This window comes from Ischnura elegans, chromosome X (assembly GCF_921293095.1).
Source record: "Ischnura elegans chromosome X, ioIscEleg1.1, whole genome shotgun sequence".
NCBI lineage: Eukaryota > Metazoa > Arthropoda > Insecta > Odonata > Coenagrionidae > Ischnura > Ischnura elegans.
In genome coordinates, this window is record NC_060259.1 from 105874190 (window position 1) to 106153717 (window position 279528).

A 279528-nucleotide genomic window follows, 5' to 3' on the forward strand; every position below is an offset into this window, starting at 1 on the left:
ACCATAATAATATAGTGGGAAATAGGCAAATACTCTTATCAAAAACTGGATGTCACTATCACATTCTTATATTCATCACGTACAACTTACAATGACAGAACTCGTTATGATGAATACAACTATTTATTCACTGATTTAAACCCTTAAATTATCCCACACAAGTGACACAGGTGACATTTCTCACTACTATTCGTTGAAATAATGGAATAACAAACTTCACACACAGTTTTTATTTCAATAGCGTGATCGTGAAATGTCATATCTACGGTGAACAACGGAGATTAGCACGCCACTGACAATTTTTACACTACTGTTAGACATTTATCGATAGCGTAGTAGCACTTTTTACAATTCAATCACGATGGAACACTGATAACTCATGGCCGATATTATTCAACCTTGTCAAACTTTGTGCATTACAACCACTGGAACTGTGATTATTAGCAGTAGCTTAACGGGAGATGTCACGTTGAAAATAACACTATTTTAAAATAATACAAGCACAGACAGTCCTAAACGACGAATTCTCCGGTACCTACGAATAAACGGATGAAGTTATTGTATATAAAAGCTAAGCGGACATTAGTAAACATCAAAATCGTTCTAATTACATACTTAAATGAATGATATGCCGTCGATAACATCAACTTACAATTAACGTATCCCCTTTCCAATGGCCGTGGCTCAGACTCCTACAACGATGTTATTTAGGTATTATCAAATATTTGGTTTAACTGCTCCAGTTTTATATTTTATGCCCTTACTCAGATATTAATATTATAAATAATGCAAAATACGAGGGCTTCCAAGCCTCTATCGTCGGATATTTATCTTTAAATATAAAATAATGAACACGTCTAACAAACGAAGCTCTCACAACTGCTGGCAACTATTACAAACAATCACAACAATAGCTTCGCGTGATGTTTAGGCACCTTTGACGTCATCGAGGCTTCGTCGGCAGTGGCTTGGGGGGTGAGGGAGTTTTTCCCGCGCTTTAAAATTCGTAATATTTATCATTAAATATCTCGCGAAGGAAAACCCAGATTTACATGCGGTTTTCTTTGTTGTATTCAGAAAATAATTTTCTGTCCGCCTATGAAATAAAAAAAATTCATGCAAGTTCCCCATTCAAAGAAATCCTCCTTGTCACACTGCAAGATGTACACCCCTGAGTTATTTGATTCAATTGCCTTCACAATTCCTATTCTCTGGTCTTCGGTAACGATATTTTTAAGTTTAGTCCATTTTACTTAATTGGATCAGTTATAAATTAATTAATCCTAATACAATGCTAGATTACTTATAGCATAGTGTTAGGATTAATCAAATATCCCCCAGAAAGACGTAAAACTCGCCATTTTGAACCATTGTTCTTAAAACTTTCCTGGAGGACGACCCCGCAACTCCTGCTTTCCCTGGCGGGTATGCAATACTCCCACACTCCTAAGTATTACTTGCGCCTAAACCCCCCCCCCCTATTGGAAAATTCTTACCCAGTGAGAAATGGGTGGTGGAATCCACGTGGAGATGTAACGTGGATACCACGTGTTTTTGGTCATGGAATCAACGTGGAATCCACGTGGAAATTTGGTGGAAAAATTAAAACAGCAGTAGGTGCTGTCCTAAAACCATTAAAACCTCAACCACTCTATATCTAAACCTTCTATATATGTGTCTACGATTTTTCATGTGCTCTCATGGCTGCCTTTCCACGAATTATATAAAAATAGAATGTGCGATACATTTTCACATAACTAGCGTGGTTTCAGGATGATAAATGACGCAATGTCACCAGAGAGTTAAGTACCACAAATTAGAAATTCTGTTTAACATTTAACCCTATTGGAAATTTCTTATAAGTCTTACAGAAATTCTTATAAGAATTTTGTAAGACTTATAGGATTCTATAAGTCTTACAGAATTCTTATAGGATTCTATAAGTCTTACAGATTTCTTATAGGATTCTATAAGTCTTATAGAAATTCTTATAGGATTCTAAAAGTCTTACAAAAATTCTTATAAGAAATCTGCATTTCTTATAGAATTCCACAATAATGCTGCGCGGGTCGCATACCTTTTAGGTTTTTATCCAGCAGGCGTGTCACCATAACTTATGTTGGCAATTGATAATTATTTAAGGTGTTGTGTTCAGACATGGTCACATGGTACTTAATAACTGTTTATTAACCAATGTTACTTTACACTCTTACATCTTACATTGCGCACCGTACTACTCACTTGTTTGCAGTGCTACCAACATAGAGATAGTACACCTCCCTCCTTGCAAAAAAAAAAGAAAAACCTTAATGTCATACCTTCAAACAAAATTTGGTTACAAATACAAGCATAAACAAAAATTAAAGTCACAAATCAAACACTATCTTGGGTTTCTTCACTCTTTGACTACGTCTGAGTGAAATTTGGGTAGTCCCACCTTCAGGAGTTTTAGGGGTCACTAGATCACTTTGGGAGCTCTTACATTCAGAATCCATACATGAATCAGCCTGTGTTATTGATGTATCCATGCATTCCTTGAAACCACTATCACCAGCTGATGGCTGTGGACTCACAGCCGATTTGAGTAGATGTTCACAACCTAAATCTATAACTCCATCCCCTTTTAGATAGTTCTCACGATCTGAAACCTGACTTTCACTAGTATGAGCAGTCTTTGAGTCTATTAAGTTCTTTATAGGGGTTCTACCGTCACCTTCCTCTCTGGAGAGGATCTGTTTTAAATTCCTAACACAATATACATCTTCACTAGTACATATTACATACATCTTATTACCAATGGGTTTCACAACCACTCCATTTATCCATTTGTCCCCTTTTCCATAGTTTAAGATGTTCACTTAATCACCAGGATGATATACTTTATAAGTACATACATCTGTGTGTTTCTTATTACTCAATACCTCAGAGAAACTTTGTTTCAACATAGTTAATTTTGTTCGAAGTTGTCTCCCCACTTGCAATTCTGCAGGTGGTTTCCCAGTGAAACAGTGTGGGGTAGAACGATACTTGAGAAGCCATCTCTGCAGCTTCTGATTATTTGACCCTTTATCATTAGTTGCTGCAGTGAGAGCCTTTTTGAAAGTTTGCACCCCTCTTTCAGCCAATCCATTGGAGGATGGATTATAAGGTGCTGTAAATAAATGACGAATACCATTTTCATGACAAAATTTCTTAAATTCACTGGAAGTTAGCTGAGGCCCATTATCAGTGACAATAGTTTTTGGAATGCCCCACCTAGCAATGAGTGTGTGCAGTACATCTATTGTGCTATCTGTTGTTATATTTTTCATCTTAAACACTTCAGGCCACTTGGAATGCGCATCAATGACAATTAAATACATACTACCCTGGAAAGGACCTGCAAAATCCAAATGCCATCTTATTCCAGGATATTCTGGCCATTCCCAGTGATGTTTTTTTGAGTAACTCGGAGAATTTTGCGTGATTTGACAACCTGTGCATGTTTTTGTAATATTCTCTAAGTCTTTTCTAAGCTCAGGCCACCATACAAAATCTCTTGCTACCGCTTTCATTTTCACTACCCCCATATGCCCCTCATGTAATTCATTCAAAATTTTGCCCTGTAATACTTTTGGAATTACAGTTTTTCCATGCATTGTAATACAACCATCTATTATTGAGTAATTATGCTTATTCCTGGCATAAGGTTTAGTTTCCTCTGAAATGGTCTCAGGCCATCCCGAAATAACATAATGGAATATTTTGGACAATACCCTGTCTTTCTTAGTTTCCCTATTAATTTCCTCACAGGTTACAGGACTTAAATCCATTTCCAACAGATTTACTTTACACATGTCCTCAACATCACAATTAATATCATCCTCCTCATCCATTGCTGGTAACCTTGATGGCCCATCTGCATTGGCGTGTTTGTGTGTTGGTTTGTATTTCACACTGTAATCATAGTTGGCTAGAAACAATGCCCACCTCTGCAGCCTGTCTGCCGCAATGGTAGAAGCAGCTTTAGCAGGATTAAACATAGAAGCAAGCGGTTTGCTATCTGTTACAATTGTAAAGTGCCTACCTCTGAGGTAGCGATCATATTTTTTTATCGCCCATATGATGGCCAAAGCCTCCTTATGAATGTGGGCATATTTTTTTTCACTGTCACTTAGTAACCTTGATGCAAAAGAGATGGGTTTATCGTCCCCTGATTCAAATACATGCGATAATGTCCCTGAAATGCCATAACTTGAGGCATCACATGCTAATTCTACATTTAAATTTGGGTTGTAGTGTACTAAAACTTTGTCAGATGCCACCAATTGTTTTGCCTTCTTAAAAGCCTTATCACATTCATGAGACCAATGCCATTTGGTTCCTTTTTTTAAGAGTTTATACATGGGAGTCAAAACCTCTGCAATTTTAGGCAGAAATCTATTGTAGTAGTTAACAAAACCACAAAATGCTTTTACCTCTGATACATTCTGTGGTCGAGGACAATCTGTTACTGATTTGATTCTTTTATTTGTTTTGTGTATCCCCTTGGCATCGATAATGTGTCCACAGTATTCTACAGACTCAGCCATAAAAATACATTTGTTTCTGTTTATGGTCAATCCCTTTTCTAGTAGTCTTTGAAAGAGTAACTCTAAATTTTTCAAGTGCTCAGAATCGGAACTACCAGTTATTAATATATCATCTTGAAAACAGAAACAATTCGGTATCCCTGTAAGTATCTGATCCATACATTGTTGCCATATGGCAGGAGCAGAAGCAATACCAAACGCTAGCCTTGTATACTGATACAGTCCTTTGTGGGTTGCGATTGTTAGAATTTCTTGTGAATCCTTGTTCATCTTTAGATGATGATATGCTGAGTTTAGATCTAACTTGGTAAACTTCTTCCCACCCTCAAGATGACTGAAAATGTCCTCTATTCTTGGTAATGGATATTGGGGAACCACTAAATTTGGGTTAACAGTTACCTTAAAATCCCCACATATTCTTACTCTATCCACTCCCTTAGGTCTTGGAACAATTGGGGTAGCCCATTCACTGTTATCTACTTTCACTAAGATGTTCTGTTTTACCATTAGATCTATTTCTTTTTCAATGAGGGGTTTGTACGCATAGGGTGGATGTCTGAACTTCATTGCTTTTGGTTTGGCATCCTCTTTTAGCCAGAGTTTCCCCTCAATACCTTTTAAAACCCCTGGTTTGATGTCAAACAATGTTTCATACTCTTCCAGCAATGAAGCCAGATTGTTTCCAACCCTCTCAATTTTCTTTACCTTTCCTTGCACTATTTCCCATTCCACAGGAATTTCTTTTAACCAATCTCTACCCACAATGGGTTTACAATCATTTTCTACAACATATAGCATTAGGGTTTTCTTGATATTTTTAACTCTAACATCTACCAGACATTCCCCCACAAGAATTATTCTTTCTCCTGTGTAGGTTTTCAGATGCACATTACTGTGTTTCAAGAGTTTGTCAGGAAATGTTTCATAAAACTGAGAGTTTGACATTAGGGTAACTGCGGAACCAGTATCAATTTCAAATGGAACATGCTTTCCCTCAACAATTATGGTTAGATACCACGCATCCTTTTGTTTAATTTTCCGTTTATATCGATTTCGAATGTTTGGATTTACCTTACTTTCAGAAACAAGACCAACCTTGGAAGCTTTACAGCAATTAGAAATACCTTTCACGTGGTTTCCTTTTGAAGTGGTTTTCTTATTACCAGAACTAGTTACCACCACATAATCACAAAATAAGCTGTCCTTGTCATCTTCTTCTGAATCCGAACTTCCTTGTTCCTCCAGGGAGTTCACTATCGCCTTATTGTTCCGGGTATCGTTGCGATCATAGCACACCTTAGAAATGTGACCTTTTTTCCCACACTTTTCACAGGTAGATTTCCTCTTGGGACATCTAGGTCTGGTATGCCCCTTTTCACCACAACAATAACACGTCAGTTGATTGATCATAGTTGCAGCCTTCTCACGTACCACTCCATCTTGCCGTCGAGCGGCTGACTTAGGTTTAAATTGAACTTTATTCACACTTTGGTTCTGATTCACTTCAGAAGCATATCTCACTGCTGCTTCCACGGAAAGTGCTATCTCAGAAGCCCTGGCCCAGCTCAAATTATCACCTTCTTCAAACAATCTCTGCCTGATACGTTCTGACTTCAAACCTACCACCAACTGATCTCTGAGGCGATCTTCTAAAGTTTCATTGAACTTACAATGCTTAGTCAACACTTTTAAAGCGCTTATGTATTCCATTACTGTTTCCCCCTGTTGCTGCATCCTCTGACCAAACACCGTTCGAGAGCGAATTGAAGATGGTTCGGGTTCCAATCTGCGCCCCAACTCACGACATAACTCGTCAAATGTTCTCGTACCTGGTTCTACTGGATGTAAAATATTTATCAGCGACTCCACAGTGTTAAATCCTACATGTCCAAGGAATAAATCCACTTGCTTCTCTGGAGGAACATTTTGCGCGCGAAACTGATGTTTTAGTACCGTAACATAAGTTGACCATGACACTTCAGATTCATTAAAAGGCTTAATGTTGATGGAAAACTTTTGATTAGCCATTAGAGTTAATGAATCGTTGTGCATCCCATCCTCGTCGCCACTGTTGTGTTCAGACATGGTCACATGGTACTTAATAACTGTTTATTAACCAATGTTACTTTACACTCTTACATCTTACATTGCGCACCGTACTACTCACTTGTTTGCAGTGCTACCAACATAGAGATAGTACATAAGGAATTCTACATAAGATAATTTTTGGAAATTATGTATAACTCTTTTTTAAGTAATGTTCTGCTAATTTCCTGTTTTTTTCAGCATGGTATTTGACATAAATGGTTCCAAGAAGCGGAGGCTTCTTTAATGCGACTATTGTTAGTATATATATCGCTGAGGGCACATGAAAAATTGTAGACTTAAAAGATCTGTCTGTTTCGAGTCTATACTACGATTGCATACGTTGCAGGATACTGTTCACATGGTTCCCTAGCAACCTAACAACCAAAACTTGTTTGGTTGTTAGGTTGCTAGGGATTGCTTTTATATGTTAATCATTCACTATGTCTTTGTGATAGCAGTTTAATAAAATAAGTCGTGTGCTTCGAACCAAAATAAGGCATTGACCTCATTTGGTAAGTATTAAAAAACTGGCATTCCTAAAATTATGTTACCTTAAACAGATAGTTTCGTTGAATTTTAAACTTTTCATCATTAATTTAGATAGACATGTATATTTTTCAGATTGTGGCATATCTAACATAAGAGGAAGTTTTAATGAAAACAGTGTTTTAATGGACAAAGTGAGTGATTTAGTCATCTCTGAAGAGAATGAGAATGAATTTGTATGAGTATGCCAACATCTGCACAGTTATTATTTTATGGAAAATACATCAACTATTATTCTCAATCAGTGTTTCTGTGATTCCTATTAATTTCCCTAAATCTTGCAATTATTGTTAGCCATATTCTACATATCCTTTTCTCCAAAATGGCATCAAATTCCATTTTGCTTTGCTTATTTCTTTCATTATCTATCCAAATCTGCATGTAGAGGTCTCATTCTCTCTGGTATCTTAAATAAACATTGCTCACATGCATTTGATTTATCAAATTTTACTCTTCCTTCCCATATAATTTCTTGAAGTACCTATCCCCAGTGGAACTTGAATTTTATTTCATTTGCTTCTTCAATTTTCCAGGTTAAATCATATTCCATATTGCAATTCCTGTATCTTTCATTGCGTAATGATTGCCAAAGTTGTATTCAATTATCAGTATATCATTCTAGGCTATCGTTGGTTTCATTGATTTTAGTTTCTTTTAGCATGTGGGGACATTAACCCTACACAGAACCCATGCCCTGAAAGACCTCTATGGTATCTTGTCTTGTCTGGCCAGCCAGGTGAACTTTACAGGGCTTCAATGTCCTTTTTGATGTACACTGATGATAGACATCTACATTTGGTTCATGGGAAATCATTAGGTTTGCTGTATAAGATATAGGCGTCTACATTTGGATTGAATTAGGTATAATGCTAACTTGTACTCTCAGTAGGGATGTAAATCTTATGTAGCTTTTTATAGAAGTTTGCGCAGTTTAAGCATGTTGATATAATATTTATAATAAATATTTCCATCAGAAAATTTGTTATAAATAACATTTTGTAACTGATAGTTAGAAGAAATTTTCTTATAAGAAAAATTCTTATAAGAAATTTTCTTATAAGAAATATGCCCAATTTCTGATAAGAAATTTTCTAATAAGAAATATGCCCAATTTCTGACAAGAAATTTTCTTATAGAAAAATTCTTATAAGAAATTTTCTTATTAGAAAAATTCTTATAAGAAATTTTCTTATAAGAAATATGTCCAATTTCTGATAAGAAATTTTCTTATAAGAAATTTCCAATAGGGAATAAAGAGTTTATTTCATACAATAACGGTTGCATGTAGTTTTTAATTCCAAATATGAGAAGAATGTTTGCCTTTCTGACTGTTGTGCCTACCCCAGGAAAAATCCTGAATCTGACCTTGCCAGTCTCCATGGCTACCCTATTGGAAATTTCTTATAAGTCCTACAGAAATTCTTATAAGAATTCTGTAAGACTTATAGGATTCTATAAGTCTTACAGAATTCTTATAGGATTCTATAAGTCTTACAGATTTCTTATAGGATTCTATAAGTCTGATAGAAATTCTTATAGGATTCTATAAGTCTTACAAAAATTCTTATAAGAAATCTGCATTTCTTATAGAATTCTACAATAATGCTGCGCGGGTCGCATACCTTTTAGGTTTTTATCCAGCAGGCGTGTCACCATAACTTATGTTGGCAATTGATAATTATTTAAGGAATTCTACATAGGATAATTTTTTGAAATTATGTATAATTCTTTTTTAAGTAATGTTCTGCCAATTTCCTGGTTTTTTTCAGCATGGTATTTGACATAAATGGTTCCAAGAAGCGGAGGCTTCTTTAATGCGACTTGTTAGTACATATATATATCGCTGAGGGCATATGAAAAATTGTAGACTTAAAAGATCTGTCTGTTTCGAGTCTACAGATTACTTGACCGATGGAAGTTCGATATGGGCCATGAATAACCACGATGTATACTACAATTGCATACGTTGCAGGATACTGATCACATGGTTCCCTAGCAACCTAACAACCAAAACTTGTTTGGTTGTTAGGTTGCTAGGGATTGCTTTTATACCCTATTGGAAATTTCTTATAAGAAAATTTCTTATCAGAAATTGGACATATTTCTTATAAGAAAATTTCTTATAAGAATTTTTCTATAAGAAAATTTCTTATCAGAAATTGGGCATATTTCTTATAAGAATTTTTTTATAAGAAAATTTCTTATCAGAAATTGGGCATATTTCTTATAAGAAAATTTCTTCTAACTATCAGTTACAAAATGTTATTTATAACAAATTTTCTGATGGAAATATTTATTATAAATATCATATCAACATGCTTAAAAACACTTGCGCAAACTTCTATAAAAAGCTACATAAGATTTACATCCCTACTGAGAGTACAAAGTTAGCATTATACCTAATTCAATCCAAATGTAGACGCCTATATCTTATACAGAAAACCTAATGATTTCCCATGAACCAAATGTAGATGTCTATCATCAGTGTACATCAAAAAGGACATTGAAGCCCTGTAAAGTTCACCTGGCTGGCCAGACAAGGCGAGATACCATAGAGGTCTTTCAGGGCATGGGTTCTGTATAGGGTTAATGTCCCCACATGCTAAAAGAAACTAAAATCAATGAAACCAACGATAGCCTAGAATGATGGACTGATAATTGAATACAACTTTGGCAATCATTATGCAATGAAAGATACAGGAATTGCAATATGGAATATGATTTAACCTGGAGAATTGAAGAAGCAAATGAAATAAAATTCAAGTTCCACTGGGGATAGGTACTTCAAGAAATTATATGGAAGGAAGAGTAAAATTTGATAAATCAAATGCATAATGAGCAATGTTTATTTAAGATACCAGAGAGAATGAGACCTCTACATGCAGATTTGGATAGATAATGAAAGAAATAAGCAAAGCAAAATGGAATTTGATGCCATTTTGGAGAAAAGGATATGTAGAATATGGCTAACAATAATTGCAAGATTTAGGGGAAATTAATAGGAATCACAGAAACACTGATTGAGAATAATAGTTGATGTATTTTCCATAAAATAATAACTGTGCAGATGTTGGCATACTCGTACAAATTCATTCTCATTCTCTTCAGAGACGACTAAATCACTCACTTTGTCCATTAAAACACTGTTTTCATTAAAACTTCCTCTTATGTTAGATATGCCACAATCTGAAAAATATACATGTCTATCTAAATTAATGATGAAAAGTTTAAAATTCAACGAAAACTATCTGTTTAAGGTAACATAATTTTAGGAATGCCAGTTTTTTAATACTTACCAAATGAGGTCAATGCCTTATTTTGGTTCGAAGCACACGACTTATTTTATTAAACTGCTATCACAAAGACATAGTGAATGATTAACATATAAAAGCAATCCCTAGCAACCTAACAACCAAACAAGTTTTGGTTGTTAGGTTGCTAGGGAACCATGTGATCAGTATCCTGCAACGTATGCAATTGTAGTATACATCGTGGTTATTCATGGCCCATATCGAACTTCCATCGGTCAAGTAATCTGTAGACTCGAAACAGACAGATCTTTTAAGTCTACAATTTTTCATATGCCCTCAGCGATATATATATGTACTAACAAGTCGCATTAAAGAAGCCTCCGCTTCTTGGAACCATTTATGTCAAATACCATGCTGAAAAAAACCAGGAAATTGGCAGAACATTACTTAAAAAAGAATTATACATAATTTCAAAAAATTATCCTATGTAGAATTCCTTAAATAATTATCAATTGCCAACATAAGTTATGGTGACACGCCTGCTGGATAAAAACCTAAAAGGTATGCGACCCGCGCAGCATTATTGTAGAATTCTATAAGAAATGCAGATTTCTTATAAGAATTTTTGTAAGACTTATAGAATCCTATAAGAATTTCTATCAGACTTATAGAATCCTATAAGAAATCTGTAAGACTTATAGAATCCTATAAGAATTCTGTAAGACTTATAGAATCCTATAAGTCTTACAGAATTCTTATAAGAATTTCTGTAGGACTTATAAGAAATTTCCAATAGGGTATGTTAATCATTCACTATGTCTTTGTGATAGCAGTTTAATAAAATAAGTCGTGTGCTTCGAACCAAAATAAGGCATTGACCTCATTTGGTAAGTATTAAAAAACTGGCATTCCTAAAATTATGTTACCTTAAACAGATAGTTTCGTTGAATTTTAAACTTTTCATCATTAATTTAGATAGACATGTATATTTTTCAGATTGTGGCATATCTAACATAAGAGGAAGTTTTAATGAAAACAGTGTTTTAATGGACAAAGTGAGTGATTTAGTCGTCTCTGAAGAGAATGAGAATGAATTTGTACGAGTATGCCAACATCTGCACAGTTATTATTTTATGGAAAATACATCAACTATTATTCTCAATCAGTGTTTCTGTGATTCCTATTAATTTCCCTAAATCTTGCAATTATTGTTAGCCATATTCTACATATCCTTTTCTCCAAAATGGCATCAAATTCCATTTTGCTTTGCTTATTTCTTTCATTATCTATCCAAATCTGCATGTAGAGGTCTCATTCTCTCTGGTATCTTAAATAAACATTGCTCATATGCATTTGATTTATCAAATTTTACTCTTCCTTCCCATATAATTTCTTGAAGTACCTATCCCCAGTGGAACTTGAATTTTATTTCATTTGCTTCTTCAATTCTCCAGGTTAAATCATATTCCATATTGCAATTCCTGTATCTTTCATTGCATAATGATTGCCAAAGTTGTATTCAATTATCAGTCCATCATTCTAGGCTATCGTTGGTTTCATTGATTTTAGTTTCTTTTAGCATGTGGGGACATTAACCCTATACAGAACCCATGCCCTGAAAGACCTCTATGGTATCTCGCCTTGTCTGGCCAGCCAGGTGAACTTTACAGGGCTTCAATGTCCTTTTTGATGTACACTGATGATAGACATCTACATTTGGTTCATGGGAAATCATTAGGTTTTCTGTATAAGATATAGGCGTCTACATTTGGATTGAATTAGGTATAATGCTAACTTTGTACTCTCAGTAGGGATGTAAATCTTATGTAGCTTTTTATAGAAGTTTGCGCAAGTGTTTTAAGCATGTTGATATGATATTTATAATAAATATTTCCATCAGAAAATTTGTTATAAATAACATTTTGTAACTGATAGTTAGAAGAAATTTTCTTATAAGAAATATGCCCAATTTCTGATAAGAAATTTTCTTATAAAAAAATTCTTATAAGAAATATGCCCAATTTCTGATAAGAAATTTTCTTATAGAAAAATTCTTATAAGAAATTTTCTTATAAGAAATATGTCCAATTTCTGATAAGAAATTTTCTTATAAGAAATTTCCAATAGGGTATGCCCTATTGGAAATTTCTTATAAGAAAATTTCCTATCAGAAATTGGGCATTTTTCTCATAAGAAAATTTCTTATAAGAATTCTTCTTATAAGAAAATTTCTTATAAGAATTTTTCTATAAGAAAATTTCTTATCAGAAATTGGGCATTTTTCTTATAAGAAAATTTCTTATAAGAATTTTTCTTATAAGAAAATTTCTTATCAAAAGTATCAATTACAAAATGTTATTTATTAGAAATTTTCTCATGGAAATATTTATTATAAATATCATATCATCATGCTTAAAACACTTGTGCAAACTTCTATAAAAAGCTACATGAGATATACATCCCTCCTGAGAGTACAAAGTTAGCATTATACCTAATTTTTTCCAAATGAAGGTGCCTATATCTGGTACACAGCAAACCTAATGATTTCTAATGTACCAAATGTAATGTCTATCTTTAGTGTGCATCAATCAAGGACATTCAAGTTCTGTAAAGTTCACCTGACTGGCCAGACAATGCGAGATACCATAGAGGTCCTTCAGGTCATGGGTTCTACATAGGGTTAACGCCCCCCACATTTTAAAACTAAAAAACTAAAAGCAATGAAACCAACGATATCCTGGAATGATGGACTGATAATAGAATATGGCTTTGGCAATCACTACGCAATGAAATATAAAGGAATTGCAATATGGAATGATTTAACCTGGAAAATTGAAGAAGCAAATGAAATAAAATTCAAGTTCGACTTGGGATACTTCAAGAAATTATTTGGGAAGGAAAAGGAAAAATTGATAAATTGAATACATAGGAGAAATGTTTATTTAAGATACCAGAGAGAATGACCTCTACATGCAGATTTGGATAGATAATGAAAGAAATAAATAAAATAAAATGGAATTTGATGCCATTTGGAGAAAAGGATAGGTAGAATATGACTAACAATTAGTGCAAGATTTAGGGAAATTAATAGGAATCCCAGAAACACTGATTGAGAATAATAGTTGATGTATTTTCCATAAAATAATAATTTTGCAGATGTTATTTAGGTTTACTCATACAAATTCATTCTCTCCAGAGACGACTAAATCACTCACTTTGTCCATTGAAACACTGTTTTCATTAAAACTTCCACTTATATTAGATATTTCACAATCTGAAAAATATACAAGTCTATCTAAATTAATGATGAAAAGTTTAAAATTCCACGAAACTGTTTGTTTAAGGTGACATGATTTTAGGAATGCCAGTTTTGTAAGACTTACCAAATGAGGTCAATGCCTTATTTTTGTTAGAAGCACACGACTTATTTCATTAAACAGGTCACACAAAAACATGGTGAATGATTAACATATAAAAGCAATACCTAGCAACCTAACAACCAAACAAGGTTTCCATGGCAACCGTATCCTGCAACGTATGCAATCGTAGTATACATCGTGCTTATTCATGGCCCATATCAAACTTCCATCGGTTAAGTAATCTATAGACTCGAAACAGACAGATTTTATAAGTGTACAATTTTTTGTGTGCTCTTAGGGATATATATTAACAAGTCTCATAAGAAGAAGCCTCAACTTCTTGGAACCATTTATGTCAAATACCATGCTGAAAACGCCAATAAATTAGCAGAACATTACTTAACAAAGAGTTATACATTATTTCCAAAAAATTCTTATAAGAATTTCTTAAATAATTATAAATTGCCAACATAAGTTATGGTGACTTAAATGCATGCCGGATAAAAACCTGAAAGTTATGTGACCTGCGCAACATTCTTATAGAATGCTATAAGAAATGCAAAGTTCTTATAAGAATTTCTGTAAGACTTATAGAATCCTATAAGAATTTCTGTAAGACTTATAGAATCCTATAAGAATTCTGTAAGACTTATAGAATCCTATCAGAATTCTGTAAGACTTATAGATATCTATAAGTCTTACAGAATTCTTATAAGAATTTCTGTAAGACTTATAAGAAATTTCCAATAGGGTGGCACCTTTTGGTTGCCCAGGAATCAGGTCATAAGGGAGGTGAATAGAGCTTATCACATAATCACATGGAAGTTTCATACCGTCTGCATTTATATGTAGAGTTCCCTGCTGATGGGATCATCATATATGTATTACAAACTCAAGGTGAAAAATCCTTCAGAACAAGTATTAGCCTGATATTTTCTGGTGGTGGTCATCAATGAGAGACTGCTTGATTGCTGACTCCTTCACAGCTGTGATGACCATCTGACAAGCACAAATTCTCAAGCATAAATCACTCAAGATTCTCCTTAGTAATGGAAAAATTTCCACTGCTCACCTGCCAAGTTTCACACAAAACTTGATAGTTATCCTTTCATCCAATGAGAATTCCTTTGTAGAGAGCATGAGAGTAAAATATGTGCACCAAAAGTCTAAATCTTATAGTGCCTTCATTGTTTGAGAACAATAAGTTGCTGTGTGTCAAATATAAAACCTTGCAAAGTCCATGAAAACAGCCTTGACAGTGTTCACAAATACCAGTCAAAATGAGCTGGCAGTGGAAGGATTGATGGCAGTCCTATTCCTAGATAGTTCCACAGCCACAGAAGTGATGTGATGTAAGCCCTTCCAAATTCTCTGAAAAGCAAAAAATCAAACTACTAAGAAGGTGCAACATTTCTACAGAATCAAAATGAGTACTGCAGTAAGATATCTTACTGTGTTTTTAATTACAAAATACTATTACTAAAATGATCAGAAAGTTTCTTGTCTTATCAATATAACTCTTGCTGATAAATAAACCGAGATTTGGTGTTTGCCAGACATTAATTTGTTCAAATATTTGGATAGCAGTGATAATATGAAAAAGACTGCTTCCTGAGTCATTTTAGCATGGCTCATGAGGTTGTTCACGAGGAGGCCTATCAATAGGACACAGTTACTCTACAGAGGCCATAATTGTGTCCTAATCGTATCATGATACCTCAAAAATTTTAATGCAAGCCATTTGTCTTTACAGGAAGAACCCACCCAAGTAACATCAGTCTGTGGGCAGAAGATCGCCCAACTTTGTCTATTGTTTGCGAAGTTCAGGCAGATGTAATGCCAATGTAACTGATGTTCATCGAATGTTGGCAATACATATATTGGCTCACAGTTAGCGATCAACTTTGGCCCAAGACGTATCTTGAAATGACATCAAGCCAATTTCGACAAAAAATTAGTTTAAATTTCAGATTTCTGGTGGTGAAATACTGTATTTGGATATATTTTTCGAGCCCCATAAGACTAGTTATTGAAAATTAACATGCAGTAGAAGGATATGTTATGGTTTCAATTCTCAAGAATTTATTATTAATTTCCTCGCCATCTTATCAAGATTGGTCGGCGGATGGAAATTTCCCATTTGAATAGTTTATTTCGATCAGCCACAAATTTTTCCCTTCACAATCATCATTGGATATCAAAGAAAGAACACATTCAAGATGAGTTTAAAAAATTCTTGTGTGATTTGAAAAAAGGCGGAAATTGTTTTGTTACAGTACATATTAATTAATATCTCCTAGTCAATATAGCAACGCCTCCTTGTCTGGGATTAACTGGCATAGGAAATTAATGGGATATATGTACGCCCAAGTAACATTGACAGTTGGGCCTCGGTTGGGGAACAGTAGTCACGGTTGACTCATTGTGGGTGGATATGCCTACCAAATTCCGCTGTTGGCCCAACGCAGATATTGTTTGTCGGCCCAACGAAACGGTTTATGCTGTTGGCCCAACGGAAATCCCCAACGATGGCCCTACGAAATGGATCATCATTGGGCCACCATTGGGACATCATGCCATTTCCTCAATTTCCGCCATGAGAGCTGCAAACAAAATTCCGACGAGATCTTCAACGTAGAGATGGGCGAAATTCCTTTGTAATCGATTTATTGTATCAAATGGTTATCGGATCGTTAGCACCTATTGATTAAAAAATAGGGATGGCATAATCGATTGCTTTGACAGTCAGTGCTACCGACTATGTGCAGGCAGAATAATTATTTTACCTTTGGTGTATTCAATTATACTCCAAGTTGATACAATCAAATGAAGATATTGCCGAACAAATGGTAAGCTTTACCTCATCTCTCATCATATCATAATGCACCTGATTCACGTGACTTTGTAAATTAGTGGTATTCCTACACGTAATGATAAATTTACTGCAATAACGACATGTCGCAGTTTTTCCCAAGTTTTTATGAAAATATTTCCATAATTGACTTTCTAAGGGAGCCGTATAAATTTTTTCTTTCACTAAAATATCCAGTCTACTTGGATTAAATTTCAAAATAAGAATATAGCCGCCGGCAGGGGCGCAGCTAAGAATTAAGGCTAGGCCCTATTGGAAAATTCTTATAAGTCTTACAGAAATTCTTATAGGATTCTATAAATCTCACAGAAATTCTAATAAGAACTCTGCATATGACACCGCAGGCGGAGTCTCACCGCATGCGGTGAGCCGTTCGTAATAGGCCCCTAAGTATGTTGATATGATATTTATAATAAATATTTCCATCAGAAAATTTCTTATAAATAACATTTTGTAACTGATAGTTGTAAGAAATTTTCTTATAGAAATATTTTATAAGAAATTTTCTTAGAAGAAAATTCTTATATGAAAATTTCTTATAAGAAAATTTCTTATAAAAATTTTCCAATAGGGGGGGGGGGGTTTAGGTGCAAGTAATACTTAGGAGTGTGGGAGTATTGCATACCCGCCAGGGAAAGCAGGAGTTGCGGGGTCGTCCTCCAGGAAAGTTTTAAGAACAATGGTTCAAAATGGCGAGTTTTACGGCTTTCTGGGGGATATTTGATTAATCCTAACACTATGCTATAAGTAATATAGCATTGTGTTAGGATTAATTAATTAATAACTGATCCAATTAATTAAAATGGACTAAACTTAAAAATATCGTTACCGAAGACCAGAGAATAGGAATTGTGAAGGCAATTGAATCAAATAACTCAGGGGTGTACATCTTGCAGTGTGACATGTTTGAAATTAAGGAGGATTTCTTTGAATTACCTCTTAGAAGTGGTACCATTGGTATATTTGTAGTAAAAAAATATTAGTACCTGGATGAAAATTGCAGTCCACCCAGATTTTATCTAAGTGTGTTTTGTTGCCCTACAAAGAAGATGGTCAGTTTTTGTGTGTGCCGTATTGTAATATGGAAAGGTGCTGTTGAAATTTTCCTAATTTTGTCCTAATAAAAATTGTCCTAATTTGTGAAAATAAAAGTTGGGGACCTTCTGAACTGATATTGATTTTTTTGTTTTCCACTTTTAACCTTACTTTGTCCTATTATAGCATTGATTGTTAATGTATTTAATTGAATTTTGATTTATAGGGAGTTAAAGGTAAAGATTCTATCTACCGGTATCGTATCAAGTGAGAAGGTTAATTAATTTAACTTTCATTCTATAAAAATGAGAAATGCCAGTAAAATATAGCTTTTGTTGGGAAACGGATGGCAGAATTTAAAAGGGCCAACGGTATATCGTTGGAGATTTGTTGGCCTTGGGTTGGGAATACGAAGGCCCGACTGTAATGCTCTGTTGGCCCATCGTTGGAGAATCGTTGGTTGGGATCGGTTGGGATACGGTTGGCGAGGTGGCCAATGGTGGCCAAATCATACCATGGGCCAACCTCTGTGTCCCACCATCTGCCAACAGAGGGCCAACCAAAAATTTTACTTGGGCGATTTTCTATTTTATCATACGGCATACTTCTCTCCTAATTAATTCAAAAGATATCGAAAATTCTCCTCTAGGCAAGAAATTCAAGTTGCCGGCAATTTTGGTGCTGACGGAGTCGTTCGCAAGTCGCTGTTCAATTTTTGGGTCCAAGATGTAATGGCGGGAAGAACCTTCATGAAATAGTATATTCGACAAAATCTTTCTATTTTGTTCCCCGATGTTCTTCGTAATGACTCACCTCTCTCAGTCTTTTATACTGTTTAGTTAGTTAAAAAGTTGTTGGCTAAGTATGGAACTACGTAAGCATGTTAGCGCTGCCTTGGCAGTCCATGATCAGAGTAGGACTTGGTAATTATTGCAGAAAGGAGTTTCCAATGATACCAGATCTTACGAGAAGAAGAAAGTTATGTTTACATATTAATATTATTACAGGATATGCCCAGAGTGCTGCGTTGGACTTAAAGATCCCATAGCGGCTGATATCTGGAAGATATTCTGTGATCCAATTCTAACGATGTATTCGAATTTAGAAGAATCCTCTCACAATGTGCATTTTCTGTTGAATAGTATATTGAAATGCAACCGTGAAATGTCCGACTTGTTCATTCCAAAAGCATATGATCACAGCTCGCCGAAAACATTTGTAATCCGGGAGGAGCAATACAAAGGTAAATCTCTTTGTTTTCATCATTTGTGAAGTAACACTGCCATCCGATATAGCTTTGCTAAAGTTTTTCTGTTATACTAGTAGACTCTGGATACAAAAGTACATGGAAGCCTTTCAATTTTTTGATCGTACGCATTTAAAACATTGTCTTGGGTTTCGTGCGTTGTTTCTACCGAATGACAGTTCTAGCATCATTCATGAGATTTTCTCCTGCACGGTGAAAGCAGTTGTTCAGTCCTGTTTTCTTGTGTGTTTCTCTGCACATTTCAGAGGAGGATCTGGATCATGTTTAAAAGTTGAGGCAGTGGAATATCTTCATGTAATACTTGAAATAATGATTAGCGTGTATTAAAATTAGTTGCACGTGTTTCATGAGCTACGTACCGGTATTTGAAATAGTTGAACCATTTTCTAGCTCATGCGGAATTTGTATTCAACGCCACATTTTCATGCTATAATTCTGGAATGCGGTTTAAAAGAATTGATAGATTAATAACCCACCGGTTTCCTGCTTTTGTCATTCAGAGTGAGGATTTCATCATGAAATGACTTTTTAAATTATTTTTATAACAATGCTCACTTGCTTTACTTACTGTGGAAAAACGTCTTCTCTTTTTTGCAGCATTTGCCTTTTGGCTAGTGGGACGGATATTTTACATCAATGGTCAGCTCAATTTAAACCAGCTTCATATGTCTAGCACACACGTCCAAATTAAATGTGTTCGAGCCATTATATGTCAAAATAATCATATATTTGAGGCAATTTTTGGAGAATATATTTTGGCACTGCAGGGTAAGTCTTCCTTTGTTGCAAGATAACCTTTTTCCATAAAATAGGATTTTCCAAGTATTACCTGCACCCCTTCAAAGGTGTACTTATACTTAAGTATTCAACATTGTGCTCTAGATTTACTTCACATCAAAAAGAACAGAAGTTTTGGTAATGGTGCTATTTTGCGGAGGTTCATACCTAAGGTAGTACATGTCTGTGATAGTCTGAAATTGACTCCAATGTATATTGCTGTCACCAATGAAGATTTAGCCAGACACCTTACAAAGACAATCCTTCAGGTATGTAGTTGTTTGTTAATTCTTTATGGTACTTGTTTCTTGATTCATGCTATATGTAGATGGGCATTACTGACTGAATGTCATTGTATCTGTCCTGCTCTTCTATATTGGCCAAATATCCCTAGCAGTGGCGCAGCAAGGGGGGAACTCTCCCCTTGAGAATAAAATTTAGTTAATTCTCGGTGAATTAAGGAGTCGAATTCTTCTCGGGTGTCCAACCAAGTCAGGTCTCCTGCAGCCAACGTTTCAGTGACTAACTCCGTCATCATCCTCAGGCTGTTTCCCATCAAAGCCTTGAAGACGATGGCGGAGTTAGCCATTGAAACTGTGCCACAAGAAGACTTGACCCGGTTGGAAAGCCGAGAAGAATTTATTTCTCCACCTGTGTATTGAAGATAACTGAAAGGCTGTCAGTAGTGCAGCGAGGGGGGGTTTTTTTTTTGGATAAAACACCCCCCAGAGTTCAGAGAAATTTTTAGGTTTAATCCATTTTACTTATTTGGATCAGTATTACTTGTAGAACGGTGTTAGGATTGTTACATTGTTTAGAATACTGTAAATGTCATGGAATTTTGTTGTCTGGAATGCCATAGAAGAAATGCCTAACATTTAATCTGGAAAAATCATATTTGCTGTAGAAAGCAACAGGTAATAGTTCCTTATCCTCTAAAGGTTATATAACATTTTTTTATGTGTGAATACCTTATTCCCTACCTGTCATGCAAGTGGGCATTTAGAATTGGAAAGATTCATATGCATGTCATGAATTTAGTTTATCCAATTCAGGATTATGATTTATGTGCCTTTAATTACATTTAAATCCCTTAGAGATGACTATTTAGTAAAATACATTTGACAAATAATTGGTAAGTTATTAAAGTTGTGTAGAAATTAAAGAAAAGTATGGGAAATTGGTCAATGAGCATGCCTTTTCGTGAACCTAGTGTTTCTCTTGTTAAAGTTAGCCATTTTGCAATAAGTACTAAGCTGTTGGAAATTTCTTGAATATATTATGGCTCTGGAATCATTGTTCATATATTGGGCATGTGTCACAACTCCATTAAACATAATTCTTAGGATTTACGGGGTGGGTCAACTGTAGCGACATTGTTGGCTCATGGCTAAAAGCAATGGAATGAGGATCAGAGAGCTGCCGGAAGAGGAGGGAAGAGAAGGCAAACATTAGGGTGTAAAATTATCTGCAGCCTGATTGTACAGTTATTGTTGTTTCATTGAATACACCTGCAAAAAAAATCATTCCTGTGAACATACTATAAAAGTTGCATTTTTACCCATTGTTTTCTGCTTGCCTGCCTCTTTTGCTGTCTTCATGACCGATTTGAATCTGTGCTGTGTGATCATCACCAAATGATTGTATGTATTGTGTTTACTAGTTTTTTTCCTTCTTTAGGCCAGAAAAAGGATGTTAACTGAAAAATATTTCAGCAAAAATTAAAGGCATTTAAATTACCTTTGTGAAAGTGAAATTTGCAGTGAATGCACCTTAGTCTGTGATAATGTTTTGTGTTTCGTATGCTTTGTTTTACTGCTGTTGAAACTTTTTATAAATGAGGGAAAAGGATTATAAATTGTTTGATGCACAATGAGAGAGAAAGTGGCTGAGGACCAACAGCAGCTATGTATATGATATCACTTTCCTAGATGTTTGCAGCCCTATGTTCTCTCTGAAAGAAGATTACCTAAAGTTATCATTAAATTTGAAGTAAAATATTGAATTTGATTGCCAGTGGAAATACATAGTAATTCAATTTTTCATATTTGCTCTTTCAGATTCTCGAAGGAATTTTAGATGGAGTGACTGTACTGAGTGAGTTGATGTTTTTAAGTATTGTTACAGTATTGATCAAAGTGATTAAGGAATGGGATATTTCTACGCAAGCTGCTGCCTTGAAAGTTGCTACTGTGCTTTATAACCTGAAGGTTCCTCATTTTAATGGGCAGGTTTGTGTCCTTTCCATGTGCATTCATTCTTTTCCTCTCTTTTTGTCTATTTCATTTATCATTGGTTAATTTAATAATTCCATGTGGTAAACATAAGTGATTGTTGCATGTGGACTTAACTTTATGCCCAAGTGTGGTGCTGTTGATGCACCTTTAAATAAAATTATGAAGTATCACCATGAAATTATACTGATTTTATATCACAGTGAGATGCCATGAATACCGAATTGGCATGTGATATCATTTGGGACTAATCCAGTACTCCATCTTTCAGCTGATTTAAAAAAATTGCCATTGAAACTGCGATTACTTTTAAATTTTGTCTGACTTAAAATTAATGGAAAAGTGTCATATTTTTTAAACAGTGTTTTTCTCATTTTTAGATTGCCCAAATTTTCTGCAACTGCATATGTGATATGACTAATAATGTCATTCCATTTGTTTGTCCCATGGCACCTAATGACAGAAATTTTGGTGTCATTGAGTGCATGTTCAATCTCTTTAGTGTCATCCTGGAACGTGAGGATTATATAATCCAGCACAGTGATGTGGGACTCATAAAAATTATGTGGAATTTTTTAGAACTGGAGTGTATGGAATACTACATAGGTAAATCACATTTTTAGTGTCAACTTCAGTTTGAATTTCTTTTACATTGTTGCTGTCTCTAGAAAAGTCCAGATGTGATGTAACATTCCTGAGCTCCAGCATGACATTGTTTATATATAGGAAAGGGGAGTGATGTGATTTTATATGTAACTATTTTAGAGATTTGTCTTATGCTAGACTTGGCTTATTTTCCTCCAAATATGCCAGTGTAAAAATAAGCCTCAAGTTAAATCATCCAAAAATCATGTGAGCTTCTCTCACAATTTACTGTGTAAAATCTATATTTCCACTGGAAAAAATAAAAATTAAGTTTTGGAAATATGGAAATATTGAGGAATCATCAAATGGCTTAGCTGCTGGACACCCATGGATGATTTTGATTATTCTCAAGGAGATGTACAGTATGAGTGTGTGTGAATGCATTGGATTTGCATGACCATAACTGAGGACAGTCTTTTATTAAAGACAGAATTCTTATTAGTATTGCATTCATCCTTTTATACATGGCATTGTTGATGATTATTAATGTGACAAATATTAATTTATAGAGCAACGCCTGGAGTTGGTGTCACTGATGTCATCCTCTCCTCTGTCAAAACTTCCAGCTCACTTAATTGACTATGAATTGGCTCAGGAAAAAGCAAGTCAAATGGATACATTCTTAGTAAGTACTGAAATTTTTTATACTTATCATTGGAAATTTATGATGCCATTTGCTTGCTGATCCATATGGCTGAATCATACACTTTGGAACTCAACCCTTTCCTGCTTGTGCCTTCGAGAGAAAAACCTTTTAGGTGCTACGAGTAGCATAAGAATATTTAAAACCTCTCTGTACGCAGCAATTATTTGTGGTGGAGTTATTGTGATATTCTCATCTGTCCCAATTTGGCACCCAACTCAACCTGGCCCTTACCCCAGCCGCTGGACTAGACCCTCGAAACCTAGCTCAGCATGAGTCCTCAGTCAACTTGTTGCGTTGCCTGTATTATTTTTTTAACCAAATATTGCATTTGATTTTCAATAATTTACTGATACATGAGAATTACTAACATTTTTTAAAGCATTGTGGAATTTTAAACGGATTTCTAGTGTTGATAACAACAAAGTTAGTGAACACAAGGTACTAAGACTATAAGTCCAGAAGTCTGTTATTTTTAACATTAAAATTTGGGGATGGTCGGATCGGATACTGCAGATCCAAATATCTGCAGATATCGTCTTTCATCGTATACGTCAGATCTAGATTCACTGAAGGCATCAGATCTGGATCCAAAAAATTTAAATTTATGCTTCAGTGAATGCAACGTCACATACGAGGGAGTGGAAAGAGTTCCGATCCTACCTTCGCATGCCCAGTTGCATTGCAATGCATTTCCTACTCATGAACCATTTTGTTTAAAAAAGCTCTCGTAGGGGTTATGCAACAGAATTTCATCCGGGGAAAATTTTACAGCAAAATATGACAGGCATATATTGTGACTCTTACAAAGAGATTGAACAACCATCGGGAGACTCTCAACGCCATAGGATAACAACCATGTCTAAGGTGCAGATTTAATAAAACACCATCAGGCCTCCATCACCCCATGCCTCTGGTATTTTTTTCCCTTGCCGAGACCACACAGTCCATAAATCAATATCTTTGAAGGAAAATATCAAGTTACACGAAAAAAGGGAAGCGTTTTTCATCCCTACCCCATCTCACCCACTGAACTTTTTCATCTTACCTGCTTCAATTCACTGTTTCTGGAGAACAAATGCTAGGTTAGTGACATACTGGACACGAATATGTCGAAATAGTTTTCGGTAATTGGAGGACGTGCACGATATTCAAAAAAGAATGAGACCAAACACGTTGCATTTCTAACATACTACAGTAAACTCTTGATTTTACGAAGTCAGTGGGACCGGAAAATTGGCACTTCGTAAAATCGAGTTTCGTAATTTCAAACCTTTTTCATAAGTCACGAAAAAATGTTCGCTTTTGTTTCTTCCGCCCTTTTTTGTCTTTAGTGGTCTTATTTAAATGTTTTCGGTGGTTATTCTCGGTATCATTCATAGAAAAAGGCTTTTTGTTATCGATTTATGCTGTGAAAGATCATTAAATAATTATACCACCATAAAATTCCCATTTCTCGTTCATACTTCAACATCAACGCTCGCTTAAGAAATTCCCGACCAGTTTAGAAAACGTAATCAAATAATGAATTGCAAAGTTTATTATAAGAATTTAATGTTATAAATTTGTGGTTAGGAGCGAATAACAACTATTAAGTTCGCGTAAGATATATATTTGTTTCCAGCACCCACGGAATTTTAGCGGCAGCCGGCCTAACCGCCATTTATGTCGCCCTCTATCGCTCAGTGACGAGAAAAAAAGAAAAACGAGGGCCTCCACCCGTTTCCAAAATAACCTTCGTGAGTTAATATTTCGAGTTACTCCGTATTTTCAGTTGGATGTGCTATCTTTTCCATTAGTTATTTTCATTGAGATTCAGTTACGATTATAAATTACGTAGGATATGATTATCTTCTGGCGAATATTTGAAGTAAATTCTGTTTGAGTTCTCCGTCCGGATACTGTGCTCCGTCATCTTAGCAGACATTTCTATAAAAGACTTTATTCTTCATCAGGACCACATTCTTCATACCGGGTGTGAGATGCTACGTTCATATAGTATGTCTCTCTTCTTTTATGCCGACAGGAGCAAGGTTCCAACGGGAAAACGACAGGAGAAATATCTTCCATTATCGGAGAAATAAAGAGAGAAACATTATTATCCACATTGATTGTTTTCCTACAAGAGACGTTTCATCATTTCTCAACGTGTGTGAAGTATTGGTTCACTTGCGTGAATTCCCAAAAATGACATGCAAAAACCTGTACCTTCACCTCATTTAGTTTTCGTGTCCCTTTCTCCGCCGTATTGAAAGTTATGCAAAGAATCATTGACGTAGAGAAAAGATTTTCTTAGCTTTAGCACTAAAAAATAGTCGCGCCATAATCATAAATAAATAAAGTGAGGAAAGAGCAAAGAAAATAATTTCAATTGAAACGTCAGCAGAGAAGAAGAGAGACAATTATAAGCGCGGCACCATTTCCCCGACAGTAGAAGATACTTCTTCAGCCTCTCTCCGGTTAATAACTCACCCCCGTTGCAGGTAAAGATGAACCATGTCCTTCTCCAGAATCGGGGAACGTTCCCAGTGGGTGAGGTGAATAAGAGTGGGATGGGGATTGCCTGAGGAAAGAAGCGGTCAGCATATGGTGGGGTGAAGAGGGCAAGAGAAAGAAGGGTGGGGAAAGGGCCTTCAGCTCTGCCTCAAGTTTACGTTTGGGGGGCGTATTTTTCTGCGACGCACTCAAGCTCCGTAACCTTAAGGGGGGAGTGAATGGGAAATGCTGCGGAAGGAGGGGTTTGGGATGCGTAAGGAGGGTGTCAGCAAGATCAGCAGAAGGCCGCGGGAGGAAGTGAACAAAGACTTCGGAAAGAAAGATCTCTCGGCATGGGAAAACGGGGAGATGCGCGAGAAGAAAGTTCATGGTTAGAAGTGCGTCTTCATTACGAGTAGCCTGATTAATAAGTTTGTGGTTAATAGAGCCCAATACTTAACATATTTAAGTTGTTTACTCAGGAAGGCTATTATATACACGAAAAGATACTACTTAAAAAAATCTGTTATTTTTTTTCTTTTTGCCCTTCTCCATCGCCGCTTCCACCATGGTTTCTCACTTGCATAAATGGGAATGAAATTGGGGACCTAACTCGTTAGCCAGATCAAAATATCTTAATGTTTGGAGAGCAGTGTGTACTTCTTTTTTATTTGGTGAAATTACTTCCTCACTTTCATCATCGTCGTCACTGCTATTCTGACTAGTCCCGGCCGCTGCTTCTTCCGACGTATGTACCGGCGTCCCATTGTCACAAGCCCGGAGATCATCGTCAAGGGCAATATAATGGTTTGATGTTGCGCGCTGTGCTCTTCCTGCTTTTTCCAAGAATTTTTCAAAATCATCTTATAAGCCTCTAATCTCCTCCTCGATTTTATCCGCTGCAGCTTCCTGAAGGTATAACGTAACAAATCAACTATAGCCGTGATATTATAGCAGTAGAATTACTAGTAGGCTAGTTGTATCAATTACCAACCTCGAGAACATCCTCATGATGCGCTATCAAAGGGAATCCGGCCGATTTCCAGCAATTTGCGATTGTAGTGGAGGAAATAAAGTACGTCTTTGAACCGTGTTCCTGCAATGAAAAATGACAATTTTTCTAACTTGGCCATTTTAGCAAAGTTAACAAAATCGTTATTTCTCATTGCAGAAACACGGTTCAGAGACGTACTTGAATGCCTGATTGGCAGGAGTGCGATGCAAACAATTATTTTTGATGATGGCATTGATTGATAGATTTTCAAAATGCAGTCAGAGCGGTCACTTTTGGGGAGAAAGGCTCGGAGGGTCGAAGAGAGGGGCTAGGGAGGGTGAGCTCGTCGAGGAAAGGGTCCCGGATTAGGGACCCTTCGAAGTGCTTCGGCGAAAAGTAGTCAAGTAGTCTTCGAAGTACGTTCACAGCAGTGCAAAGGTTAATTAGGAGTGTGCGAAATACCCCGCGCGACCTCCCTGACATTTTAAACTACGAAGTATTGTCGATGCGATGTTTACGAATAGGCAGGTAAATAGGGGCATTATGTCAGTCGCGATATTTTACTTAACTCCTACTTCCCCTAATTTCCCACCGTGAGGTTTTAGGCGAACCCTTTCTCTCCAAAGTTGCACTATCATTTACGATTTCACACTTTTGATGAACCACTGTTGGAAGCGCTGATTTTTTTAGCTACATACGCCGGCGTAATTAGTTTTGTTGACAAATATTTCGCCATAGTTCGTGTAAACGAATGCCTTTCGCTCCTGGGGACCGATCCGTGGTTCGTAAATTCAAAACATTTCGTAAAATCGAAACTTCGTATAATCGAATAGCACCATGTATTTACCATAGGCTTTTCGCCGGGACCGCACTATCACTTCGTATAATCGAAAACTTCGTAAAATCCTGCTTCGTATAATCGAGAGTTTACTGTATTTAGGTTTTTTAAGCTCAAATTGATTGAAACAAAATTTTTATTAGTTACAACAAGACAATACAAATGTTCAATATTGTCAAAAACAGCACAATTTTCAAAGAAACAGGCGTGGTATCAGTACCTTCAAACAAGAAGATAGGGCCAGGAAACGCCAAGTGTATGTCACATAGGTTGCCCTGCATCGCTTTGAAGGTAACGACGTCACTAAGTAGCAATATCTGACATGTTCGTCCTTGACTCCCTCATTCGTAGCCTCATTGCTCGAAAGACGGGAGGAGCGCGCTCCTTTATCCATCCTTTACACACTTCTGCTGCCCACCCCTTCCTCTCGCTGAGCGGTCGTCTCGTTCTGTTCCTGCAACTCGCACGTGACGCTATAGTTGTTCTAAACGTTGTTTATTGTGTTGCAAATTGCTCAGTTGCAATTTCATGTAATGATATACTGATAAAAATGTCTTTCATTGTGTAGAAACATTTTTATGACATAAAGAGAAGCATGTGCGTGCTCTGTGATGTGAAACTATCATGAGGAAGTACAAAATCCACCTTACCGCAACTGAAGCATTTGTGGGTGAAAGATAAGGTAGTATGCGATGAGAAAGTGACAAATTTCGGGCGAAACTTATTTGAGGAGTATTAAAATTAGGTCGATGGTTTATCCAAAGATTGAAACCTATTTTCATTTCCAAACACAAGTATAGCAGCTTAGATCCTGAGTGTGTAAAGATTTTATCGTTAAAAAAAATAATTTTATAGGTTATGATAAGATTTTTAATCAGTAAAAATATTAAAACGTGTAAGTAAATCTAAATAGCATTCCTTTAATTGTATGTACCCAGAAGAAACTTGAATAATCACTTCGTTGTATAGCAGACAATTGAAAATGCATTAGGATCCCAAAATATCCAAAGATCTGGCTCCGAAAATCAAGGATCTGATATGGATCTGGGTCTGAAAAATCCCTGAATCCGTCCATTCCTATTAAAATTTCGTTTAAAAATTGCTTACTCACAGAACAAAATGAAGAATTCATTTCAAAGTGTAAAAATATTGTAGTTTTCCACAAAATGTATCATCGCAAAAACCATTGACAATATATGTAACCACTTCGCAACGGGTTCCTGCAACGAGGATGATCAATGAGTGGGAGGATGAGGCTTAATTGCTGAGGAGTGGCCCTAAGGTCTCACTAATCTGGGTCTCAAGTGGGGCCCGAGTGCATCCAACAATTGCTACATCAGCGGTCACCTCCATTCCCTTGTATCGGCTATAGCTGATGTCCAGTTATTTGTGTTGAAAAATCCACAATGTAATATCTGACATTAGGCCTTCTTCCCATGAAAATGCTCGTCGGCTATAACCAACGTTCGACAAGAAAGTGTTAATGGAAAGGGAATGTAAAATGATAATGTGTATGCTGGGATTTTCTTGGATGTATTTCAATTTCTATTGCTGTATGTAGGTGCTGTCAGCTAAAAAACTACGTATTTATTTTTCTATCCATTTAGCATTTTCCCTTTTTTTCATTTATGTTGTGCTTAAAGCTATGCTGTGGAAGAAACTCTTTCTGGGTTCTTGACTGGATCATTTGCCAGGTCATTTATTTTATTGAAGTAATTTATTTCCAACAACTTGGTAATTAATTTAGACTGTTATCATTGCAGTTGATCGTTGACTTCAGAGAGGGGTCAGAATTTTTCATTTCAGGTGTCTTTTTGACCCGGGGGTTGAGTCTTATCCAATTAATAACCTCTTTTTTTATTACTCTAAAAATGTGTAAAACATTTTAAGCTTTCTGAACATTTGTATTAAGTCTAAAGCTGTGTTTATGAAAGATATCAAAGGAAAATAAGTATATACCGTATTTAAACTTACGTGGAGGGCTTTCTATAGAAACAAAAATTGAAATGTCTTAAAACAGCTGAGTTTAATAAATCTTATGGCTCTTAAAATAGATACTTAGAATTATAATATTTCAGATAATTCTTATGGTGATTCAGTTTTTCCTGGGACTAGACAAACAGAAACTGACCTACAGCTATGTCTACAAGCTTTCTTATATGACTGAAAATGACATAAGTTGAATTCCTATTGTGAAAAAATTGAGTCATCCATTGTATTCTCTCCATTTTTAGTGTGCTATTTTCTCTTTGGAACACGCCTTAACAAGTGAAGTGCTCTCAAGTTTCCAGAACTATGCAAAAAACATGCGAGACATAATGAGGTATGATTTACTGTAATTTTATTTGTTGCTATGAAAATTTTATCAATTATTGAAGCTATTGTTGAATCAATTTATGAGTTCCCATTTAGCATGTTACAACTTTTTTCTTATTTTCCTACTATTTCCTTTCCTCTAGTGATGATTTGAGATGGTCTGTTATTGAAAATAATGTGATGTGGAGATCATTTGTGAACTGGTATTCAGTCTTTCATGCTGCTGATTTGAAGAACTTCCCCTTATATTTTGCCTCTGTTCTCAGAGTGTCGTGTTTTATTGTTGAAGTTGCTAGAAAACTGTCAGCTTCTATGCAAGCAGTACTTTTGGAGACTAAATTTGCAGTGCAAATTTCCTTCTTTGATGGTGTATTGAAGCCTGTGTTTTTGGCATTTGTCAATATTTTGGAGACACTTGCTGCTCAAGAATCCCGTGACTCCTCTTCTTCCTCATGGGAAATGGTGTTTCATGGCATTGGCAAAATGCTTCTGTTACAAGATTTCAGTGTTAACATCCCTGAGAAGAATGTAACTTGTATGGTATTCTTGTCCTTGCCTTGGGAATCTGAAAATGGTGTTTCATGGGAATGTAAACCATTGATTGCTGAAGAAACATATAGAAATCTGCAAAGAAGTATTCCTCCTCAATATCGTGAGTATTGATGTGTATGTTGATGTATATTGATATTGGCGTTTCGAATAGTATTAATGCCTCATAATGTTGTGGGTAGAAAACCCTATTATGTGCAGAATTCCAATTTTCATTATTATTGCTTGAGAAAGAAACATTATGATGGGGTAAGGGTTCCACAATTCGGTCGAATCTTACAGAGTCTATTGATTTCAAATATGATCAAATACAAGGACTAGGGATTACAATACCAGGTATGTAGATTCTTCATACGTAGGTGTAGATTTTATAAATCAGCATCAACCGATTTTTAGTTTAGAATTCATGTGGAAGGAAGCTCATACTGTCTCAAAATTCCACACATTGGTGGAAATTTTAAATATGATGAATTCTGATTCTACAGGCTGCATCTTAGGGATATTTGTTCTTTGATCCCCTCTTTTAAACGTCGCTACATAAATACAGTGGCTTGGATAGCTCACTGTTCTTAGCTACATCAGGGTAAGGGAGAGGTTTACGGCTTGATTTGTGGTATGGGTGAAATTATTTCCTCATGTTTTTTGGCCATCACATCAATATCTTACCACCATTGTGTGACATGTATTGTGTCTGTGTTTTATCTCTTTGTATAACCTTTTGTGAATATTTTATGAATATTTGTTGTTCTATTTATGGTAAAATTAAGGGTGAAATAGTTATGGGTAGCAGATATGAGGATGTGATTAGTGGTGCATAGCAGAAGAATTTTAAGACACACTTTGGTGATCTTCATATTTTTTAGCTACATATGTATAAATTTTGCTCAGAAGGTAATGCATTCCATCCAGTCGTATTATTGTGCCAATGAAGCTCCTTTTTTTTAGGACCGTGGTCATTCCAGAAAAGGGTGTAGATAATTTGTTGCCCTATGGAATTGGTGTTGTATACAATTTTTTTAATCTCTGCAATGTTTTTATTCATTTGAACTGCAGTGACTAAGGAGTAGAGGATGATTCAATGATGGAACTGAATTTTGATTACAAAATCCCTATCTTCAATCACAGAAGCCTTATGAGACAGATGGAGGAGAGGGGGAGGGACATGGAAAGAGGAATTCCTTCTGGGAAATTGTTCCTACCGTATTTGCACGAATCTAAGACGAGGTTTTTTTCCCTCGCAACTCCTGCGGAAAAGAGGGTTCGTCTTAGAATCGGATGCAAAATTTTTGACGTCAAGCGGGTTGCATAATTTACGTCGGAAAAATCATGGACACCTGAGGTTGCCACCTGATAGCTATACAACGAAAAATCAACATCAAAAATAGCTTAACAGTAATTTAGCATATTTAATTTTGCGTTCAAGTAAAAAAAATCCATTTTTGGGCAGCAGGCAAAGATTCGGCGCGTGCCGATCAGTCGCTGGGTGCACTTCTGCCGAGTCCGCGAGATTGCCTGCTTTACCCTGGGTTCGGCTCCATTCAAGTTAAAGCTCGATCAACTCACAAAATTTTCGTGTGATTGGTTACAATTTACCTAAATTGTAACGTTAAAGCCTCAATGCCGTAGTGGGATAAACTGCTACAAAGTCGTTGCATTTTTCTCAGAGCAACGGTAAGATGGCAACATGATTTGCCTCTGATTAGAGAAATCGATTTAGTTGTGATTCCGTGCCTTTCAGAGTATTACAATGGCAGAGAAAAGAAATTATTACACTGCCGCTTTCAAAAGAAAAGTTATTCAGTGGAACTCCGATCTATCGTACCCGTATTGATCATTTTTCCGCATTCATCGTTCGCCGTTTCTGGTCACAATTAAGGTTCCATATAGACGATGTAATTTTTTCCCGCATCTCAAAAGTATCGTTATTACCGCATTGATTGTTTGAAGATGGTGGTCCCGACGTATAATTTTCCCACATCAATCTTTTGACGAAAATGAGACGAAATAAATACAATGTGTCATTTATGGCTATTACTAACTGCAGGCACATAGATTAAATATTCCCCACGAAATGAAATCACCATTGGGAGAAGCTAAAAGCCTTGGGGTAGTAGCATAAGCGCATTTCCCAAGATCCGCTATCCACCTCCATACATCTCTCGCCTTCCCCCTCTGACGCATTCCTCTTCTCCAAAATCAAACAAATGGTCCCAGCTCGCGAAGGATCGTATTACGAAGACCTTAGCTTTGAAAAAATATCAAGTTACACGAGAACAATAGAAACGCGTTTCATGCCCCCCTTTTCTCACCCACTGACCTTTTTCAGCCTACTTGCTTAAAGTTCCCGGTTTCTGGAGGTCAACCGCTGCATCCAATCACCTATTAGCTCATAAGGTGTCTAACAATGAATTTCGGCAATTGGTATTATACTTTTATTAGGCTGGAATATGTGCAATGTGCTCGTAATTCAAAAAAGAACGAGACCAAACACGACATATTTCTAACGTTATTTAAGCATTTTTAAGCAAGGAACTAGTTGGGAAAATACGATGGTGATTTTTGGCAAAACTCGATATCCTCGTTGCTGAGCTTCTCGGCAGTTAATGCGGCATTTTTTCCGAAAACAGGATATCAGGTTATTATCAGTTATCAATTTACGAGTTATACCATAAGTCTCACTTGTCAGAGTTACTGAGGAAGGGATATCTTCTCAGGATATTTTGTTCCTCCCTACTAACAATCCGAATTCATCCGCCCATCTGACGCTACGCTAATTAGAGAAGAATGGGTAAGTTGCCCTATCTTTGGGACAAAAAATTTCATGGCGAAGTCATATGGCCATGCTTCACCCCCTGCAGTATGCTCTGTGTACGCCGAACGCGATAGCATAGCTCGTACGAGTGGTTACATACTTTCCAGGGTGGCTTGCCTTCATACCACGGAGTGTTTTCCGTGTGGGTTTAATAAAGTCAGGTTTCATTTTCACTAGTTTAATTTTATTCGTCTTCGGACCATGGCCCCTCCGAAGAAACTATTAGTCGAATCAACTATAAGACCTAAGTGTCTCGATTAAGTACCACTATTCCTGTCATTACGTGCCAAAAATCCTGCGTTTCCTGGGACATAGGCAACATAGCCAAACATTCGCGCATTGGTTGTTTTCCCCTAGAAAATTTTTTCCCATGGTGGAGTTCCAAAAAAGGGGGGGTCGTCTTAGAATCGTGTTCGTCTTAGATTCGTGCAAATACGGTAATTCAATTTTTTTGGTGGTATATTATCCTTCGTTTTAAACATGAGACTGAATAACTGCCTTTGAGGAAATGCATAGTTAATTGCAATCCAGTATTGCTCTATCAGTGTAATGAAATATGAAGCATAACTGATATGTTCTTGTGAAAGTTTTTGTGATGAGTAGTACATGCTCTCATGGTTTCCATGATTCCACAGCATTATTTCATGCCTGATGACGACGGCTTTACCAGCTATCCCACCAGCATCTTCAGGTCAGAAAAGGAGTTAGATGCAAAATGGGGCTATGCATATATGCTGAAGTGGTGGTAATAGTGGTTGTTTTTCAGCTAAGCTTGGTTTGATTGGCCGAAGGTATATTTGGGTTTTGGGCATCAGTACCAAGGAAAAATCTCTTCCAAGCATGCTGAAGCAGGTAGCCATCCTCCCTATTGAAGATTCTGGCATTTTGGCATGTCATATAGCCTCCCTGATCACTCTGTGGGAGTAACTCTTTTCCTTGGCAATCTCTCATGTTGTCAAATCAATCCCATGTCTGGGTGTGGTCCATGCATGGTCAGCAATTGCAAAGAGACTTGCCAGGAGATCAGAGTGTATGTGTTTTGGGTGTTGGAGAAGATCCCTTGTTTTTGTTGAACTCCTATATCTTGTTCCTCTTGTTTTTTTTTCTTATGGGTGGCATTCAAAACCCGGTTTTGGCTATATCCATTGTGCGGGATGGATTTAGATGGTAGACTGAGTGGTTGTTCTAAGTGATGTAGGAGTTTTCGTGATAGTATTTCACAATTTTGGGGATATCTTTCAGTAATCATCTATCTGTGAGTCTGCTGATTACTTCAATTGGTTTGTCAATAGGAATGTTGGTGAATAGTGGCACCACTTCAAAGCTGATGAGGAGGTCTTCTTCTGCAGTGTATGATGTCAGTGAAATGTGCTGAACGATGGATATGGGTTGAAGTATGCGCAGAGAAGGGTTGTAGAGTCTGCACCAATTATATAAGTATTTAGCTTTGCTGATGCTGAAAATGGGCTGAAGAGGAATTCCTTCTTTATTAATGTTTGGAATTCCATTAAATAGTGGTAGCTTGGGTGCTGAGTCTGTGAGTTTTGGCCTTCCTTTTTGTGGAATAGAGGATTGCTGCATTAGATCCTTGATTTCTGCTGGTGGGGTCTGAATTCGGCTTCTTGTATGGGGATCAAGTAGGTTGGTTTTCTGTTGTAATCTTTGATATTCATCCTTTGTGTTGACTGTCGTGGTGTTTCCTTTGTCTGCTGGTGAAAATAGTAAATCGTCACTGTTTCAAAGCTCCTTGGTGGCTTGTCTCTAGGCCAGTGTTGTATTATGTACTGGTGATCTAGCTTTGTGCAGTATTTGGCTCACTTCTTCTCTAATCTTGTCTGTCATTAGGTTATTGAAGAATGGAATAATGGCAGATATACTTGATGTCACGTACAAAATTAAGTGCAGTTGATGCCAATCCTATGTTGACCAAATGTGTTGTTTCGAACAATTGAAACAAAAGAACACCGGAGTGCCACTGAGAAGAAAGACTTCCATCTCTTGGCAGTTGTAGAGCATGCATAGACTGCAGCCAGGCATGAGATCCAATTTGAATGCAAGAGTGACCGCCAAGGAAAATAGGTAGTTGCTTCCTAAGGGTGATATGAGAGGCTATAGAACTTATCAAAACACCAGAAACTTCAATGGGGAGGATAGCTACCTGCTCCCCTATGCTTGGAAGAAACATTCTCGGCACTGATGCCCAAAACCCAAGTATGATTTCAGCCAATCATAGTAGACGTGACTGAAAAATGACTGCTATTACCAACACCTTGATGCATATGTGCAGGCCCATTTTACATCCAGGGTTCCCACTCAACCGTGAAAACCTTAAAACCGTGAATTAGCCGTGAATTTCGTCTACCGTGAAAAAACCTGGAAAAAGCCGTGAATTTCGTCCTAAAACCTTAAAAATCTCTCAATCTTGATAATAATACCTTCCCAGAAATTTTCAACTTCGTTCATAGCGAGCGCACTTCTATTCATTGTGGCGAACATGGTCGCAGGGGTCAGGAAAGCGTGGGAAGGAATGTTGCCTGAAGAAAAAAAAACATCTTTTCCCAGCGCAGGCCTTTTCTCTCCCCCCCTTCTGAAATATGACACCACTTCTCATCAGCTTGTTTACTTTCCTCGACTGGCTTGGTTTCCCCTCCCTCAGTCACTGCTTAGTCCCCCTTCCACCCAATTAGGCTTCACACTGGCTGCAGCGACCACTTTTGAAACTAAATCTAGATGGCATTTGTGTCGAAAAATTCCAACGTTTATTCAACACCCTCAAACCTGTGATTGGAAGACCGCTAACCTGGACAACTTGCTATGCGCTGTGGACACTACGCTCCTTGCGTTTGAATCGGGCGACAGCGAGCTTTCGGCGCGACGTTACTAATTCTCGCGCTTTGCAGCCTGAAAACGAGAGAAGATTTCCGCTTATGGCAACACAGCATTACACGATTTTCGCATGCGTCGACCTGGGACTTGCCAGTTCTACGTCGCAACCGGAAAGTTTGTGTGGAAATATTTGACGAGTGATAAAGTAAAGTGAAAGTGAAAATAACATGTTTCAGCAGGTATTTATTATGTCTTTATATATGTATTTCAAACCAAGTGAATTATAATGTACCTATCTAAGACAAGGTTTTTTTCCTCCTAACTCCTGCAGAAAAGAGGGTTCGTCTTACAATCGAATGCAAAATTCTCGACGTCAATCGGGTTGCATAATTTTCGTCGGAAGAAATTATGGATACCTGAGGTTGCCACCTAATATATATAGCTATACAACGAAAAATCAACGTCAAAAATATCTGAACAGTAATTTAGCTTATTTAATTTTGTGTTTAAGTGAAAAACTATTGCCATTTCAGGCAGTAGGTAAAGCGTGCGTGCCAATCAATCGCCGGGTGCACTTCTGCCGTGTCCGCGAGATCGCCTGCTTTACCCTGGGTTCGGGTCCATTCAAGTTAGAGCTTGATCAACTTACAAAATTTTTGTGCAATTGATTACAATTTACCTAAATTTTAACCAGAGGCGGATCCAGGATTTCTTTCTGGGGAGTGGGGAGCACAGGCAAAGCCGTATCCAGGATTTTGTTCTGGGGGGGCACAAGGATACCTCATGATACAAAACGAGCGCAATGGTAATGTGACCGTATTCAAAATCTTGCATATTTTTTAAGTGTCTGGGGGGTATGTGCCCCTGTGCCCCTCCCTAGATCCGCCTAGGATTGTAACGTTAAAGCCTCAATGCCGTCGCGATATAAACTGCTACAAAGTCGTTCCATTTTTCCCAGAGCAACAGTATGAAGGGAACATGATTTGCCTCTGATTAGAGAGATCGATTAAGTTTTGGTTTCAGAGTATTACGATAGCAGAGAAAAGAAGTCGGTACACTACCGCTTTCAAAAGAAAAGTTATACGGTGGAACCTCGATCTATCGTTCCCGCATTGATCGTTCGCCGTTTCTGGTCCCAAATAAAGTTCCTTATAGACAATGTAATTTTTCCCGCATCTATCGTTCCCCGAAGTATCGTTTCTCGCATTGATCGTTTGAAGATCGCGGTTCCGACGTATAATTTTCCCGCATCCATCGTTAGACGAAAATGAGACGAAATAAATACAATGTGTCATTTATGGCTAATAACGAATAGCACATTAGTTGGAATCTTCCCCAAGAGATGGAACTAACATTGCGAGAAGCTCAGTGCTGTGGGAAAGTAACATTAGCGCATTTCCCAAGATCCGTTATCCCCCTCCATTCGGCATTCGCCTCCCCCCTTCTGACGCTTTCCTCTTCTTCAAAAAAAAAAAGGTCCCAGCTCGCGAAGGGATTGTATTACGAAGACCTTAGCTTCGAAAAAAATATCGAGTTACACGAGAACAATAGAAACGTGTTTCGCGCTCCCCCCTCTTCTCACCCACTGACCTTTTTCAGCCTAACTCCTTCAAAGTTCCCAGTTCCTGGAGGTCAACTGCTGCATGAGTCACCTATTAGCCCAAAAGGTATCTAACAATAATAGTCAGCAATTGCTATTATGCTTCTATTAGATTGAAATGTTAGTAATTTGCACGTAATTAAGAAAAACGAGACCAAACGCGACGTATTTTAAGCAAGGAAATAGATGGAAAAATACGATGGTGATTTTTGGTGAAACGCGATATCCTCGTAGCTGAGCTTCTCGACAGTTAATTCGGCATTTAATCCCGGAAACATGATATCAGGTTGTTATCAGTTATCAATTTACGAGCTATACTATAAGTCTCACTTGTCAGAGTTACTGAGGAAGGGATATCTTCTCAGGATTTTTGTTTCTCCCTACTAACAATTCGAATTCATCTGCTCATCTGGCGCTACGATAGTTAGAAAAGAATAGGTATCTTTAGGGTAAAAAATTTGATGGCGCAGTCATATGGTCACGCTTCGCCCTCTGCAGTATGCTCTGCGTTGCCCCGTACGCGATAGCATCAGTTCCGAACTTCACCTCGTACGAGTGGTTCCTTACTTTCCAGGGTGGCTGGACTTCGAACCACCGAGTGTTTTCCATGTGGGTTTAATAAAGTCAGGTTTCATTTTCACTAGTTTAATTTTATTCGTCTTCGGACCTTGGCCCCTCCGAAGAAACTATTGAGAACTTTAAGAGATGGACTGAAAATAATTGAACACGAAGAAAAGAATCCGGGCTAGATGCACGTGAATATTGCAGAGCACCTTGGGTTGTCCGCTAGCACATGACGGTAGGGGTGGGGGTAGAGTGAGCTACCTGGAGAAAACAAGTGGAGATATGAAGGCGAAGATCCAGATGAGCGTGCCACTGACGATTAACGCAACATTGTTCACGCTTTACATACTACCTCAATTATATTAAAAATATATTCATTAGACAGGAACAATTCAAGTAATAGACTATTTTTGGCGTTCGTCATCCATCTCACAACCAGTCACTGCGCCGGCGAATGCGGTTGTTTTAGGCACAACATGCACATTGCTCTTGTGAATACGTGAACTGGAAATGGTGTTTGATGGATAAGAATTTTTACATCAGACTGAAATCCATAATAGCAGTGTAAATGCCGAGTGGAGAGCAAACATTTTTTTAGTGAGGTGGCGTTTTCCTTTTGAAATAGATATGGGTAGAATCAACAATATGACCTATGTGTCTTGATAAAGTACTACTATTCCTGTTATTATCTAAAATATTGCTTGAAACCTTTAATGAATATCTTAATTACTCGCCAAAATCCTGCGTTTCCTGGGACATAGGCAACCTAGCATAAAAATAAAGCATTGGTCGTTTTTCCGCATTCATTTTATAATCGTATCGTTATTAGGAAAAAAAATTTTTCCCCCTAGTGGAGTTCCGAAAAAGGAGAATCTTAGAATCGTGTTCGTCTTAGATTCGTACTAATACGGTGTATGAAATTGTTTTTCGATTTATTATGTTCTATAAACAATTTTCATAAACAATTTTCCATTAAATAAGAAAGAATCAATATATTATATTCTATAAACAATTTAAATAAAATATTTTCCGTTAAATAAGAAATCTTGGGGTGGGGGAAATTCGGTTACTGTGCAGTAATGACAACGTGCGCCAAAAACAATCTCTCGTCGAGGAATTAAAAAAGGACCTCGAGTGTCCGGATGGAAGAAGGTCCGAACAGTATTCGGCGTCCAGGCAAGAGCGCGGTTGGGCTGGTCCTTTAGTCGGCCCTGAATTTTGCAAACGATAGATCACGTCATAACAGATATCACTTTTCATTGCGGCGTTAACATTCACAGTGTTTGCCACGTACGTTAATTTTCTGTTGATATACGGCCAGTGATTTTCTTATTGTTGGCTTACGGACCGTGAATTTAGCGAAATTGTGACCGTGAAAACCTGAAAAAAACCGTGAAAACCTGAAAAATAACCGTGAAAACCTGGAAAAAGCCGTGAATTTCATTATTCAGGTAGAGTGGGAACCCTGGCATCAAACTCCTCTTCTTACCTAAAGATAATTACCTGGTGAAATTGTTGTCATCAGAAATGGAAACATCATGGTGGAAACCCGGAAACCATGAGAGCATAACTGGTGTAAAAAATGTTTTTAATACCTAAAGAATGGGTTTCTTCGATACTTTCAACTTTTGCAGCTGTATTTAGAAGACCATATTTTTTCTAGTATTATTAAAACAAAAATATTTTTGCTGTAAGGTTAAAATATCTGGTTTAAAAATCTTTGCTATATGCTATATTATGATCTTTTTCCTGAATCTTTGGAAAATTTCTATGAGATTAAGAATAGATAGACTTTTGGAGGGCTATAGTCGCATCTGCCTCAAACACTATAAATTATTTGCGAAGTAAATCCGGCTGGAAAAGGAAGTTCAGTTGCCTTGAATGAGGAAATGGGGTAAAATGCAGAATTCATAGTATATAAATGAACATCATTGATAGTGACAATATGTGTTGAAACCATGGTTGGTGTTTGATAAACGTTTAGTGTGGAATTTTATAAGCTTTCTTATTTAATTATGGATGTGTAAGTGATACTAGTTGTAACATAGAATGCTTTTATTTTCAATCTTAGTTTCCAAATTTTATGTAGTTAATTATTCATATGTTATATTGTTATTGTCTTTCAGGGATCAGATTGCAGTGCATATCAGTTGATTACATATGTCGTTTGGATGGAATAATAGCTTTAACCTGGAGGAGTAGCCTGCTAAAACTTTGTTTTGAAAGTGAAAGTTCAGCATTGATTCTGCAAGCTGTTAAGTGTGTGCCGTACCTTTTAAGGAGTAACTTAACTCTTGAGTTGACTCAGCCATTGTTGAATCATCTACTACAAACTTTCGGGAAAAGTAATGTCTCTGTAAAGAGAGGAATTGCAGAAATTATTGAAAAGCTTCTCTGTACTCTGTCAGGAAGCACTGTATCCAGGTATGCTTCTATGATGCACGCATGTGTGAGAATAAGCCAATAATTTAGTCATGGTCATCCCTGGCATCACAATTTGCTGGCTTGTAGCTGGGAATAAAATCTGTTGGATTGGGCATGCATTGTGATATAACCTTGGTTTTTCAATATTATTTAGTCAGCTGTCATTTTTCAAAGCACCTTGTGAGTGACTTATGCATTATTTAATGGTATTTTTATGTTTCTGGAAAGGTTTTGTAAATAATTAGGCTATCCCATCCTAATTTTACATCTTATTGGCCAGGTATCACTACGAATAAGAATTTTATAGGTACATACATTTTTAGTATGGCTGTAGGAAGAGCTTTAGACATGGGTGCCTTAGCCATAGTTGTCATTGTGATCAGCGGTGATGTGGGGGAAAATGAGCCAGTGGTGGCCCCTGAGTGCATGCCAAGTGTTTGACGACAGTGGTGTGGTGTAATCAGTGGCATGGTGAATTGCATCCATATGCCACAGTATACATGTTGAAAGTAAAACAGCTGTAGTTATTTTCAGCATAAAAAATAAATTAAGGTGTGTCTTCTATGCTACCTTACGAAAGAATTAGTTGTACTTTTTTGCTAAATAGGGCAATGTGTTAATTTTTTATGTTGAGATGAAGGCATGATGGAAGAGATACTGGTGTAGGCCGAAGAAAATTACTTTTTCTATAAATTATGATAGTAATCAATAGTTGCTTCTTTTCGATGTAATCAGGGGGAAAATACTGAATTATATCTTGTGATTGATTTTCCACTCCTCTAATTGTTTAATTTTCAGAATCTACTGACAAAAATTGTGAATTTTCATTTCTCTAAAATTAAACAAAACTGCAGCTATGTATGTAAATAATTTATGTTTGGGTACACTTGAAGTTCAGCTTAGGAATCCAGATCATTGAGTTGATGTAAATTAACTGTATCTATTAAGGGAAGAGAGCTTGACCCATTACCATTTTTACCTCTTAAATGGAAATACTTTCTCAATCATCACAACGTCCGAAAAATATGCTGTGCACATTTACTTAGAACTCGAAGTATGCTAAGGCAGATAAGATTTTTTCATGCGGCATACTATGATACAACATAAATGATACCTAATTCACCACTGGAATTGGTCTAACCACCAACATAACTGCAGTGTTTAATTCACTGTGGTAGGGCACTGGGAGTAATTGACTAACAGGTATCGGTGTTTTATCACTAAGGGAGAGGTGGATGAGTGTAGAGAAACCTGTGGGTCTATTCTGGTGATGACATAGTCTTTACAAGGGTCATGAGCAGCGTGATTACTAGTGTCCTAATGTCAAATTTGACTTTTCACTGATGAAAATTTTAATTTCCCCTGATTTTCTTGCACTCTGCATTTAATCATTACATAGCTTGCTTAAAGGATAAGAATATAAAATGCAGAAGTCTTTTTAATATCAGTTAAAACTACATCCTTGGGCAATTTAATCATGCAAAATGACTTTAATAAACCAACTTGTATAGTTTTCATTATTTCCACAGCTGGAATTTTCTTTGTTCTATGATTTATGATTTGTAGTTTTTCTCAGTATAATTATTGGACTGGAAATGGTTTTTAAACCCTTCATGGTTTTAACTTCCTCTCGCTAGCATGCATGCCCTTCTGAGGAATCTCTCTCACTCTCTGTCGTACCCGAAGATATGTTCTCAAGATAAAGATGTAGTTTTCATACAATTAAATGAAATTTGCTGTTTATAAATGCATTCAAAATATTGATTCCAGATTCTAGAATTTATCCAAGCAAATTTCTCCCTTTTGTATTCAGTGGTCATTATGAACGTCAAGGGCTATATTTCAAACTGACAAAATTCGCAATGTGGTCATTCACTTGGACCCAAAATTGGAACATCGAATGGAAAGATGAGTTACAACGAAATAAAAATGTTCCTCTATTCAAGTATTCTCTTGTGAAATGTAATAATGCCGCCCTTTTTCATGAGTTAGTGATGTCATGAGCATTCTGGTCCATTAAATTGTTCAGGGAGGAGTGTTTAATGACAGAAGAATCATCCACAGTTTATACAAAAACCAAATAGCCGTGATAAAATCAGGGCCCAGCTGTGAAGAAGCAAGAATTAAGAAAGGAGTGCGACAATGCTGTACATTGTCACCCGTAATTTTCAACGTTTACATTGATAAAGCCATTAAGGAAATCAAAGAATAGGCATTGGGAGTGAATATCCATGGAGAAAAAATTAGCATGCTAAGATTTGCCGATGACATAGCCGTTATAGCAGAAACAGAGAAGGATTTGAAAAATATTCTGGTTAATATGGGTAGGGTAATGAGTAGATATCAACTGAAAATAAGCACGAAGAAAACCAAGATCTTAGTATGCAGCAGAAGAGAAGAAGTCAAGACCAACATTAAAATAGGGAGGCAAAAACTGATGGAGGTGGATGAATTCTGTTATTTGGGAAGCAAGATAACTAGTGACGGGAGAAGTAAGAAAGAAATTATCAGCAGAATAGCCCAGGCGAAGAAGAGCATTCCACCAAAAGAGAGACCTGCTTACAGCGGGAAACTTAAATATGGATGTAAAGAAACAATTTATAAGAACCTACATCTGGAGTATGCTCCTATACGGAAGTGAGGCATGGACAATGACCGCAGCGGAGAAAGCAAGGATAGAGGCCTTTGAAATGTGGTGCTACAGAAGAATGATGAAAATCAAATGGATCGACTGAGTTAGTAACGAGGAAGTCCTAAGAAGGGTAGGAGAGAAGAGAAGCCTCATGAAAACCTTAATAAGAAGACGGAACAACCTTATAGGCCACATCTTGAGACATGATGGCCTGATGAAGACAATCGTCGAAGGACAGGTGGAAGGCAAGAATGGAAAAGGAAGACCTCGAACAAAATATATGGAACAAGTAAAGAGAGATGTGAAAGAGAAGAAATACGTAGGAGTGAAAAGATTAGCTGATAGGAGAACTGAGTGGAGAGCTGCGTCAAACCAATCCTAGGATTGTTGACCAGTGATGATGATGAGGAGTGTTTATTTAGGGAATGAATCACCCACAAGAATGTAAACAGCAATAAACCACGCAAAGATGATGCAAAGAGGAGAGGAGTGGCTGAAAGAATGAAAATCCTGCAGAGGAGCTTTTTTCTACGTCGGCTTATCTGCAAAAGGAGTATTGATATCCAACGTAATCCCTGTGATTCAGCTCATAACATTTAGTAGCATGTGATTTTTTTAGAGATGTGCGAATAGTATCCGCGAATACTCGAATACCTCGAATACTAGAAAGTATTCGATATTCGAGATCTCGAATAGTTATGCCAAATATACCGTCTCGAATACCTCGAATACTTTGAATTTCGCGTCATACACTGTCGCTCGCACGTCGTTGGTAGTTGACTCGGAAAAATTAAGAGAACTCTAGTCGTTTAGTGCATGCAGCGCCGTTTTAGGCAAGCTGAAGAACTACATCAAATTCGAGGGTTAGAGTGGTAGAGCAGTGAAAAGATTTCGACGTGGGGAACTGAAATTGATCGGGTGAAAAAAATCCAAAAATCCCAGGTGTCCCCCATCAGGAGAACCTCAATGCCGTGGGATAGCAACATTGGCGCATTTCCCACGATCCGCTATCCCCCTCCATTCAGCATTCACCCCACCCAATCTGACGATTTCCTCGTCTCCGAAATCAAGCAAAAGGTCCCAGCTCGTGCAGGGATCGTATTACTAAGACCTTAGCTTCAAAAAAATATCAAGTTACCGGAAAATAATAGAATCGCGTTTCACCCTTCACTCTTTCTCCCCCACTGACCATTTTCCCGCATCCATCTTTTGATAAAAATGAGACGAGGTGTTTACCATGTGCACTTTGTGGCTAATAACGATAGGCACTTTTGAATCTTCCCCAGGAGATGAAACTACCATAGGGAGAAACTCAGGGCCGTGGGATAGTGACATTGGCGCATTTCCCACGATCTGCAATCCCCCTCCTTTCAGCGTTCGCCCCACCCCCTCGGACGATTTCCTCTTCTCCGAAATCAAACAAAAGGTCCCAGCTCGTGCAGAGATCGTATTACGAAGACCTTAGCTTCGAAAAAATATCAAATTACACGAGAACAATAAAAACGTGCTTCACGCCCTCCCCCCTCTACTCACCCACTGGCCTTTTTTGCTTACCTGCTTCGAAGTTCCCCATTTCTGGAGGTCAACTGCTGCATGAGTCATCAACTAGCCCAAAAGTTGTCTAACAATGACTTTCGGCAATTGATATTACACTTTTATTGGATTGAAATATTAGTAATGTGCGCGTAATTTAAAAAAGAATAAGACCAAACACGACACATTTCTGAGTTTATTTAAGCATTTTACGCAGGAAAATAATAGCCGGAAAGACAAATACGACGGAGGCTTAGCATTTTGGCGCAATGCTCAAATAGGGTGGTTTTCTATAATTTTTTTATTGCCTAAATCGAAAGATTATTACTCCTGGAGTACGTATTTAACGCTTTTAGATTTTTAAAGGACGATATCTATTTTTGGCGATTAAATGAAAAGTGAAAAATTTCAAGCGCGCGAAAACGCGACGGGTAAGTATGAATGCCGGGAAAAACTCTGCGTGACGTTGTTCTGCTTCCCGTTGCCGCGAGTGAGGTGATCTTGGGGCGAGGTTCTTAGCGCTGATACGACGCAGGATGCTAGCAGCGGTTGGCTTAAATAAGGATTATTAATACCTCATCAAACGAAGGAAACTTTCCGACCTTAGGCAGTGTTAATAGGTGATTATTAAGGCCATGTTTCCCTGAGCTCTGTGCGTCATGCATGCATTGCTAATCTCAGACGGTGTAAAACTCCTATCTACTCATATAGAAACTAGGTCACTGTGACGTCACGTGGAGTGGCATCGCATGGGCGCCAATCTGGCCTTTTTCAAATGAGGATAAAATTGACCATTGCCATTCGTATAAACCGGTATTTCTATATCCAAATAATTTGTATATTATTAATACACTAATGGTGGGGACCGAATCACAATCAATGCCTTTTGTTTTCTTTAATGAAGGAAACTACCCTATTGTTTACATAAAATTAAAATATTCCATCAATCAGCTAAATTCCTGTTTGAATCCTTTAAAGGAAATCACAATTACTCGCCAAAATCTTGGGTTTCCTGCTGCATAGGCGACCAAGTCAAACATTCCTGCATTCATCGTTTAGTATTCGAGGTATTCGAAATTCGAGGTATTCGAATATTCGAGCAATGATTTGATATTCGAATTCGATATTCGAATTCGAGAAATCGGCTATTCGACCCATCTGTAGATATTTTATAATCAGGGTTTTGATTGTTGATTTTCCTTGAATAAACTCCACAAACAGTCACAATGTACAATCCGTTTTGTGGCAGATACACTCCTTTTCTATCATATGTATATTTCTAGGCATCATCTAGGCATTCGACATCATAACCTATGACTTTCTATTAATCTTCCCTAGCAATGGTCTATTAACAGCATCATTCTGGTAATGACATCAGTCACAAATTTCATTACAGATGTTCGATTGTAATAGGCTTTAAAAGTTAAGAGACCAATATTTTTCTGTTTTACAATCTGACATCTATTATTTGGTCTATATGCGATGAAAAATTGGGTGCCTTAACCCTCTCCCAAGTAAGTTGATAAGATCAGATTAGGCCACAAACTTATCCCGAGCGGGCTATCACTTTCACACTACTCCAGTGCAAGGCTAAGCAGGCTAGGCAAGGCTAGCATGATTCATCGCTGTCTGCATTATTGTGAGCATTTCCCTTCTTTCATTGGTGGCTCACACTGACCAAGTCAATCATTCAGAACTCTGATGAAGTCACCAACGCATGGAAAGTGAATGCAATTTTATTGTTTTCTTATTATACATTTGCGAGTGAATGAATGAATTAGGAAGATATTTTTTGTCTTAATTTATAAGTTTGTCTTTACTCCAAATCAACACTTTTTCTTGAGAAGCTTGCTCTTGGCCAGAATTCTGTACTCTTTACCAATGATTGTCTGTGTCATTAGGACTTCTGTCGACAACTATCAGTAAGAGCGATTCCAGTGGCTTGGTCTACTTATGATCATCATTAATTCCACCGAGAGCTGTTAGTATACTCTTCAGAGGCTAGCAACTATTTCCTAATGTGTGATAGAAATGTTGGTCACCCCCCATTTCTTTCCAATCTGCCTAATATTCTCTTTCGTGACCTTGCTGGTCTTTTACCATGATCTGTTGTTTTGTATATGTGAACTAATTGGCATTTGGCTTGTGTGTTTGTTGGGTGTGTAGTAGTAGCAGGACACTGCTGTTCCATTATTACGCAGTCTATTGGCACTATGATGCCATTGTGCTTGAAAACCAGTTACATTGAGCCTACATTTGGCCATGAAATATCATAACCGATGCAACTCTTATTATAAATAAAGCCATGCACTGAAAATTAGAAATTAATATTTGTTTATTATAAAATATAACATGAATACATAGTTTTCTGTTGTGGACCTCTTTTATGGTCCTGTGAACAATGTGATAAAGAGCAATCCTTTTCATTGGAACTGTAAGTCTGTTTTTCCACATGTAAATACCTTGGCTAATGATATAAAGTCATGTACCACATTTTTTGCATGCTTGGAGTATTTCCTCATGCTAGTTTGCTAAGATTTGATGGTCTTTAAAATTGGCTAAATCACCATAATTGAGAAGAAAATGTTTTCAATTACAGGATTTCTGAATCTCCCAAAGCTGAAAGTGAATTAGTGTGCCATGTATGTGATGAGGACCAAGTATATTCACCAAGAAAAATATTAGGTGGAGAATTTTATACTTTATTTAAGAAATTGCTGGAAAAAATATCTGATGATGAAGATAGGGGGGTGAAGCTGGCCATCATTCAAGCAATCCCATCATTAAGCAAACATTTGGATGTTATTAATGAGCATGGTTTGGTGATGAAGTGGTTGAACTTGCTGAAGGATCCTGATTATGAAGTGAGGCTTTTTATGTCCATGAAGGTCAATTTCTTAGTGCTTCCCCAGTGCCTATCACCTGCCACCAATGACTGTGCAGAGAAGTGGCTTTGTATTGAGCACCATATTATGGTCAAATGGTTTAATGATATTTATGATGTAATTTTTGATATAATGAAATGCTGTTTAATGAAGTCGAGAAGAGATTTCCAAGAAACCATGCTGCTGTCTGTGAAAAATATTGGCAGGTAAGTAATTTTAGTTGTTAAGTACGTATATATTCTTGGTGAAGTATTTAGAGTATTATTCCATTTTTCATGCAGTACTGTTGAACAAATTGTTTTGATTGTTGAATTAAAACTTTTGGGCTATGTCGCCGCGTCAGATTTTGGGTGGCCCCAACGTTTCCCGACCGATGCTGGTCGCTTTCTCAAGGGAATCTGATGAGATTCCCTTGAGAAAGCGACCAGCATCGGTCGGGAAACGTTGGGGCCACCCAAAATCTGGCGCGGCGACATAGCCCAAAAGTTTTAATTCAACATGACGAGCACCCGCGAAAGTTTTAACGAAGAATTGTTTTGATGCCGTTGAATTAATTATTGATAATGTGATGAAGGTAATGTTGTAATTTTTCGAATAAGTTTGTCTTGTTTTAGTGGAGAGTATGTTATACTCCCAGAAGTAGTAATGGGTTACTATCATCATATATTTATTTGGTTACCTATATCATCTGTTATTCCTAATTTGAATTGGAACACTTCCATTTGAAATTTTGGTTACCTTATCCACTATAAGACCTCGTGGCAGTGGTGGGCTGCATGGAGAGGGTAAGGGAACATTATAACACAGAGCAATTACTTTCCATATCAGGCTCTGTAAATATTTGTATCCAACACTGTTCTTTGTCACTAGGTAAGGCATTCACTGACGCCTTTCATGGTGTCATTCCCCTTCTCTTACTCGCAGTCCGGAAGAGATCTCTCTCCATTGGCTTGCATGCCTGCATATGCTAGGGTCCAAAGTACATTTTCCCTTACTTGGGCGTACGTAGGTGTAAGTGCTCAAGGTGGCAGGCAGGAAGGGTTGTGTGTGTGTGAGGGGGGAAGTTTAGGTTTGCTAAATGCATTGGATAAGGAGTAAGCATGTGAGGGAAGGAACATGTTGGCCGCCTCTTACATCTATGTAGTTTTTCATCGATTAATTAATCCTGTAAAACTTTTACGTAAGAAATTCAATTGGACTGGGAAAATGAAGACTTCATTGTGACGGAGTTAGGTATGCAGATGCACTTTGTGGGTTGCATTGTAGCAGGATTGGCGAAAACTTTATGTAGATTGTAGTGTTAAGTCAAAACTACAATAGCTGCAGTGGACTTCAGTTGGAATGTTATATGAAGGGAGGAGAAATTCTGACTGTGCTTACTAATGAAGCTTGTCCATAGCTCGCACAGCTCCTTGTATAACTGACTGACTCATTCGCTGGTGGACGCAAATTCTGAGCCACTTCCAGAAGAGATGGAAAGCTCAAATTTTGATCTTAGGTGTGGGCCAAAAATTATTAGGTAGAAAATGTCTGTAACCCCAACTTTGCACTCTCTTCCCCTCAAAAAAACATTCAAAAAGCCTAATTCTGGTTTTTCCTGTTGAATACCATGGAAGCCTAGTCAACTCAGAGGAACTGCAAAAATTTGGATTAGGGGAAGAGTAGTGCTTCATTTGGTTGTGCTATTTATTACCCTCAACCCCAGGATTTCATAGAAACAATTAATGAAAGTTGTCAAAGCCAATTGTAATACAGGCTTATTCTACCTGAGTGAAAATATTCTAGAATTTTTTTCTGACTACTCCCGATTCCACAGGAGATAAGGAATTTCATGTAAAAACTGTGTACTAGGTGTGCCTGGGAAAATAACTTATACCCTGATACTCCTCCTCCAAAAATGTTCAAATTGCATTCATTCCAGTATTTCCATTCATATCTCCTGGCCATTGCCTTAAATGCAGAAAGTGAATATGTGATCAGGGAATTGGAAATCCTTTGCATCAGGGTGTCTAAAGGCAACAAAATTTCTTCAATGACCATGTTGATGTCTATGCACCTTCAGCCTTAGAATAATGAATTTTGTGGGATAAAGAGCGAGTGAATAGGTACTATACAGCACACAATGAGGCCCTTGCCAGACCCAGTGCATTTGATAAGCTGAAGGGTGGTGAAACCATATGGCCCACGCTGTCCTGCCTCTGATAAGCTGCGCAGCTTGTGGCAATGCTCATTGACACACACAAAATTCTGAAATGTCCACAAGTGCTCCAGATCATATTCTCAGTCCTGTCCTAAATTTTTATCATTGCTCATTGGTGTTCAGTAGTTTACAATAGGAGACTTTGGAGTAAGGCCAGCTTCTTCTAAATATTTTTCAATCCAGTAATTCCTGTGTGAACTCAACTCCTCCAAACATGAGCCTGATGGTAGGAATCATGGAGATGTGTGATCATGATAGTTGGACTCTACTTCTGTGTTGGTTTCCATTTAGGTTCCATTCTTTTTCAGTCACCATTGGTTCTCAGTCCCCATACTCTTCTGGGTCTAGATCAAGGGTTCCATTTCCTTAGCTCAATTTTCAAAACTATTAAGTGATTTTCTTTAGGTTATTTGAAAAACTTTCTAAATTAATGTATCATGCCAACACTCAAGTGATTGGATCCATGGCAGCACTGTATTTTCAAAATGGAACTTAAACTATGCTCAAGAAGAGCTTTCCAATTGGATTTTGCACAAATTGTTGAGGTGCCGATTCTTTTTTAGTTCAGTTCTGATTCTGGTTCTAAGCTTGAGAACTATGAATGGAAGAAGTGCACTAGCTCATCCTTAATATATGGCCTTGATGAGCATCACTAAAATAGAAATAGTGTTGTTAACGGCATTGACAAAATTATGCTGTTATGGTAATAGATTTAGTGACATTAATGACCCACCCTTATTATTTTATCATTGGTGTCATGAAAAAATTTCACAAAATTTCTCCTGTTACCAATCGTTTTGTTAAATGTATAATCAATTTTATATAAATGTATAAATGGCTAATGTACTGCCATCTTTGAATTCATAAGATTGGTCATTAATTTTTTTATTAATGTTTAGGATGAGTCAAAAACCTTTCCCATATTTGTGTCCTTTACTCTTTGGAATGCCCTGCTCTTCCTATTTCTGGACTGCAATGTCTAATTTTGGGAACCAATAATGTTGAATCGGAAAGGACTTGCATTTTAAGTAATCCCTATCATCTCTAATTTGTTTTTTTATAATTCTAGTGTTCCTTGGGATTACACCTTGTTTCCAATTGTGAAACTCTTTGTGATATTCCTTATCCATCCTTCATCATTAATTGCTCAAACAATTCCGGCGTGTTTTGAGGAGTTCAGCAAAAAGAATAATTTGGGTCCTCTTCAATTGTATGAAAAATTTAGAGTGGAAGTGTGCAAGGTTGGTGGAATTTGTTGTGGAATGAGTGGAATTTTGTGAAATTTGTGACAGCCTACTGTAGAAAATGTTATTTCTGTGAGTGAATTATGAAAGTTATATTATTTTTTCAGGTTATATCTTGCATCACAGTTCTATCATTGTCGAGAAAAAAGTTCCGATTTTCATCTATAGTGAGAAAAATAGCCTGCATGTTTGAATTAGGTAATGCGTATGACTTCTTGCATGGGAATATAGAGCACATTCTACCTCCTCTCATTCCATGGATTGCTAAGCATAAATGTGTCTCCATTCTGTCGGAAATATCCTTTCTCATGATGACTACTGTGAACCAGCTCCTCTCCAAGCAATTTAGGGTATGTAAAGTGTAAAAATTGTAATGATGCTTTAGCATAATTGTTGATTTCATTTCAGCTTGATTTGGGCTATTAAAGTCACTTGATGAAGCTTTAATCATCTCCCTTCTTCATGCAGTATGTTTAGTTTCATGTTAGAGCATCTTTTTTATGAAACTACATGTATGAATGTCTTAAATCTTACTTAGGGTGGTATTTGGTAAAAATATGGATAATATACCCTATAAGTGCATGTAAGAGGCATACCTTTTTTCCTAGAAATTGCAGCCGAAAATGGAGGTGTCTCTCTACACATACTTCTTATCTCCCCCCTCCCCTTCACCAGTCGCAAGTCCTAGGGGAACTGAGTGGCCTTGGTTTTCAGCATGAGTCAGTCATCTGAAACCCTAGGTCAAAATCAAGCGGCAGGCAGGGGAGTTGCTCCATTAGTGACGTATTTTTAAAATGCTCCTGTTTGCTACTCTTACCTGTAAGCCTCACGCCATCACGTCGGTATATCAGAGGTGAACATGGAAAAGATCTCGCAGAGTTTTTCGCTCCAGAGGGCGCACTAAATTTACCGCCACAAGTGGGTATCCCACGGCATTTATACTGCAGATAGTAATCGTATATCAAACGTAGAGAAATGCGTAGATTTGAAGGAGAATACCTGGTTAATATTCAACATCTGTCTTGCCGAGTATTTTCCATTTCTCTCAGGACCTGATTTTTCAAAAATCATCTTCAGAAGCTATTATGAGGATTATTACAAATGAAAATTATATTGTTGTCAAAACCTGTGGTTTTAAAAATTCGAATGAGTGTGTTCATAGTTGGACTAAATGGTAGATAGAAGAAATCGGAAATGCTTATAAGAGCGTTGAAGGAGAGCTCGAGGGGAAGGAGTGTGCTCCCTCCGTCTTTCAAGCAACGAGGCTAAGAGGGAAGGAGGAAGGGAAGAACATGTCCGATCTTGCATGTAACGTCGTTGCCTTCAAAGAGAAGGGTCTAAGGCACAGCAATGTGATATATGCAGTTCCCGGTACCTGAAGTTTCCAGTCCGTCTCGTCTTGTTTGAATGCGCTCATACTACGCTTGTTTCTTCCGAAATGGTCCTGTTTGGACTAAGTTGAATATTAGTGGCCTTGTTGTGACTATAAATCTTTGGGTCAATAAATTAGAGCTTAACAAACTTAAATGCTGTCAGATATGCGTCTCATTAGGTCTCATTCTTTTTTGAACTTCGTGCATGTCATACAATTATACAATTGCTGAGAGCTATCAAGATATCTTCGAGCTCAGTAGGTGACTCACCTAGCATTTGGCCTCCAGAACCTAGGAGAATTGAACCTGGTAGACCGAAAAAGGTCACTTGTTGAGATGGGGTTGGGATTGAGGGGATGGGATCGGCCTGGTGCTCTTGTATCCGCAAGGCTGCATGGGCATTGGAATATTTTATTTGAGGGCATGGACTCAAATTAGGCATTTTGTGGATAAACGGTGGCAGATGCATCAAAATGCACGAAATTTTTGTTTCTGCAAGGGCAGCAACTCGGCAAAATCTATTGGGAATGATCATAAAATATTATATTTTTCGAATTTTGACCTTCCCCCCTAAATTGCATTTGAGCGAGGGTCAGGGGTTCACGTACATGTCTCAAATTTTTCAGGCCTTACTTTTGATCGGTCCCACAACTTTTTTTCATTGGGTCAGATGGATTAAAAAAAATCGATTCTTCCAATTCCCCCTACTGTGGAGTCTTTGAAAGGAAAAAAAATGGCAGAGGCATTGGCTGATGGAGGGCCGAGTGTGGTTCCATGAAATCTACAACATGGTTACCATCCCACGGTGCTAAGATTCCCCCGATTGTTGTTCAATCTCTTGGGAAGGTTCATGCTCTGTGCCTGTTGTGTTTTGCCTTAAAATTTTCCACCGCTGCAATTCTATTGCAATACTCCTACGAGAGCTTTTAAACAATACATATCGTTTGTGAGTAGGACAAGCATTGTAGAGCAATGGCGTATGCGAAAAGAGGATCGGAACTCTTTCTACTTCTTATGGCACGTTGCATTCACGAAAGCATTGATTTAAAATTTCGTGTTCAGATTCAATTTCTTCGATGAATTTGGATCAGGAGTATAAAGTGAAGGGCATTATCTGTCGATATTTGGATCTGAGGTATTTCAACCGACCATGCCTAGTAAGCATCATAAGCTGAAGACTGCAAGTGAATAGCTAAGTATCTCCGAACGCCATACATATCGTGCTCGTGCACCGTGTAAATTTAGCTGAAAAAATGTCGCGTAAATTTTTAGTATGAAAAGAGGAAATTTTGATAACTGTCGAAATTCCAGGCATACCGTATTTCTCCGAGTATAGTCCCCACCCCCTAATTTTGAGGCTTCAGTTTCGGGAAAAGTAAAAAAAAAATGTGTTTGAACATCCATAGTGCCCCCCTTTGCTTTTACCACGGGCGTTTTTGGAAAAATAGGGGGGGACTACATTCAGACATTTACGGTATATCTGCAACACCGCATGATAGGATAAAAAAATGCTGCAAAATCTTTTTTCTTTGGCTTTGATGCTCAAAATAGGGGTGCGTACCTTACACGTGTGCAGCTGTTACACACACTTATACTGTATTCTAAGGATGAGTCGGTTCTTAAATTTTTTCAGTTCTTGGTACCGTTCCGGTTCTCCCCCATTGGTTCTCGGTTCTCGATACTCTGTTTTAAGGATGAACTCCTTTTATCTGAATTAATGGCAAATTTAAATGAGCAACCACAAGAAATGAATGAAAATAATTTTACTAAACATTTAAATTAGCAGGAAAGCTCTGTATGAAAACTTAAGATTGTCTCCATAATAAGAATGTCTCCATTGTCTCCATTTTATTTGCCGAGCAAAAAAGTTTGAATAACACGTTTTTAAAGAATGCATGATTGACCAATATGTCACATTACAACAGTCAGGTCCTGGTTCTTTATCCAGATCTTGATTTAAAAAATTCAACATTTTACCCTATGTTAGCCTGCAGTCTAATGTATTCTTTTATTGGCAGAAATATTGCCTGCAGTGCTGAACAGGCATCCACTGGAAACAGTATCGGTCGATGTTGATTTTGAAGGGCCACGCGAAATATGCTTGGAGCAAAGTTTACATTCTGCATAGCATCAGGATCAATAGTGAAACTCCCCCAACATCCGACGACATCATCTGTTAATTTGTTGTAACTTGTGAGTCAGTTCAAAATATATTCTGTATTCTGCGATGTTGCTTAAATTGTTAGTTTAATTGACAACTTATTCGCATGCTTCACTGTCGCAGTTCTTAAAACTGCAACAATGAACTGCTCAACACGCCAGTGTAGCGACACAATGGGTAAAGTGAATGGCTGTGAGCTAATTGTTATGCAGTATTGTAACGCAGTATTGCATTCTGCAGGATAACAACACTTTTCGATGCCTTGCATAGGTTTATCACCTTACGAACAAGTTCTCGTAATGTATTTTGCTCTAGCCGCCTGAATTTCGTGTGAGCGGCAGCCAACAAAAAGTTGTTCTGCTTGAAAGCAGTCTCAATCATAGAGGTTTCTCAATGCAGTATTGAATGTATTTCACGCCGTAGACAGCTTATCGCCTGACCGGATTGAAATGGGCACTGTGCCGTTAACGTTGCAACACAACTCGTTTGAAGAAATCCATAGTAACCAATGGTAAGTTGAAGGAATGGCACCATGCCGTGGACGGTGGCAGGGGAAAAGTTGGCTCGTTTGAAAGCATTTGCGGCTACGGAAATTTTACAATGTTGGTGAGAGAGACAAGCTGACGAACCCTTAAATGTGCGTGCCAGCCAGCAACTCTCAAAAGAAAAAAAATGTGGAGGCCATCCAATCAGAAAGTAATATATACGATTTTAATTTTTTTTTCACTTTTTGGCCTTAAATACGCTGCAGACCATTTCAGCTTTGGGCACCAAATTCAAATCCTCGTGATCGTTCCGAGCCAGTTCCAAAAGTACCAAGTTTAAGCGATCAGTTCTCGATACCGGTTCCACAGGCCAAGAACTGGGTACCGGAACTGACCCATCTCTAAGATATTCAGTGTATTTTCAAGGAAAGCTTTCTGATTGAATTTTATATTTTATTATAAATCCTTCCATATACATTTTTCTCTGAGGAATAACAAGTGCTCATGATCTTAAAGTTTATATTGAGACATGAATATCTAAAAGAGCTCTTTGTATTAATGCTTTGTAATTACTGTGTATTAATGTCAAGAAATTTTACCTTGCCGTTATTTTAGCAGTAGTAGTGCTGTAATTGCTGTTGAACCTAATGTTAATGAAATTGTTTGTATTTTCAGTTTATATATGCACATTTATATTTGAATGAAGAGTATGAGACCTTCCAATCTTGTATGGATTTCATTAAAGAAGTAGGCTCTCTTAATTTAATTGTAGTAGGAGAGTCATATTCTGAGGTTAGTATTTTTAATTTTATCTGTTTGCTATACTTAGTTATGTTTGTTATATTTGGTTAAAGTTCAGGGTGGTATTAATTGAGAAAATGATTGATATCTATTTTGATATTGTGTGTCTATTTAGATGTTGCAGACTGCATTCGCCATTCACTCTCTTTAATTTTAAATTAAAAAAGAAGAACTTTGTGCTGTTCTTCTTTTTTAATTTAATTATGAATCGCTTTCACCAAGTTACGCCTCAAACAATCAACTCTTTAATTTTATTTTCTTTGAAAATAGTTTTGATTGATATTTTCTCAGTTTAAAATAATGTTGCACTTAAAGTTTTTTGGCAAAAGTGGTGAATTTGTGTTTGCAATACGTAAGGTACCACAGATATCATCCAATACATTTGGCATATCCACCAGAATATTATGAGATTTCTATTGAAGGTATCTAGATTTAAAATCTCTGGTTTATTCTTTTTTAATAGAACAACCTTCCATTTCTATCGGTGCAGCAAATTTGATATTGCCTGTGGTAGCTCATGTAGCCATCACAATGGTGATGAGATACTCCTATCCCTATTTGTGCCCTGGAGGTGCTGTCAGGCTCTAATACTGTCGGAGCCTCATTTCTAATGTTCTTCCTCTGTCCTCCTCCCTCTCCGAATACGTGGGCATATGAGTCCCTGACTTGATTCGAGGACCGGACAGAGAGGTGTATCCCCATGGACTCGCCCTGGGTACATACCTGTTTCCAATGTCAATTGAAAGCATACCTCAATGAGGTCAGCATAAACACAGCACCCATGTTTTGTAAAACACAAATGAAAGGTAATACGGAAAAGAGCACATCCAGAATTCTTGGTTGCTCCTCCACTTTCCTCAGAAGTAGGAACTACCAAGAGGAAGCAGGGCGGGTGATAAATGAGGAAAATTAGTGGGAATATTGTGACTCATTATTTCTCTGAATTTATATTGCCCCTCGTGAGTTGAATTTCCTCATTAAGTTGAATTCTTTTTTTCAGTCAATTCAAAACCAACTTATTTTGGATCTCCATTCTAAACCAAGTAAGGTTTTGCGTGGCTTGGCCGATTTCATCCCAGACAAAGACAGGAGTGCTTTAAAGCATGGAGTTAACTCTGAGTATGTGGTATGTTCCATTACAGTACATCAATTATTTTTAACGGAGAAGAATTATCCAGCTATTCATTAACCCCTTAAGTGTTGTCAAATCTAGACTGGACAAATGATGTAATCATTGATCTTTCCATTCTATTCGGGTTTTTTTTTCACCGTGTTTGTTGTTATTTTAAAGACAACAGTTTCGCTGGCGTAACAGTCAGCGTCTTCAGGTCGAAGGTAAAATTTTTGGAAAATTTTTCCGCCTTGATGCAAAACAATGATGTAATCATTGCTAAAGGAAATAATTTGCATCAATTAAATTCTAGGAAGCTGAAACCCAATTATTGGAAATGAATTGAGTGTATTTCATCAATGGTTATTGAAAATATACATTAAAATTTTGCTCCTTTACTTTAATATATTGTAACTTTTGGCGTGGCAGTTTCTGTTCAAGGGGATTGGAGACCACTCCAGAAAATGCTTTTTCAGGACTCGTATCATCATCATCAGGCTTGCATACTTGCAGATAACAAGGTCCACTTTTTTTTCTTTGGCATTTGAAACATTTAGAGTTTAGCTTAGAGGTCTGTGAATGTGGTTTTATTTTTTGCTAAAATTCATTTTAAAATCATGTGATTTCGGTGTTATAGAAAATCTTGGCGGTGTTATTATAATGCTACAATTTTCCCACGTTTATGGGCGTTTTATTATTTTATGGTACATGTTTCATGAATTGAGTGGAGTAGCTGCGACTCCTCGGGATGATAATGTGGTGGTTTCCCCTTGCCTTCCACATCGCAGTACTACAGCCGTTAAAGTAAATGGAGGAAGTCCTAAGAAGAGTAGGAGAGAAGAGAAGCCTCATGAAAACCTTAACAAGAAGACGGAACAACCTTATAGGCCACATCTTGAGACATGATGGCCTGATGAAGACAATCGTCGAAGGGCAAGTGGAAGGCAAGAATGGAAAAGGAAGACCTCGAACAAAATATATGGAACAAGTAAAGAGAGATGTGAAAGAGAAGAAATACGTAGGTGTGAAAAGATTAGCTGATAGGAGAATGGAGTGGAGAGTTGCGTCAAACCAATCCTGGGATTGTTGACCAGTGATGACGATGATGTTTCATGAATACTTATACTTTTATTAAGCATTTTACATAACATTTAATACAATTTCGACTGTACAAAATTTCTGATGAACCTAAATGAAAGAGATGGTTCAAGGTAAATGAATGGTTCAAATATGTAGTCTTGGTGAATATGACCGGCAAACGGCAAATCCCCACTACCTCATTTGTGTATACTTCGAGAGCTATTCCAGAATTTTTGGATTGTCAAGTTTCTCTACACTAAATAAACCCTTTAAAAATGCTTCAGAAGTAGCAACAACAAGCAAAATTCACGGACCTCTAGTTAAGCTACATGTCCACTGGAGGTTAAAAGTAGAGATGTGCGAATAGTATCCGCGAATACTCGAATACCTCGAATACTAGAAAGTATTCGATATTCGAGATTTCGATTAGTTATGCGAAAAGTACCGCCTCGAATACTTTGAATTTCGCGTCATACACTGTCGCACGCACGTCGTTGGTAGTGACTCGGAAAAATGTAGAGAACTGTAGTCATTTAGTGCTCGCAGCGCCGTTTTACGCAAGTTGACGAATTGCATCAAATTCGTGGATTTTAGCGGTGAAAAGTGTTCGACGAGGGGAATCGAAAATAGTCGGGTGAAAAAATCCGAAAATCCCCGATTCCCCCACCAGGAGAAACTCAGTGCCGTGGGATAGCATACTTAGGGCATTTCCCACGATCCTCTATCCCCCTCCATTCAGCACTCGCCTCAACCACTCTGACGCTTTCCTCTTCTCCGAAATCAAACAAAAGGTCCCAGCTCGCGCAGGGATCGCATTACGAAGACCCCTGCTTCGAAAAAAATATCGAGTTACGAGAACAATAAAAACGTGTTTCACGCCCTCCCCCCTTTTCTCACCCACTGACCTTTTTCTGGCTACCTGCTTCGAAGTTCCCCATTTCTGGAGGTCAACTGCTGTGTGAGTACTGTGGGATACTTACATTAGCGCATTTCCCAAGGTCCGGTATCCCTCTCCATTCAGCACTAGCCCCCCTCTGAGGCTTTTCTCTTCTTCAAAATAAAAAAAAGGTCACAGCTCGCGCAGGGATCATATTACGAAGACCTTAGCTTCGAAAAAATACGCGAGAACAATAGAAACGTGTTTCGGGCCCTCCCTCTCCTCCCCCACTGACCTTTTTTTTCCTACCAGCTTCGAAGTTCCCCATTTCTGTGGAGGTCAACCGCTGCATGAGTCATCTGTTAGCACAAAGGGTGTCTAAGAATGACTTTCGTCAATTGATGTTACACCTTTATTGAATTGAAATATTAGTAATGTGCGCGTAATTTCAAAAAGAATAAGACCAAACACGACGTATTTCTGAGTTTATTTAAGCATTTTACGCAAAGAAATAAATGTCAAAACACGACGGAGACTTAGCATTCTGGCGAAACTCGATATGAGCAGCAGAGCTTCTCGGAAGTTGATGCGGTATTTTTTTCCAAAAACATATATCAAGTTACAATTTATGAGTGGTGCTATAAATCTTTATTGTTACAGTCACAGACAAAAGGATACTTTCTCAGAATATTTGGTTTTTCCCTGATAGCAATTCCAATTCATCTTCTTATCTCGTGAGAACTCCCAAAGATGGACTGAAAATAATTGAAGAAAATCCGGTGGAAAAGAGCTTGTATTTTGCAAAATGCCTCAGATTGTCAGCTAGCACTTGGCAGCAGGAGTGGGGGTAAAGCGATGTTAGTTGAATTAATTATATGCCCAATTGTTTCCATAAAATTAAATTATTCATTAATCAGCTAAATTCCTGTTCGAATCATTTTAAGGAAATCAAAATTACTCCCCAAAATCTTGTGTTGCCTGCTGCATAGGCAACCGAGTCAAACATTCCAGCATTCATCATTTAGTATTCGAGGTATTCGAAATTCGAGGTATTCGAATATTCGAGCTATGATTTAATATTCGAATTCGATATTCGAATTCGAGAAATCTGCTATTCGACCCATCTCTAGTTAAAAGTCTTTAGATTAACTGTGGAGGCTGGAGTCACATTTGTGGAGATGGGAGTGAGACCACCCTCAGAGACAGATTGCAATAAGTATCAGAGACTTCAATTGTTGCATGTGAACTTGCATACTTCCCAACTCTCAATGCAAGCTCAGAATTCAAAACAATTTGGCTCTTCTGAGACTGGTCTCAGGTCTCGGAGTGTTAATGGCGGTGTAATTTTATGATATGGGTTTCTAGCATTAAAATTCTTGTGCAATTTACCGACCTCTTATCTCCAAGGGAAATCGTGGAATGTAAGAAAACCATTTATATACATTTTAGTCTCGTGGGCCTAGCTTTAAGCCACCGAGTGCATCCACTGGGTTGTGGATGGTGGGTCAACCTCGGGATATAGAGGCTAGCATTGATATAAGCGAGTTTACTTGTCGAATAAGCAGCCGTGGACAAAAAGTGATGCCATTTATTCAGTGGTGGACAGGCATGCAAGTAGAGAATAAGGAACAAGATTTGTTGCAAAGCCAGTAAAGCTAGAGAAGTACGGATGATTTGCATATGTGAGGACATGCAAAATAACCTTGTGCAAAGGAAAGTGGAAGCGGTTTATAGAATAGCGAGAAATCATTTCAAGGAACAAAGTACAAGATGCTATACGTTGAGGTCCAAGGACGGAAATATTTTGATTGAAAACGTAGACAAAGCTGAGAGAAAAAATATCTGGAGGAGTTATACAATGGAAGCAAACTCAACTCTTGAGTTATTGAAAAGAAAAGTGAATTAGAAAACGATGACTTGGGAGCCAGCATCTTAACGTCAAAATTTGATGCTGCATTAAGAGACTTGCGAAAGAATAAGGCCCCAGGAATAGATTATATTCCAGCTGAGATAATAAAAAATTATTGATAGTTTTATACAATGTTACCATTAACCTAACGGAGTTATACAAATCATATGCGGCAAGGTAGACAGAGAGAAGGAAGTAAATTTATGTATATGAAGGAGGAGACACACTTGGCAAGTGTACCCCTTCCACAAGTATTCTACTCTTACCAAAGCTAATTGCTGAACTAAAATTCAGTTGGTGCTATTTCAAACTTTTGAATTTCTCTCCAAAATCATTAAAATGTGTTTAAAAAAATATTTTTCAGGCTGATTTTCTTCAGCCACGGATATTGGGCACTCTTCTGTTCATTGATTCTCTCTTGAGGTCATCATCTTCATGCCTCAGCACAAAGCAGAAAGCATTAACTTGCCTCCCAGAATTAATCAAGCTAATGGGACCTCGCCGCTTGACCCCCATTAAACTAAAAATATTGACCACGCTTAAAACCTGCCTGAGGATTACCGAGGGAAACTTTCCATTCCTCACCTGTATTGCTTGGGAGGCCTTTGTTCACAAGTGAGTAGCTTCAGCATTTACAATTCAGTGATGGAATTCCAAAATTTTTAAATTCTTTTTCCATTTTTTCTCACAGTGTAGAGTTGGTTTCCCTTGGTTCCATGCTGTCTCAGATTTTTATCTCCTTGATGCCACTGATAGATAAGTTTCCAGGAAAGATAGTTGCTATTTTTAGGTATCTGGTTGTACAAAATGAGGATGTTATGGATCATTATCTTGCTGATCTTTATTTTGTGACTAAACACCCAGAAATGAGTGATGTTTATGATATAATTCAGTATCACATTGATAATTTCTGGTGAGTAGCACCTTCATTTTATTATTCTTTTGCTATTTACCATTTTTGAGATATATATGATATATTCATGATTTTATACACGATTTTAATGATAACATTAATAATAATGTTTTTTTTCCAGGCCCAAGGATTTCAGAGGAAGTTTGACTCTGCTTCTCAAATACATTACTCATGATAATGTTGATGTGAAGGTCACAGGGCTGAAGAAATTAAGACAGTATGTAAAAGAACATCAAAGTGAATTGAAAGATTTTGTTTTAAATTTTGGAAATGAGGACACAATTTTAGCTGATGTAAGTAAATACTTTTGCTGTGTTAAATGACTCTTTATTGTTCCATCAGTTTTCTTGTGAAACTGTAGTACACTTGCTCTGTGGTACTAAGGTGTAGTACCCTTAGAAATAGGTTAGCGCCAAGAGGGAGATTGTCGAGGGGGATGCACGCAATCGCATTATGTGAGGTCCTAGGCCAGACAGCTCTTGGCTGCCATCCAAGCGAGGGGCTGGGAGCGGATGACAACCCTGTGCTATCATTCACATTGAATTGCATGATTATATTTAACGTAAGGTTTTACCGTCAATTATACCCCGAATCTTGTAACTGGGTCAAGTATTTCATGGTCATATATTCTGTTTAAAAATAAGTTACCTATGATGAAGGAAATTCCAACTGGAATTTGAAACACCTTTGTTAGCTGCACTGTTGGTCTCTTGTTTCTACTAATTTAGGCTATTGCGCAAATCACTCATGGCAAGAAATGCTCTCCCACTGGTTTTGGGTTTAAGTATGGTTAAATCTGCTTGGAGGCAACAAGAAGGAGGGGTTTTGTTGGGGCCAGTGACCTTATGTAACCAGTGATATTATAAACCAACATCTACATTTTTTTAGGAATTTGAAATTTATTCAACATAAATATTTGGGCCAATGAGCTGTGAAATTTCTCAAAGCTATTTTATGGATTGTACTGCATGGTTTTGAATGCCCTACATGTTTCGGCTACTGAAACCTTGCACCCTTGATTTCAGTTGATAGAAGCTCTTATCATTGGATGCAGAGACCGGGACTCTCGTGTCCGCATTGCTTGTGGCGAGTGCTTTGGAGAGATTGGAGCCATAGACTCAACTCGCTTGCCGCGCAGTAGTCATCAGAAAGGTACCATTATTATCTCTTTCTTCTTGATTAATCTTCATATGGGTATTTTGATTTTAAATACACAATTTATTTTCAGAGGAAAGAGCTTTCATTTATGATATCAAAGATGAAGAATTTGCTGTTGCTGCCTTGACAAAGTTTACTAAAGCTTTTATGTCAGCTAGAGATACCGTAGACATGGATCGTTTTGCTTTAGCTATCCAGGTAAGTACCATTCTGTGAGTACAGTTTTGTTGTGGTTTCATTTTGGTTTGGTTCCTGGAATCAGTTCTTGGTTCCCCTTCTTAATCAAATGTCACATTTTCATTGTTTTATTTTCAAATGCTACTAGTGGTTTTCATTATGGTAGAATGAAAACCTAAAATAACACCTACAGTAATTGGTTCCATTCCCACAGTGATTGGATCCTTAGCATCTCTTTATTTGATGAAAGCAATGTACATTATCCTCAAGATAATGAAAAAAATTGGGTTTTGTACAAATTACTTTTCACCATATCTTTTTGCCTTTCACTTTGGATCTGATTGGTTCGAGGCTCAAGAACTAGTGGAACCAAGAACTGAAACAACCTATCTCTGCTTAGTAGCAAATTTAATAACTATTGAACCTGCCTTGAAAATGTTGGCAAAATTCTTAGTAATAACTGTGGCAAAAAATTCATCATGAATTGAAAAGCCATCTCCCTTATATTTGCATTATTTTTTAACAGTTAGACCTAAGAATGTGAACCTCTGTAAAAATACTATGGGAATTAAGGAACCTAGGCAGCAGAGCAGTGTGCTTATTGGCCTAGGAAACCAAAGTATATGGTACAGTCCCTGGTCCAGGGTTTATTTTTCCCATGGGAATATGGCGCGTCATATGAATTGAGTTAGGGTTGCATTGCTTATGGTTATATTAAAAGAAATATACTACCTCCTCATGCCATGTCATATGTTACTTAGATTATTTGCACTAAAAATTACTTCCAGTTGATTTCTCAAGGATTAGATCATTTTGCCTGAATTTCTCATATTTTTTCCTATAAAAAATCATGCAGTCCCCTATGAAACTTGTTGGGTGAACAACGTGGAAATTTCTCAGAAAAATATTTTGTAGGTATATAACGGTGATGTGCAATTTGCTTCATTTAGCTGTATTAGTAAATATTTCATGAAGTTCCAGCCATTTGAAAAGTCACCAAAAATGGCCTTTGAAAAGTGAGGGAAAATATCATTTTTCAATTGGCTAGAATGTTGAAAATTTTTTAAGAGATTTATTATTTTTTGTATTATATTAAAAAAATTCATTGAATAGGATGTTTAAAATTTCCAAATACATATGTATTGTGGCATCCCACCCCTGGCTCGCCCGGATACCAAAATAGAACCGGGGGGAGATGTCTCACAAAAACAAAAGAAAATATATAAATCGGCGTGGATCCCTCCCGCATGGGACCTACGGGAAAAACCTATGTCACTCTCTTCGCACAATTTACAGAAATTAAAAATATTGGTTAAAGTGCGTTTGGTGGGGACATGAAGCAGGTAGTCCCAGGTTGGGCGTGGCCACCCTCGGAAGGGTCGCTAATCCTCGACCCTTTCCTCGACGAACTCACCTTCGCTGGCCCACGTCTTCCACCCTACCAGCGGGGGGCCTCCCTCCCTAAAAGTGACCGTTCCCACTGCAATTTGAAAATCAATCAATCGATCCAATAATCAAAAAATAAATGTTTTCATCGTACTCCTGTCAAGCGTGCGATCAAGTACGTCTTTGAACCGTGTTTCTGCGATGAAAAATAACGATTTTGTTAACTTTGCTGAAAACGTGGTTTCGGACCACCGGAAAATGGCAACAGCGGTTTGAAATGGGCAAGGTAGCGGGCTGTTTGAATGAGTTACGGGCGTGAGTTTGGCCATGTGGTACCGTTCAGTAGCACACCAAGGCTTCAGTTAATTTACCAGAGTATTTTCTTACTCACCAGCTACTGATACTAAGTTCGCAGGCTTTCAAAATGTCAATCTTCCATCGTACTGCAAATGATAGCAACGGTATCTCAATAAGTAGATCATTATGTTACTCGCTATGATGACCACCCTAGAGGTGCCTAAGCTGTGTGAGTTTTAGACGGTGACTGCAAATATTTCGGAGTGCGTACATACCTCACGGTTCGTCTACGTCTACATAAAATCCCGCAAGCCGCCTAAAAGGCGTGTGGCAGGGGGCGTTAGGACACCCCCTTAAAGATATCCATTCTAAATTCTTTACGTTAGTCTTGTTAGTGCTAATACCTCATTGATGAACTCGAATGGAAATCTCTATCAGACCGCAGGCTGAAAAATAAACTGGACCTATTAGATAAATTCAAGAGGAGTGTATTTTCAGACGAAGGTAGACATATGTTACCAACCAACGCCATAATACCACGGTAGATCAAATCATATAAATAATATCAGAGAGATAGACTGTAGAACAGACAGATTCATTGTCTTTTTTCCCACGATTTATGAGACTGTACCGACAGCATTTCCACGATAGATCATTATTGAGGTTTCGCATGATCTACTTTTCCTGAATACATATTGTGCTCTCATTAACAAGTTTTGCGCATCTAGGTGTTCTACATCTACATTTTAACAATACCCCGCGAGCAACCTCTAGGGTGTTTGGCAGGTGACAAATCACCAACATGCAGCATGCAAGAGGACCGCCACATGCACACTGCACGGTCATATAAATATTACGCATACTAGTAAAATATACATGCTTGTTCATTAAAAAACTTGCTAATGGTTATTTATTCGTAGAGCAAATACATACAAGGTTAGAACTATGAAAAAAACATGCAATGAGTGATCCTAGCGAGCGACGCTATTAATCCTATCAATTGAGACGACGTTGCTATCCTTAATAGAACGAGGGAAGAATGACATTTTAAATCTCTCTGTTCTGCAGTTTATTTATTTTATTTTATTCGCATGATCACGTCTACTTTAGTACGATGGTAAACGAAGGATATGATTCTCGTCGTCTGAGAAAATATCTTATTTTTCCTATCCCATTTCTAAATCCGTGCTGTTCTTTTGCTGAAAGATTTTGGCAATCTAAGTAGAGGTTCGAGGTTATCGTAACTCCCATGTAGTTCACTTAGTATGTTGCCTTTATGTTAATACCATCCACAGATTAAATATGGCTATAATTGGACGAATTTCGCAATAAATGTACCGACATGCATTTGCTCAGATAAGATCGAGTTCCCACTCTTGGCTCCACAAATGAACGTTGTTTAACGCCGATGATAGAATTTCATAGTCAGAGTGGTCCATAATTTCGCGATAGATGACAGCGTTGTGACCAAATAAACGAATTTTACTGGTATGCGGGAGCAGAGATCATTAATGTATACAATGAACAACAGGGGGCCGATTACCGAATTCAATGAATCAAACAAGAATTTGGCTTCTACTTTCCCCAAATTATTTGTTTGTAGTGTAAGTACAAACAGTGGCGCCGACTCGCTGGGGCTTGAGGGGGCCCGACTCCCCTCAAAAATTCATTATGGGTGTGAGGAAAAAATGTCAGGCTTGTCGATTTTCCACGGATTGTCTACATATCGACATTCCAGTTATCACGTTTCTAATGTTGATCATATGACTCTTCTAAAATGCTTAAAAACTTAAAACTCACTAATTATAAAATTTCCCAGTGCAAGATCCCCCCCCCAATATTTTTTTAAGTCGGCATCCCTGATTACACATCGGAGGGAAAGGACTTGGTACTCTTCTGGATGAAGTCAACGGAGGCCACCCCCTGCCAAACACCCAAGATGTGGCTCCCACGGTATTGTATAGTACGTACTTAGGGATAGACACAGGAAAAATGATGCTGCATGTGCCACTTTATTTCATCATTTCATAGCCAAGTTGTTAAGTTATAGAACGAATGATTCATTCTAGAATGTAGAGGAGACAGCAAAATATTGTTGATATCTATAATTTTCTCTACCCACCATCTCCATCGCGTTTGGTTGGCATCTAGCTGGGTGACACTGATGATTATTAACAAGTCTGCTACCACTATGAAATTGATTTGCCAAAAAATGCAAAGCAAAGCAAAAAAATATAGGTAGCAGCCCTGAAAAGAGCTTTGTTATGATGAATAGATGCAGCCATAAGCGTTGTCAGTTCCTTTACATACTACTTCTAAACATTTGTGTAAAAGCACTTGTGCGCTTTCACCAAATCACGAAATAGGTCCTCCGTCGTTGAGAGCCTGGATCGCCAAACAAATTCTGTGAGGAACGATTCCAGATTTCCCACACGTAATCTGCCGGTCCTCCTCCTCAAGTCCCGTTTCATTACTGACCACACGCTTTCGATGTTTTGCGTGTGGGTGCTTCTATCTCCGGGACGAACAAAATTCTGAGAGTGGTTGACGGTATCATGGATGTACCCCAAACTCTCCAGACCGGCGTACCCTCGCCACATATCTGTTTTAATCGTCGTTCCCATTCTTACGTATTTTGTTATTGCCTCGTTGAGAGTGGCGGCATCCCTTTTCTCCACGACGCAGAGAAAGGTCTCCCTGGTCTCCCGGTCAACACCACTAAGGACCCACTTCGTTTGGCAGAGACGACCGCGGTTATATTTTCGACGCCCGAATGCGCTCTCGTCGATCTCGACCACGTGCCCCGGACCGCCGATTTCTACACTCGTTTCCTGGAGCCAGGTGAAGACCATCTCTTGGAAGGCCCCGATGATGCTGGAAACCGTCCTCCGCTGGATGCCTATCTCCTTAGAAATTACACAGACTGGATAGCGATTAATCCAGCCTATGACTACGGCAAGGACGTCCTCCGGTCTAGTGGCAAACCATTGAAAAATGGTTCCCACTGTGATGGAGGAACATCTCCGGCATGTAGCCAACGGGCATCTAAATACAGGCAGCCTCCCCTTCCCCTTCGAGAGGGTAGTTCTCATGCTCCCACAGACGCAGCTAATGGTGTCCGGAATGAAGCCCCAAAGCACCAAGAATTGCACTATACCCACCACCCTAATATGGGCCTTAAACGCAGATATGCTCTTACAGAACTCCATGTCACTGGTTTGGCAGTTCAGTAGGGAGTAAAACTTTGCACGTAAAACCCTCTTTTTATAAGGGGCCATGCGAGTGTTGGAAAGTGAACGCGAGCACCTTAACGTATTTTCGCAAGAATATTTTCTTAAGAATTCGTCAATTGTCGTAATGACAAGTATTCTTTGAATTTCGCCAGACGTCAGTGACATATAAATGCATTTATCTACCACTCAGTCCTATTTCAGCCATTGCGGCGAAGTTCTTTGTAGATAAGGACTCTAGAACGCTAACAAAAATGCACCCCATGAAAGACCATCCAGATTAGTCGTGCAATTTGCATTGTACAGGGAGGGTCGTGGGAATGAAGTCGAGGACGAAAATTCCGATCTGGACTCTCAGCCTAATGACGGTCGGTCAGGACTAGCTTGGGTTTCGAACAGGTAGCAAAAAATTAGCTGGTGCAAACGATAACTCAAAAGCTTTCATAATTTTTCCATGGGCATATGAGACAGCAATTTTTTGAAAATTTTAAAGAAGAACGTAGTTTTCATTTTTAAAAGAGCTGATTTAGATCGGTAAATTTCATTTCATCGATTCATATGTAAAATGCTTTACCCGCGTTTCAATAATCACTAATAAAGTTAAATGTAGAGGGTACTTGGCAAGCTTTTCTTTCGCTCGTAGCTACATCACTAATCAAAATCAAAAGGAAGTACATCTACGTAATACTCTGCGAGCCACCTCTAGGGTGTTTGGCAGGGGGTGATAAATCACCAGCATGCAATTGGACTCCCACATTCACACCACACGGTCCAAAAAACGTCACGTATACCAACAAATTATACTACCACATGCTGTTAGAAATAATAATAAAATTAAGAAACATGCATTAAGTTTTACATAGGTTAGTATGCTACACTACTAATCATGCAATCTATTTACCCTTCTCTTCTCTTACGCAGAATTCTCTCAGAATTCTTGATTGGGACCACCAGGTGTTCAATATTTCGTTTGAACCTCTGCTTGCTAATGGTTCATTATTTTCTCAGGCAATAACTTCCATGTTGAGCACATACATCTCATACATCTCACACATACCTCTCCGTCTTTTCCCGAGTAGACTTTTCATCAAATCTAATAATAATTTCTATGGCCTTCCGTATCTATGTTATCACTAATCATGCAATTCTAACTGGCTATCATCGTTTACCCCGAACAATATCAATCAATCACCATACAATATTTTCGCATCAATGGCATTCCAGTTTGACATGAAAGTAAAATACTTCTAATTCTTGCGAGTCTGATTATATACGCAATTATATACGCCGGGAAAGCCTATGATCATTCTTCAATAGAGTGAAAAGGTTTTCGTGGAAGCATTATAGAGGGAATGACTTCCATATTCAAATTTTCAGAAAAAATTCAAAATTTAAAAACGTACAAATAAGGCAATGCTCGGCAGTACATTTTATAATAACCTTTAAACAAAGGACTGATTTAGATCGGTTTAAGATTCGTAAAATGCTTAACCCGCGTTTCAATAATCACGTAGTTTTCGTTTTTAAAAGAGCTGATTTAGATCGGTTTAAGATTCATCTACATCTACATCTACTTAATACCCTGCGAGCCACCTCTAGGGTGTTTGGCAGGGGGTGATCAATCACCAGCATGCAGCAGGCATTTGGACTCCCACATGCACACCACACCGTCCAAAAAACGTCCTGGTAAATTAACTGAAGCCTTGGCGTGCTACTGAACGGTACCACATGGCCAAACTCACGCCCGTAACTCATTCAAACAGCCCGCTACCTTGCCCATTTCAAACCGCTGTTGCCATTTTCCGGTGGTCCGAAACCACGTTTTCAGCAAAGTTAACAAAATCGTTATTTTTCATCGCAGAAACACGGTTCAAAGACGTACTTGATCGCACGCTTGACAGGAGTACGATGAAAACATTTATTTTTTGATTATTGGATCGATTGATTGATTTTCAAATTGCAGTGGGAACGGTCACTTTTAGGGAGGGAGGCCCCCCGCTGGTAGGGTGGAAGACGTGGGCCAGCGAAGGTGAGTTCGTCGAGGAAAGGGTCGAGGATTAGCGACCCTTCCGAGGGTGGCCACGCCCAACCTGGGACTACCTGCTTCATGTCCCCACCAAACGCACTTTAACCAAAATATTCCCCTTCTTTGGAAATAATTGCGGGTGGGGGGTTCCCGATTCGACCTGATGGGTAGCGTTCGGACGCTTATGCACTCTTCCACTACGCATTCACGGAAAGAAAAATGACCCGGGAGAAAGGAATGGCGAGGGATATTTTTCCTTAAGATGACCCGTGAAGGAGTTAAAACAAAACACTTACTCAGCACTTGCAGCGAAACAAAATATAATTCAAACAAATAAACTGCATGTGACAAAACAAAAAGGAACCCTTTTATAAACTAGTGATGTATGAGTTAGTGAAAACAATTTATGACACATCAATGATAAAAAAAAAGCAACACAACAATATAACTTGATTTTCAAAATGAAATTGAAATAGCAAATGATAACAACAAAATATAGTTTGGTTGTGGACACGTAAATAATGATACACTTTTTAATTATTTCTTGATGGGGGAGGTAAATGAAAGTCCATCCCAACGAGTGTTAAATTTTACTTTGGTGATTAATTTCACTTTCACTGAGTAACGGGTGCGTTTCGTGACTGTCTGTCTTGACACTTGGCAGAAGACAAAAGGGGGCTTTAGGGGGGGGGGGGGGGGGATAGTTGCGATCTTACTTGACTGTTGTCCGTGGTTAGACCAGGTTGGATCCAACAAACTCTCGTTCCATTTACTGCACACTCCTTTCTCCCTTGTTGGAGGAAGCTGCATCCGGAACGGAGGGAATGCGTCCTCCTCAGCTGGTCCTTGCTCCTTCGGACAGGGGGGGGTCTCTTATTTCAGACCGTGTTCTTCTGGAACCAATCAGTTGCGTGATTTGGTAGGCCCCTCGTCTTCTTTCTGCCGTGTTGCACCCAAATTCGGGCATGGGCTCCGCCCGACACTCACTTCAACATTATGCTCTTTTCTTCCATGCGCACAACCTTTTTATATTCCCCATCTTGGGGTGGGGTAACGCTCAAGAAAAGGAGGAGGAACACGTTAATCACGGGAAAAACCCAAGTTCCCGTCCTCCCAAGTGCACTCACACACAACACTCATAATCTTACATAACCGACATTCGTCCCCACTTACACATTGACGCTTTCCTCCACGGGCCATGGTCTGGGGGGGGGGGTTGGGAAAGTTTAGCGGAACGGAGCGGGCAAAGGGAATGAATACGCCGAATTGTATGCACCTCGTAAAATGGTATCTGAACCATTACAGTATGTAGTTTGAAAATCACCTATTTGTGTCAACTTTTACAATTTATTTTACAGCCCCACAAGGGCAGATGTGTCGAAAAAATAGTGGGAACAACATTTCCCATGTTGATATGGGGCAGGGAAAAAATTTTCAAATGGTTTTGGGATATATATTGGGAGAGATAAAATGTTTATCAATATGTACTTGAATCACTGGTTCATTCTCTCATTAGTTACCATTTTTATCCATCTGACTGTTAGCTCATTATCTACTAGAGACCTCTTTTTGCACCAATAGCTTTGAAGTTTTGACGTGGTCATAGTTGTCATCATTAAATTTGTAATTTAAGAATGGAAAATCCTTGCAGTTGAAATTACACAGTGTTATTCAAAATATGGACACAAATAATATTTATGTTTGGGAAACCTTAGATTTACTGCACTACAAAAACAATGCCAGTGGTGTAAATCTATTAATGTTCAGTGTGAAATGTAACTTGATGGTGCAGCGTTTATCTTAATTCTTATCAAAAGTGTGCTGAAATAGTATCTTCTTTAAAATTTCACTTATTTTTTTTCAACTTGGGAGTACACCCATGCCTCACTTAGTGCAAGGGATGCGCTCCTTGGGGTCTTTGTGTTATACGAATTTGCATTATACGAGAGCATTTTAACATAGGGAAGATAGGGATGCGTTCCCGGTAGCATAAGTGTTGGGTATTGAATTTCCTATAAACCATATATATTCCCATTAATAGCCTTAGAAAACCTTATTTATGTTAGCATTTATAATTTAAAATATCATTAAAGATTTTAGGCAGGCATTAAAAGATGTTTCTTATCATTAAAATAAATTTTTAAGTGCTTTTGAAATTCACACCTTCCGAGTGGGTGGCCTAACATCCAGGAAAAAATGCATGCTATCTCAGGGGTTCGTAATGCATTGCTGGCAGTTGACGAATTTTCAAACCAGTCTAAAAACAATTCCTGTGTCAACCAGGCCCTCTGGTTGCCCATCCAAATAACAGACAAATGCTACTTTGAATACCATTTCATTGCTCGAGGAGTTAATGAATGATAAATCATAACTATGTAGCTTTAATTTGAAGTCCCCCGAGGCATCAGCATCAAGCAGCAACGTGAAACGTTCTTTAAATGCCTTGAAATCTAACTCAGGTTTTTCTTCCCCAAAAATGAATGAACAAGATTGCATTCTCTTCTAAATCTATTCCATATTGTCGACATTATGAACTAGTTGAGGGGGAAAGGATCCACTCGCAATCACAGATAGGAGTTCATCAGAAAATGTTGTGGCAACTGTGCTATCAGCACTTGCAGATTCACCTGATATCGTAGCACTAAAACTCCAGCTCAAAGGTTAAAATTCTGAATAATCTTCTTTTGTTATTATAGATTCAAATAAAGCCACAGATTTAGCACAAATAACTGCCTATGATAGAGGAACATCAATCAACCGTTTATTATAAATCCAGGTAATTAGAAGTCATTTATGTTTTTTCCAGCAATAAACTTGACGTACATGTTGGTCGCCTGGCTGAAATTGGTGCGGCTGATGTCACTGACCTTTTAACCTCATCTTTATTCAGAATAATGGTGCGGATTGTCGACATTGTGGGCTTAAACTTACGTGCAATATCACTTTGATGCTCTCTATTTTTAAAGCAAGTGATCACTTTCAATTTCTCTTCTTGGGGTATGCTTTTTCTTGATACAGTAAACTCTTGATTTTACGAAGTCAGTGGGACCGGAAAATCGGCACTTCGTAAAATCGAGTTTCGTAAATTCAAACCTTTTTCATAAGTCACGAAAAAAATGTTCGCTTTTGTTTCTTCCGCCGTTTTTTGTCTTTAGTGGTCTTATTTAAATGTTTTCGGTGGTTATTCTAGGTATAATTCATAGAAAAGGCTTTTTGTTATCGATTTATGATGTGAAAAATCGTTAAATAATTATACCACCATAAAATTCCCATTTCTTGTTCATACTTCAACATCAACGATCGCTTAAGAAATTCCCGACCAGTTTTGAAAACGTAATCAAATAATGAATTGCTAAGTATATTATAAGAATTTAATGTTATAAATTTGTGGTTAGGAGCGAATAACAACTATTAAGTTCGCGTAAGATAGATATTTGTTTCCAGCACCCACGGAATGTTAGCGGCAGCCGGCCTAACCGCCATTTATGTCGCCCTCTATCGCTCAGTGACCAGAAAAAAAAAGAAAAACGAGGGCCTCCACCCGTTTCCTAAATAACCTTCGTAAGTTAATATTTCGAGTTACTCTGTATATTCAATTGAATGTGCTATCTTTTCCATTGGTTATTTTTATTGAGATTCAGTTACGATTCTAAATTTCGTAGGATATGATTATCTTCTGGCGAATATTTGAAGTAAATTCTGTTTGAGCTCTCCGTCCGGATACTGTGCTCCATCATCTTCGCAGACGTTGCTACGAAAGACTTTATTCTTCATCCGGACCATATTCTTCATACCGGGTGTGAAGTGCTATGTTCATATGGTATTTCTCTCTCTTCTTTTATGCCGACAGGAGCAAGGTTCCAACCGGAAAACGACAGGAGAAACATCTTCCATTATCGGAGAAATAAAGAGGGAAACTTTATTATCCGCATTGATTGTTTTTCTACAAGAGATGTTTCATTATTTCTCAACGTGTGTGAAGTATTGGTACACTTGCGTGAATTCCCAAAAATGACACGCAAAAACCTGTACATTCACCTCATTTACTTATCGTGTCCCTTTCTCCTCCGTATTGAAAGTTATGCAAATAATCATTGACGTAGAGAAAAGATTTTCTTAGCTTTAGCACTAAAAATAGTCGCGCAATAATCGTAAATAAATATAGTGAGGAAAGAGCAAAGAAAATAATTTCAATTGTAACGTCAGCAAAGAAGAAGAGAGGGAATTATAAGCGCGGCACCATTTCCCTGATAGTGAAATGTACTTCTTCAGCCTCTCTCCAGTTAATAACTTACCCCCGTTGCAGGTAAAGATGAACCATGCCCTTCTCCACAATCGGGGAACGTTCCCAGTGGGTGGGGTGAATAACAGTGGGATGGGGATGGCCTGAGAAAGAAGTGTGGTCAGCACAAAGGAGTGGTGAACAGTGGTGAAGGGGGCAGGAGAAAGAAGGGTGGGGAAATGGCCTTCAGCTCTGCCTCAGTCTACGTTTGGGGGCCATATTTTTTGCGACGCACTCGACCTCTGTCACCTTAGGGGGGAGGGAGTGAATGGGAAATGCTGGGGAAGGAGGGGTTTGGGATGCGTAAGATGGGTGTCAGCAAGATCAGCAGAAGGTCGCCGGAGGAAGTAAACAAAGACTTTGGAAAGAAAGATCTCTCGGCATTGGAAAACGGGGAGACGCGCGAGAAGAAAGTTCACGGTTAGAAGAGCATCTTCATTACGAGTAGACTGAAAAATAAGTTGGTGGTTAATAGAGCCAAATACTTAAGATATTTAAGTTGTTTATTCAGGAAGGCTATTAAATACACGAAAAGATACTACTAAAATATCAATTATTTTTTTCCTTTTTGCCCTTCTCCATCACCGCTTCCACCATGGTTTCTCACTTGCATAAATGGGAATGAAATTGGGGACCTAACTCGTTAGCCAGATCAATATATCTTAATGTTTTGAGGGCAGCGGGTACTTCTTTTTTATTTGGTGAAATTACTTCACTTTCATCTTCGTCGTCACTGCTATTATGACTAGTCCCGGCCGCTGCTTCTTCCGACGCATATACCGGCGTCCCATTGTCGCAAGCCCGGAGATCATCGTCAAGGTCAATAATCGTTTGATGTTGCGCGCTGTGCTCTTCCTGCTTTTTCCAAGAATTTTTCAAAATCATCTTTTAATCCTCTAATCTCCTCCGCGATTTTATCCGCTGCTGCTTCCTGAATGTATAACGTAACGAATCAACCATAGCCGTGATACTGTAGCAGTAGAATTACTAGTAGGCTAGTTGTATCAATTACCAACCTCGAGAACATCCTCATGATGCGCTATCAAAGGGAATCCGGCCGATTTCCAGCAATTTGCGATTGTAGTGGAGGAAATAAAGTACGTCTTTGAACCGTGTTTCTGCGATGAAAAATGACAATTTTACTAACTTGGCCATTTTAGCTAAGTTAACAAAGTCGTTATTCCTCATCGCAGAAACACGGTTCAGAGACGTACTTGAATGCCTGATAGGCAGGAGTGCGATGCAAACAATTATTTTTGATGATGGCATTGATTGATAGATTTTCAAAATGCAGTCAGAGCGGTCACTTTTGGGGGAAAAGGCCCCATGCTCGGAGGGTCGAAGAGAGGGGCCAGCGAGAGTGAGCTCGTCGAGGAAAGGGTCCCGGATTAGGGACCCTTCGTAGTGCTTCGGCGAAAAGTAGTCAAGTAGTCTTCGAAGTACGTTCACAGCAGCCTGCCTTGCGAACGTACCAGGTACGTTCACAGCAGTGCAAAGGGTTAATTAGGAGTGTACGAAATACCCCGCTCGACCTTTCTGACATGTTAAACTACGAAGTATTGTCGATGCGATGTTTACGAATAGGCACGTAAATAGGGGCATTATATCAGTCGCGATATTTTAATTAAGTCCTACTTCCTCTAAATTCCCACCGTGAGGTTTTAGGCGAACCCTTTCTCTCCAAAGTTGCACTATCATTTACGATTTCACATTTTTGATGAACCACAGTTGGAAGCGCTGATTTTTTTAAGCTAGTTACGCCGGCGTAACTAGTTTTTTTGACAAATATTTCGCCATAGTTCGTATAAACGAATGCCTTTTGCTCCTGGGGACCGATCCAAGGTTCGTAAATTCGAAACATTTCGTATAATCGAAACTTCGTATAATCGAATAGCACCATGTATTTACCATAGGCTTTTCGCCGGGACCGCACTATCACTTCGTATAATCGAAAACTTCGTAAAATCCTGCTTCGTATAATCGAGAGTTTACTGTAACTCCTTTACATTTCTATCCGCATTCCTTTTTTTTGCCATTGTTCGCTTGATTTTCACTCCAAGTGCCTCTATCAAAATGACCTACTGCTGAACAACTGCCGCACTGTATTCCTGAGACGCAGAAGGCCAACGGCTGCTGGAAAGGAAAGAAGCTGATGTATTTGAGATGACCCTTTACGTGATGATGATCTTGTTCATATGCAACTGGGCCTCCGCTCCCCGATGACCTTGAAGGTTGGACGAGTGGACCCTTCACGTGGTAGTCCATTCGCCCGTTAATCTATGACGGCAAAAATGACGTTTCAAACCGTATTGCTCTTAAAAATCTCATTTCCACTAGCTCCAAACTTAGTTAATGATCTAACTTGACTGATACATATTATTCAGTTAAGGAGATGAGATAAATTACTTCAGTAGATCAGCTGCCCGGATGCATGACGAGTAATGTTATTGTCCATTGCATATTGCAATGGATTTCGACGAATATATAAACTGAGAAGAAGATATGAGGCAAGCAATACTATTAATATGTGTAAAACGAGTGTAATTTCATGTGCATTTAGTGCTAGTTCACATTTTGTCTAGAGAGCATTAAAGGTTTTTTGATTAGGCGGATTAGGCTAAGCACCCTTGGAATGTTTCCCTGAGGAATGAATTTGCGCTATATCGAAATTTTGCTAATGGAATTTGAGCTAAGTGAGGCATGGTTGTATAAGATTTTGGAAAATCAGGAAGGGAAAAGTTAATGAAAGGTTTATTGTTGGTTTATTCTGAAAAATTGCTTTTGCAATATACTTCCTTACTCCCACACAATATTCTCAAGACATGTCAAGCCCCCACACCAAATCCAGTACTTGCTTCACCCTGTAACTCCCCAGAAGGCTTCCAATTCACTGATAATAGTCACCATCTTTTACCCTAATACTGCGACTTCCCATGGAGTGATATCCCATGGAGTAAGGTGCCACTGAGCAGTGGCATAACTAGGAATATGCTTTGAGGGAATGGGAGGGCGACCTCTCCACGTATTTTGGAAAAATGACATGCCTGGAAATACATTTTACATCATTTAGCAGATAAAGTTTAACTTCAAGCAGATGCAGTTATTATATGTCAAAACTAGAAAATAGTTTTAAATAATTTTTTTTGTCTCTGAGGCCCTGGGGGGGGATTTATCCCCCTCATCCACCCCGTAGTTACACGGCTGCCGTAGAGTAAGAACAGTGTCATACTTTAATGTGACACCACATCTTCTGATTTTGGTAATCTGTCAGAAACTTATGTCAAAGTCTAATGCTGTCTCTTGTTGTCAGAGGCTATAGTGCTGTCTGCTGCACACACGCTTATATCATGTTTAATATACAGTAGCATTTCGAGGCTAAGACATTTAGGTCACTTACGTTTCATTCAGAGATGAATTTTCTTGCATTTTGTAAAATACAAAGTTTTTGAAACCTGCTAATCCGTAAGTATTTACTGCTCCTACATTGTGAAAATGATGAAAAGGGAGATATGAAATCCATATTGTGATAATGAGACAGTTGAGAATGCCCTCATTATCACTAGGGAACTATGGGAAAGGTATTTTAAAAATTGGGACTGTCCGACCAAAAGCAGGACATCTGGTCACTTCATGTATATCATTTTGTTGTAAAATTATACACTCTCATGTTTAGCTTATTTATTTATTTCTGCCATTTAAATGATTTAATACCTTTTTGGCATTTTGAATTAATGATACTGACAGTAATTCCAGCACATCCTCATTTGCAGAGCCTTTATCTCATCAAACCTGAACATCATCTAGATGTTTTGATCTAAATGCATTTTACTGCATGAAAAATAATTTTCTCTGAAAACTTGCCCTTCAGTGAATCATTGGAAGTTGTTGTGTTCCATCTAACATTTGATTTATTTGTCAGGTGTTTTTGCAAGCTTATCTGTCCTCCATTCCTACGGAGCCTAAAAAGCAGCAGTTTTGGAGAAAATTTCCTGAAAGTATGCAGCAAATAATGAAGCCATTTCAAAGTACTAAATACGTACTAGGAAGTGAAATTTGTGATTATTGGAAACCTCATCCAATTTATGGGTGAGTTCCCTTGAGGAAGGGGCTTCATCATTCTGAATTCTGTGCCATTCCATGTCAAATCAACACACTCCATTTCTCTCACCAATGTGGCTTTCTTTAAAATGTGGTATGTGTACAGTGTTGTCGAGACTTAGAAAAGTATAAAAAATTTATTTTTTATCTCCAGCCATTTCTGAAGTATGACTTTGTAAAGTATGGAATGTAGGGTGAAAGAGCATGGACAGAACTTTTTTAAATCGATGATATAAACTACAAATGGTAATTTCCACACTTCAATTCATAACTCTACTACCGACCATGGTTTAAACAGACACTGTAATTTTCAAGGGTAATTGACAAAAATTTGGTAAAATTTGAGTTGAAAGCAGTTTCCCAAAAAATGACATAATACATTGAAACCATGGTGAGTAGTTGGGTTATGAATTAAAGTGTTGAAATTACCAGTGCACTTTTTATCATGGATATATCAAACTTCTACCTAGTTAAGCCTGAAATAATTGTATACATTTTGAAATCGCTTCAAGAGCTGCCCTAAGTGAGCTAGAGAGCTGGCAAAGGTTTCATTGTGCAGTATTTGAAATGGCCTTTAGATTTATATTCAACACAGCATAAGTTCTGGTAAGTAAATGTTTCTCAAGGCATAAGTATAAAATTTATTTGTTATCAAAAAATTAAATGATTTTAAAATTTCAAAATATTTCCATAACTATGTGGTAAGTACTGTAGGAAATCAAATGACAAAGTATAAGTACATATTGGATGAAGATGGATTCATAGTTAAAAGAAATATTCCTGGCACTTGTTTTTTTTTTGCTAACACCGACCTACCATCAACAAATAGAAAAGTAATTGATACATGTATGCCAGCAGGTTACTAAAAATTAACAGAAATATCATCTTCTTAAAATAATTGTTGAGCATGGGATCTATAACTGCAAACCTAACTACATATAATTAATAAATATAAGGACAAATAAGTAGAGGTCAGCGAATTTCGCGAGATGCGATATCGCGAAATAACATGAAATAACGCGAAATCGGTAGATAAAAACAAAATTCTCATTTTTAGGTGGATTAGCAAAAAAATCACATCTAATGAACCATAATCTATTAAAGCCTAAGCCTTCATTGTTTAACGCTGCCAACGTTCATTTGCTCTATCTCTTTATAATTTCAAGGTCAATTGGCTCGTTTAGTCTCGCGCATAACGCATCCGCGTAATATCGCGCACTGTAGTGATTTCTCTGCCAGAATTTGCCGTTAAATTTATCACAGCCCCTCTTTTCAATTCCCATGTATCAGTCCTGAAATATTTAGAATGAGGCGCTTTCTCACCTGAAGAATTAGATATTACGAATAAAACATGTGCGGAAAGAAATTTAACGCAGCCGCGGAAGAGCGGAAATACAAGCTCACACGCCCGGTATGCGTCAATGCTGAGCAGTAATTCCGGTGACTCACCGCGATGCATTAGACAGGGTTATTGGATAACTTGTTGCAGGAAAACCTTGAATATGGGTCTAATGTAACAATTTCGTTCACTTAAACACGGTCGCTGGCTGGGACCGGGCCGCCATTCACGGCACGGCCCACAGTGTGGCAGAGAGTCGTCTCGTCTGAAAGCGGCCTGAATTTCACGGCGTCGTGACGTGAGCGGCGGCCGGCAAAAAGTCGTTTTGTCTAAAAGCGGCCTCATTGTAGCACTGCCTGTATTTCACGCCGTAGAGGGCGCACCGCCGGGCCGGATTGAAATGGGTGCCGTGGTGACCATGGCGGCTGTCAACTGCGCGATTCGATTCGTTTAAAGACATCCATAGACACGCATGGTTATTTGAAAGCATGAAGCGCTAGCAGGGGAGGAAGGGAAGGAAGGAACAAAAAGGATAGGAGGAGAGGGGGTTCTCCTTATTAGGGGATGGATCGTCGGATATTTGGCCCTCCACTTAGCTACAATGCAAAAAAAATCATTTTGACATTGGCCAAATCTAATGTCTAATTCTTCAGGTGAGAAAGCGTCTCATTCTAGATGTTTCAGGATCGATAAATGGGAAATAATTTTTCAAGTTTCTTTGAATCCGATTGTGTTGTTAAGTGTGCTTCTTTCACTTCCTTTCCTGACCAATTGGCAAAAGCTGTGATCAAAACTAAGCGATTTTGTTGTATCTAGCTGCTGTCCTACCTTCCCTCAACACCTGGGTGAGGGTTATCGAAAGGAACCTGCGACATTAAACATTTAGGCCAATTTGTAAGTTATACAGTACTATGATTATACTGTAGCTACCCAGCACTCAGTTTGAAAACACCATTGTGATAGGTTGTGTTTTGCGGTTGGACTTTTTTTTTAATAGTAGTTCCAGCTCTAAATATCAAACAAAGGATAGGACTTTTAAAATGCCAAAAGCTAGTGATACTGTTCATACCAGGGCTAGTGAATTCAGCTGAGAAGGATTTTATGTGAAAGACAGAGTATTACTGTGCAAAGTTTGCAATAAAACATTTTGATTTGAAAGATGTGACACTTTGTTAAAGCACATCAGTAGCGATACACATAAACGTGCAAAAGAAAGGGGACCCACAAAATGACAGCTATCATTTTAACACACAGTCACTCAGTCAAAGAAAGAAAAGGAGGAGCTTGTTGTTGCTACTACAGAAGCATTTTAAAAGGCTTTATTTAGTGTAGAGAAGTTGACAATCCAAAAAATCTGGAATGGCTCTCGAAGTATACACAAATGAGGTAGTGGGGATTTGCCGTTTGCCGGTCATATTCACCAAGACTACATATTTGAACCATTCATTTACCTTGAACCAACATAAGTTAAACCATTTCTTTAATTTAGTTTTATCAGAAATTTTGTACAATCCAAATTGTGTTAAATGTTATGTAATATGCTAAATAAAAGTACAGTAAAACCTCTATGTAGTGAACCTCTTTACATCGTAAACCTCTATACATCGTACCAACCCTCTGGTCCCGTTAGATTTACATGTAAATTTATAGGCAAACCTCTCTATAGTGAACCTCTTTATATCATAAAAACCTCTATATATCATAGCAACGAGAGACCCCCGAGACGGCCTAACTACCTCCGCATTTCGTACCGAGACAACTAGAGACCATTAATGCAGCCGCGATAACGAACATGGAATGACATTTTCAGTGATAAATGTTTCACGCTTATTCTTTTCTTTTACACCTTTACTTTACTGCAATTTTCATGTTAACCATTACCTAGGGCCATTTTGTTCCATACGAGAGCATACCTAACAGTAAATAAGAAAAAGGCAACGAACTATCCTAATCATTTTAAGTGACAGTAAATGAAGACAGAACGCATCGTTTGCTCTCGAATCATGGTAAAAATTGCGCGATAGCACTCGCTTTCTATTACTTATGGCTTTATTTTCCTGTAAGTGCTTACATACTATGTTCAGTTAATAAAAGAGGCGACCAGCGCAGCCTATAATCCCTTGCCGGCGGAAATATTTCAACTAACTTCACTCCCATTCATGGAGACAGAATTACTCAACCTCATTGCTACTTCCGTTTCTAAAATGAAAATATTTCATGAATTTACTGCCACTCGAAATAAATAAATACAGTTTTGCAATTATTTTATTCCCATATTTCCCGGTGTATTACTTTCTTACTGCCGCCTTGGTAATTTTTTTGATACTTTCGTGAACGATCGTAGTTTACAATGACTGCTAATTTTCGGCTTCTCCAGCCGCGTCAGTCGTTTATGGTTGACAACAGTTTCGGAAGCCATCCTGCTTCCAAAACTGTTGTCAACCATTAACGACTGACGCGGCTAGAGAACCCGAAAATTAGCAGTCATCGTGAACAGCGCCGCAGAAACCTACGCACGAATTTCATCTCAGTTTACAATTTATTGCGCTTAGCGCCAGTCATATCTCTTGCGTGCGTATTTATGCCGCGAAATCTGACTCTTCCATCGGGAGTTCGGGACGTCAATTTCTAGCAATACTGAACGAACATAACTCCATGCGCGACAATGTTAGGTGATGGAGACAGCTAATTAGCTGATACGCACTAGAGCAATGAAATTGTTTACCGTCGCCGCCGCATTCTGAAGTAGTTCGTCCAGCATTCTCACTAGGAAATCACGTCGTTTCTCAGACCTAGCGTTTCTTTATGCCCTCGACAGAGTTTTTCTTCGGAACTCTATGAGCATAGTATTTTAGAGAAAGGGAATTCGACGAAATTTTCAAAATTACGCTCAATTTCTTGTTTATTTTTTGCAATAGTCACGTGTTTATTTATTTTTTATAATCTTTAACAAGTCATACGCTATAAGAATGATAAATCAATTTTCTAAAATATATTATAAGGAGTATTTTCAATTATTTGCCATAAAATATGAAAACATACGAAAATTACTTAATTAATTATAAGTTGATGATGGATTCCACAAATAAAACAAGGCGGCTGCTTGACATTACCACATTCCGAGGAATTTTCCAAGCCATCGACGAGGGCAGGCAGAAGAAAGATGTAGCAGTGACCTTAGCAATACCATCTATTTCAAACAACCGAGGAAAAACAGAAGAAACTGTATATCTAGGCTGCACAAATAATAAACGCGGGCAGTGAAATAAGAGGATGAAGGAATTACGTTAAGAAATATAAAAGTTCCCTCCAAACACTACTAGTAAATTACGACCCTTAGACCAGGGAATTATTTCTTTGGTCAAAAGGCATTATCGAAAACAGCTAGTGTTTTATTTTTTATGGAGAGTGAATAGTGAAAACGACATTAAAAGTGCTCATGGAACATCCTTCAGACCATGCACAGGCTGTGCCTTTCCTCAATTTTTGAGAAATGCTTCATCAAGGCTGGGATTACGGGTGGTAGCAAACAGGGCGAAAGTGAGATATTTGAGAATGAGCCTACAGAGTACGATAAAATCAACAAAATAGTTGACAAAAATTCAATATTTGAAGACTTTGTAAATGTTGATAATGATTTATTCATTTGTTCCCCACATGAGTTGGAAGATAGTAGTGAAGGAGATGTATATATCTTGCAGGATACAGGAAGAGATGGATTGAGAGGAAGATGTTGGTAATGAGGAATCAGTTACAGTTCCCACCAAAACAGAGGTTGAGGATTCATTGAACATAATTAAATGGTTTTCATTAAGCATGGAGGAATGCGATCATAATATGATTGTATTCAATATAATTAAAAACATTATATCGAAAGAGTTTTAAAAAGGTTAAAGCAAACCCAATAACTAATTTCTTTCCTAAAAAGCCCTCTTGAACAAGTTATTTTAACCTTTGTGTAATCATTAAATTGTACATATATGTTCACTAATGCATGCATGTATGTTTACATATATTAATATTATGGTTTAACAATAAAATGGTACCTATCACTAAAACCTCTCTATAGTGAACCTCCATACATCAAAATGCCCAAATTTTGGTCCCCTCCATTACGATGTAAAGAGGTTTTACTGTATAAGTATTCATGAAACGTGCACCATAACATAATAAAACGCCTATAAATGTGGGAAAATTGTAGCATTATAACAACACCGCCTAGGTTTTCTATAACACCGAAATCACATGGTTTTAAAACGAATTTTAGCAAAAAATAAAACCACTTTCACGGACCTCTTCAAATAAGGTATGAAGAGGTGAGACTATTACATGCAAAAAATGAATTCATGATTCTTGGTTTTGAATGCTTGTCATCAATCTACAGTAAAATATTTCATGTAAGGCACGTACACCCATGTCTCGTATAGCGCAAGGGATGCGTTCCTTGGGGTCTTTGCGCTATACGAATTTGCGTTATACGAGAGCGTTTTAACATAGGGAAGATAGGGATGCGTTCCTGGTAGCATAGGCCTTTGGTATTGAATTCCTCTAAAACATCTATATTCCCATAAAAAGCCTTAGAAAACATTATTTCTATAAATATTTATAGTTTAAAACATCTTTAAAGATAGTATTCACGCATTCAAAGACTTTTATTCACGTTAAAAAAAATTCTTACGTGCTTTCGAAATTCCATCCTGTCGTGCGGGTGGGCTAACATCTGCTATCTCAGGGGATCGTAATGCGTTGCCGGCAGTTGACGATTTTTAAAACTAGTCTAAAAACAACTGTTGTGCCACCCAGGCCCTTTTGTAGCTCATCGAAATGACAGGAAAATGCTACTTTAAATGCCATTTCATAGCTAGCGGAGTTTATGAATGATAAATCATTTTAATTTGAAGTCCTCCGAGTCATTAGCAGCTACGTGAAACAGTAGTCTTTAAATGCCTTGAAACCTGACCCAGGTTTTCCTTCCCTGAAAATGAATGAACGAGAATGCATTCTTTTCCAAAAGAATATCGTCTCGTCAACACTAGATCTAGTTGAGGGGGAAAGGAGCCACTTTCAATAACAGCTTGGAGTTCATCAGAAAATGTTGTGGTGGCTGCGCTATCAACACTTGCAGATTCACCTGATATCGCCGCACTGAAAATACCTGCTTGCCGTTTAAATTCTGGAACCAACTGCTTTCACTAAATGCCTCGGAGCGATTACCACTCTCGTCTTTTTGTACTGATTCACCATGAACTTTCCGTATGTGTAGACCGCTTGGTTGAAGTTGGTGCGGCTGAGGTCACTGATATTTTAGCTTCGTCTTTATTCAAAATAAGGCATCGTGAGTTTAAACTTCCACGCAATATCGCTTTGACGCTCTCCATTTTCAAAGCAATTGACCTCTCTCAAGTCCTCTTCTAGGTTTATGCTTTTTCTTGATAAATTCTTGATTTTTCTACACGCATTCCTATTTTTTGCCATATTCTCTTGGTTTTAACTCTGTATGGCTCTATCTAAATCACCTTCTTCTGCTGAACTGTATTCCTGAGACGCAGAAGGCCTATGACTGCGGGGAGGGAACGAAGCCATTGTGTTTGAGACTCTATAGCGGACCCTTTTATGTGTTGATGCTATTCATGCGCAATTCGGCCACCGCTCCATTTCTCCCCCGTGAATACCGATGACCTTGAAGGCTTTAGCGTAGACCCTCTACCTGGAAGTCAATCGCCCGGTAACCTACGACGGCAAAAATACGTCTCAAACCGTATTGCTGAAAAAAAACTCATTTCCACTAGCCCCACGCTTAATTAACGATCTAAATTATTTATTATCATTCTGTTAAGGAGACGAGATAAATCTTCGGTAGGCCGGCTATCTGGACCCAATGACGAGTAATACTTTTGGCATTGCACAGCAATGAATTTCGATTAATATATAAACATAAAAGAAGATTTGAGGCAAGAAATAATATTAATATGCGTAAATTGATAGAAATTACGTGTGTACTTAGCGCAAGTTCACGTTTTATCACGAGAGCGTTTAAAATTTTTCATTAGGCTACACTGCGTTGCAATGTTTCCCCGAGGAACGAATTTGCGCTATATCGAAATTGCGCTATACGATACATGGGTGTATATCATTTTACAGAACCATTTATAAAATATAAATTAACGACAACTATCCTAAGGAAAAACATAAATTTGAGTTTATAGCAGTTTCCGAAAAATCTGTGTTGGACTTACATAGATAACAATTTGAAAAAAATCAGTTGGGCTTTACTTTCATCTGAGAATACATATGTTCTCCCAGTCAGAGTGTATGTTATTACTTTAGTGAGAACATAAACAATTGAACCCCAAAGAACAGCAGCATGAGTTTTATAGGAGTCTGGTTCGAACTGTTTGTCTTCATTTCATCAAGTTTTTCATTTTTTGGTGAAGTATATCCAACCCTCTGGCCTTTTGTTGCACCCAGTGGTGATGTAGCCTAATGTATCGTCTGGTTTTGCCGGTGACATTGTCCCTTTCAATCCCTTTACCTCCCTTTCCCAACCCTGCACATCATATGTGAAAAGTGCTTCACTAATAATTTTCACTCAGTTTTTTAAATAAATAAATAAATGAAATTCGGTGTTCCTCATATCATCTAAGTTTCTACAGGTGACTTTTTGAAAACATTTCTGAAACAGCATAATCTTCTTGAGTGGAATACAAAAATTGATTTTTGTCTATCTATTGTCCGCTCAAATAGTTCATGTGAGGATTGGATGTGGTTGCAGAATGTCCTCTGCGAACTTGCACAAGCTGCCAGTACCTTAATGGATGACTTTACCTCATCACTTAGCCCTTCCCCATTTGCTATAGCTGGAAAATGCCACTTGACTTTCATGCGGAAGTCTTCCTAATGAGGCAAAACTTATGAAAGTTTTTCTGACTGCTATGTTGAACAAAAGAGCCATGTGGAATATAGTGTTGCAGTCTTTAGTTTAGTATTTTAAATACCGTATAAGCGTGTGTAAGAGGCGCACCCCTATTTTGAGCATCGAAGCTATGAAGAAAAAATTTTGCGGCATTTTTTTAATACTATCGCCGTGTTGCAGACGTAGATTCGATAACTGTCGAAATTCCAGTATGCCTGGAATTTCGACAGTTATCGAATTTTCCTCTTTCAATATTAATTGAAAAAGGAAATTTTGATAACTGCGGCGGTAATAGCGGCATAAGAGGGAGTAGAAAGACTTCCAATCCTCTCTTCGCATACGCCGTTGCTCTACGATGCATGTCCTATTCGCGAACAATTTTGTTGAAATGCTCTCACAGGAGTATTGCTATAGAATTGCAGCCGTGGAAAATTTTAAGGCAATACACGACAGGCACATAGCATGAACCTTCCCCAGAGCTTGGACAACAATCGGGGCAATCTCAGCGCCGTAGGAATATAACCACGTCGTAGATTTAATGGAGCCACATTCGGCCCTCCATCAGCCAATGCCTCTGCCGTATTTTTCCTTTCCGAGACCCCACATGAAAATAGGAAAACATCAAGTTACAGGGGAACAATGGAAACGTGTTTCATCCCTACCCCATCTCACCAACTGACCTTGATCGATCTCTCAGTTTATGGAGGCCAAATGCTAGGTGAGTCATCTACTGAGCCCGAAGATATCTCGATAGCTTTCAATAATTGTAAGACACGCACGAGGTTCAAAAAAAGAAAGAGATCTAACGCGACGCATATCTGATAGAATTTAAGTTTTTTAAGCTCTAATTGTTTGACTCAAAGATTTATAGTTACAACAAGGCTACTAATATTCAAAATAGTCCAAACAGGACAATTTCGGAAGAAGCAAGCGTAGCATAAGCGCATTCAAACAAGACGAGACGGACCGGAAACTTCAGGCAACACAAACTGCGTACATCACATTGCTGCGCCTTCGCCCCTTCGCTTTGAAGGCAACGACGTCACATGCAAGATCGGACGTGTTCTTCCCGTGCTCCTTCACTCATAGCCTCGTAGCTTGAAATACGGAGGGGAGGGAGCGCGCTCCTTCCCCTTCGTATTTCGTTGCTTGCTCCGAAGACGGGATCACGCTCCTTCCCCTGGACCTCTCCTTCCGCGCTCTTCACTTTTAAGCATTTCTGATTTCTTCCATCCACAATTTAGTCCAACAATGAACACACTCGTTCGAATTTTTTAAAGCGCAGGTTTTGATACCAACATAATTTTCAGTTGCAATAATCCTCATATTAGCGTCTGAAGATGATTTTTGGAAAATCAGGTCCTCAGCGTAATGGAAATTACTCAGCAAGACAGATATTGACTATAAACCAGGTATGTCCTTCAAAACTACCCATTTCTCTACGTTTGATAAGCGATTACTATATGCAGTATAAATGCCGCGAAATGCCCACTCGTGGCTGTAAATTTAGTGCGCCCTCCGGAGCGAAAAACCCTGCGCGATCTTCCATGTTCACCTCTGGGGTACCGACGTGACGGCACGATGCTTACAACCAAAGCAAACAGGAGCATTTTAAAAATAAGTCACTAAGGGAGAAACTCCCCTGCCTGCCGCTTGTTTTTGACCTAGGGTTTCAGATGACTGACTCACACTAGAAACCAAGGCCACTCAGTTCCCCTTAGACTTGCGACCGGTGAAGGGGAGGGGGGGAAGATAAGAAGTTTGTGTAAGAGGCGCACCCTCATTTTCGGCTGCAATTTCTGGGAAAAAAGGTGCGCCTCTTACACGCGCTTATACGGTAATTAATTTTGTTTTGGTGAGTTTTGCACTCACAGTGTAATGTGCGACACACTGTTCGGCAAATACACAATATTTTGGTCCTGACTTAGTAAATTTTGGAATAACTTTTCTTGTATTAATGTGACATTATTCTTTAAAATATTTTTTAGCTTTGTGCACTTACTACAATATTAGTCTTTTTGATATTTTTGTTATCCAGTGGATTGCAGTTAATCGGGACACATCGGGACAGGCGCACTCTGCCCCAAGTAGGTGAACTATCCTATGTATGGGCATAAACAAACATTGAAAAAGTAGAAAGAAGACTTAAGGGTGTTCTATACCTCTGCGAAAAACGGCTCTGCAGACTTCAGTTTGCTCGCCATTTGCTCGCTTATTATACACTCTGGAGAGAACTTGTTTTGGATATGGTTTAAGCTAAGATTATTGTTCTCGGCTAGTGAAAAAGAAAATTTTGAAAAGCATTTGTTATTTAGTTTTCGGCGCTCAAAAACACCATAAAACGCCTGTTTTCTCGATGTAATTCTACCACGTAGACAACGTGATTTGAATTTTTTTTTCGGTAGATGAGAACATTCATCCTTCTTCTTGGAAATAAGATACGTTTCATGAATCTCATCTTAGTAATAACTACGCTGTAGCTCAAATTCCAGAGCATGTTTTCTCAACGTCAAGCGCTTACGATCTTTTCTTCCATGGCGCTGCTGTTGATCCCCCACTCTCGAGGGAAGATCTTCCCACCCCACAGCAGTCTCTCTCACTACTTCCCCTCCAACCTCCTTTCCCCTCTCTAACCCATCGTCGGACCCCAGCAGGCCATCAGTTTTTTTTTTCTTTATCATCCGAAGCCCTGCGTTGTGTTGCGAGCGGTGCGTTTGAAACGGGGGGAGCGCAAGTTTTTCAAGTTTTCTGTTCTCATGCAAGGAAAGTGAAAGGAAATCTAAGAGGAAGAAGCATATGAAGACCAATTGAGGAGGAAAGAGGAGGCATATATTTTGTGGGAAGGTAGGAAAGGAGTACTAGGAATAATCCTTTTTATGTGTGCTACATTATTAACAGTTTTTATATCTTTAGACACGTATTTTCATCCACGTAAAATCTGTACAAACGTGATGCACCTAATAAATAGTCTATCAAATTATTTAAACTATTTTTGGCATTCCAAACCTACAACAAAAGATGCTATTTACACTGTAGAGGGAGAAACTGCTTTAAATTAATTACTTATTACTCGATAATGTATTGGCTATGACTATCATATATTAATTTTTTGTAACCAAGCATTGAAAATAAGATGAATATAGAGAATATATTGCACATTATCAGTTAGGTTCTAGGTTACACCATTGCCTTTTAAGTTCTTGCCGACTCTAACCAAGAATAAATATTTCACCGAGTAGGTAATATATTGTGCACACCTTCATTTCATGTCTAAATATTTTCAAAAGTAACCGTTATGTCATCAAAACACGATATGAAAAGTACGATTACGTTGGTTTATTTGTCTCGCATTTCTGACGTATATGTTTCTCAATAACTTGCCACCGGGGGAGAAAACTTCGAGAAGTTATTTTCTTATTAAAATATTCTTATTATTAAAATTACTATTATTAATTATTACGTGAGTCGCCGAAAAGAAAGAATTTGAACTTGAACCAACGTATCACTAAGCAGGGGTTGATGTTTGGTCGATGTAATACAGCGATGACGTCTAGATGACCAAATTTAATGGTAAACTATCTCCTATTTGCGTAAATATGCTTTTTGTAAGCAAAAATAGATACATGAGATCCAATAAACCTGCGAACCAGTTTTACAAGTATAAGACAATAATTTTACTTGTGTAGCGGGAGTGACGAGAAAACAAACAATACACACGGATAAAACTCGAATGTGGGATATTTATTTTGCTCGAGTGAAGTTATGCAAACTAACATCGCGTTATATTTCTCATCCAACAACCTGTTTCACGTGCTGCTTACACTCTTCTGAGTGACTGATTCTCTCAATGAATGGTTCTCACTACAGGTCGTAATGAACCAAAACTCTGATGATGAATGCAACATTTCTCGGAAGTGGGTGGCAACTTCCGCGATTTTTCAATTCTAATTTTTGTGAGAATGACCGAATGAGGTAGTTAGTTTTTTTTACCCATTCATCGACCGAATTATTAACTAAAATTACGATTTCGTGTCAGAGTAAACGACCACATTGCGATATAAATATGCGAGACTTCATGTAAAATACTAGTGCGCAGGATCAGGTAGACTCATTTAATTTAACTGTTGAAATTCTTCGGCATAATAATACGTCTAGAAATTTATGGCAACTAAATGTAATTTCATTATAAATTCTTCAGTTTAAAATGATACTAACATCACCGCAGAGCGGTTGTAGTCATTGGGAAGAAACTAAAATTTCTCACGAGCATTACCAGATCAATTTTTCTCTACCCCTCAGTACACTGTATGACCCTTCCGGGATGGCACCCTGCACTGAAGTTAGGTCTTGTACTTGTTTTTTCCCATTTTTTTAATTTCGAAGGGAATTTTTGTTCTTATACTCCACTATTATTAAACATAAATGAGAATAAATATATACCATGACTGTTATTTGCCACGAAAAAAAACATTTCGCTAAGCCGGGATTCGAAGCAAGATCCTCCCGATTTCCGGTCAGTTACATTACCAAGTAATTTTTTTCTAGGCGAATCTTAGACACAAGGAAAAAGAGAATCTCATATTCAAGTAAAAAGGTTGCTTCGCTGTATACAGTAGAATCCTGATTTAAGGTTTTTCAGGGGGGACAAAATTTAAAACACTAAATGCGGACAAACACTAAATGAGGACCTGCCATTTTTTTCAGATTTTAGGGTCTGTAATGATTGGAATGGCTTTTTATGAATAAAAAATATTATTTTAAGTAACTAAGAGGTGCTGAATGCAGCAAAAAATTCGGAATTCGGCTAAAAAAATGGGTAGTTAAAATAAGTAATGAGAGGATGACAATTGTTTTAATGAAATATTTTAAGAAAATTCTAATAAACATCAACTCAAAAGCATTCCCACACGGATTATTATGTGGACATTAGTGATTCCATTTTTATGCATATTTCAGTGATCTCGATGAAATTTAGAATTTTTTCTGTAAAAGTGACCTGTAGGTGACTATAGCATTTCTAATATAATAAGAAAAGGTGTAAGTAGGTACTCGAAAAATCATGAGGAATGAGTGAAATAAAGGGACAGCAGAGGATCGCCAATCCCGAATTCTCAACTACCGAATATCTAGTAAAAGGGAGAATAACTGGAATTTTGCCATTTTAACGTTTTCTGTTGCCTCGGCGAAACAAGGGATTTATGAGCCTTTAAAAAGCCTCCTATGCGCTCATTTTGGATTTCGAGGTCATCCAAAAAAGTAGAATCTTATTTTAGTATGCGTCAAGTCGATGGTGATTCAAATCGATGGTAACACCAGATTCGTTGTCATGTATCAGCGGCCTTATGCAGGTCAAATGGAGCCGGGAGAAGTTGCTTACGCGGCGCGCTGATCACCTTGACTCCGACTCGCCTTGTTTCTCGGCAAGTTTTAATAAAATTTGGTTGGACCTTGAATGACGATTAGCTAAATTTTGTTAAGTGAAAAGGTTTAATCTTCAACAGAACTGGATTTCATCCGAAAAATTGTCAGTGCCTCTGGAGTTTGGCAATTTCGTCAGGGTTATGATGTCGAAGTCAACCACCAAGGGATACCTGCCGGATTTTCGTATTTTTCCGCGCTCATCTATTCTACCGTGAGTATGCTGTGATTTTTTTCCAGCATGAGCGATTTATTTAGAGTCATGGACCGTGATAGTTCGTCAAAACTCCGATTGTCATTATCTTTTGACATTAATTAGCACAAGATAGATATTTTTGAATCGACATCGATATCAACCAGGCGCATGTCGATAAATTGGCTCCGGGATATCTAAATTACGATGTAAAATAATGTTGTTCCGTTGGGAAAGAATGCTCTCACTCACGGTCATGACAGGGGAAACACTTCCTCTGTTCTTTCGCTGTTCCTCCGTGGAAAGTGACCTTGGAATGGATTATAGAAAGAATCTTCTAGTGAACTGCGCAATTGATATTGGGCCTCCTCTTTTGAAAAGAGAAAGCAGCCGACCGGAAAAATATTGGGCTAATAATGGACTGCCCGTAGGGAGTAGAGTAGAGTTGAAAGGGGCATAAGTCATCAATTGAAAACATTACGAGAAAACATTGTAGCGGCCCTCGGAGGATAACTCGTGTCATCAGTCGTCACGTATCATCGAAGTCAAGTTAAAGAAGTGAAGGATAAGGTAGTTCGAGGTTATTAAGGGATGACTTTGCTCCATTAGATCGGATCTGATACAAAAAGTGCCTGGTGTTTGGATCAGAAGGGGAGCGAAACATTACGAGAAGACAAATCACCCAGCTTGCGAGTTGAAGGTCGCAGCGCTGTGCTCGCGGAAGAAAGCAGTTGAAGAAGCGTTCCCTGGTAGATTCTATCGACTCTTGGTAAACTTTCATGAGACTGTTCTTGTTGATGAGCATAAATTCGAAGATTTGGATGAACCGTCATGAAAAAACGTTAAATCGAGCAAAAAAATCTTGAGCGGGACAAATTTTTACGACCATAAATGCGGAAAAACGCAAAATGCGGAAACACTAAATACGTATAATTTTTACATTGTCCTAATAGGGAATGAATCGGGACCCAAAAAAATAAACGCTAAATGCGGAAAAACGTTATATGCGAAGACGTTAAATCCGGATCCGACTGTAATTGGTAGCATATTTGACCGGCCATCGGGGATATCCGGGTTCGAATCCCAGGTTAGCCAAATGATTTTTTCATGTCGAATATCATACTTGATGTATTTAACTATGCACTCGCGCGCGTGACTGCGTACAAAGCTGCTTGTTCGATGCAGTACTTTGTATGAGTGAGAGCACAAAAACTTTTGCGTGTGACGCTGGAATATCCTCTTTCATAAATAACTCTAACCACTGTACGGAAGATAATATTTAGTTGCCGTTCCATGCTTAACAACTTTATTTGGTAGAATGATTAATGGTTTTCAAACGCTCTACATTAAAACATATACTTACTTCAATTTACAAATAAAATCCGAAGATTCGAACGTGATGGAGCGGAATTTTTTAATATTGAAATAAACACTTGCAATTTTCCACGATTATAAGAAAAGTTATTGTGGCCTAGATTTCAATGTTATAACAACATCTTCAGCGTACAAATGGTGTGTAATTCATTCAATGTATCTTCTTGGGACTAAGCCATGTCTGATTACGAAGTTATGGATTCGACATTGCCAACATTTGGCCCGCTTTAATTTCGTAGGGGATAAATTATTTCTAATGCCTATACTAATTTACTTTGAAAAACTGCGAGAAATATTCCTACTTCCGTTAATTATGTAAAAGATAAGGAGGATACGATTGAAATTCAGTGGTAAAGGTTCCGCCCTAAATAAATGGATAATTATGGTAAAGCTAGAGACTAAACCGGTAGATACCGTAGTGGTACAAGTTTACATATCTATGACGGACTACTAGGATGAAGAAGTCAAAGGCGTCTACGAAGATATCACAGCAGTAATCAAATAGGTAAGAGGTGAAGAAAACCTTATAATTTTAGGTGATTGGAATCAAGGAGAAGGCTTTGGGTGTCAATTGGGTCATTTGGGTCATCGTAAACGGAGAAAAATTAGTATGCTACTATTCTCTGATGACATAGCAGTCATAGCCGAGAGAGAGAGAAGAATTTTAAGAAGCTTTGACGAATATAGAAAGGAATTTGGCCAGATATCGTTTGAAAATTAACAAAAGGAAGACTACGATATTAGTATGCAGCAAAAGGGAGGAGGCTAGGACAAACATTAGGCTAGGAAATCAAATGCTGAGAAGAGGTGAAAGCGTTTTCTTACCTGGGAAGCTGAATCACCAACGATGGACGAAGGAAGAAAGGAATAATCAATAGAATAGCGCTGGCTAAGGGGGTTTACTACAAAAAGATGACTGTTCTTACATCTGAGATTACAAGAATAGAAGTAAGGAAACAATTCATCATATGCTCAGTAAAGAAGTCAAAGAGTGGAAGCATTCGAAATGTGGTTCTACCGAAGAATGATGAAGATAAAATTGATCGTACGTGTAAGTAATGAAGGAGTGCTAAGAAAGTGGGAGAAAAAATAAGTCTTTTAAAAACCTTGAGCAGAAGACGGGACAACTTACTTGTCCACATTATGAGACATGATGGCCTGATGAAAGCCATCTTAGAAGTACAGGTGGAAGGGAAGAATGGCAAGGGACGGTCCCGAATGAGTTACATTGGACAGGTTATAAAGGATGCAAAAGAGAAGAAATATGTCGCTATGAAGAGGCTAGCGGATAGGAGAGAAGATAGGAGAGCTGCGTCAAATCAGTCTTAGGATTGTCGACTAATAATTATGATTTCATACCTATAATCCCTTGGTACCTAGAAGAGCAGAAATATTCAGAAGCATACTAGTCCAACAATGTTTACTATTGCCCAAACGTAGCAGTATGAATTTTGTCAACACATTGGCATTAATATCTACTATTGGAGTAAGAGAGGGATTCTTCTGTAGGACAATATTGCATGTAATTATTTTTTATTTTGAACTACATTTTCATAGCATTACAATTAAAATTCTCTCTCATTTCACAGGCCTGTATTGTCGCCTTTCGAACTCAAAAGGTCTTGTTTATTGAAGTGAGGAACAGATATCTACTGCTGTATTTGTGCGAGAAGTAAGGATACAAAATCAGAGGTGAAAGGGCTATGCTACAAAAATTGGAGCAAATCCTCGACAGCAATGGAAGCTGATATATTAGTCGAAGGGTTCGAACAGCAGCGTTACGAAGAAATTGTTTGAAGTACTGCCCTACGGTATCAACTGCCCAGTAGTTAGAGTGCATAAATCATTTATTGTGCAACTACTGCAACAGGCTGAGGGAAATCGCAAAGAAATCAATCATTTTACGCGAAGGGTCGCTTTGCGTCAGAAAAGGGAGACAATATCCCACAGAAAGGAACACCTTTTCGTTCTTCGGCCGACACTAATTTGAGCAAAGCTGATCATTTGAATCCACACCCCCTTGATAGTATTGTAAAATGATATAATGTCAGGAAGCATTTTGTTACCACTTGAGGCAGTAATACTTGCGTCATGGATAATGGTAGAAATAAGTACTTCATGGATTTTATTGAAACGTAGGTATAACAATGCGGAAGTGTCGGGAGTAGAGCCAAAAAGGGAAGGAAGGATTTAAGACAAGGGCGTACCCAGGGTCATAACTAGGGGGGCAAGCCATGGTCTAGACTCCTAGAGGGGAGCGCTAGCCAAGTTGTGACATTTTAGCATGGAAAAGGTGAATGAAACAAATATTTTAAGAAAATTATAGCAGCGCTTTTTTCGTTTATGATATTATTTCCTAGAAAAAATATTTTTATTTTAATTACATATCGTATGCTAATGCATATAACTTTCCATGGGTTTAAAGAAAAGTTGAATACTTCCGTTTTAATTCAGTACTGATTTTTCTAAAAGACATTTGCGATTTTTGCTTCTGGAGGGGGGGCAGCTGTCCCCCCTGTCCCTCGTCCATGATGTAAGGTTCTATTTTTTATTGGGGGAAATTCAGGAGGAACGTCTGCTTTATTCTTACTCATCGTCATTACTATAGCCAATCTTTTTTGAAGAAGTTCTACCGTTAAAGGCATGCTGGTACACCAACTGTCAATGGTAATATTTCTTCCTCTGCATTCAATGTGCTCTGCTAAGCGTTTGACAATTTCATGAGGTGAATTGGATTCTTTGAAAGGGCATCTGACTACGTGACCATATAAATTTCAATTTTTAGGTAAAATTTCCTAGCATCCACTACAGCAATGACTTCAATACCGTATTTCTTTGGCTTTTGGATAGATACTGCGTTAAAGGACATCGGCCTCGAAATGGTATAAGTTGCTCAAGGATCGTGATGTACTCTGATGGTGTATTTGCAAATTCAAATTTGTTGGATATTTTATTAATGAACTCAGTAACTGTGGCTTACTAGTCACTTTTCTTACTTTCTAGTCTAGTGCTGAGGTCTTAAAACTAATGGACCGTAGAAAAAATCTGATAGCTCAGTGTACGGGAAAAAAATTGATAGACTTCTTTGCTCCAAATCTCCCTAATATCAACATGGGAAATTTTATACGCGCCTGAGAGAAAAAGGAGACTAATAAGAGCCAGTTATTCATCTTCACTCAACTGCCTAGTATCACGATCCTTCGCATAATTTCCAGAAACAGAATTAAAGTAGAGATTTGTGATTTTCACAATTATATCTAATAATTCTGCGCAAAAAGAGGCGAAATGCTGATGATTCATTACACACACTTTGCACATGGGTGTATTCCAGGAAGATGAGTCATCGGCGATTTTATCAAGCCAAATGCGAGCGAATGAATTTTAATCGTGTTCACGATGGATCGGAAGGGAGAATAAATTGTAACACTTTCGGTCGCATCGGGTCAAAACGTCGGTTGCAGCAAAACTAGGGAACACTTTGAATATTAAACGTTACTTCAGTCAGAATTAGAAGAAATTAGAGACCAGAAAAACTCTAGTTCGAACGGCATCATTCTGTTAAAAAAACATCGAAGAAAAAGTCAACATGACCCGATGCGATATATTCAGAGTTATTGGCTTTATTAAAGCTGTATGTGATGTCTGATGCAATATGCAATTTATGATGTTCTTACCATATAAATCAATAAATATTCAAGATGATTGAAAATCAATTTTCGTTCATTCATTATTTGTCATATTTCTCATTAGTGTTCTCCTTGTAGCGCTATGATTACCGAATAAACATGTTTCGGAAAGTAAATGTATTGAATACACGTTTTCAAATGTACGTGGGTGATTACTATTTCATTCATACTGAGGAATAACGTAAAAATGTAAAGTTGTACGTTAAAAAAAAGTTTCACGAAGTACGCGCATTTCGGTTAGCGTAATTGACTTTTACCATGCTTTGAATAGCACTTAACAATTTTGTGATGTGAACGTTGACTAGCTCTCCCCTTCGAGGAGAGTCGAATAAGGAGAGAACATAGCAAGTAATCGCCTTTCTTCATAGAAGCCGGCCGTACTTCCCAGCCTCGTCGAGAGCGTGCGTATTTGGATTCTTCCAAGAAACGTCAACCGAGTGGCTGAGATGGGACTATTGCCACCAGAGAGCAAAGATCAACCTCCGAATCCTGTCCACTCTCAATATCGCCCCTCCGCAGTGAAATTTGATACAGCGTCGGGTGTTTTTTTCGGTCGGAGCGAAGCTCGACCCCTCGTCCTTTCCTTTTTTTTTCCTTCGTTCAGCGACTACTCCCCTCCACCCAAGGAGGCTTCCCATTCCACTGGCCGTAGCGGCTGACTTCGCGACTAAAATCCGGCGACGGTTGAATTTGGATTTTTGAATCAGGATAGAACACCCTTAAGAAGGTTTATAATGCAAATAACGCTTATTATACTATCGATTTGCTTAATAAACCAGCGAGAATAGTTTATTAAAGCACAGGTAATGCTGGATGTCTTCTACTGTCCAATTAAAGAAAAATTCACAGTTAATTAGCTAAGAAAATGTGATTCTTAAATATTTCATATGCAAGTACAGTAGAACCTCGGTTATACGACCCTCAGTTATGCGATGACCTCACTTATACGCCGATTTTTTTTGGTCAGGTGAATAACCCCATATGAACCCATGTATTTCCAACCTCAGTTATGAAACTTTTCACTTATACGACAAACTCGGTTACGAAACGTATTTTCCCAGTCCAATGAGATGAAATACCTCACTTATACGACTTTTCAGATAACTGCTCTACGAGAAGATTGCGGTACGCGCGCCGATTTTAGTCACAGGAGCAGGGGTAGTATGTGCTCATCACATAGATATGTTAATGAAGAATACTAAGTTTTAATAATGAGCGATGCTGTTTATTAGATATTAATTTTAACTGCAGTAGATGATCGTTAATTCGGAATATCTATCTCTAACGGAAGATTGTCTAGAATTTTCCAAGGTTATGTTTTCCGTCGCCCCAGCGAAATAACACCTAAATGAGCCGTTAAAAATCCTCCCGTACCAAAAATTTGGCTTCCAAGGTCATCCAAAAGAGATTATCGTATTTGCAGTATAGATGCAAGTCGATGGTGATTCAACACTATGGTAAAAACAGCATGCATGGTCTCATTCCGCGGGCTAATCCCGCATCCGCGGGACGAATTGAGCCGGGGGAAAGTTGCTTACGCGGCGCGCCGATCAAAATTGACCTAACTTGTATCTCAGTGGGTTTAAATCAAACAAAGTTGGACCTTGAGTAGCTATTAGCTTGAGTCTGCCTGCTGGCAAGCGTTTATTTTTTAACTGAACGAGAGTTAGTACGAATGTCCTCTGAGAATAACTCGCGTCGTCAATCGTAACGTAATCATTAAAGTCAAATTCAAAACACGAAAGATAAGGCAGTTCCTTTCGACTCTGGAATGACTTATAGCCATTATACCGAAGTACAAAAACAGTCTGGTGTTGTGATCAGATATGGGGAGCAAAATATTACGTGAAGATGAGTCACACGGCTTGTGAGTCGAAGTTCCCGGTGCTGAATTCGCGTAAGAATGCCGACAGAGAAGCTATACCCGGTAGATTCAATCTACTATTGCTAAAATTTCACGGAAAAATTCTTTTTTAGTGCGTAAACATTTTTGAGAGGGGAGATTTTTTCGAGCTCTTAATATATTTTTGTTCAATCATCACTGACGGCAGTTGTGCGGTTATTTCAAATGCTCACTTAAAAAAAGTGATCTAAGCACCGGAAAAGTCTTACAATTAGTCACGGAATATCCCGGATACCAGTGGCGCAACTAGGAATATGCTTTGGGGGTGATGGTAGTACCTGAGGGGCGCCCCCCCCTCCCCCCCGAGGCATCGGGGATTCCCGGAAAATTTAAAAAAAGAGCATGCCTGTAAATGTTTTACATCATGTTGGCTCCTAAAATTTAACTTTGAGTAGATGCAGTTGTTGTTTGTCAAAGCTAGACTTTTGTTTTAAATTTTTATTTTTTCAATTCTCTACGGCTTTGGAGGGGGATCTATCCCCTCATCGACCCACCATAATTACGCCACTGCCGGGTGCTCCATATTATCTATGGCATGGTATTTAGAGGAAAGAAACCGACAGCTGGGGTCATTTTCGACATGAGGTAAGGGAGGGAGTATAGAAACCCTGTGTTGGAATTAGCCAGCTTGTAACAATAGGCTTAACCAGGGCTTAATGTTCCATCTGCCGGACATGGTGTTGCACTGGAAGTTCCGTCCACACTACTTTCAAGCAGGGATACAGCCATCTCTGAAAACTTTCTGCCTCGGCCATGACATGAACCCTGGTCCATAGGGTGGGAAGCCTTCGTGATACATTAGTGAAATTTTGCTCCCTAGTTATGGGGTTAATTTGGATGACTTTCCTTAGGTATTTCATTTCTTTAATCTACAATCATGGGTTTGCCTATAGGTGGTGAAATGATTTTCCTGAAACTGCTTTTAATGAGTCAACTTTTTAAAAAAATTGGCTTCTCTGTGAACATTTAGTGTCATCATTCCGAAATCTCTCCAGTATGATAGCCTTGCAGATCAGTACCAGAAATGCTAATAATAATAATAATAATTTATTAATTTGCTAGACGACAAGTATTGTACATACATTGTATATGGCACGTCATGAATACAAAATCAAGTTATATACAAAATGGCAGTTTAAATACAAAGGCAGTTACAAAGATAAATATTCATCAACTGAGTAGAAACAATTGGATAATAAAAAGTTTTTACACTTCGTTTTGAAGGTCGACAAACTCATGGGAGCTTTTAGGTTCTTCGGAAGCTTGTTATAAAGCCTTAGAGTCATTGTTTTAAAGCCACAGATAGCTTTCTTAGTACGTACAAATGGGATATGCAAGTCTCCCTGCTGCCTAGTACCCTGGTTATGAATATCCGAGTTTAGCGCAAAGTCCTTAAAGTTTGACTTGGCATATAATAAAACAGAAAGTATGTAGACACAGGGAATGGGTAGCACGCGGAGACATTTAAACAAAGGGCGACATGGGGTTCTACATGGTTTGTTTGCAATCAAACGTATAGCTCTTTTTTGGATTTTAAAAATGGTCACTGCATGGGGTGAAGAGCCCCAGTGTAGAATGGTGTATAGTAAATGGGGGTAGAATTCCCCATAGTAAATAATTAGAAGAACATCAATGGATACAGTGGATCTAATTGATCTGATTAGGAAACACTTAGAGCTAAGATGACCAGCTAGATTAGAGACAAGTTTATCCCAGGAAAGATGCGCATCGATATTCATTCCCAGAAACATGGTGTCGTCAACCTGTGGAATACATGTTCCATTTAGGTCAACATTAAGCAAACTAGGGGTTTTGTTGAAATTAGAGAAGTAAATAAGTTGGGATTTTGTGACATTGAGATGCTACCATTGAGGGCTACCAGAGATGCTAATGCTACCAGGAATGTAGAATTATATTTCTCTTAAAGTAACACATCATTTGTGGTGTTGCTTGTGTGAAAATAAGATTATTAGGCTTCAATTTCTTGCCTCCAAATGAGTAATTGCATCCTGGAAACACACCGGCCCCCATAGGAAAGGATTTCATGCTGAATACCGAAAAACCTCACATATGAAACTTCCTCACTTATGAAACTTTTTTTGGTTTTCCGCTGAAAGTTTCATAAGTGAGGTTCTACTGTATGTACTTTTCAAATCGTATCTCCTCATCCGGAGAATTTGTCTAATTTACTCTGCTGCATTCTCGTCTTCCTTGTTACACGAACAAAGTCGGCACAGTCAATGACTGCATTGGGCTAAATGTGTTGCCTTTTTCATATAGAAGAGTTGCAACCCCTCAATGAACCTCCTTGGATCCTGAGATGTCACTTGGCTACACTGAGGTGTGATTTCATCTCCATCACAATCCTCACTTTGTTGCCTGTATAATGTCGTTTCAACAGTATCATCTTCACAGTTTTCTTTGGTGCCATAGCAGTTCGAATTGCATTCGATATTATAGAACTCTATGTGACTTCTCACTTGTTGCAGTTTTGAGTTCAATTCACTTTCAGGTTCTGCTGGAATGTTTGAAACCTCAATGAAAACAACAATTTGGAATTGTGCTGCAGGTGAAACTTTGCCAGCATTCAACCAGAATCATTATCGCCTGCAGAATGTTCACCTTTGAGCTTGCTTCGTTGGCAGTGGATGACGATGTTAGAAGATTATCTTCTATAGATTCTAGAGTATAGTCTACTACCATATAAGCGTGTGTAAGAGGCATACCTTTTTTCCTAGAAATTGCAGCCGAAAATGGAGGTGTCTCTCTACACATACTTCTTATCTTCCCCCTCCCCTTCACCAGTCGCAAGTCCTAGGGGAACTGAGTGGCCTTGGTTTTCAGCATGAGTCAGTCATCTGAAACCCTAGGTCAAAAACAAGCGGCAGAAAGGGGAGTTGCTCCATTAGTGACGTATTTTAAAAATGCTCCTGTTTGCTACTCTTACCTGTAAGCCTCACGCCATCACGTCGGTATATCAGAGGTGAACATGGAAAAGATCTCGCAGAGTTTTTCGCTCCAGAGGGCGCACTAAATTTACCGCCACAAGTGGGTATCCCACGGAATTTATACTGCAGATAGTAATCGTATATCAAACGTAGAGAAATGCGTAGATTTGAAGGAGAATACCTGGTTAATATTCAACATCTGTCTTGCCGAGTATTTTCCATTTCTCTCAGGACCTGATTTTTCAAAAATCATCTTCAGAAGCTATTATGAGGATTATTACAAATGAAAATTATATTGTTGTCAAAACCTGTGGTTTTAAAAATTCGAATGAGTGTGTTCATAGTTGGACTAAATGGTAGAAAGAAGAAATCAGAAATAGGATATATATATATAGTATAGGAATAGGATAAGCATCGTAGAGCAATGGCGTATGGGGAGAGAGGATCAGAACTCTTTCTACTCCCTCTTATGGGACGTTGCTTTCACAAAAGCATTGATTTAAAATTTCGTATTCAGATTCAATTTCTTCGACGAACTTGGATCCTGAGTATAAGGTGAAGGGCATTATCCATGGATATTTGTATCTGAGGAATCTGATCTGGCCATCCCTAGTAAGCATCATAAGGTTAAGAATACAAGTGAATACCTGAATATCTCCAAGTGCCATACATATCGTGTAAATTTAGCTGAAAAAATTCCGCATAAATTTTTAGTATTTAAAGAGGAAATTTTGATAACTGTCGAAAGTCCAGGCATACGTCTGCAACACCGTGTGATAGGATAAAAAAATGCAGCAAAATTTTTTTCTTTAGCTTCGATGCTCAAAATATGGGTGGGTCTCTCACATGTGTGCAGCTCTTACAAGAGCTTATTATAGGAGGTAATTACCCATGGTAAAGTTATCAAATTTCTAATGATCCCTATACCCATTGGTTACACCAAGGCTGTTGCGTTTGGGGGCAGAAATTCCACCTGAATATTTTTTAACACGCTTAACCAATTAGGATGCGTCATACAATTATTTAGTACAAGAAGAACCTTTCTCGATTTTCGTGCTAATTTCTTATCCCAACTGGTAATTGTATAAAGAGGCCCGTAGTCATCCATGCATTGCTATTGATGTGGTACTACACTGATTAATAGGGTGGTTTCCTATTATTTTTTTATTGCCTAAATCGAAAGATTATTACTCCTGGAGTACGTATTTCACGCTTTTAGATTTTTAAATGACGATATCTATTTTTCGCGATTAAATGAAAAGTGAAAAATTTCAAGCACGCGAAAACGCGACGCGTAAGTAGGAATGATGGGAAAAAGTCCGTGCGACGCATTTCTGGTCCCCCCTCCCGCCTTGTGAGGTGACCTTGATCAAGGCTCTTAGCGCTGATAGGACGCAGGATGCTAGCGGGTAGCTGAGTACCTTGCTGGCTGGTAGCACTTGGCTTAAAAAAGGTTTATTAATACCTTATCAAACGAAGAAAACTTTCCGACCTTAGGCAGTTTTAATAGGTGATTATTAAGACATGTTTCCCTGAGCTCTGTGCCTCATGCATGCATTGGTAACCTCAGACGATGTATAACTCCTATCCTCTCGTGTAGAAACTAGGTCCCTGTGACGTCACGTGGAGTGGAATCGCATGGGCGCCAATCTGGCCTTTTTCAAATGAGGATAAAATTTGACCCTTGCCATTCGTCTAAACCGGTATTTCAAAAACCAAATAATTTGTGTATTAAGAATACACTAATGGTGGGTAACGAATCGCAATCAATGCCTTTCGTTTTCTTTGATGAAGGAAACTACCGTATTGCTTATTCTTAACCCTTTAATGCATCAAGGCTTAGCACTTCTCCCAAGTTTCAGAAGAGTTTTTTTATCAGTTCCCGAAACATTTGAACAATATAAAACAGTGATGTGATCCATCATTTTTTTGGAGCCTACACAACTGTAACAAAGAGAGCCACTTGGTGTTGCTGGGTAATACATTCCCGTGTCATTGGTGTTGTAAATGTCATCAGCATAAAATTTCTGGAGTAACCTGGGCAGTTTGTTCAATGTTCACTCCTCTGCATTCACAACATCTTCCAATGGCGATAGCTCAGTTGAATAGTGGAAAGGGGTAGAGGGTATAGATCGTGAGTGAGTTGAATTTTGTGCAAGGTCTCGCAAACAAAAAGCTCTCAATAAGCAACATTGTTCATCTCAACCAGTCTCCTCTTACCCACATCAGCCAGAAATCCATAGAAATTGGCCCATAACTGCTCGTAAACCCTCACCATGGGTGTTGCTACTTCTTCCTCATCATTCCAGGTTCATTCTATCACCTATAGCCCAACTACCGCCACTGGAGTCCTCTCCTCTTAAAAAGAACACTATGTTGAATGAAGTCTCATGGTCAGAAAATGGAATCCTAATTGTCTGACAGATAGTTTAACATCATGAGCTTCAATAATAAGGCAAGAATAGGTACCCTGGTGAAAAACAAATGAAATTAAAGGAGGAGAATATTAAAAAACAGTATTCTGATAAGAAAAAAATTTAAATATTGTCGTGAGTATAGAGTCAATGTCGCCGACTCATGACCCAGTAAAGCATCATGCTGTCCTGGTGAAGTGGAGGAAACTCTAGGATATCCTTCTATTTGGTTCTGTTCTTCAAAATCCACCCCAATTAAGTGGCTGCCCCTGGTAACTGGTGGATCCACCAGTTACCAGGTAACTGGTGGATCCACCAGTTACCAGGTCGACCCATTTACCGGAATCTACTATACTACCATTGGGTCTGTAACTGTCGTGCAATTTTTGATACCTGTCATTTGGCCACTAACTTCATCATTCTTATGAAAATAATGTACAGTTTGTAGGCACAGGTACAGTTTGATAGTTTATTGGGAATAATTCCCCTGGTTACGTGTTTGGATCTTCCATAAGTCCTTTTTTATTGCTAAATCTTGAGCGTTGCAGAACAAAATAATTAACAGCATTGAATTGGCTCATCATCTTCCTTTTACTCCACTTTCCAGATACCCTAGCAAGATTATCTTGCTTCTTTTTCCTACTTGTAAAATGAGAAAAGTAAGAATTAAGCCTTTGGAGAAGAGCTTAATTGCTATTGGTATAATTATCTGATGAAGAAGTCTGAGAAGGAAAAATATTTGCTGCTGAAACTACTTCATCAGATAATGGTACCCATACCGCTGTACATATCTTGCTATTGGTTTTAATTGTAGAAATTGGAAGTAAGTAATCAACTCAGTTTAAATATAGAATATGCTGCTTGGTTTTGTTTTTGAGAAGATGATACATATATATTTCTGTAAATCTTTTAGTTACACGTCTACAAGTTGTTTTAATTTCATTCCTTTTTGCTTATGGTAGGCTGGTATTTGTGAAAAACAAGGGTCAGGAATGTTTTTTAATAATGGAACTGCCTTCATCCCTTATTTATATTTTGCCATTCAGTTTCCAACAGTACTAAGTTAATGAAAATATTTTGAAACTTTTAAATTAGGTAATGTTTGGAAAATATTAGAGTTTAAGCCTCTATGTTGAAAAAACATTTTCTTATTGGAAGCTTTGTCGGTTTGCATATCAATCCAAAGAGAATTTCAAATTCTGGATAATGATACATTTTCCAGCTCTCTTGCTGAATAAGGACAGTTCCTAGAGTCATTTCAAAAAGTGTTATTTATGTTTTTCACAATTTCTTGTATGTATATTTCACATAGTCATATTTCAGAAACCGCTTTAGATGACAAATGAAAATTTGTTACTTTTGTTACTCTCAACACCCAATACATGTAAGGTTACTAAATTTTAGCAAAATCTAAAATGACTCTTATCCAAAAAATGTCCACTTTTTCTCTCTGATAAACATTGTTGGTGAATATGTAAAGGAAGAAAGAACTAGACTGTTGTAGTAGGTGTGCAGGTTGCATTACCTTGTGGTGTTTTTGCTGATCAGCAGGGCTCAAGTTACCATAGAATATATCTGTGGTAATGTCTTTGACTTGTCTGTCCTTATTAATGCTGACTCCTCAGCTCAACTAATCAATTTTGCTGGAAAATCACTGGTGGAAGACCCTTGCTATTAAGGGGACCCTTCCTAGCTTGGTTAAAAATGGTAGGCTGGCCTGATTTGAGACTTCGGACCATTTGAAGTGATGCCTCATCTTTTTAAATCGAATCAACTTTAAATCCATCTCCTTGCAACTCTATTCATTGTTAAAAAGTGATACATACATACTAGCATTTCTCTCCGAGGTCACGATATAAAAATTTGGTCTTCTAAGGATTTGTGTAAAATTTAGTTCTTTTTTATTAATCTTTACCCTTTATCATGATTCGAAGGAGTAAAACTAGCTATAAAATAATTTTATCATTAATATGAAGCATTGAGATTGTTATATATTGTGGCAGGCATGTAAAAAAATTGTGTCATGCCAAGGTTTGCATGCTCTTGTATTCCCTCAATCATCAGGCATCTGTCAAACACATGCCTCCAGTACGTTTGAACTTCAGGGCACCCCATGCCATGTACTTTGCACCATTCAAGCTGTTGAGTAATGAGCCAGTTTATGTTGAGATTGAGTGTGCACATTCTAGAGAATGAAAATCCCCTCCTCTAAACTATCTTTAGGTTCCTTGGACTGCTTGAATGGCTTTGCATTAGTGTCTTTGAAATGTTTGGTTTGGGTCAGTTTATTCTTAAGAAGTCATGTCAATCCTGCTCGACTTATTATTTTGTGATATAATAATTGTTCTCCAAAACTCAAAGCAAAAATGAAAACTAAGCTTTATTATCATCTTGAAATTTTCAGGGCATATAGACTGGACCCATGTTAGAATTTACATGTATCTTAGTGATGAAAATTTTACCTTAGTATTTTCATGGAGGGAAATATAATTCAGATACAGTTACATTATGAAAAGGGTGGTTGACTTGGAAATGTTGTGGAAAATTTAGCCTTGCCAATGAGGTCAGAAATTATCATTGCATTTTGTTATCAATAGGGTAGTTTCCTTCATCAAAGAAAATGAAAGGCATTGATTGTGATTCTTTTACCCACCATTAGTGTATTCATAATATATTCAGATTATTTGGTTTTAGAAATCCCAGTTTTGATGAATGTTAATACAAAGTCAATTTTAACCTCATTTGAAAAAGGCCAGATTGGCGCCCATGCAATGCCACTCCACGTGAGGTCACAGGGACCTAGTTTCTATACGAGTAGATAGGAGTTTTACATCGTCTGAGATTACCAATGCATGCATGAGGCACAGAGCTCAGGGAAACATCTATTAATAATCCTTATTTAAGCCGAGCGCTACCTGCTAGCTGGGTACTCTGCTATCTGCTAGCAGCCTGCATCATAGTGGCACTCGTAGCCCTGTGCCAACGTGGCCTCAGACAGTGGCAGCCGGAACCAGATTGACGTCACACAGGGTTTTCCCAGCATTCATACTTAGCTGTCGTTTTTTCGTGTGCTTGAAAATTTTCACTTTTGATTTAGTCGCGAAAAATAGATATCGTCATTTAAAAATCTAAAAGCGTGAAATACGTACTCCAGGAGTATTAATCTTTCAATTTAGGCATTAAAAAATAATGGAAACACACTAGTATTATGAAGCAATCCACGTTTATAAAATTTTTTCTTTCCATAAAATGTTGGACAGTACATAATCATAATAATTGTGAAAAAAATTGTTATGTCTCTGTTAATAGATGTCATGATTTTCAAATGAGCTATAAGCTTTAGCGAAAATGTCTCCCTTGTGAAAGGATCAAGCATATTTTGCCAGATCTTAAGTTTGGAGTGCAGGACATGAGCTGTGCAGGCTGCTGTTGCACTTTAGGATAGTGATGAAGTTCTCAAAGTAATCATAGTGGTCAACAGCAAACAGAGAATGAGTTGTGATCGCAGAGGCACTTGAATTTTTTCGGGAAATGGGCACCAGTTTTCTTCTGAAGGGGGTGGGGTAGAGGGGTTGGTACTCTCGAGGTGAGACCATATCTCCCGCTTGTTTCTGGGTGTTTTCAAATAAACTGTGCTGCTAATTGAAATCCTCCCACTTTATCAAAAGTTTTCTTAGGCTCCCTTGTTGAAGAGCCCCGAATTGAGCTCACTGGATGTGGAGATGGGCTCCTTTTGTTACTAAATTGAGGACAGTTTTTGGTAATTCTTTTGTCATTTATGTGAAGAAAATGTTATGAAGCTCTTATTATGCAAACCTAGATTAATGAATAGGAGAGCTGCTATTTGTAGGTTCCAAAAGAATGTGATCGTATTCAAACTCTTACAACCATACCAACAAGGAGAAAATATGTTCCACATATGTATGAATGATTCAGAGCTTCAAGAAAACATGCAGCCCTATCCACTTTTTTCTTTATACCTCCAATCCTCATGGAAATCATGACTGTGCAATCAGTTATTATCCCTGATGAATAGGTGTTTTTCTCTCTAGCCACGATGTAGTTTCTGCCATAACACCATTGTATTGTCTTCTGGTTAGAATACAAATTGCATGCTAAAGAGTAAGAAGTTATTTCCTTGAAGATTATGCTCCGTTAACCTCACCCTGCCATGAAGCCAGCAGTGCATGGACAGGGTAAGCTAGGGGGAAGCCATCTACCCCCCCCCCCCCCAAAACACAATCTCACATAAACAGGGAGTGAATGGAGCTCTTGATCCCTTAAACCTCTTAAAACTCAGCAGCCCTAAGGTAAGAGATTCATCAAGTCTGTTTTCTAACTCTGTCATTACAATGCTTTCATTTAAGATCGATTTGTAATGTGCGTCATAATATTAATATTTCCACGAAGAAGTTAATATAGCAGAAATATGAACCAAATTGTCCTCCAAAGGATGCTAGTTTCTTCAAATTATGATGTCAACGAGTTTGCGTCGAAAGAATGATATGTATTAAAACATCATGGTAATGAGTTGAATAAATTGCATTCATATGGATGGCTCAGTTACTAAGGTGATATAGCGATTTCATTTATATAATTTATGCATGAAATGTTGCTTCTTGAGCACATACTATTTTCAGAGGATGTGTGTTAACATTCATGTGCTCAGCCAAGAAATTAGGGTGAAGCAAATATATATTCACAACTTTTACTACATCCCTGAATTTTTTTCTTTCAATTCTTAAACAGATTTACTATTTTATAATCTATGTCGTAGGCAATATCTTTGGAGGCCTTATTATATTTTTCATGAATAAGTCCCAAGCAGTGATCATTATTTCAACAACATCCAGACAACATTATCAGTGTTAAAAATGACATCCATGCCTTATCCATGATAATCCAATTAACATTGCATGGATACCTGTCAAATATCCATAGGACCCAACAAACGAACAACACAACAAACCAACAGTGGATGCGGAGATTCATATTACAACATCTCTTGGATATCTTTATCATCATAAGTCAACAATCCTATGATTGGTTTGACGCAGCTTTCCATTCCTCTCTCCTATCCGCTAACCTTTTCATATTTATTCTCTTCTACATCCTTTATAACCTGTCCTTTGTAACTCATTTGGGGCTGCCCCTTGCCCTTCATCCCTTCCACCAGTCCTTGTGCGATTGTCTTCATCAGGCCGTCATGTCTCAAAATATGGCCAACTAAGTTGTCCCGTCTTCTGATTAAGGATTTTAGGAGACTTCTCTCTTCTCCCACTCTTCTTAGCACTACCTCATTACTTACATGGTCAATCCATTTTATTTTCATCATTCTTCGGTAGCACCACATTTGGAGTGGTTCCACTCTTGACTTATCTGCTGCTGTCAACGTCCAAGCCTCGCTTCCATAGAGAAACATTCCCCATATGTATCATCTGATAGTTTCTTTGCTTGTATTCTCAGCTGTAATAAGATTCTTTTTTTTTTGTAGAAAGCCCTCTTCACCTGCGCTATTCTACTGACTATTTCTTTCTTGCTTTGTCAATCATTGGTAATTCGGCTTCCCAGTTGAGGAAAGTCTTTCACCTCATCAAGCCTATGCTTTCCTTGTTAAATGTTTTTCTAAGCTTCCTCTCATTTCTGCATACTAATATCTTAGACTTCTTTTTGTTTTTTTTCAGCCGTTAGCTGGCCATTGACCTTTCCATATTTGATAGTCTTCTTCAAATCATTCTCTATCTCAAATACGAGTGCTATGTCGTCAGCAAATCTGAGCATACTAATTTTTTCTCTGTGGATATTGACACCCAAAGCTTTCTCATTGATTTGATTGATGGATTTCTTCATGTAAACATTAAAAATTATGGGGGAAGTGCACACCCTTGTCTCACCCCTTTTCCTATTCTTGCTACTGCTCGGTTGGGTCCACATTTCAACACGGCTACTTGGTTTTTATACTAAGTATGAACAATTCCACCATCATTGTGGAGCAATCCAATTTCTTTCAGAATACTAAGCTTTGAATTCCATTCCATGTTATCAAATGCCTTCTCTAAATTGACAAATGCTATGGAAGTCTGTTTTTCTTCTCCATTCTTTTCTCTATGAGCAGCCTAATGGGACAAAATTGCTTCTCTTGTGCCCTTGCTTTTCCTGAATCCGAATTGTTCTTTATCCAGGAATTCTTCTGCTATTCTATTCTCCTGTAAATGATTCTTGTCAGAATCTTCAACGCATGTGTCGTCAGGCTTATGGTCCTATTGTCTTCGCACTTCTCTGCTCTCTTCTTTTTGGTTATGCTAATGATTATGTTCCACTCAAAGTCACTAGGTAAATCTCCTTTTGAGTATATATTGCAAATAGTTTTATACAGTTAATACCTTCTCTCCTGCATTTTTGATTAGCTCTGCTGGAATGTTGTTTATTCCTGAGGCCTTATTCTTTTGCAAATCTCTTATGGCCGTGTCGAATTCTGATCTTCTCAGATGCTCACTCCCATGTCATCCTTTTCTACTTCACTTTCCTCTTCGATAATTTTTTAGCTCAGTTTGCTGCCATTGTATAATTCCTTAAGGTATGCCTTCCATCTCTCGGCTTTGTCTTTGTTTTCAATTAGAATATTTCCATACTTGTCCATTATGGTATTACATCTTGCGCTATGTTCCTTGAAATAGTTCTTCATTATTCTATAGCCCGCTTCCAATTTCCCTTGTACCAGGTTATTTTGCACGTCATCAAATATGTTCCTCATCCATGCTTCTCTGGCTTTCCTTGCTTTGCGGCAAATCTCATTCTTTATTCCCTTGTAGCAAACTTGTCCTTCCTCAGTATTCCCATTCATATACTTTCTCTGTTCTTCAATGAGGTCTAGGACTTCATTCGTGATCCATGGCTTTTTCTTAACACATTTTCTTCTCCCTAGAGCTTCTCTAGTGGCCTCTTGAAGCCCTTTTTTGGTATTTGTTCAGCTATTCTCCACTGATTTCTTAGTCTGATCTAGTCCTATCTTGCTTTCCACTTCTTCTAAATAGGCCTGTTGATTTTTGGCTCCTTTAGTTTCTCTAATTGCCTTGCATTCTTTGCTAATGTCTTGAATTTCGGAAGGCATTAGATTAGGCACTAGATAACGATCGCTGTCAATACCTACCTTATCTACGAAAAATTGTAGGAATTTCCTACCTCAAAGGAAATTTTTTCCTTTCAGTTGAAACATTAAATCATGGTTTTGCTAGTGGTGGGCCCTGGTCGCTTTCATAGCAACGAGGGTATTCCTTATCCCTCCCTTCCATCCCTATCCTTACCCCGGAGGCGTCGTCGGGCTCCTTATCGCGGTGGTGTCTCAATCCCTTTTCCTTCCCTTCCATTCCCCTCCCTAGGAGCGTGGGCGTATCAGTTGTGGTACTGGATTCCGGCTCCGGAGGTTGTAACCTTCTAAGAATCCCCCTTGGGTTCTCATTGGTGTCGATACCTGCCCCTTTGTAGCTTTTACAGTCATTTATCTGGATCCTAAACCTCTGCTTCACTAAAATAGTCTACTTGAAATCTTCTTTTGTCTCCTGGCATTTTCAATGTATATCTTATTCCCTTATATCTTACTAGTTGGGAATGCTCAATGTATCGTAGTAGAGAAGCAGTAAGTTCAAGGAAATATTTGCTTATGTTAGAATTGTGAGAGAGATGTCATTACAGTTTTCACTAAATTAGCCAAAAACCTTTGAGTACAATGAAGCTGGTGGCTGTTTAATCCTTCAAGAAAATTCTTGATGCTGGTAGATCTTTTTCAGGGAAAGGCCGCTACCATCTGTCCCAGTCATCTCTCTGAAGTAATACTTGTTACTTTGTTAGCAGTATCTGTAAGTAATTTTGGTTTTGCAAGCAGACCTACAAAGTGTCCCGAGTGTGAGTGAGATATGTGAGACTGAAAGAATTTAGAATTTGGGCTTTCAAAGGATTAGGCTGCTTCTTGTCGAAGTGACTCCAGTCGCATGGTTGCATTTTACTGCCAGGCATCTTTGAAATTTCCCCTAGGCAAGCACCCACTCCCACCCCCTTCCTATTTGAGTGCGGGGCCACTCTTCCTTTTCATCTTTCTTTATAGGGTTCAGGATACCTTCCACTTTTTGACTCTTGATGAGTGTGTGTGTTAGGAGCCCACGAAGGGTACGAACGTAACAAAAGAAGGGTACTGTGTGAGAACGGGGATAACTAAGGGCTTACAGTATCTGGGTGACGTCGATATGTAAAAATAAATTATGATGCATTGCAATAAAGGTATGTTTTGTGTTTCACTACTGCTAGGCATTAACAGGTTCATATTATCCACATTAGGTATCTTTACTTTGGTAATTCAATGCCTGTGTAGCATTGCAAGCATTGAGTTATCATAGTGAGTTGGATTACTATTTTTAGACCATTATAAATCATGCTACATTAGCAATCTAAAGAGAGATTGGGGTTACCAATGTTGAGGTGTGGTTTAGAGAGAAGAAATGCGAGTGTGATTTCATGCACCTGATATATGCACTTTATTATGTTGTTACCAGGCCTGTTCTAATGTCAACTTCTAGTCCTAACTTAGTTAAGTTTTAACTTCGAGTGACGTAAAAAAGATGAAGACAGACTTCAGTTATGTTGTCCCTCACATTAATTACTACGTTTGTGCCAAGTTTCTGCGTGATAGCATTTCTTCCGCTCGAAAGTCTACAATGTTTAGGCTAACAAGGAAGGGAAGTAGGTAGCTAGTGAATACAATGCGATCATCTGGTGTTTATTACGTAGTTGCTTCCAGTCGGTCTATGACGGTAGTGAAAGAGGCAGGCAAGCAGAAACAATGTATGTACCTTTAACAGCGTGTTCATGGGAATGATTTTTTTGCCCACGTGTGTTCAATGAAGCGCCAATCATCAAGCGATCCAACCGCGGATAATGTTAACCCCCCTCCAGCCGCCTGTCTTCGTCCTTCCCCCCTCCCCTCTCACATCACCTCATGTCGCTGCTTGCGGTCGTCAGCCAGCAAAATTGCTACATTGTACACGCACCCCGCGAATCCTCGGGATCTACACTCGGAATTGTGTCCCGCGGAGAAGTGACACGTGCCCGGCGCTAAAGATTGCTTCCACGAATTTGAAATTTCCTTGTTTAATATTTCCTACGGCTTAGTATTTATTTCGAATGAGTGATTTTTAACGCGAGGGAAATATTTGTTCTGGTAAAGGTGGAACTTACTCGCGAGATGTTGCGCGAATGCGGTTCCTGCGCGAAAGGAGGTAAGCCAAGTCGTTGTCCTTGAATCATCATTGGAAGTGCAAATTAAGTGAAATATGAAATAAAACAGAAGAATTTTTGCATTTTGTGCATTTAACGAGTTTTTAGCGAGTAGCGTTAATATTGCGCGTTTTAATAATCGATTTTAGTTATCTCGGGCGATTTCACTTTTTTCCGTTTTATCATTAGATTTCTTGTTAGTCCACGTTACAGCTTTGCGCGAATTCGACTTTATATATAGTTATCATTCGTATCTCGTGGTAATGGTAGTTGTCATGAAATTGATCGATGTTTTACCCACCTAGTTCGATTTGATTCAACTCTTCTAAAATGTTTTCATGCACCGATTGTTTGCAAGAAGTGAAGTATTTCGTAGTAAATTTCATTGTGGCAGATGTGTCTTTTCACGGCGCATTTTGTTTAATGTTGCTTTATTTTATTTATTCATTACTCTAGGTCAAATGCTGGGACTTCCTTTCAAAATTGGGCTCATCGCTGGGTTTGCTACATGCTCACTATTGAAGATGATGAATTCAAGCTGAAAGTGTTATCTGCATGTAGAGCTTGCCTGAGAAGTGACATGAACGTTCTCATCTTCTTACTGCCACACATATTTTGTAAGTTCTCAGCCATGTGATTGTAATTACATAGTCCTCAATGTTTCTTACTTGTGAATTGTTTGTGAATTTCCAGAAGTACTTCTGTTGTGCTAACACTCTTTAGAATATACCTACAGACTGTCCCACAGGTCATTGCCATTTTTGACCTCTAGTTTTTGTAATTTCGCATTGAGCAATAGTCATGAACGTTGGTATACTTATGGGGAAAGGTCCTAGGTTTTGTTGAGTATAAGCAAAATTTTACAATTTTGACCTTTGACCTCACAATTTGGGTCCAAACCAAAAATATGAATTCGCCTAATGGAGTTTCAATGTGAAAAATCGAGATAAAAAAGTCTGAATTTCATTGACCAAGACGTCAATTTTTTAGTTTTTGGACGTGAGAAATCCGAAAATATCTTTTTTATATACCAAAATTGAACCATTGATCCAGTAAGGTCACAGTCAAGGTCATAAAGGGTGGCAAAAAGAAAGGCATACTAACAAAGGTGTCGATCCATGGGTTATAAAGGGTGCCTAAGTCATTGATATTGTTTTAATACATGTATAATCCACCAATTGACCTCCAAGGTTAATATGGAGGTCAAAGGTCATATAGGTAAACGTCGGGCCGTCGTGACAATCAACATGTCGAACCATGGGTTTTAATGGGTGCCAAAGTGGGTTTTGGTTTTCAAAGATCCGTATTGTTGCTTTTTGGACCTCTGAAGGTCATAATGGGGGTCAAAGGTCATAGAGTTAAACGTTGGGCCATCATGACAACCAATGTGTCCAACCATAGGTTTTTTAAGTGTGCCGAAGTCAGTTTTGCAGTTCATAGATCCATATTGTTGATTTTTTTTACCTCCGAGGGTCATAATGGGGGTCAGAGGTATGTTTTGAAATATCAGGGAAAATTAATGTCTCCAACCGAAGGTTTTGAAGGGTGACCTAGTGAGTGGCGTAGCACACATATCCACTGTCTTTACCGTGAAGCCTCCCTTGCTGTCTTAGTTTCACACCGTAGTTGAAAATTAATATCCCTAAGCATCCTCTTGCATGGCTCTGTGTCCACATTCTTCCACTACCTTCTCTCTTCACAGAAAGTTGTAAGGAGGTCAAATGCCACAGAAGACTGTTGTGATAACTATGTTATAATCCCATTGGTTTTAAAGATTTCCATGCAAATGGCAATGCCCATTTATGCTGCTTTTCATTCATTTGACCTCCATTGATAATGTTCAAGTAAAGGGTTACGATGTTTTTACCATTAAAGCCAAAAAATGTTAACTAAAATGTGAAACTAGCATTCCCAACTAAGGGTTTAAAGGGTGACCAAGTGAGTGATAGAGTACACGAAATCATTTTGTTATATTTTTAACCTCGTGAGGTCATAAGGTGGTCAAATCTCACTGAGGTGTACGCAGAAATATCCAGACAATCGACCCGCCAACCATAAGGTTGCCCAAGACAGAGCATTAAACATATCCATCTTGTCAATTATTGACCTCTGGAGGACATATGCAGTGTGCCTCCCTCTCCTTCCTTCTGAAAATTTTCCATTTCCTTGCACTGTCTTTTCCGACAGGCTTCCCATGCCCTCTTGGGAGAGAGAGCCGGGCAAAAGGATGTTACGTAAAATGGATGCATACATCAAAAGGATGCTACATGCAAAAGGAGGTGACATATGTACACATAATACATGTTAAATACAAATATTAGTCATCACTCAGATACTGAAGATGCATGATAAATTATTAAATGAACACACTAAAGAACAAATATCACATTAAGACTTTCACTACCGCTGAATGGATGCACAAATGACTAAATTCAATGCTGTGGGGAAAAAGCACGTTTTAAATAATGCTCAACTAATGTTTTATCCACAACCAACAGCTTAACCACAATACCGTCGACCATGTGCAGGTAAACATGTACAGATAACTGTATCGTTGTTTTTGTTTGTGTTTGCTATCTTCCATTGGTAGGTGGCAGATCCATGCCCACTATCTTTCCCTGCCTGCTTAGAACCTGATCACTGTTTTCTGTTCGTACCCTGTACTGTGAAATGGACGATCAACCAGCTTGGCCTAGTAAAGTTTTTAACATGCAGAAGCTGTGATAGCTGCTTTAATTTGCGTGCTCACTACATTAGCCATCATCTGTAGTTGGTGATAATCATGATAATGAATTCAAGTAGGTATAATTTCTGTTTAAGCAGATACATAATATTATCTTTGGATTCAATTAAACTTCCTCATACTCAATTAAATTGAGATTTTTCATAGGCTGTATGAATGCTGTTCACTAAATCTCTAACAAGCTTCAAAGAGGCAGTGAACAGGGATTATTGTTACAGAAATCAATAGGGTGTTAAATGTCAGTTCACTGTTGTCTGTTCTTTCCTTGTGCGTTGGAACATGCCACCAACTCTGTCTGCCTGTTGAGTGCCTATTCATTGTTGTCTGTTTGTTTCTTGTTTGGTGAAGTGCACAACCAACCTGCCCCTGCCTGTGCACTGTTGTCTGTTTGTTCCCAGTTGAGAGCAGGGGTAGATTCAGATTCAAATTTGGGAGGTTCATTATCTGGGAAGGAAGGGGCATTCTCCAGTGTCAACTTTTTTTAAATACCCATTTTTTACGCATTTTGGAGCTTAAAATTTCATTTTTATTTGTAACAACCAATGAAATTGTTTATATGTATAAGAGGTTTAAAATAACTATGGAGAAAAAGGAATAGCAAAAAAATGATTTAACTATTAAAAATTGAAAATTTTTGATAAAATTTTGAAGGAGGTAAGGACCCCTGTGATCCCCCTCTAAATATGCGAGAAAGTGCATCTTCAAAAGAAATGGGCTAGTGAAACTTGTGGGAGTGAAGACGGAGACTGGGTTGTACGAATTAAAAATGACTGTCCAACGTCCAAAGGACTCTACTGAAGTCAACGTTACAGCAGTCGATGCTAGTCTTCAATTATGGCATGAAAGGCTCTGTCATCAAAGTAAACAGCACGTGAAGAAGGTACTGAAAAGTAGGGGTATTGAAGTTCAAGCAGAAGAAGATTTCTGCGTTGGATGTGTGATGGGAAAGCAGCACCGTGATAGTTACAAAACTCGAGACTGCAGACCTGATACCGTTGGTGAGATCATCCACGCTGATCTCTGTGGGCCGATGGAGACCTCATCGTTTGGAGGAAGTAGGTACTTCTTACTGCTGAAGGATGATTTTTCCAGTTACCGCCGAGTATTCTTTTTGAAGACAAAAGATATGGTTCCTCATTACCTTGAAATATTTTTGAATGAGGCGGACAATGAAGGTAACAAGATAAATACTTTTATGAGTGATGGTGGGCTTGAATTGAACAATGCGCATGTTAGAAGAATCCTTCAAAAGAAAGGTATTAAGATATGGATGTCCATGACCTACACTCCAGAACAGAATGGAGTGGCAGAACGTGAAAATAGAACTTTAGTGGAGAGTGCAAGATCTATGTTGCATGCACAAAATCTTCCTAAAGGACTATGGGCGGAAGCTGTGAATACAGCATGCTTTGTCTTGAATCGTACGGGTCCGTCAAAGGTATATGGAAAATCCCCTCTGGAAGTATGGCTGAAAAAAGGTCCTGTTAATGTAGAGCACTTGAAAGTGTTTGGTGCAGAATGCTATGTACATGTTCCTAAGCAACGCCGGAGGAAGTGGGACAAGAAATCAACATATGCCAGATTTGTAGGATACTGCGATGAAAGGGATGGATATAGGTGCTGGCTGCCAAACTCAAAAAGAGTAATAATGAGCCGAGATGTTTTGTTTAAACCACTAGAAGTTTTGCCCAATAAGTCAGAGTTTAGAATCAGTAATCATCCTGAGAAGAGAAATGTGGATGAGAATAATACTGAACCACACAATAATCAGGAGGTAGGAGATCTTGAATCCGTGGACGACTCAGAAGTAGAGGAAGAACCATCTGAAGATGAAGAGATGCCCCAGCTGCGTCCCAAAAGGCAAGTAAAGCAGCCTGCATATCTGAAGGATTATGTCATGGCAGCAGAGTCAACATCTCCATCATCTTTTAGTGAAGCGATAAATTCAGAAGATGGAGACTTGTGGAAGAGTGCCATGGAAGATGAGATGAACTCCTTGAAAGAGAATGAAGTGTGGACTCTAGTTGATTTACCAAATGGAAAAAAGGTCATAAATAATCGGTGGGTTTTTCGTGTGAAAACCCATCCAGCCAATGGGGCAGTCCAGTGCTACAAAGCACGTTTGGTAGCGAAAGGTTGTACTCAACGCCTAGGTATTGACTACGAAGAAACTTTTAGTCCAGTGGCAAGATTCGAGACTGTAAGATCGGTTTTTAGTGTGGCTGCTGAGGAAAGATTGAAGCTTCAACAATTTGATGTGAAAACAGCTTTTCTTTATGGAAAACTTAAAGAAGAAGTGTACATGCAGCAACCACAGGGGTATGAGGATGGTACAAACCGAGTTTGTCGCTTAAATCGAAGCATATATGGACTGAAACAGGCACCTCGCTGCTGGAATAACAGACTAGTTGCATTTTTAGCAAAACAGGGGATGAAGAGGAGCTCTGCTGACCATTGCCTATTTGTGAGGAATAGGATGGACAAAAAACTGTTAATTGTAATCTATGTGGATGATGGGTTGATTGCTGGAACAGATGAAGGGGAAATGAGTGAGTTTTTAGAGCATCTAAAGATGGAGTTTAAAATCACTATGGGCCCTCTTAGTTCTTTCCTTGGGATGGGAATTCAGCAGCTAAGCAATGGTTCAATTTTTGTGAGCCAAGGTTCATACACGAAGAAGGTTCTGGAGCGGTTCTGGTTTGCTGATGCAAATGCTGTCTCGACACCCGCCGAACCTGGTGCCTCTGGTGGTGACGATGGCACTGAGGATCAACCCTTGGATGCCAGTATACCATATCGTGAGGCTGTAGGGAGCCTTATGTTCCTAATGGTGGCTACACGCCCTGATATAGCCTATGCCGTGAGTATTGTCTCCCAATCCCTTGAGAGCCCCTCAAACAAAGACTGGAAAAATGTGAAAAGATTATTCAGGTATTTGCGTGGCACAGCTGACTATGGATTGTTGTATAAAGTTGATTCCCCAGAGCAAGTGTTGCATGGATTCAGTGATGCAGACTATGCTGGTGATATAAAAACTAGACATTCACGGACTGGGGTGGTTTGTATGTACTCAGGGGGTGCCATTTCTTGGTTTAGTCAAAAGCAAAGAAGTGTTGTATTATCCACCACTGAGGCTGAGTATGTGGCAGCAAGTGAAGCAGCTAAAGAACTGGTATGGTCGAAAAGATTATTTTCTGAAGTGACATGTTTAAAAGACTCACCAAAGTTACTAGTTGATAATATGAGCGCTGTAAAACTTACAAATAACCCAGAGTTTCATAAGAGATCAAAACATATAGATGTTAAATACCATTTTGTACGGGAAAAGTGCAGTGATGGAACATTGAACATTGAACATGTCGAGGGTTTGAAACAAGTGGCTGACATTCTCACTAAGCCATTGGCAGGGCCACGATTTAAGACTTTGTGTGAAATGCTGGGTCTAGTTGATGCAATAAATTTAACTTGTGTGTAGTTAGTTTGAGAGGAAGTATTGAAAAGCAAATTAACTACATTCGATAGTTTGCTTAGACACTATCGATATATCGATGGTTGGTTGTAGCATGCTGTGCGATTCACACCATGTGCTCAGTTGAAGTCAATTCTGTTTCGTGTGAACAAGAAGTTCTCATTGTATTTGTGTTTGATATTAAAATAACGTTACCACTATCTAGAAGTCAATAATTTCAACAAATTTCATTTTTATTTGTAACAACCAATGAAATTGTTTATATGTGTAAGAGGTTTAAAATAACTATGGAGAAAAAGGAATAGCAAAAAAATGATTTAACTATTAAAAATTGAAAATTTTTGATAAAATTTTGAAGGAGGTAAGGACCCCTGTGATCCCCCTCTAAATCTGCCACTGGCTGGGAGAAGTGCACAGCCAACCAGTCCCTGCCTTTTAAGAGTTTGTTCACGACTGTTACCAAAATGCTTGTTGTCTGCCTGTTAAGGAACAAGCTGCAAACAGAATACAAACTGTTGGAAGGCTGTTCTCAAGTTGTTCCCATTTGTGCGAGGCCTGAGATTGTCTGTAGGCTGTTTGTACTCTGTTCACTAAATCTCCATTGGGCTTCAAATGGTCAGCTAACAGGCATTATTATGACAGAAATGGACAGGGTTGCTGTGCATGCTGCTGATTGTAGCTGTTACTATTATCCCAGCACTGGTGTGTAGAAACCAGTCAAAGCTTTTAACTAGGCTGAAGAAATTGTAGATTTGCCGCCAAGAAAGCACACAAACTAGGCACAATTCATCAGATGATGAAATGGACATCTAAAAGTGGCTAAGAAACTTCCTTTTCTTATTCCTCAAATATACAGTAATGTATTGAAGGCTCCAACCTATGCTTTTCTCTGATATTTGTTGACTGAGTTAAGGCTTTTCTTTTATGCTGCTTTGTCCAGGGTTAGAACTTAGAGTGTAAAATTTTCTTTTGTCAATTTGCAGCTCAAAAATGGAATTTATTCATAATTTTGAAGAACTTGCAAAGAAACACTTATCTTGAAGTAATTTACTTTTCTTAAAATTCATCTAATATTTACAAATATGCTCAGGATTAAATTACTTTGATGAAGTTCTTGCTCAAGTTATGCTTAAATTGTGAGTAATGCTGATGGGTGAGTGCATTGTTGTCTTCTTGTTTTCAGCAGGCCAGTCATTGAACACTAATCTTGGAAATGTTTACTCCAACTTGACTAAACTGTTCTTGGCTTGTTTCTGAACTGAATGCCAATTTTTGTTGATGTTCCTGTTGGGCTTAAGTTGAATGGGAAGGCTTATGGCTGTGCAAAATAAATTTGCAATGATTTAGGATGGAGCATAATGCATGGGTGGCTCACAGCCACTATTTTCATGCATATTGTAGGATAAAGATTCAATAGTAGCTGATGCCTTAGTAGGGAGCCAAGATATTACTTCAATGAGAGAGACTTAATGTACCATGTGTAGTATTTTTCTGGAATTTTTGTGAAAAGTTGTTCAATTCATTGATATTTTGATTTTGTGGCCACTATAAAATAAAGGTTCTTAGGAGAGTTATGTTGGTATTTAAGGTAATATTTTGATAATATTTATTTATGTTTGTTGCAGTGAATGCCGTAATTAAAGCTAATGAAGAGCAGTCCTGGAAGTTAATCGAAGAAATTTTGGCTGTCATGTCCTCCCCCAGTGGTGATTCAAAAGAATCAACTCCTCAGAACAGTTTTAAGCCAATAAAATTAAGGAGCTGCACGAAGATGAATATTCGAGAGGACTCTCCAAAAGAGATGCGGGTGATGTGCTTAAACACAGTTTTCTCATTGCTTGATTATTTGGCCAAATGGGTGCGAGAGTGGAATAGAACGTATGGGAGAAGCCAAGCTCTGAAAGATCCTAGACCAGCTATAATCAAAAGTGAGCAATATCTGATAGTGTTTATTAATACTATTGATTCCAACATATACAATAGTTAACTAAAAATATTGCAGATATACCTAACTGATTCAATAGTTCAGATATATGTCCATATTTGGTTTCTTAGCGAATTTGCTTCAGATTAGCTGAAAGAAGTAAATATTTAGTCTGAGTCACCATTGCTGGGAACAGATATAGGCAGTCTGTAACTTATAACAGTGTAGCTGCCAATGTCAGTGGTTTGATTACATTTTATTATCTCATGGAAAAATATAAATTGTTATTAATTTTGTACATTTTTCGATGCATGAGATAGTAATCATCATTAAAGTGAATAAGATATAGATGTTTTTGTACTTGCAATCCAAATAGATGTTATTTTGTGGATTATCCCAAAAATATCATAATTCTACTGATAGCCTCTATAAATATTCATTCTTTATCTTCCTCCACGTATCTTGCTCTTTGCCCCTTTCTAACCAATGCTGAGACGAATACGGAGACGTTAAAGAACTCCGAGGTGGTGTACCTACCTCTTTTCTCTTATTCTCAGCATCAAGGTTGAATTATATCAGAAATGTTACCGTCTTAATGAGCACTTGTGAACTTGATAATTTTTAAAGTAAGAATTTTGTGGCAAAGGAGATGTTCTCTGATTGAGTTAATGCAAGGTGCCCTGGTATCCTCTTCTTTCGTGGACTGGCAAACTCATTTGAAACTTCTTTCCTGGGTTCAGGGGGAATTTTTTACTTTTTCCAACTATCCTTTATTTTGGGGATTTGGGCTCACTTTCCATGCTATGGGTGACTTTTCTAAATTTGTACAATTAAGCTCAAATTGCAGTAGAAATTCAGCTATTCATGGTGAAATAGCTAATTTTATGCATTCAACAGGACGGGGAGCCCTCATGGTTCTTCTACCTGGAATAGCACATGACTCTTATACTTAAGTTAATTCCTGGTTGCAAAGAAATGGTTTTGTATTATTATGCTTCAAATCATAAACAGGAGATTTAAAAGCTGAAATGTCTTCTTAACTTCATGAGACATAATGTTATCTGTGCATGAGTGTAAATTTTAGAGCATTTTTAGATAACTGTTTGAGTCATTGACCTTAAACCATTTTTATTGGTCAACGTATTCACAGAATATCTTCAGTAGTACAGTGGAACCCCAATCTATCGTTCCCGCATTGATTTTTTTTTCCCACATTCATCGTTCCCCGTTCCTGGTCCCAAATAAAGTTCCATACAGACAATGTAATTTTCTGCATCTATCGTTCCCCGAAGTATCGTATTCCCGCATTGATTGTTTGGACATCGCGGTCCCGTTGTATAAATTTCCCCGCATCCATTGTTTGACGAAAATGAGACGAAGTGTTTACAATGTGTTATTTTTGGCCAATGACGACAGGCTCATAGTTTGAATGTTTGAATCTTCCCCACGAGATTAAACTATCATAAGGAGAAATGGGATGGTAACATTAGCGCATTTCCCAAGATCTGTTATCCCCCTCCATTCAGCCTTCCCCCCCCCCTCTGATGCTTTCCTCTTCTCCGAAATCAAACAAAAGGTCACAGCTCCTGCAGGGATCGTATTATGAAGACCTTAGCTTCGAAAGGAAATATCAAGTTACAGGAGAACAATGGAAACGTGTTTCATGCCTCTCCCATTCTCGCCCACTGTATTTCAGCCTACCTGCTTCGAAGTTCCCAGTTTCTGGAGGTCAACTGCTGCATGGATCACATATTAGTTCGAAAGGTGTCTAACAATAATTTTCGGCTATTGGTATTATTCTTTTATTAGGTTGAAATATTATTAATGTGCACTTAATTAATAAAAGAGAACAAACATTACATATTTCTAACGTCATTTAAGCATTTTAAGCAAGGAAATAATTTGAAAAATACAATGGTGATTTCTGGCGATACTTGCAGCTGAGCTTTTAGGCAGTTGATGCGGCATTTTTTCGGAAAACAGGACAGCAGGTTACAATTTATGAGTTAATTATAAGATATTAATCTTTATTCATAAAAATTACAGCCAAAAATATAAACAATGCATATCAAAAAATGATCTTGTTACAATATTACAGTTAAAATAAAAATTTCATTTTTTTATGGTATTCATAAAAACAAGGGCTTAGGCAAAGCCCTGGTTGACGTTCCCAGTCGGTACAAATATTTACAACCAATTTTCTCACTCCTTTGACGTGGAAAACCCAACATCTTTTTTGCAATTTTTTTCCCTTGGCCGTGAATTCTGTTGGAGCAGCATAATGAGTTGCAGCAGCTGGTGATGGTAAACTTCTCACGGATTTCTTGAGCCACTTGGAATAAGGGACTCAATCAGTTCCAGTCAAAATTCGTAAAGACTTTTCCATTCACCAATATACTTGTTGTACAGAATGAAGCTGTTGACAACCATAATTTGTAAAATATGAATCACAACCTTTCTATACCACTTTTGAGTTTTGTGCTCACACGTATAGGTAATATGCAAAGAGCTGTTCATAATGATCAACTCCACCCATGAATTTATTATAAGCAACCACGGCCTCTGGTTTCTCCTTGCCTTGTCTGATGTTTGCCACTACGTCACTTCCAATACATCCACTTCCACGTCCACTTCCGATATATCGGCCCTGTGGCAGTATAAGGGTTAAGTTATAAATACTTTCTGAAAAAACCATGGGGGAAAGTCCCTAGCAGGCGCAGTGGGTCTTCCATTGAGCCTAGGGAATCCCGAGAAAGGAATTCGTGTTCTGTTTCGCAGGGGCTGAGGGGTCCGAGTACCAAAGGAACTAGCGGTACCTTCACCAGCAGGTGTAGTTGTCACTGTCCCTGCGGCGGGTGTGTAGGGATCTCCATCGCTGTCCGCTTCACTGTAAGTCTCGTCACTTTCTTTGCCATGAGAAAAGTCTACACCAGATGTTTCTTCTTCCAAAGAAACCGTTAGGACGAACAAAGATATTTCTTCCTCTCTAAGGCTTCTCTGGTGGCATTATTTTGGCTGTACCCTTGAAATACAATAAATTCCATATTAGCCATTGCTTTAATTGTTAGCGGGAGATTTATGCAAGTTTAATAAAAATGAAGATAGATACCTGAAACTCCAGAAGGACCGGCGGCATCCTCATCATGTGGATTTGCGTGGGAATCTGCAGCCCCTCCCAAATAAATGTAGTCATGTTAAAAAATTCCCAAAACTGGCTTAAAAACATTTTTGAAAATTATAAAAAAACATTTAAATTATTGAAATACACACTAGCACTTGAATATCATAATACTTAAGCCCAGTGGTTCTCAAAGTGGGCGCTACCACCCATTGGGGGGCATTGCTGTAGTCTATGGGGGCGAAAAGTGCCAAAGGGGCGGCAAGGGGGTGCCAGAGGTTCCTGAAAATGTGAAAAATGTGAAGGTTCTTCCTTTTGTCTACGTTTTCAAGCTTCGTTTCTAAAGTTTACTTTGTTTCCCGCATCTGGAAGTAATTTAAACCATGCATTTTCTTACATTTTAAAGTAAGGGCTACGAAAAATAGGTCGCAGCAAGCTTTATCAATCACCTTCCCTGCTTGAGCTAGAAGAGCAAGCGGGTTAATGTGATGATGATTTGAGCGTCTTTTGCGACCATTTAGCTACCTTACATAAAAATTAGGGATGGGTCGAATAGTAGATTTCTCGAATTCGAATATCGAATTCGAATATTAAATCATTGCTCGAATATTCGAATACCTCGAATTTCGAATACCTCGAATTTCGAATACCTCGAATACTAAACGATGAATGTGAAAATGTTTGACTAGGTCGCCTATGCAGCAGGAAACCCAAGATTTTGGCGAGTAATTGTGATTGCCTTTAAAGGATTCAAACAGGAATTTAGCTGATTAATGGAATATTTTAATTTTATGTAAACAATAGGGTAGTTTCATTCATTAAAGAAAACGAAAGGTATTGATTGTGATTCGTTACCCACCAGTAGTGTATTCATAATATACAAATTATTTCGTTCTAGAAATACCGGTTTAGACTAATGGCAATGTTCAATTTTACCTCATTTGAAAAAGGCCAGATTGGCGCCTATGCGATGCCACTCCACGTGACATCACAGGGACTTAGTTTTTACACGAGAGGATCAGAGTTTTACATCGTCTGAGGTTACCAATGCATGCATGAGGCACAGAGCTCAGGGAGACATGTCTTAATAATCACACAGTCTGTTTGATAAGGTATTAATAAACCTTATTTAAGCCAAGCGCTACCAGCTAGCATGGTACTCGGCTACCTGCTAGCATCCTGCGTCGTAATAGCGCTCAGAGCCTCGCCCCAAGGTCACCTCACTTGCGGCAGCGGGAACCAGAACGACGTCACGCGGAGTTTTTCCCGGCATTCATACTTACCCGTCGCGTTTTCGTGCGCTTGAAAATTTTCACTTTTAATTTAATCGCGAAAAATAGATATCGTCTTATAAAACTCTAAAAGCGTTAAATACGTACTTCAGGAGTATTAATATTTCGATTTAGGCAATAAAAAATAATAGGAAACCACCCTATTTGAGCATTACGCCTCCGTCGTATTTCTTCTTCTTCCCGGTAATTATTTTCCTGCGCAAAATGCTTAAATAAAGTCAGAAATATGTCGTGTTTGGTCTTATTCTTTTTTAAATTACACGCACATTACTAATATTTCAATCCAATAAAGGTGTAATAACAATTGCCGAAAGTCATTGTTAGACACCTTTCGGGCTAGTAGATGACTCATGCAGCAGTTGACCTCGAGAAAGGGGGAAATTCGAAGCAGGTAGGTAGAAAAAGGTCAGTGGGTGAGAAAAGGGGGTGGGTGCGAGACACGTTTTTATTTTTCTCGCGTAACTTGATATTTTTTGAAGCTAAGGTTTTTGTAATACAATCCCTGCGCGAGCTGGGATCTTTTGTTTGATTTCGGAGAAGAGGAAATCGTCAAGAGTGGGTGAGGCGAATGCTGAATGGAGGGGAATAGCAGATCGTGGGAAATGCGCCAATGTCACTATCCCACGGCACTGAGTTCCTCCCTATGGTAGTTTCATCTCCTGGGGAAGATTCAAAATAAGTGCCTGTCATTATTAGCCACAAAGGACACACGGCAAACACCTCCTCTCATTTTATCAAAAGATGGATGCGGGAAAATGGTCAGTGGGGAGAAAGAGGGAAGGGTGAAACAAGATTCTATTATTTTCCGGTAACTTGATATTTTTTTCAAAGCTGAGGTCTTCGTAATACGATCCCTGCACGAGCCGGGACCTTTTTTTGTTTTCGGGGAAGAGGAAATCGATTGAGGGGATGGGGCGAACGCTGAATGGATGGGGATAGCGGATCGTGGGAAATGCGCCAATGTTGCTATCCCACGGAACTGAGGTTCTCCTGATAAGGGACACCTGGGAATTTCGGATTTTTTTCATCCGATCAATTTCGGTTCCCCACGTCGAACTCTTTTCACCGCTCGAACCCGTGAATTTGATGAATTTCGTCAGCTTGCTTAAAACGGCGCTGCATGCACTAGACGACTAGAGTTCTCATTTTTCCGAGTCAACTACCAACGACATGCGAGCGATAGTGTATGACGCGAAATTCATAGTATTCGAGGTATTCGAGACGGTACCTTTGGCATAACTATTCGAGATCTCGAATATCGAATACTTTCTATTATTCGAGGTATTCGAGTATTCGCGGATACTATTCGCACATCTCTAATAAAAATATGACGCAAAGATTTGATGATCTCCTTTTGTTGGAAATTCCAGACTGGGCGATGAATCCGTTTGTGGATATTGAGGAAGTTGGGTTATTTAGAGGAAGAATTTAATTGGACTGCAAAATGACATTGAATTGAAACCAAAGTTTACGATAAATTATCAAGAGTTTTGGCTACAGAAGGAGAATTCCAATCCTTATCCTGCATTATGGATGGTGGTTAAAAAACTCCTTCCTGCATTTCTGACTTCATATTTGGTGGAACGTTGTTTTAGTGCAGTCACTCAGCTTATTTCACAGCAGTGAAACAGACTTCAGGTTTGCAAACGCAATTTATGACTTCTGCTAAGTGGCATTAAACCGGGATGACATGATACAAGTTGGAAAACTTGTATCATGTCATCAAGCTCATCCTTCTGATTAAAATTTTATTTGATGGAAATATGTAATTAATTTTAGTAATAGAATCTTCTTAAATGACTTCTAGACCATGACCAACTATAATAAAAAGTCACTTAGTTGTTAAAATAATTTTAACAAAACATGATTGGTCATTCTATTACTATAAATTGAAAAATTTCATGCCATATAATTGCTTAATTTAGGTAAAAAATGACATGTAAATTCTAAAAAAGCTTTCTTAAAATTATTTATTTTTATGTCAAAAGTATATTCTCAATTATTTTCCTTTTATTGTGTACTAAATCATTTGCATAAATGATTAAAAAAACTATAAATCCATTGGATTCTAAATAAACATTTAATTAGTCATTGTTTTTTAATTTAATTACTACAACATTCCTCATTTGGTTAACTAGTGTATGATTCTGAGTATTACTTAAAAGGCACCGATTAGGGGGGGTGTTGAGTGTAGGTTTATGGATCCAAATGGGTGGTGGCTCGAAAAAGGTTGGGAAATACTGCTTTAGCCCTTTTGGAAGTTGTCGGAATCACATATCACTTCATTTTAGTTTGTTAAAAATGTCCTGTAAAAGCGATACAAATAATAGTTACGCAACGGGCCAAGTGCTACGATAGATGAAAGACATCTGCGTGGGTGGCAAGGCACAGGTGTCATTCATGAATCATTGAATGGGTTAATGAATATCATAATTACTCGCCAAAATCCTTTGTTTCCTGGGACATAGGCTACCTAGCCAAACATTCCCGCATTCACTGTATTTTTCATCCATCCCCCTGAAAAATGATAGATCAAGGTTCCACTTTATATGTATGAAGCGAATGCATGTCATTATTTATAATGTAATAATATTAAATTTATTTTTCCCTAAAAACAGTAATATGGTTATTATTTTTATTCAGGAATTAATTTGGTCAATAAGGCATTAAGCTTGTAATTAGGCTAGCCTCAGAGAGAACATGTGGAAATGAGCCACATGTAACCAATATTTAGACTCATAGAAGGTATACAAAAGATATTAAGTTGTTAGAAATGATTAAATAGTAAGATTCTTTGAATTAATTTGGTGGTATATTTTACAATTTTGGTCCCATATACAAAAAACACCTTTCATGTATTGTTAATATATTAATATTTTTTGCAAGTTTAAAGTTCATCAGATATGATGTTTGGAAAATTTTAATATTTTTCATGGAAATTATTATCTACCTGGCACACATCAACTTGTCTTGAAAACTTATGTATTCATAATTTTTCCTGTTGTGTTTGTGAAAATGTAGTGAATTTACACATGAATTTTTTACAGGTTTTCTGGATAAAATTAATAAACTGGCCATATCTAATCGCAATTTTGAGTGCAGAGAGTATCCTCGCTCTTTGCTTTATTTGGAGCAGTATGTTTATGACCATGAGGAAGAATTAGAGGAGCAGTTTCACTTCTTTGAGGTACCTTTGCTGTTATCCCCAAAAATTAACTGATATCATGAAATAACATGCCTCTGTTAAAACTTCATCGATATGTTAATAATCTCCAAGTATAGAAATATGCATCATCAGATATTTGGGTAGGCATTACCTGTATTGGGGCACAATGTGGGTAACAGGGGCTGGATTCTATTTGGACCTTACTTTGATGGAACCATGTAAGTTTTGATACAGATTTCAAAAATTTGCTGAATTTGTCCGTTAATTAAAGTAAGGCCCTTAGTTGCCATAAACACTGTGGGTGCAGGGAAGCCTTACTAGTTCTGAAGACTTTGTGATAAGCAATGACTGGGTTATGACCTTACTTCTTGTTTTTAAATCGTGACTTTAATCTTAGTAAATTTTTATTAGAGAGAAAAAAATTCCCTCAGCTATTTGATGAACCCGAGTTTTACCTCAACATGGCTGGTTGGTGGAGTGTCCTTGGTGATGTAATTTTTTCTGATTATGTGACAAAGACTCAGCAGTTCAGAAATATTTGGGTTATAAGATTTGTCAAATATTTTCCCATGATGATTTGGGAACCCTAGCCTTAAAAAAAACTATTGAGGAGTGCTGCATAGAACTTGGTTAAAGACTTTTAAGTGATGTTGTTGAGATGGCAAGGAAGAAAGTGATAAAAAGATTAATTATAGCTCAATTGACTGCATAGGATATGAATAGTATACACCCATGTCTCGTATAGCGCAATTTCGATTAGCGCAATTTCGATATAGCGCAAATTCGTTCCTCGGGGAAACATTGCAACGCAGTGTAGCCTAATCAAAAATCTTAAACGCTCTCGTGATAAAACGTGAACTTGCGCTAAGTAAATACGAAATTTCTATCATTTTACGCATATTGATATTATTGCTTGCCTCAAATCTTCTTTTTTGTTTATATATTAATCGAAATCCATTGCTGTGCAATGGCCAAAAGTATTCCTCGTCATTGGGTCCAGATAGCCGGCCTACCAAAGTAATTTATCTCGTCTCCTTAACAGAATGAGTTAATTTAGATCAATAATTAAGCGTGGGGCTATTGGAAATGAGTTTTTTTTAAAGCAATACCGGTTAAGACGTAATTTTTGCCGTCATAGGTTATCGGGCGATTGACTTCCAGGTAGAGGGTCAGCGCTAAAGCCTTCAAGGTCATCGGTATTCACGGGGGATAAATGGAGCGGTGGCCGAGTTGCGTATGAAGAGCATCAACATAAAAGAAGGTCCGCTGTTGAGTCTCAAACACAATAGCTTCGTTCCCTCCCCGCAGTCGTAGGCCCTCTGCGTCTCAAGAATACAGTTCAGCAGTAAAAGGTCATTTCGATAGAGCCATGCAGGGTAAAAACCAAGAGAAAATGGCAAAAATAGGAATGCGGGTAGAAAAATCAAGAATTTATCAAGAAAAACCATAAACCTAGAAGAGAAATTGATATAGGTCAATTGCTTTGAAAATGGAGAACGTCAAAGCGATATTGCGCGGAAGTTTAAACGCAGGATGCCTTATTCTGAATAAAGACGAAGTTAAAACATCAGTGACCTCAGCCGCACCAACTTCAACCAAGCGGTCTACACATACGGAAAGTTCATAGTGAATCAGTACAAAAAGACGAGAGTGGTAATTGCTCCGAGACATATAGTGAAAGCTCCGGTTGGTTCCAGAATTTAAACGGCAAGCAGGTATTTTCAGTGCGGCGATATCAGGTGAATCTGCAAGTGTTGATAGCGCAGTCACCACAACATTTTCTGATGAACTCCAAGCTGTGATTGAAAGTGGCTCCTTTCCCCCTCAACTAGTTTTTAGTGTTGACGAGACGATATTGTTTTGGAAAAGAATGCATTCTCGTTCATTCATTTTCAGGGAAGGAAAACCTGGGTCAGGTTTCACGGCATTTAAATACTGTTTCACGTAGCTTCTAATGACTCGCAGGACTTCAAATTAAAATGATTTATCATTCATAAACTCCGCTAGCTATGAAATGGCATTCAAAGTAGCATTTGCCTGTCATTTCGATGAGCGACAAAAGGGCCTGTTTAGACTGGTTTGAAAAATCGTCAACTGCCGGCAATGCATTAAGAGCCCCTGAGATAGCATATGTTAGCCCACCCGCACGACAGGAGGGAATTTCAAAAGCACGTAAGAATATTTTTTAACGTGAATAAAAGTCTTCAAATGCGTGCATACTACCTTTAAAGATGTTTTAAACTATAAACATTTACATAAATAATGTTTTATAAGGCTATTTATGGGAATATATATGTTTTAGAGGAAATTCAATACCCAAGACCTATGCTACCAGGAACGCATCCCTATCTTCCCAATGTTAAAACGCTCTCGTATAACGCAAATTCGTATAGCGCAAAGACCCCAAGGAACGCATCCCTTGCGCTATACGAGACATGGGTGTACTCAATATCTTAACTATCTGAGTGAAGACTTTCAGACAACCCAAGTAATTTGAGAAGGAATAAATGTGTAAAGAAGTAATGTAGGAATGAATATATTCTGTCAGTTTATATTTGCTTCAAAACCAAAGGGGGCCCTGAAGGGTCTAGCTGGTTAAGATGGTGAAAAATGCCCCCAGATGTTTTGAAAAATAAAAAATTGCACTTAAAGCGCATCAAAAATTATGTGTTTCCCCAAAGTTTCAGGCCCCAACAATGAAAATTAACTCCAAAAAATATTGAAACACGATTTTTCGTTTTTTAACTATAGTTTTTATTTTTGTAAAATCTTTTTCTTAATTTAAAAATGTATGTATTTATTACGTTTTACCATCCTGATTTTTTCAAAATTTTTGACCGAAAACTAAACTTTTGCATAAGTTTGTAATTTTCAAAATTAAATTAAAATTTTTAGGAAACAATGGACATGCAGAAAAAATATATGTTGGTTACCCCTAAATCAAAGTATAATCTTAATTTTTTTCAGATTTTTAAAATTGGTGGAACACTGTCAAATACATGAATAACTGCTATGTGCCATTTGCATCTATGTGTTCCAGGCGGATATTTGATTTGATTGTTGGGAGCAACGATTGCTGATCAGTATGTAATATTGTTGATTAAGAATAAAGATTAACTTAAACAATGCCTATGGCACTGAGATTAATCTTAATTAAACCTTACTGTAAGCTTTAAGTTTGTCTTCAAGCTTCGAGAAATACAACGTCTCCCGAAACTTATTTTTTTTCATATCTCCTGACTCTACTTAACCATGAAGTTATCGCCGTGGCAGGTAGATTAGATTTGAATATAGGTACTGTGTATATGGTATTTCAGATTAGATTTGTATTTTGGTACTATATGGTATTTTTCTTCCCCACAGAAAATATATGCTCGTTTAAATGAACCAGATGCAGTTGCTGGAGTTATAGCTGTTCAAAAGCAGCCACCTACTATTGAGCAGCTGATTCTTTCTCATGAAGCAAATGGACAGTTGCAGGTATGCATACAAGTTGTGGCCTTGCTGCATTACCTAAGCTTGTTGTATTTTAACCACTCAAGGTCAATACTGTCGATAGTCTTAGAGTAAGGATATTTTCTATGTGATCAAAGGTTTTTTATTTCTATTGTTTGTTTATGCTTTTATTTCACTCGCATGCATTTGGGATATGTACACTGTTCTAAGTTTTCTGGCTTGTGACGACTTACTTTTTGGGAGGCTAAGGTGGCTTTTCAAATGGCTTATGTTTAGTACTAGATTAATGGTCCAAGGTACCATGTCTCTGGAAGCTTGTGACAATGCTCTTTTGAGGGTTTTGGAATTGGGCCTCTTTCCTGATAAAAAATCCTCTTTAAGTTATGAGTGGGAGTTATGAGTAGTTATGAGTCATTGCACTGTGGACCTTTATGTACAGTCCCGGAAAAAGATAAATCAGATCATCAAATATGGCAGAAGGTGGAGATTCTCCCAAGAAATGAGCCTTAGAGGATGTTATAAGTTTGCACCCATTCCGCCTTGGTGCATTCCACTCTAGGCAATATGTTTGCCATTTTTGGGTCTTTGTTTTCCTTTCGTGCTCCTTTTGCCGTAGCTTTGCATAGCACTCGAGATAAATTAAGTACTGGCATAAAAATAATTCTTGTACTGTGATGGTTTCCATCTGTTGGATTTCTTGAATCATCACGCTGCATTACAATAACTTTCATTCTTCATTTTTAAACATGCTGATGTAATCATTAATCTCTTTGTTTGAGGTTTACTAAAACCTACCTCTGTGCTGAGTTCAAGATGACCACTGCAGTTTGGTCAATAACATAGTACACCCACACCTCGCTTAGTGCAATTTTGATATAGCACGAATTCATTCCTCGGGGAAACATCCCAATGCTGCTTTGCTTATAGGCATCAATCATAATCTAATAACCTTAACGTTCTCTTGATAAAACATGAACTTGCGCAAAGTACACGCGAAATAATTCTCATTTTTCACCCATTAATAGTATTTCTTGCGTAAAATCTTATTCTTTGTTTATATATGGTGAACTACCCTACCTCAGAGTCCCTGGTTATGTGCTTGCTGACGCATATTGTAGGAAAGTTCACAAGAATGGTGGTGTCATGATAATGCTAAAAGAGGGACTTGAAGCATCCTCTTCTAATCTCTCTGTTAGTCACCTGTTGATGGAACGTGTGTTTGAATTCTCCTCGGTTAATGTCGTCTTGGGTTATCATTCTATGTGTATTTTATCTGTGTATAGGTCTCCTATGGGATGTTTTCGACTTTTTTTGGAAAATCTTTACTCCTTACTGGAGCAAATACTTTGTTCCAGTCCCGATCAATTAATAATCATCACTGGTGATTTTAATGTGGATCTTTCTACTGTCTCTAAGGATCGCACAGACTTGCTCTGCCTTCTTAAGTCTTATAATCTTTCCCCTCTCATTGATCAACCCACCCGTGTAACAGACCATTCCTCTTCTTTATTAGATAATATAGTTTCCAATTTGGACTCCACTTTAGTTGTGTCCAAGATTCTCAGGTCTGACCTGTCAGACCACTACCCCCTTGTTGCTAATTTTTCAGTGCCATCCACTCCGCGGGTTGAATATCGCATAGGTCGCTCCTGGTCGGCCTCAAATACGGCTAATTTCATCAGATTACTTCAAACTGAGACTTGGACTGATGTATACTCTTTTAATGATCTCAACTCCAGCTTCGATTGCTTCTACAAAAAATTCTTAGCTTTCTTTGATTTCTCTTTCCCTGTAACTAGAAGGAAAATTAAACCCACTCCTTGTAGTCCTTGGATCACCAATGAAATTCGTTATTTCTCTCGCCTCCTCAGAGACACTGCATACACCTGCAAAAACTCCGACAACCCTGAACTCAAATCCCAGTACATTGAGCTGAAAAAACAATACAGAAAAATGATCTCAGAGGCCAAACATAACTTAAATGACCAACGAATTTCTACTGCTGATAATAAGTCCAAAGTCATCTGGAAAATTATAAACAGTTCTAAAATGAAGCAGAAACCCACCCACCTCCAGTTAAAAGATGAATCTGGTAATTTAATTAATGATCCATCTAAATTAGGTGCAGCATTTAACGATCATTTCTCGCAACCCAATGGTTCAACTCCCACCCCTGGACGTCCATCTCACCAACCCAACTGTTCAACAGCTTCATTATTCCTTTACCCCTGCTCTCAAACTGAGTTAACCTCTATTATCCGCAAGTCTTGCTCTAAATTTTGTGCAGGTACTGACGAAATTCCATATCACTTAATACGCCTGTCTTATGATTATATTAAATCCCCTCTTCTTTTCCTTGTTAATGCCTCATTACAACAAGGAGCCTTTCCTGATTCTCTAAAGGAGTCTAAAGTAATTCCACTCTATAAGAAGAAGGGCTCTATCCACGATTTCAGCTCCTATCGACCCATTTCACTCTTAAATCAGTTTGGCAAGGTTTTTGAATTAACTTTTTATAGAAGACTGACCTCTTATTTAGAGTGAAACAACTTCCTATCACCTTTTCAATATGGCTTCCGCAAGTACAGATCTACCAGTCTTGCTATTGCCCAGGTAGTCGACAAAATTTTAACAGCACTAGACCGCAAAACGGAAGTACTTGGCATATTTTATGACTTCTCCAAGGCTTTCGACAGTGTCAACCACCATATCTTGCTGAATAAGTTACCCTCTTTTGGCATAAGAGGTATTCCCTATCACTGGGTAGAATCATATCTCTCCAATAGATCTCAAATTGTCTCAGTGGTGTCGAATGGTCATAAGTTCAATTCTCTTCCAAAATTTCTGACCCAAGGTGTTCCTCAAGGATCTATTCTTGGCCCAATTCTATTTTTATTATACATAAATGACCTCACCAACTTTGTATCCTCAGCAACTGGTATTCACCCAGTATTATATGCTGATGATGCCAATTTTATTATAACATCCTCAACTGTCAAAGGGTTACATACAGCAGCCAACTTTATCTCCGATCAGGTTCTTACTTGGTGTAAATTTAATTGTCTTAATCTCAATGTCACAAAATCCCAACTTATTTACTTCTCTAATTTCAATAAAACCCCTAGTTTGCTTAATGTTGACCTAAACGGAACATGTATTCCACAGGTTGACGACACCATGTTTCTGGGAATGAATATGGATGCGCATCTTTCCTGGGAAAAACTTGTCTCTAATCCAGCTTATCATCTCAGCTCTAAGTGTTTCCTAATCAGATCAATTAGATCCCCTGTATCCATTTATGTTCTTCTAATTATTTACTATGGGGAATTCTACCCCCATTTACTATACACCCATGTCTCGTATAGCGCAAGGGATGCGTTCCTTGGGGTCTTTGCGCTATACGAATTTGCGTTATACGAGAGCGTTTTAACATTGGGAAGATAGGGATGCGTTCCTGGTAGCATAGGTCGTGGGTATTGAATTTCCTCTAAAACATCTATATTCCCATAAAAAGCCTTAGAAAACATTTTTTATATAAATGTTTGTAGTTTAAAACATCTTTAAAGATAGTATGCCCGCATTCAAAGACTTATTCACGTTAAAAAAAATTCTTACGTGCTTTTGAAATTCCCTCCTGTCGTGCGGGTAGGCTAACATGTGCTATCTCAGGGGATCGTAATGCGTTGCCGGCAGTTGACGATTTTTCAAACTTGTCTAAAAACAACTATTGTGTCACCCAGGCCCTTTTGTCACTCATCGAAATGACAGGAAAATGCCACTTTGAATGCCATTTCATAGCTAGCGGAGTTTATGAATGATAAATAATTTTAATTTGAAGTCATCCGAGTCATTAGCAGCTACGTGAAACAGTCTTTAAATGCCTTGAAACCTGGCCCAGGTTTTCCTTCCCTGAAAATGAATGAACGAGATTGCATTCTTTTCCAAAACAATATCGTCTCGTCAACACTAAAAACTGGTTGAGGTGGAAAGGAGCCGCTTTCAACCACAGCTTGGAGTTCATCAGAAAATGCTGCGGTGACTGCGCTATCAACACTTGCAGATTCACCTGATATCGCCGCACTGAAAATACCCTGCTTGCCGTTTAAATTCTGGAACCAACCGGAGCTTTCACTAAATGTCTCGGAGCGATTACCACTCTCGTCTTTTTGTCCTGATTCACTATTAATTTTCCGTATGTGTAGACCGCTTGGTTGAAGTTGGTGCGGCTGAGGTCACTGATGTTTTAACTTCGTCTTTATTCAGAATAAGGCATCGTGCGTTTAAACTTCTGCGCAATATCGCTTTGACGCTCTCCATTTTCAAAGCAATTGACCTCTTTCAATTCCTCTTCTAGGTTTATAGTTTTTCTTGATTTTTCTACACGCATTCCTATTTTTTGCCATATTCTCTTGGTTTTTACTCTGTATGGCTCTATCTATATCACCTTCCACTGCTGAACTGTATTCCTGAGACGCAGAAGGCCTGTGACTGCGGGGAGGGAACGAAGCCATTGTGTTTGAGACTATAGCGGACCCTTTTATGTGTTGATGCTATTCATGCGCCACTCGGCCACCGCTCCATTTCTCCCCCGTGAATACCGATGACCTTGAAGGCTTTAGCGTAGACCCTCTACCTGGAAGTCAATCGCCCGATAACCTATGACGGCAAAAATACGTCTCAAACCGTATTGCTGAAAAAAAAATCATTTCCACTAGCCCCACGCTTACTTAATGATCTAAATTAACTCATTCTGTTAAGGAGACGAGATAAATTACTTCGGTAGGCCGGCCATCTGGACCCAATGACGAGTAATACTTTTGGCCATTGCGCAGCAATGGATTTCGATTAATATACAGTGGAACCTCGATCTGTCGTTTTTCAGGGGGATGGATGAAAAAAACGATGATTGCGGGAAAACGATCAATGCGGGAAAGTTTGTCCGGGTTGCCTATGTCCCAGGATCCGCTGGATTTTTGCGAATTATGACATTCATTAATGGATTCAAACGAGATTTCAGCTGATTACAGGAATATTATTGCTTTATCGAAACACTTAGGTCATATTGTTGATTCGACTTATCTCTCTTTCTAAAATCCTAAAAGAACAAGCCGCCTTGCTAAAAAATATTTGCACTCCACTCGGAATTTTATGGCTATTATGCATTTCTGTCTGATGTAAAAATTCTTATCCATCAAATGCCATTTCAAGTACATGTATTTACGACAGAAATGTGCGTGTTATGCCTCAAACAACTGATTTCGCCGTCGCAGATATATCGCAGTTATGAAATGGATCAAGAAGGCCAAAAATAGTTTATTATTTGAAATGTTCCTTTCTAGCAATTAAATTTTTAATATGATTGAGGCAATGTGGCGTTAATCGTCAGCGGCACGCCCACCTGATCCTCGGCTTCATCCTACTTCTTCTTTTCACCAGGGATCTCGCTCCACCCACACCCCTGCCGTCATGTGCTACCGGACATACCGAGGCATTCTGCAATATTCACGTATTTCTAGCCCGGGTTCTTTTCTTCATCATCAATTATTTTCAGTCCATCTTATAAAGTTCTCACTTGTGTCTTCGGAAGGGCCATGGTCCGAAGACGAATAAGAATATAACTAATAAAAAAGAAACCGGACTCCATTGCACCCACACGGAAAACACTCGCTGGTTTTAAGTCAACCCACCCCGGAAAGTACGGAACCACTCGTACGAGGTGAAGTTCGGCACTACAATGCTATCGGCACTGTAATGCTATCGCGTACGGCGTAGGCAGAGCTTACTGCAGAGGGTGAAGCATGACCATGTGACTGCGCAATGAATTTTTTTATCCTATAGAGAAGGCAACTTACCCACTCATTTCTAACAATAAGTAGCGTAGCTCTAGACGAGCAGATGAATTCAGATTGCTAGTCGAGAGAAACAAAATATCCTGAGAAGACATCGCTTCGTTAGCAACTCAGACAAGTGAAACTTGTAGCATAAATCGAAAATTGTAACCAGACGCCCTGTTTTCGAAAAAAAATCGCATCAACTGCCGTGAAGCTCACTATCAGCTGCGAGGATATCGTTATTCGCCAGAAATCACCATCGTATTATTCCAACTATTTCCTTGCTTAAAATGCTTAAATAACGTTAGGAATACGTCGTGTTTAGTATCAATCTTTACTGAATTACGTGCACATCACTAATATATCAATATAATAAAAGTATAATACCAATTGCCGAAATTCATTTTTAGATACCTTTTGGGCTAATTGGTGATTCATGCAGCAGTTGACCTCCACCTTTGAAGCGAGTCGGCTAAAAAAAAGTTAGTGGTCGAGACAGGGGGAGGCGTAAAAAAGGTTTCTTTTGTTCTCAAGTAACATGATATTTTCTTTCGAAGCTAAGATCCTGGTAATAAGATCCCTGCTCGAGCTGGGACCTTTTTTTATTTAGGAGAAGAAGAAAGCTTCAACAGAGGAGGCGAGTGCTGAATGGAGGGGGATACCGGATCTTGGGAAATGCGATAATGTGACTATCCCACGGCACTCAGCTTCTCGCTATCGTATTTCAATCTCCTGGGGAAGATTCAAACTTTGTGTCTGTCGTTATTAGCCATAAACAACACGTTGTATACACTTCGTCATATTTTTGTCAAACGATGAATGCGGGAAAATTATACGGCGGGACCGCGATCTTCAAACGATCAATGCGGGAAAACGATACTTCGGGGAACGATAGATGCGGGAAAAAATTACATTGTCTTTATAGAACTTAATTTGGGACCAGGAGCGGCGAACGATGAATGCGGGAAAACGATGAATGCGGGAACGACAAATCGGGGTTCCACTGTATAAACTAAAAAGAAGATTTGAGGCAAGCAATAATATTAATATGCGTAAAATGATAGAAATTTCGTGTGTACTTAGCGCAAGTTCATGTTTTATCACGAGAGCGTTTAAGATTTTTGATTAGGCTACACTGCGTTGCAATGTTTCCCCGAGGAACGAATTTGCGCTATATCGAAATTGCGCTAATCGAAATTGCGCTATACGAGACATGGGTGTACACCATTCTACACTGGGGCTCTTCACCCCATGCAGTGACCATTTTTAAAATCCAAAAAAGAGCTATACGTTTGATTGCAAACAAACCATGTAGAACCCCATGTCGCCCTTTGTTTAAATGTCTTCGCATGCTACCTATTCCCTGTGTCTACATACTTTCGGTTTTATTATATGCCAAGTCAAACTTTAAGGACTTTGCGCTAAACTCGGATATTCATTACCAGGGTACTAGGCAGCAGGGAGACTTGCATGTCCCATTTGTACGTACTAAGAAAGCTATCTGTGGCTTTAGAACAATGACTCTAAGGCTTCATAACAAGCTTCCGAAGAACCTAAAAGCTCCTATGAGTTTGTCGACTTTCAAAACTAAGAGTAAAAACTTTTTATTATCCAAATGTTTCTACTCCGTTGATGAATATTTATCTTTATAACTGCCTTTGAATTTAAACTGCCATTTTGTATATAACTTGATTTTGTATTCATGACGTGCCATATACAATGTATGTACAATACTTGTCGTCTGGCAAATAAATAAATTATTATTATTATTATTATTATATATTTGTCGAAATCCATTGCCACGCAATGGCCAAAAATATTACTCCTCATGCGGTCCAAGTAGCTGATCTATGGAAGTAATTTACCTCATTTCCTTTACTGAATGACATTAGATAATTTAGATCAGTAATTAAATTTGGAAATGAGTTTTTTTTAGTGATGGGTCGGTTCCATTCCTCGATTCTCGACCAAGAACCGGAATCGATAACGAGTACTTGCCGAGGTGAAAAATCGATTCCGATTCCAGTAGTACTTGAAACCACAAATTTATATAAGACTGCGTTTCCAACAGTCATTTGAATTTTCGCGCCACGTAATCGTAATAACAAAACACATATCTTCTAGGAATGTGTGAGTACTCGAAAATTCAAATCGAGTCGAGCAGTTGGTACTCGACTCGAGCGTTTCGAGTAGATAGCACTACGAATGTCGAGTCGAGTAGTTAAGGTTATAGAGCTTTCGAGGCTAGGAAGCGCTATCATGAAACTCATGTAATAATGCAGTTTTTAAAGCCGATATGTCATTCTAATGCCTTGGCCTGGTAGTTTCAGCTTGCCGAATACACTATAGTTGTCGACGTGGGCGCCGAATACCTTTACGCCAGCCCCGGCGGCCGATCGTCTTCTTTGCCCGGCACACACTGGTCCGAAATCAGAAAAAGCTGGAATAAAGTCCAAAATGACCTTTTTGGGGATAGAGACTTGAAAATTGGCGTAAATACTCTTAAATCGTTACCAGATATAGATGTGTATGCTATTTTACATAAATAGGACTCTTTAGTGAGATACAGGGGCCCAAAGATGACCAATTTTTCAATGCCACGCGAGATATCGTTTTTCCCCAAAAAATCTTTTAATTTATCCAGGTGGTTTTGCGTTGGAATGAGTTTTATGTAATGAAAAACGCAATATTCCTTTGACCTGGTGCTTTGCCTTTACTTCTAATGACTTTTGAAGATTTTGGCCCTCATCTGTCTGGTTTTACAACTCGAAATGGCCGACCTGTTTTTCACGTGAAATTTGATATAAAGTAGACATTATCTTTCGTTTACAAAAAAAAATAACTCGGAAAATTTGAACCACAATATAAAGTAGAGATTTCTAAAGAGTACTAATTTGAAATCGTGGAAAAAAGTTTGCGACGAAGGAAATAAGTGCGATTTTTCAATCGCGCATCAAGACTGAGCTACACGCCGCGGAACTCTGAGGCTCGGTAACTGAGGCCGATTTTTCAAGTTTTTTCAGACATTAGTCTTGAAAATCATCATTTATAGATTGGGTAATCGTCTTCATTGACTTAAAGCACTTAACTGAGGATTTTAAAAAGGATTATGTATAGATCGACTTGACTATTTAGCGCATATACTCGAGTGAAAATACTAAGGATTGGATATTTTTCGGAACCATCCCAACCATAAGAAATATGGGTCGGGTATTGAAGTAAAGTGAAGAGATTAAGTCAGCATGCTTAAGAGAGAGAAAAATGAACTGTTTTCGTGAAAGGCAACAACCGATACCCTTTTTCCCTTTCCACCTTCGCCGAGGTGAGTCGCGCGGAAGGGGGAGTTTTCACACCACAAGGCTCTTTTAGCTTTTTTTATTACTGCGTCCGTCCGATATGATATTCATTTTTATCGTTTAGTTTCTTTCTTGAACTTAAAAAAAGCAATAGATTTTAAGGTTGATTAAATGACGTGAGAAGTATAGAATTTTTTTGGCTCTAAAAAACTAAAGTTTAGTTCCATAGTTCGTTCGCTTCGTCCTCTCGAATTCCATGAAGATTCAAGATCCAAAAAAATCGTTGATATAATTTTCAATAAAAATTCCAGTCTCCGTAATCTTGCAATTTTGGCAGGAAAATACTTGCCCAGTCACACAAGTGTGTAGCAAAAGGCAATTTTCTGCAGGCAGTAATACTGTAACATGGAGACGTCAAAACCTGCTGGCTGAGCATGTAGAATAATTGGTTTTTCTGCTTGAGAACTTTAAAGGGCCAAATATTACATGATTCATATACGTAGTATGTAATCTTTATTGTAGCTGTGAAAATGACTATACTCAGGGCTCTCCCTTGTAGTTTGGATACATATACAACTTAAATGGTAGACATATTACTTGAGGTTCATCAATTTCAATTGTGCCCATGGAGCTATTGAAGACATTAATTTTCATTCATCTCCTACTTCTGACAATAGCCATCAACGATCCTCATTATATTTTCCTTCTTACATTAGGCCAGACATTCACCAAAGAAAATTGGAGTAGAATAGTATGCATTGCTGTATTGCCTGGTTCAGAAATTATCATACTCGCCTCGATACTTGCTAGTAATTTTCAACTGGACTCGAGATCGACTAGGGAGCCTGTGACAGGTATATGGTCAAGATACAGTTACGTATTTGGAAAAGTACCCAAAGTCACCATAATAATAATAATAATAATAATAGTTTTATTAGCCAAAAGAACCAATACAAGTAAGTAAATGGTATAGGCTTCGTCTAGTATAATACATAATTGGTATTTTAGATAATGTTCACTCAAAAAAACAAAGACATCTTCCTAAAATAAAAAAGTTACATTACAAATTTCAAGCACACAATAGTGAAAGCTGAACAACAGCCATGTATACTTCAACACTTACTTCACAGCACAAAACCTTAAGCACAGGTATACAATTCTCATTTAATAGGTTAACACATCAAACTACATACTTTCTTTACAATAGTTAATAAATTCATCAACACTATACAATGCCTTTCCAGTCAGGTATCTTTTCAGATTTACTTTAAAATTATTTACAGAAGACAAACTTCTCAATTTTTCTGGTAAAAGGTTATATAGTTTTGTACCCTTATGTAGAGGACCATTACTACTCCTTTTTGTTTTCCTGGGTAGCACATGTAAACAGTCTTTGGTTCTGGTCATATGTGAATGGAAGTCAGAATTTTTTGGAAGAGAATTTATACGTTTTTTTATGAATAGCATTAAGTTCAGAATATAAATGGATGTTAGAGTTAAAATTTTGTGTGCCTCAAAGTGAGGTCGACAGGATTCTCTATATTTTAGGTTTAGCATAATTCTTACAGCTTTCTTTTGCATAGTGAATACCTCAGTGCTATTGCCACTGTCGCCCCATAAAATAATGCCATAAGAGATTAAGGATTGAAAATTAGCATAGTACACATATTTTAAAACACTCAAAGAAACACTTGATCGTAAATAGCGCAGTTGATACATAATATGTGACAGTTTGGTGGTTAAGATTTCGACATGTCTAGACCACTTCAAGGATTTGTCTAGTGTGATTCCAAGGAAAGAAATATTATTTACATAAGTTATTTCAGAGTTGAATAGTTCCACTGTTGGTGGCAATTTACAATTTAAGTTCATACATACAGTTTTTTCTAGGTTAACTGCCAACATACTATTTTTTAGCCACATTTGAATACTTTGAACTGTAGAGTTTACCTTAATCTGTAATTCTTGCGAATTTGGGGCTTGCAACAATATACTAGTGTCATCAGCGAATAAGATTGTTTTTGCTTCCTGGAGATATTCAGGAAGGTCGTTAATATACAAAGTGAACAATAACGGCCCTAGGATTGACCCTTGGGGTACACCATATTTGACTTTTTTCATAGTAGAGGAGCAATTATTTATATATTTTGTGTTTGAGTCCAAGTAAGAAATTTGGACAATTTGGTGTCTGTTAGTTAGGTAAGAATTTAACCAAGAATAAGCTACTCCTGTAATACCATAATTTAAGAGGCATTTCAACAATATGTCGTGGTTTACAGTATCAAATGCTTTTCTGAGATCAATGAACAACCCCACAGTTTGGTTATTTTTGTCGAGAGCATCAGTTGCATCATTTAGAAATTCAAACAAAGCATCAGTTGTTGACTTATTTTGTCGGAAGCCAAATTGGTATTTGGATAAACTTGCATTTTTATCTAAAAAACTTAAAAGTCGATTGTACATGACTTTTTCGAAAATCTTTGAAAAACCTGAAAGTAAACTTATGGGTCTGTAGTTATTACAATCCTTTTTGTCTCCTTTTTTAAAGAGGGGGTAGACTTTGCAAATCTTTAGCTGCTGAGGGAAAATACCTTCTGATATTGATAAGTTACACAAATAGGTGAGTGGGTTTACGATGAACGGGATAGAGTATTTAATAATCTTATCCGGGATGCCATCAAAGCCCGATGACATTTTGTTATGGAGGGAGAGGCCAATTTGTAAAATTTCCCTTGGAGTGGCTGGGTAAATAAAAGGTGCATTCTTATTTTTAGATGCTGGTTGCTTGTAATAGGGATCTTTTGTAGCATGATTGCTGCTTAATGTTTTGAGTATTTTCTCAGGGGTTTCAATAAAGTGATCATTAAAAACATTTGCCACGGTTAATGGGTTTGTTATCAAAGTGCCAGAGTGTAAAACACTCAAGTCCTCAGGTAAAGAGGCAGTATTTTTGTTACTCTCTTTCTTAATAATCGACCAGGCAGCCTTTGTAGCATTCCCTGAGTTTTTTATCAATTTATCATTGTAAGTAGATTTTGCTCTATGGATTATTTTCTTGTATTGTTTGACAAAACATTTATAAGCAGTCCTGTTTTGATCACTGCAACATTGCTTATATTTATTGTATAAGTCGCGTTTTACTTTGCTTAGGTGGACAATATCAGGTGTTATCCAACTATTAAGTCTTGTGTCTGAGATGCAGGCCCTACACTTTTTAGATTGAAAAGTTGTGTCAAATATGTATTGAAATCTGGATAGGAAAGCATCCATTTTAGCATCAAAGGAATCTGCTGTGAATACTTCACTCCATTGTTCGTTTTGCAGTGAAAGCCCAAAAAGATGGATGAGGTTATCATGGTAGCAACGTTTCTGAGACCATACAGTAGGATTTTTAAGAAGTTTAGAATCACAGTTTACTTCCGCTAAAATTGCTTTGTGGTCAGAGAAACCAGGTTCAAAAATGTCAATTTTTATATTTTTTTCAGGGATGTTTGTCATGATTTGGTCTATTGTGGATTGTTTATATTTTGCGATTCTAGTAGGGTTTTTGATGCATACATTAAGGTTAAAACAGTTTAAAACATTAACAAGTCTCATAGCAATATCACAGTCATTCTTTGCGAAGTTGATATTAAAATCACCACATAAAATGAAGTTAACACCACAAGTTTTTAACAAATTATCCAGTAACTCTGTGAGTGAGTTAATGAAAATGTTGATGTCACCAGCAGGGGATCTATATACACAAACAATTACGATGTTGAGGGGAGGAATTTTTACAATACAGAATTCAAAATGTTTATCAATGCTAGAGACATTTGTAAGAAAGATTGGCTTGTGTTCAATGCCATGTTTTACAAAAATGCATGTTCCACCATTTTTAAAACTCGACCTGCATGAGATATTACCAACAGAAAAACCAGGAATGCGGATGAAATCGACTTCCTTGGCGTTCAACCAGTGTTCAGTAATGCATAAGAGGTTAATTTGACCATGTTCTTTGTTAAATAATATTTCTAGATCATGCAGTTTGTTTCTCAGCGATTGCACATTGTGATAGTAGATGCTGAGTGAGCTACCTAGTCATGTTTCCGGGCGAGAGATAGTATTCTGACGAAATTTCGGCAAGAAAAAGTTTCCGTAGTAAACGTTCTTTGGCCAAAAGTCTCCTGACAATAAGTCACGGCCAACACACTCATCATTTACAGAAATATGAAACGAGGCGTATTCCCCTCTATTTACCTTTAACTGTTCAATTTCAATTGAAGCGTCGGTGATTTCGGGCTTTTCTTCTCCGATGTACTTCCGGACGTCTTCCGCTGTTGTATTCGAAGGAAGGTTCCAAATGTGAATGTGCACACGCTTTGGAATACCCATCAGCAAACACTGTTGAAGCAATCATAGCAAACACTGTTGAAGCTGAAGTGGAAGCTTATTTATCAGAGATGAATGCACCACCAAATTCCTTCCCTGGGAAATACTGGAAGACTTGTATCTCCTACCCAAGGCTGAAAGTATTAGCAAAGAGGTTTCTTGCCATACCGCCATCCACTGTGTTCAGTGAAAGACATTTAGTTCTCCAGGAAAAATATGTGATGTAAAATGCTACTGGCTTAATCCTGACATAGTGAAGATGCTTTGCTTTCTGAGCAAAAATTTAAAGTCTGTAAAATGAGACTAAATTTGTGAGACATTATTGATAATGATAAGATATTATCTATAAAAGATGTATATTAAAGGAGATACTTTTATTTTAAATTTAAACATGAGTGCTAATATTCTAAAGTGATACCTATCATGTAACACCACTTTTCAGGTGTTTTGAAATTAGCTATTATATTTTAATTACATGGTGATGATATGAAAGATGCTTTTGTCAACTGACTCTTTCACAGAGTAATATTTTTAAAAGTGGTTTTCTTGTTGCCTGGAATTAAGTGTTATTTTTCTTGGAGCCTACGCCATCAGAATCGATGGAATCGGTATCGGTAGAATCGGAATCGAAATGTCAGAATCGGAATCGGGATCGGAATCGATAAAATTTTGGAATCGACCCATCACTAGTTTTTTTTTAAACATTACAGTTTGAGATGTACTTTTTGCTGTTCTAGGTTATCAGGCGAATTGATTTCCACTTAAAGCCTTCAAGGTCATAGGTATTCACAGGGGAGAAATGGAGAGAGTGCGAGTTGCATATGAATAGCATCAACACGTAAAAGGGTCCGTGAGAGAGTCTCAAACACATTGGCTTCTTTCACTTCCAGCAGTTGTAAGCCCTCTGCGTCTCAGGAATTCAGTGCGGCAGTTGTTCAGTAGTAGAAGGTGATTTTGATAGAGCCCTATGGAATGAATAATGGCAAAAAATAGAAATGCAGATAGAATAACGAAGAAGTTAACAAGAGAAAGTATGAACCTAGAAGAGAAATCGAAAGCGATCTATTGCTTTGAAAATAGAGAGCATCAAAGCGATATTGAGCGTAAGTTTAAGTTCACAATGTTAACAGCCTGCACTATTTTTCTGAATGGAGACGAAGTTAAAACATCATTGACATCAGCCACACCAACTGCAGCCAAGCAGTCAACACGTAGGCAAAGTTCATTCCTGGTTAAAAGATTCTACTAACAGAAAGACTTCTACAGTAAAACCTCTATGTAGTGAACCTCTTTACATCGTAAACCTCTATACATCGTACCAACCCTCTGGTCCCGTTAGATTTACATGTAAATTTATAGGCAAACCTCTCTATAGTGAACCTCTTTATATCATAAAAACCTCTATATATCATAGCCAGGAGAGACCCCCGAGACGGCCTAACTACCTCCGCATTTCGTACCGAGACAACTAGAGACCATTAATGCAGCCGCGATAACGAACATGTAATGACATTTTCAGCGATAAATGTTTCACGCTTATTCTTCTCTTTTACACCTTTACTTTACTGCAATTTTCATGTTAACCATTAGCTAGGGCCATTTTGTTCCATACGAGAGCATACCTAACAGTAAATAAGAAAAAGGCAACGAACTATCCTAATCATTTTAAGTGACAGTTAATGAAGACAGAACGCATCGTTTGCTCTCGAATCGTGGTAAAAATTGCGCGATAGCACTCGCTTTCTATTACTTATGGCTTTATTTTCCTGTAAGTGCTTACATACTATGTTCAGTTAATAAAAGAGGCGACCAGCGCAGCCTATAATCCCTTGCCGGCGGAAATATTTCAACTAACTTCACTCCCATTTATGGATACAGAATTACTCAACCGCATTGCTACTTCCGTTTCTAAAATGAAAATATTTCATGAATTTACTGCGACTCGAAATAAATCAAATACAATTTTGCAATTATTTTATTCCCATATTTCCCGGAGTAGCACTTTCTCACTGCCGCCTTGGTAATTGTTTCAATGCTTTCGTGAACGATCGTAGTTTACAATTTATTGCGCTTAGCGACAGTCATATGTCTTGCATGCGTATTTATGCCGCGAAATCTGACTCTTCCATCGGGAGTCCGGGACGTCAATTTCTAGCAATACTGACGAACATCACTCCATGCGCGACAATGTTAGGTGAAGGAGACAGCTAATTAGCTGATACGCACTAGAGCAATGAAATTGTTTACCGTCGCCGCCGCATTCTGAAGTAGTTCGTCCAGCATTCTCACTAGGAAATCACGTCGTTTCTCAGACCTAGCGTTTCTTTATGCCCTCGACAGAGTTTTTCTTCGGAACTCTATGAGCATAGTATTTTAGAGAAAGGGAATTCAACGTAATTTTCAAAATTACGCTCAATTTCTTGTTTATTTTTTGCAATAGTCACGTGTTTATTTATTTTTTATAATCTTTAACAAGTCATACGCTATAAGAATGATAAATCAATTTCCTAAAATATATTATAAGGAGTATTTTCAATTATTTGCCATAAAATATGAAAACATACGAAAATTACTTAATTAATTATAAGTTGATGATGGATTCAACAAATAAAACAAGGCGGCTGCCTGACATTACCACATTCCGAGGAATTTTCCAAGCCATCGACGAGGGCAGGCAGAAGAAAGATGTAGCAGTGACCTTAGGAATACCATCTATTTCAAACAACCGAGGAAAAACAGAAGAAACTGTATATCTAGGCTGCACAAATAATAAACGCGGGCAGTGAAATAAGAGGATGAAGGAATTACGTTAAGAAATATAAAAGTTCCCTCCAAACACTACTAGTAAATTACGACCCTTAGACCAGGGAATTATTTCTTTGGTCAAAAGGCATTATCAAAAACAGCTAGTGTTTTATTTTTTATGGAGAGTGAATAGTGAAAACGACATTAAAAGTGCTCATGGAACATCCTTCAGACCATGCACAGGCTGTGCCTTTCCTCAATTTTTGAGAAATGCTTCATCAAGGCTGGGATTACGGGTGGTAGCAAACAGGGGGAAAGTGAGATATTTGAGAATGAGCCTACAGAGTACGATAAAATCAACAAAATAGTTGACACAAATTCAATATTTGAAGACTTTGTAAATGTTGATAATGATTTATTCATTTGTTCCCCACATGAGTTGGAAGATAGTAGTGAAGGAGATGTATATATCTTGCAGGATACAGGAAGAGATGGATTTAGAGGAAGATGTTGTTAATGAGGAATCAGTTACAGTTCCCACCAAAACAGAGGTTGAGGATTCATTGAACATAATTAAATGGTTTTCATTAAGCATGGAGGAATGCGATCATAATATGATTGTATTCAATATAATTAAAAACATTATATCGAAAGAGTTTTAAAAAGGTTAAAGCAAACCCAATACAGGCATCCCCCGAGTTACGTATGTCTCGACTTACGTAAATCCGTACTTACGTAAGCGATAACCGTATTTCAAATGATTACGTTAATTTTCGAATGCGAGCGCGAAGAAGTAGATATTCGCTCGTACAACCTATGATAGAAAAAATATCGAATAGTTATAAAGTTTTTTACGTGCTAAAAATAACAAAGTGACCCATTTTTGTCATTCCTCGAAGGAAATTTCATTAATTTCTGTAGAAAAATCGCTTATAAATCCCAAGTCAGCAATCAACGTGAAAATTTGCCGTTCTAGCGATGGATGTGGTGGCGTATGTGGTTGCGCTCATTCCTGTACGATACAACTTGTTATACAGCAATCTCTGAAGCGCCAACGCAAAGGTTCGACTTACGTAAATTTCGACTTACGCATAGTCTGCCGGAACGCATCTCTTACGTAACTCGGGGGATGCCTGTAACTAATTTCTTTCCTAAAAAGCCCTCTTGAACAAGTTACTTTTACCTTTGTGTAATCATGAAATTGTACATATATGTTCACTAATGCATGCATGTATGTTTAAATATATTAATATTATGGTTTAACAATAAAATGGTACCTATCACTTAAACCTCTCTATAGTGAACCTCCATACATCAAAATGCCCAAATTTTGGTCCCCTCCATTACGATGTAGAGGTTTTACTGTAATTACCTGGATTTATCTTAAATGGTCAAATAATGTTCCTCTATCACAGGCAGTCATTTGTGCAAAATCTGTGTCTTTATTTGAATGTATGAAAGAAGATGAGGGTGGTGATTGCACCGAGACATCAAATGGAAGCTTCAAGACAAAAGGGTCTTGGTGACAAAAGAATTGTTTTCAGACTGGTTTGAAAATTCATCACCTGCTGGCAATGCACTGCTAGCATGTTGTTCCTAGATGTTAGCCCACCCGCACACAAAGAGGGAATTTTTGAAGCTCATGCGAATATTTTTTATTGGGAAAAAATGTCTTTGAATGTGTACCTACTATATTTAAAGATATGTATTTTATAAACTATAAATGTTTGTATAAAGAGGGTTTTCTCAGGTTATATATAGGAATATATATGTATGGTCCAAAGGAAATTCGATACCCAACACCTATGCTACCAGGAACGCATCCCTATCTTCCCCATGTTAAAATGGTCTCGAATAACGTAAATTTGATTAGCACTAAGACCGAATGGAATGCTCCTTAGTGCTAAGCAAGGCATTGGTGTACTATACATAGATTGGAGCCGTAGGTATCAGCCATGAAAAAACTTGTGACAAAAATGGTTTAGGATCTCAAAGAAGGCTTATGAAAATGAATTTTATAGTGAAACACTGACTTGCAATTTTCCACAAAAATAAAATTTAATTCGACTCGAGTTTCGATGTTACTACATCATTTTCAACTGAGAGAGGAGAAATGGGGTGGAAAGTGCTCAAGGAGGTGACTTTCCACCCCATTTCTCCTCTCTCAGTTGTACCTTGAAAATGATGTAGTCACATCGAAACTCGAGTCGAATTAAATTTTATTTTTGTGGAAAATTGCAAGTCAGTGTTTCATTATGAATCAATTCCACTCCATCTCGCTTGATTCTTCGAATTTTATATGAATTTAATAGTAATGAAATAAGCTTGGAGATCAGTGCATAAGAATTTATTTGTCTAATTATCATGTGGACATGATGTTAGATACTTGAAGATATGTGTAGTGAAAATGCCTGTACAATAAAACCAAGCACAGAGCATGTTACAGTCGAGGTGGTCAAATTTCTCAGGCCCCAACCCATGCCTGGGAGCCTATTGTCCTGGAAAATTTGAGTGAAGGGATTATAAGGGTCAGGTGGATGGCCATCGGGTTTTCCAGTGCCAACCGGAAAACTAATCAGAGGAAATAATAGGCAGAAAGTTATTTTTACCAGAAAGTATTTGAGTTACTGCACAAAATTGAAACTTATTCTCAGCAGATTATGTGATTCAGGCTTTTGCTCAACATGCAATTAAAATTTGAATTTCGTAATAATTGTCCCTGCCCACTTTGTTAACATCACAACTGATAGGAGTTCCTCAGTGAAATGACTCTTCTGCTTACATATTTTACTCCAAACCACAGTCCAATGTAGCTGGTTAACATAATTGGTTGATTCTAAATTATGAACGTGTGTAATGAAGTTACAACATCCATTTATTGGGATGATTTGCATTTTAAAAATGCCCTTGCATTTCCGAAATGCCTCCCAAGTCTTCTTCGCCATGTTCTATTCAATAGGAAAATTATCCCTCAGAAATGGAGATGTTGTAACTTTTTAGCAACCCCTTATTTCATGATTATATTGTTTGAGTGTGACCACTATGAACGAGCCCTCTAAAGTCATGGTGTGAAGGTTCAGAGTTGTAAAATGGAGGTGGCCCGTTAGACCATTGAGAGAAGAGTCCTCATTCCCGCCAAAAGTGGTGTCATTTTTTGCTGGCTATTTATACTTAGCTATTATCATAACCAATTTCTAAATTTGTTATTTTTCTTCCTGGAATTTGCATACCCTCTGTTCCTTGTGTTATTAGTGAGGGCGGAGTATTCCCTTTGTTGCAATGTTGGAAGGGGTTGAACCTTGCCTGGGGGATCTCAGCCTCATGTCTTTGGACTTTGTGTTAAGCTGGAACTAATATTTATTTATTTTTACCATTTTCAATTCCTGATGGAACAATTTGATGTTCATCACATGTATGTCCTCAGGATGCTGCTACCTGCTATGAGAAGATGGCGGAGAGCGGGTGCCCAGAGACAGGATATGCCATGGGAATGATCAACTGCTATCTCAAGTTGGATCAACCGCATGCAGCCCTGGGCTTGATCAAAGGACTCTCTACACAAAGGTGACCTTCAGAGTTTAATTGATATTCTCATGGGGTTTAAGAAATAAACTCAAAGATTTGGTGCACCATAAGTCCTTTAGAGTACAGCGCATGCCATGTAGTAATATTAAAAAAAATTTCATTTGCCCTAGAGACATTCTGCATTAGATAAAATCACTTAGCAAGTGTAATATTAATACATATTAAAGTATTCTACCGATTAAGGTGGGTTTCGATGGAGTATTTAAGAAGTATTCTGGGAGTCTCCCTTCCCTTCATGTACTCCCCTCATAAATTCCAAAAGAAGGCCTACTCCCTTACAGTTTATCTAAAAATCCTATTCATTCTTTTCTCTCCCTTGTCTACTCTACATTCTACCAGCTGACAGTGTTTTCAACATCCCCTCCCCACAAAGTAATCCCTCCGTCCACACCTTCTGTCTCCACTGTATCTCATCTGGAAACTCTCTCCTCACCCACCATCTCCAGCACTTAGTTGTTCCTCCTCTTCTTCTCCCACTTCACCTTCTCCATTCTTTTCCACACTCACATCTCGAATACCTCCAGTATTCTCTTGCCCTCCTTCCTAAGTTTCATTATTTCCACACCGTGAAGCCCTACGCTCCAGATCAGACTCTTCACCAACCATTTTCTTTAAAGTCCTACGTAATGATTGTCTCATAAGTTGCTTCCTGTTCATGAACACCTCCTTTGCTAATTCGTTTCTCTTCCTGATATCCGTACTGCTTTATTCACTTTCCTCTAATGTGCCACCCAAATAGTTGGATTGCTCTGTCTGTTCAAGAATTTCCCCACCTACTTTGATCTTGAGTCTCACCTTCTTAGCTCGTGATGCTTTGCCAAACTGCATAATCTTGGACTTCTTGTGATTAATCCTCATCCCATATTCCCTGCAACACTTGCCTAATGCATCCACGAAAGTCTGCTGCCCTCTCGCTGACTGGCTTATCAATGCCTGATCATCTGCGAATCTCATTGATTTAAACATCATTCCCCCCAGCTTTACTCTATCTACCCACTCATCCCATGCCTCTCTTACCATCCCCTCAGGTTACATGTTAAAAAGCAATGGCGTTAGTCGGCAGCCTTGCCTCATTCAGTCTTGGCCATTTTTAGATCACAAATGAGTTTCCTAACCTTCCAATCGATGACTATTTTCTTAAAACCCAGTCCACTCTTTTAGTGCATAAGTGCTAGTTAAGTAAAATCCCTTTGGAGTGATGTGAATTATAAGTTTTTGAGAGATATGGCAATTTATATTCGTTTTGTGTTCTTACTTATTACATCTGCATGCATATTGGTGCTCACCGCGAGCCTGAATGACATGTGCTCTCGCAAGAAGTGGTTTTCATTTTTAAATTGTAAGTTAATCACTATAAGCAAGAAAAAATTGACTTTCTTGAACACACTAACCCTCGCTAGTGTAGTCGTCATATCTCTGCATTCAAAATGACACCCTTAAATACCTAAACTCCATTATGATGGAGATGAAAGAAAAATTTAAGGCTATTTAGTTCAGAATTTGTGATTTCTTAATGTTTCACTTACTTATGAATGTATGAGTCGGTACTGTTCAAATTGTGTCTCCTCGGCCAAGGAATTTGTCTAGTGTGATCTGCTGCATTCTCGTCATCCTCTTCGCACAAATAAAGTTGGCACAGACATCCAATGATGACATTGGGATACTTTCATTGCCCTTTTGCATAAAGAAGAGTTGCCCCTTGATTACACTTGGTACACTTGTGAAAAATAAGACTACATAAAAGAAGGAGAATGTGAAAAAACAGTATTCTGATACGAAAAAGTTTTAATTTCATCATGAGCATAGAGGCAATGTACCTGACTGATGGCCCAATAAAGCGGCATGCTGTCCCATTTAAGCGGAGAAATCTTCTATTGGGTTCTGTTCTTTGAGATCTGTGTGGATTAAGTGGCTGCTCCAAACAACTGGTGGACCCATTCATGGAAATCTTATGTAATGTGAACTGAATTTTCTCCAAAACTATGAGATGTAGGTAAAAAATATTTTCTGGAAACATAATGTACTCTGCACTATCCTAGACTGTGGTGAACAGTTTTCCTATTGCCAGTATTTTTTGGGATGTACAGTACACTCCCGATTATCTGGGCTAATGGTGGGGAGGGATGGCACGAATAATCGGAGAACACGGATAACCCAGACTTTCACTTTAACATCTTGTAATGTTCATAATTTACGTAAGACAAACAACATATCATTATTTATGCAGTTATTCTGTTATTTTAGAGTGCTTCTCGGACTCATTGAGAGCTTTCTTTGCCGCTTTGCGATCTTTTTAGTGGCGATAACTTGGTTGTACTCGTATTATTAATGCTCCATGTAAAGCGTGGTTTTGAAAACCACACAGTCATGGCTGCCTGATCACAGATACAGAAAAGTGGTTTGCACGAATGCTTCAAAACCACTGCTTGACATCGGAAACTACACTACCAGGCACCTCGCCACTTATTCACCTCTCGCACAAGTTGCCCAGGTGGCAACTGTTGGGGACGTGTATCCATGATCACGGAGTGCTGTTGCGTGCATTCGTGGCTTGGAAAAGAGGAACATGGTGCTCCTGCGAATGCAGCTAGTGCACGATCGCTTCCGTTTTACGTTTGGGGATTCTAATGGAAATAGTAAGCCCAGTGCATCCTAGCATTAATACAGTAATTCTGGTGATTTTGTGCCCGATTTTATTTTTTTATAAAGATCGCGGAAAATATTGAGTGAGAATGAAAATCATGCACAGATAATCCGCAACACGGATATACCGCAGCCAGATAATCAGGAGTCTGCTGCATGTGACCTCTTAAACAGAAAAACTTGCTGCTCTTAATATCCTGTCAATGAATTCAGTAGACTATGCAAATTCATACAGGAATTGAAGTGATATTAACTCCAAATGAGTCAAGATTCTAATTTTTTCAGTTATTTTTCTTCTCTTACTTTCAGATTTTAACTTGATGTTAAAACTCTGTAAGTGACATGCTTGCTTATAACATCGGTTGTGGTGCATGGTTTCATAGACTGCGTGCCATTACCTGAGTGTTAATCTGCTGAGTTAAGAAAAAGTTGAAATTCCTAAAAAAATTACTTCTTTTTACCCAAAAAATTGGTTAACTTTTTAGGGAAACAAAAAGTTTTCTCTGCCTGGAGGAATTATTTTGTTCATTCTAATGAGAAATAATGAACTAAAATCTCTGGATTTGAGTATAACGAGGTTTAAAGAATAGAGTTTCTTATTTTATCAATCTTCTGTATTCTTGCACCTTCCAATCTGCAAATCTCAATTAAACACAATTTTTCAATCTGCCTCTTCTGAATAATTACTTACGTTAGCTCCACCATTCTTAAAAGAGAATAAATGAATGCAGTGGATATTTCTTGCCTATAAATGGTATGTTTTAGAGACTTTTGGTTTCTTTAACCACTTTTGCATACAATAAGTGAAATCTCAAGACTTAATAATGTCTCTTTAACCAACAGTTATCCCCTTACAAGAATCGTAACTTTGGTTGTCTTGTTGAGAACGAAAAGTGACCAAAATTCCTGAGGAAAATATATATCTTGTATTTGTGGAAGTACAAAATTAGTGTCTAGATTAATAGTCTGTCCTGCTATTTCAAAGCACTCGAATCTTGCTTGATCTCACCCCACGTACAAAATCCCTGCTTGCACTGCCCTAATGGTCATAATCACCCAATTAGAGAGGCTGTATGTATGATAATAAGGTGATTTACTACTTTTCAGACCTGATTTGGCTGAGTTGCTGGTTGAAAGTTCTGTGGAAGCATTGTGGAAGATGAGTAATTGGTCAGAGTTGGAGAAATGCCTTCAAAACACTGAAGGGAATGTGGGAAACTTGTGGAATGTAAGTGTTGGCAATGCCCTTCTGAACCTCAGGTGTGGAAAATCTGACAAAATTTTAATCAATATAGACTCCATGAGAGAAACCTTAATGAATTCTTTGTGTGCCATCAGTATTGATAAAGGTGCTTATGAACGTGGTTACCAGTTCATTGTTAGGTAAGTCACAAAATCTTGAGTGTTGCTATTATGTTCTGCCTCACTTAGATGTTGGGCTTAACATTTAATCTTTCATATTGCAATTACTTTCTTTTCAGGGCTCAAATCCTTAGTGAGATTGAGAAAGGTTCTGAAGTCATATCAAATCTAAAGAAAATGAAATCAACATGTGGTGAAGATATAATAAAGAGTTTCTTGAAAGAGTGGGAAGGAAAGCTAAAATACGTTCAAGATTCTATGTCTACCTTGGAGCCTATTCTATCAGTTCGGCGTATAATTTTGGACATAATCAGCGAAAATATTTACAGCAAACATTCTCCTGTATTGAAAATGTTGGAGAATGAAATTGGCCAGTATTGGATTAAAAGTGCAGAAATTTCTCGAAAGTAATATTTTTGTGCTTTCTTATTATGTTCTTGTGTGATCTTTTGAAAGTCCTCACAATATCATGCTTTCTTCTTTTCTCTCCCTAGCTCTGGATATTTCCAGCAGTCATACATGTATATTTTAAATGCTGAAAAATATCATATCAAGAGTGCTTTCATTGAGAAAGCAAAGTTATTTTGGGATAAGGATAATACTAACCTTGCACTTTCAACATTGAGGAAGGGCATTGCAGAGACATTCCCAAATGCAAATCAGTTTAAATTACTCAAAGACAAAATTCCAGGAAGTGACCAAAAAATATGTGCTGAGGTAAATACACTGTTTTTGAATAAGTTCATTTTTATTTCATTCATCGTAGCTTTTCTGGTCAATAATTTGAAATGTGTTGTTCCATTGTTTTCCTGTTTAGTTTTCATTTTTCTTTGTTTGAATTTTTTTAGTGTATGGTGTATGTCTGATACAGTTATGTATAAGTACCTTAAGAGTTTGTGACCTTGCCATTGCTAAGCTGAAAATTCATTATAACATATTATTTTATATTTTTCGGCTATATTTTTTATTTACTTTTAGGCTAAACTACTGTTGGCAAGGTTCAATGATGAAAACATAAATGCTGACATTGATGACAATATGTATAACTATAAGGACTGTGTTGAAACATACACTAAATGGGAGAAAAATTTAGTTTACCTGGCCCAATACTATGATAGGGTATTGGATGCAATAATGGCTGATGATGAGGAGAAAGGAATGTAAGTTCTAGGACAAAGTATATTGAGTGTCTAAATATCATATATAAACTTTATTCTCTTGGCTGTAATTCTTTTTTGTGTTATTTGTATTGTCTTTGTTTTTTTTTTTTTTTTTTTAGAGAATCTCAGATGCACATGATAAACTACTTTGGAAAATCCTTAGAATTTGGCTGTGAATACTTGTTCCACTCCATGCCAAGAATGTTGACTATATGGTTGGATTATGGTGCAAAAATTGCTAATCAAAAGGATAAACGGGACATATTTAGCAACATGACTAAGCTTATAGGTTAGTAACTCAGGGATATTAATTTTAGGGATTTTGGGGAAGGCATTAAAGTTCTGTTATGATCAAGAAATAGTTATGAAACAATTAATATTAATGTTTAATAATATATTCAATGTAACTTAATGTTTATACAGGGTGAACCCCTCCTGAGGAAAAAGAATTTCTTATGTTCATGAAGTACTTTTATTTGCATAGCATTCTGTATGTTTAATATTTTTCTTGCAATTTATGTAGACGTAGTTGAAAATTGTAGCTAATTTAGGAATTGAAATTATTACGTATTTTATAGGGATGGGTCGAATACTAGATTTCTCGAATTCGAATATCGAATTCGAATATCAAATCATTGCTCGAATATTCGAATACCTCGAATTTCGAATACCTCGAATACTAAACTATGAATGTGAGAATGTTTGACTAGGTCGCCTATGCAGCGGGAAACCCAAGATTTTGGCGAGTAATTGTGATTGCCTTTAAAGGATTCAAACAGGAATTTAGCTGATTAATGGAATATTTTAATTTTATGTAAACAATAGGGTAGTTTCCTTCATTAAAGAAAACGAAAGGCATTGATTGTGATTCGTTACCTACCATTGGTGTATTCATAATATACAAATTATTTGGTTCTAGAAATACCGGTCTAGACCAATGGCAATGGCCAATTTTATCCTTATTTGAAAAAGGCCACATTGGCACCCATGTGATGCCACTCCACTTGACATCACAGGGACCTAGTTTCTACACGAGAGGATAGGAGTTTTACATCGTCTGAGGTTACTAATGCATGCATGAGGCACAGAGCTCAGGGAAACATGTCTTAGTAATCACTTATTAAAACTGGCTAAGGTCGGAAAGTTTTCTTCGTTTGATAAGTAAGGTTTGGTAAGGTATCAGCGCTCTGAGCCTCGCCCAAGGTCACCTCAAAAGGCGGGAGGGAGAACCGGAAATGCGTCACACGGACTTTTCCCCATCATTCCCACTAACGTGTCGCGTTTTCGCGTGCTTGAAAATTTTCACTTTTAATTTAATCGCGAAAAATAGATATCGTCCAATAAAAATCTAAAAGCGTTAAATACGTACTCCAGGAATATTAATATTTCGATTTTGGCAATAAAATAATTATAGGAAAGCACCCTATTTGAGCATTACGCCAAAATGCTAAGCCCCCGTCGCATTTCTTCGTCTTTCCGGCATTTATTTTCCTGCGTAAAATGCTTAAATAAAGTCATAAATACGTCGTGTTTGGTCTTATTCTTTCTTAAATTACGCGCTTATTACTAATTTTTCAATCCAATAAAAGTGTAATAATAATTGCCGAAAGTCATTGTTAGACACTTTTCGGGCTAGTAGATGACTCATGCAGCAGTTGATCTCCAGAAAGGGGGAAATTCGAAGCAGGTTGGTAGAAAAAGGTCAGCGGGTGAGAAAAGGGGGTGGGTGCGAGACACGTTTTTATTTTTCTCGCGTAACTTGATATTTTTTTCGAAGCTAAGGTCTTCGTAATATGATCTCTGCGCGAGGTTGGATCTTTTGTCTGATATCGGAGAAGAGGAAATCGTCAGAGTGGGTGAGGCGAATGCTGAAGGGAGGGGGATAGCAGATCGTGGGAAATGCGCCAATGTCACTTTCCCACGGCACTGATTGTGAGTTCCTCGCTGTGGTAGTTATATCTCCTGGGGAATATTCAAAATAAGTGCCCGTCGTTATTAGCCACAAAGGACACATGGTAAACACCTCGTCTTATTTTTATCAAAAGATGAATGCGGGAAAATGGTCAGTGGGGGAGAAAGAGTGAAGGGTGAAACGCGATTCAATTATTTTCCGGTAACTTTATATTTTTTCGAGGCTAAAGTCTTCGTAATACGATCACTGCACGAGCTGGGACCTTTTTTTTATTTCGGAGAAGCGGAAATCGTGAGAGTGGCTGAGGTGAATGCTGAACGGAGGGGGATACCGGATCGTGGGAAATACGCCAATGTTGCTATCCCACGGCACTGTGGTTCTCCTGATGGGGGGCACCTGGGATATTCGGATTTTTTTACCCGATCAATTTCGGTTCCCCACGTCGAAATCTTTTCGCTGCTCTAACCCGCAAATTTGATGTAGTTCGTCAACTTGCCTAAAACGGCGCTGCATGCACTAAAAGAATAGAGTTCTCTCCATTTTTCCAAGTCTACTACCAACGACGTGCGAGCGACAGTGTACGACGCGAAATTCAAAGTATTCGAGGTATTCGAGACGGCACCTTTGGCTTAACTATTCGAGATCTCGAATATCGAATACTTTCTGATATTCGAGGTATTCGAGTATTCGCGGATACTATTCGCACATCTCTAGTATTTTATAATCCTTACAGAAGAATTCAACAAATTGTTTATTAATTCACATGAAAAGCTCTTGTTTGGGTAACTGATGAAGTTGCGTAATGCTTCCTTAAACATATGCTATCCTAATCCTCATTTTAATCATATATTTTTCAAAATGGAATTAAGATAAAAACAAATGACAGGTATAAAGTATGTAGTAGTAAAAATTTTAACTAGCCATTATCTTCGTTGAGGGTTCGTCAGTCTTCTCCCTTCTGTATTCTCCTTCTCTTTCTCATTTAATTTAGCATGTGATTTTGTGTTGTGAGCGCTAAGCATGATCATTCCTAGTTATTGCTCATCATGAGTAACATTTTGGCTAACATTCTGAAAATAAAAAGGCAAAATACCTCCCACTATTTTTCTCTGGTTGAATACTTTTTCTTTCCGGGATTTATGTCTGTATTTATAGTTTAATATGAACCCATGATACATAGATTGGCTCAGGTTACATTTTATTTTGTTTACTGCATATTTTTTTCGGTGAGCAATCGAAATGAACTTGTTGTGGTGAGCATCTGATTTTGAGGAGCTGTTTCTCTTTTTATTGCAGAGACTTACTCTGGCCGGCTTCCCCCATTCATGTTCTTCAGTGCCTTCTCTCAGATAACTACCCGTCTCTGCCACCCGCATCCATTAGTGTATGCTGTTCTAAAGAATATAATTGCCAAAGTTATTTGCACTTACCCTCATCAGTCCCTCTGGATGATCATGGCTGTTTATAAGGTGAGCGTATCATACCAAGAGTTGAAGGCATTGGCTTTTCATCGATGATATACCTATCAAAGCCTCTAGAAGTGTACCAATTATATTTTTCTCTAGTGGAGAATTTCTGCCAACAACTGCTGAGTCATTAATCATGTAGTTATTGGAACTCCCATGAGGAGGAACTGATTAGTTTGTAATATACAGTAAAACCTCCATGAAACAAATTTGTTGGGATTGGAAAAATCATGATTTCTCTCTATGAAGTTTCTCTGTTTGGAGGTGGTCTGTGGGTTATGTCTTTGTAGGGGCATCAAGGTATTAGGAATGTTGTACAATGTAGGTGGAGTAAATTTCTCTATAGTTTTTCATTTTCACTAAAAGTCTTTTCTATAGTGATGACAAACAATTATAATTATTTACCATCAAATACTCTGACTGTCATCACTTGATTTACTAGATCATTTAATTTTTTTTCAAAGAGTCGGCCAGTTTTGAAAAAAGGCTTTCAAGTCTCTCTTAAGTCTTGAAGTATTTTTGTCAGAAAGATAATAAATCTAAATAAATTGATGGATAAAAGAGTGCAGGGATAAGGTTTTTTAGGTTTCTATGGTCCCTTTTTTCTTCTCCCTACCAAGGTTACCAGAGGTGAAAATTCCATGGGCAAAAAATTATTTGCCTTGACTGGGATTGGGACCCATTTCTCCCAAATTCTAGCATGGCACCCTACTGCTCAAACTACCATTGCATCTTCTTCCTCTGCAGATGTTCCTCTTTCTCCCCCCCCCCCCCTGCCCCTCCCCCCTGGGGTTCAAATTCCAGGCAGGGAAAGTGATTTTTCCTTTGTCGCATTTCTGCACTTAACAAAGTGTTGCATCACTGGCGAGTCCCTGATTATTTCTTTGAATTATACAATAGTCTATAGCATCATCAGCCTGACCAGTTAAAGATCCATACCTTCTTACCCATGGTCTCTGACTAATATGCTTATGATGTTTTACTATTTGGCTACCGAATGATGCAGTTAATAACATGGATAAATGGGTGCAATTATTATTAACAGCATATATAGTTAATTAATTATTGCAGTTAAAATTTGTCACGCTCTATTGGATCCATGCAGCAGTGTGGGAGTTGAAGGGTATTTGACCAGAATGCAAATTTTATCAAACGTAAGAAAATGGAATGGACTTCCGAGTATGAACTGATGTGATATGAGGAGATGCATGACTATGTCAAGGCATATGTTAAAAAATATTTTAATCCTAGAATTATGAAATCCGTATGTCAGTTGAAGCTCAATGTGTCATAAAAACATTGTTCACAGTGTTTGCAATGGGAATCCTGGAGTTCTTCTTCTTGGTCACTAGAAAGTTAATATTCACTGTTGGCATTAAATTGTTTCATTTCTCTTTCAGTCTTCAAACTCAAATTTGGCCCGAAAATGCTCCGAAATATTTGCTTTCTGTAAAAAGAAAGATGGCAGAATGATTCCTATGATAAATGAATACATTAAGTTGACTGATCAGCTTATTGCTTTGTGTAATAAGCAAGTTTCAGATGTAAGTCTACCCACATTCATTTTTAGTAAATAATGCTCGCAGATAGTTTATAAAAATAATTTTATAGGATGTGTTTAACTTCATACTTTTGATCTTCCATTTTCAATATTGATTCCATTTTATCTCCTTTTAGTGGTCTCCATAAATGTAATAGTTTTACCTGTTTTTTTGATATTTATAAGAATTTTAACTTTTATTTGGAAAAGATATAGCTCTGATTCAAGAAATCTCTGCTAATTAATGGTAATACCTGTCATCTTGTCATTAATATAATGTTACTAATTTACTTCTTTTAGGGAGATCAAACTACGACATTGCACAAACTTTCTCCATCTCTTTCACAAATGTTTAAAACATCTCCCCGTTCCAAAATATCTCTGCCACTTCAGAAGTTTATATCTATCACTATGCCGTTGGATTTGGATGCTCCTCAGGGTGGACACAACCCATTTCCTAGGTTGGTATACTTTGTCATTTAAAATATTTCTTCTCTTTTCAACAGCCAGTGTCTTGGTTACATTTATTTGTAGTGGTTTTGTGGCACATCATTATGCCATGACAAGGAGTTGGACTGGTGGATACCTGTTTGACTTCCAACCGGACAGCCAGTGTTCAAATCTCAGAGCTGGCTGGTATTTTTTCGATTCATTCCACAGAAATTCCAGAATGTTTGCGGAAGTTCTGGGGTGACATTCAAGAGAGTTTGACGCCAATATAAAGACGAGCCATCTCAGCTACCAAAGCGCTCTGTGAAAATCACTTTGCCAGTGACATTAGCGACCTTATATTAAATCCACCAGCCGCAAATCGTAATCAGACGCTGAAAAATATATTGATACAGCGCATCTCTAATCTCTATGTCTGGGGATCAATGGGTGTGGCCGTTTCTCACAGCAAAAGACCTAGGTGATACCAAGGGTAGAATCCATATCGGCTCTGGTAGATGTCACCGCTCTCTCTCTCGCTCCCAAGATGATGACAAAGAACTCCACAGGCTAGGTCAGAGCGGTACAGCCCCTTCAGCTTCACTGGAGGTCTGTACCCGGAATGAATATTTCACTGCGGTGCACAAGGGCTTGTAGCTGCCTCTCCTGCCTGCGTTGCATGGTGTCTGGTCTCGTCACAATGCCTCTCGGGGATTTCGTTCCACCAACAAGGCGTTTTGAACACGTGTACATTGATATCGTGGGTCCTTTCCCACCTTGCGCCAGCTACAGGTACCTCCTCACAATGATCCACCAGTTCTCCCACTTGCCAGAGACAGAACCAGTAGTAGATATCAGCGCGGAGAGCGACTACAGCACATTTCTTATTAGATAGGTTGCTCACTACGGCTGTCCTCAACACATCACCTGTGATACAGATTAAAAATCTTGGATTCATCACATTTGGAAAATTTAGTAATGCATTGGGTGCATTTTCAAATTGATGTCAATTTTCTCATTTTCTCTTTTCAAAAAGTACTTTTTAGGCGTTAAAGTTTGAACAGTTTATGGGAAAATTACAGACATCCATTTGCACCTTCTGATTTGGACCTGAGATTCACCCATATGTGCTCATAAATGAACTGTTTTAATTCTGTGGTCGTAACTTATTTATATGAATGGTGTGAAATAATTAAGGGGTGAATACTGTTTATATCTGAATATAATCCCCCCCTTTTTCCCAAAAATGCCTGTGGTAAACGTAAAAGGGGGACTATACTCAAACGCATTTTTTTTACTTTTCCCGAAACTGAAGCCTCAAAATTAGGGGGGGGGGGACTATATTCAGAGAAATACAATATTTGCAAGTATTTTATGATTCAATAGAATTTGCAATGATCAATTGTCACTCCACTTCTGGTGGTGTGCAAGTTTTATATGGTATGAAATTTGTGATCACTTGCCCATCCAAAGTGTGACTTTGATGAGGGCAAAGTGTGATAACAAAAAATTTGCAATTAATGCATGCCTGAATGCTAGGATGTGCCTGGTCATTAGTCCGTCAAAGTGTTGATGAAATAGTTTGTGTGTATGAAATGTGAGTTAATATTTAAGGTTGTATTTACCAAAACAATGCGATACAATACACCGATACCTCGTTTAGCGCAAGGGATGCGTTGCGTGGGGTCTTTGCACTGTACGAATTTGCGCTATATGAGAGCGTTTTAACATTGGGAAGATAGCGATGTGTAAGTGTTGGGTTGAATTTCCTATAAACGATATATATTCCCATTAATAGCCTTAGAAGACCTTATTTATGTTAACATTTATATTTTAAAATATCATTAAAGATTGTAGGCAGGCATTAAAAGATGTTTCTTATCATTAAAATAAATTTTTAAGTGCTTTTGAAATTCACACCTTCCGAGTGGGTGGCCTAACATCCAGGAAAAAAATGCATGCTATCTCAGGGGTTCGTAATGCATTGCTGGCAGTTGACGATTTTTCAAACCAGTCTAAAAACAATTCTTGTGTCAACCAGGCCCTTTTGTTGCCCATCCAAATAACAGACAAATGCTACTTTGAATACCATTTCATTGCTCGAGGAGTTAATGAATGATAAATCATAACTATGTAGCTTTAATTTGAAGTCCCCCGAGGCATCAGCATCAAGCAGCAATGTGAAACGTTCTTTAAATGCCTTGAAATCTAACTCAGGTTTTTCTTCCCCAAAAATGAATGAACAAGATTGCATTCTCTTCTAAATCTATTCCATATTGTCGACATTATGAACTAGTTGAGGGGGAAAGGATCCACTCGCAATCACAGATAGGAGTTCATCAGAAAATGTTGTGGCAACTGTGCTATCAGCACTTGCAGATTCACTTGATATCGTAGCACTGAAACTCCAGCTCAAAGTTTAAAATTCTGGGAGAAACCGGAGCTTCCACTAAATGTCACAGACCAATCACCTCCCTCATCTTCTTTTGTCATTATAGATTCAAATAAAGCCACAGATTTAGCCCAAATAACTGCCTATGATAGAGGAACATCAATCGACCGTTTATTATAAATCCAGGTAATTAGAAGTCATTTATGTTTTTCCCGGCAATAAACTTGATGTACATGTTGGTCGCCTGGCTGAAATTGGTGCGGCTGATGTCACTGACCTTTTAACCTCATCTTTATTCAGAATAATGGTGCGGATTGTTGACATTGTGGGCTTAAACTTACACGCAATATCACTTTGATGCTCTCTATTTTTAAAGCAAGTGATCACTTTCAATTTCTCTTCTTGGGGCATGCTTTTTCTTGATAACTCCTTTACATTTCTATCCGCATTCCTTTTTTTTGCCATTGTTCGCTTGATTTTCACTCCAAGTGCCTCTATCAAAATGACCTACTGCTGAACAACTGCCGCACTGTATTCCTGAGACGCAGAAGGCCAACGGCTGCTGGAAAGGAAAGAAGCTGATGTATTTGAGATGACCCTTTACGTGATGATGATCTTGTTCATATGCAACTGGGCCTCCGCTCCCCGATGACCTTGAAGGTTGGACGAGTGGACCCTTCACGTGGTAGTCCATTCGCCCGTTAATCTATGACGGCAAAAATGACGTTTCAAACCGTATTGCTCTTAAAAATCTCATTTCCACTAGCTCCAAACTTAGTTAATGATCTAACTTGACTGATACATATTATTCAGTTAAGGAGATGAGATAAATTACTTCAGTAGATCAGCTGCCCGGATGCATGACGAGTAATGTTATTGGCCATTGCATATTGCAATGGATTTCGATGAATATATAAGGTATGAGGCAAGCAATACTATTATTATGTGTAATTTCATGTGCATTTAGTGCTAGTTCACATTTTGTCAAGAGAGTATTAAATGTTATTTAATCAGGCAGATTTGGCTAAGCAGTGTTGAAATGTTTCACCGAGGAGCGAATGTGCATTTTAGTATTAGTAATGAAAAACACTTTGTTACTTCCACAAAAATCACAGAGTTTCTATTTTATCACCGTTTTCGGCTATTGCATCATTTTCAATTACAGATGTACATATTTGAAAATGGTGTAATAGCCGAAATACAGATGTATTTGAAAGTGGTGTAAAGGCCGAAACTGGTAATAAAATAGAAACTGTGATTTTTGTGGAAGTAACAAAGTGTTTTTCATTATCAATATGGAGCCCTTCCACCACATAAAAGCTTCAAGTTTTGATTTAATTTGCATTATATCGAAATTGTGCAAATCGAAATGGTGCTAAGTGAGGCATGGGTGTGTAGGTTTTTTGTGCATATATTTTGATGTAAAAATTTTACTTGAAGGTAATTTGTGAAAAATGTTTAAATTCATTGTTTCAATTTGCAGGGAGCCTGTTTACATCAGTGGAATTGATGAGAGAATATATGTATTTCAATCACTTCAGAAGCCCAAAAAAATTAGTTTCCGGGGATCAGATGGTTTGCAATATACCCTTCTTTGCAAAGCCAAGGCAAGTTAATTTGTCGGTTCTAATAAATGATCAAACCTATTGATAGGTATTTGTCTAGTATGGCATAGGGTCGCCTAAGTGTCTATTTATATTAAATTGTTTTCAAGTTAGGGGTCTAGGTAAATATGATTTGTCTGTGCTGTAGAATAAGAATGAAATTTATTTTGCACGAGTGTGTTGCTTATTTTTCTCATAGCAGTTATTATTTTGACATTTATTTTCTATGCTACTTTTGAAACCCATTGCTATAAATCCACGTGCCTAACTCTAAAATTACAATGTTTTAGGATGATTTGCGGAAAGATTTACGTGTGATGGAGTTCAACAGAATTGTAAATTCTTACCTTCAGAGTGATGCGGAAGCATGCCAAAGGTTTTTGCACATCCGGACATATGTAAGTTGATATCTCTCTTCAGAAGTTTTGTGTGCTGTAGCTTTCACGTGTATCATTTTTAGGGATGTGCGAGTAGTACGTTTTGATCTCCAGATGAGTATCGGGTGGCATTGTGACTACTCATGAGTATCAGGTGGAGTAGTATGAACTATGGTAATTTCTGGATCAGGCTATATGATAATGCATGCTCCAATATTTTCTCACTTTTTCTATCACCGAGTGCATTTTCTCTTCTTAACACTTGACCTGATAAAGGAAAAAGATGAGGAACGTTGATGGCAATTGTGTCAGAATTAGGAGATGAATGAAATGTCTTGAATATTCCAAGTGGAATATTGAAATGTGGTAACTTCTATTACTTTCTTGACAGTATAATTTAATTATCTATCCAACTCCTTAGAGTAGCCGAGAGTAAAGGCATTTTTGCAATTATATGAAAGATGAATCATGTAAGATTTGATTCTTTCAGTGACCTTATGGCACTTTTCTCATTAACTTCTTTGTTCAATAAATGCCAATAGTTCAGTGTGTTTGCTTTGCAAATGGCAGTGCAAACTTGTTTTAGACCCACTAGAGAGTTAAAATGCTAAACAAAAATTGCACTTGGCAGATGTTTTTTCAGCATATGAGGTGAAGAAGTTCCAAATCGAAGAGGCTGGCACCTTTGGTGTGCCTACAGAAGGCCCAGACTCTAGGACTACACATCCCTCAGTGTTGAGCATACTCTAGCTTATAACAAATTGAGGTTCAGAATAACTGTGACTGTAAAGGCTTGGGCCTTTGTGAGGTCCTACAGCACATAGTTCATCCATAGAAATACTAGGCATAGCCGTGCGATCACCTTTGCCTTCCAAATCATTGTCCTCATTTTCTGTGATTTGTTGATCATGAGGTTTGAACTCTGTCAAAAACCGAAGCGTGTACTTCAAATCAGAAGTAGGACAAACCAAGATAAATCTACCATGAGTGCTAGAACTCCTCAGGCTAGAAGAACACGCGAACTCCCACCCATGCCATGGGCTGGGCAAAACCTATCTCTGAAATGTGTTGGGCAACTCCCACCCCCTGTGGCTTGCCACCCCTCCACAACTCTGCCGTGGACCCTGCCCGTGTTTGTCACTCTCTGGTGATTTCCTTCTGCATCCTTTGCTGCATTATCTGAGTGCGCAATCATATAGATGGTCTTGTGAAATTGATCACCAAGTAGCAGTAGTTGATAAAAATCATGATTTTTTTCAAAAAAATCATTTTTGTTGATTTTTTTGATTTAAAACGGATTTTATTGATTTAAATAGGATTTTTATGATTCTCCATCCATCAAAGATTCAGTTAATTACAAAACCAACTATTTGGGCAGCATAATGGAGAATGATCGTTTGCTGAAACAATAAGAGGCAACGGACTCTAAATTTGATACAACATTTAGTCAATCAGGGGAGAGAACTATGGAAATGCAAATGGTATCAAATTATAAATTAGGCCAGCATAGTACAAACTTGTCATTGGAAGTATCAACTGTGCTATACATATTACGCGGTTCTAAAGCATATGAAGTTTAGAAAAATTCTGTAATTGCAACTTTGTACGGTGCCTACGCTTAGAAGTTAAATCAGAAAACAATTTTTTTTCAATGGATACTCTAGTATTCTAACCAAAGCCTTCGACTGTGAGCCATGAACCAGTAGTATGGGTTGAAATGGTAATGCTCAAGCAGTACAATGTATAGGTAATGTGATCTCACATTACGTGTGACGTACCACCACAAATGTACGAACATGAACGAAATCGCACTGAAAGCATTATCAGAGTGCCGTGATCTATATTGGAAATGTTTAAAGTGCCGGTCCCTCGGGGCTAACATTGCCAATATGGCTGCCGACATCGAAGTTTTAAAAGCTGAACTTGTACAATTAAAAAATAATTTCGTAGTCGCTCCGAAGAAAAAAGTCTCGTTTTCGGAAGTGACTGGAGTGAATTGCGATCAAAGTGCTGGCAGACTCTGTGACGGAAATAATCCAAAACCATCGAAATCGATGACGATAACGAACGGTGAAGTGATCCAAAAATGTGAAAATTCGACGATTGAACTGTCGCCGCTGTCACCTAAGAAAACTCCGGGGCAACGGACGTCGCACGAATCTCAACTTAACAAACAACGGAATCAGCAAGAGGACCAGCAACCTGCGGACGATGAAGAATTTAAGGTCGTTACCGCAAAGAAGAAACACGCTGGGCAGAAGAAGAAATCAGCCCAAATCATAGGAACTGGTAAATCTGACGTAAATGGTGCTACGCTCAGCCTCCGAGTGGCAAAAAGAACCATGTTCGTCTACATAGGGCGCCTAGACAAAGAGACGCCCAAGGAGGAAGTAGCAGGGCATATTAAAGATAAGTTTTCTGTGAAATGCATTTCATGTGATGCTATTGAAAACACTAAAAGCGCCTACGGCTCATTTAAAGTTTGCATCGATCAAAATGACTTTAAAAAATTGAGGGATCGATCCCTCTGGCCTGAGGGTGTAATTGTTAACAAATTTATATGGCCAAAAAATACTGCTGACGTTGATCTCGCCAATGGAGCATTTGCTCCAAAAAGAAACAGTGAGAGTGTCTCCTGACTAGCTACGTTTTCAGTGCTGCACATTAATATACAATGCATTAGAAATAAAATAGCTGAGATTGAACTTCTTCTAGCTGAACACCATGTAGACATAGTCTGTATTTGCGAGCACTGGCTAAAGACTGATGAGATTCAGCAAACTATACTTCAGGATTATTATTTAGTTAATTACTTCTGTAGATCGAATCTGAAAAATGGTGGAGTAGCTATCTATTCCAGGCACAATTTAATGAGTGAAGCTATCAGAATCCCATGTCATGACCTATGTGTGGAACAAGTCTTCGAGTATGCTATCTGCAAAGTGTCTGTCGGTACTGATACTATTATCTGCATTTCAGTGTATCGTTCACCCTCTGGTGATTTCCAATTATTTCTTGGGAAATTTGATAGCCTCCTCAGATGGGTAATGGATACATATCAGGATGTCAGTATCATTGTAGCTGGTGATTTTAATTGTAACTTTCTATGTGAGACCCCTGATAAAACTGATTTTATAAACCTGTTACAAACTTTATCATTAACTCCATTGATTAATGATATACCCACACGAGTATCTCATGCATCAGCATCATTGATCGATAACATATTTACTAATATCAACATCTCCATTGTTAAATCAACAGTCATTGATAGCGATATATCAGACCATTTTCCTGTGTATGGTGAAGTTTCCATGGACTAACCCATACCATATAGCGCCAACGTGATAGAGCAGCATTTAAAGGTACTCCACATTAACATTCAATGTGTACGCAACAAGACCCTTGATCTAGAAGTTTTTGTGAGTGACCATAAACCAGACGTTCTCTGCCTTAACGAACATTGGCTTTCGGCCGACGAAGTGAACACTTTCCATCTGCCCGGCTACATTGTAGCAGATTTTTTTAGTCGATCTATGCTAAAAAATGGTGGCGTCTTAATCCTCGTATCTCGGAATTTAAGATACATCCCTGTGAAAGTCCCCTATGATAGGCTGAACGAAGAACAAGTGTTTGAATCTTGCATGACTAAAATTGAACTTGACAAGAGAGAAATCTATTTAGTGACCGTCTATCGCTCTCCTTCCAGCAGTTTCAATATTTTTCTCGACAAACTATCCGAACTTCTTGAACTAATTCATAATGACGTTGAGAATCCTTTTCTTATCATTACTGGAGACTTCAACTGCAATGTTCTTCAAGATTCTAGAGAAAAATGGGAATTGTTAGATATTCTTTCTTCTTTCAATCTGAATATCACAAATGATGAACCAACAAGAGTTAGTCATACTTCCGTGACCCTCATTGATTACATCTGTACGAATTCTGACCCGATGACTGTTGAAACTAAAGTTGTTGTGTCTCATATATCAGATCATTTCCCATTACTTTGCAAAATTGAAGTTAGTTCTTCAAAAATGAGTTCAACCTCATATAAGAGACTCTTCTCTGAAGAAAATATTATCACTTTCTGTGAATTGCTAAATTCTCATGATTGGTCTAGCATTTATCACATGTCCTCTTTTGATGACAGCTTCAATCTCTTTTACTCATCATACCTAGAGTACTTCGACTATTGCTTTCCCATCTTGCCAGTAAAAAGTAGAAGTTATTCAAGGACAAGCTACAAAAAACCTTGGGTCTCGCAAGAAATTCGTAACTTATCGAGGTACATGAAAGACATGGCTCTGTACTTCAATGGTAAAACGGACCCCACTGATAGACGCGAGTATACTGTCTTGAAAAAGAATTATAGGTATATCCTTCAGAATGCCAAGAAGACATACAATAACCAAAGAATTAATAATGCAGCAAATAAAACTAAAGAAATTTGGAAAATTGTTAAAGAATCGAAACATAGCAAGAGTAATAGGTCAGACTTTAAACTCTTGAACTCCCAGGACAATACCATTTTGGATGATAATTTTCAAATGGCCTCTGCCCTCAATGATTTTTTTCTGTCACATCAACTACCCAAATTGAATCAACATACTAAATATTCCCGAACAGTAACACCTTGTAATTCCTTATTTCTTCAGCCTTGTTCTGATTCAGAATTAAGGAATGTTATCCGGAAACTAAGCAATAAGTTTACTGCTGGCCTTGATGAGATTCCAATGGTTGTAATAAAGCGTTCTTTCCATGCAATCATGTCCCCATTATTATTCTTGATCAATGAATCTTTACGGTTAGGCATTTTTCCAGGTCCACTCAAAGTAGCAAAGATCATCCCTCTATACAAAGGTAAGGGCAGTCGACAGAGGATGAATTCATATCGTCCAATCTCTCTACTGAATCAGTTCAGTAAGATTTTTGAGGTAGTATTTTATTCACGTCTCATAGCTTATTTGGAATCTCAAAAATTATTATCCACCGCCCAACATGGCTTTAGGAAATCAAGGTCTACTACTACTGCCACTTACCAGGTTGTGAATAAAATATTAGATGATCTGGATAACAGACTAGAATCACTTATTCTCTCCTTTGACTTTTCTAAAGCGTTTGACTGTGTCAATCACGGTCTATTACTGCAAAAACTTGAAATGTTTGGAATTAGAGGTGCAGGCTACAAGTGGATTGAGTCTTACCTGAGTGATAGGCGACAAAGTGTTGTCCTTAGAAGGGATGGAACCAATTTTATGTCCCCTGAGAAAAAAATTGTCATGGGCGTTCCCCAGGGCTCAGTTCTGGGACCAGTTCTGTTCCTTTTATTTATAAATGACCTCCCAGATATGTTTAAATATGTACCAGGTGTACTTCCAGTATTGTACGCTGATGATACCAATGTTTTAGTGTCTGCCACATCAATGGAAAGCCTGACCTTAAAATCTAATGATGCAGCACGTGTCTTACAAGAGTGGTGTAATCAAAATTCTCTCCTCCTCAATGTGGAGAAATCTAATTTAATTTACTTTTGCAACAAGAATAAACAGCAATCACAGATCTCTGTCAAGACTGATGGTAAACCTATTCCACAAAACCTCAGTTCCTCTTTCCTGGGTGTAACTCTTGATAATCAAATATCTTGGGAGGAACATATTCAGAAGCTTCGCAGTAAATTGAGTTCTGTCTGTTTTTTGATCCTGTCTATCCGAAAAACTGTAGATATTGATGTACTATTATCAATTTATTATGGTGAATTCTACTCACATGTAATGTTTAGTATACTCTTCTGGGGCCCTAGACCCAATTCCAAAATAATCTTCAAAATTCAAAAGAGGATACTCCGTATTATCGGCAAGGTGCCTGTTTATGCTCCATGTCGCCCTCTTTTTAAGAAAGTCAACATTTTACCTCTCCCCTGTGTATATATGTATGCTGTAATTGTCTGTGCAAAAAAGAATCTTTCGAATTATGCAACAAATAGTGATTACCACTGTCATTATACAAGGAGTTCTACAAGCCTCCATCAAACATTTACAAGAACCAAGAACTCAAGTTATGCACCTTGGCACATGGGCCTACTGCTATTTAACAAACTCCCACCAGAAGTGAAGGGAGTCAAAAACATATATCTCTTCAAATCAAAGCTTCATGAGTTTCTTTTGAAAAAGTTATTTTATTCTGTGGATGATTTTCTTCATCCATAACACCTTGCTTTTTACATGATGTATGGTAATACCTTGTAGTTTTTTGTATCTATGTATTTTTGTACCATAATTGACGTGTCCTATATTTGTAAGAACAAATCGCCGGACAAATAAATTATTATTATTATTATCTCAGCAGTTAAGAAATCAAGAGGGAGACGAAGTAAGGTGATCTCTGGCCCCAACTAGCTATGTGATGCAATATGAAGTCTTCACCCCTCCAATACCCAAAAATACAAAATGTAACAGTATCTTTATGATTCTCCATTCACCAAAAATTCAGTTATTTGCAAAACTAATTTTTTGGGCAGCATATTGGAGAATGATCGTTTGCAGAAACAATAAGAGGCAACATACTCTAAACCAGATAAGCACCAAGGAAATTCTATCGTAAGAATAATTGAACAGCTTTTCATTTTCCCAGCATCATCAGCTGGAGAGGAAAGTCTTTTCCACTTTTAACTTAGTTCATTCAAAATTGCAGAATAAATTAGGACACAATAAAGCTGCAACGTTAGTTGTCTTATAGAAGCATTTAAATGATAGCCATCCAAAGTAGGTGTCCTCATTGCACAGTTTTGATAGGAATACTATATGATAAGTACATGGTTTTCTTTTTGTATATACGAACTTCTCAATATAAAAACACTTGTTAACCATGATTAGTGAGTGACATGAGGTATTTATTAATATCCTATATCACTCACTTTGTCTGTAATTGGCATTATAGTGCATGATAACTTATATTTGCTCTTCATGCTGTAAAATATGCAACTTCGTTGTAAAATTTTTGTTTAATCTAATTGTCCAATGTTGTCTTTTTCCTTTATTGTGCCTTCATTTATGTGACATAGTGCACTGCCTTCCCCTTGTAATTAGAAGAAAAAACAATTTTTTCCTTGATCCCACATTTACTTTGGGCTGACAGACCGACTACTCACTTACACTCACTCTCATTAAAAATTGATGCAAGTCATGGAATTTTTCTAAGAATTAAATGTGGCTCAAGTTATTATCTGTCAATTTTACTGATGATTTTCTTTGCGCTAATTGTATTTTCTATTGAAAAACTGAAATGTAAGATTTTTAAAAATTTTCATGCTACATGCATTCCTACAGTATCATTTATATTTAACAGCCACCATTGTGCTGATAATTGTCAAATCATTGTATGAATTAAGACATAAAAATCAAAATTATACACATACAGCTTCCTTTTCTTGACTCTTTAAAAATCAAACATATAGATCACATTATGATTTAAATCACCTGATTTTTTAAAAATAAAAATCGAGTGATTTAAATCGTGATTTGAATCATGATTTAAATCGAAGTGATTTAAATCAATCAACCCTGCTAAGTAGGGCAGTAAAGGAAGATGAAAGTGTTAAGTTTAAATATAAAATTTGAAATTATCATGGAAGATAGGATGAATGAGACTATGTGGCTAAAAAGTACAAAATTTCACTCAGTACTTTATCATGTAGATTAAAAAATTGGATAAATTGAAAAATCTAGTGAGCACATGACTTAGGGAGTTCATTGACTCAAATTTGCTGCTCTAAACATGAGGATATTGATGATCCTCTATTTAAGTGGCCCATAGCAAAGAATTATGAAAGAAAAAATCCTTCTTCCTATTTCCTAACCAGCTTTGCATTTGTCTTCCCAAAATCCAAAGCAAGGTTGAATCTTCCATTAAGCCCACTTCCTTGTTCTCTTGGTGTTACAACCCCTTCGTTCTTTGTTTTACTCCCCTCCCATTATGTGTTTCACTCTCCTCTTGTCAAACCTCATGCCTACTTCACTTCTCAAGATTGCCAAAATAAAGCTTACTGAAGTGGCATATTGGTTGCTAGTTTCAATGATGATGATTGAAGAGCAATGCGTGGATTATTAGATAATCATGCATGAATTATCAAGCAGAAATCTATCCTTAGCACCTGAAATCCTCTGCCCTGACTCTGATGTGTTCCTTTTATGCACCGAGCAAAACTCACCCAAACTACGCTGGCAACTCCTAAACAAATGAAATTTTAAACATTCACCGATTGCTTATTCCATACTAATTAGCTAAATTAGATTAAGACGAGCTTACTGAGTGTTACATTCAGGGGTTATGTTACCCACTGATAATCATTTTGATGTCCAGAATATAATGTGCTGAACTTAAGTATCTTAAACGAGGGCTATCTTTTCTGAGAAATGGTGGGGTAAGAGAAATACTTTGGAAGGGAGAGAGCATGCCCTCAGGCAAAGAGGAAGGAATGAACTAAGAAAGAGATGGAAGAGTGTGCTCTTCCTTGGCACAACTGTGTCCTTTTCTGGTTACCAATCGTCTAGGACCTTATTACATAACTTGGTTTTGGAATTTCATCATCAAAACTGGACTATGTGTGCATGGATGATGATCTTTAGGTAAGCAAAACTTGTGTGGATATTGGGGACAGTGCTGTGGTAAGGACCAGCCAAGGAAGCAGTATAAAATGAAATAGCTGTGGTTTAGCGGAATAAAATTCCATCTTGTTCTTGTCTTATATGGCTTTCATACAAGCTATAATGGTGGCGTTGATTTTGATTTCCCAAAAATTAATGCCATAATAGAAGAGACTGTGGTGTATCATTTGCCACAGTGAGAAGTTGGATTTGTATTTGATTCCCAACCGGACGACCATTCAAATCTTGGTGCCAGCTGGTATTTTTTCGGTCCATTCCAGAGAAATTCCAGAATGTTTGCTGAAGTTTTGGCATTTGAGAGAGTTCGCTGCTAATGTATGAACAAGCCATCTCAGCTACCAAAGCAATCTGTATTCTGAAGTGGAAATAAACGCTCCTCTACAGCAGCTACATAAGAATTTCATTCAGCTTAGCAAACACTACTGTGGTGACCCCGACAACAAACCACCATGGCAGACGCAGAGCAACTTGCCAAAATTCAGGAGAAACTCAAGGAACTCCATCAGCAACTCATCGCACAGCAAATAAAACACAGCCAACAGCTAACATTTATTCGAGACACTGTTGCCATCTCCCACATCACTCCAAAACTGCCTTATTTTTGGCCAGCTCAATCTGCAGTATGGATCGCCAAGGTCGAAGCACAATTTTCTCTGGCCAACATCACCTCAGACCAGGCTAAATATGATTACTTTGTGGGAAATCTGGACCATTGTTTTGTCAGTGAAATTAGCGACCTTAAAATGAATCCACCTGCTGCAAATCGTTATTAGACACTGAAAAATCTATTGATACAGAGCATCTCTGTCTCTGGTATATAGTCTGAGGTTTCAGGCGAGATGGAGTGGAAACGTGACATAATGAAAATGAAAAAGCAGGAGCAATTTCCACAATTTTACATTTATTAATACAACCGGTTTCGCTTTTCAGCATCATCAGGTGGTACCTGATGATGCTGAAAAGCGAAACCGGTCGTATTAATAAATGTAAAATTGTGGAAATTGCTCCTGCTTTTTCATTTTCATCTCTGTCTCTGATGATCAACAGGTGTGGCAACTTCTCAAAGCAAAAGAGCTAGGTGATACCTAGCCTTCTCAACTGCTAGGACGCATGCAGTTCTTTATAGGCACCACACATGTGGAGGACTCATTCCTGCACACCTTCTAGTTACTATGTCTTCCCCTCAATGAGGAGTCCATCCTCCAAGGTCAGGTTACTACACTTCCACTCGATCAACGTGCAGATGTGGCCAACCGCATTGTTGCTGTTGCTCTGCCTCTGATTGCACCCGACATCCATGCTGTGTGCCATTCACCTGACAATTCCGGCATTGGCCCAATGGGCTGAGGATATCTCAAAGCAGCTCCAAGGTCTATTAACTTGTCTAAGCAATCCTCCACACTCACAGACTTGGACTTGGGACAGATCTCTACCTCATCACACTCGCTCCACAGACATTACCTGTGATTTGTCACTACGTTCACAAATTTGTGGTCGAAGCAAGACACTGTATCCAACTATGCTCCACAAATGTAGTGAGTCTGGTAAACTCATACAGCGACTCGTAATGGTGACCGCAAGCCATTAAATCATAGGCTGCCATCTCAGCCTCACCGACTGCCTCTCCCAATGGCATTTCCTCATAGACGAAGGATCAAATCTCTCGATCAAATTATGCCCCGAACAATGGACCTGTGCTGACTATGAGCTCTTCGCAGCCAATAACAGCCGAATCCGTACCTACTGTACTTTACTTCCACGCCTTCAGTTCGGCCTCCCAAGTGACTTTCTTTGGAGATTCATTGTTGCCGACATTACTGAGCCAATCATCGGGGCAGATTTCCTAACCCACTTTCACCTCGTTCCTAACATGGCCACCGAGCAGCTCATCGACATAAACACTGGCCATTCTACATAAAGTCATCGCAGTCGATCCTCCCAAGACAGCGTGAGCACTTTGTCAGATTCTTCATCTTACCATGACCTCCTGGCCGAGTTTCCTGGTATCACCCGGCCATCAGAGACTCCCCAGAAGATCCATCATCACACTAAGCATCACATACACCTACAACCTGGACCCCTGATCTACTACTGTGCCCGATGTCTGGCCCTGGATCGACTTCGAGATGCATAGGCAGAATTTGAGCTACGAATACACAAAGGCACTGTTCGTCGCTCACACACCTTCTACGCCTCACCATTTCTCATGGCTCCCAAGAAGGACAGTAGCTTGCAACCTTGTGGTGACTACAGAGCCCTCAACGCCAGCGCAATCTCGGACCAATACCCAGTCTGCCATCTGAAACATTTCTCCCATGCTCTTCAGGGATGCACCATCTTCAGCGTTATTGACTGTGCCAAGGCCTTCACTCAAATTCCAATGGCTGCTCAAGACATCTAAAAGATTTGGCCTTTTTGAGTTCATATTTATGCCACATGGAACTCGTAATGCTGCTCAAACATGGCAGTGCTTAATCGACGAAGCTCCTGAAGGCCTAAGTTTTTCCTTTCCTTTCATAGATGATATCTTTGGAAAGTCCATGGTGGCTACACACTATGTACAACTTTCAACTAAATTTTGTGGCAATCTTGTGGAAGTTCCCTCACTCTTAATTGGCACATTTGAAAGAATATTGTTACTTTCACCCTTCATGACTATTGTAATCTGAAACTCTTTATTTCATCTCGATGCGTCAACTGTGTCTTAGGGGGTTAATGGTCTTTGTGGGTGTATGGCAAAGGCATGAGGCAAACTCCCCATACCACTTTATGCCACATTGATGTTGCTGAGGAGGGTTAGGTTGGGGGAGGTAAGAAATTTTATGTGATTGGCCTCGATGAAGTCGATTTTCAGCATATATTGCAACACTCCACAGCTATGCCTTTTGGGGTGCAGGAAATATGGATTTCAAAGTAATAGTGAAAGGAAGGTACAGCCTCAGGTTGATCATTAAAGAATAGGGTGGTTTCCTATTATTTTTTTATTGCTTAAATCGAAAGATTATTACTCCTGGAGTACGTATTTCACGCTTTTAGATTTCTAAATGAGGGTATCTATTTTTTGTGATTAAATGAAAAGTAAAAATTTTCAAGTGCGCGAAAACGTGACGGCTAAGTATGAATGCTGGGAAAACTCCCTGTGACGTCATCCTGGTTCCTGCTGCTGCAGGTGAGGTGACCTCGGGGAAAGTCTTTGAGTGTTGATACTACACAGGATGCTAGCAGGTAGCAGAGTACCCTGCTAGATGGTAGCGCTTGGCTTAAATAAGGTTTATTAATACCTTATCAAACGAAGGAAACTTTCCGACCTTAGCCAGTTTTAATAGGTGATTATTAAGACATGTTTCTCTGAGCTCTGTGCCTCATGCATGCATTGGTAATCTCAGATGATGTAAAACTCCTATCTACTCGTATAGAATTTAGGTCCCTGTGGTGTCACGTGGAGTGGCATCGCATGGGCGCCAATCTGGCCTTTTTTAAATGAGGATAAAATTGACCATTACCATTCGTCTAAACCAGTATTTATAAAACCAAATAATTTGTATGTTATGAATACACTAATGGTGGTTAACGAATCGCAATCAATGCCTTTCGTTTTCTTTGATGAAGGAAACTACCCTATTGCAATTTATTCTTTTGATGGTAAGTTATAGTTAGTTTAAGTCCAGCTGGATTACCACGATGACCTGAGGAAATGAAAGTATTTATTTCATTTCCTAATGTGGAATACTTCTCCTAAATCTCTATAGTCCTATAGTTGGTCTGTAAACGAGTCAGTCAAATGTGAAGTTTGAAGGAGAGAAAAAACTACTGGCATCGGCCTGGTGTGGCTCCAGTCCGTCACTACCAGAGCTTAAAATACCACGCACATCCCTGTTATGTACATATTTTTTTAGTGCAGATATGTTGGGTGATTTTTGAAAACATTATTTATTTGATTGATATATTTTTCAGAGTGTTGTGCCCCTAAATGAGGACTGTGGTGTAATTGAATGGGTGCCGAATTTAATTGGCTTGCGGTCACTCCTCTCGACCATTTATGCCAAAATGGGAAAAGCAACATCAGCTACGGAACTGAGAAAACTAATGTGTGGTAATTATTTTCTTAAGCTTGTACGCATTTATTTTCTGCCTTTGTAAGATGTGTCAAAACTACTTATGATGTTTGTCTTATCTAACTATCCCATCCTTCATTTTCTTCTACGGCATTTCTATTGTGCAAGTTTCTTAAATTCATGTTTTCTCTGTGGCAATATGTAGATCTGTAAAATAGTACAGGAGCCTTTATGTTTACTTTTCGTATAGCTAACTATATTATTTTTCTCTGACATACTAGCATCCTTGGGCCATTGAAAACTGAGCGTTCCTTGGCCTTACCAGCAAGCTTTTTCCGTGCACTTCTGTGGGGGAAGGCAGTTACAACCCTGTTATTTCTGGAAAAATTGAAAAGATGATAATTTTCAAGGTGGCTCTCCAATCCAAATTTTTATTTCACCTGCTTAATAAACAATCTTAAAAATAATTTATGCATTTATACCTAAAAGCCACTTCTCTATGCATGTTGGATCTCAAGACACATTATCACAGTGAGGTATTGCGTACCAGGCTCCACGGTAATGAACCACCCTTCAATAATCAATCCGACATAACTGGAGATGATGTCACTCTTGGATTATTCTATCACTTTTCTGTTTTTTACAATGACTTGGTAGACATTTGTTGGGCATCACCTCAATTATCTTTCATTTCTGCCCTTGGTGCTCGGGATATCACGCTAAGAGTGAGTTTGCGCCACCCCAAGCTGACATTTTGGGTGGCATGTGGGTTGCTAAGACCAATGAAGGGTCTGGGAGAAGTCCGGACTTGGATAAAATATCCCTAAATCAGGAAAGGCCGACTATGATTGCTAGTAGTTGTCTAAATTCTGGTAACACTTGCAATTTTCCTTTTCATGCCTGTATCAATGCGTGTCAATTTTTTTGCATGGAAGAAGGCTAGTCTTTTTTGTGAAAACTCAGTTTTTTAAATCTAATTTTATTGCTGATGAATCATTTAAATTCTAATGTATCAAGGCAATGTGATTGCATTTTCATCTTTTCAGAATGAAAATGCCTGTACACCTGACATGATATTATGTGAATTTAGCTCTTGATTGAGCTGCTGGTTTGAGACTTAGTTATTTTTATTGTGTTACAGCTTTGAAGGACCCATTGAGCAAGAAAAGGTCTGTTTTCCTTGAAAAACTACTCCCCAGGCACCCTCCAGTTTTTGATTTATGGTTTCAGCAAACTTTCTCGGATCCTCAGGGATGGTGAGTACTGATTAATTTATGGACTTACTGATTTTGTGATAATTTTTATTTTTATGTCGTGTGTTTAGGCTATTTCTACTATTTTACATGGTGATTGTATGGTTAGGGTGGACCTTATTTTTAAAATTTTCGAATTTCTTTTGGTATGCTCATGAGTTTTGTTCCATTTGGTGGGAAAAAAAAGTTGCGAAAATTATTTTTGTCATCCGATGACGGGAAAACATGCCGCATTGCACTTGAAGTTTTGAAATTTTGGTATTTTTGGGTGTTTTTCGGACGTAACTGAATATGATGTCACTTTCGGATTATTCTATCACTTTTCTGTTTTTTATTTTTTTAAGTACTGCTGAATAGTTTAAAAACCACAAAACCTGGGTAAAACCTTAAGTTGTTTCACTGAGCGCAAGCACACGATAAAGAGAATGACCAAATTATTGATGTCGTTGATGTTTCCGGTTCGAGTCGCCAAAGTTGTATCGTTACGTGATTGTTTTCCCAGCGTTCAATTTGCGTGGTGCGAGATTACAATGGAAATAATTTGTAATTACTGAGAATTTTAAGTTGATAGACAGGATCATTTTAGTTGCAATTGATGATTAATGTGTTCATACCTTGACAGGAAAATATATATATAGTCCTAATAAAATATACACCTATATATGTAATAGATGCTGCAAGATGATTTGTAAAATGATTTTAGCCAGACTTTGTTGGGAAAATTTTGCTGGCATTAAGGTGGACGACTTTTTAGAATCATCAAGCTTGAAACTTGGATCGTGTTCAGATGACTGCTGACCACAGCACATGCATTACCACATTTAGCTTCATATTTTTTGTATATAAAGGCCAAGGGAGTTAGACCAAATTTGCACAGCAAGTACACGTGTAAAAATGGGCGAATTCTCAACTTATTACTTACACCAAATTTCGACTCAGGATACATGAGTAAATTTCTCCCTGTGCTGTATGGGTTCTTGTAGTGATAGCAGAGTAATAAGGCCTTGAGCAAGAGGACCTTTCTACCATATGTGAAAAAGTCTGCTTTGAACCAATCATACTTTTGATTAAGTTTTATGTTTGGCTGGAAACCCAATATGTTTCAAGAATTTCTCTAGCTGAGTTAATTAGACCATATTTTGCAATTGATAACGCACGCGTTATCATACAAAAATGTTCAGATAACCAAAAGAAATGACGATGTGCGTTAAGTAATAAAAATGGAAAAATTCAAACATTTACATATATATGTAAACAATAATTTAAAGAAGTCTCACAAAAATAAATTAGTCTGTAAGCATGTCTTTCTAATTGCATTCTACTTTATACAGATCTGCCACTGTTACAGTTATTTCATCTAGTAAATCTGTGAGAAAATGAAGAAACAATTAATTTCTATACTTCATTTCTATACTTCTAATGTGTGTAACATCTTTATTCTAGTACATAGTACTTCATGAATACGCCGTATTATATAGACATGCCCATAAACACATGATGGGATAGGGAGATCACTCAAATCTGGTAAATTCGTCATCTGAATCACAATAAAATGAATCAAGTGCATGTAGTATCTCTTCAGGCACATCACCAAGTTCACTCTCCAAAGTTAACTCTGCTGAAGAAGTTCTTCATTTCTGGAGGTCAACTGCTGCATGAGTACCGTGGGATAGTTACATTGGTCAAGATCAGCTATCCCCCTCCTTTCAGCACTAGCCCCCCCTCTGAGGCTTTCCTCCTCTCCGAAATAAAAAAGGTCCCAGCTCGCGCAGGGATCATATTACGAAGATCTTAGCTTCGAAAAAAATATCAAGTTACACGAGAACAATAGAAACTTGTTTCGCACCCCCCCTTTTCTCACCCACTGACCTTTTTCAGCCTACCTGCTTCAAAGTTCCCAGTTTCTGGAGGTCAACTGCTGCATGAATCACCTAATAGCCCAAAAGGTGTCTAACAATGACTTTTGGCAATTGATATTTCACCTTTATTGGATTGAAATACTATTAGTAATGTGTGCGTAATTTAAAAAAGAATAAACCAAACGCGACACATATCTGACTTTATTTAAGCGTTTAACTTAAGGAAATAAATGTCACAATACGACGGAGACTTAGCATTCTGGCGAGACTCGATATGAGCAGCAGAGCTTCTCCCAAGTTGATGCAGTATTTTTTCCGAAAACATATGTCAAGTTACAATTTGTGAGTTGTGCTATAAATCTCTAATGTTACAGTCACAGACGAAGGGATATTTTCTCAGGGTATTTGGTTTCCCCCTAATAGCAATTTGAATTCATCTTCTTATCTCGTGAGAACTTCCAAAGATGGACTGAAAATGATTGAAGAAAATCCGGTGGAGATAAGAGCTTGTATTTTGCAAAATGCCTCAGATTGTCCGTTAGCACTTGACAGCAGGAGTGGGGGTAAAGCGAGCTACCTGTTGAAAATAAGAAGTTGGATGAAGCTGAGTATCAGATGGGCGTGCTGCTGAAATGGCATTTGGTAGATAAGAATGTATACATCAGACAGAAATCTATCGTAGCAGTGTAAATGCCGAGACGGCATGCAATCATTTTTTGCGAGGTGGTGTGTCCCCTTAGAATATTTGAAAGAGATGTTAGTTGAATCAACTAAATGCCCAATTGTTTCCATAAAATTAAAATATTCCATTAATCAGCTTAATTCCTGTTCGAATCCTTTAAAGGAAATCAAAATTACTCCCCAAAATCTTGTGTTTCCTGCTGCATAGGCAACCTAGTCAAATATTCCCACATTCATCGTTTAGTATTCGAATATTCGAGCAATGATTTAATATTCAAATTCGATATTCGAGTTCGAGAAATCTGCTATTCGACCCATCTCTATTTAAAAGATTTATTGACGGATAAATCCAGCGGTTGGATCTTTTTTGTAAATCAACCTGGAATTATTGCCAGTTTGGAATACATACTTGTTCACTAACTGTTTCGTGTTTTCAGTAATATGAGCACAGCAATACTCCATTATCAATAAAGATTTTGGTTTGAAAAAGGATTGTTTCCTTTTTTCCTACACGGTTTCAACCCACACTTTCATACTCTCTTGATTAATCCATCCCTTCTCATTAGCAGCAATCAAGATGCCTTTCGGGAAGTTTCCTTTGGGCAATGTTTTCCTCTTAAAAATGATCAAAGGTGGAAGGTGGTTTCCACTATCAGAGGCTACCCATAAGACAATGGTAAGGTTAGACTTCTCGTTTCCATTTGTGGTTACAGAAACTTCTTTGGATCCTTTTAAATGTACTGTCCTGGAACCAGGAAGATCAAAACTAACTGGCACTTCATCCATATTGCCGAAATGTGCAGGATCCACATCACACAGATTTTCTTTGACGTATAGTCTAAATTTCTCTCCCTTGGCCTCCCAGTCGTGGGGTAGTTTTTGCCTAACACTCGAAGATGTACGAATACTCAGATTATTTTGCTCCATGACTCTAAATCACCACGATGGGCAGGCTTTGTATTTTGTATTCTTCTGCTAGTCCTTTGCCTTCAGCAACAGGCTAGCTGTTGACACTTAGCTTCCTTTCGCCCTCTCAGAAATGACCCATTTGAGAAGAGTTTTTTCAAGTTCAGGCCAGAAGCATTTCCTGAATCTCATTGCACGTTTCTTTTGGTGTAAACGCTTGATCACCTCTTCTCCCATCCTCCATTCCGGTATGCTGGGCTCTCCCACGCTAAATTTTCTGGCAGCCTCATGATTTCCTTTTTCTTTCGGGAAATTGACGACTTCTAGCTTAAACATCGCTTTATACGATTTTCTTCCAGTATTTTTTTTCTCCATCAGTAATTTTCTTGAGAAAATTCTTACTCGTACAAGCTTAGCTCAATACAGGTTTGAGATAATTATCATGTAGATGGCACTTCCATAGAACTTGGAGGGGTTGGAGGGTGTCTAGATCAGCTGAATGCTGATATTAACAAAGCGAAGCCTGGGCGTGCGGTATCTATACACATTTATTATAAATAGGAAGGTTTGGGTGTGCATTATACGTAAGGTGCACAGTAGCAATTGAAAAATACGGTAATTATGATATTAATTACCATATTTTTCAATTTCAATTTTATTAATTATTCTGTGCATGAAAACTTACTGATTTTTTTCAATAAATGGTTGTCTTTTCTTGCCAGCTGCTCCGAAAGAACAGGAGGCACACCACGATCATAATCAATGGTTGAAAACCACAAAAAGCTTGTGAAAGTATCATCACTGCATTTATTTGCAATAAACCCTGTTGATCGAATAGTATAAAAAAGTAATTTGTTAGTGATTTGGCGATGCCTGTGGTTGGAAGTTTGGGCAACAAAAATAGCTGCTGCTTCAGAGTACTCCTATTGAGTCTTTTCTCATAAAAATGTCTTGGTCAATTCAAATGACATTCTATTTTTAACCCTCTTAGTGCTAACTTAGTGCCTGGGGTACTAGTGTGAAATGTGATGTGTGAATTAATGATATGTAGCACTTCAGAAAAAATTATAATTTCATTATTCAATTTAGAATTACATTTTCTTAGACATTTCATTTTGAATTAGTTTTAAGAATTTTAACAATAGCATATGTGGGAGCCAATATATCGGCCCAAGACACTGAGAGGGTTAATACTTTTAGTTGTCCCTCTTCCTTTCTCACAACAAGTTATGGAATAATCACTGCAACATAACTGCAGTCTGCTATGAAACTGGGCTCTAAATAACTTGACCATGTGCATCATGTAATGCGTTCTCATTTTTTTTCAGGTATATGGCACGAAATGCGTATACACGAACAACTGCAGTGATGTCTATTGTGGGATATGTGCTCGGTCTTGGTGATAGGCATGGAGAGAATGTTATGTTTGATTCTACTAATGGGGATACGGTTCATGTGGATTTTAGCTGCATTTTCAATATGGTAAGTCTATCTAAATTTTTTTCACTTTTTACACATGGTTTGAAATTTCTTTGTTTCAGTTAAGAGAGCATGTAAGCTTTTGTATCCCATTTAATATTCATTGTTACACATGGATAACCAACAAGAAAATAACTTTGAGAACCTCCGCATGATTATTTATTACACAACCATGGCTTCGATGAACAGTCAATATCATCAGTAAATATTTACTGAATTTAGAGAACATATTCCTGAAATAGCAAAGCCAATAGGAGTGAGATGACAAAGTCTACAGGCTGATTAGTTGGGAGCATGGGAAGCGGATTTGGGGAAGGAGGAGGTAGGGTAGGAAGGAGGGTGGGTAGGGGTGACTCTGAGAGAAACTTGAAGCACAGCCAAGGGGAGGAGGTGCGCCCTGTCGATTTCTGTAACAATAACGCCTGTTTGTTGTCTGTTCAGTTGGCTGTTCGTTCCCTGTTCCTTGACCAAGAGAGAACAGGCAGGCGACTGTTCGTAGAATGTAAATTGGAACGCCTTGTCTGTGAGAAAAGGGTTACTTGTCTGTTCACTCCCTGTTAAGGAAGCGCCATTCTCTGTTCCTTACTTGTTGGACCACAGCCAGTGAACAGGTGGGGGACTGTTCGCTATCTGTTCGTTGCCTGTTTTTTTAGGCTGTTAGTTCCCTGTTCCTTGTCCGAGTGACAACAGCCAGGCGACTGTTGGTAGAATGTAAATTGGAACGCCTAGTCTGTTCCTTACCTGTTTGCTGTTGCTAATTTGGACATAATAGACAATAGATAATTTATGTAAACATAGAATTCAAAGTTGAAATTCATTTGAAAGATTGTAAGAAAAACTTTTATTGTGCTTTTCCATCAGTTATAAAAATCTTGAATAGTTATAGAAAAGCAAGCTTTGTCATCATTAACAGAACAACTACCACAGCAACAAATATTTCACATGTCTTCATCAAAAAAACACTTCCTTAAATTAACACAATTCGGATTCTGCACTATGCCCATATAATACGTGTGATTTTAAAAGAGAAACACGCCATTATTGAATATATATGAACACGATGTGATTTCACTTCTCACAAACAAACCTACAAGAAACACAGTCCTCTGACAATGTTTGTCGGTTCTTATTGGCAACGTAACACACATACGCATAATGCATATTAAATACAAATATCAGTAATTGCTCAAAAACTCAAGACACACAATAAATTATTAAATAAACACAGTCAAGAACAAATATCACTTCAAGACTTTCACTATCACTGAATGGATGCACGAATTACTTAATTCAATACTTCGGGCATTTAGCACAGGTTAAATAATACTTAAATAAATAACTGTTTTCTCCACAACCAACAACTTCACAATACAGTCGACCATGTGCTCGTAAACTGTCCGGATAACGGTATCGGCGTCATTGTTTGCGTTATATGCAAATATCGAATTCGATTATTAAATCATTGCTCGAATATTCTAATACCTCGAATTTCGAATACCTTGAATACTAAATGATGAATGCTGGAATGTTTGACTCGGTTGCCTATGCAGCAGGCAACACAAGATTTTGGGGAGTAATTTTGATTTCCTTTAAAGGATTCGAACAGGAATTTAGCTGATTAATGAATATTTTCATTTTATGGAAACCATTGGGCTTATAATTAATTCAACTAACATCGCTTTACCCCCACTCCTGCTGTCAAGTGCTAACAGACAATCTGAGGCATTTTGCAAAATACAAGCTCTTCTCAAACGGATTTTCTTTAATTATTTTCAGTCCATCTTTGGGAGTTCTCACGAGATAAGAAGATGAATTTGAATTGCTATCAGGGAGAAACCAAATATCCTGAGAAAATATCCCTTAGTCTGGGACTGTAACAATAAAGATTTATAGCACTACTCATAAATTGTAACTTGATATATGTTTTCGGAAAAAAAATACCGCATCAACTTCGGAGAAGCTCTGCTGCTCATATCGAGTCTCGCCAGAATGCCAAAGCCTCCGTCCTATTTTGACATTTGTTTCCTCGCGTAAAATGCAAAAATAAAGTCAGAAATGCATCGCGTTTGGTTTTGTTCTTTTTTAAATCACGCGCACATTACTAATATTTCAATCCAACAAAGGTGTAATATCAATTGCCGAAAGTCATTGTTAGACACCTTTTGGGCTATTAGGTGATTCATGCAGCAGTTGACCTCCTGGAAACTTAGAAGCAGGTAGGCTGAAAAAGGTCAGTGGGTGAGAAAGATCCTTGCTCGAGCTGGGACCTTTTTCTTATTTCGGAGAAGAGGAAAGCCTCAGGCTAGTGCTGAATGGAAGGGATAACGGATTTTGGGAAATACGCTAATGTAACTATCCCACGGTGCTCATGCAGCAGTTGACCTCCAGAAATGGGGAACTTCGAAGCAGGTAGGCAGAAAAAGGTCAGTGGGTTAGAAAAGGGGGGCTTGTGACAAGTCTTTATTGTTCTCGTGTAACTTGGTATTTTTTTCGAAGCTAAGGTCTTCGTAATACGATCACTGCGCGAGCGAGGACCTTTTGTTTGATTTCAGAGAAGAGGAAAGCGTCAGAGTGGGTGAGGCGAGTGCTGAATGGAGGGGGATAGCAGATCGTGGGAAATGCACCAATGTTACTATCCCACGGCACTGAGTTTCTCCCTATGGCAGTTTCATCTCCTGGAAAAGATTCAAGAGTGCCTGTCCTTATTAGCCATAAATTACATATGGTACTTCGTCTCATTTATACGAAACCTGCGCGAGCTAGGGCCTTTTGTTTGATTTTGAAGAGGAGGAAAGCGTCGGAAGAGGGGCCGAGGGCTGATGGATGGAGGGGGAAGCTGGTTTTGGGAATTGTGCTACGTAGTTACTATCCCACGGCACTGAGGTTTTTCTGGTGGGGGAAACCGGGGATTTTCGGATTTTTTCACCCGGATGAATTTAGGTTCCCCACGTCGAACTCTTTTCACCGCTCTAACCTGCGAATTTGATGTAGTTCGTCAACTCGCCTAAAACGGCGCTGCATGCACTAAAAGACTAGAGTTCTGTACATTTTTCTGAGTCAACTACCAACGACGTGCGTGCGACAGTGAACGACGCAAAATTCAAAGTATTTGAGGTATTCGAGGCGGTACTTTTCGCATAACTATTCGAGACCTCGAATATCGAATACTTTCTAGTATTCGAGGTATTCGCGGATACTATTCGCACATCTCTAGTTTGCTATCTTCCATAGGCAGGTGGCAGCACCATGCTATCTTTCCGTGCCTGTTGAAAACCTGTTCACTGTTTTCTGTTCGTACCCTGTATCGTGAAACAGACTATGAACTGGCCCTTGCCTGTTAAGTGCCTGTTCACTGTTGTCTGTTCGTTCCCAGTCCGCTGAAACCACAAAGTATATACTCTTTGGCTGAAACAAACAACCAACCGTCCCCTGCCTGTAATTGGCGAAGTAAAGTATTTAACGTGCATAAGCCGTGCAGATAGCTGATATTATTTGCATTCTCACTTCATTAGCCGTCATCCGTGGTTGGTGGTTATCGTGATAATGAATTCAAACGTATATAATTACTGTTTAAGTAGATAATATTTTCTTTGGATTCAATTAAACTTCCTCGTACTCAATTAAATTTGGATTGTTCGTAGGTTGTTCATACTCTGTTCTCTAAATCTCCAACAGGCTCCAAACTGAAAGCGAACAGGCATTATTTTTACCGAAATCGATAGGGTGTTTAGAGTCTGTTCACTGTTGCCTGTTCGTTCCCTGTGAGGTGAAACACACTACCAACCGGCTCCTGCCTGTTAAGTGCCTGTTCACTGTTGTCTGTTCGTTGCTTGTTTGGTAAAGCGAACAACCAACCTGCCCTTGCCTGTTGAGAGCCTATTCATTGTGTTCTGTTCGTTCCTAGTTAACACACTCAATGCTGAGAAAATTTATCATAACACACCTCCACGCGGAAAAAATATTTTGCAATAATATCAGATATTATGTCTTCCTTCATCGTATACAATCATACATAGTTCAAAATTATTAAAATTTGCACTATTAATAAAGAAAATATTTATGCCTTGAATTCAAGGCATCAGCGTTTGACGATTACCCTTGGTTATGCAACCCGCGGCACTATTTTAATATATAGTATAAATATATAGCATATATATGTATACTATATATACCATATATAAATAATAGTATATATAGTATAAAACCATAATGATATTAATAAAAAGAAAAACGCAACACTATTACAAATGGATTAGAAAAACAACATACTTTTTCTGCGTTTAGGTGCCATGGAATGTCCTTCGGAGTAACAAAGTGCGGTGTGAAGGCAAAAAATTTGCTGCAAGCAAACGACTTGTATCCAGGTACAGGAGAAGACACACTGAGCACAATTGCAGGGTCTAGTAGAAGACGCGGAGGCAGATGGCGGGCCCAGAAACCTAACGGGACCGATGCCTTGTATTCAAGGCATCCGCGTCCTAGGCTAGCGCGGGATGCCTTGAATTCAAGGCATCCGCACTGAGTGTGGTTAAGAGCACGGGCGGATTCAGATTCAAGTTTGGGGGGTTCATGATCTGGTAAAAGAGGGGCATCCTCCCATGTTAACTTTTTTAAATATGCATTTTAAAGTGCATTTTGGAGCTTAAAATTTCACCTTTATTCTTAACAACCGATGAAATTGAACAATTTAAATAGTTAAAATTAATAATGGAGAAAAATTAATAGCAAAAAATACGATTAAATTACAAAAATTTTTTAAAAAATTAATAAAATTTGGGGGGGTCACGACCCCTACGATCCCCCCCTAAATCCGCCACTGGTTGGGAGAAGCGGACAGCCAACCAGTCCCTGCCTGTTGAGAACCTGTTCACTGTTGTCTATTCGTTCTCTGTGCGGTGAAACTTACAAAAAACTGAACCCTGTCTGTTGAGTGCCTGTTCAATGTTGTCTGTTCGTTCCTTGTATGGTGAAGCATACAACCAACCGGTCCCTGCCTGTTAAGAGCTTGTTCACACTTGTTCCCGATATGCTTGTTGCCTGCCTGTTAAGGAACAAGCTGCAACAGAGTACAAACTGTTGGAAGGCTGTGTTCGTAAGTTGTTCCTATTTGTGTGTGGCACGAGATTGTTCGTAGGCTGTTTATACTCTGTTCACTAAATCTCCAACAGGCTATCAACAGACTTCAAACGGATAGCGAACAGGCATTGTTGTTACAGAAATTGACAGGATGGGGAGGCATAGGAATTCGAATGGCCTGCAATGTTTTTGGCCACATTAGGAATTATGTATATCATATTATGATACAAGTTGGCTATTTGCCGGGTGGTAACCAGTAACAGGTAATGAAAATGGAATAAATAAAAATACATCACCGGAATAAAACTAGATCAGTGAACTTGAAAATTTAAAATAAGCAATGAAATTTGTTTTCCAATTTGCTGAGGAATTTTGCTGATTTTGAAGTCAATATGACCATGAATTCCCAGTTCTAAGTTCTGGCTAAGGAATGACCTGAGCAGTGATAAAAACAGTACGGTTGACCTGAAATCTTTATCGTGTGAATTAGCTGGTTGAAGGACCTTGCCTTACCATAGCTAGGGCCATCAACTTCATTTAATGAAGTAAAATTATTCATTATAAAACTTACGTTGGGTAATAAAATCTGTTATAGTGACAGGTGGCTAAAAATTTTCAGACGTAGGAGACGTTCAGTTCTCATCAATGGGTATTATTCAATCTGTTTTTTTTTATTCTCTTTACAGGGAGAAAAATTCAATTGGCCGGAGAGAGTACCTTTTCGACTTACACATAATATGGTGAAAGCAATGGGACCAAATGGAATTGAAGGAATATTCAGACGTTCTTGTGAAATAGCCATGAGGATATTAAAGCGTCAATCAACAACTTTAATTGCTGTCCTGACACCATTTGTATATGACCCATCGATGGGTTCTCGAGGTGATAGTCCTGAATCAAATTCACATGAAGTTACAAACAAAGTGGTGAGTGGTGGTATTAATAGGTATTTTAGGAAGTAACCCATTCAAAGCATGTTCATTAAAACATCATCCTCTTCTTGCAGCGGGGTGGGTACCCTAAGACATTTGGTTTTACAAATTTAGTGTCTTTATGTGCCCACCCTGTGGCAAGAACAAGAATGCATTTTATTTATTCTGTACATCCTTTATTCCTCAAAAGAAACCGATTTGGCTGAGTGGATATTAAAGAAAAACCCAATTCTTGATTAACTGTTGATTTGTGAACATTAACATTCAATGCGGGCCCATTTTTTTCCTTGGCTTGGATGGGACCACGTCTATTGAGTGCTCCGTGCTGAGTAGGTTAAAGAAGAGTGCTTTGTAGGGTTCACAGAATTTGAACTAAGTGTTATTATGTACATATTTCTATAGAGGGAATTTTCGTATGGCTTTTATGGGACATGAGGGTCTCAGTTTTAGCTTTCTTAAGGGTCTGAAGTTGTCAGTTACAGCTAGGGAGCCTGAAAACTGGGAGAAAGATTTGAGCGAAAGTGGTGTGTAAATCATAAATCATATAAAGTGGTGTAAAAATGCAAATTTATAGCTCCAGTGGTGTATTACATATTTTGGTATGTCTCAATTAGGGAGAGCGTTGAAGCAATCATATTTCAGCTGGTGTAATGTATTTATGTGAATGGTTTTATCGATTCTCCATTGATAGTTATTAAATACACTGGTATAGATATTGGTATCCAAAATACGGGCCATAAGAAAATTGAGTTGATAGCCAAAGTGGGTATGCATGGTGATGTGTGGTTTGCAAATAGATGGGAAGAGGCAACGGAGGGAGTTTCCATCGAGGGCTACTCGCTGCAGGGCACAGTTGCCAGAGAGAGAATCAAAGAGAACCTAAAGCTTCACTTACCTTTCTATGGGTTCATTTTTGTCCTTTTAAGTCGAATCTTGCTCAGTTTTCGACTGAACCTGATCAACAAAATTAGAAACAAAATGAGAATATGTACGTATTATAATTATTTAAACACAGTTAAAACTGCTGGTAATGCTTAAAAACCATTAAATGTGGTAAATTTTTTCAAGAGCTTAAAATGTCTGGTGCGGTTAGGCATAGCCACACAGCTTCCCTGGATGGTAATGGGCCAATTTACATATGAATTTGAATGTATGAACTAGTAATGATGCTTATGCAAGAAAATTCTGCATATGTAAAATTTTGCATGAAAATTTGAATCACCATTTTGAAAACATTGATGGACATGTGTGTAGACCATTTCTATGTTTGTCTTAAAATTTAAGAATTTATTTTATTATTGAAAATCTTGTAAGCTTGTGTAAAATTTTATAGTGTTAATTTCGATGGTTGAGAATGGTGGTTTAATTCACCATGCTAATGGCACATTATTTTCATTTTTCAGGCCCGTGAGCATCTGCATAATATTAACCAGAGACTGCAGGGTTATGTCAGTACAAAGGGTGGGAAATTTAGTTTGCCTTTATCCACTGAAGGTCAAGTTGAAAAATTAATATCAGAAGCAACTAATGTGGATAACTTGTGTCAAATGTATATAGGATGGGGAGCATACTTGTAATACATTATTTTTTATGCTCATTTCTGCTATGCTGAACAAGTCATTTTGTGAGAAAAGCAATTGACTCTCCAAACTTATGTTCAAAATATGGATCGAGATTGTAAGTTCTCAAAATTTTTTGTTCTAACTGGTACCCAATAGTTATTTCTTATGTTCTCTTTATTCATTAGTGTCACTTGAGTTTGGGCAGTTGAGATTAGTGTTAACCATGGCTTATGTTGATTTTTTTCTGTTGCCAAATGAATGAGCTTTCCCATGAAATAAGGACCAAATGAAGGTGTACTGATAATAAGAACAGATTACATAGGGTTTGCATTAAAAGTTGTTCAGGTGTGCATTAGAATAAATTTGTTGACTGAAACTATGGTACACTTAAGTGCATATCAAATTTTTGTATTTTTCAAGTATTGTTGTTGGTTTTATTCAATAAAATCTCTGAAGATTTTCCAATATCTCCTCAGCAAATTGCTCCAGAGGTGAATGATAATCATTCCAATGAATTTGTACTGAGTTTTGTGAAACCTGATGTTAAAAAGACATGTTATTTAACCCTTGTGGTGGGAGTATTTCTTTATCATTTGCCGCATTTCTTGGAAAAATATTTCTGTGTAAATTCAAGTTTTTTTGTTTAAGTTATTTATGATTATCTGTTATTATTATAATTAACCTTCACGATGGCACTGGAATTATGTGTGGTACGGTAAGTTTATTAATTATTGTTAAGTCTTTCTAAAAAAGTAATGTTGGATTTTTAATTCTTTGGGTAAAACAGATGGTACTTGAAGCCAAATAATTTATTTTTATGAATTGGCCCTATGTTTTATTCAATATGGTTGGAAAGCATGTAACTTCATTGTGTTAATGATTTAATTATTTTACCAGAATATAAATGAAATCAATGAGCACCCATGCTTAGTGGCTCATCATAGTGAGAGGGATGAAGTAAAATTTCACCACAAGAAACTTATTTTTTTGTAGATGCAGACTTCAAGTTATTTTTATTCTTGGATATCATTTCTTTATCATCAAATAAATAAAACTGCTTTTTAAAGATTGTAGGTCCATTCAGTTTTTTTTTACGAGGTACCCCTCATTCCTTGAATCATGTCGGCATTTGCCTGGAGTGGATAGTTTATTCCCCTGCAGGGTGGGGGATGGAGAATTCACCTGCAGTGTCCCTGCTTGTCGTAAAAGGCGACTAAAAGGGTGAATTGGTGTCTCACCTGAGGACTGCCTCCTCCTTGGGGCGGTCAAGACAGAGCCACTGTGGAATGGGACACTCGGCGACGAGTCCCATACAGGGATCGATAACAGTTTTCATTGTTCAGAGATTTATACTGTGGCACATTCATGTTATGATAAGAGACCATTGCTAAAAGACTCATGTGAAATATTGAATCTAGAAGGTCGAAAATTAGTCATCAATGACCAAGTGAAACCAATTTATTGATCCACTCTTAAGTTATCTGCTAATGGAGGTGGATAATGATATTGAAACAAGCTTTAGCGCCCTCCATTTTACTTGGTTGAAGTTAGTCACAAACAGTGAAGGAAGAATGATTTAAGGGTTATTACTGCAAGGGGAAGAATTTCAGGAAAGCTCGAGGTCCAAATAAAACATTTTAAAAAACGATTCTCCAATATTGGAGGCAACCCAGTATTGTAATCTTAGGGGTATTTGATCAATCTAACCAATAAATCACTGTTATACATTCAACATATCATTGCATAGCAATCCAGTGAAAGTTATGAACAATATGATCTGAATATGTAAGAAAATGAATCAAATGTGGTTAGTGCCAGGGAAGATAAAAAACCTCAATAAAAGATGCTTTTAAAAAATTCTCCATCCATCAGTCATATTTCACCAAACCAAAATACATGGGTCATATTTGTGGCGGCACCACTCGGTGCCTGTTATCTGACCAACTGTCCTAACCAGGCGTCATCCTGCCTATATACCCACCCGGCTGTTGATGAATACAAAGCCGAGCAGGCATGCGGTGGTAGTAGAGTCTGGGAAGGACGGTTGGCTGGATTGTCAGCAGTGGGGATGTATTGCCAGGTCACATTGTGTGACATCCTTTATTAGTCTTATGTAAAATGCAACCCATTCAATTACATAGAAAATCAATCCTTTTCCCTTTTCTAGTGCAACTACAACAGCTTGGTTATCACAGTTAATTACAATGTTACTGAATTTTGGAAGTATGTACTGTTATCGTGTGGACTGCAGCCATAAGGGCCGCCCACGCCTCTCCCTCGTCGATGGGGAGAGCTGCTCAGGCAAGGCCCATATCTCCGTGATATCATGGGAAGGGATGGTCCATGCCACCTGAAATGGTCCGATTAAACTTAGAACGTCAGGGAATAGTTGGAGAATTCTCTTGGTGCCTGCCAAATGCCCTCATCCCAAAGGATCTTTGCCCATTTGGTTTAGCTGTATCATTGATGAGAAAGAAAGAAGGTAGGCGCATTATGTAGACACCACGAGATGAAGCCAACTGCCTTGAGAGTGTCCAGCTACCTGATCTTGTGTACGGACATTATATAGTGGATCCGCTGGAGGCTATTGGGAGAAAGGGGCAATTGCATGCACGTGGTGTCGATGTTGACACCGAGTTACTTCATAATACAGGCTGGGGGCGAACTAAAGCAGGCTACGTGAGAAAGATAAGAAAAGACTCGGATATTCCACATGCTCAAAAACTCCCGTGTTCTGGCTCACGACATTTGTCGATTTGAATCGGTGCAATGTGAACACAAGGAATATAAAGAAAAATAGAAAATAAAATCAATATTCACTATCTTCCCATCAATAAATTAGTCCTCGCACAAAAATCGAATTTATATGGAAGCAGCAAAGTGGCATTGCGAGGCTAATCGAACATGAGTTGAAGCCAACGACTTGTTTCACTTAATTGGGTTCAACCTGCATGCTGTAATCATTGCACGACCCTATGCATACAAGACAACTTTAAAAATATGATATCAAATCAATAATCTCCATGTTGCCGTTCAATGAAGTTGAGTTCCCCGTAAGTAGTCAAATCGAATGTGAAATACGGAGTGTATTGGAGTTTCGTCGCGCTTGTAATTTGATGGCGCTGCCAGACTACATGATGACATTTGATGACATGATTCAATTTGTCAAGGTGTACACCTTGACAAATTGGAGACAACGATTTATAAAAGGAATTTAGGGTCAACCAGGGCGCTACATCTATGCACGACTCAATGCAACCAAGAAATCTTAAAAAAGGAGAATATGCACAACTCACTATATGCAAACAAGAAATCTTAAAAAATGAATGTCGAGATTTTTGGTACTAGTAATTCAGTGGCGTTTCCAAACTACTCTAAGAAGTTTTATTATTTAATATTTTTTCAACAACTCCGAAAGTAGCAATATTCGGCCTTTATATCGGGGTCTTAACATAAAATAACAATTAAACATGCACAATAATCATGCCCTAGTTAAGGTTAACTTACCCAGGCGGGACCCGAACCCGCAACCTTTAGTATGGCAGGCGATGCCTGTACCCCGCCGCCATCGCGGCTGTCGATTTTATCTCACTAGTAATTTAGTGGCTTTGCCATGCTACACGAACACGCGATTGTTTTGGGCCGGTTAGTCAACCTGCTGGCTACAATCCACGCACGGCTCTCCATGCACACATGAAATATTAAAAAATAGAAAATAAAATCTATCTTCGTCTGATCGCCGTTCAACAAAAAGTTTTTCTCGCACTAAAATCGAATTTATGTGGTGGATTTTTGCATACCTTATCTTGAAAGGATAAAATACGGAGTGTATTTTATCTTGGACGCGCTGGTAATTTAGTGGCGTTGCCGGGCAATAGGAACACGTGTTGATAGGTTGAAGCGAACGACTTGCAACCTGATTAGGGGTAACCTACGTGCTAAAATCTATGCACCACTCCCTATGCACACAGGCAATCTAAAAAAATAAAAATCATTTTTCTCCATCTAACTGTTCAATCTTACGTTAAAGTAAATTAAAAGCAATCTTCGTCTAATTGCCGTTAATAAAAAAGTCTCCCTCGCACTAAAATGGTATACAAATGCAAGTTTTTGTATATTTTATCTTGATAGGAAAAAATACGGAGTGTATTTGGAGCTGTGTCGTGCTAGTACTTTAGTGGCGTTAACAGGCCACACGAACTCGCATTGACAGGTTGAAGTGAAGGACTTTTTTTTTAACCTGAACAGTGTCAGCCTGCGTGCTAAAATCTACGCACCTCTCACTATGAACGAAAGAAATACTAAAAGATAGAAAATCAATCCAATATTCACCATCCTGCCATCCAATAAAATAGTCTCCCTGGCACTGAAATGGAATGGACATCAAGATTGTTGTATCTTTAACTTCAAAGGAAAAGAATACCGCACTGCTGATTGATTATCATTATGTAGAGACACACGTATAGAGACACAACCAAACATTATTTCTCGATGTTTCTTTGAAATCTCCTTCAAAATTAAAGATAAAACAATTCCTTTCTTAGCACATGCAAACGAACTGACATATTCTGCCCCTGTTTTAAACAGAGCTACAAAGGACTGTTTTTTGCTCTCCAATGCCATAGCTCTCCCTGCAAATTTGAGCGCTTTCGCTTACCGGACCCTCCCTGGTTGAAACGCCCCCGGGACGCTCCCCGAGCACTACCCGTCTCTCGGCACTTCGGCTTGCCTGACGCTTCCTCGCCACTCCTTGGTTGAAACGCCCCCGGGACGCTCCCCGAGCACTACCCGTCTCTCGGCACTTCGGCTAGCCTGACGCTTCCTCGCCACTCCTTGGTTGAAACGCCCCCGGGACGCTCCCCGAGCACTACCCGTCTCTCGGCACTTCGGCTTGCCTGACGCTTCCTCGCCACTCCTTGGTTGAAACGCCCCCGGGACGCTCCCCGAGCACTACCCGTCTCTCGGCACTTCGGCTTGCCTGACGCTTCCTCGCCACTCCTTGGTTGAAACGCCCCCGGGACGCTCCCCGAGCACTACCCGTCTCTCGGCACTTCGGCTTGCCTGACGCTTCCTCGCCACTCCTTGGTTGAAACGCCCCCGGGACGCTCCCCGAGCACTACCCGTCTCTCGGCACTTCGGCTTGCCTGACGCTTCCTCGCCACTCCTTGGTTGAAACGCCCCCGGGACGCTCCCCGAGCACTACCCGTCTCTCGGCACTTCGGCTTGCCTGACGCTTCCTCGCCACTCCTTGGTTGAAACGCCCCCGGGACGCTCCCCGAGCACTACCCGTCTCTCGGCACTTCGGCTTGCCTGACGCTTCCTCGCCACTTGCAGGTTGGAACGCCCCCGGGACGCTCCCCGAGCACTACCCGTCTCTCGGCACTTCGGCTTGCCTGACGCTTCCTCGCCACTCCTTGGTTGAAACGCCCCCGGGACGCTCCCCGAGCACTACCCGTCTCTCGGCACTTCGGCTTGCCTGACGCTTCCTCGCCACTCCTTGGTTGAAACGCCCCCGGGACGCTCCCCGAGCACTACCCGTCTCTCGGCACTTCGGCTTGCCTGACGCTTCCTCGCCACTCCTTGGTTGAAACGCCCCCGGGACGCTCCCCGAGCACTACCCGTCTCTCGGCACTTCGGCTTGCCTGACGCTTCCTCGCCACTTGCAGGTTGGAACGCCCCCGGGACGCTCCCCGAGCACTACCCGTCTCTCGGCACTTCGGCTTGCCTGACGCTTCCTCGCCACTCCTTGGTTGAAACGCCCCCGGGACGCTCCCCGAGCACTACCCGTCTCTCGGCACTTCGGCTTGCCTGACGCTTCCTCGCCACTTGCAGGTTGGAACGCTCCCGGGACGCTCCCCGAGCAATCCCCGCGTCTCAACACGTGTCTCCATCCAGTCCACGTGTCTCTCCGCACTTCGGCTTACCTGACGCTTCCTCGCCACTCTCGGGTAGAAACGCTACCGAGACAATCCTTGAGGACTCCCATGGCTCTTGACACCTCGGCTTACGGGACTCTCCCTCGCCACTCCCTGGTTGAAACACTCCCAGTGGGCTCGCGCGACACTCCCCAAACTCTTCCGTTGGAGTGAACCAAACGCTCTCCGAAATCTCTCTGATTTCGTTTCTTGTTTCTGAACCCTTCCCTTTTGCTTGTTGTTGTGTTACGGAAGTTGAAGTAGCGGTTCTGTGTTGTGGGAGCATTTTAAATGTTGTCTAGGTAGTGCACTAAAAACAGCTTGTTTATGCCGCTTTACGGCGTCACAAAGTGCATTTTATGGTAGTGAAGAAGACGTGCTGCCGTAGATTTCCTGAGCCCTACCGCCGCCGGTCCCGGCCCCTTTAGTCCATAAGGATCACCGGACTCAGCAGCGGACGCCCACTTTTGGAAATTTGCAAACCGCCGTTGTTCTCAAACTGTGGTCCGTAGATCCTAGCCATTTGGGCAGGGTGTTACTGTGTGCGTCGGACCCCCTCTGTCCAGTTTTGGTGTCGATTTGTTGCTTTTTGTGGATTTTTAGTTTTCGCGCCGAATTTCGGGAGGGTTCATTTTCTTAGGTGTGAGCCCTGCTGCGCCCGAGAAATTTTGCTAAGGTGCGGGGATCAATCTTTGTGGCCACACGCCGAAGGTGCGGCCATGTGCGTCTTCAGTGGCGCCCAAAGTTCTTCCCTTTTTCCCCTCAGTGCAGCCGAACCATTTGAGGTAGCGAAATGAAATATTTCGGGAGCGGTATTATGGTGGTTGGCAATTGAGAGTAAAAATTTGGAGTTTATTGTGCGAGTGGTTCATGAGTTTCCAACCACGTGGTGCACGTTTCTAAATGTATTTCGCATAGCTGGTCTAAAAAGGAGACATACCTGTTTATAGCCTTATGCGCGCAATTTTTCTGCAGTTTATCCCACATAGCCTTAGCTGTCTTGCACTCCGTAACTTGCATCTTTGGTCCTTGGTCCATGAGCAAATATATATCTTCGCCCTCGCTTGCTGCGACTGCTTTTTGTCGTGTGTTGATGCATCTGTGGCCATTTCTGCTGCCACAATCCCAAATATTCTCACGAAGCAGGTACATTTCCAAGTCCACCTTCCATTGCCCTTAATCCGCAGATCCATGTTATTTTCAATTTGTGGTAATGAGCCTCCGTGCGTAATGTTCACCTGTGGTTCCAGTACGCCACTTTAAATTAATTTCGTGAAAACTTAAACCAAAACCCATCACGAGGCTGGCTCACGCAATTACAATCTCGAATTACTTTAACGAGCCGAAGATTACTTAAAAGAATACATGATTTCACTAGCCAAAGGAATACTATCAACTCCGAACTCTGGGCCCGTAGCCTGTTGTGCAGCTCAGGATTAGATGATTTGAGATACTTGCTACTTTGGAAATGATAATGCGCCATGTACCTTTTGTAGCACCAAGACACGTCACGCATGTTTTATTCAAAAGAAAGAACGGCGAGAACAGGAAAGCAAAAGAATGTTCATTAGCCGTGTGCCCCAACACAAATACACAGACTTGATTACATACGCAATAAGACTCACTATGCTCACAAAATACACAATTACATTTATTGCACATACACGGGCTACTACCCATTAATTATAAAGAAATGATATGTGAAGGGTATTTGGAATAATAATACACACTTCGATAACTTGTACAGAATTAATGACGACTGCGTTTATTGCCATGTGTGCCACAGATACATGTCCGTACGCGAGCGTCGGATGCAAAAAACACAAGTACACAATATGGCCGTTCCCGGGAGACTCCGGTGTGCCTCCGGTCCGGTTTCCCGTTCGCACCTCTGGTGGCCAAGTTTGGTACTCCATCAATCTCCATAGGGTCTAGCCGGTGGCGGCCAATATGGCGAGCTGCAGTACTCTGTCCCGGATAGCTCCGCCACATCACTCCCCTGGCAGTAGTTTACCCTAACGATGGGATGATAAAAAAGAAAAATACACAGATATTAGCCGTCAAGTTGATAATCTTGCAGATATGCAGGGAAACGAACATGTCTATTAGGCCGGGCAACCGGCTGTTCATTGTTTGGTGCCACTGGTGTGGGAAAGTCATCAGTTGCACCGGGCGTGGTAGAGGGTGGCACCTCTATGTAGACAGCTGGGGGCTCGGTAGCTGGAGGTGGTGGAGACGGCGGTCATACCAGTAGAGTGGTGGGATTATGGGCCAAAGGTACATCTGTTGTGACGTACGCTGGCTTGAGACGGTCGATGGAGATGTTGGAATCTCTGCGAGGTAGTTGGACTTTGAAGGTCTTCCCATTTCTCTGCAGGACTCGGAACGGTCCATCGTAGGGTGCTTGAAGGGACCCATGTGAGGCGTCATTGCGCACAAAAACGTGAGAGGATGATGGCAAGCCTTTAAATATGAAAACATCTCAGCTGCCATGACGAGCGGCTGATTTAGGGGTCAGCTTCCGGAAATGCTCTCGCAGCTGAGAGACAAAGGCTGTGCCGCTGGGTGCTGGGACGCTAGAGGGAGTGAGAAACTCGCCGGGTAAACGGAGTGATGCACCGTAGACGAGGTCTGCAGAGGTTGCTTGGAGGTCCTCCTTCCATGCAGCAGGGAACCCGAGGAGGATGGCAGGAAGCATATCAGCCCACTGCTCCGCATCATGGCAGCGGATGGCCGACTTCAGTTGTCTATGCAGCCGTTCAACCATTCCGTTGGCGGCCGGGTGGTACGCCGACGTACGGAGGTGAGAAATGCCACAAATGTTGTTAAGCTGCCGGAACAGATCGCTCTCGAACTGTCGGCCCTGGTCCGTAGTAATGCGTAGCGGTGTGCCGAATCGTGCGATCCATTCCTGAAACAACGCCCGTGAAACAGTCTCTGCCGAGATGTTGTCCAGGGTATGGCCTCTGGCCAACGCGTGAAGCGATCGACGCATGTAAGACAGTAACGGCAACCGCGGGACATAGGAAGAGGACCGACCAGATCAATATAAATGTGCTCGAACCGCAGGTTGGGAATCTGAAAGTCACCCACAGGTGAGTTGACGTGGCGTGAGACCTTGGACCGTTAGCAAGGGATGCATGAAGGGGTGCTTAATCTGTCGGCAATCCTTTTTAATGGAAGGCCACACAAAACGGGAAGTCACTAACTTGACAGTGGCGTTTGCCCCAGGGTGTTAGAGGTTGTGGATGGAGTCGAAAACCTGTCGGCGGAAAGCAGCAGTTACAAATGGTCGCGCCGTTGCCGAAGAAGTATCACAGGTCACCTCTAATTGCGTATCTGGGAATTTAGCTTTCTTCAAGGCAGGGGAAGATCCTAAACGAAGGAGAGATGCCAGTTCCTTGTCATTTTCTTGAGCCTGCGCCAGTGCTTCGTAATAAATGGCTGGAGTGATCTCTTCGACGCGGGATAAGGCATCGGCGACAACGTTATCAGCACCAGCGACGTGTTTAATGTCAGTGGTGAACTGCCCGATTGCTACCGCAAGGGTACGTAGGATCAACGTTTGAAAATTTCCCACTATTCTCCACACTTAACTTACCAAGCTCACATAAAATGTTTTGCTGTGCTGTCCCTTAAAAAAATTTTGTTTCCATTTCATCACAACTCAAAATCCCTTGAAAAACAGCGCATGCACGAATGAAAGTCAATTTCACATATTCCCATGGAACACACAATCCTCCTCTTTGAAGTGAATCGAAGTAAACATTGTTTACTTAGCCTCCTTTGGAGTCACTAAGCAGATCACAGCATAAGTTGCAAGATGTGACCACTTTTAAACAATGGGATGCATATCCACAAACATACAACATAGCTGATTCATCGAAAGAGATATCGTCTAAGTAGTCGGAAGCGAAAATAGGTAAGAAATCTGCAATGCCAGATTTGTCGAAGCCTTCTACCTCTTTCCCGGAGTCAACAACCTCGTGAAGGATTGTTTTACCAGCTTTGACCAAATCAAGTAATTTCCGTACTCGCAATTTCTTTTCGGACTATAGAATGTCTCGGAAAGATACCTGATAGTAAGTACCAGATAATCGCCGATACAAACTGAACCTCTCCTCTAAATTGTCAGTCTGAAATTTACCAGGTAGCACATAACTAATGGGAAAATTTCGTATAGAATACTCAATGATAGAAAGGAGCACTGATATACTCCTTTCCATTGCCAAAGATGTGTCTTTGGAGAGGCCAAACTTTCCATGCATCCCCCTCCATTTAATAATCCAGGGTATAATTCTCTTAAGAAAAACAAAACCTCTGTCGTTAATGCTATATATAGGGTTTGCCTATATATTCCTCTTTGCAATCCCCTTGAATTTGCTTTTAGTGTTCACTTTATCCCACCAAGTCTTTACAATTTCCAAGAAGGAACACGTTTCTTCGTACTCCGGTACAGTTTTTAGGGATGCAATGGTCGTATGGTGGAATAAATTGTCCGCATAACTGACGTTTTGACGTTCAAAACTGCTCGGGTATAAGGTCTTAGTATTGAGTTTAAGTGCTTCCTTGATGAGGGAGTGCTGTTCATTTTTGTGGAATCGTCTTAAATGCTCAAAAGATGCTGATCTTGGCGCACCAGTCTCAAAATCAGGGTAAACAATAGTTTTGTTTACATTTTTTAAATTGATCCAATTATTCCTGACATTCTTGAAAATATGCAAAAATTCATATGTAAGGTAAATAACTTCACCTTCATAACTTGGATTGGGAATCGAAACGCCATCAGTTAAAGTTTTGTACAGATTTTGATTGACTGTTATTGTCAGTTATTACACAGAGTACCGTAAACTGGAAAGCCTGTACAAAGTCAATAACGCCCATAGTAGCGTCTTTCAACTGCTCTCCAGAAATGTTGCTGAGAGGCAATAGTTTTACGATTTCCCTGAAATTTCCAAATGCTGATGCAATCATGTAACTCACCACAGATTTAGCGGTTTCGTCACTATTTTCAGCAAATCCCACTACATTACGGTTTTTAAAACTTATCTGACCATTGACGTATGTTTAATCTATTAGTAAGCAAACCACTTTTTCTCTTGCGGAGAGATTTGCCGAAACGTTACGCAAGTAATGCGAAGTGCTTTCTGAGCTACTTTCTGGAGAAATGTTCGATGAAGAAGAGAGTGACTGAAGGTAACGTTTGTGGGGTAATATCAAATGTTCCCTGCAATAATTGTAGGCAGTGGGGGACAGAGGATACACCATAAATGCAAACAAAACTGTGTATGGATTGCAAACTCGTTTTTTGGAGTTCATTAGCTTAATCTGGTGTAAAATGATGCCAAGTGTTTTACTGTCAACGATTTCCTCACTGTCTGCCAAACTACTCGCCGCTTCTAGGTTTTCCTGAGCTTTTCTTAAGTAATAGCTCACACTGACACTGCGACAGGATGCAGATAAGTTCTTATTACGTGCTAATAAATTTTCTAATTGTGACCATCTAGTTAGCCTCAGATCAGAAGGCATTATCCAGCTTAAATCATGAGAAGGAATTTCAATGCCCCTGAGATTTACCTTAATAATCAAACTTATGCACAAAAACACTGCACACCACCTTTAACTCGTCAAAATGTAAATCGTCCACGTTCAAAGCATAAAAATAAACACAATCATTGTCTTAAACTTTCCAATTCCAGAATTGGCTGTGTTCATGTTGAGGAAATTCCTTAATAAAATTATTAAAATCCCTAACACCATCACTGTTTAGGAACGTGTTTACCTGCTCGTTATGACGCCTCAATGTTTCTCTACGCCTGCAGTCAGGGTCTTTTCTTCCAGTTGGCTTTCGACTGGTTAAGTACCCAGGTAAATTTCCAAATAACCGAGGCACAGCATTGTCGCACAATTTTGGGAAGGATAGTGGAATCTCCTCCACAACAACATTTGCACTTCTACACTTCTGCAACTTCACTATCTTCATCATGCAGAACGCACACGGCAGAATTCGATGATGAAATCCAGTCCTTCAGTGGAATAGCACGCAGCCATAATTCTCTCCTTTCCGAATCTTTGGGAAATCCAAACGTTAATACCGGAGCATTTCCTTTTAATGTGCTGTCATAATTCGATTTACAGACAGGTACACAACACCTTCTAGGCATCTAGTCGAAAGAAGATGATAAAATAACGTGTATGTTGAGATTAAGGACGTAAATTATGATTGTAATAAGCAATAAGTAATACCTTGAAAGTGAGTACAAAAACCTTACCTTACTATAGCAGCTAATCACGATCTTTCCAGCGAAGATACATCTAAGAATCCGTCGTAAACCGCCGGCAAATTATCATTATAGCAATTTTTCCGAAAATAGATGTGTTTGAAATACTTTTAGTTAACTCGTGGAGCTACTGCGAATTGAAAATGATCATTAAGTCTCAGAAACGAAGCTCTCACAACTGCTCATGCAAACACAACGATTCACAACGTGGTCCGGAAAGAGTGCCGGACTACCTACTGTGTTGCCAAATCTCCAGCATCACGGCTCGATAGCTTAAGAAGGCATTGTCAGAGGCCATAATCACTGTCTGCAATAGTTTTTCTGATGAATGTCCACTCTCACAAAGCCACTTTCAAAACAGAAATACACTTCCACCATAGTTCTATAAGTAACTTCCACCACAGTTCTATAAGTCACTTCCACCACAAGGTCTCTTCGCCTTGTAGATAATATGAAGGTCGGCTCCCTTGATAATTTATTGACAACAATGTAATAGAACATAACTGCATTAACTACCATACAATTTGGGTACAATAAGCCATCCCTATTCAAATCTTAAAATAACCATAATCAGGCAATGAACCAAACTCATCGTCAGCATCAATGAGTGTGTGCTTACGTAAATCACGTTTCATCCTTTTGTTAAGAGCATAGCAACAATATCTAGCCAAGTACGTGATTACTGGAAGATATTCCATATATCTTCTTCGGTAACTTCAATATCAAACCGGAGTGTCAGGGTGTCACTTTCATCATTCAGTGAATCCCAGTTCTCAGTTAAGTTTTTCAGTGTTACTATCTTGTTCCCTAATGGGAGAGCAAGTTACAACAATTTCATTAGCCGGAGTTTTTGTTCACTTTCAAACACCGGCCTCATGGAAATGTCATAATGTGAGCCTGAAAGCTGCCTGTACCTTCCAAACCTTGATTCATGGCAGTCAGTTTGAAACTTGACAGGCAAGATGAATGACACATTCAACTCATCTACGCAATACCTCATGAACTCAATGACACCATAAGTTGTGTGCATAATAGCACAGTGCGTCTCCTTGATAATCTTGCCACCAGGAGTATCCATTTCTTCTCATGAATCCATCCATTCCAAATATTTATTTAAAAAATTAGCTTATCATTTAAGTTCTTAGTCAATGGTTTCATGAATATATCATTTAATCTCTGCCCTTTGAAAGGTGTTTTCACATTCATTATTGACCACCAAGTACCTACTAAAGATTTTAATGTAGTTGGCAGTCCTCTCACAAAATGGCAAGTTTTATCTTTGCCACAAGACAGAAGACCACAACCCCTAAACTATACTCATTGAAGATTTTCAAAACAAGTTTCACAATTTGTTTTTCAAAATTGGTCGGATTTTAGAGGGCTAGAGGAGGTCGGAATTTTAGATAAAAGGGTTTTCATGGTCAAATTGTAAGAAAACTTAAGCAGCTGCACTGATTCTAAATCATGAAGTTTCCTCAGTGCGATAAAGGAAGCCAACGATTTCGGATCTGCTGAAGATTTTTCGTTGTTATCAAATGGGAAAAATGTATATAGGATGATTTTTCTGAATCCCTTTGTGCCAACCAATTATTCCTCACGCATTACAACAGAATCGAACAAGAAAAACGAAGGCCTCGTTGCATCTCGAGGCTGAGAATAGACTATAGACAATTTGGGTGGAGCAGATAAAAGAGAAATAGCCTTCTTGTTGATAGCATTACTGTCTGTAATTATGCATATCACATTAAGTCCAATATCCTCAAGACCCATTACTATTTTGATGATATACTCGCAGTTTCTCTGCCTTCATGGCCTAGGTTGGCTTAATGTGAACAACATTCTTAAATTTCGATTAAATGCTGCTGATCATGAACACACACGAGCACGTGCACGTACGTGTTCGTGCAGTCTCTCACTTGCATTTGAGCTGTCCCAATCGAGGGCATTCCATAAGTACCAGTTGCATCCCATGAAACCCAACTGACGGTGCAATTCCCTAGCTTCTTCGAAGATGGCCCCGTACGCCTTCCCCGCCGCCTCGTCACCCTTGAAGTACGGCTTCCCCTCGTGCACGTGCACTTGTCGGAGCTTCTCGGCTGTCAAAAGCACACCCTACAATGTTACCTGAACATGAATGATCACCTGCTGATCATGAACACGCACGTGCACGTACCCCCGCACGGGGGGAAGAGAGTAATCTCTTTCTTTGGGGAGTCGCGCACACGGACCCGAGCCCACCGAGGAGACAAGCTCGTAAAAAAAACCCCGTCGCTCGCCCGGATAGTGTCCAGACAGCATGTGACTCTGCTGCTCTGAGTAGCCGTAACATCTGGCGTCCAGAATCACCCACGTGTTTGCCGTGCGTGGAGACCCGTACGTGGGGGAGAAGGGGATCCTGGTGGGTGAGCTCTCCGGCACCCAGCTGGGCGTCGGATACCCGGTATGGGCCGGAGTTCAACACCCCACTTCGGCCCTGGATTCCCCGCAAAACGGGCGGCCGAGAAGAGCCCAGCTCGGTCAATCGGCTCCTGGCGGCTGAGGAGCTTGGCGGCTCCTTCCGAGCATACGCCAGGACGGGTTAGTGCTGGAGATATGGGGGTCTCCGTAGGGCGGCTGAAGGCGTGTGGGTTCGGAGGGCCCCCGCGCTGGAGGTTCTAACCCGAAAGAGACCCCCTTTCGAAGGTTCCTATGTCCCTTGGGTAGCCCTGGCGACCACACCGAATCTCGGTGTGGCGTCCCGAATGTGTGGCTCCGTGGTGGGTGGGGAGCCCAGGGGATGAAATATAACGTAGTATGGAGTCTGAAATTCTTCCTCCACCAAAGAGATCCCGCCCGGACACGGGCGGAGGAGAACAGTTATTCGAAAGAGCAAAACGCTTTCTGTCATTGAAATGCTCCAAGGACGGCGAAAATTTGAAAAAGGACTTCAAGCCATCATTCCAGGAGAGCCAAACTCAGTAAAGAAACTTAGAGATGGTTCCCTACTAATCGAAACAGCCAATAACGTACAAGCCGAAAAAATGTTAAAAGTAGAAAAGTTGCACGATATACCAATCAATGTCGAAATCCACCGTACTTTAAATACATCTAGGGGTGTGATCAGCCACTACGACCTACTATATGTCGAACCAGACGAAATTAAGGAGGAGATGGCTTCCCAGGGTGTCATTGATTGTCGACGACTTACAACAAAGCGTAACGGTGAAGTGATTAATACTACCTCGGTAATCCTCACGTTCGGTTTGGATAAAATCCCGAGCAAAGTCTACCTAGGCTATGAATCGGTACCTGTGAGACCTTCCTTTCGCAACCCGATGCGTTGCTTTCAATGCCAAAAATTCGGCCACATCGCACCGCGATGTGAGGGCAAGAACACCTGCCCGCGCTGTGGCAAGGACAAACATGACGGTGAGAAATGTACCTCGGAGCCTTTCTGCGTCAACTGCGAGGGTACGCATCCATCGTACTCTCGAGATTGCCCCGTCATGAAAGATGAAAGGAAGATAATGGAAATCAAGACCCTGGAAAGAATCCCCTATTCCGAGGCACGAATGAAATACCGATCACAGATGGCCCCAACATTCTAAAAATCGTTTTCGCAAATAGTCGCAACCACTATAAAAACTACATGTACCATCTCTACGCAGACTTATAATGATTTTCGCATTGAGAGCACGAAGATGCCCATACGAGAACCAAAAAAAAACAGAAAAACAAATTAATAAAGTGTGACGGTCCATTCCACCTCGCCGCTATCTGTGGTGGCCGCGGCGAAGGCGGGGGAACCGACAACACTTGTGGAGGGTCCTCGGCAATAGGGTGGGACGTTTCGTCCCCACGGCGACCTACAACCCGCCCCTATATTGACAAACCCCGAAGAATTCCTCCTTTTTGGTAGGTCGTTTTCTCATTTATCGAAGGATTTGAGATCGGAAAGTGGGTTAGGAACGATTCAAGGGAGAGGTAATCAGGAACAACGCAGCCCCAGCTCCCCAGCTGACGCCCCAAATAACCACACGTACTCTAGTTTAGTTCAATTTCACATATATATATTGCACTGGTTAAATTTACAATTCCAATAAAAATAACCCTTGGCACAAAAAATACAAGAATAATCCTAGTGAGGGATGTGATGGGTGATCAATATTACGGATGATGTACGTGAAACATAAATGAATTAAATTTTAGCAACACACAATGATTTAACAATGAATTTACAATAATCGTGGATCAATTACCCTTCTAACGTAAGTGAAATTTAGGCAGATATGAGTCAAATACAGTTCATTAGAGCACTGAATTGATTATGAATTGCTGAAGGCGATGGAGTCCTTCGAATTACTTAGCGATTGTGGTGAGAAAAGGGAAGTTGTCTAATTGTCCAGTTATACAGTGGGAAGTAATCACTGGGGATACTTGGAGGGCGATTATACGGCGTTTAATGGGGGGGGGGGGGGTTTATATGGCAGGGCGACACAAGTTTGTGTGGCCGATACACACCCACTGCCTCGTCGCTCGTAACTTCTCGCTCCTCCTCTGCAGGCTTAAGATGGGCAGGATTGGTGCTTTAACGCTGGATGCCTCCGTCTCCGTCGTTCCTCCTGCTCGCGAAGGATGCTGTGGCATTCACGCCCGCGGAGCGAAATTTCGACAGATGGCAAGTCCCGCCTCGACTAGGCAGTCCTTGCACTCCGGTTAGCACGGCGTTCTCCAATTTGCCCCTCAATATGCCCTTTGCCTGGCCCAGCTTTCCCAGCGATGCTCAGCGATGGTTGTCCAAGTCTCACTCGTAAGACAAATTGCTGAACACTTTTCGTAAAGTAACTGACAACTTATCAGACAACTTTCACCAAATCAATCCCCGGACTCCGCAGTACCTCACAACCAGCTAACGCGGCTCCCAAGAAGGAAGACCCCTCAATACTCCCTTCCACCCGCCTTATATTAACCACTTGCGGGGTGGAGAGGGTCACATGACATTGCACAAAAAGACTTATATAAAACAACTCGGCCGGGTCAAGTGGCCGTTACATCATTATATAACCACTTGGTCATTCGACCCAAGATCACCAGAATACCCATTCACCCACACACGCATGCCTGGGGGCTGGATCGCTAAGGGTGGTGGGGAAGGGGAAAAGAAAGGAGAAAGACCTAGCTTTGGAAGATTACGCGAGCCCATGGCGGCCGCCGCCCAACCCCCGGAACAAGACCGTGACGGGCGTGACCGTCACAAAAGTCACAGACAGGAAAAGTCATTCTAAGGCGGTTTCCCCTAAGAAAAACTCAAAATCTACTTCTGAGGATGCTGGGAATAAGCGGGATAAAACACCCCCACCCACATCCTCTAAATATGCACAATATGATGCCATGGAAGAAGACCTCTGTGTCTCGGACACAGAAGTGTTCCAGGCCAGGATAAAGCAGAGGAAACAGCGGTTAAAACGTTGATCCTCCGCTCACTGTGTACATACGTACATTTCCAGATTTTAACCTATTTATTTATTTATTTTAACAATTTAAACCATCTATTTTATTCTACAATGGAATATGAATGGTTTTTATAGGCACAAGGAGGAGCTGGTTGTTTTAATTAGAGACTATAACCCCGTCTGCATCTGCCTGCAAGAGACGCATTTTAAGCTGACAGACAAGACCGTTTTAAAGGGTTTTAAATTTTTTAGACTTGACGACACCAGTGGTCAGCGAGCCCAGGGTGGAGTGGCAATTGCTATTCGGGAGGCCCTATACACCTCACGAGTGCAATTGAACACTCCGCTGCAGGCAATTGCAGTGACAGTACACGCACCCGAGGCAATTACTCTCTGCAACGTATATCTGCCGGAAGGTGCACCTGTGAGTCGAGTTAATTTAGAATCCCTCGTTCGTCAGTTACCTCGGCCCTATGTTTTAATGGGTGACTTCAACGCACACGACACCCTATGGGGTAGCACAAGAACTCAGTGCAATCAAAGGGGACACAAAGTTACAAATTTTATCAATGACCTTAACTTGTTTTTACTAAACACCGGTGAAAAAACTCGATTCAACAGCTTCAACGGTACCTTCTCGTGTATTGACTTAAGTATTTCGACAGGTGGCCTAATGCGTAGGCTTGAGTGGTCCGTACATAAAGATTTATGCGGTAGCGACCACTACCCTATTTTAATTACTAAAGGTGGCGGTTTTATCCACCGTCCGACTCAACCAAGCAATTGGGTTGTCCGCAAGGCCAATTGGTCTCTTTTTAAAAGAAAATTTTATTTTAAACACGACGACAATGTGAATGGTGTGGGGAACATAAAAGTATTCACAGATAAAATTCTAGAAGCCGCAAATTCCAGCGTACCCCGTTCTAAATGCAAATCTCACAGGCCCACAGTTCCGTGGTGGAACGAGGAGTGCGCAAAAGCTATACAGGTGCGAAAGAGGGCACTCCGAATATTTAGCAAATATCCTACGGCGACAAATCTCACCGCCTTCCGGCGCCTCAGAGCGAATGCTCGGCAAGTAGTTAAGGAGGCCAAGAAAGCATCATGGGAGGAGTTTGTGTGTTCTATAAACCACAGGACTCCCATATCCGACATCTGGAGGAAGATTAAAAGCATCTCTGGCTCTAACCACAACCTTGCAGTTTCATCCCTGAAGGAGACTGACCGAGTCCTGACGACACCTCCCGAAATAAGCGAGTGCTTCGGACGTCGACTTGCGGAGACGAGTTATAACGGCAGCTACGACGAACCATTTAGAACACTGAAAGAACAGAATGAGACGATACCTCTTACCTTTAACCCGAGAGACTCTGGCGAGGTTTACAACGACCCCTTTTCTCTGTGGGAGTTGACCTCCGCCATCCTCGAATCCCGTGACGGCTCTCCAGGAATAGATACGGTGCATAACGCTTTTCTAAGAAATCTTCCCAAAGAAGCACTCCCCCATATGCTGCGATCCCTTAACCAAATGTGTTCAGAGGGTAGTTTTCCAGACCCTTGGAGGGAGTCCATAGTCGTACCCATCCTTAAACAAGGAAAAGATTGATCGGACCCAAAAAACTATAGACCGATATCTCTCACCAGCTGCGTATGCAAGGTGATGGAAAGAATGGTAAACCGTCGTCTCGTTTGGTGGTTGGAGCGGCGGAACCTACTTTCAGATATCCAGTGCGGCTTTCGACGAGGTAGGTCAACTTCCGACCATCTCGTCAGGACTGACAATTTCATTCAGGAAGCATTTCTCTTGCGGCAAAACGTAATTGGCGTGTTCTTCGACTTAGAGAAAGCGTATGACCGTGTTTGGCGGTACAAAATTCTGAAGACACTTGATAAATGGGGGTTTAAAGGAAATCTACCTATTTTCATTAAAAATTTTCTGTCTGCCCGAGTTTTCAAAGTTAGAATAGGTGAATATCTATCTTCCTTATACCCACAAGAAAATGGAGTACCCCAGGGGTCCGTACTGAGCGTGACCCTATTTGCCATTGCGATAAACGATGTGGCCGAGTGTATCCGCTCCCCAGTTATGGGCTCATTGTTTGTTGATGACCTTGCTATTTTCTGCAGGTCATCAAAATTAACGAATGCCTCTAGGCTGATCCAGCTGACTCTGAATAAGCTCTCCGCTTGGTCTCAGAGGAATGGATTCCGTTTCTCTACTGAGAAAACGAAATGCATTCACTTTTACCGAGGACGGGGTGTACAAGCCCCACCGTCCCTATATCTCAATGGTAAGGAGCTTCCTTACGTTGAGAACGCCCGATTTCTGGGTATGACATTGGACCGGCGCCTGAATTGGCGCGAAAATTTCCGAACTCTAAGAGACAATTGCTTCAAAGTTCTGAACATTTTACGGTTTCTGTCACATTCGACATGGGGCGCGGATCGTACCTCAATGCTAATGCTGTATCGAGCATTAGTACGTTCAATGCTAGACTACGGATCGATTGTATACTCATCCGCCCGTGAGACCTACATGAAACCGCTCTCGACGGTTCATAATACTGGACTGCGTTTAGCAACCGGTGCCTTCAGGACCTCCCCTGTCTTGAGCATTTACGCCGATACAGGAGAGCCTCCCATAGTCAATCGTAGAGAGACGTTGATGTGCAATTATGCCACAAAAATTTTATCTGCGCCGAACCACCCCTGTTTTAACATTATTTCTCACCCACTGCTTTTAGACCTTTTTAACCGAAAGACATGATCCACTAAACCTCTAAGTTTTCGCTTCAGAAATCTAATCGCAGAACACAATTTTACCTTGCCCGCCACGTACCCCACTGGGCACAGTAACGTGCCGCCGTGGTTAATTCCCCGGCCAGCTTTGAGACTTGACCTTACTCATTGCTCTAAATCTACTACTATGCCGGGAGAATACCAACAACTTTTTAAGGAATTCCGCGCCGAAAACTCCGAATTTACGTTCGTATACACTGACGGTTTAAAATCGGATACCGCCTGTGGGTGCGCTGTGGTATCCCCATATCATGGAGTCCTTAAGGCAAAATTGCATCCGTACTGTTCCATTTTTACGGCTGAGCTCACTGCCATTAGGATTGCTCTCCGATCCATTAAAAACAGTGTTGCGTCATTTATGATCTGCACAGATTCATACAGTGCTCTCCAATCCATATCTCTTTATTCTCCTTGTCACCCCATTGTTCACGACATACAAAGCACTCTGTTATCCCTGAGTAAAAAAGGGACCACTATAAGCTTCGCTTGGGTCCCTGGACATGTGGGCATACCAGGGAATGAGAAAGCAGATTCTGCAGCCAAAGATGCGCTCAGGTCTCCGGATACAGATTTTCAGTTAATGCCAGCGGAAGATTTAGGGAATGCCATGAGGGGTATGATTAGACAAAATTGGAAGACGCAATGGCTCGAAATCCAAAATAACAAACTTCGGGAAATAAAGCCCGTAATAACTGCGTGGCAGACCTCTATAAGAAATGCCCGCAGGGAGGAAGTGGTTTTAACACGCTTAAGAATTGGTCACTGCTTATTAACCCATTCATACCTCTTCACCGAAGAGAGAATACAGCCCCAATGCTTAAATTGCAATTGTCCACTAACAGTGCGACGTATCCCGACGGACTGTGCAAGATATCGTACTGCACGGGTGAATCACAACCTCGGAGTCAACCTAGCTGAGGTACTAGGAGACACTCCCGAAAACATTTCCCGACTGATAGCATTCCTACACTCAACTCGACTTTTCAATAAAATATAAATGATACCTCTTGTAAATTATTGACACGTTAATTTCAGAACGGGCCTAATCCCCTTTATCTATACCAGTCTGTGAGTGGTGCAAAATGGCCTTAGCCGCCGACGCACCCTATAAAAGAAACACTACTACTACGTGCACGTACGTGTTCGTGCATTCTCTCACTTGCATTTGAGCTGTGCCAATCGAGGGCATTTCATAAGTACCAGTTGCATCCCATGAAACCCAACTGACGGTGCAAATCCCTTGCTTCTTCCAAGATGGCCCCGTACGCCTTCCCCGCCGCCTCGTCACCCTTGAAGTACGGCTTCCCCTCGTGCACGTGCACTTGTTGCAGCTTCTTGGCTGTAAAAGCACACCCTACAATCTTACCTCTTGGTAATAAAAAAAGGTTCAAAATTATCTCAACAGCCACACATACTGTTAAATCATTCTGTTTCAGATGTTTGCATTTCGTTTTAATATATGATGGAAAATTACTGCCAGTTTGCTCAGCTGCAGGGCTAAGGGATTGCAATGACGTGACACGCCTTTTTGTTGATTCATTGGGTTTGGTAAATAACCTTGAATTTCTCAAAAACCTATACTCACAAGGAGATAAATTAAAGAAGAGTGAAGAAAATACCATAGTTTCAGCGGTGTATACCAAACGATTCAGGGACAAGAAACTAATTTGGTACATTATAAATTCCAGAGAAGGAAAGTCATGCAATAATTCATCACACAAAACTGACTTGATAACAATTAATTTGAGCTTAAGCTTTTCCTTAGCATTATCCTTAGGGCCAACACCATCACTAACCATGGATGAAACACAGTGCAACAGCTCGTCCACATCATTCAAATCCTTTAATTTCAAAGGAAATTTGTAATGGCCTACAGTTGATATTGCAATTCCTCTTACAAACACAGTCACACTCGTCTCTGAATCAAACAAGAGGGAATATTCAACAGTGGGAGCTGCTGTGAATACACAATGACACATTGCCATGCATGAATCTCCTTCTACCATAGTCCATTTTCCACTACTCACGTCAGAGAATTTTTCCTTCAACTCCCTTAGGCTCTCAAATTTCTTGGCCCTAACGTACTCCTCATTCGTCTTCAAACTCTCGGCCAAAGCAATAGCCACTGCTGTTCCTTCATGTCTGCTTCTCCTAATATCTGGGCTCTCCCTTGAAAATGTAGGCCCAAACAAACGAGCTGGACAATTCGGTAATTGTGACGGAATGGCACCTTTCTCTAATCTCGTCACCTTCGATTCAACGCGAATCGTCTTCCCCGTCTTCTCGTTGAACGCCACAGATTCTTTCCTAATATCAGTCAATTTGAAGTGAAGCTCACACACCTATAATTAATAAATAAGAAAATACCATGTAAATTAGTTGGTCATTTCATTTCCATTTTTAGGTATTTCTGCATTAGAATTACATCTGATGGCTAAGATAGTAAATATGGGACATAATTGTATACCTAAATGTTTTTTATTTAAATCTAGAGCATAAGATAATTTGAGATGATAATAGTCGGATACCGTTAAATTCCGATTCATTGCACCACTCACGATTATGAGAGAAAAATGTAAATTTCCTTTCACGGCCGTTCATAAACACAACCTATGTATGTTTCTGTCGAGACTCGATGAAGTTTATCACTATTAAATGCTTTCCATGCATCATATCAAGTAAGTATTGTTGGTTTTACCATAGAGTAAGTATATATAGAGAGCTCACTACACGTACAAAAATCGTATACGTTTTTGGTGTAGTTCTAGAACAATTATCCAGATGGCGAGGAAGAATTTTTGCAATTTTTTGAATTTGCTCGTTCCACAAGTCTAAAAATATATTCTGAAGCAGAAAGGGTTGCTACGTTTAGTGGAGGCATTAATTATTCGATTTTGTTTATAACAATTGTTATTAGAAATATTTTCTTGAATTACGGCTAGTTACTTGACTTTTCCGAATTTATATTCCTAATCTATTTTCCGGCAGACTGTTCTTAGTTTAAAGTTGAAACTTGCAGGAAACGTTTATAGCACATTTTTTTCATACTGGTAAACTTTAATTTGTTCATAACTCAGTTTCAACGTTGTTATGTGTTTATATATCTTTCGGACGAAAAATCTGGAATATTGCAGGGTAAAAATCAATCGCCTGCTAACTTTCGTATCTTACGATATAGGTCCATATATGCTGCATATGAAATTTGGACAAAACTATAAATTTATTTCTGGTGAAAGAATTGTAATTTTTTCTCGATTACAAGGGGAGTTATGAATTTTTAATGGCCGCACCTCGTCTGGCTTTCCTTACTGGCCTGGGTCTACGCTGAAAGCTCCCGCTTCCCAAGGAGATATTTTTGCCATCAGACAAGTTGGCGAGGTGAGGCTGTTGTTTTGACGAGGAAGAGATTTTCCGTGAGGGAAGATTATTTCGCTTCAAGAGACATATAAATGTTATTGATGTTCATCGCTTCGTTGAACGATCAACATATCGAATGAAATACATTTCGCGTAGTGTGCTTCAGAACTTCAGTTAGGAAATACCTCACTTTGGTGAAGTGTAAATGTTATTTACAACACCAAGTGCCGGAATATTACAATAAAATAGGAATGCGAGATTGGATCCCTACACTGAAAAACAATGCACTGTTTGCCTTTCACTAACGGTCATAGCCTCTTCACCACAGTTGGTAACTAAAGCTTAAAAGTATTTGGTAATGAATTCTTAAGCGCGCAGCTACAAACGAACACAAAGAGGTATGCATCAGCAGTAGCATTTTTGGGAATAGGGGTGGTCGGTGACCTTGATTTGTTTGCTTGATAGCGGGATGAGTAATGGCCCATTCTGTTACCACGTCGAAAATGAAAAGGTTTCTTTCGGCTCTACCAGGTTTCTGCTTCGGGTCTTACGTATGGGGCCGGGGATCATCTAATGTATGCTTTTGCCTTTCCTTGAGACCTTATTTTGATCATTGTTGTGATAATCGTCGTCTCGTCAATAACAAGACGCATTGTCATTTGAGGAAAGTTTTGTTTTAATCGTGAGTCTGTTTACTTTTAGTTGAGGTTCTGAAAAGTAAAACAAATCGCGGCTGCTACTACGCCCGGGGTTACTCATTGCTTGAATTCTTGCCGTCGGGATATGAATCCCTTCTGCCAGGGGCCGAAAAACGAAATATGCAAAGATACATTTTACGCGGTGATCATTTACACATCAGTATCAAATGGAGTATTTTTAGCATGTTCAGATTGTAAGTTGTTGCGGCACTAGAAAAATATGGCAATTCATAGCTTTTGATTGTTGAAAATATTTTCAAGAAACAAATTCTGCAGTCGCCAAACTTGATCTGAACTCTCTTCCGGCCTATTGGACGAATCGTACACTGATGGGCTGTTGTCATGCAAGTGTGCCAGCTGTTATCTGAATCTCAGGCGTTATAAACACGCGGGGCCAATATTTTAGATGGAAATTGCCTCGCCTCCCTCCATGTGACCATAATGCACCGCGATCAAGAGTGTTAATCACTTACTGCTAGTCTAAAACACGAGTAGGTGTATACGAAAGCGACGCAATATGCGTCTGTGATTAAGATAACACTCGTTAGCATTACATGCGATGTAATACTAATGAGTGGTAAAGACTAGTTTTCGATGTCAAAATCAGAAAACCGGGAACCTTCAATAAAATAACTGTTGATTAAAAATTGTTGATATAAATTAGCTGATAAGAGATATTAATACTTAATGTATTTGTATGTATTTCTCCATAAATGGCGAGCAGACTTGCAGATCTGAAAAATTCCAACCATTTGTGAATGAATGCACGAGGAAATATTACATTTGGGGATGGCGTTGGTGTGGTGGCTAGAGTGTTGGCTTCCCACTTCGTCGGCTCGGCTTCAAATCCCGGCGGAACCAGAGAATTTTCACAGACAGCCCGATCTCTGCTTCAATGTAGTGTGGAGGACATTTCAAGCGAAACACTCCGTCCGTCGGATGGGACGCTAATCCGTGGTCCCCTTGGCTCGTTCTCGGTTTGGCTTGGTTCGTTAAGAGCAGGCTAATGCCGACGCCCGGTTTCTCTCCACCCTTCCTTCCATACCCTTCTCTCATGGCGCAAATGACCTCAGCTGCCGGTCGCCTCCTCCAAATACCATGCCATTCCAATATTACATTTACATCATGTTCATTGCAATTAATTCTTTGGAGTGCATAGAAAATTTCACCATAGCGGCAATACATCGCGTATGAATATGGCAATGTAGGCCATGAATAGCTGAAATAGGACACCATTAGATCGACACATTTAATCCTTTGATTCATTGATTGCCATGAGCTTCTCATACTTACTTTACACTATTTCATCCAGCAGCTGAGATTCTCTTCCTTTTGTTATCATTAGTTAATTACTGAGTAAATGCTGGGGTCAGGGCTTGTTTGTATCGAAATTCAGAAACGAATTGATAGTTAAAATAATTCTTTTACTCTGCTTTATTTACATAGTCACGTATTAAGATTCAGTTGCACATATTTACTATAAATTTGACAAAATATTAATTTTTTGTTTCACCTGTGAAGTAGCTGGGGACAGCCACTTACAATTCCTTTTTATCATACATTGAAAAAGTAAATTTATAGTGAACATTAAATGTTCATTACATTCCTCAGGCTCATTTTTCATCTCTAAACTAAGGAACCTCTCTGCTTTTGAAAGCATCGACTTTCTCAACTTTCTTTTATGAGGTTTATCACGAAATTAATTTCTGAAAATCAACAGAGCTTTTATACAAATTTTGATGAACCTCTTTGATGGACAAAGCAAACCCTCAGCATCCTTAGTAATTCCTGGAAATGTTCTTTCCAGGATTAATATTTGACTCCTGTCCTCAATTGTTTTCTTCTTAGAAAAAAATTTATTTGCAGTCAATGCATTCACTTTTGAGCAAGAGTCTCTTAAGGAGATATCCAGCGAAGTAAACGATTGAGCAATGCTCCAAAGTTAAAGCATCTTCGTCAATTTCCACTGTGTTATCTGAGACAAATGACGAACCACTTGAGCTGTCATCTTCTTCCTCCACTGTCTCTTGGTCTACTGATGGCATGATACCACTAGTAGCTGCAGTGCTATCATCCAGGTGCAGCAATACGTCATCATCATCTTCATAGCTTGATGTTTTTGGTGGTTTTAAAATATTTTTCACGGACAGAATCCTGTATGATGTTCTAAAACCTTTCACAGTGGGGTTTCTGTTGAATCCCCCCCCTCTGTCTAATAGACGAAAAAAAGTTTTCCACTGCATTTTGATTAAGACTTGCCGTTGAAATATATCGAGAGTTAACATTAGCATATAATTCTAAAATGGCATTTATTGTTAACAGAAAGCCATCAAAGCATGGTGGACGTGTTGCACCTTTTTTCTTTAAATTCTTGAATGTCTTCAGTCCCTTTTCCAAAATGAGGAAAATATTAGCATTTTCCTCTGAAAGGCACCTCTTATTTGAGTATTCTGAATAAGGAAATTTACAATTTAGAGCATCAAATAAGTCATTTACAAAATGAATAAAATCAGCTGTTGGAAGTGCAGATGCCAACTTTAATTTACCCAGTGCCACAGAAAAGCTTAGTTCTTGCGTTGCTAGCCGCACAGCCATTTTTTGGAATGGATTAGGCCATACGTGAGCAGGTGAGAGTTTCCATAATGCTTTTGTTGAGGAACTGGAAGAATCTAATTTATGCACCTGGCGAACATTTTCAAAAGAGAGAATTTCATTGTCTGGTATAAAATCATTTTTCAAGAAGTTATTTCTTAGGGATTTTACAAGATGTGGAATATCATACATACAAAATATTTTCCTTTTATATTCTTCAAAATACGGTTTCTCTGGTGAAACACCCAACTGGGACATGGCCTTACGATTTTTACTTGCCTGGTCACAAACAAATGCTCTAGGCTCCAATTTAATGGACACCAGTTGTTATATTACTTCACTTAGCAGCTTCTTTATTGTAGCACCACGAAGTCCATGCTCGGATATGAAATATCCTATTGGCAGTTTCCACTGATGAATAAGTCCCCTCACCGAAAACACTCCGGCAAACTTCCCCAATTTTTTAGTTCTCCCAAGATGTCCCATATCCTCAAACCCCTCTATTATGTCCATTGCAGATGAATGTTCTAAATGTGACTTTATCGACATTTCATCAAAAAGAAGCACACATTCACGACACATATCGGTCATTGTGGCAACCTTAAGTTTCAGCTGCTGAATGAAAAACTCATTTATCCCAGGCATGCATTTTGTGGAGCCCCAAATCCAGCGCCTAGGTGTTTGGATAGCTGGAAGTTCCATCCTTTCGAGAAGGAATCTGTAGGTGGAAGGTGACTTGAAATACAAAGATATAGCCAAATCTTTCTCTTCTTTCTTCCAAGGTTGCCTTTTGCCATGACGAAACTGCATTCGCACAAACAATTGCGCCTCTTTGGTTTTGAAGTTCTCTCGCACAAGAAGGTGATGTAAATTTTCTGAAGATCTTACTTTCTTTTTCATTTCGCGTTTATATTTCCTCAGCCTAGAAATTGACGCATGCATGCGAGCTATCTTCTTTTTGTACTTCGCTATATCACTTCGGATTTCATTTTTCCTGGGTGTTTCTTTTTTGAATTTCACTTGGTCGGATGCCTAAAATGTGTTTTTAAGTGTGATATTTGTTGAAAGAACGAGGCAAACGTCGAGTGGAACACACATGTCTTGTTTTCTCGGACGGCAGACAAGAACAGAGATCAAGGCTTGAAGTGCACAGCAGTACACGAGAGAATGATAGATGACAAAAGAAGAACGAAATGCCACTGGAGTGTAAACTCAACACTCCCTCTCACTCTCACTCACACACACACACACACAATCATTATGATTACCAGCCCAATCAGCATCGACATAGCCAGTAATGCTTTTGCCTGTAGGCTTAAACACAAGTTTTTCATTAGAAGTGTGCTTTAAATATTTTAGTACTCTCAAAGCACTCCTCCAGTGCTCACTGGAAAAACAATTGTTAAATTGACTTAAATAATTTACAGAAAAAGATATATCAGGTCGTGTACAAACAGATAGATGCATTAATGAGCCAATTAAACATTGATAAGGTACATCAGGTTTAGGTAACACTGGGTCATTCTTTTTCAAATTAACATTTACTTCAAGTGGAGTGTTTATTGGTTTAGCATCTTACATCCCGAATCTGTTTAACAATTCATAAATGTAATGGCTTTGATCCAAAGAGATGCTACCATCAAATTTATTCTGAGAAATTCTCATGCCAAGGCACATTTTTGCTCTGCCCAAATCCTGCATTTTAAATTTCTTCATTAATTTTTCTTTAATGACATCTTTTCCCTTTTTATCATTGTGAAACAATAACAAACCATCAACATATAATGCAATAATTAAAATACTAGTACCATCTTTCTTAAAGTAAACACAAGCTTCGTGCTTAGACTGAACAAAACCTAGCTCAATCAGAACATTATGAATAGTTTCATTCCATACCCTGGAAGATTGCTTCAAACCATACAAAGCTTTGTGCAAATGTGCCACACTATTTATGGATTCATTGCATTTCACACCATCAGGCAATTCCATATATACAGTTTCATTTAACTTCCCGTTGAGGAAAGCAGTTTTGACATCAAGATGATCTATCTGCAAAGATAATTCCACTGCTAGCCCAATTAATAGTCTCAATGTTTCAACACGAACTACAGGTGCAAAAGTTTCCTCATAATTGATACCATAAGCTTGCATAAACCCCTTCGCAACTAATCGAGCTTTATATCGATCAGGGTTCCCATCTATTCCCTTCTTCAGTTTGAAAACCCATTTACAAGGTACTACATTTACTCCCTCTGATCTAGGAACAATAGACCATGCACCATTTTCAGCTAGGGACTTTAACTCATCTTGCATGGCCGCATGCCATTTGTCTCCATCGGGTCTAGAGAGGGCTTCTCTTGAGGACAGTGGATCAGTTAACAGATTCAAATCCTGAACATTGTAAGTAACGAAATCAGGGAAAACCTTTGATTTCCTCTCTCTCAAGGGATACCTCCTTTCAGAAAGTGTGTCTCCCTCTGAAGACATTTCAGCTCCCATTTCCTCTTTAGTATTATGGCGTAACAATTCCATTACAGGCACAAAATTAGAGTTATCAGACACATCATCACTTTGTTCATTATTTTCGTCAAAGATAACGTCTCTGGCAACAATAACTTCATTATTGCTATTCATCAGCCTGTAGCAGCCAGATATATCAGCATAACCTACAAATCTACATTGGTCACTCTTTACATTCCATTTCTTTCTCTTAACATCTGGTATATGAACCATTGCCTTACACCCAAACACACTAAAATTTTGAATGTTTGGCCTTCTACCAGATCATAGCTCTTCAGGAGTAATATTAGTGAGGGCAGCATGAGGGGACCTATTCTTTATGAAGACTGCAGTATTGCAAGCTTCTGCCCACAAATACTTGGGACATTCAGTATCATGTAGCATGGTTCTTGCAATTTCACAAATTGATGTATTAGCTCGCTCAGCAACTCCATTAAGTTCAGGTGAATAGGGAACTGTGAGAACATGGATGATTCCATTTGAAGTCAAGAAATCTTTTGAATTCTTATTGACATATTCTCCTCCATTTTCAGATCGCAATGTCTTTATTTTTCGACCAGTTTCTGTTTCAACTCTGGCCTTAAATTTTATAAAAACTTGAGTGACTTCATCTTTGCCTTTCAAAAAATAAGCAAATATTTTGCGTGAATAGTCATCAATGAACGTTAGCATAAATCGAGCACCATTAACTGATTTTACCTCAATTGGTCCGCAAACATCGCTGTGAATCAATTCCAAAACAGCACTTGATCTGCTACCTTGAGAATGAAAGGGTTTCCTTGCCTGTTTCCCTTTACAACAGCTTATACATGGACTCTGGATACCACTCGTAAAATCATAGCCATCCACTATCTTGGACAACTGCTTCATTCTTTCTGAACTCATGTGACCAAGTCTCCTGTGCCACAACTTCGCTGAAGCATTACCTTTAACAGATTCTACATGGTTAACGTTAAAATTTTTCATAGGAAGCTTTCATTTAATTTGTATAAACCATCCATTAGTGAAGCAGTTCCACTGACTCTGCCACAAATAGATACATTGTTTTTATGATAAATATCACATCCCTTTTTAGAAAATACAAGAATTAAGTCTTTCTTAGCCATTTGGGATATTGACAAAAAATTAGCTGAGAGACCAGGCACCAACAACACATTATTAACTGTAATAGCACCATCATCAATATGAACATTTGACATGCCAATTCCCTCACAATCTAAGGTATTATCATTTGCAACACTTACAGTTAATCCTTCTCTGGGAATAAATTTCTTCAGAAGATGTCGTTGGTTTGACATATGTTCAGTACAACCAGAGTCCAAATACCAACCGATTTTTCTTGGTGATACGCCCATCGCTGTCTGGAAAGCTGAAACCTTCTCTTTATAGTCCCGGGAAGGCTGGCTCCTCACGATGGTACGGCATTCGGAATCCTTGTGCCCGAATCTTTGGCACTTGTTGCACTTGTATTTCCTGGAATTCATTGTTTTCCTCTGCGTCTGCGTGGGCTCGGATTGGCTGTACTGCTGCTTCCCGTGGTTCTTTACTGCTAAGGCTGCTGCCTCCGCCTTATTTTCTCCTCGCCTAGCATCCTCTGCCAATAACCTTGACTTGACGAATGCTGATGTCAGAGTCTTCCCGCAGTTGTCAAGGGCCGTTGAAAGAGCGTCATACGACTCACCAAGACCGTTAATGAGCACGTAGGCAATTAGCCCATCGTCAGTGTCGTAGTTCATATCTGACAACTTATGAACCACCGACATGACACCACCAACATACGCCTCCATATCTGGGTAGTCTTGGAGCTTTGACGTGTATAATTTCTTCAGAAGAAGTCTCTTACCAAATGGGTCAGAAGGTGCAAAAGTATTTCGAAGCGAATCCCATGCTTCTTTGGCGGTTTTTGCCTTCCTCGTGTACGAATACAGCTCTGGTCGTATCATAAGTACTATTTTTGACAGAGCTTTCTTATCGAGTTTCGCGGAATAGTCTTTCTCCGGTATTTTAACCCACGATATGGACGAAGTTCTCTGCATTTCCGACACCGAGATCGAAAAGTAAGGAATAAGGGAAGGAAAAGTCGCTTAAAGCAATTATCCCACAGATTTCCGGGTTAATGCTGCTCCAAGTTTTTAATATCTTAAATATTTACGTATATATTTTGTTTTTTATTTTTTTACTCCTTTTTTACTTTTTATGTCTTTTACATTACAATGGAATATTCGTGGACGACTTGGTCATTTTCTGTCGATCGTCTACACTTGCCAGTGCCGCACGGGTCATCCAGCTGACCCTTAATAGACTTGGCGAATGGTGGAATCGAAGTGGGTTTCGTTTTTCCGTGGAAAAAACGAAATTTGTCCACTTCCATCGTTAGCGGGCACATGTTCCTCCACCAAAAATGCGCCTGAGCGGCGGAATTCTATCTTATACGGATTTACTTTCTGGGTTTGATTTTTGACCGCCGCTTAAATTGGCGTGAGCACATTCAGTTAAAAAAAAAACAAATGTTTGAAAGTTTTGAATATCCTGCGATATTTATGTAATTACTCGTGGGGTGCCGATCGCTCCACGATGCTTTTAGTGTACAGAGCATTGGTGCGCTCGAAATTAGACTATGGATGTTTCGTCTACTCCTCTGCCCGTGAGAGTTATTTGAGACTATTGAACACTGTTCACAATGCGGGGCTTCGATTGGCAACTGAGCTTTCAGGACTTCTCCGGTCTTGAGTGTATACTCAGATTCTGGGGAGCCCCCGTTGACTGCACGCCGAAAAATCCTCATGTCGCTATGTTGCTAAAATTATAACAATGAGAGGGCAACCTAGTTTGAATATTATTTTTAACCCACACTTTATTAATATTTTTAACAGGCGGCCTAGGGCAACTAGTTCCTTGAGTATTGCATTTAATAATTTTATCTTGGACATTGAGTTGATACTCCCAGAGGTGTACCCCATTGGGAATTCAGAAAACCCACCTTGGCAAGTACTATTCCCACAGGTCAGCTTTGTCCTCCACTAAAATCTAAAATCATTGGCAACTGTCGCGGAATACCAGCATAGCTTCAAGGAAATAATGCACCGCCATCCCGACTTCATCCCTGTTTACACGGACGGATCGAAGTCTGAGCGTGCGTGCGGGTGTGCTGTGGTCTCGTCACACCATAGAACCCTCAAGGCCAAGATCAGTCCGTTGTGTAACGGCTATACGGCAGAACTGTTCGCCATATAGATGGCTCTGGGTGAAATTAAGTGTAGCAACGCGTCCTTTATGGTCTGCAGCGACTCCATGAGCGCCCTTCAGGCCATTTCCAGTTTTTCTCCTTGTCACCCAATCGTCCAGGAAATTCAAAACAAACTACGGTCCCTTGATCGGAAAGGAGTTAAAATCCGTTTTATGTGGGTCCCTGGGCATGTGGAAATTGCTGGAAATGAGAGCGCCGACTCGGCCGCGAAGGGAGCCATCGAAGACGACGTTGCTGCCTCTGTGCTGGTACCATACGAGGATTTGAAGGCGATCATGAACATGATAACCTTAGAAAAGTGGAAAGAGACCTGGCACTCTCTGACTGGGAAGACTCTACGCGCAATATCAAGCCGGCAATCTCAGCGTGGCCCACGTCTGTCAGGAGGAATCGCAAGGAGGAGGTCGTAATCACGCGACTGAGAATCGAGCACTGCGCTCTCACCCACTCGTAACTCTTAACTGAAGAGAAAATTCCACCCCTATGTGATGATTGCGACTCTCCCATTACTGTTACACATCTCCTGACAGAGTGTGAGAAATACCGTTCTGTGCGCCATCGGCTGAACATCAGGGGAGACCTGGGGCACATCCTAGGAGACAACCCTGATAGTATCAGCTGAGTCATTTAGTCTTTAATTGAGACCGAGCTAATTAATAGTGTTAAAATTCCAACATTTTTATCATCTGACTACCCCTTCTTTTTCAAATGTTTATCAATGTTTAAATTTATTTTAATGTATTTTTTTAAAATTTGATTTTATGGATTGACGGTGGTGCAAATGGCCTTAGTTGTCGAGGCACCCTAAAACAAAATACTACTACTACTAAAATACAAAATGAATTCAAATGAATTGAACTACAATCTTTAAATCGCCACTTTCAGTATTGGAGTCGTTCATCGGCATTCCTAAGCCACATCTAGCTAGATATTACATCGAAATAATTCCAGCGAGAAAGGGTACATACCTTATTGTTTTTCGTAGGAGTGAAATTTTCTCTTCTGATCTCCCGAATCCATTTGTTCGCCAACTGAGGATCTTTAGGGAAGCTGAAAAGTTGAGCTTTGGGTCAACTCCTGTCTTTTCCTTGGCATCCCGGCACAATACATGCGAAAGGAAATTTTTAAACAAAACATTTTTAATTTTTTTTGGGCCTCTGAATTACGTTCCTGAAGCCCAGTGAATGAATTTCTGTTAAAAGATAAGCTTCCACTGCGCTAATTTGACTCCCTTAATTAACGCGGATGGATTAGGTCATTAGGGATTTTGAGTATGAACCACAACGTTTGAATGCTGGAAAAAGACTAAAAAATTTATTTCATTCGTTCGTCACCTGTTCAGCGTACAAAAAACAAAAGCAAATCAAAATTCGTGAAAAAAACACAAAATTATAATATTTATGAAATTAACGTCACTTTAACACCTCCCCTCGTCATTTTTCATAAATAATGCATCACAATGAACAAAAAAATGAAAAACTGAAAAACAAAGCAAAAAAAAACATGACTACACTTTCTATTCAAAGAAACTCAAAATAATCATTACTTATGGACCATGCAATAACATTTTCTGTAAACCCATCATCTCAGAAAATGATCTGGTTCTTGGTCCAGGTAAGGATTTTGTTAGAATATCCGCTGTTTTCAACTGATGAAACATGCTTAAAAATGAACTCTCCACTTGCCACCTGTTCTCTGATGAAGTGAAATTTTACATTTATGTGTTTACTTCTGTCGGACACCGAATTGTTCTTAGCAATGCACATTGCCCCTCTATTGTCCACATTGATAGCACACGGCGTAGAAAAATACACTCAATTCAGTCTCCTGCAGGAATGCTTTCAACCACATTACCTCAGTGAGGGCCTCATACATAGCAATATATTCCGCATGTGTTGTAGAGGTTGCAACACATCCCTGCTTCCTACTCCTCCAAATCACTGCTGCCCCAGCTAACTTGACCACGTAGCCAGAGATGGACTTTGCATCAGCCCTATCGTTTGCCCAATCTGCATCTGCAAACACCTCAATATGTTTACCAGTCCTGGAGAAGTTAAGAGCGTAGTCCTTTGTCCCCTTCAAGTAACGGAACACATGCTTCACACGCTTCCAGTCTCCTTTAGTTGGTGTCTCACAGTGCTGACTCAATTTGCAGACAGCATTGGCAATATCTGGCCTAGTTCCTCCTGGAAGAAACAGAAGACAACCAATCGCCTGATGATAAAGGCGCGAGTCAAAATAGGCATCATTAGTTTCATTCACATTTCGCATGGCATTCCCTAACTCCAGTTGGGCACTAGCAGCCTTACATTCAGACATATTAAACATGCTCAAAACGCTGTCAATATAAGCCTCTTGGCTAACACTCAAGACATCATTTGTCCTTGTCACATTGAGTGATAGCAAATTTTTGATCTTACCAAGGTCTTTGACTTTCACTTGCTTGGCCAAATCACATTTGAAGTTTTGAATGCTTCTTTCCTCTCCAACCATCAACATCATCCACGTACACTCCCACAATAAGATCCCTTCCCTTGTAAACACAAGGATCAGATACACATTGAATCAAACCCATCTTAATTAAACATTCATTCAAAAAATTGTTCCAGTTCCTGCCAGTTTGTTTAAGTCCATACACACTTTTCAACAAATGATAAACAAAATACTGAGGGCTTTTACCAGGTTCAGGAAAACATGGTGCTTGTTCCATATATACCGTTTCAACAAGAGGACAATTATGATATGCCCCAACTACATCCAATTGCTGAATATCCCAACCCTTTTCAATTGCTGCTGCAATCAGAACTCTAATTGTTTTTCTCTGAATAACAGGACTAAAAGTCTCAAAATAATCCATCCCTTCCACTTGGCGGTAGCCTTGGGCAACCAACCTTGTCCTAAACCTTGTGCTACCACATTCATCCCTTTTGGTAGTAAACACCCACTTACTAGTAACAACATTATCTCCCAAAGGCCTCTTTACCACTTCCCATGTTTCTTGTTCCCTCATTTGGTCTAGTTCTTCTTCCATCGAAGCCCTCCACTGGGGTGCATGACACCCTTGAAGAACCTCCTCTGCAGTCTCGGGAATCTGGACATCAGTGCACGTAGTGTGCTCTAGGTTACAGCATTGCCATGTCCTGGAGATCCTTTCTCTGGTGACCTCCTTAGCCCAGCCTCTTCCTCCCTCGCTGGAACATGGTGCACCTCCTCCCCTTGAATTGGGTGCACCACCTCCCCTTGAATTGGGTGCACCACCTCCCCTTGAATAGGATGTACCTCCTCCCCTGGAACCAGGTGCTGCTGTACTCCAACAAGGTCATCCTCTCCTGGATGGTGGCCCCCTGGCTCGTCGACAAAGAAGTACGCCATCTCTTGGTGGGTTGGGCCGTCTGCAGCATGGGTCTCCTCTTTGAATGGGAATCGGCCCTCCCTGAATACTACATCCCGACTGTTGAACACCCGCCTCTCTTGGATGCTCCAGAGACGGTACCCCTTCGTTCCTTCTTCGTATCCCAGGAAAACACACTCCTGTGCCCTGGGGAGGAACTTGCTGTCCCTCCTCGGTTCTGGCGTCCAAGCCCAAGTGAGGCATCCGAAGACCCGGAGATGTTCCACATCTTGCTTCTTTAACTTTCTTCCGCTCCACCTTTCCATGGGAGAGTCAAAGTTGAGCGACTTTGACGGGCGTAGATTACGAAGATAGACTGCCGTCTGCAGCGCCTCCGCCCAGAAGTACAGTGGCATGCTGGCTTGAAGCAAGAGACATCTTACGATATCAGCCAAGGTTAAATTCATTCTCTCTGCAATTCCATTCTGCTGGGGAGTATATTCAACCGATTTCCTGTGTCTGATGCCATTATCTTCCAGAAATTGTTGAAAATCCCTGGACATGTATTCTGTGCCCCTGTCTGTTTGCAACTCCTTTATCCTTCTTCCATGGATGTTCTCCCATCTATTCTTCATGCGAATGAAGTGGTCTAGAGCTTCATTTTTCCTCACTATTGCTATACTAGCCACAAACCTTGAACACTCATCAATGAAAGTGATAATGAATCTCTTTCATCCGATCGACGGTGAATTTATTGGACCCATAATGTCTGAATGGATCCTGTGGAGGATCCCCACGTCCTCTTCATGCCTGTTGCAGGGGAACTTCTTCCTCTTCATTTTTCCTACTGTGCAGATGTCACAGAATTCTGCTCCTGTGACCTTCTCGGGGCAAATTTCATTTAGCACTTCAATGTTTCTCATTGTCTGGATGCTGGGGTGACCAAGCCTTACATGCCAGGTGTTTTGAGAGACAATAGACGCTTTCTTGAAATTCTTTGCGTATTCTTGCCTTAAACTTTCAATAGACGCTCCTCCAATGGTAGAGATAAAATAGAGTCTTCCCACCTTGTGGGCTTGAAAAATCACTGACCCTTCCTTAATCGCTCGGTTAACACCGTCCTTTGACCTAAATTCTAGTCCTTTCTCCTCTATCTGACCCTGTGACACTAGATGGTCCTTCAAGTTAGGGACGTAAAGGACATTTGAGAGTTCAACATCTTTCCCCCCACACTCATCCGACATGTGAATGGTCACTGACCCAATTCCAGCTATTGGTAACGGTGAGCCATCCCCAATCTCCACCTGCCCGGAATAATCACGCAGAGAGTTAAATAAGCGTTTCTTTCCAGTCATGTGATCCGACGCTCAACCATCCAGGATCCATATCCCACACTCACCTGGTGTGAACTTCCTTGCATACAGTGCGACTAAAGGTCGGCTGCCAGGCTATGTTGCAAGCAAATAATACTCCTCCAATGTACGATTTTTATTATGTACAAAAATCGGTTTACACTTGAGGTGGCACAGTTCTCTCTAGCACAGCGTTCTGCTAGCACCTTCTCTTATATTTCTGCCTCTCGCGGTGGCTTCTCCGCTGGTCTTATATACGCTGGATATACTGCTTTTGGTTCGATGCGGCAGCCTCGCCGCGTTGACCGGGCTCGCCTGGTTGCCCGCGCTGATCAGCGTCGGTGCGTTGTACTTCCTGTTTGACTCGCCACAATACCCCCTTGGCAGTGACAAAACCTATGTTTTGAACGAGAGAATAAAGCATAAGGAAAATGTACAAGGTAAACAAAAAATTTAAAAAAGTAGTTTAATGGACTTGATAGCGGTCAGGGAAGTGGACTCTTCTCCCGTAACGTGTTGTTGTCTCTGGTTGCCTTTGTAAACGATCGTCCTTGCTGCCCTTGCTACCTTCGCCCGCTGGAGGTGACGTCTTGGGGTCCGCGTCGTCGGCCAAAACATATGCAGGCTTCAACCGTTCGATGCTGATCGAGCTATCCTTCCCCTTACATCGGACGATGAAATACTTAGGGTATCTCCTTATAACTTTAAAAGGCCCATCGTACGGTGGCTCTTTAATGCCCTTCGCCGAGCCGCTTCTCACGAAAACACTCGGAGAAATGGCCAAGTCTTTAAAAACGAAGGTTTGCCTTTCCCCATGTCGTATCAATTTCGCTGGCCTCAATTTCTGCATTCGCCGTCTGAGGATGTCGACGTACGTGGAGGTGTCGACGGTCTGCGGCTGCGGTGATAGGAATTCGCCAGGTAGGCGCAAGGTCTCGCCGTAGACCAGTTCAGCCGCCGTTCCACCGATGTCGTCCTTCCACGCCGCACGCAATCCGAGGAGAACTGCTGGAAGTGACTCCACCCACCATTGATCCGCATGGCATTTAATTGCTGCTTTCAACTGGCGGTGCAGTCGCTCGACGAGTCCATTAGCTGCGGGATGAAACGCCGTTGTTCTGAGGTGCTGGGTTCCTGTCAGACGGGTTAAAGATTTGAAAAGGCATGACTCGAATTGACTTCCCCGGTCCGTTGTGACTCTCAAAGGCATACCGAACCTGGAAATCCAACCGCCGAAAAATGCCATGGCCACTGTGTCTGCTTTGATGTCTTCAATAGGAAAAGCATCGGGCCATCTGGAAAAACGATCTATGCAAGTTAAACAGTAGCGAAAACCACGGGAGACCGGCAGGGGGCCAATGAGATCTATGTGAATATGCTCAAATCGCGAAGAAGGTAACTTAAATTCGCCTAGAGGTGAATTCACGTGCCTCGTAATTTTTGAACGCTGACAGGCGATGCAAGTCCGCGCCCATACTCTGCAATCTCTCTTGACTCCTGGCCACACAAATCGCTGCGTAACAAGCTTCGTTGTTGACTTGATACCTGGATGTGCGAGGCCGTGGACGGTGTTGAAAGCTTGGCGGCGGAATTCTTCTGTGACGTAGGGTCGAGCAGTCTGCGTGGAAATGTCGCAGAAAATGCTCTCATCACAATCTGGAATCTGAACTCGCTTCAGCTGGAGCGAAGTTTTGGACGCTAGTAATTGTTGTAGCTCTTGGTCTTCCGCCTGGGATCGGGAGAGCGCTTGATAATCTATTGCTGCAGACACCTCGTCGATTCTGGACAAAGCATCTGCCACCACGTTCTCCTTTCCTGTCACGTGACGTATGTCGGTGGTGAACTGGCTGATAAAATCTAAATGACGAAATTGTCGCGGAGTAACTTTATCGGCCTTCTGGCGGAAAGCAAAAATGAGAGGTTTATGATCCGTAAAAATAACGAAATGACGCCCCTCGACCATGTGACGAAAATATTTTACGGATTCGTAGACTGCGAGCAATTCTCTGTCGTAAGCGCTGTACTTTCTCTGCGCCGGGCTCATTTTCAGCAAGTGGCTGCCATCCGTTGGAGGTCCGCTGCTGTAGGGCGGCGCCGAGGGTACAATCAGATGCATCCGTCACAATCGCCAAAATAGCTTCGGGGTCGGGATGCGCCAGCAACGCTGCCCGAGTCAGACTGGTCTTGCATGCATCAAATGCCTGCTGTGCTTCCGTAGTCCACTCAATTGGTGCCTGCCCTTTTAAATTTGGCCTTTTCAGTAGCTCAGTCATTGGCGCTTGAATGGCTGCTGCGTTTGGAATAAATCGGCGATAAAAATTGATCATCCCCAAGAATCGCCGAAGTTGCTTCGCTGTTCCAGGCAACGGAAAAGATGATAGCGCTTTTACTTTGTCTTCCATTGGCTTGATGCCTTCCTTGGAAATGGCATAGCCTAAAAAATTAATAGCAGGCTTTCCGAAAATACATTTGGCGGGGTTAATCAGAATGCCTTCCTTCTTCAATCGCTGGAACAATTCCCTCAGGTGCTCTTCATGTTGCTGCTCCGAATCGGATGCTACCAAAATATCATCGATGTAGACGTAGCAGAAGTTCAAACCGCGGATTGTTTCGTCCATAAAGCGCTGGAAGGTTTGTGCGGCATTCCTCAAACCAAAACCCATGAAAGGAAACTCGTACAAGCCAAATGGGGTTGTTATTGCTGTCTTGGCAATGTCCTCTTGAGCGACCGGAATTTGATTGTAGGCACGTACCAAGTCAATTTTTGAAAATACTGCCTTCCCAAAAAGGGAGTTGGCTACATCTTCAATGTGCGGGACTGGGTAGCGGTCCGGAATAGTCCTGGCGTTGAGGGCTCTATAATCTCCACATGGCCGCCATTCCACCCCTCTCTTTGGCACCATATGGAAGGGCGAACTCCAGTTGCTTTGCGATGGGCGTGCGACTCCCATCTTTATCATTGCTTCGAACTCCTTTTTTGCTGCTTTCAAACGGTCGGGTGCTAGTCGTCTGGGCTTGGAGCACACGGGTGGGCCTGGCGTTGTCCTTATGTAATGCTCCGTGGTGTGCTTGGGTGTCGAAAAAACTCCTATCGGTCGAGTAATTTCCGGAAACTCCCTCAATAATCGGTGGTACATAGAGTTGCCCGTTACTACTTTTATCTGCCCCACCGTGCCTTGTGCCGGGTGACCGGGAGTAGAAAGAGAGGTAATGTTATCCAAAAGTCGCCTATTTTTAATGTCGACGATTAGACCGTAAAAACTTAAGAAGTCTGCTCCGATTATAGGTCTGTCGACGTCTGCAATAACAAAATTCCACACAAAAACGCGCCTAAGGCCAAAATCTAAGTTAAGCGTCACGAAACCGTAAGTTGCGGTCCGTGACCCATTGGCAGCACTTAGCTCGTACGAAGTCTTAAAACGGGGACCCTTAATGTGCCTCCGCGGATAGACGCAGAGATCGGCACCTGTGTCAATTAGGAATTGTTCCTTTGTCCTTGCGTCGGTCATGAAGAGGCGGCCTTTAATGGGGCTGTGCTCGCTAGCCGCTATAAACGAGGGCCCTGGTCGTTTTCCTGAGAATACGAACAAGGAGATGAGCATTTCCTAGCCTTCGAACAAAAACGCCAGTGATACCAACAGAGGCCCTTGTTCCTCTCCTCCGGATCTCGTTTTCGCGAAAGAGAACGCGATCTGCTTCGGCGTAGCTTCCTGGTGTCGGTCGTCAGGGCTGCCAGCTGCTTCGCCAGGTCGTCAATTTTCTTCTCAAGCGTTGCGATACGGGGCCCGTCTTGTAGGCTAGCGATATGGTGCTCAGGGGTGACCTCATGTACCTTGTCTGCCAACAGAGCTATCTTTTCAAGTTCTTCGTCACCTTGGGTTGCCAGTATTGCTTGCATGGATGCTGGTAAGCGACCTAACCAGAGGGTCTTTAAAAAAGTATTTGGCACTGCAGAGCCGGCAGTGGTCCGTAATTGCCTCAAAAATTGTGAAGGTGTCCGGTCCCCCATCTCCTCGCGCTCTAACAATTGTCGGATTCTTTGTTCTTGCGAGGCCGAAAGTCTTCGAATGAGTTCAGATTTTACCCTATCGTACTTTCCCTCGGAGGGCGGATCGGTAATGATGTCCTCCACTTCTAGGGCGTATCTATTCTCTAGGTGTGAGACAACATACCAGAATTTCGTGTCGTCTTGCGTGATCCCGCGCAGTCGGAATTGTCCCTCCAGTTGCGCAAACCACAGGGCTGGTTTTTCAGGCCAAAAAGGTGGGACTCGAACGGCAACTCGGTCCAGCATGCTTCCTACGGGGGCTGATTCGGCTCCAATAGCAGTCCCAGGGTCCGGCATCACGTCGGAGTCACCAATGTAAAGGTCGGCTGCCAGGCTATGTTGCAAGCAAATAATACTCCTCCAATGTACGATTTTTATTATGTACAAAAATCGGTTTACACTTGAGGTGGCACAGTTCTCTCTAGCACAGCGTTCTGCTAGCACCTTCTCTTATATTTCTGCCTCTCGCGGTGGCTTCTCCGCTGGTCTTATATACGCTGGATATACTGCTTTTGGTTCGATGCGGCAGCCTCGCCGCGTTGACCGGGCTCGCCTGGTTGCCCGCGCTGATCAGCGTCGGTGCGTTGTACTTCCTGTTTGACTCGCCACACGACGTGCTCCCTGGTAGCAACTGATGCCGTCCTGGTGTGATCGGGTTTCATCATTTCCTTATTATTGTCCGCGCTTTCACTGCCCTTTAAACAGTCCTTCGCAAAATGACCCTCCATACCACAGCAATAACAAAAGAACTTCCGTCCATTTTGTCTTCCCTGTCCTTCCCTCGTCTTGCCCGCACTTTTAAACTTTCCATTTTTCTCACTTTCTTCATGTGTCGGGCTGTCACTCCTATTTGCTGTGGCTCTGTTCACTTTGAGGGCCTGATAGTGTGTTTCTGGTTTTACATCTACCTCCTTTTCACTTTCTAACAGCACTTGCTTCATTACGGGCATTTTCATTTTTCGGGCTGGGCGCACAGGGTCTTTACCGTTATCTCATACTCCGCCGGTAGTCCAGACAGACACAAATACGCTAATTGTTTGTCATTAATCTCCATTTCGTTGTTCTTCAGCATCCTATTCAAATTTTGCATGGTGTTGATGTACTCCATCATGCTGCGGTTACCTTTCGTCATCGTAGCGAGCTCTCTCAGTTTCATCATGGCTCCATACTCGGTGTTTTGATGACCTTGCTCCTCGAGGGCTTCCCATGCATCTGATGGTATTTCAAAATCCAAAATATCGTTCATCAGATCGTCCCCCGTCGTCCTCGCTATCAGAGCGAGCGCGGTGTAGTTAGCCTTCCGTCTTGCACGCGATTCATTCGCGTTCGGGACGTAATCTTCCTTGTCTCCATATCGGACGACCGCCTGCCAGCATTCCTGCTTTAACATCTCCGTTTTCACCCTGGCCTTCTATATCGAATAATTCGATCGGGTGAGTTTCGGGATGGAGGTCATTTGCATCTCCTCAGCGGCCATCTTGGACGCTCACTAGCCCACGCTAGTCGGCTTCCTTCCCTACGCGACTACTACTTTTCGCGACAAAACAAACTTCCCACACCAGAAACGTTCCTGGTGCCCATAACCTGTTAAAAGATTAGCTTCCACTGCGCTAATTTGACTCCCTTCATTAACGCGGATGGATTAGGTCATTAGGGATTTTGAGTATGAACCACAACGTTTGAACGCTGGAACAAGACTAAAAAATTTATTTCATTCGTTCGTCACCTGTTCAACGTACCAAAAAACAAAAGCAAATCAGAATTCGTGCAAAAACACAAAATTATAATATTTATGAAATTAACGTCACTTTAACAATTTCATTAATGAAAGAAACTTCTCTATCTTCAGAAACTACACTTTTCACTAACTTCACAACAAAAATCCCTATAATGTGGTGAAACGTAAAGCAAATTAACTCGTACACAACGTGGTATCCAACGGAAGCCAGCACTACTCGTGGTGACGTTAGAGCCAATCCCGTCACTTGCGATCGGGCCTTCTTTCTAGGTGGCTATGGTAATCTACGCTGGGATAAGCATTTACTTACTGTGAATAAATGCCTTAGAACAGCCTTCTCCAAATTTTACCCCCGCACGGGGGGAAGAGAGTAATCTCTTCCTTTGGGGAGCCGCGCCCCCACGGACCCGAGCCCACCGAGGAGACAAGCTCGTTAAAAAACCCCGTCGTTCGCTCGGATAGTGTCCAGACAGCATGTGACTCTGCTGTGCTGAGTAGCCGTAACATCTGGCGTCCAGAATCACCCACGTGTTTGCCGTGCGTGGAGACCCGTACAAGGGGGAGAAGGGGATCCTGGTGAGTGAGTTCTCCGGCACCCAGCTGGGCGTCGGAAACCCGGTATGGGCCGGAATTCAATACCCCACTTCGGCCCTGGATTCCCCGAAAAACGGGCGGCCGAGAAGAGCCCAGCTCGGTCAATCGGCTCCTGGCGGCTGGGGAGCTTGGCGGCTCCTTCCGAGCGTACGCCAGGACGGGTTAGTGCTGGAGATATGGGGGTCTCCGTAAGGCGGCCGAAGGCGTGTGGGTTCGGAGGGCCCCCGCGCTGGAGGTTCTAACCCGAAAGAGGCCTCCTATCGAAGGTTCCTATATCCCTTGGGTAGCCCTGGCGACCACACCGGATCTCGGTGTGGCGTCCCGAATGTGTGGCTCCGTGGTGGGTGGGGAGCCCAGGGGACGAATTTTGTACGAGCGTATGGATAATAACTTCTTACCTCCAACAAAAAGATCCCGTCCGGAAACGAATGGGGGAGAAATGAAAAACAATAAATTTCTCATAATGAAATGTCAGAAAGAAGGGGAAACACTAAAAAAAGTGTCCCCTTTCTTCATTCGTAAAGTCCTCTCTGCTACGGTCCCAGGTGATATAAAATCGGCCAAAAAGTTACGGGATGGATCCCTTTTGATCGAAACGGCAAACCAGGCGCAAAGTGAGAAGGTTCTCAACATGAAACTGATGCACGACATCCCAGTGACAGTGGAGGTTCACCGAACCCTGAACACTTGTCGGGGAGTTATAAGCCACTTCGACCTACTATATGTGGACGCTGACGAAATCAAACAAGAGATGGCATCCCAGGGAGTGTGCGACGCTCGTCGGATGACAACGAAACGGAATGGAGAAATAGTAAACACCACCTCTGTAGTGCTTACATTTACGTGTGACCGGCTCCCTGACAAAGTGTTCATAGGGTATGAATCAGTTCCCGTGCGACCATTCATACCAGCCCCGATGGGCTGTTTCCAGTGCCAACAATTCGGCCACATCGCAACGCGATGTGAGGGCAAGGCCACCTGCCCGCGCTGCGGCAAGGACAAGCACGATGGGGACAAATGTGCTGAAGCGGCCTGCTGCGTGAATTGCGAGGGTACGCACGCGGCTTATTCTCGCGATTGCCCGAAAATGAAAGAGGAACGGAAGATTATGGAAATTAAAACTGTGGATAAAATATCTTACCTAGAGGCAAGGAAAAAGTTCAAAGCCCTTAGTGCCCCCTCTTTCTCACGTTCCTTTGCCGCAATCGCCTCCGCTCCAGTTAAGAAGTGCACCATTTCTACACAGACGGAACCTGAAAAGCAGATAGATGTATTAAAAAAAACGAATGCGAGTAACAGTAGCAACAATAAAAAAAACACCCCTAACACCTCCGTAGTGTCTCCCAAAAATACAGCAAAGAAAACAACCAGAAAACCTGACCAGCGAGAGAAAACTCCCTCTCCTGGTCCCTCCGGCAAAGGTATGGAACCGATGCAGGAGGACGTAGACGAATATCTCTGTATTTCGGACACAGAGATCGAAAAAGTCAGGAATAAGGGAAGGAAAAGTCGCTTGAAGCGATGATTCCACAGATTTCCGGGCTAATGCTGCTCCAAGTTTAAATATTTACATCCTTTTTTTTCTATTTTTATCTTTCACCCTTTTTAAACCTTTTTATGGCTTTTATATTACAATGGAATTGTAATGGATTTTATCGGCATAAGGAGGAGCTGGCTGTTTTAATAAATGATTTTAACCCTTTATGTATATGTCTACAAGAAACGCATTTTAAATCGACAGACAAGGGAATTTTAAAGGGATATAGTGTGACTAGGTTGGATGACTTGAGTGGGCGAAGAGCCCAAGGTGGTGTAGCAATAGCGGTCCGGGATACCCTACACACCTTCCGTGTGCGGCTAACCACCCCATTCCAGGCTGTGGCCGTCACCGTCCATGCACCCATGGAGGTAACGCTGTGCAACGTGTACCTCCCGGAAGATGCTCCGGTAAATGACAATAACCTTCAAGCCCTCATACGTCAATTGCCGCGACCCTATATTTTATTGGGCGACTTTAACGCTCATGATCCTCTGTGGGGCGGCCATTCTGCCCAACGCAACAGAAGGGGACGGATTTTAAGCAGCTTTTTCCGAGATTTTAACCTCTTTTTATTGAACAATGGCGAGAGGACACGCTTTAACTCCTTTAACGGAGAATATTCCTCCATTGATTTGTGCTTATGCAGGAGCAGCATTTTTACAAGACTGAAACTGTCTGTCCATACAGATCTCTGTGGTAGTGACCACTTCCCGATTTTAATCAAATCTGACGAGATTAACAATACGAATTTTATCCGCGAGGGCAACTGGATTGTCCACAAAGCCGACTGGTCTATTTTTAAAAATTCTTTTAATTTCACGTACGATGCTCTTCGGGGCGGAACAAAGAACGTTGAGGTGCTAACCGCTAGCATAGTGGACGCAGCGAAACGTAGTGTCCCCTTATCTAAGGGCGCAATCCGTCGACCAGCGGTACCATGGTGGAATGAGGAATGCGCCGAAGCTATTAAGAAACGGAAACGTGCCCTCCGTATTTTTAATAAGTTTCCAACTGCCTCTAATCTTGCCTCATTTCGACGACTCAGAGCAAAGGCTCGACTAATTATAAAGGAGTCAAAGAAGGCCTCCTGGATAAATGATGTATCCTCCATCAACCACAGGACTCCACTTGCACAGGTATGGCGTAAGGTGAGGAGCATATCGGGTAGCAGCCAGCATCTAGGTATATCCTTCCTAGAAGTCGAAGGAAAGGTTATCACTTCTCCAGCTGCGATAGGGAACGTATTCGCCCAATTGCTCGCCAAAGTGAGCAGCGACGAATGCTATGAACCTTCTTTTGCGATCCTCAAGAAAAGGCTCGAGAACGTCCCTATATCCTTTGTGGAGCCTAAAACAACGGCAGACTACAATATGCCATTTACCATTTGGGAGCTGAAATCTGCCATCCAAGACTCTCACGACACGTCCCCAGGACCCGACGAGATCCACAATGCCTTCCTCCGAAATCTATCGGAATCGGCGTTGCTGGAAATCCTTGAAACTTTTAATCAGCTCTGGGCCAATGGGGATTTTCCTCCGTCCTGGCGGGAGTCCGTCATTGTTCCCATCCCAAAACATGGAAAAGACCGAGCTGATCCGAATTCTTACCGGCCGATTTCTCTCACCAGCTGCCTGTGCAAGTTAATGGAGCGAATGGTAAATCGACGTCTCATTTGGTGGCTGGAGCGTCGAAAACTCCTCTCTAGGATACAATGCGGATTCAGACGGAACCGTTCCACAATGGACCACTTGGTTAGAATTGAAAATTTCATCCAAGAAGCCTTCCTTCTCCGCCAACACGTAGTCGGTGTATTTTTCGACTTAGAGAAGGCTTACGACCGGGTCTGGCGACGTAAGATTCTACGCGTATTACGCGAGTGGGGTTTTAGAGGCTGTTTGCCCATTTTTATACAAAATTTTTTAACCAACCGTGTTTTTAAAGTAAGGACGGGACAGTTGTTGTCAAATTTTTACCCTCTTGACAACGGAGTTCCCCAAGGCTCCGTTCTGAGCGTTCGTTCGTTATTCGTTCGTTGTTCGCTATTGCGATCAACGACATAGCTCACTGCATCAAGGAGCCAGTGTTAGGGTCACTGTTTGTGGATGATCTCGCGATTTTCTGCAGATCATCTAGGGTCGTGAATGCATCGCGTATGGCGCAACTCACCATCAATAAACTTCACAAATGGACCCAAAATAACGGCTTCCTTTTCTCTTTGGAGAAAACAAAGTGCGTTCACTTTTCTCGCACTCGGGGCGTCCATGTAAATCCCACGTTACACCTAGGTGGTAGAAACCTCCCATTTGTGGAATCAGTCCGTTTTCTGGGGATGACCCTCGACCACAAACTCAACTGGAAGGAGCACATTAATTCTGTCAAGGTAAACTGTTTGAAGTCTTTGAACATTTTAAAGTTTTTAGGCCACGCATCTTGGGGAGCAGACCGCACCACCTTAATTTTACTCTACCGCACACTGGTGCGGTCGAAATTAGACTACGGCTCATTCGTGTATGCGTCCGCTCGCGAGACGTATTTGAAAGCACTTAATTCAGTGCACAACGCAGGTCTGCGACTATGCACTGGGGCGTTTAGGACCAGCCCGATTCCCAGTATATATACCGACGCAGGCGAGCCTCCTCTATGCTACCGAAGGACCTGGCTTCTTTGTAGCTACGTTTCCAAAATTTTAGCAATGACGAGTCACCCATGTTATAGTTTACTTTTTAAACCCCGTTTTATTAATGTTTTTAACCGAAGGACTAAAGCAACCAGACCAGTAAGCGTTCGTTTTAACGATTTTATTCGCGGATGCGAATTCACGCTACCTGAAGTGTATCCTGTTTCCTTCTCGGAACACCCCCCTTGGATCACTCCCACTCCGGTGGTGAATATTCTTTCACGATCTCGACCGAAGTCTTCCACAACTCCCTCGGAGTACCAGCGTTTGTTTGCCATGTTCCGATGGAATCACCCCAACCTTACCCCCGTTTACACTGACGGTTCGAAAGATAACTCTGCTTGTGCATGTGCAGTGTTGTCCCCTATCCACGGGAACATCAGAGCAAAGCTTCACCCGATGTGCAGTGTGTACACGGCGGAGCTTTATGCCATAAGGACAGCTCTAGAAGCCCTAGGTGACCACGGCGGCTCCTTTGTCATATGCACTGACTCCAGGAGCTCGCTACAAGCCATCTCTGGCTTCTCACCCGTGCACCCGATCGTGCAAGAAATACACTCTCTCCTGCTGACCCTTTCGAGAAAGGGTTTGAATATCCATTTTCTGTGGGTACCGGGACATGAGGGGATAGCCGGGAATGAGATAGCAGACGCTATGGCCAAGGAAGCTCTGAATAACGAAGTTCTTGTCTCAACGCTGGTTCCCCACGAGGACTTACGAGCATCTCTAAGAAACGTGGTATTTGGAAAATGGAGGGAGTCATGGAGGATTCTAAATAATAACAAGCTCCGTGGCATCAAGGACATGGTAGCAGCGTGGCCCTCCTCAGCTCGTAGTAATCGGAGAGAGGAAGTAGTACTTACACGATTGAGGATAGGGCACAGCCCCCTGACCCATGCGTATCTCTTTACTGAAGAGAAGGAACCTCCCCAATGTGGGGATTGTAAATGTCCATTAAGTATTAGACACATCATGCTAGATTGTGTTAAGTACCGCGAAGCGCGAAGACGAAATAATCTAGGGGGAGACCTAAAAACCCTTTTAGGAGACCACCCTACCAACTTAATCTGTACATTTCGGTTTCTCAGAGAAATAAACATTTTTAATAAAGTCTAATTATGTACACTTTCAACGAAGACATCAGATGCAGTAGATCACTTTATACATAACTTTTGTAATTAAATAGCACAGTAGTGGTGCAAAATGACCTTGCCGTCGACGCACCCTAAATCCAAATACTACTACTACTCCAAATTTTACTACCTACGAAACAAATGTCCACTTCCGGTTAAAAAAACATATTTCTTGTTCATTCTAAAATTTATTATGGTATAATCTGCTGGGGCAGTGCATACATGAGCACATTTAAGTGTGCACTCGTTTAGCAAAAATATGATTCGGGTAATATTGTCTAAAAATTATTATGAGCACTCACTTCCGTTGTTTATGGCCCTAAAATTGTTGCCACAAAGGCATTTGTATTCATTCAAAGTGCTTAAATTTTTTTTGGCCAGAAAAGGAACTATGCCGAGTGGATGTGATAAATATAATTTAAGGAGTGAGTCATTCGTAGAAGCAAACAGACCTAAGTTAACATAGTATTAACGCTGTTTTCTTTACATGGGGCCAAAGTTATTTTCCCCGCACGGGGGGAAAAGGGTGATCTCCTCCTTTGGGGAGCAGCGACCCCACGGACCCGAGCCCACCGAGGAGGCAACCTCGTTAAAAAACCCTTCGTTTCGGGCATAATACCCCTACCTTCAGCGTTATATCACAAATTTACAAATATTCAGTTAGAGTCCTATATCATCGCAAATTTGGTTGAAATGGCATCTAAAGGCAAGCATTCACACTTCCATAATCGTTACTCAAGAAATTGAGATCAGAAAGCACGAAGTATGTCACGCAAATTCACAATCACAACAATCGCGATGAATCCTTTCATGACATCCGCATGGGTGGACATCTACGGTTTTTTCTCAACAAATGTATTTTAAATGGTCCAAAATGTGATTCCAAGCCACAAAAAGGTTTTCTAATCGCATACTTATCTGGTAGCCCTTCGTGCCGTCAAGGTCTACGCCGAGGTGCACACACTCTTGCGCGGGGGCACCAAGCTTGCCTTCTTGGCGTTCTGCTGGGACGTGGGCCCACGCCTGACACCCAAACACTCGGATGCCTTCCAGGTCACTCTTCTCCAGCTCTCTCCCCTCTAGATTCTCCAAAGGCGTAGAGTATTGAATTACACGTGATGGACATCTGTTCTTGAGATAACATGCAGCAAGGAGGGCCTCAGCCCAAAAATACATAGGCATCCCCGATTCTAACAAGAGACATCTCACCATGTTCATCAACGACAAGTTCATTCTTTCAGCAAGGCCGTTTTGCTGAGGCGTGTATTCTACTGACCTCCTATGCTGAATACGTGCTTCTGCGAGATAGTCTTGAAAAGCTCTAGACAAGTACTCACTCCCTCTATCTGTTTGAAGCTGCCTTATCCTTCTTCCATGCGCAAGTTCCATCTTCTCCCTAAACTTAGGAACTCTCCCAGGGCCTCGCTCTTGTTTCTCAAGGGAATCGCTGTTACAAACCTCGAACCCTCATCAATGAAGGTAATGACGAATTTCCTACGTCCAAGCGATTCTGGCGTAATTGGTCCCATGATATCACTGTGTATTCCTTGGAGTATTTATGGGGCACGTTTATCTTCATTTCTGGGGAATGGCTTCCTCCTCATCTTTCCTACAACACAAGACTCACGAAAGGTATCGTCACTAGTTTTCATCTTAACGTCAGGTAGCACCTTTAATTTTTTCATAGTTTCTAAGTTGGGGTGTCCGAGTCGAGGATGCCAAGTCGCCTGCGACACTGTGGAGGCTTTCTTGGTGTTCACTCGATATTCTTCTTTCAGATCAGTCACAGAAACACCACCTTCTGTAGTGACGAAATATAGTCTCCCCACCCTGAATGCCTGGAACAGGAGAGTCTCTCCTTTTAACACCTTGTTCACTCCATCCTTAGATCTAAATTCATAGCCCTTCTCTTCTATCTGCCCCTGCGACAAAAGATTATCTTGTAATTCAGGAACGTACAAGACATCTGATATAGTGACGTCCTTACCACCACACTCCGTTGAAATTCTGATTGTAATCTTCCCAATACCAGCAATTTTTAATAGAGTCCCATCACCAATCTCTACTTCTCCTTTGTAATCTTTTAATTCAATGAAAAGGCTCTTCTTGCCCGTCATGTGGTCTGAAGCACCTCCGTCTAAGATCCAAACTCCACTCTCACCTGGCACGAATTTCCTGGCATACAACACTACATGCTCCCATGTGACGACACTTGCTTTGCACGTTGTTTCAGATTGCCCTTGGTCACCTTCTTTCTTCCTTTTGTCATCTGAATCTTTTACCTTGGGGCATGCGTTGGCCATATGACCTTCCTGGCCACAGGCAAAGCAGAAGTATCTGTGCTGCTTACGTTTGGAGAATCTTCCACGACTCGAGTTACCACTAGTGCACTTCTTGTCTTGATTCTTCGTAATCTTCAGAGCTTGGTGCTGGCTTTCTCACCTTATATTCACTTCTGTCTCTTGCTCTAAAAGCACTTGCTTTATTATGCTCACTTGCATTTTGCTGGGTTGGGTCACTAAAGTCTTCACTGTGATTTCATACTCGGGTGGCAATCCAGAAAGACATAGGTACGCTAACTGCCTGTCCGTTAGATCTAGGTTGTTTACTCTCAGCATCCTATTTAGATTCACTATGGTGTTGAAATACTCTTGCGTGGACATGCCACCTTTAGTTATAGAGGTTAGTTCCTTCAACTTGAGCATCGCCCCATACTCGGTATTTTGATGGCACTGTTTCTCCAATTCGGCCCAAGCCTCACTTGCTTGTTCGTAGTCCAGGATATCATTCATGAGGTCCTTGCCTGTTGATCTCATGATAAGGGAGAGCGCCGTCAAGTTCTGCTTCCTCCGCCTCCTGATTTCCGCCGCAGATGGCTCGTAACCAGGAGGATCGTCGTATCCAATTATAGCTTCGTAGCACTCCAAACGAAGCATTTCGGTCTTGACCGTCGCTTTCCATGCTGGATAATTGTCCCTAGTCAGCTTGGGAATTGTGAAGGTATTTGCGTCTTCTCTCAAGTCCGCCATCTTGAACGCGTTTTCAATTTGCCGGCCGGCTCCACTTAAACACACGAAAATCTGCGAGTTACTCCCAAAACTCCACCAATCCACTGCTCAAATCGTTCCTGGGCCCGTAACCTGTTGATTTCTAAACAGCTCCTCCTGCCTCGGGGAGGTAATACAGGGATTGTTCGGGAATAACTCAATGAACGACGCGACACAACGTGACTTCGTGTGAAAGGCCAAAAACAGATTGATTTTAATTCCGATAGAGGGCAATGCAGTACACATAAGAAAAGACAATAGAGAGACGAAAAAACTTAGGCGGCTTTTGTCAACTTAACATGAATTAACAGTACAACAGTTACCTGAAGAAGAGATGGAATTGATATTACATGCCCTTTTAGTACTAGTGATTAAAATTGAGTAGTACTTTTTGATAGCAATATATGGAAGTATCATTGTTATTGGTAGCTTTGTAGGATGACCGTAGGGATTTTAGATTTTGTGAATTTTGTATTACTTCAGGAGTAACCCAGGTTTTATTTCGAGGCCCATTTGATCTACCACTTACAAGAGGAAAACAAACATTTAAGAGCGTAAGGAAAATATCAAGGAAATTATTAAATTTAGCATTCACTGATTATGCGCAATATATAAAATCCCAAGTAGTCAGTTGCAGAGTGTTGCAGAAATATTCAATGTTTTCGAAAGAGAAAATTCTTTTTTTAGAAAAGAATGATTTTGTGGATGAGAGTGAGGATATTGGTTCTTCTATAGTTGTAACTATGGCTTTATGATCTGAAAGGTGGGACTCAATGGCATGACCTATACTGAATTGTAGATTGCAGAATATATTATCTATAATAGAGGCAGACTGAACGGTTTGTCTAGTGGGAACAAATATTGTTTGCTTGATATCAAAAACTGAGAAAAGGTCCCACAAGCAAGTAGTCATATTGTTGACCTGACCAAAATTAACATTAAAATCTCTACCAATAATGATATAATTTTGTTTATGGAAGCATTTCTCCCAGAGCACACCCAAAGTATCTAAAAATAATGATATTTTTCAATCACCATGTACAATACACAGCACAGGTCCAAGGCTATTTTTGAAATGGAGGCATTTAATCCATTTCTAATATACACTAACACCCCAGCAAAGAAAAACTGATTTCCATCAGATTTGACAATGATATCCAACAGGTTTGACGCACTGATTTCCTCTTCCTTTGAATCTGTTTTGAAAATTGAAACAGCTGGAAATCAGTTGGAAGACAGCCTGAAAGCAGTTGTTAAGGTCCAACATGGCGGCTGTTTTCCTACTCATTTCCATGAATGTGGTATGACTCTGGTTTCCACCGTTCAACAGATTTGAATCCGGTTTCCCCGTTTCAGCTATTTCGAATCTGTTTTCCACCTTCATACCGATCTGAATCTTGTTTGCGACTCGATTCTCAACTCCTATAACCTGCTGATACATGAGTTATTTCCGCCAATTCCAAGTTTCGCAGAGCTGCACTCAATCAACGTTTCTAACTTCACATACTACATCTCTATCTTCAATTTGGATGTAGACTTGGCAGAAAAAAGTTCACAAAATGCAGCCTAACAAAATGAACTTCATGTAAGTCTCCCACCACAATAAAATAACACAGGCTCTATTAACGTATTTATTAAGTATGCACAAACCCTATTGGAAGTACATATTCAATTGAAAGTACATAGTCATCTAATTTGGTACATTTCTGAGGCAGAATACACTTAAAATCTCAATTTCATGCATTAGAAATAATTTAGGGAAACAGAATTTACGGATGAAATCTCATTTGAAGGAGAGTTAGACAAACTAGTTGTGCTTTTCCACATTGTTTATCAGTTCTAACAATCTTGAACACTCATCGAAAGGCACAAGTTTTGCCAAGAGTAACAGAATAATCACTGCACCAGAACAACAACTTACATCAGATTTCACAATCTCGAATTATCGAAGAGCATAAATTTTTCCGTGATTAACAGAAAAGCCACAACACTGGAAAATATTTCCGATGCCTTTATATAAGAAAGACTTCTTTACATGACTTATGAAAATAATTCTGATTCAGCATTTAGCCAACCATATCTGTATGTTTCACTACAGAAAATTGCCATTAATGTTTATACATGAACACGGTCGTTTCACTTAGCACAAACAAACCTGCAAGATACACAATACTCTGAAAATCGTGGTAGGTTCTCGTCGGCGACGTAACGCTCGTACATATTATACATATTGCATACAAAAATATTAGTAATCGCTCAAAAACTGTAGACACAAGATAAATTATTCAATGAAAACATAAAAAATCCAAATCACATCAAGACTTTCACTGTCGCTGAAAAACAGAAGAGATGCACGAATGGCTTAATTCAACGCTGCGGGAATTTAGCACTGGTTAAATAATACTGATATGATTATTTTTTTCTCCACACCCTATAACTTTAGCACAAAACAGACAACCACAAGCACGTAAACATTCAGAACGGAATCGGGGTATCGGCGTTGCTACTTTGGTTTGCTATCTTTCGTAGTTATGTTGCAGCACTATACCAGTTATATTTTTTTAAAGGCGAAGTGAGGTTTTAACGTGCTTTCCATGATTAATACATTACACTGTAATACATTACAATATAATGTATTTTCCATGGTGCTTTCATTTAAATTGCATGCCCAAGTCATGTACCATTTGGTATATTGGTGATAGTGAGTTCCAACAGGTGAAACGATGTACAATACAAAATGCGGATGATGTACAGTAAATTATTTTCATCACCCGTGCATTTTTGCAAGACGGCAAAGTGCATGTTTCCTCCGTTACGTCATTATTTTATTTCTGACCATGATTTTAAAATAAATATAGTCATTGACACCTCAGAAAAAGTAATATTCCAATCAACGCAGTAGTAAAGCCTGTGTGAGATATTTTTCTACAAGACACTCATTTCAGGAGAATTTCAAATTCATTGTACAATTCAACTCTGTTGGAAAGCACTTGTGGAAAATACTTTCAAGCCAATAAATAAGGATAAGAGTTTCGAATGACATTCAATTCAGTGTCAATGCAGCCCATGCGGAAGACAGCTGGAAACCAGTTACAATGGAAATGAGATTCAAAGCACTTCCTTCCATTTCCTGTCCGCTGGAAACCAGTGGAAATCAGTGTCAAGACAGAGACAAATCAGATTTTAAGGATTCAGATCAGATTCAAATGAGGTTCAAAACTGTTGGAAATCAGTTTTTCTTTCGTGGAACACCACTACATTTCATGTTCTGTCTGCAGTAAGAGGCAGCAATGAAATAACCTTCAATGCACTTTGTACTTCGTCACACACCAGCCAATGCTCCACTACACGTACAATATCAGCATCTTGATCTTTCAAAAATAACTCTTGAGGTTTCATATTTATTTCTTAAACATTGAATGTTCAAGGATACGACTTTAAGATGACGCACTAGTCAGGATTTTTGGACATCAGTAACAGTGACTTTGTTTTCAGCTCCTGTGTGCTTATTATTCAAATGATTTTTACCAAATTTAAATTCCTGCATCCCGGTATTTTCTGGCCATAAGCTCAGATCATACAGTTTATCGGCAAGATTGAAATTAACAGATATTTTAAATGATGCATATAGACCTTTAGCATTAAGAGGTTCCACTTCTACAGAAGACATAAGCCTAGCATCCAATTGTTTTTTTAATGTAAGCGAGTCAGTCTCAGGAACCAGTCGCCAAACATGAACATATGCTTTTCAAGGCAATGCTTTTATATGGCAAGAAATATCACAACTGGCCGTGCCGTATAACTGCGTTCGATGCCGTCGCTTCCGACTTATATCGTCAATGAAGCCGGCGTTTGATGATCCAAATGTTGACTCAGTTTGCTAGATGTGCTTGTAAACTGCATGCCCTGTGAACTCTTGGGGGATTGTTGTTGGAGGGTTGCACTGGTGCTGTCAGTGTCGGCTTTTCACGAGGGGCCCGCTCCGAGGGTTCGGCTCTCTACGATGTCATCTCATGCGATGGCGATTTATGATGGGAATTCTTAGCAGAATTGGAAGAATAATCCCGTCTAATCCTTGAGGAATACGAAGTCTTCTTGTTTGTCACTGCATCTTGATCGTTAATGGAAGATTTCTCAGCAAATAATTCTGATTTCGTCGGCTTTTGCACAGAGACTGGAACTCCAACGCTGATATCTCTTGATAGGTGCAGTTCGCTTTTAAGTTGCTGAATTGGCTTATTTTGCACGAAAATAGTGTCACTACACGCGTTAAGCTTTTTTGTTAGCTCCTCAATCATTCCACAGAGATCGGATTGACTTTATCAGTTTACTCAACGTGGTATTTACGTCGATTAAATGGCGGTGCGTCAGGCTTCACAATTATTGCATTTATAGACCAAGATACGGCTATTACTAACGGAATTAAAACAAAACTTATTCAGATTTGTACAGTGTAAATGAAATTCCGCCAAACAGTGGTACTCGCAGCTGATTAAGAAACTACTTTCCTCAAATAATTCGGAGCAATTTCCGCAGCGATCACTAACGGTCGCCATCTCGACTTGACTTGAGCCCCACAGATACTGTTTCACTTGCTGATGACGATGACAAAGAAAAAGTAGACTGAGTAGATGACATGAATTCAAAATTGCTATCATTTTCGATCTTAAGGGACCCATTGTTACTCAGCTTCATTATGTTATCCTTGTGCCTTTTCAAATGGTTTTTTAAACGTGAAGTTGTATGCGATGCACCATGCGATATCTTCGCGCTACAAAAATTGTACACTGCGTATTTATCGTCTAGTTCACAAATGTGAAAATGGAAAATACTGCCTTACTTCAATATATTATGTCTCCACAATTCTGACGCAACTGTCACCCACAAATACATGGACGCCTAATTGGCGCGCACGGAGCAATTCTCTTGTTTTTCATTATATGCACATTGAAGATTTTATTTTTATTCAGGCTTTTCTTCGTTTATTGCAAACCTTAAATCAAATAATGAATTCACAATTACTTTACAATTTGAGTATGTAAAACGTTAACTTCATCATGCAACGGGGAGTCATAAAAGGAACAGCCGATCTTGCGGGCATTTGAAAGTATACATACAGTCTTCTTCGTGTTGTTATCGTGGTTTCATCAGCATTACACATGTTTTCATGCTTAATTTCAATGAGAAGTTTTTTCGTAAAAATATTATGTATGGAATTACACCTACGAAATCTGCAAACCTTCGTGTAACACCCAACTTGTGTAACACCAATAATCTGCAAACCTTCGTGTCAATCAACTTAGAAATAGATTTTCAATGGAATGGGAATTGCCGACATTATATTTATTTAATCTTGTACCGCCGAAAACAGGACTATTGGGGTTTAACATCCGGGAACGTACTAGAACATCCTATCCATGCCCTGAATAGGGGCAACCTACCCAGGCGGGACTCGAACCTGTGACCCCTTGTGTGGGATGCAAAGACTTAACCCCGCCGCCAACGACTCCGGCCAGTTTGGCATCGTAACATTTACATTGTGATAAACAGTTAGTTGATGCGTTTGAATACATTGAAATGATCATACACACAGGCATGGTCATGATGGCTTCGTTTTTCTTCCGTTTTAGCCGGTTGTCTTATAGCCTCCTGTGGGTTTATCAGGTCATCGTTCAGGAACACCGTTTCGTGGTTCATAAACATTTTTGAGTAATTAGAGAAATTAATAGGTAAAAAATTTCTTAGAAAGTATTGTCAGAGAAATTAAATGATTATTAAATTAAAGATGTGGTAAATTCGTTTGAAATCCCAGAAAACATTTTAAAATATTATTTTATATACAACTTGAAGTGTTTGAAAGAAAAATTAAAATATCACTTCTACCATATATGACGTTTTTTAAACTGATTGTTGTGAGAATAGGGATTATAAATTAAATACCACGCATGTTGAAAAGATAGTCTGCCAATGTGTCGTTAACCTTTTGTGGTTATAATTTAGAAGGCGGATCTCAATCCGGAATGAGTCACTGATTATTGTATATTATATTTATTCTCATATTACCGAGTGCAACACATTTTGGCCATTTTACTTCGGGGTGTGCAGCAAATTTAACAATTACGCGTGCAGGAACAACCGTGCTCTGCGTGGGGCAAACTTCCCTCCTGTTTGGCAGGCGAGAACTTTACCCCCACCGCCACCGAGCTCGGCAATGATATGCCAATGGTATACGAGTCAGTAAGGTAGTATATGCCTCTATTGCTGATGTCATTGTGTTAGTTCGGTGCTTTGTAAATCCATTTATATAGCATGAGTCATAACAAATTATGATTCCTGGCTGTGCTTTGTTCATGGACCGCTAGTGATAACAATGATTAATCTTCCCCTTTTGACAGGCCACGGCACAGAAAATCAGAAAGAACTTTATCATAAATGGTACGTCGGAAAATAGTCTTTTAACAATTATGTGGCTAAAAAGATGAAATGACGTCAACAAATAAGTGCACACCATAAAATTATCAAGAAAGCGCCATGAATCAATGACGCAATTCTCACGGTAGAAGCATTGTCATTTGAGAACATGACACACACTTTTGAAAAAGGGTGCGTAATTTCTCATTTATTTAACCTGTGTGGTAGTTTTTTATACATTAAAATAGATAAAGAGGTAGCTCCTAGAGGCATTATTGCCATATCAGAAGAATTTCTTCGCAGATGATTTCTTGTGTTCATCTCATGGGTGTTAGCTTGTTTCTTATCGCTGATTTTAGTGTGCCACTTGATACTAGCGGTACTTGCTGTGAAGGCAAGTACCGTCTTTGTTGCTCCGTTGTCGTTATTCGTTTTGGGGGAGTTGCTTCAAAACACGCGTACTCCGCGCATTTGTACGATTGGCTCTCAGTTCTCTATGGCCGTAGAAGTTTAAGAAAAAAATTCAACATTAGCATTAATGAATATTTGTGAGCGTCGAAATGAGGACGTAATAAATACGAATTTAAATTTCATCCGCGTACTCGAAGGTTAGCGTTCGGCACAGGGCGTCAGTCATGCGGAGAAAGTGCAAAGTGATGAGGTACCGTAAGATTTGGTGGGACCGAGGTCGCTCAGACCGTCCTCAGTGTCCTCAGACCGTCAAGCGTTTGCGACACAGAACAGAACTATTCAAGCTGTTAACGCTGCAGAATTGCTAGGAAAGACATGGAATTCGTTAAAAACTGGTTCTAGTGAACGGTAAATGTGACACAGATGTTGTGAGTCGCGTTTAAACCGCCAATTCCGAAGAGAGAATGCAATGGAAAATTCGTCACACGGGCGTTATCATGTCTCACTGGAGGCCATCGATACAGCTCTCCACTAAATTTGCGGGAAGAATTTTGTTTCTGCATGTAGCATATCACCCGCGAGCCGATAGGCTGCATCTACATAACCCTGGAGTAATTGCCATTCCCTGCGCCATTTAAAAGGCTTGTGAAGTGGTCCGTATTTAGTTGGCACACTTACGACCATTGCGTTTCTTACAATATATTCATTAATTTTTTTATGGTAAGGATGTTACGTGGTCATAATTATTGCGTCGTCGCCGTATTTCTCCGATTATAGTTCCCCCTTTTCTTTCCCAAAAATGTACGTGGAAAAAGTAAGGGGGGACTCTATTCGACTGTTATCCACTTAAGCATATTATAGGTCACCATCAAGTTGTAAATAACGGCGTAAAGGATAATATTCTCGTAGTCTTTCTATTGGAGTATATTTATGAGTATTATAAACTGAGAGATGAATAAAAACTGCCATGTTTTCTGGAAATTAATAAAATTTTATCACCAATCCTGAAAAGATGATTCTTCCGATTCAAATAGCATGTAGAATATGCGTATTCACGGATTCATTGGATAATTGTTAATTTTTCATCGCTGGCTATTAATAGAATAATTGAATCGACACCGATAACTTAATGACACAAAAGAAGAAATAATTAAAAATCAAAATTGAACAAACACTATTATTACATTAATCGAACACTATATTTGAAATAATCGTACATGTTCCCACTGCAATTTAAAACTCATTTAATAGTTATACGATTTAAAGCATTGCAAATAATAAACTGGTTAAGTGAAAGTGAACCTTTCGTGAGGATTAAACTTTTGATTGCATCCTAAACTACGTCCATGTATCCATGCTCACCACCACTGCCTTTACCGCCTTCACGGAACAAGAATGCGCAGTAATCGATGCTTTTGTTGCGGAAATGGCGCAATGCGCCTTTAAACCTTTGTGTTCAGTAATTAGAAGCGCCGGAATCACTGTACAATAATAATAATGATGTTAATGACAATGACAATGATAACAATAATAATAATAATAATAATAATAATAGTAATAATAATATGCTATAATAATAATACTATGGTTCTATTTAGCAATAAACCCACTGTCAACTCTACTAAAGAAATGTAACATCGGATATTGGTTAAATCGAAGCAATGATACTAGAGTCAATCATTTAATGTTCATGGATGATCTGAAATTGTACGCCGAATCCAAAGAAAAACTTCAGGTACTCATCAGAACTGCGAAAACGTTTAGTGAGGATATATGTATGGAATTTGGACTGGATGTGCCAGTGTTCACTTAAATAAAGGAAAACCTCAGACACCACTGGAATGTATAGACGATATAGAGATACTTCCAGTAGATGGGTCATATAAATACTTAGGCTTTTATCAAAATCGTCGGATAGACCATACTGAATTAAAGAAAGCCCGAGCAAATGCATATAAAAGTCGGGTGACGAAGATCCTGAACACAAAGCTATCTGGAAGGAACATGATAACGGCTATAAATACCTGGGCAGTGCCTGTGCTGGCTTACTCCTTCGGAATTTTTAAATGGTCTGACACGGATCTAAATGAGCTGGACCGACTGACTAGACGACTTTTGAATAAATTCCGATGTTTACATGATAAGGCTTCAGTAATTAGGTTATATATCCCAAGAAAGGAAGGAGGTAGAGGCCTAATAAATATTCTCCGACAATGCCGATCTCAGGAACTATCAATGAAATCCTCCTTAAAATCGTCAAAAGATGCATTAATTAAAGAGGTAATAAAGGCTGACGTGGGATACACATCATTGAATTTAGGAGAGAACCAAGATCGGATTCAAATACCAGACCTAAACCAACAAAAGCAGGAATTGAAGTCTAAAATCTTGCATGGAAAGTTCCCAACAGTCATACAGGTGGATTGGGTTGACAGAAACGCCTCTCTGAAATGGCTCCAAGATGGCTATTTATACCCGGAGACTGAAGGGTTTGTGATGGCAATTCAAGACAGAGTTGTACGAACTCACAACTATGAAAAAAATATATTAAAACTTGAAATTGCAGATAAATGTAGAAAATGTGGGAAAACGGGTGAATCCATTGAACACATAACTTCGGGGTGCTCAGCTCTTGCTGGTAATGACTATCTCAATAGGCACAACCAGTTGGCCAAAATTATCCACCAAAACCTAGCAACTACCTATGGACTTTTAAAAAATACTCCACCATATTACAAATACCATCCTCCCGCCGTACTAGAGACAGATACACACATTTTATACTGGGATAGACCGATACTTACAGATAAAACCATAGATTACAATAGGCCTGATATTTTATTGATCCACAAATTACAGCAAAGAGCAAACATAGTTGATGTAGCAGTGCCACTAAATCACAATGTTGAGTCTACGGAAAGAGAGAAAATACAAAAATATCAGAATTTGGCCGGTGAAATAAAAAATATTTGGAAGTTGAAAGACGTCAGCATACACCCACTGATAATCTCTGCGGAGGGAGTCTTGTCTAAAAGATTAAAAAAAGAAGTCGAAGACCTGGGAATTAAAAAACAACTGATTAACCTCGGGCAAAAAGCTGTTTTACTACAGACCTGCCAGATCGTGAGAAGATTCCTGGGTCGGGCATGATCGGACAGTGTAGGATAGGGTGAATTCTCTTCCTTAGCATCCGAGCCTAATCCTAAATTGACCTTGGGATAGGTGAATATTTCCAGTTGGTTTTAATCAGCTGAGAAAGTGCATAAACTCAAATAATAATGAGTAATAATAATGATAGTAATAATAATAATAATAGTAATTATTTCTATACATTTACAATGAAGTACTTGGACAATAAAACCAAACAAAAAGCAAACGGTTTACACAATAAGGTTTTCAGCGAAATTAAATGCTTGTACGTATGTATTAATGAGTAGAATATATTATCCTACAAGAAATTACAAACAATTTTGTAATGCAAAAATTGATGAATTCTTTTTTAATTGGAAAATTTGTTAAAAAGTTAAAAACCTATTTCCGTTGGACCAAAGCTAGATCCTCTGCTCCTAATGCTTCCTTGATGCAGATGTTTTCAGATTCGAGTCTCATACCCCCAAAATTCTGCATTTATAGCGAACAAGGACCGGTGTTGTCGCAAATATGTTACGGAGTACATGAAATAAACATTTAGGAATGGAAGGATATTTAGTTTTGCAAAGATGGGTCCGAGTGGGGAACTATATGTTTTCTTTGTGGTAATCCTAAACAATCTTTCTTGTAATTTGAAATTCTTTACTGCGTAAGTTGAATACGAAGTTCCCAAGACAGATTGGCCCTGAGATGAATGCCAAGAAAAAATGTAAAGCTACCCTGGATTATAGTTTCAATGTAGCATTTAACTATGCAATCATTTTCTGCTCAGTTAAGAAAATATTTAATTTATTGTGATTTTTGGATGCTTATGCAGAGGAAATTTTCTTGATACAACTCGTGGAATTAATTTGATATAACATTGGTGTTGTTGATCATTGTAGGGTATCTTGAGGAGTTTAGAAGGAAGTTGGTGTTTTCAGCATAGGGAAGCAAGTCAGTGGCAGCATTATCGGTGGCATACTAGCCTATGTCATAAATATAGCTTAAGAATAGTACTGGAACAAGTTTGGGTCACTCAAGGCTGATGAAATTTTGGAATCTTTTGATTCAGTCTACTACAGCATTACATAGAGACTTGAATGCTAATAATAATGAATGAATGAATAAAATTCAACAGATAATGAATGAATGAATAAAATTCAACAGATAATGAATGAATGAATAAAATTCAACTGTATTTCCTGTTCATTAGGCGTGTTCAGCATCGCTGTAGATAGTGTCAAGAAAAGTAGTAGTTGTGATATATGTAGTGGTATGTGGACATTTTAAAATAGGATGCTGAACGTGGAGAACCAATAAAATTATTATAATGATCATTGCGACTCTCTTAGGGATCTGAAGCACCTCTTGAAGTGCCGTGATTTGAGGTCGGTCGGTGATGCGGGACAAGTCTTTGGTGATGAAGTTGACCGTGTCCACAAAATCTCAGTTTTTGGAGGGGGAGGCTCTCTAGAATTTGATGGCAAGACAACTATTTCTGTTGAATTTTATTCAATCATCTACCATCACTTATTATTATTTCGTAAGGAATAGAAAAACAAAACTGGAAGTTGTATTCATAGTTCGAGCTATCTTAGAACCCAAAACCTGATGACGATACTTCTTTGGGATTGTATAATCCTAAGGTAATATAGAAAAAAATACCATTGTCAATTACCCTTACCATTGTCATCTAAATTTTAAGTACCCTTGATAGTATCGCATCCCCGTCTCCTTTGTGTTGAAAATATAGAAGTTCTTCATGCCCCTAGAATCATTTGTTAGCTTTTTGTACGTACGGAATTCACATCCTAGAATCCACAAGTTCCAGCTGGAGGAAACTATTTGTATTAGGAAGTTATCATGTTTATCTTTAATTTGGAAAAGAAAATATAATAGAATACTGCTAATTGCACTGATAGAATTACATTAAGTTATAAACGAGTCTACCAGTGGTTCGAAAAATCCTTTGTCTTTTTCTGGTGGTAAATATTTTTGGTGGATAGCGTGGAACAACTACAGAGTGCGATAAAATGTACTCGTTTCAAAACTGTTGGAGCCATCTATCCTCGCATTAAAACATCCCGTGAAATTTTCTTGGATGAGGGTGATATAGGTAGGTATGATTATTTTTTTTATCGATCAATGAAACAAGATTAGTTTTGAAAAGCTTTCTTTGTACGGCTGAATTATTTAATTTGGCGAATAGATTTTCACTCGTTTTATCGTGATGGTTTATCTGAGGCGGCTACTAGTTGAGAAAAATCATGAATTTTAATTAGAAGCAATTATATACAAGAAACAATTATGATCATGCCTTGTGATGACAACAAATTGAAAAGCAACGCGAATTATTTAGAAATTTGAGCACAAAAAATTTGAGTATTTTATGGCATCAATTGATCGTATTACTACATGTATTTACTGAGGTATCATGAAGTGCTTGTCTATTATTAGGTATATTCTCTATTTTTCGTGATATGTGACCGTCCACTGTGTGGTTACAACAAGAGAACTGCGTGGAATGAATTTCTCTCGGGATTCGAGCTGGATTCCAGAAGTCATAATGGGCAAAGCAAATGAAGAGTTGCTAGCGATGATGGCGAGAAGTCTAAAAATTCCAAGTTTAAAAATACTATATACCCCTTCCTTGTGACTAAGAAATCACGGGAATGAAGATGGGTGGTGCTTACACTTATTACGCCGCTTAATAATTCCTAACACATTCTAAAATAATATTTTCACATACTTTAAGCAATGATACCGATGCTTTGCCAGATAACGATAAGAATAAATCTTATCTTAAAATTAGGCTTTTCCAAATTCGTGTATAACAGTTCAAAAACTTGCAACTGTTTTCATTTCATGTTTTCTCTATCAAACTTCGTAGGCATTGTCCATTCTCTTAGTCACATCCATTTTTCTGTGTAATCAATGGTTGCTGATGAATAGCCGGCTAACTTTTCCCACGACGTGAAATGTGGGTCACTGGACGTGTCCCTTGTCCCGAAATATCCGTACCCGTTACTGCGCATACTATATATGCTAGAGAGAGCATGCAACCTAGTCAATCACTCAGTCCATTTCACGGAGGCACGCCGCCAATTCTCCACGCAGGCACGCAGCTTATTATCAACGGTAGGTGGAGTGAACAAGTGCCTTTTTTCTGCTAAGAGATTTTTGATAGTTTTAAGTGAAATGCTCGTTTAATAATTTGCAGAGTGCAAACGAGCGTTCTATTGACATTGTTCTCCCGTGGATACACTAGTGAGCACCTATTGGCAATCAGCTGGATTAATTACACTCGAGGAATAATTTTTAATTAAAAAATGTGTCATAGAACCTTACCGGTTTTCCTTCGGTTTTTTGTTGTATACTCATGAATTTTGCCTAAATGTTTGTGGACTAACTAAGGATATTATTTTTTAAATTAGTAACTATGCTAGGCATGGTTCTGTAAAATATATTGTCGCTACTGGAATAATATTACAAGATCCGGTATGTGACAATCTATTTGTTTTAGGCTGAAAGTGTGACCTCAGCAAAGGTGCTGTTTATCATGCCTCTGTCACTTATTATTCTCCATCAAACAATCTTCCCTCTCAAAAATAAATACTGAATACAACTCTGTAAATATTTCTACGGCCTCCGTGGAAATGCATAATCAGGCTTTGTAGAGTATCAACAATTAAGCAAGAGAGTGACTAGTAATGAATTAGCTGGGTAAATTCTACCATCTATCCAGAGCAATATTCAAAACTGATTTACGATACGTTGTATATTCTGATCTATCTAGGAATTTCGGATTGACGGGCGTTTTTCCTCCTCTTTCGCAGGCACAAGAATGAACCGCATCTTCGTCGCCATTTTCCTGTGGGCCGCTGCCTCCGCGGCGGAGATCAGATACGGCGACGGCACGTACGTGCAGCACTTCACGAGCGGCGGCGACGGCGACGCCTCCACCAATCAGGTGGCTGCCCACGGGGTGCACGGCTTCGGCGTGCAGACGGGCTACGAGGGATACCTGGTGCCCACCAAAGGGTCGAGCGAAGGCGGCTGGGACTTGCAGCGGGGCCTTCTCGCGGGCCTCGTCCCGCTGGCTAAGCTCGCCCTCATCTCGCCGTTCACCGGTGGCGTGTGGCTGTTCCTGGCGCTGACGGCGCTCGTTGGAGCCGGCCTCGTCTGCTCCTTCACCCCGGTGTGCGGCTTCAACCCGCTGGGACTCGGCCGCTACTACCTCAACCACGACAACCTCAACTCGGCGACGGCGTTCGTCATGGATGCCATCGAGAAGCACCGGGACCAGCAGAAAAAGCCCGCCACCGCCAAGAAAGAAGAATGACCGATTAGTTTTCATCCATTCGTTCCCATTTGATGTTTATTTATTTAATTATATTTTTTATTTAATCTAAATTAATAAAACGAGTATATTTACAAAGTGAATAGACTTTTATTTGGATTTGGCGAACTTTGGGAAAACACCCTGAATGATCAGTTGCTATCCAGTCGAGGTAGAGGTATTCGAAGGCTCGATGCAGCTGGCCGTCGACGAAATAATGTGTGCTAACTTTTTTATGCTGTATTTGACAACGTTGAAATAAGGGGCCAGCATTAGGTTAATAAACTTTTTGCTTAATAAGTGTCCAAAGTATACTCTACTCGTAAATAAATTTAATTATTTGTTTTATCATAGCATTTAGCAATTCAAGTCAACCTGCAAAGCCATTAGATTGTTGTTGAAAGCCCTTTGATCAAGCAAGGAACATAACTGAAAGACTATTGGTACTACGGATCAAGAACAAGAACCGTGAAGTCCAAATTGAGCATTTTAATGCTGAAGTTCTGATCACCTAAGAGGTCATTAAACCATTACCTGCCGAGCAAAGAAATATTTTAAATTATATTACCCTGCTCTTAACGAAAGCTTACAACGGGTATGTATCCCATCCAACGGACGGAGCTGGCCGCCACACCAACCCGATTGCCATAAATAACGGGTCCACCTTATTTTCACTGTCCTTGGTCGCCAGTGTCTGCGCTGGAGAATCGCATCAATAGCTCTGACCAAGGGGGGGGGGGACCAAGCACAGTATGAGAAAGCGCCGCGGGCTGTGGAACGGTAAGGGCTTAGGAAAAGTGTGTCGTGCAACTGCTGCCTGCTCGACTCATTTCAGACTATATTTAAGCCCCTTGATTTGGTTGAAAGATAAGAGTCATCCGGTTCTGTTGGTGTCGCATGTGGTGCGGGTGATGCTCAGACGCTGCGGATCGAACACGGGCGCCCTTTACTTCATTTCTTTGGTGATTCAAGCTCCACTATTGTTCCACCGCCATCGGATTGTAGACTATCAAGTGAAGTTTCTCTCAAATAATTTTATGGTAATGTTTAATAAAAATTGAAGTTTGAATATTAATTCATAAAAATTTACATAAGAAGTATTTATTTCCATGCAAATATGTAATCATTCATCATTCATAGGAATATCCGATCGAGTGCTTATTTTCACATGTGTTCTTGGTGGTAAATTATTCATGTCTGTCACCGCTTAATCACAACTCTCTTCCTCTGTAAATTTTTAAACCTCCTCTGGAATTATAATAATTTCAGCACGATCTAAATTATTTTCAGTGTTGAGATAAGACAGTACTTATTCAGTTATTATAAAATTTATGTTCAGTAGTAAGCTAAAAACCAATATAGAATATTGGAAATGTAAATTTTAAAAAATGATCAAAATTATATTTTATTAACACCAAATGCACTGTAACATAATAAAAATTCAGAAAACTGCATAATAAAAACACCATGAATGATTAGATTTACCTGTCTGTAGATTCTACCCGCAATTGTAGAGAAAACAACTCACGGGAGTAAGTATGAAATAGTTTCACAAAAACTTTTCGACACGAAAAAGTGTCGTCAGCCTCGAAAGTTACAGTTAGTAGTAAGCAAAACTATCTGCAGGGAATAAATTTATATGAAAATTTAAGAATCCTCCTATGAAAATAATGGAAAGTTTGATTATGCTCCATAGAGCCTTTTCCCAAAAAATACAGTACATCGAGGTGCTTAGCTTCCTTACGTCACATGTAGGTGACACCCAAAATTCTAAGTACCTTATTGGGATTAGGTGTAAATTCTTTTCAATATATTTTATTTTTAGTAAGAACTTACATCTGTTTAGTCATCATAACTAAAATTATGTCATAATTTCCGTAACTCTCCTCAGGTCTTCAGGCCATAACAGTTGGTCTGGTCACTAAAATCCTAACCCTGCCAGACTGTCTTCTAGTCACAGGCATGCTGAAGACTTCCCTGCCACCAGAGCAACATGATATTCCATTTTGTGACTTAGAAAGATACTAAGAAACGTAGAAAAATTATACCGTGTATCTAAGCTTACATTGCGGTATGTAATGTGCTCACAAAACTATCGCCTGTAGGTGACATCGCGCGTTACTGGGTTAAATGCGGGCTGCTCCACTAAACTGAATGACAGGGAACACTTAACTTTACCAACCCTTCGTCAATGCTTTGGCTGGTCTTCAAGGCTAATGGACAGTCAATATGCTGCTTCATTGTTGTTTGCAGTGTGGACCCAGAGGAATTTCCTTGAGGAATGTTGATGCTTCAGGTGTATTCGGCTTTTCACTGTTAGGGAAGGAGGGGGAACCGTATATTGATACCGACGGCCTCACAGAATCGCTGGAAGTGCCGTCGTCGGTACGGAAACCGTTTTCGGTACGGAATGCCCAGTCGGTGGGCTTGAAAGCGAAACCGATCGGTGCGGTACCGACGAAATACAGAATACGGCCAGAGGGTTACTTTTGGGTTTGTCACTTGTTTGTGTCATCAGAACTCTCCAGCACTCCATTGTCAAGTGACGGTAGGTCAGCACATGCTGTTGGAAATCGTCACTGGCCTCTGAGGAGTCGAGCCACAACTTTCGTTGGAATTAAAAATCGTCGGTAGAACGAGTCACCCGAATCGCCCTTACCGACAGTTGTCCTCAGAGATCCCTACCAACACTGACAGTCATCGGTAACGTCTACAGAATTCCGCCCCAGGTCCAAAAAAAGCATCAGGGGTCTCCAAGCTTTTCAAAGTAACGGCCACATTATATATTCCACACAGTTATGTGGGCCTAAGGAATTAAGAAAAAAACAAAGCAGTGCCAGTAATTTCATTTCCACATAAATTAGAGAATAAACTTGGAAAATTTCAAAAATTTCTTTTTGAAAAAAAATCAGGGAAAACTAAATTTGCCTTTAGTTTTATGTTACCAAATTAGTGTGACGAATGATACCGTCGTTTTTAATTCAAAATTTTATTAAAATCAGGTTCCTGATGAGACGAGCCAGTCATAAAAATTGAAAGTTAACACACAGGATTTGTTTGGCGTGCCGGATGAAATGATGTGTGGGTCGGATGATGCCCGCGGGCCATAGTTTGGAGACCCCTGACTTAGGTAATAAATCCGAATTTCCTGTCTCATGCCACCGCTTGAAAATGTCGCTGAATGCGTTGTGATTGATGGACATGTATTGTTTATAAAAGTGTAAACATACAAAATCGATGCGAAATTCACTCATGTGCGTTAAATTAAAGAGTACAAAAGGATTGCTCAATATTTTATGCTTATAATTATCTATTCACGTAACGTCACCGTGTATGCGTTTTTCACTTATGCAACGCATTTATTGCAAATAAATGTGACGGCCGGGTATTTGGCTTGGTTGTCTTCGGAAATTATCTTTTTTATATATGGCGCCATTTACGTATGAGGCATTGGGCCGGGCATCGTTCTTTGACGCAATAGAAGGGATTACACTACTAAATATTATGCTTGATTTATAAAGCAATGGGTGTAAGAAAGCCTCTCACCAAATTTTACCATTGAGCGCTGAATAATTTCGCCCCTAGAAGAGTTTGAAGTTTCAACTTGAATTCCGCGCCAAAAACGTATTTCTCGGGCGACGCCATGTTGATGACGGGTGAACCTCATGATATCTGCATTGCTTGCATTAGGAGTGCATTATCGTAGGCGTTATTTTGAGTATAAATAAATGGTAGATGGAACGGAGAATTTTAAATGATAGGGAGGGAACCTTACGTGTACTGCTGTGTGCCTAATGTGAATCTACCTCTCGTTAAACACAAGAAAAGTATTTTTTTGTTGTTCCAAACGACCCAGACCGAGGAAGGCGGTGGTGCGACGCTGCACGGAGACAGCATATTCCTTCAGAGATGGGCTGTTGTAGAATTTGTGAGGGCCATTTTAATGTTTCTTCTGCTTCTCAATGGGATTTAGTTTCCATTACTCCTTTTGTTATCTTTGACCACACTTCGCAAAAGTCCGTATGTGCTTAAATACATACGCGCTCAACGGGAAACTTTACTTTTTAATTGCAAATATATCATTTTATGTTGAATTTGTTGATTATTTCGTATGCATTTACTACATATTTTTCCCGGTTTTCACTCTTTGTTTCTGTCTTGCTCATTAAAAGCCAACAACTGCAACGGAAATGGTCTTCGACGCTCACCTGGTGATGTGTCAAGTAGTACAAAGTAATACATCATAATCACAAATTTGTACTCCAGGAAATACTACGATATCGTATTACTCACAACAAGCAGAAATAAGCGCATTTGAGTCACGGTGCCGCCAGGTTTATAAATAGAAGCACAAATAATAAATAATAACTTTTCTTCCTTTTTTAACTTTTCTAATCTTACAGCAAAACAGAGAAACCAAAGGCAAATAAGGCAAATGCGTACAGAATGAATACTAGAATATTTGTCAAATTATACAACGCAATGTGTGACTCCTCTCGCTAGAATTCAAACTGTACGTTAATGCCGACGTCATGATTTTAACCGCCATTTTTTTTCTTAATTTAAAAAATTTGCATTAGCTTCAATGAAAGCGTATTAGCGAAATAATGAATACAAAAAAACCTGTGAATAAGAAAGAATACGAGAGAAAAAGCTGAAAAAATTATGAAAGACAGTCCCGATCCTTCAACCTTTATTAGCACAGCTCAAATCGATGGCCACTTGGCCGCCTTGGTAACATAAAATTACTCAAAAAGTAAGTATTATAAAAAGTAAGGGTGAAAACCGGTTCAAGTATGCAGTAAATGCATACGAAATAACCATCACATCCTGCATAAATAGATGCGGAATGATACATTTGCAGTATAAAATAATTTATCCCTTTGAGTGCATACAAGCGGAATGTTAGTGGGGCACAGCAGAAAACTACGAAAGTAGTATAGGATACTAAATTTTCTTTAGAAGCATAATTGGTGCCACAAACTTTGTCCTTAAACTTTTGAAAGTAACTGTACGTGTAGCTCAGATGTAAATATAAGGGAACTAACGGATACTTTCACGTAAAATCCCCATCTATGAGTTCCTCTATCATTTTGATGACAACTGCTTACCATTTTTATAGAACGAAACTGACTTGAAGAATTATCAGGAGCACAGTTGACCAAAGCAGTATAGGATAGCCTCTGCTTTAAAAATGCTGTTCCAACGAAATTTGAATGCTAATCCTAAAAGAAACGGAGAGAACCACGAGCTTGCTCACTTCAGAGAGCAAGAAAACAGCTATAACTATAACAAAATTTTTAATTTATTTCATAATTTACATCCGGAAACTAAAAACCATTAATAGGCAAAGGATTTTACGATGTCCACATGTACGTCCACAAATTAGGCATCCACTATAATTGCCGTGATTACTGTCTCTATCAAAACTTTAAACATTTAATCTTAAGAAGTTTCATTTCAATGAAATGATTCGTTTTAAGACAAAAAAATAGTTCATCGAGCCTCAGTTGATAATGTCAGTACTTTTCGATAATCAGCCAGAACAAAATTAACGTTTTTTTCACCATGATGTTAAACTTTTGGCCACTATTTCCACGAACCCAATGTGTTTACGGCTTCTTCAAGCGTTACTCCTGCGGCATTCATGAGGTTTACACGTCACACGGCGTCAGCCAATAGAAATACGTTTCGCGTCGTGGGCGTGGCCAAAGCTCCTTGCGGACTTTTAAAGCTACTTATCTCGGTTAAAAATCGAATTTGAGCTCTGAAATTTGGCTTGTGTATTTTTCATTCATATCTTTTTGGTTTAAAATAACGAAATCCAATTTCTAATTTTGAGTGTTCCCTCCTATTGGCTGTTTCGCTACGCCACTCTCTCTTATATTTTCTCTCTTCCGTTTCTTTTTAATATGCGTCATTTTCGTCTATATTGCTATGTTTAAAAACTATTGAGGAGGTTTAGCACCTAAAACGCCCTTCTCGTCTTGCGTGGAAATTCTTGCCCGTATGGCCGATGTAACTCGTTTCGCAATCTATACTAAATGAAAAGAAACTTCCCTGAGTAGTATTTTTCCTTAGAATTACTCGAAATTCAATTCGTGATAAAGCTGGCATTGAAGCATTATCTTCCTCTATATCCAATGTCACCGCACAGGAAGCACGAATCCAATGGTTTTAAATGGCAAGTATTGTAATCCTTTGAGCAACTTTCCTAGTCTACATCTGCGTAATACCCTGCGCTGACACTTCAAAAGCGCACTTCATTGTAGCATAAGAGATGATTATAGAAAACATCGCACACGCGAGTGGAGGTGATGGAAGCTCCTGCAGAGCATGCGTTGCAGTTTGGAACTCAAAACTATGATGCTAATAGTGCACCTATATGTGAGAAAACATATTAACGGTTTTTAATTTAATCCATGGAATAAGGTTAGGAACAAAGCAAATATTTACCGCTTGGAAATGAATATCAAGCTATGACAACTACTTACTGTGTATAAGAAACTTATACTTAATAAGGAAATAAAATCGGTGAGAATGTAGAAAAATGGTATGATATTTGGACGAGGTCGTTTGCGCCGTGAGGGAAGGGTAGGGTAGATCCGGCCAGCCTCGCTGGATTTGAGTACGGACCGGCACTTTAGGTAAAATAGCTACATTTTGTCCTATTTGGCTGTTTCAATTATATTAAGTAGTAAATATGGTGACTAGTCTTGCTTCTGACGTACACACAAAAACGTATACTCATATCAATATTTTCTCTTAGCTGTAAGAGTCATTTTTGTAAAACTTTACCTCGTGGCGTATATCCAGCATGTTGCGGGTGACACGCCGCAAAAATATTGCCGCACTATTGAAGTTTTGAGGAAAACGTTGAGTGCAGTAATAAAAGACATCATGGCTTCATTTTGCTATTGCTTAATTTATTCTCCTGGAATAATTCAAATGCTGATACAAAATATATGAAAACTGGCTGCGGCTCAGTAGAGCGGAACGGTTGGGTTGCTTGTTGACCACCTCCTTCCTCATCCACCTCATTTCTACAGTCGTCACCAACGATGCCTCCAACCTTACCTTCAGTTGACAGGTCTGAAACTTCAAGTGATGGCATAATCTTTTGGTTCGGAGGTGATTTCTCATCGTTGTTCTCTCCTAAATTAATGTCATCTTCATTTGGAATCACTGTCACTCTCTGTCGTACTCCAGAATCGTCCCCTTGCACCGCTTCACTTACACGATCACTCTGTGCACCTAAAACTAAACTGCCTGTATTATCGTGGCGAACATTTACCTTGTTCTCATCAGTGGAATTGACTCCCAGTCGCTCGGTTGAATGTATTGGATTCCTCGTGTGTTTCTCTGCGTTATAACATTTTAAACGAAGCTCTATCGTCAATATTAACGGATTTAATTCTTTAACCATTTTCATTGTGAAAAAGTTCTCCTGAAATATTCTTATTTGATTCCAAACCTCATTACAATTTCTTCGGAGTGCATTAGAAGAAGCAAAAAATTCTTGTTAGCTCGTTGTCAATCACAGCTAACACGGCTGTGGGATCACTTGGGAAGTAGGGGCCACCACGGGTAAACAGACCTCCTTTCCAGGTTCTTTGAAATTGTATTCATCGGTATAATTACGTATTCATCGGAGTAAAATCATGTAATTGTCGGTCACTTTCCCAGAATTAGTTTTGATTATGAAGTTTCTCATCACCTCTGTATAACTCGTTTTTGGCTTCAGACATTTGGAGTTTTCATTCTGCACGTGATTACCTAATCATATTCCTCGATAGAAATAGACAGTGGAACCCTAGTATTTTAATCTCTGTTTTCTGCGGCCGTAAACATGACGAAGAGATTCAAAAGGTATCAACATATTTAGCAGATTTTGACTCGGAGTGATAGTGAAGATTGAGACCTGTCCCTTGATTCATAGGACGATACTAAGCCAATAGAAGCTGACCGTGAATTGGCGTCTAAATCGCTGCTCTCGACTACAAAAAGTATATCGCGAGAGTTGCCCTTCTACGAGGTTACGTCAGAGGAATGGTCGTCCGATGAGGAGGAAAGCGCTCTTTTCTTATCGCGCCAATATTTTGTAAATAAATGCCTAGAGATGCATGTATGATGATCCTGAGGGTGCTGCATTTTTCGCATAATAGGCGATCAAGTAATTTGACAAGACTTCAAAATTCGCCCTGTCGTGGATCGACTTCGCTTCACTTTCAAGGAAGCATTTTCTCTGTGCTCTGATTTGTGCATTTATGAAAGCTTGCCTTTGTTCAAGGGAAGGCTATCATTCATCCAATATATTTATTTATTCCATGAGAAGTCGGTTCGGTATGACTTCCGTTCTTTGTGACTGTGAAACGTGCCTTGATATGTCCTTGATTTTTGATGCACAAGAGAGCAAGCATTCATACTTTCTCTGGAAATGAATGTTTGAGGAATTCAGGAGGTATTGTTTGCACCTTGATGGAACCACATTTAGAAAAAGGTCAACATTTGTATGTCGACAGCTGGTATGCAAGCCTTTTAATATTTCCCTGGCTTCATGACAAGGCCACAAATGCATGTAGAATCGTCCGTAAAAGGATGGGAAATATCATTTTATGGTGACAGTACAGAAGCAAACTTTATAGGAAATCAATTAAAAGAAGATTTGAATGAAATCCAAAGCATGCTACAAAGTGTTGTAATGAAACATCTCGACAAAACAGAGAAAGATACTGCTCAATTAAATGCTATACCGAAGGAAGAATGGATAGAACACTATAAGAGATGATGGAATAATCCGACATTAGATGAAGCGATCAACACCCCAGAGGAAAAAAATAGGAGTAGACCCTGTTAACTTGAAAGAACTCGAATACGCTCTGAATAAGACAGAAAATAGGAAAGCTGCAGACATGGATGGAATTGAATCAGAGATAATAAAATATGGAGGTACATCCCTACAGAGAGGAAACTTGCATTTATACACCATGCGTTGGGCAAAACTTGAAATCCCAAAGGTTTGGAGTATGGCTAGGGTTGTTTTATTGTTTAAAAAGGGAGAGAGAAATAACCCAGAGAATTGCAGAGATATTAGTCTGCTAAATACTGCATATAAAATATGCAGAAGGAAAATCAGTACGAGGCTACAAGCTAAATCTGATAGCATTAAATAGAAGAGCAAGCTGGCTTTAGGAAGGGAATATTTGTCATTGATGATGTTTTTACTTTAAAACAAATAATTCAAATGTGCGAAAAATCCACAGAGAAAAAATCATTCGCCTTGACCGGGATTCGAACCCGGATCCCTCGATTTCCGGCCGAGTGCTTTAGCCAGTGAACCTACCGAGGCGTCATTCATGCCTGTGGAAATTTGTGGACTATACCGGACAAGGTGGTATGGACTGCTGAGCATATTATGCGACGAGCAGTCCAAATCGTGCGCACGGCGCCACAGCCGGAGAGTAACTAATAGAGTTAAATAGAGAGACGCATCGTGTATTCATAGATTTTGAAAAGGCATTCGATCATGTTAATAGAGGAATGTTATGGTCAATTATGAAGAAAAGAGGGTTTCTTAAGCGTCTGATAAAACCTTCCCAGAGTCTATACAGAGACACCAGAATTGTAATTGACACTGAGAAACAGATCCTTCAAGAAATGTTCACTAACCGAGGAGTTAGATAGGGTTGCAGCTTATCCCCAACCTTGTTTAATGTATGTATAGAATAGAGATGACGTTCTGAGAATATGGAAGGAGGATAATGTAGCGCCAGGTATAGAATTGGGATCATCTCAATACTTAAATACGATGCTATTTACATGTTTCGGAAACAACCCGATACGAACAAAAATTGTTCTTGAGGATCAATTCCTGGAGCAAGTGTCGCATTTCCATAGGATGCGATAAAACATATAACGAGGACAAAGATATTAGACATTAAGTTAATACTTTACAGGGAATGTACGGCACAATTGGAAGAACTCTAAAAAATAAAACGAGAAAAGAAACACAAATAAAATTTTATAAAGTGATGGCAGTCCCTACTATACTCTACGGATCAGAATGCTGGGTACCAAAAAAGAATGAATTAAGGCGGATAGAATCGTCGCAAACGGAATTTTTAAGACCAGTGAAAGGCTGCACAAGATTGGATAAATTAAGAAATATTCAAATACGAGATAAACTTTGAGTCCAGACAGTTACTGATAAATTACAAGAATACAAACACAGAAAAACTTAGTTAGGAACAGGCTTAGTAGCCTAATCCTGGAAGGAAGAAAAAAATTGTAATAAACTCTCCCAGATATGCATTATCAAGTACAATTATTATCAATACCTCAACTGTTACTTCTCGCACGTACCTTTTAGCCTTACCAGTCATATATTTGCCTCGCTTTTGTAGATCTTTCCCTGACGAGGAACGGCGAAGCCGTTCCGAGGAGGTCGACGGAGGGACGGCGAAGCCGTCTGGTGGGGGCGGCCGGCGAAGCCTGCCGCGGGGGGTTCTAGGCGCGCGTAGCGCAGCGAGTTCTGTAAATGCAACCGCATCCTTCTGGCGTCTAATCGCAGCTCGAGCCCTATTTCTTTCTTCACCTTTATTTCAGTCGAAATCTAAGGTTTCGGTGGGTGTGTAGCACGAACGGTCCTAATGAATATCGAGTGTCTAAGAGCATAGAATTTAATTTCTCCACTTCTTCATCAATCGACCCAAGTTCACCGATAAGAGACCCGTTTATTTTTCAAAATTAGTCCATTGATTTCTCTTGATGGAGTGATTTAAAATCCCTATAGGAGACAGTTTTTTGTATAAAAGCGGGTGCTGTGACCTTATAGGCAAAGTGTAGGCATAGGGCCATGAGAAGAAATCCGACGTTTTCCCACTGCAGAATACGTTTTTGGTTTCGTCTACACAGATTAGATGTAATGTCGTAATAAGATGGATCACTTATAAAAAATGGTCCAATTCCTTTTCGCTGTAAATTAGTGTTACAGGACAGCCCTCCGTTTTCCAAACAAGAATATTACCATTTATCACCTGAACGAACTGCAATTTAACTATCTCTTTCAGATCTCTGGCGGAAGAGGAGACTGTATCGTATGCTACTATGAATGAAATCCCTAAGAAGTTGCGGTGGAGTAGTGTTTTTTACCACTTCAGAATACAGACTTGCTTTGGTAGCCGGGATGGCTTGATTTTATATTGGCGGCCAACTCTCTCGAACACAGCGCCGGAACTTTCGCGAACATCCTGGAATTTCTGTGGAACGGATCGAAAAATTAGCGGACGGCACCGAGATTTGAACGCGGGCCACCAGTCCTAATCCTTGTTGTGGCAAGTGATGCGCCGCAAGAATTTTCCTCGCGTGCGGCAAGGGGCTCCTCAATGTAAATCCCCAGTTTGGCTTCGTAAATATTAGTCCAACGGCCAATACATTTAGCTCGCAAAGATGAATGCCCATGTATTCCAACTACTCCTCCGCGTTTTTCTTCTCCATCCTTTCCGTAAAATGCATAATCAGACAGAGCAACTGTCTCTGATATGATTGGTGGTTTATGGATTGTTGGTTGGCCAAGTCTCATTCACACCAATTTCATGCATATAGTTGGTGGGAAAATATTATTTGAAATCCTCGATGTGAGCGGGATTTACATGGGATGTATTATACAAGTCAGAGGAGTATTTTTAACTTACTTTGAGTGGAGAATATGTTGTCACGTATAAAATCGTTTTGTGGAAGTTTGCTATATCCATGATAAAAACACAAATGGTAATTTCCACGCTATTTAATTTAACACTCAACGACCGACCATGGTTTCAACACTTTGTTTCATTTTCAAGGTCCTTGGCTGTCACATTAGGGGCCCCGATATAAGTTATTTGTGTACAAGATGGATCACTTATAAAAAAATCCAAGTCTTTTTCGGTGTTAATTACTGTTACAGTGCAGCCCTCTGTTTCTCTAACAAGAATACTACCATTTCTCACCTAAAGGATCTTCAATTTACCTCTCTTTTAGATATTTGGCACAAGAGAAGAGGCTTCTCTCGGGTGGGGTGAGGGACTTGTTAACCTAAATTCACAGTATATTTTGTGTTGAGTGAGAGGAGGACCAACCCATTTCTCTGGTGCTTTTGCTTTCCCTCGTCTGCTGTTTGGAAATGAGTTTTTTTTACTTTGCCTGGTGAAGCTTACGACCATTGGTGGTGGACAAGAATATATGGCAGTGGTATTGCCAGGTCGCGGCCTGAACGTAATAATAATAATAATAATGCAGAAGAGCAAAAAGGATGCCGAAAGTTCCATATGGGATGCAAGGAGCAATTGACAATTGATTCTGTAGTATTACAACAATCACGCAAAAATAACAGAAACCTTCATGTTGCTTATATTGACTACCGTAAGGCGTTTGACAGTGTCCCACATAATTGGCTCTTAAAAGTTCTGACTACATACAAAATCCACGGCACCATCATTAAGTTTTTAGAAGCAACTATGGCAAAGTGGAAAACAGCCCTAATGGTCAATATATCGGGTAAAGGCTTTATAACACCAACCATTGACATACAACGGGGTTTATTCCAAGGAGACTCATTGAGTCCACTTTGGTTTTGCCTGGCGTTGAACCCATTATCAAATGCCCTCAATAGCACTAAATATGGATACAAAATAAAAAATAGTACAAACACCAGTTTTACTTTGTCTCACCTTCTATATATGGACGATATTAAAATCTATGCCTCAAATGAAATACAGCTCAAGTACCTTTTGGATGTCACAAGTAGGTTCTCCGCTGATATAAACATGCAATTCGGATTGGATAAATGCAGATTGCTTCACATAGAGAAAGGGAAAATCAAGCATGGTAACTTCAATGTTACAGATGACGAGTCAATAATATCTATGGAAGCAAATGAAAACTACAAATACCTTGGATTCCTGCAAGCAAAATCAATACAACATAAACAGATCAAGAAGGAATTAACAACTGAATTCCATAAAAGACTAACATCCATCCTTAAAACAGAATTAAATGCACGAAACGTAATCAAAGCCATCAATACGTTTGCGGTACCTGTGTTGACGTATACATTTGGAGTGATTGACTGGACCAAAACCGAAATAGCAGGCATAGAAAGATCAATACGTACATCATTCACAAAATTTAATTTACATCACCCAAAGGCTGCAATAGAAAGGCTAACGCTACCCCGCTATATGGGAGGTAGAGGGTTAATAGATTTACAACAGCTCCTCAAAAACCAAATTCATGGACTAAAACATTTCTTCTACGATAAATCAAACAGTTCGATGCTTCACAAATCAATAGTATATGCCGACAACAAATTAACACCATTAAATCTAAAAAATGGCACGACCGATGAAGCAACCACCACAGGAGCTGTTCTGTTAAATAGAAAGGTAGAAGTATGGGCCCAGAAGGAATTACATGGACGACACATCAATGACCTCAATCAACCATATGTTGATAAAATCTCATCAAACAAATGGTTGTCATTGGGTGAACTTTATGGAGAAACCGAAGGGTTCATGCTTGCAATACAAGACCAGGTTATCCGCACTAAAAATTATGCAAAGTACATCCTTGGTGATAAAAGCATAACAGATGACAAATGTAGAAGGTGTTTTCAAGTACCTGAAACAATCCAGCACATTATATCTGGCTGTAAGATGCTAGCTAACACAGAATATTTAAGTAGACATAATCAAGTTGCAAAAATTATCCACCAAAAACTGGCCTACCAACACAAGTTAATAGATACTAAGACCCCATATTATGTGTACCACCCTGAAACAGTGCTTGAAAACGGCGCATTTAAAATCTATTACGATCTGCCTATTCAAACAGATAAAACTATAGTTAATAATAGACCAGATATAGTGTTGATTGACAAGAAATATAGAACTTGCTACATAGTTGATATTGCCGTGCCACTGTCGCATAACATCGAAAAGAAAATTACAGGAAAAATTAACAAGTACCAAGAATTGGCAATAGAAATAAAAAGAATATGGAATATGAAACAGGTTTATATAGCCCCAATTGTCATCTCAGCTACCGGTATCATTCCAAAACATATACAAAATAGTTTCAAAATACTCAACCTCCATCCAAATACATACATCAAACTGCAAAAGGCTGTAATAATTTCAACCTGTCATATCACGAGAAAATTTCTCAACCCAATTCAACAGTAAAGAGTTACTTTGGTGAGAACCCGTGCTCTTAAGGTAGAACCTGCGCTTCGAAATACTGCTTTCATTAGTAAGATAAACTCGACAACAACGAGTTATAATGGCTAAATGTGTCATTTATGAAAATTAAAAGTAATTATAAATCAATCAAAATAGCTGTACAGTGCATGTATTTTACTAAAAATGGAATAATCCTGTGATATGAAGAATGGCTGTTATATTGACTCTTAGGTATCGGAAGGATTTAAAAAATCTTTCTGGAAATACGGTAAAGCTTCATAACTGTATCATTTGCGATGAATAAAAAGAACTTAACTAGTGAGAGCTTTTGCTCTGTTAATTTTAACCTAATTTGGAAAAATTATATACATATAATTGCCGACCACCGACTCGACAACGCTGTCAATATATCGTAGCTTCACACCGGTTGAGCACCTTTGCTTGTGTACGATACCGTTACGTTGCATTTTGATAATATTACTCGTTTTATTATCCAATTTGCTGAGCCTTAAATTACTAAATATATTTTTGGGCTGAAGTGATGGCTTCATCAGGCCGATTTAAAGGCAAATTCATGTCTAAAGGTAAGGGTAAGAGCTTGGATAATCTGAGGAAACGAAATGTGGCCGAAAGTGAATCCATCAATTCCAACGAAGTGATTCCAAAGAGTGCACCTGTTGAAGGATGCCGAATCGTCGACGTGAATTTTTTGTGCAAGCAGATGATTTGTACGCATTGTTCTTCAATCTTGTCATTGAATGATATAACTGAAGAAAATCTAATAGGACTCGCATGTAAATGGCATATAACATGCAGAGCTTGCGGCGCTGTGAATACCGTCTTGACATCAAAATCTCAAGCCAACCCAAAGACTAATAGGCAGAACTTCGACATTAATTTGAAAGCTGCAATTGGTAAGTGACATTCATGAATGTACTTTTAATATGCCTTTCAATATCAATGATGTTATGCATTTCAGTTTGTTTAACATACGGCTTTGTTTACAATTGTAGGTCTGATTGATGCTGGAATTGGAGCCGCTCATGTTAATGCTTTCTTGTCGTGCCTTAACATTCCGGAGGTTCATGAGTCGTTGCTGAAGAGAAGTGAGCGGGTTATTGGACCTGAAATCGAAAATGTGGCGAATGAAAGCTGTGTTTCTTCTTCATTGCTGGAGAGAGAATTGGAGCACACGGGTCTAACTATACTACAAGAAAGGTAATTATTTGTCATTTACAACAGAGTGTTTGGCCTTAAAATCTCAAATCAACTAGATACATACTGTGAAAGTAGTATTCCTACTATGGTTGTTTCACCTATATCGCAATAGTAATACAGTAATGTTCATTATGCTTTCTACCTTAATATAATTTGTACCCATGCGGTTACTGTTACCTATGCGATACCTAAACACCTCAAAAACTGTGCTGAACGCATCCCAAATTTGTAAATACATTGAACCCCTTTTATAATTCACTTTCAGTGGCATGGCATGTATAACTTTGATGAATAATTTAGTATATAAAATTATAATCCCTTTGAAAACTTTTAGTTTAAGTGACTGGATTGTTAATCCTCAATAATTATTTGTAGTAGACTTATCACCCGATTTGCGATACTCATAAATGCGTGAGACATACCTAAGTTTGCATTATTTTGGAAAAGGTCCTTTAGACAGTGACTGATTGTATGAAATAATAACCTATTTATTTAGTTATATGAGGACTATTATTTAATAATAAAAGCAAATGGCATGCCTTCTAATCCTCAGCCTTGTTTTCATATGTGATCTTAACATATTATAAAGGTAGCTGAACTCAGCCAAAGTTGTAATGTGGAAAATATATATATGTTTCATTTAGCAGATGCATATTTTAAATGAGAGTGAACAGGAACACAGTATAAATATTCCAATACCATTATACTAATGAAGTTAATATATCATAGTCTAACACTCACATGCATGATCCTTTAAACAATATAATTGTTCATGATTCACCTATGTCCTTCATTATGTCACTTGGTTTATCAAGCAATAAACCCATATCTTTCATTATATTATTACTCTTAGAACCATAATATCAATTATAAAGTTTTCAGCATTCATACGTTTACTAAATCTAGTATGAAGTTAATGGTTCCATGAAAAATTTTAGTAATATCACTTATGGACGTTATAAAAATTATAGGATATAAATGAGACCCCTTAGGTCTCCATACACTGATATAAGCTCTCCTGAGTTAGCATACATAATCCAGAATTAATATTCTAATTAAATTGTAACTTCAAAAAGTTTTGGTGCATGTGAATATATTGTTAATTCTCAATAATTCCTTGTGATAGAATTATGATGTTTAAAGTCTTTATTGGTTCTACTAATGGATGAGCACATTTATATATATTGGTTTTAAAATTCATGTGTGGAGGTGCTGTCACTGATGAGTTATTAATAATGAGTGGCAATTAGTAATATGGCAAGTTGTTAAGGATTCTTGCTCTTATCTTAAATTTTAATATGCATTGTTCTAAATACATTCATAGATTTAAAATGTCTTCTGCCATCATGGATGAAGTAACTGAAAAGAAGGTTTTATGTAAATCCATAGATATGATCCAATTTCTATAATGCTCCTTAGTTATTCTGTCAATCATTTATTTTCCTTCAGTAAGAGCAGTTCTATCTTAAGCTAAAAATATTTTTATCAGACCTTCCTTCAATTTCATTGCTCTCTTAGCTATTTCATCTCTCCAGCAACACACGCTATAGAATGTAATAAAACTAAGCTCCAGTGAATTTCCTTTTCATTTGGTATTTAATAATGAAGTTATTGAGTGATATTGATGACAATATATTTCTCTTGCAGCTTGCCTTCACCTGATTCACCCCTTGACGTGTCGCCCATTGCAGTGTCTTACGACATGGGGTGGCAAAAGAGAGGTAATGGTAGGAGCTACTCCAGCCTTACAGGACATGGCTGTTTGATTGGCCAGAAATCTAAGAAAGTGCTAGCTTATGGCACCAGGAATATTTCATGTAAGGCATGTCATTACGGAAAGAGAGAACATGATTGTCGTCGTAACTGGTCTGGGAGTGCTAAAGCCATGGAAGCTGATCTAGCCTTGGAGTTAGTTGCCCAAAGTACCCCCTTGAAGGCAGCTAATGTTAAAGTAGGGACAGTTGTTGGTGATGATGATTCTTCAACAGCTGCAAAACTGAGGAGTGAAGTGGGTGATGTCAAAAAGGTCTCTGACATCAATCACGCCAAGAAGAATTTGGGAAATTCCCTGTATTCTTTGAGGTCGAACCATAGATCTCTTACTCCTATGGTCATCAAGTATCTCCAGAGGTGCTTTAGCTATGCCCTGCAGCAAAACAGAGGCCAACCAGACCTACTCAGAAAGGCCATTACAAATATTGTTCCGCATGCTTTTGACATCCACAGAGATTGTGGCTCATGGTGTGGATATGTGAAAGATCCGGAGTCATATGTGCACAAGGGTCTTCCTAAAGGAATAGGTCTTGTAGGGGAGAGGTTGCATAGTGAGTTACAAAATGTATTTCAGAAATTTGCCAGTAATTCTGATTGTTTGGCTCCTTGTGGCTCTACTCAATGCAATGAAAATTTTAATGCCATTGTTGCCAGTAAGGCACCGAAAATGAGACATTATGGGTCATCTGAGTCTAATGATTTCCGGGTGGCAGCTGCAGTCTGCCAAAAAAACGTTGGTGTCACATATGTCAGTGATGTAAAAAAAAGTCTAATGATATCCCCTGGTCACAACACAATCCGCTACAGGGCACGACTTAGCCTCAAAAGAAAGTCACTGGCTGAGAAGAGGAAAACGTGCTCATTTAAGCAGAGGAGATTGTTCAAAAATCTTTCCTCTATGGGCATGCTAAAGGTAAAAGAGGCTAGAGAAGGGGTAACATATAAAACAGGGATGGCCTATGACCCTGACATTAATAGTGTTTTTTATTCCGATCTTGTTCCTGTGGGTGATGCATGCTCCACTGTGTTTTTTGATGTTGAAACGACTGGCTTGTCAGGGAATGCAGAGCTGCTGCAAATTGGTGCAGTGGGAAGCACGAGTTTTTCATGCTACTTTTACCCTCATAAGGGTATTCCAGACAGGGTTAGTGAGATCACTAGCCTTAGAGCAGTAGATGGACTACTGTATTACGAAGGCAAGCCAGTCATCTCAGGTGAACTTGAGGAAGGTTTATGTGCCTTCATTGATTACTTGAAGAGTTTTAAGAAGGTGGTCCTTGTAGGACACAATGTGCAATTTGATGCCAGAATGGTGTTGGCAGCAGTGAATCACTGCAATAAATTGGACGACTTTGGTGCTGTTGTTGCAGGGTTT

At 39.3% G+C, this 279528-nt stretch overlaps 5 protein-coding genes across 5 annotated transcripts in view; 3 read left to right on the forward strand and 2 right to left on the reverse strand.

Moving 5' to 3' along the window:
• The first annotated feature begins 18334 nt into the window (after nucleotides 1-18334).
• LOC124171934 (serine/threonine-protein kinase atr-like) lies at nucleotides 18335-195301 on the forward strand. The gene is made up of 41 exons (XM_046551370.1): nucleotides 18335-18645; nucleotides 18730-18965; nucleotides 19587-19757; nucleotides 19872-20035; nucleotides 21827-21997; nucleotides 22381-22606; nucleotides 23155-23270; nucleotides 29830-29918; nucleotides 30055-30563; nucleotides 40389-40686; nucleotides 47451-47942; nucleotides 51006-51177; nucleotides 51288-51530; nucleotides 55875-55991; nucleotides 57001-57126; nucleotides 61342-61592; nucleotides 61669-61890; nucleotides 62012-62183; nucleotides 62916-63042; nucleotides 63119-63246; nucleotides 78366-78532; nucleotides 114456-114616; nucleotides 121837-122139; nucleotides 129593-129732; nucleotides 133075-133191; nucleotides 152838-152977; nucleotides 156749-157024; nucleotides 157123-157410; nucleotides 157498-157720; nucleotides 157982-158163; nucleotides 158283-158452; nucleotides 161372-161544; nucleotides 162942-163085; nucleotides 163382-163542; nucleotides 167386-167509; nucleotides 167797-167904; nucleotides 180504-180642; nucleotides 181746-181860; nucleotides 186632-186785; nucleotides 192545-192784; nucleotides 194194-195301. The coding sequence occupies exons 1-41, from the start codon at nucleotides 18587-18589 to the stop codon at nucleotides 194365-194367; spliced, it is 7788 nt and encodes a 2595-aa protein (XP_046407326.1). The 5' UTR covers nucleotides 18335-18586; the 3' UTR covers nucleotides 194368-195301.
• Nucleotides 195302-202749: 7448 nt separating this feature from the next.
• On the reverse strand, nucleotides 202750-203262 carry LOC124171233. The gene has a single exon (XM_046550376.1). It carries the CDS (start codon nucleotides 203260-203262, stop codon nucleotides 202750-202752), a length of 513 nt encoding a protein of 170 aa, XP_046406332.1.
• A 25704-nt stretch (nucleotides 203263-228966) lies between these two features.
• Nucleotides 228967-229512, reverse strand: LOC124171234 (secreted RxLR effector protein 161-like). Its single transcript, XM_046550377.1, has one exon. The coding sequence runs from the start codon at nucleotides 229510-229512 to the stop codon at nucleotides 228967-228969; it is 546 nt and encodes a 181-aa protein (XP_046406333.1).
• Nucleotides 229513-259679: 30167 nt separating this feature from the next.
• LOC124171363 lies at nucleotides 259680-261047 on the forward strand. Its single transcript, XM_046550529.1, has 2 exons — nucleotides 259680-259745; nucleotides 260444-261047. Exon 2 carries the CDS (start codon nucleotides 260452-260454, stop codon nucleotides 260947-260949), a length of 498 nt encoding a protein of 165 aa, XP_046406485.1. The 5' UTR covers nucleotides 259680-259745; nucleotides 260444-260451; the 3' UTR covers nucleotides 260950-261047.
• A 14689-nt stretch (nucleotides 261048-275736) lies between these two features.
• LOC124171235 overlaps nucleotides 275737-279528 on the forward strand; it is a 4881-nt gene continuing 1089 nt past the window's right edge. The window contains exons 1-3 of the mRNA XM_046550378.1: nucleotides 275737-276076; nucleotides 276176-276380; nucleotides 278028-279528. The exon at nucleotides 278028-279528 is cut by the window's right edge and continues 373 nt beyond it. Of these exons, the coding sequence (XP_046406334.1) occupies nucleotides 275737-276076; nucleotides 276176-276380; nucleotides 278028-279528 (2046 nt within the window). The remainder of the gene's footprint in view (nucleotides 276077-276175; nucleotides 276381-278027) is intronic.

Bases quoted from the DNA above. Each gene is read 5' to 3' on its own strand.
- LOC124171233 (XM_046550376.1), bottom strand. From the start codon at position 203,262: ATGCGTCGATCGCTTCACGCGTTGGCCAGAGGCCATACCCTGGACAAC.
- LOC124171363 (XM_046550529.1), top strand. From the start codon at position 260,452: ATGAACCGCATCTTCGTCGCCATTTTCCTGTGGGCCGCTGCCTCCGCG.
- LOC124171234 (XM_046550377.1), bottom strand. From the start codon at position 229,512: ATGTCTGAATGTAAGGCTGCTAGTGCCCAACTGGAGTTAGGGAATGCC.
- LOC124171934 (XM_046551370.1), top strand. From the start codon at position 18,587: ATGGAACTACGTAAGCATGTTAGCGCTGCCTTGGCAGTCCATGATCAG. The intron at 55,992-57,000 runs GTTAGTATTTTT...TCTTTTTTTCAG, and splicing joins TAGGAGAGTCATATTCTGAG to TCAATTCAAAACCAACTTAT. The intron at 152,978-156,748 runs GTGACCTTCAGA...ACTACTTTTCAG, and splicing joins AAAGGACTCTCTACACAAAG to ACCTGATTTGGCTGAGTTGC.